The sequence below is a fragment of the Pimephales promelas genome, chromosome 23 (assembly GCF_988280905.1).
Source record: "Pimephales promelas chromosome 23, fPimPro1.hap1.1, whole genome shotgun sequence".
NCBI classification, from domain to species: Eukaryota; Metazoa; Chordata; class Actinopteri; order Cypriniformes; family Leuciscidae; genus Pimephales; species Pimephales promelas.
The window spans coordinates 23,623,813-23,867,605 of NC_142791.1; the positions used below are offsets into that span (position 1 = coordinate 23,623,813).

General features: G+C 36.4%; 11 protein-coding genes across 51 annotated transcripts; 6 read left to right on the forward strand and 5 right to left on the reverse strand.

Moving 5' to 3' along the window:
* Positions 1-2,656: 2,656 nt before the first annotated feature.
* On the forward strand, positions 2,657-6,189 carry il1b (interleukin 1, beta). Its single transcript, XM_039678070.2, has 7 exons — positions 2,657-2,807; positions 2,902-2,946; positions 3,070-3,148; positions 3,234-3,411; positions 4,807-4,965; positions 5,458-5,597; positions 5,699-6,189. Exons 2-7 carry the CDS (start codon positions 2,903-2,905, stop codon positions 5,924-5,926), a joined length of 828 nt encoding a protein of 275 aa, XP_039534004.2. The 5' UTR covers positions 2,657-2,807; position 2,902; the 3' UTR covers positions 5,927-6,189.
* Positions 6,190-17,057: 10,868 nt separating this feature from the next.
* Positions 17,058-21,874, reverse strand: purbb (purine-rich element binding protein Bb). Its single transcript, XM_039677221.2, has one exon. It carries the CDS (start codon positions 21,796-21,798, stop codon positions 20,905-20,907), a length of 894 nt encoding a protein of 297 aa, XP_039533155.1. The 5' UTR covers positions 21,799-21,874; the 3' UTR covers positions 17,058-20,904.
* Positions 21,875-26,222: 4,348 nt separating this feature from the next.
* Positions 26,223-28,084, forward strand: h2az2b (H2A.Z variant histone 2b). Its single transcript, XM_039675565.2, has 5 exons — positions 26,223-26,350; positions 27,025-27,102; positions 27,192-27,305; positions 27,454-27,583; positions 27,710-28,084. The coding sequence occupies exons 1-5, from the start codon at positions 26,348-26,350 to the stop codon at positions 27,769-27,771; spliced, it is 387 nt and encodes a 128-aa protein (XP_039531499.1). The 5' UTR covers positions 26,223-26,347; the 3' UTR covers positions 27,772-28,084.
* Positions 28,085-29,502: 1,418 nt separating this feature from the next.
* On the reverse strand, positions 29,503-32,320 carry ved (ventrally expressed dharma/bozozok antagonist). Its single transcript, XM_039676067.2, has 3 exons — positions 32,053-32,320; positions 31,112-31,368; positions 29,503-30,070 (listed from the first exon to the last, which is right to left on the reverse strand). The coding sequence occupies exons 1-3, from the start codon at positions 32,318-32,320 to the stop codon at positions 29,720-29,722; spliced, it is 876 nt and encodes a 291-aa protein (XP_039532001.2). The 3' UTR covers positions 29,503-29,719.
* Positions 32,321-45,782: 13,462 nt separating this feature from the next.
* On the reverse strand, positions 45,783-56,610 carry polm (polymerase (DNA directed), mu). The gene is made up of 11 exons (XM_039675634.2): positions 55,908-56,610; positions 55,409-55,586; positions 55,219-55,317; positions 54,961-55,131; positions 54,685-54,756; positions 54,443-54,563; positions 53,756-53,888; positions 52,819-52,921; positions 52,462-52,698; positions 51,618-51,701; positions 45,783-49,252 (listed from the first exon to the last, which is right to left on the reverse strand). Exons 1-11 carry the CDS (start codon positions 56,078-56,080, stop codon positions 49,166-49,168), a joined length of 1,458 nt encoding a protein of 485 aa, XP_039531568.2. The 5' UTR covers positions 56,081-56,610; the 3' UTR covers positions 45,783-49,165.
* Positions 56,611-57,304: 694 nt separating this feature from the next.
* Positions 57,305-75,753, forward strand: gnsb (glucosamine (N-acetyl)-6-sulfatase (Sanfilippo disease IIID), b). The gene is made up of 13 exons (XM_039677295.2): positions 57,305-57,693; positions 58,566-58,625; positions 58,702-58,905; positions 62,026-62,091; positions 62,363-62,461; positions 66,741-66,908; positions 67,836-67,918; positions 68,001-68,119; positions 68,205-68,308; positions 68,387-68,488; positions 71,383-71,493; positions 71,575-71,682; positions 74,842-75,753. The coding sequence occupies exons 1-13, from the start codon at positions 57,529-57,531 to the stop codon at positions 74,989-74,991; spliced, it is 1,539 nt and encodes a 512-aa protein (XP_039533229.2). The 5' UTR covers positions 57,305-57,528; the 3' UTR covers positions 74,992-75,753.
* Positions 75,754-77,580: 1,827 nt separating this feature from the next.
* Positions 77,581-79,713, reverse strand: mrps24 (mitochondrial ribosomal protein S24). The gene is made up of 4 exons (XM_039677640.2): positions 79,607-79,713; positions 79,318-79,386; positions 78,157-78,268; positions 77,581-78,072 (listed from the first exon to the last, which is right to left on the reverse strand). Exons 1-4 carry the CDS (start codon positions 79,643-79,645, stop codon positions 77,789-77,791), a joined length of 504 nt encoding a protein of 167 aa, XP_039533574.2. The 5' UTR covers positions 79,646-79,713; the 3' UTR covers positions 77,581-77,788.
* A 324-nt stretch (positions 79,714-80,037) lies between these two features.
* On the forward strand, positions 80,038-89,823 carry nudcd3 (NudC domain containing 3). Its single transcript, XM_039677639.2, has 6 exons — positions 80,038-80,414; positions 81,534-81,784; positions 82,785-82,917; positions 83,070-83,213; positions 84,843-85,031; positions 89,229-89,823. Exons 1-6 carry the CDS (start codon positions 80,217-80,219, stop codon positions 89,337-89,339), a joined length of 1,026 nt encoding a protein of 341 aa, XP_039533573.2. The 5' UTR covers positions 80,038-80,216; the 3' UTR covers positions 89,340-89,823.
* A 2,002-nt stretch (positions 89,824-91,825) lies between these two features.
* Positions 91,826-194,222, forward strand: camk2b2 (calcium/calmodulin dependent protein kinase II beta 2). Of its 38 annotated transcripts, XM_089126291.1 has the most exons (23): positions 91,827-92,136; positions 101,253-101,347; positions 112,925-112,984; positions 115,269-115,323; positions 116,253-116,318; positions 127,438-127,510; positions 134,152-134,254; positions 134,402-134,485; positions 136,115-136,209; positions 136,288-136,410; positions 136,630-136,713; positions 136,820-136,862; positions 145,157-145,237; positions 153,107-153,144; positions 160,408-160,440; positions 164,303-164,371; positions 167,136-167,180; positions 170,981-171,029; positions 176,564-176,683; positions 180,958-181,033; positions 184,258-184,352; positions 184,450-184,684; positions 187,503-194,222. In XM_089126291.1, the coding sequence occupies exons 1-22, from the start codon at positions 92,075-92,077 to the stop codon at positions 184,680-184,682; spliced, it is 1,782 nt and encodes a 593-aa protein (XP_088982417.1). In that variant the 5' UTR covers positions 91,827-92,074; the 3' UTR covers positions 184,683-184,684; positions 187,503-194,222. The 38 variants fall into 38 exon arrangements, with proteins under 38 accessions (XP_088982419.1, XP_088982421.1, XP_088982424.1 ...); XM_089126293.1 differs by lacking the exons at positions 127,438-127,510; positions 160,408-160,440 and adding an exon at positions 120,056-120,128 and having other exon boundaries at positions 91,826-92,136; XM_089126295.1 differs by lacking the exons at positions 127,438-127,510; positions 160,408-160,440 and adding an exon at positions 120,056-120,128 and having other exon boundaries at positions 91,826-92,136; positions 153,110-153,144.
* A 2,102-nt stretch (positions 194,223-196,324) lies between these two features.
* Positions 196,325-227,673, forward strand: ogdhb (oxoglutarate dehydrogenase b). 3 transcript variants are annotated; one of them, XM_089126528.1, is made up of 24 exons: positions 196,325-196,467; positions 197,337-197,728; positions 200,144-200,332; positions 204,930-205,015; positions 205,240-205,346; positions 212,445-212,560; positions 212,738-212,892; positions 214,882-215,028; positions 215,118-215,208; positions 218,444-218,623; positions 218,893-219,021; positions 219,868-220,047; positions 220,132-220,284; positions 220,893-220,995; positions 221,094-221,222; positions 222,111-222,261; positions 222,341-222,468; positions 222,587-222,765; positions 222,854-222,925; positions 223,011-223,136; positions 224,182-224,254; positions 224,349-224,512; positions 224,643-224,797; positions 226,812-227,673. In XM_089126528.1, the coding sequence occupies exons 2-24, from the start codon at positions 197,495-197,497 to the stop codon at positions 226,930-226,932; spliced, it is 3,168 nt and encodes a 1,055-aa protein (XP_088982654.1). In that variant the 5' UTR covers positions 196,325-196,467; positions 197,337-197,494; the 3' UTR covers positions 226,933-227,673. The 3 variants fall into 3 exon arrangements, with proteins under 3 accessions (XP_088982654.1, XP_039532267.2, XP_039532266.2); XM_039676333.2 differs by lacking the exon at positions 205,240-205,346 and having other exon boundaries at positions 204,930-205,023; XM_039676332.2 differs by lacking the exon at positions 204,930-205,015 and having other exon boundaries at positions 205,244-205,346.
* Positions 226,993-238,785, reverse strand: pargl (poly (ADP-ribose) glycohydrolase, like). 2 transcript variants are annotated; one of them, XM_039676342.2, is made up of 16 exons: positions 238,432-238,785; positions 236,033-236,557; positions 235,857-235,937; positions 235,622-235,723; positions 235,474-235,545; positions 235,299-235,385; positions 234,040-234,200; positions 233,851-233,960; positions 232,560-232,632; positions 232,407-232,482; positions 232,184-232,331; positions 231,906-231,984; positions 231,708-231,816; positions 231,110-231,200; positions 230,869-230,997; positions 226,993-228,165 (listed from the first exon to the last, which is right to left on the reverse strand). In XM_039676342.2, exons 2-16 carry the CDS (start codon positions 236,555-236,557, stop codon positions 228,047-228,049), a joined length of 1,962 nt encoding a protein of 653 aa, XP_039532276.2. In that variant the 5' UTR covers positions 238,432-238,785; the 3' UTR covers positions 226,993-228,046. The 2 variants fall into 2 exon arrangements, with proteins under 2 accessions (XP_039532276.2, XP_088982656.1); XM_089126530.1 differs by lacking the exon at positions 238,432-238,785 and adding an exon at positions 238,126-238,227.
* Between the last annotated feature and the right edge of the window lie 5,008 nt (positions 238,786-243,793).

A 243,793-nucleotide genomic window follows, 5' to 3' on the forward strand; every position in this document is an offset into this window, starting at 1 on the left:
GATTTGAACGTTCAAAAATATGTCCAAATATATGTCCAAACCCATGGTCAAAGGTGTTGGGTGTAATGCATTTCAAGTACTTTTCCCTTGAAAAATTACAGTTAGGGATAACTTTCATGACAATAGTGGATTTTACATTAAAACGTTACGTCTAATGCAGCGCAGTCTCATCCCAAGACGTCGTTGCATATAACTGACGTCTTGGGACGTCTTAATTGTGTCCATACGTCAACATCCGCCTTTTTAGGGTACCCTTAAACGTCGTTATCGGATCCTAACCCTGCCCCAGACCTAAACCTATACCCCGTCACCTAACCGACGTTAAAGGTAAAGCGTCAGTTGTATGACGGCCCGGGATCGTCATGTAACCGACGTTTAATGGTAGCCTACCCTAAAAAGGCGGATTTTGACGTATGGTCAAAAGCAACCCGATCTGGGAATTCGTACGAATTTTACGAGGTGGCTAATTCGTAACAATTTGTACGACCTCACTCGTACGAATTAGTACGATTTAGCTAATTCGTACATATTTTACGAATTAGCAAATTCGTATGAATTCGTACGAATGACCTACCCCTGACCCCGCCCCTAAACATAACCGTCACGTGGGTTTAGACAAATCGTACAAATTTGTACGAGTGAGGTCGTATGAATTAGTACGAATTAGCCACTTTTGAATCATTCGTACGAATTCGTACGAATTGGTCGTGAGATAGGGTAGTCAAAAGACGTCCCAAGACGTCAGTTACATGACTTCTTGGGATGAGACTGTGTCATCTAATGATAGAATGTATGGTTTTAATGTAAACTTGTTCATTTAAATACTTTGGTCAATTCAAGATTATTTAATGCAATTTTTATTATTTATTTGAAAGAATTAAAAGAGCAGTTTCATGTCTATATCTTTGTATTGTTCAATTTGTCAAAGTTGATATGGGATTGAGAAAGCAATTACTAAATAGCATGCAGTACTTAGAAATCAATTACACTTTTGAACATATAGCTTATTAATTCCTTTTTTGTCACTTACCCAAAACTAAGCTAGACGGTGCAAAGTGGGATAAAATGAAAGAGCACATGAACACAGAAAATTATTAATACCCTAATAATGCTACAAATATCCACATTGATGACCTTTGAAAAATGTTTGGAATTTTTATTGACATTTTAGTCAGAAATGTGTGGTCATGTGAAAATCATGCGAACTCCTTTGAACTGAAAAGAAAAGTGAGGGTTTCAGTTCAACTTTTCTCTCATATTGTTATGCACAAGATATAATTTGCAGAAATATGTGAAACCTTTGGACCCCACAGAATGAGGACAACTCAACATGGACATTAATTTAATAACAGTCATCTTTTACATCTCATGGACACCTGTCAGACCTCTGAATGTGATATTATGGGATGTTATCACAGTCTTGCAGCAGAGATCAGGTCTGGAGAGATCAGATAATGGCCGTGCCGAAAACCTACATTTATTTGACAAGTAGCCTAGGCTAAATCTCAAAGATGAGTGTAAAAGTGTTTTGTCGTATAGCAGCCATGCTGTCAGAGGAGACCGGGGTTAGTTGTCACACAGGTTAAACTATCTTAGTAAGTGTAATGTTTTCAATTTCATAAGTTGTTTTTTTAACTCATGTTGGTTTCAAAACTGTTGCAAAGTAGGATAATTTTACTGATTTTTTTTCCCCCCATCAAACTTTAGTTACATCATATTGTTGCAAAAGCTGTTGGTGACCAAAAGAAAGAAAAAACCAACTGGCGTAATTATATTTTTTGTTGCTGATCAAAACAATGTGTTAATGTTTTTGCATTTTACCTATTAATTTTTTTTTTTTTTTGCTGTTTTGTTTTATAGTTGTACTGTAATGTGTTTGCTGAAAAGCCTCTTATAGGCTGTTTAAACAAGGCAAGATTTCATTAAAACATATGTGACAAGTGAAACGTGAACTTTTTCTTGGACAAGGGACATATTCACTTGGATTTTAGATCTTGAGAAATATTCACATAAATTCATCAGCTTATTTTTAAAAGACAATTTTGATCTTACTGCATCATGCCTATCAAATTAAATGTAATAATACAAATATACAAGTTGTCTGACAACTGTTAGTATTTTTTTAGTAGTTATTAGAAGGCTAGTTATTTTATGTCACATAAAAAATGCTATTTGCATAACTAATTGTTTGAATTAATGTTTTAATTTTGTAATTACTTTTTACTATTAAAACAAATGCTTTTCTCCGCTTACTACTTTAAATAAATAATAAAGTAAACATAATGCCAAACTATTTAATCTATCAAACTGACTTTTAATTATGAGAAAACATGATCATAAAAGAAGGGGTTTTAAGTTATTCTGTTAAAATAGCATTTTTTTAACATACATTTTGTAATGATTAGATCCAGATCGATCCAGACAGCAATGAGCAATGACCATTGCGCCATATTTAAGAGTGCACGTGAGCACATCCTAGCGTTTGCGTCATGACATTAGTAGAAAATGTAAATAATTATGTTTAATATTTTTCTATCAAAGAAAAAAGTACGTTTACGCGAGTTGGTTTACGTCTTTACGGGATTTACCACTTTAAAACGTGGCGCACCTGCTCTGATATGCCCGAAATGTCGAAAACATGTTCATTTACGTTACTTCCTCCAATCCTCATTGAGGGGAAATTCCCATTTTCAGGACCGGTATATAAAAAGGAATACTTCTACTGTCACAACTCATTAAACCACAGAATCTCACAAGAGAAAGAACCAATTCACTCATTCTAGAAAGGGAACTGAACTAAACGACAGGTATGTGACATTCAATTACATCTTTAAGATTGCGTTTTTAAAGAGATAGAATATTATTTTCTCAATGTTTAACCCGTTTTCTGCTTTATTTTAGAATGATGGCATGCGATGGATATGACATAACTCTGGCTTATGATGAGTAAGTTTCCAGATCAAACGTTTTCATATTATTATTGAATAATCAAACACCTCTCGTACATCTTGAATTTGCTTTGTTTTCATTTGTCGTCTAATTCTATACTTGATTTGTTTCCTTAAACAGTGTATCTGAGACAGACAGTGCATTTTACTCAGACAGTGCCGATTCTGACGAGATGGACTGCTCAGATCAACTATCCATGGTGGGTTGCTTTTAAATATGCTTATAAATGTGGTCTAATTAATATGAAGTCATCTAAAACCGCTCTAAACATCATTTCTCCACAGAGCTGCAAATGCAACATGGATGGAAGCATCAGATTGGAAATGTCGAGGCATCCCCCCAGCATGAAGCCGGTGGTGAACATCGTCATTGCTGTGAATAGGATGAAGCACGTCAAAACAGTGTCTTCAGAGTTTGGTGCAGAACAGGTGCTCGACATAATCATGGACCGTGTGATTCAAGGTACCACTACCAAACTTGTATGCTGCTAACACTAGCTTCTGGCGGTTTAGTTGTGCATTGACTGAACTGGTAAACCACATTAGTCAAGATGGTCAGAGCTGGTGGGCCACCACAACAAACCAGTTACTGTGATCTAGTGACCAATATGACCTAGTTTGTCCTTTGAAACCACTATAATATTATGAATTTGCAATACCATACTAAAGGATAGTAATGAGAACTGAATCACGACTATTGTCTTTTTCATGCTACTTTACAGCAACATTTTAATTTCTTTAGTATTTGCATCATGAAAATGTGATTATTTCCAATAACTAGATTAAGATATGTGATGAGCAAACCTTCACTCCCATTTATAAGCAATTTGTTCATTATTCTGGCTATTTTACCACCATTATTCACAAATGAACAGCACAAATAATGAACTGACACACAGTAGGTGTGTTTACTGGCCACTGTTTTAACACATTTGTTTGGGCGTATTGATATAACAAAATACTGCATCATATTTATGTCGCGCAATGATGTCAGTATGTACTCGGTTTCTTCAGCACCTCAAAAATATGATGCTTTTTTACTTCTGTTTACTAGTTTGCGTCAAATGGTGTGATTGAAGGCTGAACACATCGTAGAAATCACACACTCTCTTGAGTAGGCTCTTATTTTGAAAAAGTAATTACTTCGTGACCCATAAAAAGTATGTTCTATATAGTACCACTGTAAAAAAAAAATATATTTTTTAATGATTTGTAATCACATTTTTTCTTTTTTCAAATCAACTTAGATGATTTATGTAGTTCAGATAACATAATATTTTGAGTTTCTGATGATTAAATCAATCTCCCTCGTTGTATTAACTCAATTTTTCCATTTCAATGAACTTAAAATTAAGATAAAACCAACAATATTTTTTTTTACAGTTTTTGTGATTCAAATGTACTACAGTCGCCATGTTGTCATTATCAAGCGACCTACCAGCGTTACTTCATGTTGCTTCAGTCATTCATAAATCCTCTCCCGTGGCCTCATGGGATAGTAAAGTGTCCATCATATGCACACTTCAGAATCTCACCAGAAGTACTTGGTCATTCAGGAACTTTTTGCGTACTCTTTTATGAGTACCTTAATTTTGGACATACTTCTTTTATCACATACTGTTTTTCGCCTACTATATAGTAAGGAAGTGTGCGATTTCAGATACAGCTAAAGTGTTTACATGCCTGTTTTTTTCACATCAGTTTGCTCAAAGTATTGTTTCCATTATAATCACATTATGAACGTAGTCACTAATTCTGTTATTTTCCTGCTTTAAAACTATCCGTATTGTATAAAGCACTATATAAATATTTTTTTTGTTTGTTTTTGACGTTCACTAATGTCTTTTTATTTCCACAGAGCATCATATGGAGCGGGTGGTGACACCATCTTACACCAAGACCAACCAGACGGTGAAGTGCAACGTTTGTGATCAGTTCAAGAAGACTCTGGTGCAAAGCACGGGATCTCCTCGTCTGCTGGCTGTCACGCTGAGAGACGGAAACAATCGATACAAAGGTAAATCTCATCACTCTTCCAAAAAAAAGGTTCAACGTGGTTCTAAAACTAGGGTTCTTGACTCAATTTATGCCAAAAAGGTGAAGAGTCCTAATAATTGCATAACACTTTCATGCTTAAAGGGGTCATAATGCCATTTTCAAGTCAATTTGATTCTTTAGGGTCTAATTGAAAAGTTTGTAATATACTTTAATTAAAAATTCTCATTAGTATTGTAAGAAAACACTCATTTTACCCTTTCATTTATCATTATGTGATGGTTGTGTACAGGCACTGCCAACACACATTTCAGTACAATCAACTTGAAAAAGTGCATGTACCATTAATTTTTCCAATTGATAACTTCATAATGTAATTTTGAATGAAATCTGAATCCATAAAATGATGGGAAGCTCTGAAAGGTACTACATATGAAGCCCCCTTTCTGAGCTTTCACATTTAAACCCGACTTCAGAAATGATCCTCTTAACCTACACCGTTATTTATTTTCAGTTGATTTCAGTCTGTCGCTGTATGCGTCAACGAGTGCCCCCCCGAATGCATCCCAGCCTGTGTGCCTGGCAATTTCCCAGACCAATCTCTACCTCGCTTGTACCACGCTGGACGATGCTTCCCCCCACCTGGTCTTGAAGGTTTGTTCCCCACGCCATGTTTCACAACCCTATTATTGTTTTTTCTGTATCCACATTATAAACGAAAGATTTAATCCCCTGATTTTTTTTATTTATTTCAGGAGATCAGTGAAACATTAAACACCATTAAAGTCGGTGACCAGAATGACAACCTCCTGTTCTTCAGGAAAGAGACCGGTGTGGCTAATAACACTTTTGAATCCGTTAAGTATCCCGGATGGTTTATTAGCACGGCTTATGAGGATTTCGAGCAGGTGGACATGAGCCAGATGTCAAAAGGCCGATTCACAAACTTCACGCTGGAGAAGAAACAACTAATCCGGAGTTAAGAATCAAATTTGATTCCGTAAATATCTTCAGAGCGTATGTACCAAGTACAGTTTATAATTGGATGTATTTATTAGACTCGATGTGTCCTTTGCAGATCTTGGCCTTCTGGTTTTTGTTTTTTGTGATGGATTGGGATTCTTCAAATGTGAGGATTCTTCAAATATTTAAAGGATGAATGTTTGTTTACATCCATATTTTGTACTAATATTTAATATTTATTGTAAAGTATTTTAATGAAATAAACTTATGAAATGAACCGTTACATGTTGTCGAGTTGATCAGATCATTAGAGCTTCATTTGAACAGGATGTCTCCACCTAAAGTATTTTCAACATAAAAAAAAAAAAACACAAGATAAAGGTTGATAACTTACTCAGATAACATGTATAAAAGATGATGGCAGTTGTTTTTCCAAACGTACATTTTAATCACTTCAAAATATGGGTACATATTACCCTTGGTTCTACAGAATTAGGAAATAAAGCTTGAGCGCCCTCATGTGATTGAAATAATCACTGCACACAGACAGTTCAGTGCTTCAACTGTCCTCAGTGTTGTCCGTTACAATGATCCCTGATGAGACCAAAATCTCACATTTAGACATCTCTATAATATAATCTTGAACCTGTTGATATCAGAAGATTTAAAGCAAACCATGATTTGACTGATTTATGAGTTTTTCAAAATGTGAATTTTGTTTCTAAATATATTTTCATCTGGTGATCATATTTAGGTCTATAACAAAGCCAAATTCACCACTGTGCAGGCTGGTGGTGGTGGTGTAATGGTGTGTGGGGGATGTTTTCTTGGGACACTTTAGGCCCCTTAGTGCCAATTGGGCATCGTTTAAATGCCACGGCCTACCTGAGCATTGTTTCTGACCATGTCCATCCCTTTATGGCCACCATGTACTCATCCTCTGATGGCTACTTCCAGCAGGATAATGCACCATGTCACAAAGCTCCAATCATTTCAAATTGGTTTCTTGAACATGACAATGAGTTGACTGTACTAAAATGGCCCCACAGTTACCAGATCTCAACCCAATAGAGCATCTTTGGGATGTGGTGGAACGGGAGCTTCGTGCCCTGGATGCAGTGGTGTAGTCTACGTGATATGCAGGTATACGCCGTATACCCACTAGAAAATGTCAAGGATTTGCGTATGCCCACTAGGAAATGTCAAAGATCTCCGTATGCCCACTTTAAAAAGCGTGAGGATTCGTAACAACATCGTTTTGTGAAATACATTCCCTACGACATCAGCCCACTACTTCCTAAACTTCAGCCAGCTCCTTGTTTCCTGTCTGCCATTATTGGCCAAATTGATTAATTCAGGTGTACCTGACCTCAGTAGTCATGGCAACAATAATCATGGCCAATAATGGCAGACAGGAAACAAGGAGCTGGCTGAAGTTCAGGAAGTAGTGCAGCTGGGCATAAAGCCCAGCGCGCGAGCAGAGAGCACGTCAAAAACACAGGACAGTGTGTGTTCGTGTTCATCTGAGCCTCATTGGTCTGTCACTGCTCGTCAATGTCAGAATATTCGAGATGACAAATCAAATCAAATCAAAGTAGGCGGGCTCTATGTTCACCGACGCTGAGCGCGAATTTCAGCAGAGCGACTCGACGCTTCAGTTTACGGGCAAGTGCGAGATAAGATGTAAGTGGCTAAACTTCATATTTTACATTTTTTAGGTCATAAATGTTAAACGAATGACAAAAAAATATATAGTTTTGCCTACTTTCGCCATTTTGAACTGAAATAAATAGGCCTGTAACGTGACTCATGCAATTTAATAGTTCACTGTCATTGCGAGGGGACAAGAAACATTAACAAAGCCGTTTTCATCATTTTAGCCACAAGAGTAATAATGAATGTGTACATATTGAGAATATAATAAAATTGTAGCCTTTAGTACATTAAAAAAGCTCAGCCTTCGGAGGGGAAGAGAATGTACTGCCCACTGACATGGTTTTAAAGCTATTTCTTATTCTTTTTTTGGTCTTCAAACGTCTTGAAATGCACATCAGAGAAATAAAAAAAAAAATTGAAGCACCAACCTCAAATTTAGGACCTCTTTGATTATAAAGCCCTGTCTATGGCCCTGTTTTAGGCATAAGATCAATAATGAATGTGTAGCCTAGGCCTATATGTTTTGAATGCATTTAATAAACTTAATTACCTAGCTTTAGTAGCTTTCAGTGAATAAACGTGTCCGAGAAAAATTATTCATAGGGAAAATCCAAATCCATCAGTTGACCCCATGTTTACTGTCTTGACTGACAGACAAAAATGAAAAGCCTATATCAGTCAAAGCTCATCTTTAGGAGGGGAAGAGACAGGGCAAGATAAAAACAAAGAGAAAAAGAGGATGATGCTGATGAGGAGAGAGAAATAATAAGCTGCCCAGTGCCCACTGACATGTTTTAAAGCTGTTATCTATTTTTTTGGCCTTCAAAACATCCTAAAATGCACATATTTAGATCAGAGAAATAAAAATTTTCTCAGGGAAACCCTGAACCCCCATGACTGATCTACCTCACATTTGGGACAACAGTGATTATAAAACCCTGCCTTTGCATGTAATGAAACTGGTTAATAGTGAGCATTAGATCCTAAACTAAAGTGTTACCTTTTTTGTCTTTTTTTTTTAGAAAAAATCCTAAGTGATGATCAAAATCCTATGACCCCCCTGCTTCATGCAACCTGTCAAAATCAACGTTTTGTATCACTTGAAGAAAATATAAAAGAAATATATTACTATTGCACAGTAGAGTATAGGCCTACTTCAATTAGGTCTAATAATAGTTTATTAAAACACACAGAAGCTCAAATGTCTTTAATTTACAACAGTTTATAGAGATAAATAAAGTAACTCGATGGAATTATGAAAGAAATTGCATAGTAAAACGTAATTTTTAAAATAATAATCAAATCTATTAAAACAGAATTTTAAAGGAATATCACAGAGGTTTTGAAAATGTTTCGCAAATGGGGGGCTGCTGGTATATCACAGTATACTCACTACAAAAAACTAGACTACACCACTGCCTGGATGTGCATCCCACAAATCTCCATCAACTGCAAGATGCTATCCTATCAATATGGGCCAACATTTCTAAAGAATGCTTTTACAATTACCAATAATCTAAAAAGTCAGTTTGTGCAAGTAACATAGTATAATCCACACATTAAAGATATCCAACAACAGGCAAATTTATTTGGACAGGAGAGATGTTAAAGACTAATATTCTGTCCAAGAGTCTGACAAAAAAAAACAAAAAATTGTGGTGGTGGTGATTTTACACATCCATCATAGACCATCATTAAAGTATCTTGGAGTACCATGTAAAGTTGAACACGATGTTACATTAATATGATATTGCCATCACTGTGTTACTGCCCCTGCTGTTTGTAAGGAACGCACTGCCACCAGATGGCATCTTATGGGTTCTTTACAGCAGAGGTTTGTCCCAGTTGGTTGCATTTGTCCCTAAAACAAATACATGATTTGATTGTGAGATTTAAAATGACAGATTCCATTCCAAATTTCCATCAAGGAAATCCATTAACGGGATCCTCCACCCAACAATTCTGTCATCATTACTCACCCTGAAGTTGTTCCAAACCTCTATGAATCAGATCTCACCCTCCATTGACTACCATAGTTGGAAAAAAATACTGTTGTCAATGGTGCTTGGTTACAAACATTTGGTCCAATATCTCCGTTTGTGTTCAGCAGAAGAAAGAAACTCACAGGGTTGGAACAATATGAGGGTGAGTATATGAAGTGAATGATTTTGGGCTGAACTATCCCTTAAAATAACAAGCTAATCTGTAAAAACTGACAATGTTTTACTAAAACACCTAAATAAGTCCTGAGTACGAAAAAACATCCCTGGATGGTTCAATTATTATAAAGATCTATGCAAACTCTTATCAGCAGAGTGATTAGTCAGTTGGTGTTTCCTGCTCAGGTTATTGGATCAAGAAGTCCTGTGGTTCCATGAGCAAAGACTTAAATCAGCTGTTTATCCCAAATCTAAAGAATAACCTGTGAGTGTGTAAAGAAACAGCATTACTGCGTCTCTCCATTACAGGCCCCACTGCCGCAACCCGATTCCCTGTTCACAGTGGCTGCATTGAATTGCACAAGCAGAACCCATGCATATGACAGTGTTGCATCAACTAATGTTGTAAAGTCTTATGCAAATATGTGTTATTTGGTCAGACTTTTTGGTGGTGTGTAGCCTATTGTTTTCTCTAGCCTATTAAAATGTTAAAATTGTTAATGCTTTAAGTTTTTGATTCAAATGGGCAGTGGTGGAATGTAACGAAGTACAAATACTTCGTTACTTTACTTAAGTACATTTTTCACGTATCTTTACTTTACTTAAGTACAATAAATAGTGCCTACTTTTTACTTTTACTTCGTTACATTTTGCAGCAATTATTATACTTTCTACTCCACTACATTTCTACAACTTCTGTTACATTTTCGTTACATTTTCTGATCAGTTTTTCCCCTGCCAAAACGTAATCTGACCGTCGAGCCCGTTCTCATCCTAAAGCGCCATATCGGACGCTTTTGCAAAAGCGTAAATATCCAACGCACATGGCACCCTTTAACGTGAAATGAGACGCAGATATATTTGGGCAGATGGCGCCCCCTAGTGGTCTAACCCTTACACCAGTGACGTTTGGTTGCCATAGATGCAGTATATCAACCCGGCAGTATATCAACAGCACGGCCGGTCACACTAAATGCGTCTCACACGCAGTGTGTTTATCGTGCAACTCATACGCGAAAATTTGTTTTTACGTGCATAGGAAACACACCGTGTGTAATATATGTTTGGTTTGGTTAGGATTATGGCAAGCCAAGAGGTTCAGAATTACACCATAAATGAATCGCGTTTACTGCCAAACATATTAACATATAGTAAGGATAAGCATGATATTGCCTAATTGCAAGCTTGTTTCAGAAATGGTGACGTTTTTTTCCATCATTATTGAACATCATTATAGGAGTAGGCTATTAGGTTGAATGAGTTAGATGTTTTATTAATCATTAGAAAATAGACATTAAGATAATAAATTGTTATGCAAGTACTTTTACTTTTAATACTTAAAGTACATTTAAAATAGAGTACTTTTTACTTTTTACTTAAGTATGGTTGTCATTGTGTTACTTCTACTTTTACTAAAGTAAATATTTATCTGGGTATTTGTACTTTTACTTAAGTACTGAGATTCAGTACTTCCTCCACCACTGCAAATGGGAGTGCGTTTACAATTATTCTTAACACAGTTTAATCCAAAGGAATGTACAAAATATAGCCTTTAATATTATATATAAAAATGAGAACAGGAGAAAATAAATGCTATTCAATATTCAACTGATTTTCAGGGGATTGAAACTATAATCTGTCTGCTCGTTCACATGCGCGCGCAGCAGAATATATGTCTCAGATTCCGGGCACATGGCAACACCAGCTAAATATAGCCTGCCATTGCCAGCCCATGCAGAGCAGAGCACGCTGGGATCAGGGTTTGTTCCTGTGAACGCAGAATCCCCATCACGCAACGCCCCCTCCCTCCCTCCTCTTCTTCTCCTCCTCCTCCTCTTTACGCGATCTGTCCTCACGTGCGGAACTCGAGCTGTTTGCCAAAAGCAGGCAGCAGTTCATTTACGGAGTCAAGCGGTGTGTGTGTGTGTGTGTGTGTCGCTCTCTGAGGACTTTACCTCAAACTGATGTTGAAAGCATGTGCACGCGCACACAAAACAATCAGCCAGTTATTTGTTGTTTCATGGGAGACTGCAATCAAAATGTGTTCTAAGAACGTTTTGCTAACGTTCCCATTATTTCCCTTAGACGCATGTTCTCTGAACGTTTAAAACATGTTTAAAATGTTATAAATTAGGCGACACGCTTTTTTCTTGATTATCCGAACGTTAAAGGGACAGATCACCCAAAAATGAAAATTCTGTCATAATTTTTTACTCACCCTCAAGTTGTTCCAAACAACTGATAAAAACATATTTTTGAAAAATATGGGTAACCAAACAGTTGATGGACCCCTTTATAAATAGCTTGTTTCTATGGAAGCTTGTTTCCACCACAGAATTGTGAAAAACAAAGTCGCAATTGCGAGATATGAAGTCAGAATTGCGTGAAATAAAGTCGCAATTGCGTGTTAAAAGTCAGAATTGCGAGATATTAAGTCAGAATTGCGAGATATAAAGTAATTCTGAGAAAAAAAGACAGAAGTGCGACTTTTTATCTCACAATTCTGACTTTTTTTCTCACAAATGTGAGTTTACATCTCGCAATTCTGACTTTATAACACATAATTGTGAGTTTATATGTCGAATTTCTGACATCTTTTCTCAGAATTGTGAGATATGAATTCGCAATTGCGAGTTATCAGGCCAATTCTCTGATCCAATTCTATCTCACAATTCTGACTTTATAACACGCAATTCTGAATTAAAGGGGGGTGGGTGGGGGTGACTGCGATTTCACTTTTTTCATTTTAAATAGTGTGTTTCTGTTGGTGCATGAACAGTATCTGCAAAGTTGCAGTGCTGAAAGTTCAATGCAAGCAGAGATATGGTCTTTTAAAAATCAGGAAGTATAATTGCCTACAAAAACGACTCGATTGGGACTACAGCTGGGTTATGGTACGTCACTAACCCGCACATTTGCATGCAGAAAATGGCATGCGTATATTTCTGAGGCACGTCGACTCGTCGAGTGTGTTGTTCACGCAGCTGTCAGGTCTTCTGTGTTTCGGGCTTTCCATGGACGCTATACTTCCTCAACAATGGATACATTTTTTTTTTGTTGCTTTATTCAATATTAACAATATAATACAACAACATCTGTTAATGCCAGGATTACAATGGATACAATTTATGTTTGATAATTTATGTTCCTGAAAATGACGATCGTAATCTAGCTCTCTGTGCTGCGCATTTTACGGAAGACAGCTTCCAGAATCTCCACGAGTTCAACTCCAGATTCAACAAGAAACATTCAAGCAGTTCCGACTTTAAAACAAGAGGCAGCAGTGTTGGGCCACAATCTGTAAGTAGGCTAAGACTTCGTCATTTTAAATGTATTTGCATGTATAATTCCAGACGTAACGTTAGCCTTGTGTTTTATTGTTTTCAAATGCCAGCGCTGGCTTTATAGCCACTACTAGTTAGCATATGCTACTTTGTGTCCACGACAAACTCGTACAAACATTATGGATCTTAATTTTCTGTAAGTACTAATGTTTTAAACGTATTTTTCATGTATGCTTTATGACGTTATTTTCGATTTGATCAAGAACGTAAACATGCCAACGCTAGCCAGTCAGTTGCCAGTCACATGCTATTGTGTAAAACAAACGTGCAAAAAGTTAAAAAAATGTAGCAACTTGTCATTCAGAAACGTTTATTAAGAGCCGTGTGTGGTGTGGTCCTTATTGACTCTCTTCATCGCGGGTTTCTCGGTCTGATTCTGCCTTAAACTGATACTGCAGTTCGACTCATATTTACATTCTAATCTGGACCGGAGCTCACATTCCGCCCGTAAAGGTAATGGGCGTTAAACCTTCCGGACAACGTGAGCGACAGTTTAGCCAATCACAACACACCGGGCCAAACTAACCAATCTGAGCCCACTACGTGTTTCTGAGGGAGTGTTTTCATAGAATCAGGAAGTCAACCGCTCGTTCGAGGACAGAGGAGAGCGCGGCTGACAATAAAGCTGAAGTTTATGAAAAATAAGACTTATAAAAAAAGAAAAAACACGAATACATGTTTTATTGCACCCCATAAATACAATTATGCAAAGAAAAAAAGCAGTCAACCCTTTAATATATCGCAATATTGACTTTATAACACGCAATTGCGACTTTATCATGCAATTCTGACTTTATATCTCGCAATTCTATATTTTGCGATTTTATATCTTGCAATTCTGAAAAATAAAGTCAGAATTGAGAGATTGCATCTCGCAATTGTGAGAAAAAAAGTCAGAATTGTGAGATAAAAAGTCGCAAATACCTTTTTCATTTTTCATTCTGTGGCGGAAACAAGCTTCCATATGTTTTCACCACATAATAAAAAATAAAAATTATGATTTTAGATCTCACAATTAGGACTTTTTTGCACAATTGTAAGCCTATATGTAGGAATTGCGAGATAAAACGTTTTTTTATATATATTTTTTTTATTCTGGTGCAGACACAAGCTTAATACCCCATTGACTTCAAAAGTATATCAAAAAAATACTGACTGTCAGTTGGTCCATCAACTGTTGGGTTACCGAAATTCTTCAAAATATCTTCTTTTGTGTTCAGCAGAAAAAAATTTATACCGGTTTGGAACAACTTTTTTTAGGGGAACAATCCCTTTAAGGGAACCATCCATTTTACAAACATTATGGGATTGTTATTTTTGAATGTTCTCTGAACATCCAACATTCCAGGAATTATGTTTTTTTTTTTCCTAACGTTTTGAGAACATTATCAAAGACCAGATAATTTAATAAAAACCATTCTATTAACATTACTGGAAGAACATTTCTTCATAACTTTGAGAAAACTTTACCAGAACGTTTGCTAATGTACAGAGAATATTCCCTGTTGGCTGAGCTCGTTCACAAATATTACACATTTTGTAACATAATTTTAATAACGACTTTGACGTGGCATGGCAAAATATTTTTAGCAATCAGCTTCTCAAAAACATCTCATCATATACGCTTAGATAAAGGTCCTCTAAATGAATGTAAATGCCATTATTTGAATGAAAAACCTATAAATCATTATTAATCTTGAAAAAGGATGTAGTTTTAACAGAAAAAAAAAACACACCATAAAGTTCCACCAAATAATACATAGGCTATACCTTTATGCATTTGCTGACATAGCAATGAGCACCATATTTTTGTTAGTGAAATATAATTCTTCATTGTTTGTTCATGTTCATTCACAGAACTGACTTTTAATCAAGTATAAATAAATGTATGGGACATTAAGATGAATACATGCTGTGGAAGTCTTGTTCATTGTAAGTTCATGTTAACTAATGAAACCTTATAAAGTATTGCCCATATTTGTATTACATTCGTTCAGAGAGAGAAACCCCAAACTGAATTCTAAACCCAAACTGAATTCTCATGGTTTGAAGACATGCAAATGTTTTGGCTTTTTGCTGTTATGACGTCACATGACTCCACCCACCATGACCTAGATCAGAACAACGACAGACCGTGTCCGCATCTAATGCTGAGAGATAGCGACGACTCTGTGACCAATGAATGTTCGTGTGATCACAGCAGGAGCTCGTGGCATTCCCAATAATCCTGGCCTGATTCGGCAGAGACTAAGTCCTTACACTCTCAGAAATAAAGGTACAAATGATGTCACTGGGGCACAGGCAACTTTTAAAAGGGCCCCTTGTTTCTGAGAGTGCAAGTGCTGCGGGGTCGAACCCGCCTCTCCCCTATCCTGTGAGGAAGACTAGTGTCATCATAGGCCACAGGTGCATGTGTGTGTGTGCTGCAATCCCACACTGCAACACTGCCATTTTTACACTATGCAAGTCATGCATCAAAGTCAAAATTAAACTTACAATACCATTCAAATAATAATGTATTATGGATTAAACAACAGATATGAGGCATATTTCTATTTTACTGCATTTTTGGTCAAATAAATACAGTCTTGGTTGGCATTAGACATTATGCATAATAAAAGAAGATATTCGACTAAATGTACGACAGAATGGCTTTTTGGGGGTCATGTGGAAGCTGAACGTCATAGTTTACCCTTTAAAAACAAGAATGTATCCCACAAATAATGCTTTAAATAACAAGAAAAAACAACATTTGCTCTTGTGCATAGGCCTAATTGATAACACATTAAGTGGAATTCAATTCCAATAAATTACAGCATTAAGCGGCTTAAAACATTGACTAAACCGCTACTTAAAATTAATATTAATCCCAAATCTGTGACATCTAGGTGACATCAATCAAGTAAAGTAATTTTAGAGTAAGATATGTTTACAAGCACACACTTACACTCAGAAAAGATTAAGGCTCAATTTTAAATATTAAATAGTGTTTTTTACCTATTTTACACCCTAATAATGCCATGTTATTTCAGTTAAAGGAGAACTCGATCATTGAGCTCGTTTTTTTGTACATTTGTAGTGCTGTCAGTACAGACAAAAACTACAAAAATCGGTGTGGCCTACACCGTGTTATCTTCTTAAAATTCGCACCCTGCTGACTTCAATGGGGCATGTTCTAAACCTGCTTTTAGCCTCTTAACATCCTTGATTTGTCATTACAAGTGCACAACCGTGTTATTAAGAGTGACCACGTCAATAAGAATGCAGTAGATGTGAAAGATATTAATAGATGTGAAATTGATATTAATGAAAATTCAGCCAGTTTACATAACTGTATTTACTTCCTGTTTTCGGTTGAAGTCCACAGTAGTCGATTGCCGAGTTCGCCCGCGATATGCAACACCAATTTGATGTTTTTGTCTGTACTGACAGCACTCCAAATATACAAAACAATTAGCTCAATGTTAAAATTGACCGGTGTTAAACTTTTAACCACCTGTAACTAACTGACTGGATCCTTAAAAAAGTGTGACTTAAATTCCAGAATGGAGATATTTGGAGGGGAGCAGCTGAAAAATAATAGAGATTTGTGACATCTTCCAATAATAACAGTCATTTCAGAGGTGGGACTCTGAAACTAAAGTCGTTACATTTTGATTAAAGATTATTATTATTATTATTATTAGACAAATGTTTATTATTATTATTATTATTAGACAAATGTTTTTATCATTTTTATAGAAGTAAATAGGTACAGTTTTTTATGTTGAACTAAAACTACAAAACATTTTTTTAATTGAAATAAAATATAAATAGTAACACTTTAAACAAAATTTTGGTATGTTACCGTGGCAATAAACTAAAGTAAGTTGAACTAAAAATAAAATCAAAACAAATGTACTAAAACTAATACAAACTGAAAATATTAAAATAAAATTTAATTCAAAATATTTAAAGCAACCAATCTACATAAACACAACACCAGGCCAGTATTATGCTTTCCATCATTTATAATTTCCTTTATTCTGTTACAAACATACATAGCATTTTCTAAATATAGACTTGTAAATCTCAGAGAAAAAAAAAAAAAGTTCAGCCATGGGAAAAAGGGAAGGCTGCCGGTTCTTGAGAGGCAGTCTGGCGTGGGACGGGGCTTGATGGGATGGGTGAAGATACTTTGAGTATCTGAGACCTGAGCTCTTGACAGTGTCCTGCAGTAGCTGTGAACTCACTCTGGAACTTCAGCATCAAGTAACAGATAGAAAATATATATACCGAGAACGCCGAGAACCTGAGTTTAAAGGGCATTCCGACGTTAAAATCTCTGCTGAAAACACAAGATATATTGGAAAAATAGCTACCATTCAATAAAGATTGTTGTACTAGTTGCTGCTTTTGTGCGTACGGTGTCCAAGGAAAACACAACACATGGATGCTGTTAAGAGCTCGGGTGAGTCGCCTGAAATAACAGAACATTCTTTCAGAAGTTTTCCGATCTTTCGTACAGTGGAACAGAGGTATTGTTGTTCGTTTGAAAAGTATGCGGACGCCCCACAGAACTTTGCACAAATCCCAACCTCAGGAAACAGGAAGACAAATCAGCCAATTGTGAGTCGGCTAAGAGCCTGACAGGAAATGAACTCATAATCTCATCCCTATGGATGAGTATTGCTTCCCGTCCCCCTTGTTTTTTTTTTTAAGTGACATTAAGGTGGAAACAAAACAATTCTTTACAGTACGTATTCCCAGTACACATTTGCAATAAACACAGCCAAGTTCAGTCGAAAGAAAGTCCATTTCTGGTGTTCTGCAAGAGATTTGTGCCCGATTCCAGATCTTAAAGGGATAGTTCACTTTGAAATTAAATTTTTGGTATGTTTTAGCTTACCTCAAGGGCATCCAAGACGTAGGTGTCTTTGTTTTCGCAGTATTTTCAATTTAGGTCAAACCGTTCTTGTCTGTCAGTCATATAATGGAGGTCTATGGTCACCACCTCAAAGAGCATGCACAGAGAAGTCCAAATTAAACATGATTTAATGATTGGTAAATGTTAGTACACATTGATGGCCTAAGACACGAAACGAGCAGTTTGCGTGAGAAAACAAACGTTTTTACCTCTTGTAACCACAGCCACGTCTAAGTGATCTGAGGGTGCGGGGGCTTTGTGGCAATAAAAAACGATATAAATACTGCTCGTTTCGTGTCTTAGGCCATCATTGTGTACTTACGTTTTCGAGTCATTAAATCATGTTTAATTTGGACTTCTCTGTACATGCTCTTTGAGGTGGTGACCATAGACCTCCATTATATGACTGACAGACAAGAACGGTTTGACCTAAAAAATATCAAAATTGAAACTACTGCGGAAACAAAGACACCTACATCTTGGATGGCCTTGAGGTAAGCTAAAACACACCAAAAATGTATTTCAAAGTGAACTATCCCTTTAAATGGACACGTCAATGAAGTAAATAAAAGTGCTGCGATGCGTACTACAAACTCCACTTTGACATTTAGCAGCCAGCAGGGATTTATCTTAAAGTAAAGGGGGAAAAAAATGGCTTTTTGTTGGTCATTTGCATTTTTTAAACAACATTAGTCTACCATCTTGGTTCTTCGACATGACACATTCACTGCGCTAATAGTACAGATGGGTCATACAATCAAAATGAATGCACACGTGATCTACAAATGGTGCTGATTTAGACGCACGGCGGATCTCCTTCCGACAAACGAGTCCTGAGTGGTGCCTCCCGTCTGCAAATGCTCAAGCCGAACAGCAGCTGAGGGGAGGGGAACGCAAGAATGTCCTGCCAACAGCTGCTGTGTCACGCTTTCTATTGCCGTCCGGGCTCGGCTGCCAAATCGGGGCCTGTTTCAGAAGGTTAGTCCTAGAAAACACTACGCTGAATGTTACGACATCGCTCCCTCTACTATACGGCCGCGGCAGCTCCCCATCACATGCACCAAATGCAGTCTGCTGATGTAATAACGTGCAGCGGCTCAACAATCGGGCCCTTGTGCGTCGGCGCACTTCAGAGCGAATCCACGGAATGCTCCTCGCATTAAAATAGCCGTCCTGCTGCCTAGTCAGCTCGCCGTTGAGGAGAAACAGCTGCTGCAGTCGCGAGAGTACAGAAGACCATCCCGTTAGCAATCACGCAGCCGATAGACACAAGTGTGGGAGAATATTTCATAACAAACTATCCATTGCAATTCGTCTTGAAAGGATCACAGCAGTATACACATGACTTCAACAGCTGCCATTTAACACAAAACAGCATGGAAGGCTAAAGGAGGCTTTACACACCAGCACAAAACACTGTTGCACCCAGGAAGGGATTTTGTTTTTTCTCTTAATTTTTTTTCTTCGCCGTGGATATATGAGCATATCGCAGTTTATGTTTTTGCTAAAGTGCACGGATGAAATATTCTCGACATTAACTATCTTTCTCGATCATAACCCACTGGTCTACATGGTTATTCTTATAATATTTTTGGTGAAAGGCTAAACAAAAATATTGCATTAATATAGCTGCAGTTACTACGCAAGAGAAAGCAATAAATTAAATAAAAAGGCAAATGCAGGACGGGCATGCACAGAAATGGACGCACGTTGCCACCGGATAGACGTTTGATATTAATCATGTAGAAAGAAAACGTATGCGTGCTGTAAACTCAAAGGGGTTGTGGGAGGAGTTTGGGTGGGTGGGGTGATGTTTCGCAAGGATAATCTCATATATGATGCTATACTCTTCTACAAAACAAATCCAATATTTCAATCCCAGCTTGTTTGTCTTTTTTACAAAATTAGTTTCTTGAGCTTCGGTAGTTTATATATAATTTTTTTTACTATGTATTCAAAAATATGCTGGTTTGTTTACTTATTCTCATAAAGAACAATCTTACATAATTAAAAAAAAAAATATGACAACGAAAAGGGGACGGGGGTGAAAATACACTCGTCCATGTCGCTCTGTCCTTTAAGCGATCTGCCCCTTAAATATTCAGAGGGGACTTGGACCCAAGTTCGAAAACCACGAAACTCTTTGTATACTACGTTGACCCCAAAACCAAAATATTGTGTTATTTGATAACACCGGTTGAACGTGCAACAATTTTCATTACTAACGCCTCAAGGAAGTCACTGGTTTACAGCTGAGACGTGTCAACACAAAATCAGGGGTCAAAACATTCCCCTCCAAATCTGAATTTAAAACTTTTCATCATTCAAACTGGCCAAACCATAAAAGTCATGTTGATGCACAATAATTTTGGGAACATCGGTCAATAAAAGAAAGAAATTAAATAATCTGAGAACTTCTGATGTAACGTTTTGAGGACAGTTGTTAACGTCCCATGCTGCCTGGGTAGGAAACACACCATGAATACCAGTGACACTATATATATATACATATACATATATATATATATATATATATATATATATATATATATATATATATATATATAGTAAATTTCTCCCCTCTAGAAACATGTTGAACCCTTACAGCCTGGTATTGTCGTATTAAGGCCGCTTCTGAAATTCAGCAGCCTTGGCGTTGTTGATGTAACAAAGGTTTAATTGTTAGCTAAGACAATTAAACTTGCTGGTTTAACGGGACAGGGCAGCATCGGGAATAAGTCATACCCAACGAGACATCCTTCGCCCCATGGCTTCAATACAGACAACCCCCCCCCCCCCTCCCGAAACCCTCACCACATAGAAACTTCACAGATCTAGTTTTCTGTCCCATGAATATTTTAGTAGGCTATTTGAGTTCAGTTCATGCACTTCTTGTTTCACACGTGTGGTCAATCTCCTGGCGAGGTCTGCGGTCAGTCGTCGTCCACGTCCTCGCCCTCGGACTCCTCTCTCCTCTCGTACATCTTATCCCGGTGTCTCTCCTGGATCTCCTTCATCTCCTCGGCGTAGCGGCAGAAAGCTCCTCCGAACTTCCCCCAGGCCTTGAAGGGGATGGTGATGGAGTTCCTGTAACTGGGCTTGACCTCGCTGACCCGCAGGAACACGCCGTACTTGTTGGAACCCACGTCGAAAAAGAACCTCTTGGAGTCCACCATGATGGAGGTTCCCTCGGGAAGCTCGCCGTAACCCCCCGCGGCCCCGTGCCCCCCGCTCAGCTCCTCGTCCTCCCCGCCGTAGTCATCGATGAGCTTGGCCAGGGCGTCTCGGAACTCGATTAAGCCTTGCGCCGGGAGCGCGATGGTCTGGCCGGTCTGCACGCTGCCTCCGGGACCGCCTCCTCCGCCGACGCCGAAGCCTGGACCTCGGTTGACGGTCTGGCGGATGCGCAGGAACCTCCCGCGCTGGTTCTCCTTCAAGTCGAGGTAGTATTTACGGTTCTCGCGCACCAAGAACTCGCTCTTGAGCGCACGCCGCGGGCCGCCGTCCTCACCGCCGGACGATTGCGCGATCTGCTCCGGGCTGCTTGGCCCCAGCTGGGCGTAGTGCTCGATGAAATCCCCGAGGTAGTCGCGGAACTCGGCCGCCACGGACATGGAGAGAGTCAGGCGGCTCTTGGAGCCACCAGCGCCCACCTCCGCTATTTTGATGAAGCGTCCCTTCGCGTTCTGCTTGACGTCCAGGTAGAAGCGCTTGTTTTGGATGTCCAGGCGCTTGGACGCCAGCTCCTGGGTCTCCTGCTCCCGCTGGAAGTGCTGAGGGCCGCCGCTACTGCCACCGCGCTCGCTCCCACTGTCTCCATCCGCCATCTTCAGCACCTCCTCCAGCCAACTTCTCTCTCAGAGAAACGCTCCCCTCTCTCTCTCTCTCTCTCTCTCTCTCTCTCTGCGCTATTCCAGCACGCACGCACCACAGCATTGGCCTCACATCTGCCAATAACATGCGGCGCGCGCCCGCGGGGTCACTCATAGGTCCGCGCGCTTGTCATTCGCAGGACGAGGGAGGTGCGCGCGCGCTCCATTGGTCAGAGACATTTCCTCCTCGTGTGGAGGCATTTCCTGTCCTTCTGGAGCTCAGCTGAAGCTTTAAAGGATAACTGAGAAATATATCTTTTTTTTTTTAAATCGTCATATTTTATCATGTATTCGACTGCTTTGTTTTGCCAGTGCATAGTGCAGTAATCACAGAAAATGCATGTAAATATGACGTGCTTAAAAAAATATATAAAATCAATATAAAATAGAATAAAACATATAACAAGATGTTATATTGTATTATTGACTACAATATATATATATATATATATATATATATATGGATGTGACCCAGAGGCATCACTCATATTTCATCTGTATTAATATTCATATATAGGCTAGTATCTATATATCCTAATATTAATAAAACTGATTAAATTATAGGCTATCTTATCTCTCCTGGCCTATATAAAAACGTATAGGCTAGATAATCTGTCTTGATCGACGTAGCAATTTTATAAAGTGCAGCACCCAGCCTATATCCTAAATATGCACGCATTTTTCTGCGTATCCTATCCCCTTTTAAGATCTGACCCAAGATCAGCCGTTTTCACACACTTGGATTATGAGCTATTTACGAAATGACGTAAAGGCTGACTGCAGAACCGCTGCTGAAGTTCCGCCTTCATGTGCGCGATGACGTCAACCGTGACGTCGTGGTTTAATTCCCGAGGTCAATGAGTTGCGCGCATGAAGCAGGGATTTTTTCCTCTGTTTTATTTATATAGGGACAGATACAATACACATAGATAAAACTGTGACAACAGATATCCAAAGCGTTTCTCATTGTGCTTGTAAGCTAATTTGCAACACGTTTCCCTTGAAGGGTTTTTATAAATTACAGTTAGCCTACAACAGCAAACAAATCCAGACAAAAGACAAAAATGGAAAGAAAAAAGAACAAAATGGGGAATAAAAGAAAACTAAACGAGCTCAAGTTAGTTCCTGAATTAACAGAGACTTAGTGGCTTTTTAAAAAGATATTAAAACCTGCAGCAGATTTGAAATGATCAGGTAATGAATTCCATAATTTTACACCTTTCACTGAGAGTTTAGTGAAATTAGAGTTGTGCTGCACTCATGCAATCACTCAAAACATGTAGGCCTACATAAGGCCTGAGGTGCACAACTATTTAGACATTTAAACACAAACTTTGCATAGAAAGACAAAATGAGCAAAGCTTAAAATCTTATATTTACTTAAGATCTGACAATAATGGTACTTATACTTTCTATCTAAAATCCAGGATATGTGTGATATCATCGAGTTTAAAAACAAAAGAGCATGATCGTATGTTAAACAGTTTCTTATTATTTTGAAGCGGATTTGTCTTAATCGTTTTACGTATCTTTTTCACATGACTTTAATCTAAAATCATGCCAAGCTATTTTTCCTCTGATACATGTCCAAAAAAACCTCATCTTTAATTCTAATGTTTAAGGATTCTGCTAGCTATTTATTTATTGAAAAACACATAGACTTTGTCTTTTTAGTATTTAAGTTTAAACAAGAAGCATCAAGCCAAGCTGGCACTTTTTCTAGGTTTCTTGTTCATTTTTCATCAGCATACGTGTCATCAGCACTGGGTTATAAGCACAATTATTTCATATGGAATGACAAAGACATATTATTTAAAAACTCCCTTTACTTGATTCAACAAAGGAATTATTTTAGTAAGACAATTGGTCCATTCCAATGGATATTTGTTATATACTGAATTTCTACAAAAAATTAACTTTCTTGACGCGATTCCAAAGATTCCAACTGTAATTCAGTGAAAATCAACATGGAACATTTTTGGGTAACATTTTCATTGGTAATGTGGGTGTTTTAAAATGCTCTTTGATCTGTGTCTTTTCAGAAAAAAATAACGAAGTGTTTAACAAGATAGCTACTACACAATATATCCTGTGTTTTGGAAAGATTTAAGCTTAACATTTAGGCTACCTGTGAATTTTGTGCACTAAAGAAACTATTTGCATCTGTTTTTTTGACTGTAGTTACTCAATATTTAGAAAACATTATTAAAGGGATAGTTTACTGTGAAATAAATTTTTGATATGTTTTATCTTACCTCAAGTGCATCCAAGATGTAGGGGTCTTTGTCTCCACAGTACTTTCAATTTTGATATTTTTAGGTCAAACCGTTCTTGTCTGTCAGTCATATAATGGAGGTCTATGGTCACCACCTCAAAGAGCATGCACAGAGAAGTCCAAATTAAACATGATTTAATGACTCGTAAATGTAAGTACACATTGATGGCCTAAGACAAGAAACGAGCAGTTTGTGTGAGAAAACGAACAGTATTTATATCGTTATTACCTCTAACAGTCACGTCCAAGTTCATCATTGTTTACACAGAGATTTCAGAAGTGTTGCCCTTCACTGTGAAGATCTAAACATATTTAGATATACATGAAATTGCAATGGAAGAAGATTTCGATATCAACAGACAACGTTGAATTTTTTTTCGCAACCGCGCAAGAGATCACTTCCGGCACTTTCCGGCGCTTGCGCAGACCGAAACGCCCGTGGCTTCAGATCACTTGGACGTGGCTGTGGTTAAAAGAGGTAAAAACGATATAAATACTGTTCATTTTCTCATCAATGTGTACTTACATTTACGAGTCATTAAATCATGTTTAATTTGGACTTCTCTGTGCATGCTCTTTGAGGTGGTGACCATAGACCTGCATTATATGACTGACAGACAAGACCGGTTTGACCTAAAAAATATCAAAATTGAAAATACTGTGGAAACAAAGACACCTACATCTTGGATGCCCTTGAGGTAAGCTAAAACATACCAAAAATTAATTTCAAAGTGAACTATCCCTTTAATAAAAAACGTAAACATGATAGTAGGCTATAAATGTGATTTTTTTTATACTAAGACAATTTGCAATAAAGAACAACATATTATACAGTTATTTATTTTATTAGGAAAATACCTTATACATAAAAAGAAGTGGACCCAGTGCTAACCAAATTTTTCACATTTGATAAATAACTTTAAATGATATGTAGCCTACATCTTTTGGAACAAACTAAAAACATAAGCGCTAAAAACATGTAATGCTTAGAAAGCACTGGAATTTATGTCATTTTTAAATATATTTTTATTATGTGACATTTCCTGGCAGATAAAGTTAATGTGACACATAAATAAGTGTTGTGCACATGAATAATTATTACACTTGTTGTATTTCTTTTAACTGTAAGGCATTCAAGGCTAAACAATATATGGTTGAATAAGACAAATGTTTTATTTGTACATGATTGCAAATTGCTTTCATTATTGCTCTTTCCAACACATTTCTTATGTGCTTTAGTGATGCCAATAAATGCCAAACTGAGAATTAATAGTATAAATATTGAATGTTATAGTAAGACGAGCAAAACATATTTCATTTGACTCAAAAGTTATTTTTGATTACTTCTTAAATAATACACCAATTATTCCATGTATTACTCTGCCGCTCGTCATGGGTCCTACATTAAAAAAATATATGGATATAAACACTGTAAACACTTGGAAAACATGTTATATGGGCATTTAACAGCTGGTCAAATATTAACAGAGGGAGACAAATTCCCACAACTTCATGTAAAAGAGAACTGAAAGAGGAAGATGGGGATGAAGAGGAAGAGCCATTAAATAATAAGAAAATACAAAGGACTAACAAACTGTATTCCTCACTTGCTCTGTTTTCTAGTATTGCATAAAGGGATTAAAACCCTGTTTGTTTTATTTAGTTGCATTATAAGCTACACCTCCTGTTGTCTATTAGTAGCTAAAATATCACAGTGTTGTCAAAGTCAATAAAATAAAAGAAACTCACGAGAGCCCTTTTACAGTTTAGGGGTGTTGAAAAGGAGCTGATGAGAAAGAAGCCTAAAGACAACAAAAAAGTGGCTAAAAGACAACACGTAGGCTACTCTCAATATTTACTTGTTTTTCATTGTAGCTTTGACATCACCATAGGCTACACTAGATATCAGACGTGTTCATGTGATTGAAACATTTACAACACTTCAAGATAATAGTTTAATCGATTTTAATGTAATGAAAGATTACGGCGGCACGCATGCGCACAATACTGGTGCGCTGGGGGTCCGTGAACAAAAAAAAAAAAAAAAAAGAGAACTAAAAAACACCCACACAGTGAAACGCTCTGTGATTGGACGAAATCACTATTTCAAACCAAGACGGAGCACGCTGATTGGTTATAACGCTGGACCGTGGCGCGCTATCGCTGAAGTGGGCATCATTGTGTTTTCCCTCCGTTTCAAGCGAAAAGAGAAGAAGCTCGTCTGACGATATGGTAAAATAAGTTTTTAATTGTCTAAATTCTCAAATAAATCTTAGCTCGGACCGATGTGTTCTGTGTAAACCGTAAATGTGCAGTGCTTTAATTTTGTGCACATGATGGCTTTTAATAAGCTCGTAGTGTTTGTGGGTTGCAGTGTTTTGGTAATAGAGCGCCGACCACGGGAATAAAGTAAATTTGGTGTATTGATCTTAATAAGGAATCCAAAATCCGGTAAATCCGTGTGTAAATGTAATATTTGGAATGCGGGACAAAGTTTACCGGGTTTAAAATAAATTTAGCGCCTAAAAACGCATTATGACTCTGGCTGGTGGTTATCTTACATGTTTAAGTTGGTAGAGTAACGTTAACGTATGAGATAACGTAACGTAGTCAAATAAAAGTCAAACCATAGGCATTTTCTTATGTTGTTTGCTGTATCTTGGTCAGATAAACTTAAATAAGCTCAAGCTTTTTTTTAAGAACCCTTTTTTTAGTTTATTTTATCACTTCTTTCTTGAGAATGGCGTATAACAATACATATTGCCAACGTAACTCACAATGATCCCGATTCACTAGATGTTGATACCTTTTGTTTAGTTTGTTCTGAAGAAAACATGCACAATGTAATTTCTTGTAGCTTTGGTGGGACTTTTGAGTAATACGTCCTTTTTCTTGTGTTTCCACAGGCAGGAGGAAAGGCTGGAAAGGACAGCGGAAAAGCCAAGGCGAAAGCAATCTCCAGGTCACAAAGAGCTGGTCTGCAAGTATGGATTCCTCTTCCAAAGAGAAAAAAAAATGGACTGTCACATTTAACTGTATGATGTTGACCGTTTCTTTGGTTTATGTGATTCAGTTCCCTGTAGGTCGTATCCACAGGCACCTGAAGACCCGAACTACCAGCCATGGTCGTGTTGGAGCCACGGCGGCCGTGTACAGCGCAGCTATCTTGGAGTACCTGACTGCTGAGGTAATGGTTTTATTTTAGCACCGTTTGTTAAACAAGCCTGTTTGATGTCATTTTGGCAGGTTGTTGGCTGGCTGTGATTTTATGTTATGCATTTATCGTCTCTGCATCTGTAAAGTAAATGCAAACCCAGTGATCGTCATGTTGGCAGGTGTTGGAGTTGGCTGGAAATGCCTCCAAGGATCTGAAGGTGAAGCGTATCACTCCAAGGCATTTACAGCTGGCCATTCGTGGCGATGAGGAGTTGGACTCGCTTATCAAAGCTACCATTGCTGGCGGAGGTGAGTTTTATTTGCGTAATGTGATAAAAAACAAACAACAAAAAAAACTGAACCCTGATGCTGTTGTAGTTGTTAAACTGGTTCTGATATTATTTTAATTCCATCTGTTTTCGCCTTTCCCTACAGGTGTGATTCCACACATCCACAAGTCCCTGATCGGAAAGAAGGGCCAGCAGAAAACTGTATAAGATGGATTGATGTTCGACTCTGTCTTTGTATAGCAACAGCAATCAGCGTTGAGAAAGCAGTTGTTTTTGTTGTTTCCGCATTTGTTTGGTAATGTTTGGGAAGTGTAGTTTAAAGTAACAGAGGTTAGAGTTTGTCGTACTGTATCCATGATTATAATGGGGGGGGGGGGGGGGGGTTGCGTGTTCTGGGGAAAAAGGAAAACTAATCCTGCCTTTTGTTTAGTTGGGTTTAGGGATGGGGGTTTTCTGAGGTGTGGGCTTCATTTGTGGCTTTTAAAAGTCTTTTATACAATAAAATACTTTTTTTTCTAAATCTTGTGCATTTGTGTGATTCATTTCAATGCATATCCCCAAGAAACTCCTTTCATTAGCTTTATGCTGTGCTAGTTGCTGCAAGATATATAGTGATAATTGAATCCTGATACTAAGGCTCCAAATAATCCTTTTCTTTAAAATATTTGTCTAAAACAATGGTTCTTGTCTCCTTGCATTCAGTTATAATTTACGTGATTCGTGAAAAATGATGTCATAAATAGTTCAGTAGTTACACCTTCCCATCACATATTGTCGGTGGTTTCGTTTCTATAGTAAAATAGTTGTGAAATGTAAAATATTTAGCTACTTGCATCTTCCCATGCACTCTTTCACCATTAAAACTAAAGTGTTGTGTTGACTACTTCTGTAACCGGTGAGCCCTGTCTTCTTTAATTTCATTGGCCATCTCAATCATTTTGACATTGACGACTGCCGTTAGAACACTAAAAATATACGATGATAATAGTCATTCTTGGATCTGACAATGTGAATAAATGTATAGAAATATTTTTAGCTATATTCCCATTGTCTATATCTTTTGAAACAAAAAGTACAAGGAAAATACCTCAGGGTGGGCTGTCAATTTTACTTTTAAACGTATTTCAAGTGAGCTCAGGTAAAAGTATTCAAGTCCTTAACCTGATTTTACATTTGACTATAGTTGATAATCAGTTATACGTTTCTTCAACTAGTTATTTAACAAAAGGCTGTAGCCATATGTATTTGACAGTAACATGTAACTTTAAAATGTGCTGTAGGATAGAGAAAAAACTTTTATTAGAGGAACTATTTGTCATAATGACATGATAAAAAAAAATGTATTTTGATAGTATAATTATTATATCATAATAATTGTAAGGATTACTTTAGTTTCAATTCAGTATAAATTATATCTACATTTGTGTTCAAATGTTTGTGGAATGTTTAAAAAGGAGGCATTCTGCTCACCAAGGCTGCATTTAATATATATATATATATATATATATATATATATATATAATACAGTAAAATTTTGAAATCTGAAAACTTTTATACTCTGAAAACATTTCAAAATGTAATTTATTCCTGTGATCAAAGCTGAATTTTCAACATCATTCTCCAGTCTTCAGTGTCACATGATCCTTCAGAATATAATGATTTGCTGCCCAAGAACCATTTCTGATTATTATCAATGTTAAAAAAAGTTCTGCTGCTTAATATTTTTATGGAAACCATGACGCATTTTTTTCAGGACTCTTTGATGAACAAAGTTCAAAAGAACAACATTTACTAAGTTGCAATAAAAAAATATTTTGTTGCATCTTCGCTAAATAAAAGTATTCATTTCTTTAAATTCATTAAAAAAAGTGAATTAAGCACTTTACACCCTTCGAAAGAAGACATAAGCGGTCATAAAGACATAAGACATTCTATTTTCTCAAATAGAAAACGATTTATTTATACACTCCTCTTGTACACATAGACATTTTTCAAGATTTACAAACATATTTAAATAATTCTTCAAAACAAAAACAACAAAAAAAATCACATTTGTTATTGCACTTCACCCTGTATTCACAAATGCAAAGATGTAAACAAAGCCTTGACTAACAGTGACAGGCAGAAATGGCGGGTTTGCTGGCGGCCTCTCCTCTCACTGTGTGCTGTAGTAGTGAGAGTGGTACGGTGGGTACGGGGTCATCATGGAGGGGTTGCTGGGATGGACGGGAAGGCTCTGTATTTGGCTGTACTGATACAGGGCGTCCACAGGCAGGCTCGGCAGGCCTCCGGAAGCGGCAGCAGGACCGTAGTGGAACCCGGAGCCGTAAGGTGTCGCGCTCTCCTGGACCCCCGCGTAGAAGCTGGGATACGGAGCGGCTCGGAAACCGTGCAGGTCGGAGTAATGCATCATATGCGAGGCCACTTTAGCCTGGCATGCGTGAGCCAGGCTGTCCTGAACGGTCCGTTTCAGCTTCATGCGTCGGTTCTGGAACCAGTTTCTGATCTGATGGAGAGAAGCATTAACGTGAGTTCATATTTTGCACGTCATCAATTTGAAGCACTTATTGAAAACATTATCAGTTTTTATAGCACATAATAAGGCCCAATTAGTTAATGTTAGCGAACTAACAAAGATAAGTTAATTGTTAACGTTAATGTTTGTTAACATATTAGTTAATAAACACACAGACGTTCATTGTTCGTTCATGTTAGCTGGTGCGAGGAGTTAGCCAAGTTAGCTCTAAGTTAATAACAATATACAATGTTGTTTGTTCATGTTATGTTTACATGACAACGAGCCACTAAAATGAAAAAGTTTTTCCTTTTCGTTTTTTTTCAAATGACAACGTTGTCGAAACGAAGGATCCGCAGAAATGACTAAAAGGCTGTATATTCATAGGTGGCTGGCCAGAAGATGGCGATGCACATTGTAAAGAAACACGTGGCTATAGACTGTAATACGCATGCGCAAGACGCAACCATTTTCACAAATTCGCGTTTTAGTAGTTTAAACAGAGGCGGATCAAAAAAAGTGCAAAACATGCACTTTGAATCCCGTTTAAAAAGATTAAATGTTTTAGCTGAAAACGGTAACGCCATTAAGTTCACAGTTTATAACTAATGTTAACAAATACAACCTATGATTTTAATAATACAGTTGTGAATGTGTAAATTAACATTAACAAAGGGGCCGTTTACACATCAGTGTTTTGAACTAAAAACAGAACACTTTTTATGCGTTTTGGCCATTCTTTCATATGATAATGATGTTTCGCCCTGTGTAAACTACAAAAACAGGAATTTGTGGCACATATAGCGTTTTTAGTTATTTTTGTCGTTCTGTGTGAATGGGGGTTGTTTTTACAATGTTGTCGTCTGTACACAAAACTTCTCAAAAAGGCAAAAGTCAAAGTTTACTACACATACCCTGAGATTAATAAATGCTTAAGAAGTATTTTACATTTTTTAGTTCATGTTAACTAATGTTGTTCACAAATGTAACCTTATTGTTTGGTGTTACCATAAAAATGAATCAACCTCATACCTGTTTATCAGACAGATTGAGTCTTTTGCAGAGCTCAGCTTTGTCCTGGGCTCCCAGATAAGCGTTCCTCTTGAAGGCTTTCTCCAGACTGTTGATCTGCTCGGCGGTGAACGCTGTTCGGGGTCTGCGGCCAGTAGAGGGAGATGCGGATGGAGCCGGCTCTTTGAGGGCCCCAGGTGAGAGAGAACGGCCCCCCTCGCTCTCGTACCCGGACGTCTCCTCCTCCTCCGTGCTGCTGCTGAAACCTGCCTCTGAAGCTATGAGAACACAAACACAGATTCATATACAGATCAATATAGAGGTGAGGTCACAAAAAAACACTTTGCAAGAGGGAAAGAAATAAAACTATACATGTGCATTTAAATTTGAAACGCGTGCATTTAAATTTGAAGAATTTAAAGAAAATGTAGAAACAAATCACAAAATTAGATTAACATCGTAGATTCTTTGTAAACTGTTAATAAAAATAAAAAATAAGCTAACAAAATGACATGAAATGCTTTATACTTTTTATTTTATTATTATAACAGTATTTTAATAGTACTTTTAACCATTGTTACCATGTTAGAGAATATTTCTAGTTTTTAAACTAATTCAATACAAAAAAAAATAACAATAGTGTTTTAGAATTTGAATTTAAAATGTAAAATAACAGTTTTCTAATTAAAATGTCTTTTATTCCTGTGTTTGGCAAAGCTTACTTTTTTACTTTTAACTATTGTAACTATAACATGATTCAGAAAACATGGAGGATCAGGAGAATCGTTACATCAGATAATTAAATTAAAAACAAGTTAATTAAATTAAATATACAATGAGTATTTTAAATCTGTATTCAAAAGAAGAGTTTTTCTATTTAAAAAAAAAAGCTTTACAATTTAAATTACTGTTAATTATATGAAAAACAATAGTACTTTTGGATTATTGGAAAAGCATTTTACCGTGAGTGTGTTGCTGGATGATATTGTTGTCATTTGTCTCTTGCGTAGATGCACACAGCGAACTGTTTCCCGGCCGCGCTGGCTCCACACATTTCTCCTGAGCCTCCGTGTTTTCCGGTCTCCATCTGCCGTAGAACCCGGGAAGGCTCTCGGATGCCGTGCCGGAGGTGCTCGGGCCGTCCCAAGAGTTCGAGGGACGTGTGGATGGCGAGCTGCACAAGGCCTGGCTGCTCTGAGAGAGCCACTCGATGGAAAAATGCCCCTTCATCGCAGACAACGTGTCCCAATCCAGCAAAGAAAAGACAAATATCCGGTATGAAGCAAGGTAAGGCAGTTGTTCTTCTTTCGGGTGAGTTTCCAGAAGTCAAGTCCTGTGACTGAGCGAGTCAGGTCTGTGTTTGTGTTCTGATTAGCGTGGCTTTGGGTTCACTGATCAACACCTCCAGCATGAGGCTCAAGTATTTATAGGGCTAATCCCAGCTCATTTACAATTCACTTGGCCCGGATCAAAGGAAACATCCTCCCCTGTCCTGATCTCCACCCCTTCAGTTTTCACAAGTGTGGTAATGAAGACGTCTCAATCGGCCTTGAGTGAACCCATTAACTCCTGGCACCAGTAAGTCTGGAGATGTAATCCCCTCCCTAAAACCATCTCTGATCCCGTCTCCTCGCTGAGGTGTGTGTGTGTGTGTGTGTGTGTGTGGGGGGGGGGGGACATTTCATATGTCCACGTTAGAAGGAGTCTGATGGAGGAAGTTCAAGGTTAAAAACAGAGTCATTGAATTCATAACGAAAACTTAAAAGTGAAATAGTTTTAGTGCTTCATGAGAAACCAATGAAAAGCTCTTCAAACTGATTGAGAAAGCATCATCGTATAATGTCCACAAATATAAATCCACATAAAAACGTTCTTTCTTTCTAAGAATGTTTTAGAATGTTTAAAATTCTAAATCAGTTTTTTTTAGGTTATTTGTCATTTATTTATTTAATTTCTAAATCACATTTTTTCAGTTATGTGTTATGTATTTATTTATTTTATTTCTAAATCATTTTTTTTTCAGTTATGTGTTATTTATTTATTTCATTTCTCAATCTTTTTTTCAGTTATGTATTTATTTATTTCATTTCTAAATCATTTTCTTTTCAGTTATGTGTTATTTATTTATTTCATTTCTAAGTTTTATTTATTTAATTTCAGTTATTTATTTATTTATTTATTTAATTTCGAAAAAAAAAATTTCCAGTTATGTGTTATGTATTTATTTATTTAATTTCGAAATATTTGTTTTTTTAGTTATGTGTTTATTTATTTAATTTCTAAATATGTTTTTTCTGTTGTGTTATTTATTTAATTTCTCAATCTTTTTTTCAGTTATGTATTTATTTATTTAATTTCTAAATCATTTTCTTTTCAGTTATGTGTTATTTATTTATTTAATTTCTAAGTTTTATTTATTTAATTTCAGTTATTTATTTATTTAATTGCGAAATATTTTTTTTTCCAGTTATGTGTTATGTATTTATTTATTTAATTTCTAAATATTTGTTTTTTCAGTTATGTGTTATGTATTTATTTATTTAATTTCTAAATATGTTTTTTCTGTTGTGTTATTTATTTATTTAATTTCTCAATATTTTTTTTAGTAATATATTTATTTATTTAATTTCTAAATCATTTTCTTTTCAGTTTTGTGTTATGCATTTATTTATTTAATTAATTTCTAAATATTTTGTTTCTGTTATGTATTTATTTAATTTTTAAATCAGTATTTCTCAGTTATGTGTCATGTATTTATTTATTTAATTCCTAGATCAGTTGGGGTTTTTTTTCCAGTTATGTGTTATGTATTTATTTATTTGATTTCTAAATCATTTATTTATTTTAGTTAAATCAGGCATTTATTAGTTTGTTTACAGTTCCAGCACAACAAAATGAAGCTGATAGAATAAGCACAGATGGTTTTTTTTCTGTCTATAGAATAAAAACGATTGTCAAACCAACTTTTATATATTTATTTATTCGTTGTTTGTTTGTCAGTTTCCCCCAGTTTGTCAGATGTCGCTGTGAGTGTGTGCAAACGGCTCTTGTTTTGCTATCAAAGCTTGCGGCTCTTGTGAAGTGGCAGGTAGAGGTTAATGGGCTGTTTTCGAAACACTACACGAGTTTGGAGACAGTAGTCTGCAGAGAACTACTGATGGAGATAACTGCCGGCCCTTGGATCTATTCACACACCCCAACGGGATCATTACGCATAGTTGATCTGGTTTATCAGCTGCTTGCTGGAGATTAAGTTGATCAGTCCCACTATTGAAGAATACGGGATTTCAAAGCCCGCCAGACACTTTTGATTATCAGACGAGCAAATAAAACAGACTCAGATTGTCCCATTATTGTTTCTAAAGGATCTGAAGGGTTTGATCCCTTTTGGGCTCAATGAAGGGAAAAAAAACAGAAACACGGCGCCAAGGGTGGAGATTTTATGCATACAAAGGTTCACTAGGAGATTTATTACCTGCAAGCTAAATGCTGGCAACACTTTCAATCATCTTTATTTATTTTATTTGTTTATTTATAACTTATAATCAAGTAGTTATTTGACATTTACTGTGGTGGCTATCTTGGTATTTATTTTTCTAAATCAGGTATTTTTTTAAGTTATTTCTTAGGCTGGCTTGGTATTATTTATTTATTTATTTTTATTTAATTGTTTTTTTTTTCTAAATCATTTTTTTTTTTTAATTTAGTGTGGCTGTCTTGGTATTCATTTATTTTATTTTTAATTATATTTTCTAAATCATGTATTTTTAATCCTTATTTTTTTCTTCTTATTTGTCAAATAATTTTATATTAATTATTTATGTTTTCTAAATCAGGTATTGTTTTAGGTTATTTGTCATATAGGCTGTCTTGATATTTATTTTTCTAAACCATTTTTTTTTTGTTATTTAAATTATGATTACAAATTATGAATGGAAGCAGCTCCTTTACAATGATGTAACACAAACACTACAAAATGCTGGGTTGTTTTAACCCAATTTTGGGTCAAAAATGGACAAACTCCAACATTGGGTTAAAAGATGTCAATTAAAAATGTAACCCAATGGCTGGGATTCTCCATATTTGACCCAAAATTGGGTTAAAACAACCCAGCATTTTTTAGAGTGAAGTCAGAGAGAGATTATCTAATGTTCATTCATCATCTCAACTAATCAAATAATGAGAATAAAATCATTGATCTGTCAATATTGGTCCCTCTTCAGCCCATTTAAAGGTTCAAAGGGCAGATCATTTGTTTACACTCTCTCATCATATCTTCATTTCTATCTGTCTCTCTCTTTCAGCGAGAGGCCAAACAAACACCCCGATCTCATTCCTCTCTTATCTGTCACTGATCTCTCTGTAATTGTATTGTAGGTTTCTATATTCCACTAGGATCAGTGTTAGGGGACGGTCCCGTCTCGTTTCCGCTGTCCCCGGGCCCTGATACGTGATAAACCCGGGGCTGACTTTGATGTGTGTGTGTGAGCTGAGAGGAATCAGACAGGAGCCTGTTTTTATGGATGACAGACGGGAGGGGTTGGAGACGGCAGGGTCACCTCTCATCTCACCAACACTATCATTAAAGCCAAGATTACAGTGTGAGACTTCTGGTATAATGTTCCTGAGCTGATAGCAATGTTTTTAGTACAATCATCAATATAGTGTGAATTCAGGTTGATTGGGACACTTTTGGCCATTTATATGAAAGGGAAAATGTGTCCCGATCAACCCAGTTCACCTACTTGTCCTTTATAGAAACCAGAATCCAAACCACTGATCTGAAGATCCTGTCATTTAACAGCAATAGCAGCTGAAGAACCATTATCCGTTCTTTGTAAGAACATTTTCTTTTAAAAGAGTTGCATGACTGAGTTCTAAACCAGGTCATTTATTAGGTTAGGCTATGCGTCATGCATTCATTTATGTATTTAAAGTTCCATATCACACTCTAAAAAATGCTGGGTTGTTTTAAGCCAATTATGGGTAAAATATGGAAAAACCCAGCCATTGGGTTACAACTTACATTTTTAAATTACATTTTTGACCCAATGGCTGGGTTTGTCCATATTTTACCCAAAATTGGGTTAAGACAACCCAGCAATTTTTAGAGTGTTATTTATAATGTGTCATGCATTTATTTATCAATCTACTTATCTATTAAATTTCCAAAGCATTTTCCAAAGTATTTTTTAAGTTTGGTGTCATTTATTTATTTAAGTTCCAAAGCTATTTTTTAAGTTTTGTGTAATTTATTTATTTAAGTTCCAAAGCAGGTATTTTTTAAGTTTTGTGTCATTTATTTTATTTACGTTCCAAAGCAGGCATTTTTTAAGTTTTGTGTTATTTATTTATTTAAGCTCAAAAGCAGGTATTTTTTTAAGTTTCGTGTAATTAATTTATTTATTTAAGCTCCAAAGCAGGTATTTTTAAAGTTTTGTGTAATTTATTTATTTATTTAAGTTCCAAAGCAGTTTTTTTTTAAATTTTGTGTCATTTATTTATTTATTTATTTAAGTTCCAAAGCAGTTTTTTAAGTTTTGTATCATTTATTTATTTATTTATTTATTTAAGTTCCAAAGCAGGTTTTTTTTTTTAAGTTTTGTGTCATTTATTTATTTATTTAAGTTCCAAAGCAGTTTTTTTTAAGTTTTGTGTCATTTATTTATTTAAGTTCCAAAGCAGTTTTTTTTAAGTTTTGTGTCATTTATTTATTTATTTATTTAAGTTCCAAAGCAGTTTTTTTTTAAGTTTTGTGTCATTTATTTATTTAAGTTCCAAAGCAGTTTTTTTTAAGTTTTGTGTCATTTATTTATTTATTTATTTAAGTTCCAAAGCAGTTTTTTTTTAAGTTTTGTATCATTTATTTATTTAAGTTCTAAAGCAGGTTTTTTTTTTTAAGTTTTGTGTCATTTATTTATTTATTTAAGTTCCAAAGCAGGTAATTTTTTTTAAGTTTTGTGTCAATTATTTATTTAAGCTCAAAAGCAGGTATTTTTTTTAAAGTTTTGTGTCATTTATTTATTTATTTAAGTTCCAAAGCAGTTTTTTTTTTAAATGTTGTGTCATTTATTTATTTATTTATTTATTTAAGTTCCAAAGCAGGTTTTTTTTTTTAAGTTTTGTGTCATTTATTTATTTATTTAAGTTCCAAAGCAGTTTTGTGCCATTTATTTATTAATTAATTTATTTAAGTTCCAAAGCAGTTTTTTTTAAAAGTTTTGTATCATTTATTTATTTAAGTTCTAAAGCAGTTTTTTTTTTTTTAAGTTTTGTGTCATTTATTTATTTAAGTACCAAGGCAGGCAATTTTTTTAAGTTTTGTGTCAATTATTTATTAATTTATTTAAGTTCTAAAGCAGGTTTTTTTTTTTAAGTTTTGTGTCATTTATTTATTTATTTAAGTTCCAAAGCAGGTAATTTTTTTTAAGTTTTGTGTCATTTATTTTATTTACGTTCCAAAGCAGGCATTTTTTAAGTTTTGTGTTATTTATTTATTTAAGCTCAAAAGCAGGTATTTTTTTAAGTTTCGTGTAATTAATTTATTTATTTAAGCTCCAAAGCAGGTATTTTTAAAGTTTTGTGTAATTTATTTATTTATTTAAGTTCCAAAGCAGGGTTTTTTTTTTTTAAGTTTTGTGTCATTTATTTATTTATTTAAGTTCCAAAGCAGGTATTTTTTTTTTAAGTTTTGTGTCATTTATTTATTTATTTAAGTTCCAAAGCAGTTTTTTAAGTTTTGTGTCATTTATTTATTTATTTATTTATTTAAGTTCCAAAGCAGGTTTTTTTTTTAAGTTTTGTGTCATTTATTTATTTAAGTTCCAAAGCAGTTTTTTTTTTAAAGTTTTGTGTCATTTATTTATTTATTTAAGTTCCAAAGCAGTTTTTTTTAAGTTTTGTGTCATTTATTTATTTATTTATTTAAGTTCCAAAGCAGGTTTTTTTTTTAAGTTTTGTGTCATTTATTTATTTAAGTTCCAAAGCAGTTTTTTTTAAGTTTTGTGTCATTTATTTATTTATTTATTAATTTATTTAAGTTCCAAAGCAGTTTTTTTTAAGTTTTGTATCATTTATTTATTTAAGTTCTAAAGCAGGTTTTTTTTTTTTAAGTTTTGTGTCATTTATTTATTTATTTAAGTTCCAAAGCAGGTAATTTTTTTTAAGTTTTGTGTCAATTATTTATTTAAGCTCAAAAGCAGGTATTTTTTTTAAAGTTTTGTGTCATTTATTTATTTATTTAAGTTCCAAAGCAGTTTTTTTTTTAAATGTTGTGTCATTTATTTATTTATTTATTTATTTAAGTTCCAAAGCAGTTTTTTTAAAGTTTTGTATCATTTATTTATTTATTTATTTATTTAAGTTCCAAAGCAGGTTTTTTTTTTAAGTTTTGTGTCATTTATTTATTTATTTAAGTTCCAAAGCAGTTTTGTGCCATTTATTTATTAATTAATTTATTTAAGTTCCAAAGCAGTTTTTTTTAAAAGTTTTGTATCATTTATTTATTTAAGTACCAAGGCAGGCAATTTTTTTAAGTTTTGTGTCAATTATTTATTAATTTATTTAAGTTCTAAAGCAGGTTTTTTTTTTTAAGTTTTGTGTCATTTATTTATTTATTTAAGTTCCAAAGCAGGTAATTTTTTTTAAGTTTTGTGTCAATTATTTATTTATTTAAGTTCCAAAGCAGGTATGTTTTTAAGTTTTGTGTCAATTATTTATTTATTTAAGTCCCAAAGCAGGTATTTTTTAAAGTTTTGTGTCATTTATTTATTTAAGTTCCAAAGCAGGGGTTTTTTTTTTTAGCTTATGTGTCAATCTTTTACATTTATTTTCTAAATCTGGTATAGGTTATGTGTCATTTAACTTCTGAATCTGGTAATTTTAGGTCATGTCCTTTATATTTGTCCTAAATCTGGTATTCTTTAGGTTTTGTGTCAGCATATATATTTATATAGAAAGTTATCTGAATGATTTCAGCAGTCTCTTCTATTCTTTGACAAATAATTCATTTTAAAGCAGTTTTATTGACTTTTATGTTTTTACTCTCTGGTATCAGTCTGATTAGGCTCATGTTGGATACTGTCAGCATTTTCTATTGATGGATATGTTTTGATCATCAAGTTAAGATGCTCAGCCCATAACACTGTATGATGAGTCCAGTTAAAGGCATTATTTGTGCTGTGTGTGTGGTGAGTGAGTGAGCTGAAGTGCTGCTACAGACGGCAGTCTCTCAGAGTAATGGCCCCCAGCGGTGAGGGCCTTTGATTGTCCTCATTGAGCCTCTTTCATCTCTAATAGGGCTGTTTGCTGCTCTGTTATGACTGCTCAGGTATTGTCCCTCTGCAGTGCTGCAGGGCCCCGAGAGGCCAAACAACCAGCTGTGCAAAATCAACACCGGCACCAAGAGCGTCACACGACTACAAAATAATCAGAACATCAACATTTAGACATGTTTTTACCCTTATGCTGAGCACACATCGACAGATTTGTGCACAATACTTCACTTAGAAACATTATTCCATACAACATGCTGATATTGAATCAAAACAATAACATAATAAAGGTTTCAATAAAATAGATACATTTATATAAATTGTATTTAGTTTATATGTAGAAGTCCTGTATACATGCATTTCATTTCATTTAAATGTAATATACATATACATAAAATGAAATACATCAAGGCTATTTTAGTATAATTGAGATACTATTATTGTTTTTTATTTTTTGTATTTTCTGTTTTCATTTTGATTTGAGAGTTTTAGTAATTTTGTAGAATTTTTGTCATTTTTATTAGCTTTTTAATGTCTTAATATATTTTTTTTATCATTTTAGTATTAGTTATTTTTGTACATCAGTTTACACTAAATGAGAAAGAGGACAACAGTAACATAAGTTTAAGTTTTTTATTTTATTTCAGTTAACAATTTTCGAATGGTGGTAGTTTTAGCCATCAATATATATATATATATATATATGTGTGTGTGTGTGTGTGTGTGTGTGTGTGTGTGTCTATAGTAACATTTTCCTTAAAAGCAAACTATAGGCCCAAATGGATTGCCCATTATATACATAAAAAATATGTATGTATATATATATATGTATGTATGTAGAATATAATCAAGTTACTAAATATCATGCTAAAAACTGAATTTTACTCTAATCTTAATGCATAGCAAATTTGTTCTCTTCCTTATGTTGAGAATATTTGTTAGTTATACTTTTAGTTTGTCAATATCAGCTGGATTAATTTAGACATTTGACTATGATGTTGTATGTTACGTATCAATTATCACATTAAAACTTCAAATTGTGATTGTGCAATGTTTAACGGCTTTAACGCGGCCTCATGATAGTGAGTCCTGGTCCTGTTTGTTATGCAGGGAATGTCCACGAAAGTCACTAATCCGGTTAATCCCATCAACCCTGATTGCAACACGTCCAGTAATCCCTCATTGACTCCAATCAGAGGAGTCCACCTCAAAGAAGGACCCGAGGAACCGGCCCGGTCTGAGATCGTGAGGGCCAGGGCACGGGGATCTGCTCCTCGCGGAGACCAGAGGTGTCCCGGACGCTCCGGCCGCCCATTCAGAGCACTTTTGTTTCACACCTGGAACCGGGGAGGGGAAGTGTGAAGGAGGCATTAAGCCCTATTGAGCATAACTGCCGAAACCCACCCACCCCGTCTCTTACGACACACATCACTGAAGAGCCGGGGCCAGATCGCCATGTTTGTGAATGCTTTCACATCATGGACACTTGACTGAAAGGAGCGTCCTCGCCGAGAAAGACAAGGGAGGAGGGAACGCTACATTTGGGCCTTTCCTTTTCCTGTTAAGAGTGTAATGTAAAGGCTGATGTGAGGTGTGAACCTAGACATGCCCTTTGAAGTTAAAATGACATTTAGAGGTCAATTATGTTGTTAGCAGAAGGTGTCTGCCGGTTTCAAACCGCCATAAAATACAACTTAAAGGTAGATAAAATGAGACACGCCAGTTTATGTCCTGTCAAACCTGAAGACACGCCACTTTAAAGAGCCTGCAAACCAACAGCCATCAGAGAGAAAACAATATAGCGCTTCACACTGTCCATTACTGTATTATACACTTCTGTGACATGGGACGTCAAAACAAAATGTCATTAAAAAGACTAGGCAAAGAATATGAGAGGAAACTCAACATTGTTAGTTGTATTTTTTTTTTTTGTTGATTCAAAAGGCTTACAAAAACACACTGATGATATAAACGAGTAAAACAACTGATTTTCATACATCAAGGTATCTACACTGTACTCTGGTTTCATCTTGTAAAGGGATAGTTCATGCAAAAATGGAATTTCTGTCATCATTTACTCAAGTTGTGTTTTGAACACAAAAGAAGATATTTTGAAGATTGTTGGCAACCAGACGGTTGATGGAGTTACATAGTTAAAAAATTGTATGGAAGTCAATTGTATGGTTATTCTTTTTCGGCAGAAGAAAGAAACTCATACAGGATTGGAACAACTTAAGGATGAGTAAATGGCGACAGAATTTTCATTTTTGCGTGACCTATCCCTTTAAGAAAAAGTTAAATACCTTGAAATTGTATTGGGAAAGAGAAAAATACAGGTCAACGCTAAAAATGTATCTTGGAGAAAAAGGTTTTCCACACAGGTAGCATTAAAATTATTATAACAAACATATTTGGTTTGGGTATTTTGTGTTTTCAAATAAGCAGATTTTTAATTTTAATAAAGGCTACTGTCTCCACAATATTTAACTGCACTCAAGGTAAATGTATAGTAAAATCATGGATTAATTCTCTCATGGCACATTTGATTATTTTGTAAGGCTAATCAAATGCTGCTGCTATTAACACTGAAAGAAAGGAGACACACAGAGGTGAATTTATACTTGAAAGATCCCCCGCAGAGACAGAGACGTCTGTTTATATACTGGAGGAGACACGAGACAAAACACATCTCCTTTCACCTGACGGGAGCTGTTAAAACACAAACATTTCCTCCTCGAAATTAATCAGTATGTATTAAAATACAGTACATATGCAATCCTGTTGGGGCCAGAAAGATGTTGTCATGTTTTTGAAAGAAGTCTCTTATTCTCACCAAGGCTTTATTTATTTGATCAAAAAAAAAGTAAAATTGTGAAATATTTTTACAATTTAAAATAACTGTGTTATATTAGAATATATTTTAAAATGGAATTTATTCCTGCGATTAAAGCTGAAATTTCAGCATTTTTTCTCCAGTCGCATGATCCAATTCAGAAATCATAATTTTGATCAATTTAATGCTGAATAAAAGTATACATTCAAAAGTATACGGTTTAACAGCTGTTTTTACTGTTTGTCAACAGATAACTATGAAAACATTTCAAAACGTATATACTATAAGTATATAAGTGGCACTATTGAACTCAGCCTTCATGAAGGTTCAACAAGATTCACAAAGGATCTGGTGAGTTTTAAAGTTGACATCATTTCACGTAAATTGTACTTTTACTTTAAAGATGCCATATGGGATAATTGAGGTAAAAACATCCAAAAAATGAGCTACACACATCAAAAGAATGAGAAGAAATAAGTGCAATGATGTCATTAAAAAACTGACAAGTTATTGTGCTGCCGAGATATAAACCTAAATTAGCATGCTAAATTACTAGCCCCGGCCCGTCAGGTGTCGTAATACCAGTTTCGGCCATGTGAGGCGGTATGCGGGCGGGCAACATTACCACCAGCCAAACTGCAGTAACCACGAGTAAGTCCCGCCGGCTTGTGTGTACTTGAACCTGATGTCAGTCATGTGGAAATACAGCCCACTACTACATTTCAGTTCAGGGATGAGTTAAAAAAATGATTGGTCGATATTATGCATGAGGAACACATTTTGGTAAGTTGTAAAATATCTTTCAACAGTGTTCGTGTTCTTTTACCATTAGCTAGTAGAGATGATCGGTTCACGTGCGCTAGGGATCTGTCGTCTAACATTTACAAGCGCCAAAACTTCATTTATTGTTTGAATTGCGTAATAAAATGAACAGAATCTGAGAGCTGAGATCGGTCTCTGTGTCATTTTCTGTTCATGACAAAATGGATGTGGCGTGAGAGTCTGTGAAAAGTTGTGTGTCTCACGGTGAATTCGTGAGAGTTGGCAGCTCTGAAACACGCTAGCTTGGTCCACATCAGGGAATGCTGTCTGTCAAATTAATTCAAACTAATGATAAAAATGTAACATGAACAAAACGAATACCATAAACTAGAAATGCCTGGGCTTTAATTTCCCATATCGTCGAAATGCACCGGCTTGTCTATGAGACAGCCTTTATAATTTAGTATTGAGATGTTGTTCATTTAGTCTCTAATCTCTGAAAATCTCCAAATGATCCACATGAAACTGCGGTCTTCCAACCTTTTACTATCGTGTCAATTGATTTTTTTTTTTTTTTTATTGTAACAATTTCAAAGACAATCACAATATAGAACAAATGGACAGGAAAGAAAAAAAAACAACAAAAAAAGACTACAAGACAGGGTATAACTAATCAGAGAAAAAAAGAATACATAAGGAAAAGATTAAAATACTTGCATATTTCAACAGTTTTTAAAGCCTTCTTGTTACAAGAGTCAAAGATACTAAGATAGTCCCAAAGTGTTGTATTTCAATAAGTAAAACATTGAAAAGTGGTATCTGACCTGAAAATTTGCATTTATGTATATAAAATTTTGTCAACAAAGAAAGAAGATTAAGAAGGAATATTTTGGTGTCAATTGATTTGATTAATAGACCCCTTTTGCGCCGACGTCACGGTTACGTCACGGCGCTAGCTGGAGGCAAAACAAAGTGAAAACTGGAGGCGGCCAATACAAACCAGCACAGATTCGGCTACATAATAAGAAGCTTAAATAATTGTTACTATTATTAAATGCCATCTTGATGTGTTGTTTGGTGCAAGAATTGATGAAAAATGAATATGCGGTATCTGGAACTTTTATTTCTAGAAAATATTCACATCATTCACTGTAATGTACCTCTTTACATTGTCGTGGTCTCGGCGCTGGCTCGGCAGAACTGCAGATCGTACACACAAGTCTTGTATAGGACCATATAGGCATCTAAAGATTTATATGCCCTCAGTTTCTCTTTACGATTGGTTTCTCTATAAGGTAGGTGTAGAAGTCAGGCCACTCAACCGAGGTAACGTACGTTAATCCTGTCAGATCGTCCATGCATTGAATGAGCGAGTAGGCGGCTACGGGTCGGCCAATCTGGTTCTGTCCGTTAAAAATAACTTTTGGAAGTAACAATCGCGGTCCTGAGGGTTGTTCCATAAAACAAGATTAGAAAATAAGCCAGGCTTATTTTGGTTAGTCAAACTTATTGTCGGTGAATTCTGTTTCATAAAGCAAACTTAAAATAGTTTAAACTCAGTTACCCTGGAAACTTATGCTGGGAAACTAGCCTGGTGGTCCGGGGCAGGCTAACTGTCAGGCTAAATCTGAGTTCAGGCTTAACGAGCATACAATTTATACTCACCTGCTGGTTTTTCGATGTCATTTTATTTTACTTAACCACTATTAATGCAATTTTTTTTTTAAATAAATAAGGAAATGTACTTTACTAATAAATGTAAGAAATTATAAGGTATAAATGCACTAAGAAATGTTCAAAACTTGTGTATTTAATTGGTGAGTTTGTTTAATGAGTTTGGTAATTAATGAAGTATATAAATAGGGAGCTGAACTCGTTTCCAAACTTAACCATGGCGTGTCCTTTCATAGATGAGGTGTTGGATGAGGGAGCTATAGTCTTGCGGAGGGCATTTCAAAGACAGAGAACTTTCAGAGACAGGTCAGACCCATTGTTATTAAATGACAGCTACCTGTATGAACGATATAGGTTCTCAAGAGATGGGATTGCATATATTTGTAGATTACCAAGCCCACACATATGCAAATAATTATTATGTTTAATATGGTCTAAACCTTGACTGTGTAGTAGAGCCCGACCGATAAAGGATTTTGAAGGCCGATACCGATACAAATATTTTTGGGTTTTAAAATCCGATATTCCGATATATCGGCCGATATTTTTTTTTATTAAATATTGTTGGATTTCACAAGTGTGTAAAAGAAAAACTAACTTTTCTGCACAAGATACATTTGATACTTTTTCTCTATGTCTAAATGTTCACTCCTCACAAGTATAACTTACATTTTACAATGCAGGGATTGTAACTAGAGATATGCTAGTTATAAATACAGTAATCATTACTTTATTTAGCCAGAAAAAGTTCATAGCTCATTAATGTTAACGTTAGCGGTCTTCCACTGATGATATTGGCATTAGCTTGCTTTGTGGTTAGCTAGTCTATGATGAGCCATAATTTAGCAATAGATAACATCATACTGCAAATTGTAAAACATACATTTTCAATATAACAGGCCAAGGAGAGATGATTGAAGCATGTTTCATCTGTTTTTATTTTTATTTTTTAAATATTCATTTATCGGCCATTATAACTGCCGATACCGATATTTTGGAAAATGCCTAATATCGGCCGATATATCGGTCTGGCTCTACTGTGTAGCCTTTAAAATTTTCCACTGGCCCCTCAACTTTCTCCTTAGTTGAACAAACACACAGAAGTCAAAGTATTTAATGTGATTTGTCTTTATTCAGAGTGAATCTGCCTGTTAGGGGTGAAAACACACAAATAAATGTTGTGAATGATCAAAAAGATAATGTTTTTTTTTTTTTCCTTTTAAAAAAAAATGGTAGTTCAACTTGCATTTTTCTGTAGCTGTTGAATTTCCAGCTCCAACTTCCTCATCTTTAGTTTTTTTATACTGGATGTCGATATCAGTTGCTTCCATTTGTTTAAGGCAGTATCGTTTATACTCTCCTTTTATGTTTTCTGGGTTATGCAGCAACATTTAAGTTATTTCATTACTCTTGTCACATTGTTTTCATTTGTGGTCCCAGACTGAGAGGGCTCTAGAACAGTGTCAGCATCCTGAAAACACATTATGATCATTTTATCACACAAGTACACTTTTTAATATCCAATACAGTATAGCATGGATGGAACCTGTGAGTACCCCCTCCTTGAACATACAGACACAGTCTCCTCATCCTCCTCAACTGATGGGCCTTCTCCCTGTGACCACTGATTAAACTCAGTTAAACTCATTAGCTTACATAACGGATTTAAAAAGGTCTCATACTCACAGGCAACATGATGTCTGGTGGATCCATAAAGCATACAGAATCTTGATAGAATTTATTTATTTTTTACGAAAATGCACCATTACAATAACACAAGTACCACATGACATTAGTGATATGATGTACTTAGGCCTACAATGCCTAAGGAAGGAGGAAATCAGTTAGTCATGAAGGAATAATGATAATAAAACGCACACACACACACACACCCCTTTTATATACTCACTCCTTATACTACGTGATATCATTTTAGATGATGCCTTCCCCCAGTGCCAACAAACTCAGTCTTCTTTTTGGTCGCTTCAATAAAGAAAAAAAAAAAAAAAAAAAAACCTGAATAATAGTTGTAACTTCAAGCTGGCATTGATTACATATCTACATACTATTAGATTTACTTACCATTCAGAACTATATTTGTATATTTTATTTTCACCTGCTGCCAGGTTCTTTTTCCTTCACTTAAGTTGCTGCTGCGTTAAAGCAATTAACGTTACTGTTATTCACACACAAATTTTGCAATGTATTGTGACACACATTAAATGTTTAAGTATTTTAAATAGTTTACACCGCTATTGAGACGATCAGCAATTTCCTGCCAAACTTTCTCTCTTGCCGCTGTATTGACTTTTTTTGGTGATGACATCTTTAAATTCTTCATTATGTTTCCAATAGCAAACGCTGTTCCGTTGCCGTGAACATCGCTGCTCTATCTTTTCCTTTTGTTGCCATGGTAGCCCACAGTAAATCGATTGACCCATGCTCGACTTTTCAGGACTTTTAAAGAATGGCGTGCGCGCGCAATTATCTAGACTATTTAAATCTGACTCAAATTAGTAAGATCATATGATCCTCAACTTACTGTTATGGAACCAATTTAAGCGCGGATGTTTAGCTCGGCTCATTCAAGTCAGGTTTTGGACTTTAATCCCCGCTTTTCTAAGCGACTTTTATGAAACAGCCCCCTGGACACTGAGTGACCTTACACATTAAAAGATAATATCGTATTTTCTCCAGTCATTATTAAAAAACAAGCTAACAATCCTTGCTAACTAGTAGGGCTGGGTAATAAATATCGATTTCTCGATATTAATCGATGCTCTTTTTTACGAACCGATATCGATTCTTAAATCTCAAGAATCGATTAGTCATCCTGTTTCATTTGAATGAATGCGATCATTGTATCGCGGCTGTACGCATCCAAAAAATCGCAATAATCTTTGTCCTTTGTTACTATTGATATGAAACAAAGTCTCAATTTTCAAATTACGTCCATTTTCTTTAGAAATTCAAAAACATAAATAGTGTTTTGTCGCTGTGGCGTGAGATCGAGATCGCTCTGGAAAAGCAGCAGCGCTGATCTCTCTTCCGGCTTAATAATACCAGTCACAGCGCGAAATAAACATGAATGAGCTTCTGAAAGTGTGTTAAAGATAGAGTACAACTTATCGAAATCCGTATCATGTCACATTGATTCGCTCAATCTGCGTTTCAACCGTGGAAAGACGTCAGTTAAACAGCTTGTAATCAATGTCATGTATCGCCATATTTACCTCAGAAAACCCACATAAACTCGTTAGTCAGCTAAATATATACACCATATTACGCATTATAATCTTAATGTTCTTCAATATTTAATGCATATTTGAATAAATCTGGCAAGTTTTTATGACAGCCACCATTTAAATGTTTATATTTCATAGTTTACTCCCATAGTTTACAGCATTTAAGAGATTTGATTTCCTTGAGAAAATTTGCCATTTATTGTAACTGATATCCAAAATAATCAATATTGAATCGAATCGGAATCGAATCGAATTGTGAAATTTGTGTCAATACCCAGCCCTACTAACTAGCGTTAGTGAAGCGGCCAGATGGATCTTTCTGCCTCCACCTAAGCTCCGCCCACAAAAAAACGTCACCATGTTTACCAACTGTAAAAGGGTCTATATGCACGAGGGAGACAACAGCGCTCGCCCGTGTTGTTTGAAGACATGAATGCGCGCGGCCGCGGAGGTATTTTTCTGGAGGTATACTGCCCCCATTTGGTATGGAATATGGCGTATGATTTGATTTTTTTTTTATCCCAGAGGGCACCTTTAAGTAGGTTGCAATGACAGAAAAACAAAATGGCTGTTGAATATAATGTGTTTATTTTTTTAGTTACGTTATGCTGTCCCCCCCCCCCCCCCAGTAGAAAATGTTTTAAAATATATGTTTGGCGGTTGGGAAAAGCGGGTCAAAATGAACCAGGTGCACAAAAAGGAGGTTAGAATAATGTCAGGCATCATCTAACCACAAACACATCTGCATATATGATGAGTACATGCATCAAATATCCTCCGAGAGCCTCCATACATCTCTGTAAATGTCAGTAGAACATTAGTATATGCAACTTTATCAAAATTAAACTATTTATAAATTGTAGACAATCACATCAGCAGCTAAGACGAAGACGATAAAATCAAAATTACCACCGATGGTCATTTATCCAAAAGACAATGTCAAATGAATGCAGCGCTAACATTGAAATAATATATACTGACACATTTTCAGTTTTAATTAAAATATTTAATTAAAATGTATAAAATAAGAGCAACATCTTTTAAACATTCAAGTGTCTGATAAAAGAGTGGCTATTTCTCATTACCTTATTAACAAAGAACCACGTCAAAACTATAGTGCAAAGCACAGAGAAAACTGATCAAATTACTGGCAGATATCCGATGCGATCCAATATAAACGTTTCCGTGTGAAATGTGATCTGATCAAACCTGGCAGCTAAAGTCAAAAGTATATACGTCTCTGTGATGGAAGCACTGGCACGTTAGTCGTGATAATTGGAGACTGCATTCAGGCGTTGCGCTCGGACGGAGGAATAAACTCCAGACCCAGGTAGGCAAAGATCTCCTCTTCCGTCTTTGCTCTGAGGTATAGATTCTGTACAATTTTACAGAGAGAGATGTAAATGTAGCTCTTTTTAGCAAGGTGTTGAGTATTTTACAGTTAAACATTTAATGTTGACTTATAAAACCTAAATGTTTTATACCAGAAAAAGGTCTGTTCCCTGCTGGTGGACTGTCCTGCCCATTTTCACTGCTTTTCGACAACACTTGATTCATTAATACTAACACCTTATCTTCTATTCTATATCTATTATCTAAAAAAATTCAAATGAATATAAAAAACCCACACGTACTGTGTTAGATTAAACTGGGAAGGAACTTGCATGTTGTTAATTTAACTGCTTCTATTGTTCTCATTTGTAAGTCGCTTTGGATAAAAGCGTCTGCTAAATGAATAAAATATATACATCCAAATTTGTACATATATTATACAATATATAGGCCAAAAAGTATTTAAAGGAGTAGTTAAATTTAAAAGAAAACTTTTGCTGATAATTTACTCACCCCCATTTCATCCAAGATGTCCACGTCTTTCTTTCTTCAGTCGAAAAGGAATTAAGGTTTTTGATAAACATTCCAGGATTTTTCTCCATATAATGGACTTCAATGGGAACCAAACGGTTCAAGGTCCAAAAGACAGTGCCGCTTCAAAGGGCTTTAAACGACACCAGGCGATGAATAAGGGTCTTATCTAGCGAAAAGATCGGTCATTTAAAAAAAAAAATTGTATTCGTGACTCTCCTGTTCAAACTCGTTTATCAAAATGAACAAATCTTTTTTTGAGTCATGACTCGAAGGGTCCTAGATAAGACCCTTATTCATCGTCTGGTGTCGTTTAAAGCCCTTTGAAAAGTTTGCAGTTTGCACTGAAACTCTCATTTGGACCTTGAACCGTTTGGTTCCCAATGAAGTCCATTATATGGAGAAAATCCTTGAAAATCCTTAATTTCTTTTCGACTGATGAAAGAAAGACGTGGACATCTTGGATGACATGGGGGTGAGTAAGTTATCAGCAACACAGAATATGTTAAAGTGCCCCTATCTGCTCTTTTAAAGACTCCTAATTTACTTTTGGAGTCTCCTGCCGTAGGTTTACATGCATCCAAGGTAAAAAAAGAAACACTTTTCTCCTAATATACAGTGCAGTATCAGCTCTTTTCGTTCCATTCGACCGTAAGTGGACTGCGAAGTGGACTTCACAGGGTATTTCGCCATCTTAAGTGAGCACCTTATGTGTCGGAAGCAAAATGCCCATCACCATATCTGTATTTATGTGTATTCACAGCACAGAAAACAGCATCTTCTCTACATGACAACAACACAAACCAGACTCTTCCAGTCCCAGCTACAACTGCAGTGTTTGAGGGTCAAAGCAGACTTTGTTCGTCAGCAGCCAGTCGAGACCATAGTCTGGCATTATGCAAATCTTTTACAAACCTACATAGGTTCATGCAAGAAGTAAGACTGGAATTACTGACGACATATTTCAGGCAGTTCAGAATTGTTTCGGGGAGACAATAGATTGCCCAAGTGACGACATCACTTTGTAGGACAACTCGGAAGTTAGCATGATCACATGGGTTCCCTCGATCTAAAAACTATGCATTTTCCTCATAGACTTTTGGAAAATCGCAAAAAATTAGACCTGTGTTTAACAAAGAGTTGTGACCCTTACACGTTTTGTCTATCAAGATAATCTTTACAAGTTAATACAAAATGTATACATTTTAAGCCTATAAAGTTTTTAAAAAACACAAGCAGGTTATAACTGTGTGTTCTATGTCATAGATCAAAACGTGAAAATATTTAAAGGCTTTGTTCACCACAGATCTTATTTCAGGCGATTTAGCAAAAACCCATTCAAAAATCCCATAGACTTTAGAGCGAGGGAACCAGGAGTGCTAAAATGCTAACTCACTTCTGCGTTTTGGCCTACAAAGTGACGTCATAACTTCGGCACTCTATTGCACTCCATAACTCAGACATTTACTACCACCTATATTACACGCTACATAACAGTTAATATCCTAAAAAGCATAATAGGGGCACTTTAACATACTATAACTATTGATGTATTGGTAACACTTTACAATAAAAGGCTTCATTAGTTAACAATATTGAACTAACCATGAGCAATACATTTGTTACCGTATTTGTTCATCTTTGTTAATGGTAGTAAATAAAAATAAAGCTGCTGATTGTTTGTTCATGTTAGTTCACAGTGCATAAACTAATGTTAACCAGATTTTAATAAAATATTAGTAAATGTTGAAATTAACATGAACAAAGATTAATAAATGCTGTATAACTTCATTTCATTATTAGTTCATGTTAACTAATGAACCTTATTGTAAAGAGTTACCGATGTACTTTTAGTAGACACATGCCGATTTGCTCACCTGTTTGCTGTCGTACAGAGCGTGACTGCTCAGAGACATGTGCTTCTCTTGCCCAGCCCACCGCCTCAACTCCCTCTCAAACAGCTGCAGAACAAACAGCCCATCATGAGTGAACATCACTGACCTCAAACACTGCGAGAGGAGGAAGTCAGGTGTGACGACTCCGTTAAACATTCACATTAATCCACCTATGATACCTTTTGTTACCAACGTAAACTGAAATAAAAACTTAAACTTTATTTCAGCTAGCAACATTTCGTATTTTCATTTAGTTTAACTTTATGTACTAAAATAACCAAAACTGAAATGTTATAACCAATAACCAAAACTGAAAATGTATAAACTCTATACTATATAGAGATGACAAAAAATAATAAAAATGTCAAAAACATAGAATGTGTGTATATATATATATATATATGAAGAGTTCAGATGCAAAAGCCTCTAAATGCCATTTGAAATTTTCTTCTTTAATAAGGATCTTTTATCAAACTTGTATATTTAAGTTCAGTAATTTCACTTAAATTACTGAACTTAAATATACAAGTTTGATAAAAATCATCATTAAAGAAGAAAATTTCAAATGGCATTTAGAGGCTTTTGCATCTGAACTCTTCATATATACAGTATATATTGTGTGTATTTGATCAATTTTGATTTCAATCAATAATCAGTGATCTGACTATGAAAATTACTAAATGTGTTTAATGATTCAAGTATTTAGTAAGTGTTTAAAACTACTCAACCAATAAAACTAACTAAAAACAAACAAAACATAATAGAAATAAATAATAGTGGAATTTTGGAAACAATTTAATCCTTTAGAAGTGAGGAAGCTCCACACCTTAGACCCGGTCCATCCGAGCGTAGCGAAGGCAAACTGGCTGTAGGGACTGACCACAAGATCTACTCGTACAGCTCTCCAGCCTGACCCACTGGCTCCTTCAGTTTCACTTCCTGTCTGAAGCTTAAATATGGAAAAGCATCTCTCAAAGCGATCCATGTTATGAGGAGCTCTACCTGGACCGTCCATTTTTTCCAGGTAAGAGTTTCTGGTCGTCTTCTGATACAGCAGTAAACCCTGATGAAAAATACATGCTACTTTGTAAAGATATTGCATGAGTGAAATGAATTTACAACACCAAACAGACACAACGAATGGATTTGATCATCCAACTATTCAAAAGAACTTCACAAGTACCTGCTCCTCCAGCCAATTTGTGATTTTAGGCATCAGTCCTTCCTCTTTTCCTTCTTCTGGATGTGTTATGAGAAAGTCCACATCATGACCGACTTCTTTCCCCCTGAAATATATACAGCGAATCTCAACTGCTTGATTGTTTAATGTTTATATAGTCGCAAAATGTAAAATATATTAATCACACAGCTCTATTTATAAAGTTGTATATGTAGTACATCAAACCTAAAGGGATAGTTCACTTTGAAATCAGTTTTTGGTATGTTTTATCTTACCTCAAGGGCATCCTAGATGTAGGTGTCTTTGTTTCCGCAGTAGTTTCAATTTTGATATTTTTAGGTCAAACCGTTCTTGTCTGTCAGTCATATAATGTAGGTCTATGGTCACCACCTCAAAGAGCATGCACAGAGAAGTCCAAATTAAACATGATTTAATGACTCATAAATGTAATTTCACATCAATGGCCTAAGACACGAAACAATTGGTTTGTGTGAGAAAACGAACAGTATTTATATCATTTTTACCTCTTGTAACCACAGCCACAATGCGCCCCCGTGCCCTCAGATCACTTGGACGTGGCTGTGGTAACAAGAGCTAAAACGATATAAATACTGTTCGTTTTCTCACACAAACTGCTCGTTTCGTGTCTTAGGCCATCATTGTGTACTTACATTTACGAGTCATTAAATCATGTTTAATTTGGACTTCTCTGTGCATGCTCTTTGAGGTGGTGACCATAGACCTCCAGACAAGACAGACAAGAACGGTTTGACCTAAAAATGCCAAAATTGAAAATACTGTGGAAACAAAGACACCTACATCTTGGATGCCCTTGAGGTAAACTAAAACATACCAACAATTCATTTCAAAACGAACTATCCCTTTAACCTGAATACATACAGTATACTCAGAAAAATGCTTTGAAGATACAGTATCTGACCTTCTGAACCCTCCCATGAGCCTGATCTCCGCTCCGGGCAGCACAGCGTGCACAGCTTTCTCTACGATATCACTGATGACATCAGCCTCCGCCTTAGTGACGGGTTTCTGGAGGTCAGCGTAATACTGGACTCCTGAAAGTGATGAGGTTAGATGTCATTTCAAATTCTAGATCGTCCATTTCAGTTTTAACTGTTAAAGGGGTCATGAACTGGCTTTTTAAATTTTATTATATTGTTGTCTGAGGTCAGCTTATGACGTTCGCTTGGTTTTTGCATTCCAAAACATCAAAATGAATGAGTAATAGGCTATTTTTCACCCTAGTTTTGAGCCCAGCTCAGAAACGCTCGGTTTTTATGGGCGTCTCGCATTGAAGACTAGGAAGTAAACGCCCACTGCTGTGAGTGGATAACAGTTTAGCGTATTATCATGAGTTTCAACTCACTCGTCGATGCACTTGGGGGAACGAGTCATTTGCTGAAAAGCTTTTATTGGACTAACAAGGATGTTTTCAGTTCTAAAACTTACCTAATAAAGTGGCCAGAGTGTACATATGATCAATCAAATGTTGTTCGAGACACACACACACACGCACATATATATATACACACTATATAGGTTGTTTGATAAATATATTTCTATATTTATGAATATAATTACAAAAATGTAGCATATTGAAATGCAGTACCTGCTTGCTGTGCACGGTTCAACTGTTGTCCTGTGCATAACAAATCATCAGGAGATCGCAATCCCTCTCTAAACCAGCGATCTGCCGTCCGCACACCCACCCCAAAAATACCAGTTAGTGCCTGCAGAAAAGGTTGCGACTTCATAATTCACAAACTAATGGTAAAAAAAGTCAGGCATTTCATTTATAATGGCAGATGCCAATATTCAGAATGCTATTTTTGAACATATACCCATCATCACCTTCATGGCCTGAAATTGATCCGATTGTCTTGTTGACTCCACTTCTCTTGATGATCCATCTTCTAAAATCTCCTGAATGGTGAAATAAGCTTCTTAACAGATATATCTTGACTATGGATTTTTGAGAGAAGTTTACATTTATGCATTTAGCAGACACTGGTATCCAAAGCGACAAAGGCAATGGTTTTTCTTCAGCAGAACAAATTTTATACAGGTTTGGAACAACTTTTTTGTGTCTATCTATCCCTTAAGGCTACAGGAAAGCATAATTGTCACCTTAATAACCCTCTGTGAATGGTCACCCAAGCAGGGCAAAGATCTCAGATCCTCCATGTTCTTCACACGATGGGGAAGTGCCTTCAGGACTGAAGCTGCCCGTCTAAAAGCGACGCTCCGTCCTTCATTGTCATTAAATTCGGCATTTTGAGACAAGATTTCAAGAGCTTCCTACAGGACAGAGTGTCGAATAACTGCTCATCTTTAGTTCAATGGCAGTGAATAAACAGAAAGCAGTTGAGACATCAAATAACTCACTGTTAGAAATGAATTGTGGTGTTTCAAAGGTGTTCGTCTTTGACAGGCATAACTTTTCACCAGCATTGCAGCTGGGCCTAGGTTGGGTTTTGGGTTAACCTGCAACACATTTACATACTTAGTTAATTTGCTCTTTTTAACGTAATGTGTCTATAAAAGCAGTTCCAGCAAGTGAGATCTGCTCTTGTACCTGTAATGTGTGTCTGTCCTGAACAGTAACGGGATGTCCTGCCTCCATGCTCTCCGTAAACCACCTGATGTCTAATAAATGGACAGAACTGGAAGTGTCTGGTCCTGTTTGATTGTCCAGCCAGGCCTGCACTTCATCTCCACTGTTGTTTTCTGATACAATATGTGTGATGGAGGAACTGTAGAAGAAAACAAACTGGGCTACACCAAAAGTTATCTTTCATGGCAGGGATTTTCCATCTTTAAGATGCCAAGGACCCATCCTAAACTTTAAAAACATTTCTAAACACCCATTTTATACACTGAAAATGTATATTATATATCTAAACTTAGTTAAATTAAGTTACATTGTTTGTATATTTCTACTCACTATAGAAATGCACAAAAGTATGTATTATTTAAATCAATTTTATCTGTATAATAGATTAATAACTCGTGTTTTATCAAAATTAAGTGGCATTAGCATGATAAATTGACGACGGTTCGTAATGTAAACATACCTATAGGTTTCTTTAATAAGAAATCCTTTGCTCCGTCCTAGTCGTGTAAGAAATGCTCTTCTAGATGTTCCCATCTTTCTCTCCAAGATGAATATAGAAACATGGGGAAATTTACAGATGTCATTCTGTTGGCTGACAGTTAGAGATACTTTCCTGCGTTTTAATGGGATCATAGTCTAGACTAGAGTAAACACTTTAGATCCCCCTTCAGACAATTTTAACTACCTCATCTACCACTACAGATCAGATGTAATCCAACCCTCTGCACTTTCACAAGACTGAGGGAACGTGTGAGTCACAAAAAAAAAAATTATTCAAGTGCGCGCGTTAGTGGCCCGAAATTTCTCTTTAATTGGTCTCTCGATAGTCATAGATAATAAGTATTGTGTTTCAATCCTTCACTTTCTATTTTGAAATGAAACTTCTTTAAAGAAAGTACGTTTCTCATAATACATTTTGAAGTTAATAGTGTCATAACCACAGCGAAGGATGTGGTGTTCACATGTGATTTCTGTTACTTTTTACAGCGTTGGCGAGGATGGACCAATCAAAGCCATTTGTGATTACTGTAAAAGGATCGCTACACCGGTAGCGATCCACCGGATCGATACGTTGCTACAATTACGTAGCAACGTATCATGCATGTTAAACAATAGATTTAATCGACAATTAGGTTGTTCAGAAACGTCTAAAAAAAAAAAAAAAAAAGGCCAACATTCAGTTCAGGTTTTTGGGCCACAAGCGTCATTTCATATCTCATGTACACAGGGGGATCTATTTTGAGTGATGCACATATGTTGGTGCACTCATAAAAAGTTCCGACTGGGTGCAGGCATAATTGCCACATTAAATATGAGAATTAAAATAAAACATAAATAAAACAATGAATTTGACAGGCCCAGAAAGTTTTTCTTGATCCTCAAATGCATAACGTTACAATACCAAGTCATTTTCGATTCTAAACAAATAACAAACAATCACGTGAAAGGGAAGGGGGTGTGACCTTGAAATAAAACGCGCATTGTCATGCTTGTTAAAATTTTATTTAGTAGATTTGAGAGAGGAAAATGTATTTATAGTTTAGTCCTATTCCTCTTTATTGGCGACGATGATGCTATTCAATTCAACATACGTGAATATACATACATTTTTTTTGTATATAAAATGTCATATAAATGATTAATAAACTTACATTTAAATAAAACAAATATTCTAATAGAAGATTGTGGAAGATGTTGTGTTGTCAGAGCATTATTCACATAAAAAATAAAATAAAATAAAAACGATGCAAAGTTACTCAGAACATCGTTTAATAGGCACAAAGTTCATGTCAGTGGAAGAAAAACTCCAAAACAACGGTTCATTTGATTATTTTACGAAATTGAACTATGACTTAATGTATCAGCTGTTATATCAGGCTGAAGTCATATGACACACACAGCGTCTCACTTCCTCAAACTTTCTCAGCTCATCCCACCGTGGTCCGTCCGCGAGAGCTGCAGTTCGCCACGAGAAACCCTCTTGCACTCGACAGACTCCGTGTCTTCGGTATAGGCAGGTACACAAACACAGAGAGAGAGAGATCGGGGGTTTGGGCTGATTTTAACCCGATTTTGGCTTCATGGCGAGCTCGCGCTTCGGTCAGTGCACGTCCAGCGCGCGCGTCGTGTCCACCTGTGTCCTCGTCACTCTTCTCACCTGCACGCTCAGGTGTTCAGAATGCGTCAAACCGAACAACATCATTCTCATTCTCACCGACGACCAGGATGTGCAAATGGGAGGAATGGTAAGTGTACAAAAGTACAATACAAATGTGTTTTTGTTGGTCGTGCTGCACCATGACAATTCCACCTTTGAACAAAAGTACCGTTCTGGTAACTTAATAAAATAGTAATACCATGGTACTTTGATATTTAACAGGGTTCTGAAATCCATACACTATATTGACATAGTATTTCAGTGAACTCCCAAAAATACAGTGGTACTACTTGGTGTACGTCCAAAAATATATTACTATTTTTAAAAGTCTCTTCTACTCATCAAGCCTGCATGTATTTGATCAAAAAGACAATAATGTGAAATATTATTACAATTTAAAATAATGGTTTTCTATTTGAATGTACTTTAAAATATAATAGTATTTTTTAAAAATATTATTACAGTTTAAAATAACTGCTTTCTATTGTTATGCTTTTTAAAATGTAATTTATTCCTGTGATCAAAGCTGAATTTTCAGCATCATTACTCCAGTCTTCAGTGTCACATGATCCTTCAGGTATCCTTTACTGTATTTTTGTCAAATAAATGCGGACTTGGCGAGCAGGAGAGACTTCTTTCACAAAAAAGCAAACAAATACATCTTAATTATTTCAAACTTTTGACCACCAGTGTAATATACAACATAACAGATTTATTTTATGTTTTTGAGATCTATATATGGCCTACTAAGCTAAATCAGTTTCATGCTGGGTAGGCAGGGAGAGCATGTTAAAGACATTTTGAACCTGAAGTTGTTTCATTTGTCAAGTTCGTCATTTGGTGAAAATTAGTGTGTGAAATAATACATCCTGTTGATATTTTAGGTGTCACAGATGATGCGTTATATTAATAACGTAAGAGTCACTATAAGAGTCACTTTGAGTCTTTCTGTTTCCACAGACGCCCATGAAGAAGACCAAAGTACTGATCGGTGATGCTGGTGTGACTTTTTCCAATGCGGTGAGTGCTCAGCCATAAAGACCTTTTCACAGAGCTGATCAAATATCACAAGTTTCTCCTTTCCTGTTGTGTTTAGTTCGTTGCCACCCCTCTGTGCTGTCCCAGTCGTAGCAGCATCCTCAGTGGCAAATATCCACACAATCATTCAGTCCGAAATAACTCTATCTCTGGCAACTGCAGCAGTGTGATGTGGCAGAAAGAGATCGAGCCCTTCACCTTTCCGGTTTTCCTCAATAAGATGCACTACCAGACCTTCTACGGGGGGAAATACCTGAATCAGGTCAGCCTTTTACCCGTCTGGGACTCTATGAAATAGATGGCCTATTTTCTATTAGGCCATCACTGGCCTATTTGCAGTGTTAAATTGTCAACAATGTTATCAGAAGCTCTTCACAAATCCTTCAAATACTTGAAATGTTCTTAAAGGAGTAGTTCACTTTAAAAAAACTTTTGCTGATAATTTACTCACCCCCATGTCATCGAAGATGTCTATGTCATTCTTTCTTCAGTCGAAAAGAAATTAAGGTTTTTGATGAAAACATTCCAGGATTTTTCTCCATTTAATGGACTTCTATGGGAACCAAACGGTCCAAATGAGAGTTTCAGTGCAAACTGGGCTAACTGTTCAAAGGGCTTTAAACCACACCAGACAATGAATAAGGGTCTTATCTAATGAAACGAGCGGTCATTTCAAAAATAAATAAAAAAGTTTAAGTTTTAGAAGCACAAATGCTCGCCTTGCTCTGTTCGGTGATGAGGGTTCGTGACTTTCCTGTTCGAACTCGTTCACCAAAATGAACGAATCTTTTTCGAGTAATTTGGTTCATTGAATGAAAAGATTCGAGAGAGTCACGAACAGCAAGGATTTGTGCTCATAAACTTAAACTTGTTTATTTATTTTTGAAATAACTGATCGTTTTGCTTGATAAGACCCTAATTGATCGTCTGGTGTCGTTTAAAGCCCTTTGAACAGTTTGCAGTTTGCACTGAAACTCTCATTTGGACTTTGAACCGTTTGGTACTCAATGTAGTCCATTATATGGAGAAAAATCCTGGAATGTTTTCATCAAAAACCTTAATTTCTTTTCGACTGAAGAAAGAAAGACGTGGACATCTTGGATGACATGAGGGTGAGTAAATTATCAGCAAAATTATCAGCTTTTTTTAAAAAGTGAACTACTCCTTTAACCAACAACATTCTTAAAGGGATAGTTCACCAAAAATTAAAATTGTGTCATCATTTACTCACCCTCATGTTGTTTCAAACTCTGTATATTTCTTTCTTCTGCTGAACACAAAACAAGATATTTTGAAGAATGTTAGTAACCTACAGTGTTTGAAAGTTCACTTTTTACATGAACTAGTTCAAAGTCCAGTTCACAAATTTAAAAATTAACTAGTTCAATAATGAACAAGTTCGAATAATGAAATAGTTGATAGTTCTTTTTTCCATATATTGCTGTGAGCTATGTTTTTTTTTTTAATTAGTGCCACAGTCCATATACAACCACTACAGCAATTATTATATCGGCGGGGAAAGTTTGCACAGAAATGTAAGATTTTTCCCATTCTCACAGACCTTGTCATAAAACTCGTTTAAATTACCATACAACTCCTCCTCGATGCTTTGTCGACTATATAATTCTTATTGTTTTGATGGCGCATGTGGCGGTGCGACACTGGTGGCTGGTGTTGCCAGATTGGGTGGGGTTTTTTTTCGCTACATATTAAAGGAGTAGTTCACTTTTAAAAAACTTTTGCTGATAGTTTACTCACCCCCATGTCATCCATGATGTCCATGTCTTTTTTTCTTCAGTCAAAAAGAAATTAAGGTTTTTGATGAAAACATTCCAGGATTTTTCTCCATATAATGGACTTTACTGGTAACCAAACGGTTCAAGGTTCAAAAGACAGTTTCAGTGCAAACTGCAAACCGTTCAAAGGGCTTAAAACAATTTCAGATGATGAATAAGGGTTTTATCAAGCGAAACGATCGCTCATTTAAAAAAAAAAAAGTTTAAGTTTTGTAAGCTCAAATGGTCGCCTTGCTCGGTTCTGTGATGCGCGTTCGTGACTCTCCTGTTCGAACTCGTTCATCAAAATTGAACGAATTCTTTTCCGAGTCAATTCGTTCATTTCGTTCGTTGGATGAACGAAATAACACGAAAAAAGATTTGTTCATTTTGATGAACGAGTTCGAACAGGAGAGTCATGAACGCTCATTACAGAACAGAGCAAGGCGAGCATTTGAGCTTATAAAACTTAAACTTTGTTATATATTTATTAAATGAGCGATCATTCCGCTTGATAAGACCCATATTCATCGTCTGGAATCGTTTAAAGCCCTTTGAACAGTTTGCACTGAAACTGTCTTTTGGACCTTGAACCATTTGGTTCCCATTGAAGTCCATTATATGGAGAAAAATCCTGGAATGTTTTCATCTAAAACCTTAATTTCTTTTCGACTGAAGAAAGAAAGACATGGACATCTTGGATGACATGGGGGTGAGTAAATTATCAGCAAAAGTTTTTTTAAAAGTGAACTACTCCTTTAAGCCCTGTTTGCTTGTGTTTTAGCCGGGTTTTCACCTGATAGGCTCTATGGAAATCTGGCACCCTATTGAACAAAGTTAAACTGAGAGAGCATTTGTGTTCACAGACACCAGAATGAACGCGTTCACAGTATCGCTCATCAGGCGGTTCGATTCACATTCAGCCCAAAATATGAACGAGTTCAGGAATTATCGTAAGGCACAACACTGGTAACCAAACTGTTGGCTGTTGCCAGTGACTTTCATAGTAGGAATAAAACAACTGAAAGACAATGGGGTCCGTCTACTGTTTGGTTACCAACATCCTTCAAAATATCTTGCTCTTTTTTCAGCAGAAGAAAGAAACTCATACAAGTTTGGAGCAACTTGAGGCTGAGTAAATGATGACAAAATCTTCATTTTTGGGTGAACTGTCCCTTTAAGAGTTTACTTTCCAGTCCTGCGCATATTTCACCTGAAATTAAAAAAAAAAGTCTTAAAAAAATGATCTGCTTCATTATTATGATAATAAAGGCACATTTTACTCCCAAATTCTGATTACTATAATCAAAACGCTATGATACAAGAATAGATACTAATTTCAATCAGTACTAATACAACAAATGCTAGCATGTAAAATACTATTTAATATACTTTTTTTGCATTATTGTAATGAGAGTTGGGAGAGATAAAATATGCTTAATTGTCATGGAAATAATGGGGAAGAAATCTTTAAATGACTTATTTCATCATCAAAATATAGTTTATTTTTTTCTGAAGGTGCAGTGTGACTCTGGCATGTTTTGACCAGTACTGTGAGATTCTTCTACAGTTTACACTCATCTTGTATTCCCTCTCCGTGTCTTCAGTATGGAAGTAAGGACGCAGGCGGTGTGGCTCATGTGCCTCCCGGCTGGGACCAATGGCACGCGCTGGTAAGTCACGAACTGAAGCATCAGTTCCACATTACTCTATCTGCATTCAGAATCGGAGGGAGAAGCTATATACAGTGTTAGTCACCTATAGACACGCACAACGCATGGTTAAGTACAGTCATGTGAGCTGGTTTCATCACATCCTGCACCACAACAGCAGATCCAGTTTTTAACCGTTTAATCTCACTTTTACTGACTTTTTATGGCAGGTTTTTCATTGTGCATATGTTAAATTCATTGTGACCTTATTGTTTTATTTGTGTATCCACAGGTGGGAAACTCTAAGTATTACAATTACACACTTTCTGTGAATGGAAAAGAGGAAAAACATGGGGACAACTATGAGAAGGACTATCTCACAGACCTGGTTGTGAGTCTTTTAATGCTTTAAAGTGTAGAGTCAGTAACAAGGCTTCAATTTTACTTCAATGCTGTGATGCACTTGGGTATTAAACGAGGAATAAAATACTCGACTTACTATTTTATATTTTAGAAAGGGTTTTAAAATCTGTCAAAGACAAGTTATGACTTATTTTGAATAAGTTGCACTGATAAATAGTTTACAGTAAGACTAGGTTTGTGTGTTTGGAAAGTAACACAGCATTGAATTTGACATTAAGTTGAAACTTGTGATGTCGACAGTCATTATAATTTCACTATATATACTGAAGTGAGACTATTTGTGTCCTTGTAAATGTGAAAGCCAATGAATTTGCCTCACCACCTACTAAACATGTTTCACGTGTGAAATGAATCAGTTAACGCAGTCTGGTTACCAAAAATGTTGCCATTGGCTGTTTTAGAACAAGATACGAGCTGTTTGCCTCATTGTGACTAATAAGGCACAGAGTTGCATTGCATGTTAGATCAAGCCTCCTCACGTCAGCAGTGTGTCATGACTTCTGCAAGATTCATGACTGGACCCTTTTGATGCTTGATATAAAAAAATGTTGGTTTATAGCCCTTAATCTGACACTAAAACCTGCTCTGTAATTGTTAAACTAAGGTCAGGTGTCTTGGTGCAATGCATTGCTAAATAATTATTTACTGTTTATTTATTTATTTTATTTACCCCTTGAAAAATTTGTTTTTACGTTGCTTTTGATCATAGAACGATTGTATGTAAAACAATAGTGGATTTAACATACAAATTTAACTTCTAATGATCTTATTTATTTATTTATTGACTTCTTATCTCACAATTGTGACTTTTTCTCACAATTACGAGATATAAAGTCATAATTGCGAGAAATATAGTCAGAATTGCGAGATGTAAAGTCGCAATTGCGCATTATATAGTCAGAATTGCGAGATATAAAGTGTGAATAAGTGAGATATAAGTGAAATTTATAAAGCAATTGTGACTTTATTTCTCAGAATTGCGGCTTTATATCTCGCGATTGCGACTTTATTTCTCAGAATTGCAGCTTTATATCTCGTGATTGCGACTTTATTTCTCAGAATTGCGACTTTATATCTCGTGATTGCGACTTTATTTCTCAGAATTGCGACTTTATATCTCGCGATTGCGACTTTATTTCTCAGAATTGCGGCTTTATCTCGCAATTGTGACTTTATTTCTCAGAATTGCGACTTTATATCTCGCGATTGCGACTTTATTTCTCAGAATTGCGACTTTATATCTCGCAATTGCGACTTTATTTCTCAGAATTGCGACTTTATATCTCGCGATTGCGACTTTATTTCTCAGAATTGCGACTTTATATCTCGCGATTGTGACTTTATTTCTCAGAATTGCGACTTTATATCTCGCAATTGCGACTTTATTTCTCAGAATTGCGACTTTATATCTCGCGATTGCGACTTTATTTCTCAGAATTGTGACTTTATATCTTGCGATTGCGACTTTATTTCTCAGAATTTTAACTTCATATCTTGCGATTGCGACTTTATTTCTCAGAATTTTAACTTCATATCTTGCGATTGCGACTTTATTTCTCAGAATTGCGGCTTTATATCTCGCGATTGTGACTTTATTGTTCAGAATTGTGGCTTTATATCTCACAATTGTGACTTTATTTCTCAGAATTGCGACTTTATATCTCGCAATTGCGACTTTATTTCTCAGAATTGCGACTTTATATCTCGCGATTGCGACTTTATTTCTCAGAATTGCGACTTTATATCTCGCGATTGCGACTTTATTTCTCAGAATTGCGACTTTATATCTCGCGATTGTGACTTTATTTCTCAGAATTGCGACTTTATATCTCGCAATTGCGACTTTATTTCTCAGAATTGCGACTTTATCTCTCGCAATTGCGACTTTATTTCTCAGAATTGCGACTTTATATCTCACAATTGCGACTTTATTTCTCAGAATTGCGACTTCATATCTCGCGATTACGACTTTATTTCTCAGAATTGTGACTTTATATCTTGCGATTGCGACTTTATTTCTCAGAATTTTAACTTCATATCTTGCGATTGCGACTTTATTTCTCAGAATTTTAACTTCATATCTTGCGATTGCGACTTTATTTCTCAGAATTGCGGCTTTATATCTCGCGATTGTGACTTTATTTCTCAGAATTGCGACTTTATATCTCGCAATTGCGACTTTATTTCTCAGAATTGCGACTTTATATCTCGCGATTGCGACTTTATTTCTCAGAATTGCGACTTTATATCTCGCGATTGCGACTTTATTTCTCAGAATTGCGACTTTATATCTCGCGATTGTGACTTTATTTCTCAGAATTGCGACTTTATATCTCGCAATTGCGACTTTATTTCTCAGAATTGCGACTTTATATCTCGCAATTGCGACTTTATTTCTCAGAATTGCGACTTTATATCTCACAATTGCGACTTTATTTCTCAGAATTGCGACTTCATATCTCGCGATTACGACTTTATTTCTCAGAATTGTGACTTTATATCTTGCGATTGCGACTTTATTTCTCAGAATTTTAACTTCATATCTTGCGATTGCGACTTTATTTCTCAGAATTTTAACTTCATATCTTGCGATTGCGACTTTATTTCTCAGAATTGCGGCTTTATATCTTGCGATTGCGACTTTATTTCTCAGAATTGCGGCTTTATATCTCGCGATTGTGACTTTATTGTTCAGAATTGTGGCTTTATATCTCACAATTGTGACTTTATTTCTCAGAATTGCGACTTTATATCTCGCAATTGCGACTTTATTTCTCAGAATTGCGACTTTATATCTCGCGATTGCGACTTTATTTCTCAGAATTGCGACTTTATATCTCGCGATTGTGACTTTATTTCTCAGAATTGCGACTTTATATCTCGCAATTGCGACTTTATTTCTCAGAATTGCGACTTTATATCTCGCAATTGCGACTTTATTTCTCAGAATTGCGACTTTATATCTCACAATTGCGACTTTATTTCTCAGAATTGCGACTTCATATCTCGCGATTACGACTTTATTTCTCAGAATTGTGACTTTATATCTTGCGATTGCGACTTTATTTCTCAGAATTTTAACTTCATATCTTGCGATTGCGACTTTATTTCTCAGAATTGCGGCTTTATATCTCGCGATTGTGACTTTATTTTTCAGAATTGTGGCTTTATATCTCACAATTGTGACTTTATTTCTCAGAATTGCGACTTTATATCTCGCAATTGCGACTTTATTTCTCAGAATTGCGACTTTATATCTCGCGATTGCGACTTTATTTCTCAGAATTGCGACTTTATATCTCGCGATTGCGACTTTATTTCTCAGAATTGCGACTTTATATCTCGCGATTGTGACTTTATTTCTCAGAATTGCGACTTTATATCTCGCAATTGCGACTTTATTTCTCAGAATTGCGACTTTATATCTCGCAATTGCGACTTTATTTCTCAGAATTGCGACTTTATATCTCACAATTGCGACTTTATTTCTCAGAATTGCGACTTCATATCTCGCGATTACGACTTTATTTCTCAGAATTGTGACTTTATATCTTGCGATTGCGACTTTATTTCTCAGAATTTTAACTTCATATCTTGCGATTGCGACTTTATTTCTCAGAATTTTAACTTCATATCTTGCGATTGCGACTTTATTTCTCAGAATTGCGGCTTTATATCTCGCGATTGTGACTTTATTTTTCAGAATTGTGGCTTTATATCTCACAATTGTGACTTTATTTCTCAGAATTGCGACTTTATATCTCGCAATTGCGACTTTAGTTTTCAGAATTGCGACTTTATATCTCGCAATTGTGACTTTATTTTTCAGAATTGCGACTTTATATCTCGCAATTGCGACTTTATTTCTCAGAATTTCGACTTCATATCCCGCAATTGTGAGATAAAATGTCGCTATTATTATTATTTTTTATTATTCAGTGGCGGAAACAACCTTCCATACTATAGGGAATTTTAGGAACAGCTTAAAAACAGTGCATCTACAGTTTAATTTAAATACGTTTTTGTTTAAAAATATGAATGTTATTGCATTAGATAAAATATAAACCAAGTGGCATCTGCTAAAAAAAAAAAAAGGAAACCCTTTTTTGAGGCATGTTTTTAATTCGTACAATCAGGTCTTAAAATGTGATCCACTATTTAACCACATGAAGTGCCAGAAAATAGTTTGCTTAAAGTTATATATTACATTTATTAGATGGTTCTGATATAAAGTCTGTTGATTCTAGTTGAACCGGTCGCTGCATTTTCTGGAGGAGCGGAGCCCCAATTATCCGTTCTTCATGATGTTGTGTCCTCCGTCTCCTCATTCGCCGTGGACGGCCGCCCCGCAGCATCAGAAGACCTTCGGCGATGTGAGAGCGCCACGCGACGGCAGCTTCAACAAGCCTGGAAAGGTTCAGCTTACAGTTTCATCCTTCATGACATCTGATAGGCTACTAATGAGCAAGCACTGCAGGCATAAATGATGAGACGAGGAAAAAAGATTTTAAGCTTAGAGAAAACTAATCTAAAATAAGTAATTTAAGTATTAGTAAAATATTATTTCATAAAAGATTTGTAATTTATATGCAAGTGTGTGAAAATAATATTTTATATTTCTCTGGAAATATTCACATTTTTCAGCAGCCATTTTTCTCACAACATTTATATACATAGCAGATTTAATCTTAATTAAACTTGTATTTTATACTTAAATAATATTGGTGGTGATAGTTGTATTTTATTTTTTTAAATGGTGCAAGATTTTTCTTAAATATTTTTTTACATAGATTTAAAGAATACCAGCCACCGAGTTTAATAAATTAGTGCTCTCAAATCGATTTATTGCGTCTAATATATAAGTTTGCAAATGTATAATATTATATATGTATGTATATAATATATATACACACACACAATTTTATTAATGATTTATATTACTTGGTAAATAAGCATGTTTTTGTAAATTTCATACTGTGCATCAATTGTATATTTTATATATATATATATATATATATATATATTTATATATATTTGTATGTTGCCTTTTTGTCTGTATTTTCAAAGTGGTTTACTTTCAAACTTATTTTTGATGCAATCATCAGTTTTAGCATAATTGTCATACTATTATTGCTTTATTTTGAATTAGGCTTTCATTTTTGTATTTTTTTCATTTTACTTTAAGAATTTTTATTAGTTTTTGCCTTTTTTTTTAAATATGCTTAGTTTTTATGCATTTATATTTGAGTTTTAGTTGTCATTCTAGTCTGCTAAATGAAAACGGTCAGATGTGTGTGGCCTCAGCATGAGCGTAAGATGAAATGCTCTTTCTCTGATCTCAGGACAAACATTGGTTATTACGACAGCCTGCGAATCCCATGCCAAACAGCACCATTGAGTACCTCGATGACGCTTTCCGCAGGAGGTACAAAAATACAGATTTCATAAGTTTTATCACATCACGTAATGTGATGTGATATGATATGTGTATTTAATATCTCTGATAGGTGGCAGACGCTTCTGTCTGTGGACGACATGGTGGAACAGCTGATTAAGAAACTGGATTCAGTGAAGGAACTGGACAACACGTACATCATCTACACGTCTGATCACGGCTATCACACTGGTGTGTGTGTGTGCTCGACCGCCACGCTTCTCTCCAAGTGTTGTTGTCTGTCTATATAACACCATATTTTAAAAATCATTTTCAGGCCAGTTCTCGTTGCCCATTGACAAAAGACAACTATACGAATTCGATATTCGCGTCCCCCTCTTGGTCCGCGGTCCAGGAATCAAAGCGAACCAAACACTTCAGGTTAGAGGAATGAATTACTGATTTATTAAGCGATATGTCTAAATCTAGTGTTTTAACATCTATTAAACTGTCCATTAGTCTCCAGTGATGAATATAGATCTTCCCATGACTATCCTGGACATCGCTGGAGTAAATCTCTCCACCGTCAACATGGACGGACAGTCTTTCCTGCCGCAGATGGTGAGTGTGTCATGTTTTTCACTTCCTGTTTCAGTACATGTGTATTTATATTCTTATTGTGTGTGTGTGTATACACTCCTGGGCTAAAATAAAATGGGCCAAGACAAAAATGGCAATATATTTAGGGGCCTTTTAATGGTCTTAAACATTTTAATCACATATCACTGTTCAAGGATTGTACAAACACTGTAGATAAAGTAACTTCCTGATTGGCGAGTCAGTGTTGTTCAACTCGATGTTATTGGCTTTAAACAGTTCATGAATAGTCGCAAATGTCTCCCAGTTTGTTTGTTTAATGTGAGACCAAATATTTGCTATAGGCTTCAAATCTGGGCCAAAGCATGAGCCTGATGGACTTGTTCTGGAGCCACTTCTTGGTTGTCTTGGTTGCAGTTTGGGCAGAATTGTTGTCTTTGTCTTGTCTTGTTGAACAATAAAATCAGCTCATTCCTCTTTAGAGTAACTAAACACTTAACCAACTTTTTTTATTTAATGATCTGTAAGAATGGATCTGTATTAATACTAGTCATTGATTCGAGTAACTTTTTTGACATTTGTTTATAAAGTGTTCTATTTCTACAATATGCGGTGTAAAAGCGTCTTAGTGCTGCCCTCTTCAGGTTGAACGGTGGCTACTGCAGTTTAATTTTCCTATTGGATGTTCCGCACTTCGTGACGTACGCAGGTTTCAGCTCACCACGCGAGCTACGCCCTTGGCAGTATAAAAACCATCTTGTGTCGTCAAAACCACTGTGGGGAGTCAGGAGTTGGAATTGCGAGTATTGAAAACGATCAGGATTGTGTGTTTTAGCATCTATTTCGTCCCCTCTATCTCCGCTGGGGTCAGGCCACTTTTTCAGCATTTTCAATGAGTGGAGTCAGGCTCTGACCAGGGGTTTAGTTTCCCTTTAAATAGCTCGTGGGAAGCGAGCAATCAATGTACAACGAAGCATTAAATTACTTTAAACAGTGAAGCAACTCATTGATAGCAGCAGCTAAACACCTGTGATGAAGACACTTCCTCCATGCTTCACTTCGCATTATATTTCTCGGCATGTTTTCGAAGACGTGACTCAGGAGCATCACCAAGCTACTCTTTTTTTACAACTTCCCATATTCTGCCAAAAACTAAGTTCTGTTTTTAATGTTTTTCTGACACAGCAGTGGCTTTTTGAGTACATTTGCTTAAAGGAGTAGTTCACTTTTAAAAAACCTTTTGCTGATAATTTACTCACCCCCATGTCAACACTCTTTCTTTCTTCAGTCGAAAAGAAATGAAGGTTTTTGATGAAAACATTCCAGGATTTTCTCCATATAATGGACTTCAATGGGAACCAAACAGTTCAAAGTCCAAAAGACACTTTCAGTGCAGCTTCAAAGGGCTTTAAACGACACCAGACGATAGATAAGGGTCTTATCTAGGACCCTTCGAGCCATGACTCGAAAAAAGATTTGTTCATTTTGATGAACGAGTTTGAACAGGAGAGTCTTATTACAGAACAGAGCAAGGCGAGCATTTGAGCTTATAAAACTTAAATGTTTTTTTTAAATGAGCGATCGTTTCGCTTGATAAGACCCTTATTCATAGTCTGGTGTCGTTTAAAGCCCTTTGAAGCTGCACTAAAACTCTCATTTGGACCTTGAACCGTTTGGTTCCCATTGAAGTCCATTATATGGAGAAAACCATGGAATGTTTTCATCAAAAACCTTAATTTCTTTTCGACTGAAGAAAGAAAGACATGGACATCTTGGATGACATGGGGGTGAGTAAATTATCAGCAAAAGTTTTTGTTGCGTTTAGCCATTCTGTGCTTGGCCCATTTTTGTGTGTGTTTCTTTCAATTGCGAACTGTTCTATAGATTACATTTTTACTGTGCTATACTATATTATAGATTATTCATTAGAGCACTGTAAATTAAATATTTTGATGCTGTTTCAACTGCTTTTGTGCTACTCATTTGCATGTTTTAATGCCTTTTTCACTACAATATCTACCTCAATGCTGCATTATTTCATTATATCACACTTCTGTTCATAATAAGATTTGTTTTGTATTTTGTATTCAGCAAGGATGCATCAAATTGATGAAAAGTGTCAGTTAAGACCTTTGTAATGTTACAAAAGATTTATATATCAAACAAATGCTGTCCTTCTGAATTTTCTATTCATCAAAGAATGCTTCATTTGTTTTAAAACTATGAGAAGAGTTTAAATATTTAAGCAACAATTAAGCACATTTTCTTAAATGTCATTACAAGAAAGCAACAAACCATTAGTCTTTTATGCTTATTTTGAAGTGTGTATCCCAGGAAGATACTCTTTTTGTGCGTTACAATTAGGGTTGGGTATCGAGAATCGAGTATCGATTGGAACCGGGACTAACTTTTCGTTTTTCCCGGAATCGTTCAAAAGTTAAAATTTCAATTCCTAGTTTCGATATTCACAGTCCGCCGAGTGGAAGAAGAAACCGCTGAACAACACCAACGAAGAAGCGTCTACCGGAAGTGTTGGCATAACCACGCGAGTCGAACATGAGTAGCTTACGTCGGCGGTCCAAAGTGTGGCTTCACTTTTCTAAAAATTAACGAAATCTCGACAAAATGCAAAATTTGTGACAAGTATTTGTGAAAGAAGTTGTATTTCCTTCAGAAAGACCGTTGGTTAACAAGATTAGCTAAACTTTTTTGACCCTGCCTCTTAAAAGAATCGAAATCGAGAATCGTTAGGAATCGGAATCGAAACAAGGAATCGGAATCAGAATCGTTCAAATTCAAACGATACCCAACCCTAGTTACAATACAGAGAATTCAATGTGAATTCTCAGAGTTAATGTGGTGTACAGTAAGAAAAAATGCTAAATTGAGTCTTTTCTCTTCTAATGTTGTCCTTGAAGGCACCATCATTGCGTAATGGCACCGAACGGCCCTTCTTTCTAGTGGAGTACACTGGTGAGGGATATGCTACTGAAGATCCCAGCTGCCCTAAACTCGGCCCGGGACTAGCTGTAAGTGTTCCTATGAAGCATTTTCACATCAACCTATCCTGTTTATTAGAAAACAAACCAAAGATTTCCTCTTTCTTCCAGAATTGTTTCCCAGACTGTGTGTGCGAGGACGCCTTCAACAACACGTACGCCTGCGTCAGAACTCTGAAGGATGGAGACCTGCAGTACTGCGAGTTTGCAGACAATGAGGTGAGCTTTACACTAAGGCCACGTCCACACGAAGCCAGAGCTTTCCCTATCCGATGTTTTTTTTTCCTCATTCTTAAAAAAAATCCGTAAACACGGCAGTGTCTCGAAAAATGTCTGCATACACACGAAACCACTGAAACCGACTCGAAACGATATAGTAGACATCCCGATTTAAAGCATGCACATAAAAACCTTGCGCGCTGTAGGCTATACACAGTAAAATAAATACTAGGCTATGAAATAATATTACGCACAGTTGCTTATTTTCTTTTTTTACCAAGAACTTTATTGAACAACCATAAATAGGGAGTCACGATATTCGATTAGTTAGCAGACTCAGAAGGTTTGCCATAAAGAACCGGCAAACGAACGTGTCAAATATAGACTTTTTTTATTTGATTAGTGGTGCACGATATATCGGCCGCCGATATAATATCGGCCGATTTGGTCAATTTTTTACACATCGGTATCGTTCCGATGTCAAAATAGGGCCGATGTGAACAGGCCGATGATCATTCCCTGTGTATTTGACGTGCGTGGGGGCGGGGATGTTTGTTTTTGCACGCGTATTAAAAGCGCAAGTGCGTTTAAACATCAAGCGCACGAAGACTGGAACTGGTGAGCTGTTTTCTGCCAGCCTTCCTAATGCGTATTTTTGTCCCGCCAAAGCCATATTTGACCGGTAAGTGATGTAGATGAGTGACTGGTGCGCTTGTTTAACTGAGGGAACGAGAGTCAATTAAAGCACCGGTCACGCGCGCCGTCTTCAAAATGTCTTTCGCTTGTTTAACGGAGGGAACAAGAGTGAAAGCACCGGTCACGCGCGCCGTCTTCAAATTGTCTTGCTCTCTCTCCCCCTCACGCATGTTTATGAATTGAGTTGAATGAATATCTTTGAGAATACACGATGGTAAAAGGTCGGAAGACCGAAGTTTTTTTTCTTCTGAACTACTGGTTGTGAATTGTGAAACCACACTTTAAATAAACCAAAAAAAAATCTATCGTGTTGATGAAATGTTTTCTGTGTCGACTGTCGAGACCATAGACTGTAAAAATAGGTCGAGACAAATCTCGTGCGATGTTCTAAACTGCCTGGATAATCACACAACGTGTGCCGTGGTTCCGTTAATGACACGTCCGATTCGCGAACTAATGACTCATTTGAACCGATTCACTTTAATGAATGGTTAAAACAACTGATCTGTCCAACACTGAGCTCAAGATACATAAATCGGAAACACTTTACAATAAGGTTCCATTTATTAAAGTGTACATTAAATGAACACTTTAATAAATGGAACCTTCTTGTAAAGTGTAAGGTTAATAGATTAATAGAATGTTAACAAATTTTGTTAACTATTAATATTAGTTTCTGTGGATATACTCCATGACAAAACTACCCCAGTCATTCTAGAATGATTCATTCTTTCCAAATAGAGCAATTCAAGTAATCTGGTGAAATTGTTTTTATATCACAATATATATCGCAGAAAAATAAAATATCACAATGTCATTTTTTACCAATATCGTGCAGCCCTAATCCTCGCTATGTGTTTTCTATACAGGGATATCGACATCGGTAAATATCGGTATCGGCCATAACAGCAATGTTAATATCGGTTATCGGTATCGGCCACAAATTTTCACATCGGTGCATCACTTTATTTGATTATTAATAAACTAATGTTTTCTGTGTCATTCTTGACTGAAAAGAGGAAATTGATGATGCTGACTCGCCACTTCGCCTATGGAGTGGCTAATGCACTTCATACCGAGGCTATAAGAGTTATCTGTTTCTTTTCGTTTTGAATTGTTTGTCGATGTTGTTTAAACGTAGACATTTCAAGCTTTCTATATATTTCTGAGTTGCGGTTCATTTATGAGACGAGCTCCAGTTCACGAGCAATGCAAGTTATATCGCGTTATTATCTGCTATAGATAGAAATATAAAACTACGAATTAAAAAATGTTGATTATATATATATTCTTAGATTAGTGCAAAATATGCATATATTTCAGTATTTTAAGGGCTTAGAGAGATCGACTCTTACATCATTTGCGGTGCTTCATGGGAGTGGGCGGAGCTAACAAGATCTTTTCTGGCGTTTTGCTTGTCTCGACTCACTCATTGGTGTAATTTTCTGTACAGCATTATGGGTAATGTAGTTTTTCCACCATGAATTCTGCTGATAAACAAACATTTTAAAATAACTGAGTTGAGTTGAAATAACGCGGGCTGACGCAAATACCAGCGATTAACAACCTCACAGCTCACAGTAAGGTTATCTTTAATGGTTTATATGTTATCGTTCAAAATCAATTTCCCTATGGAGAACGCTAATGGAGATTTTACTTGCAGAACCTGACTGTTACACTCTGTAATTTGGGCCCTATTAAATATTTTTTTTATGCTCTGCTGTGTTTGACTTTTTCCGTATTTATGATTCAATACCAAATTATTATCAAAAACAGTGATTATTAAATGAAAACAGAACATTAACAATGAATTTGCACCCAAAAAATGCTGGACAGCAAAGGTTTACCGTTTAAACGGAAGACAAATTGTGAGATTATTAGGGCTGTCAAACGATTAATTGCGATTAATCGCATCCAAAATAAAAGTTTGTGTTTACATAATATATGTGGGTGCACTGTGTATAATTATTTTGTGTGTATATATATATATATATATATATATATATATATATAATAAATTATATATAAATCTATATACAGTATATACATGAAAGTATTTCTCAAATATATACAAGCATGTGTGTGTTTATATATAAATATATATATATATATATATATAATATATTTATATTATTAATCGTATATATATAATATTTATATATATATATATATATATATATATATATATATATTACCCCACATATATTATGTAAACACAAACTTTTATTTTGGATGCGATTAATCGTTGACCGCCCTAGAGATTATTCCTTAGTTTTATTATTGTTGTTTTTACATTCATTGTGGAAATCATAGGCCCTGCAATGGCATTTTAGACCATCCATGGAATGGCAATTGAGTGCAACATGACCTCACAGACCATTTTGACAGGAAAAGGCCATTTTCGAATGCATCTGGATGAATGTAGACGTAGCCTCACTGAATTTCCCATGTGTTCTCCTGCAGTCGTTTGTAGAGTTGTACAACCTGACGGCAGATCCCCATCAGCTGGAGAACATTGTGAAGAAGGTCGATCCTTCCCTTCTGCAGATCATGAACCAAAGGCTGATCAAGCTGGAGTCCTGCATAGGAAACGGCTGTCGGATCCTCAAATAAGTCCAGCTCGAGCGGAGAACGCCATGTGAAGATGTGTCGGGTTTTCACTTGCACAAACCTCTCCTGAAATTGTTCAAGGGATAGTTCACCTAACAAATGTGGATTTGCATTTGGTGCAAAAACGAAAGTCAAACAGGTTTGAAACGGGGTAATTAGGGTGAGTAAATATTGACATTTATTTGGAGTGAACTGTCCCTTTATTTCTGATGCGGTGAAGTCACGCACACGCCCCTCCTATAAATGTGAATGTATCTAGAGTGTGATTTTACTTCAAATGCTGAAATACAGCGAAAAGAAAAGCACTTCTAAAGCCTTGAACCAATTCAACTGGAAGTTTACTCGTCCTCAGGCTTTCCTTACTTCCTACTGTCGTCATGCAATGTTTTTGGAGCATTTTTATGGTAAATGAAGTTTGAACTAAATTTTGACGACTAAAATATACTATCATCAAAACATTTACCTGTTGCATTTTATGAGTTTGTACCGTTATCTTTGGTTATGCATGGTTGTTTTGTTTTCTTCATACTGTGAATTGAACCATATATGTATCTATGTGCCTCATGTGCCACAGTGGAAATCCTGCTCTGATATCTTTTTAAAATGAATTTTGCTTCATAAAGGGAAAATCTGATATTTAAGGGAATTTTGCCAACTTCGATTTTAATCCATATGATTGTGCCTTTTTGCACTAAATCAGTGTTTGTGCCTTTGTATGATACAAATGTCTAATTTTGAAAAATCAATAAATTTACATAAAATAAATTAACTTTGCAGTGTCTATTTGATGCTACAGCACATTACTGCCACCTGCTGCACTGGAATAACCTGTGACATGTATGAAGACCCCACCGGGTACCACTCATCTCCACTACAAATAGGAAAAAGAAGCTACAATTTGCAAAAGCTCACCAAAATTGGACAGTTGAAGACTGGAAAAATGTTGCCTGGTCTGATGAGTCTCGATTTCTGTTGAGACATTCAGATTGTAGAGTCAGAATTTGGCGTAAACAGAATGAGAACATGGATCCATCATGCCTTGTTACCACTGTGCAGGCTGGTGGTGGTGGTGTAATGGTGTGGGGATGTTTTCTTGGCACACTTTAGGCCCCTTAGTGCCAATTGGGCATCGTTTAAATGCCACAACCTACCTGAGTATTGCTTCTGACCATGTCCCCATCCTCTGATGGCTACTTCCAGCAGGATAATGCACCATGTCACAAAGCTCGAATCATTTTATATTGGTTTCTTGAACATGACAACAGGGTTCTCAAGTTTGAGCAAAAGCTTGGAGTGAGATCACACGCGGTTAGGGGAGGAGCCATAATGAAGCCCCGCCCCACCCATCCCCGCCCCCAATTTTACCCATTGTTCATAATTAACCAGAACAAATTAAAATTATAACAATTAGTAAATCTGATAAATGACAGAGCAATTCATCACATCAAATACTCTTTAATGCAGTATTACAAATATAGCTAACCAAAAATATAACAAATTGCTCCAAACAGTTTCAAACAAATCTTTAAAAATTGCATTTTGATTTTTGAATGCGTCTTCTAGGCGAATGATTTATTGTGTGGAGGGACATTGAGAACAAATGGACAGATTAGAGTGCACCACCTCTTCCACTGTCTCCTCCTCTAATCTGGCAACCTTTGTAGGGGGCTTACCCTTTGGTGCCCAAAATGACAAAATATCTTTCTGCTTTTTTCCTGACATCTTTGAAAAATACAAATGCAACATTATGACAATGATTAAATATTACCCAGAGCAATCTGCTGTAATACATCCTTAATGTAACTAGAAAGACTATTAATATTACAGTATAATATAATTTAAAATAAAATCAGTAAATCTTCATTCCTTTCCATACCCACTAACATTTCTCTTAGTTTCAGATAACGTAAGATAGCCAAACTGAGCCTGGTTGCAAAGTAGTTGTAGAGTTTTTGACTGCATCAATAATAATGTACAATGGGCTACATATTAAATGTTCTAGCCCAAAAATGTTAGACGAGCTTCTTCCAACTTACCTTCTTCTCCATCACGACACATGTGTTCGCGCGATGTTGTTGGTTACCTAGTAACGAACGTACGGTGGCCGAGGATGTTCCGTCCATTTCCGTGTGTTCGCGCTACTGAATGACATGTCATGTATAGATCAGTGGTGCACGCAGCGCGCATATGTTGCCTAGTAACGAACGCAATCTGGCGGAGATACGCGCTGGCGGCAGGAAACTTCACTTTGTTTGCCTGCGCCTCGTATAGAAAGCTTTCAGCCAGGACAACTTGGTTGGCATTGCCTTTTCAGCGTGAGAAATACATAGTGTGGCGTGTGAGCGTGTGAACCGGTCGAAATGCGTGTGTCTCACGGCCAATGCGTGAGACTTGAGAACCCTGTGACAATGAGTTGACTGTACTAAAATGGCCCCCACAGTCACCAGATCTCAACCCAATAGAGCATCTTTGGGATGTGGTGGAACGGTAAACTTTATGCATAATATATGTATGAATTGCTCAATTAAAGGCTCAAAGTTGTTTTAATCTCCTTAGGTCCATTTATACAATGCAAAATACATAATTCACTGCTTTTTGTGTGGAAAACAACCTTTATTGACACAAGCTCAATGTATGAAGCAATGCAGATATAATTTGATCTTTATAAAGGCTTTTTTACATTGCGATGTGAATATTTTGACTAATGATTTAATTAAAATGCAAGGCCTTCCTTTACACTTATTGAACACCTAGAAATAGACATTTCACCCCTTCAATAACCAAGCCGCAACATATTGCCTTAAAGATATTTGTAGACTACTTTTTCTTCTACTGTTTGCAACTCGATTTTAACTGGACATTTGTAGAAGTGTGAGAGCAGTTTCTCTGTGTAGCCAATGAGGAAGTAGAATTTACTCGGTAAGAGTTTCTGTATCATCACAGCACAGATGACCAGGATGTTGCCTCTGCGTTTGATCACCACCTCATCCGCTAAACAGTTGTGAAACGTGCCGTATATGAAGCGCCTGATGAAGACGTCCTCCACCACGCGCTCCGCCGCTCCAGCTTCACCCTGAAGATTACCTACGGTATGAGGTATAACAAAGATTGTTATTCAGGCACTTGTAATGTTTGAGTGGGATGTGTAATGTAAAGATTGTTACTCACTAGTGTGTTGTGAGAGCCAGCCCTTCCTGTGGCCGATGTGATGAGGGTGATGCACCTGCTCATACGTCAACGGCCGGTCTCCTTTACCCACTCGAATACGAGCTGCACGGTTCTGATGGACAGAAGAGAGATCGTCTAGGTTAGAGACGCTTCTTAAAGGGATAGTTCACCCAAAAATTAAAATTCTGTCAATGTTGTTTTAAACCTGTATGAGTTTCTTTCTTCAGGTATAACACAAAAGAAGATATTTTGAAGAATGTCTGTAGCCATTGACTTCCATAGTGGGGTCCATCAACCATATTCTTCACAATATCTTCTTTTGTGTTCAGCAGAAGAAGAAATTCATACAGGTTTGGAACAACTTAAGGGTGAGTAAGCTTAAACTACTCATTTACAAACACCTTTTGGACTCTGCCAATACTGCAGTTGGTTAAACCTGTTTCTCTACTTCCTTCAAATAGTATTTGATGTGTTCTAGCTTTTGTTTCAAATGGATATTGTCACCAGACCTGCTATTTTGAAATGGTTGTGTTGATGGACTGATGTGGAATCAATTACCTCATAAATATTTACCACTGGTATTGTTGCCATTGATTTGTTCAAGATACATATCAGTAATGTTTTTTTTTTTTAAGGCAAGTTTATAAAAGCTACTTAAATACCCTAATTGAACTAAGGTCTAATCCTGACTTAATCTAAACATTGTCTGTGAAACCAGGCTTTAATGTCAGACAAAATTAATCTTAAACTCACCTATACTCACTAATATTGATATATTTTATACATTTTGTTGCGAGTTGTTGCTTGTTTTTGGTCAGGTTTCTTTCATTTATTTAGTATCACATCCTATCCAACTTTCAAATGTGTTTTCAAAATGTTTTATTAATATTTTCCAATTTAGTATACATATAAATATGGGGCAATATAAGTAGCAAAATCTGTTAATAATCGTAAACATGTATTCAAAAAAATTATTAAAACGTTTTTTTCTTTTCGTTTTTTTATCCAAATGTTCTAATGTCTGCATTTGTAAATCTTCAAAACCAACAAAAAATTAGAAGATAAATTAAAAGAAATGTTTTTGGATGAGTAAGGATAACACAAAACGCATTATAAATCTGACAAACCCATCTGAAATCACTAGATTTGATGATCACATACCTTTAAACAAGCTGCAGTGCAGTGAATGTTCCTGAAACATGCCGCCGAGTTTAACTGGCTGGTCACCATCTACAAACACATAGATTATTGAATAAATGACATGCATTTATTAATTCTATAATCCCAAAATCAAGCTTCACATTACGTTTAGTGCCATTATCTCTTATTTATATATGTTTATCAGAACGCCTTTCATTTTCTACGTCAGTTACACGGTATGGAAGACTCTCGCCTGTAAATACGGGCCATTAGTTACAAAAGCAAAAAAACATTCAGAATGAAATCTTACCGACAACAATTTTGTCTGTCTGACCAAGGACGTCGCCATGTTTTTGCCCACAAATTACAAGTCGTTACGAGCGCATTACTGCCACCTGCCGCACTGGAACAACATTTTATCCTGTGTAATGTATAATATAATTTAAATAAATGTAGTTCAACGTCATTATACATATTAACACACTTTAATATCAATATATTCATATAATATAATATTGAAAACTAATTATAATAATTTTAATTATAATAATATATATTTTGGGGTTCCATTTGTATGGGGTTAAATGTAATATTGTAAATATATATGTAAAGTTTTTTCAAATGTTTTGTTTTGACCTGTGGAGGGCAGTAATACCACGCTCAGCAGCGTCAATGCCAGAAGAGTGTTTTGTTTTTGTTTTTTTCTTTTACTGTCTATGTTTTTGAACTAACAGACTTTTATTTTGTACTGAGTGAACCGGAAGCGCCTAGGCAGCTGCGTCCTCTCGAAAGATCTGTTGTTGCAGTGCTGTTTCATAAGTTTTCTGCGGGTCTTCTGTTGCTTTACGTTTGTTTTTCATCAACAAGCATCTACATTAAACAGCGTTGAGTCAAAATTAATCCCGCTGAGCTACTCAGCCATGTCTTCTCCGGTGGAAATGACGGAGTTATATGATAACGCGCTGTTAGGGATCCTGCAGCATGTTGGAAACATTCAGAATTTCCTGCAGGTTTATTTTGGGTTCCTGTACAGAAAGACGGACTTCTACCGTCTCCTTAGCGGCCCACAGGACCGCATGGGCTTCCCCCCCGGAGTAGCTGAGAACATGGTGTTCAAGGTACTGAGCGACTTTTGTTTTGAGCCATTAACTGACTGGATTCTTTATAAATAAGTATGACAGTACCATGGTACAGCGATGGCACCAGCTGGAAATGCCATGGTAGCGTTATGATGTTTACTAGTGTCCTGGTAGCTACTAGTTCAAAAACCTGGTATGGTCTTGTTTTGCTGGGAATTAATGACAATGACAGCTAGCCTTGGGTCAGTGTTGTAATTTTGTTTTGGCAATGACAGTAAAAAAAAAAAAAAAAAAAAAAAAAAATCTGAAATATTATTTATTGTAATTAAAACAGTAATTACATTTTTTAATTATTAATTCATTTTAATTAAATTATTTACAATAAAGGTCATTAAAATATTATTTTATGTATATGATGCCACTTTATAATTGCTCTAAGTGTGTTTAAAGTCCCCGTGAACCGGAAGTTGCAAACGATTTTTCTCCAGTGCTGTGACGTATTTCCAAGTGAAACGGAATATTGAACAGAGGGCAGGGTTTTACTCTAGCGCTCCTCCTCTCCATCTCTCGCTCATAGCAAACTAACGGTTTGAGGGGAGTGGTTAAGCGTTTCCCCACCCAAGCTGTGAAACCTACGTCATCAGAAAAAGAAACCGTTCCAGACCGGAAGTAACTTTTCAGATTTTGATTAAAGATTACCAAGGTAAAACATTTTTTTAATATATTTTTACTTGCACGGATTAATTGTTCACCACAAGACTAGTAATATGCGCTAACAAAGTAAATAGGTTCAATTTTGATTTCACGGGGACTTTAAAATTTTTACTTTAAATAAATTAAAAATAAAAACAATTTGATTATTCATATATTTATAGTATGCCACCTTAAATGTCTCTTAAAAAGAATGAAATAATTTGTTAAATTGGCTGTTAGTGTCTTTAAAAAATAATTAAATTAATTTAAATTAATGCATTATTAATTATTTGTATTTATATTATGCCTCTTTATAATCACTGTAACAGTCTACGACAATAATTAAATTAAATAAACAATTTATTAAATTAAAAATAATTTATTTATATTATTTATAATATGCAACTTTATAATTTCTGTAATAAACTGAAGAGTCAAGTGTATTTACTGTCATTCTTCCACCAGACGTTTAAGTTATATGAGAAGCTTGCCGAGCAGGACAGAGAGAGAGCAATGAAGCAGGCCGAGGAGCCGAAAGCTGCTCCTCCTGCGATACAGGAGCTGGAGGTTCAGTCCGAGCAAGAGGCCGAAGCTCCTGTGGAGGAGAAGAGAAGCACAGAGGAGTCCACACCTGTCACAGCGTCATCAGCGCCGAGCGAAGAGACGCCAGCAGGAGCCACAGCGGCATCACACGCCGATTCTGACACCACTAAAGTGTACGTTTGACTTTACATTTGTTTAAAAAATACTAATACTGTCTGATACACGCTACCGTTCAAAAGTTTAGGGTCAGTGAGAATGAATACTTTCATTTATCAAGGATGCATTCAATTGATCAAAAAGAGACAGTAAAGCCGTTTATATAGCGGCTTTTTAAACACACTCGACCACATGAGCGTTTACACTATGAAAGCAATTCGGGTCTAATGTGTTTTCACTACCTCTGGAAGTGGCAGAAGGTGGACAAGCTTTTAGACCCCATTTACACCTGTGTTTAGAGTCGTCCACTTGTGGACCAATACAAAACATCTTAATACCAGCTGTGAACAAGGCCTGAAGGTATAGTTCACTTTGAAATTAATTTTTGGTATGTTTTAGCTTACCTCAAGGACTTTTAATATTTTTAGGTCAAACCGCTCAATCGTGTCTATCAGTCATATAATGGAGGTCTATGGTCACCACCTCAAAGAGCATGCACAGAGAAGTCCAAATTAAACATGATTTAATGACTCGTAAATGTAAGTACACATTGATGGCTTAAGACACAATAAGAGCGGTTTGTGTGAGAAAACGAACAGTATTTATATCGTTTTTACCTCTTGTAACCACAGCCACAAAGGACCCGCGCCCTCAGATCATTTGGACGTGGCTGTGGTTACAAGAGGTAAAAACGATATAAATACTGTTCGTTTTCTCACACAAACCGCTCTTATCGTGTCTTACGCCATCAATGTGTACTTACATTTACGAGTCATTAAATCATGTTTAGTTTGGACTTCTCTGTGCATGCTCTTTGAGGTGGTGACCATAGACCTCCATTATATGACTGACAGACAAGAACGGTTTGACCTAAAAATATCAAAATTGAAACTACTGCGGAAACAAAGACACCTACGTCTTGGATGCCCTTGAGGTAAGCTAAAACATAGCAAAAATGCGCTCCTCTGAGAGACGTCTTTTAAAAAAATCTTACCTATTTGTGTTCTGCATTTCCAGTGGACAGGAAAGCTATCAGTCCAATGCAGACAGTTACAACGGTGCTGTCAGAGACAATTACACCTGGTCGCAGGATTACACGGATGTGGAAATCCGAGTGCACGTGCCGCCTACCGTCGTTAAAGGCCGACAGGTGTGTGTAACCTTCTGCCATCTGATTTTATCACGCTTACTGCCTTACAGATTGGCACCATCCCCATTCAGATTGACTTTTATCTTGCTGTCTAGTATTACGACAAACTAAATTCGTTAACAGTCTGCTTTCCATTCCGTCTTTCCGTGCAGGTGTCAGTGGACCTGCAGTCGGGACGGGTACGTGTGGCCGTGAACGAGGGAGCATCTCAGAGAGTCCTGATAGAGGGAGAATTCAAACATAAAATTAACACGGAGAATTCCCTGTGGAGCCTGGAGCCCGGCCGCTGCGTTCTGGTACACATTATTTTTGGACGCTATATTTAAAAGTTTGATAGACTGAAGTATCAGCCAATCATTAGCTATTTTGAGATGGCTCCGCTTTTCTGAAGCTTTATCCTCACCATTGTAAGGTCTAAAATTTACTGACAGTCTTGTGGCTTGTCTGTGGATAATAAACACTTGTTTTTTGTTTAGTTAGATCAAATAGAGCATTTTCGTGCACATTTGCAGTCAATACTGTTTTAACCCTTTACCTGTCACCCCTCCTTTTGATAATTGACATTAAAATGCAATATACAAACTTAAATGGTTGTAATTCAAGAATGCTTTGGATATATAGACGTAAGTTTGGTCTTGTTTTTAAAGAAAACAATCAGCAGATTATTACTGAAGTGAAAGCACTTCAAAAAATTAAAGTATGAAAAAGTTATGGAAGTTATAATTTACAGTAAATAAAATATACTTTTTTCATATAAAATAAATATTTTACAAAATATTTTTTACTATAAAATTAAAGCTATATATCTAACCAAGTTGTGTTCTCAAAAATTGAAGTTCCCATGAGATTTTGTTTAGGCGTTATCCCAAAAATAGGCACCGGGTGCCATTGAATTCCATTGAATTTAATTGTATGCATTCTGCCATAACAAATTAATAAATTTCTAGCCAAATATTACTTAATATTACTTCTGTCACTAAATATGGAACCTTGAGACTTAGACCTTTCTGACAATATATGTTTTGTCAAGATTAGAAAAGGTTTTGATAATAAATTATGAAAGATGATGCCCAAAAGGGGCGGGGCCTAATTAATAAATACCGTTTCTATGGTAACACAGTGTCCACAGAATGAATTCTGATTTCATAAGCTTTCAAATGATACCTAATTTATGATAACTACTAAAATATGTGATATAATAAAATATATATATATGATATAATAATATATATATATATAATATCTTATACTTTTACCTTACTTTTTAAAATATAATTTTATCTTTTTTATTGACAGATACTAGATTATGTTTTATTTTGAACTTTTAGTCCTAAAAACCAAAGTTTCTTAAAAGTGTGAATGAAAAAAACAGCGCTAAAATATCTATTTGGAGTCTTAAACCTTTCCAACGTTATATAGTTTGTCATGACTAGATTAGGATTTAATAGTAATATACTTAAGTAAATTTAGATTTTTGTCCCGTATACGGACAAGTGACGGGGGTTAAAAGACGTCTCTTAGGTTCACCAAGGCTTCTACTAGTTTCAACATCAATAATGATCAGAAATGTTTCTTGAGAAGCAAATCAGCATGTTAGAATGATTTCTGAACGATCATGTGACTCTGAAGACTGGAGTAATGAGTAGCTTTGCACAACAGGAATAAATTACATTTAAAAATATATTCACATTTTTGTGTTGTAATAGTAATTCACAATTTTACTGTTTTTGCTGTATTTGTAATCAAATAAATGCAGCCTTGGTGAACATAAAATACTTCAAAAGCAGTTATTTACATAGAATTATATCTCTAGATATTGTATGGAATTATTTGAATTTTTGTGTCAACGTGAAACGGATACAGATCTGATGTATTTTGTTAGTCGTTGTAGACAGTCGTGATGATTATTTGGACTTTTCCTCCAGCTGTCCCTCAGTAAAACCGGGGAAGTTTGGTGGAGCGCCGTGTTGAAGGGCGAGACTGAGATCGATGTGAACCAGATCAACCGGGAACGCACCATGGCAACCGTAGATGAAGAGGAGCATGCCGTACTGGACCGCCTCACGTTTGATTACCACCAAAAGCTCCAGGGGAAGCCACAGAGCCACGAGATGGTGAGCACTAGAGCTGCATGATTCTGGTTACTTTCAATTTGTTGTTTAAAATGGAGATCACAGTTCTTAATAGACAACAAAACTAAATAACGTAATTTACTGGAGGTGCGGACCAAATTTTTATTGCTGCTGACTATTTAAAAAGTATTTATGTGTTCATGTTCAGGTCATTATACTAAAATCATTCTGATGACAGACTTTGGCTTAGGCATTTCAGAATGATCAACCCAACATTTGTACAATGAAATTGGTCCGCTAGTTATCCAATCACATCCTTTGTTGAGGCAAAGTCACGTCGTCCTCAATTGAGTGGAGTTTTTTTTTTTTTTTCCACAACATTTTCAGATTGAATGCGCATCTTGGTGTTTTTATGACATATAATAGGCAGTGTTGGGCATGTTACTTAAAAAAAGTAACTAGTTATAGTTACTAGTTACTAAAGTAAAGTAACTGAGTTAAATCATTATGAAAGTAACTAATTGCCGGGGAAAGTAACAATTGCATTACTTAAAAAAAAAAAAAGGTAAAATGGGTTTATGTCAAATAACTTGGATGCACCCAATATGAAAGGTTCTCTGAGCGATCCTGGGTGTTGACGTTCGGAATATTTTCAAACAAATCGGAGGCTAGCTAGACCCTCCCTCCTCCGCATCTCATCTCCTCCCCCTCCCTTCCGTGCTTCCTGAAATAATTGTGAACGTGCATTTCTAGCTAATTATATCCTTGTGTGGGTTTGGCGAACATAAAGCGTCAATTTAGAAGATAAAAAACAATTTAACGTTACCCACCTGTCCAGCAAAAACAGAGCAACCTGAATGTCGGACTGGAAGCCCTTCTGCCGCCGGAGTTCTCGCCATCGTTAAAAAGCTTTGCTACCGATGTAAATTCGGAACTTCGCACGTTCTTTATCCGACTCCTTCTTCTTTTTAATTTGTTCTTCAGAACGACGTCTCTTTGGTCGTGTTTCGGCCATTTTTCAAACTTCCCTCTGATGCTTCTATCTCCTTCACACACACACACCCTTCATGTGCACGCGCACTAACCCCCCAGACCCACCCTCAAATACTTCTTGCCAGTGATTGGCTGGAACACTGTTTGTTAGGTTTCGTGGTCCGGGTGAGACATGATTGTTTTTGTTGCCGTTTGTGGAGCCTGTGGTGTCTACAGAGACCGCGTTTTTTTACAGTGTGTTTAGGGGACAGGCAGCTAGCCGATAGTGAGGAGACGTTTGATGTATGTGACAAAAAATGTTTTGGCCCCACATCGCTTAGAGAACCTTTAAATATGTTAAATTAATGAAATGGACAGAATAAATTATTATTATAAAACATTGTATACTAATCGACACTATTGCTGTGTCGCTGTGGGACAATGTGAGATACATCTATAAAATTCAATATATTATTTTAAATATTATCATTACTATAGACAATAAAACATAAGTTTAGGTTTAGAACTTTTAATATTTCATATTGCACAGACCACAACTGGCCAACTAATAGTCTAAAAATAAATTATTAAATGTACCAAAAATTAATAAATAATAGGGCTGTCAAACGATTAATCGCGATTAATTGCATCCAAAATAAAAGTTTGTGTTTACATAATATATGTGGGTGCACTGTGTATAATTATTTTATATATATATATAAATACACACACATGCTTGTACATATTTAAGAAATATGTTCATGCATATACTGTATATAGATTTATATATCTATATATAATTTATATATATATATATAGATATATATATAATTTATATTATATATAAATATTTTATATTTAAATAATATTTTTTTCTTAAATATGCATGTGTGTGTATTTATATATATATATATATACAAAATAATTATACACAGTGCACCCACATATATTATGTAAACACAAACTTTTATTTTGGATGCATCGCAAATAAAATCGCGATTGATCGTTTGACAGCCCTAATAAATAGTAATAAAAACATATTCATACACTCTTTGTAGTGAAAATTAAACTGAATCCGAAGGTTATTTTTAAGATTTTATGTCTATGTAAATTAATTAAAACATTGTAGATGATACCAATAGGCTTCAGAGATTATTCTAATGCTGAAATTTGTAATTTATTTATAAACAAACTAAATAATGCTCGGACACACTCGGTCTCTCTCTCGCGCAGTCGGGCGACACACTCTCTTGCGCATTGTCGAGGGCGCTCTCGCGGCGTTCGCTTCACTTTAGTCCAGTCCGGCACCTCATAAACACACACACACACAAAACTTTGCAGGTCCTATGACGGAGAGAGAGCCTACTCGGATGGAAACCACTTTAGTGAGCTCAATTGCTATAGTAACGGCGCATTTTATTGTCATTATCGGCAGAGCCGATCCGCCCTATACGCTCACTACGCAAGCTGCGTAGGGCCCCGCAAATTACTCAAGGCCCCGCCTCCCCCTCCTCGTGTCATAGCGCGTCAATTAATGTTGACAAAATGAAGCGAAACTATCCCTCTGGTCACGATAAGAGAAATGAGAAAAAACATGAGAGTGAATTGCGGGAACAACATTTAGGTAAACTTGTTCCCTCCTCTCCAAATTTGATGTCAGTAAGCAAAGTAAAGTTAAGTTTATGTGCATTTCTATTGTGTTTTTTCGGTCTTGCTGACCTAGCTGGGCAGACAGGCAGTGCATCTCTTGCATCACTTCTCTTTGTGTCTGACTGACAAAAGTGAGAGTAAAATACAATTATTTATTACGTTTTTTTTTTTTTTGATAAACAACAAAGTGCAAGTTGCGCAACGGTGTTTGTTTACTGCAGCTCGGAAAAGATAACCGCGTCGTGTGTAGGCTATCATGCGTGTTCATATGCGCGTGCACGAAATGAAACGCGCATTTTTTTCAAGCAGAAATATATGTGGACATACTGTACAATATATGGGCGGGAAATGATGGCACTCCTCTCATCAAAGTACACATTATACATACATACTTTTAAAACAAGAAACTGATTATCTAGTCTCAGTCAATGTTAAACATTCTAAACAACTGCAGCAGCACTAATTATGCAAGATGGAAAGCAATATTGACAATTTGACATTGATTGACTATTGATATATAGGCTATATTGAATTTAAAATGTTGATTAGCTGGACATACTGGTCAATATGGATGCACATCCCTCAGTAAATAATAACCATAAATCAAGACTTGCTTCAACATGCATAATAAATAAAAAAAACTTTAACATGCCATGGCAAGCCATTTTAGCTTTTATTCATTCACAGATATCAAGAATATAATTTTTTTTAAAACTATTTTCAATCTTAATTCTTGATTATTTTTTACTAGTAAAGCCCCTTAGTTACATTTTTATCTACCAATGTCTATTTTTGATATCAGGAATTACATGTTCACTTGTACAAAAGTTAATTCTTGATATCAATGAGCTCACGTCACGGCGTCACGGGTCAGGTAGAGGGCCCCTTAGCAGAATTTTGCTTAGGGCCCCAGGGAGGTCAGGATCGGCACTGATTATTGGTAACGTCGCTGTAACGGGGGAACAGTCATTCGTTTGATTACTCGTTACTGGTTACTCGTAATGCCGTTTAATTATTACGCCGTTATTCCCATCACTGATAATAGGTGGATGGAAAAATAGCTAATGCCAGATACTTTTTGTAACACTCACTTGTCGCCACCTGCTGGTGTAACAATGCAATTGATATTCTTTATTTGAAGTTACTTTCAAATAAATTTTGATCATCAGTCTGAACTATAAACTTTTATAGTACTTCTGTGATAGTTTGATTTATTGTAACAGAAGTAATAAAACTGTGTTTGAAACGAGTTTGTGACGCTATTTTAGACTTCTACATTACAACTTCACTCTTTATATCAGCTGGAGATACGCCAACGCAGATCTGAATGTTCACTGCGATCGTACTTATCAAAGCTTTAATAGACACGAATCTTTGTCATTTAGGAATAAGTTTGCGTGTGTGTTTGAATCGAGATCACTGTCAATTCACAATAATAAAGCAGCTTAAACAAGTTATTTTCTATGTTGCTTTCTTACTTCTGTGGAACATAAAAGAACTTTAGTCCAAGCTTCAGCCCAAGGACACTTTAACATGCTTTTATTTATTTTTAAGGGACTTGTTGCATGAAAAACTATGTGGATATTGCAGTTAAAGATGTTTTATTTTGCATTTCAGAAAGTCCACGAGATGCTGAAGAAGGGCTGGGATGCTGAAGGATCTCCGTTTAAAGGACAGGACTTTGACCCCTCCATGTTCAACATCCCACCAAATGCTGTCCAGTTTTGAGGTTACACGACAACGTCAGATTTGAAGTCGGCACTTATGTAACACACTGAAGGACAGTGATGTGGCGCTTTCTTGCGGTGCTACAAAATGAACATCGTCGGTGTCTACGCTGCACAAATCATGCCAATATAACTCATTTGCTGACACTGATCATTGTCTCGTATTTTGCTAGTGTTTGGCATGCAGATTGGGACATTGATCATTTATAATTTTTAGTGTTTTATGGAATCAGTTGACTGAGGTTTTCGTTGGCTGCGTGTGTCTGTGATCGTTATGTTTGCCCCATTACTGACTATTCAGGGCTTATTATGTGTTAGTTTTCTTGCTATTTCAGTGACCTACAATAGGAACAGGGAAAGAAAGATTCATCAGATATATAAAACGTCTGTAAGCAGATTGATCAAACTCTCACATGGAATGAAATCAGATACATCAGATTTTTTTTTCTTTCATTTGTACCTAATTAAAACCTTTTGCAAACATTTAGTTTGTGTTTTTCTTTGATTATTGATATGCTGATCACACTGACAATGTGTGAGAATCATAACTATATATATATATATATATATATATATATATATATATACATACATATAATAATAATACATGGAAAAAAGTGATCCTCATTTATTTTAAGTGAGTATGTAGACAGTGACCAAATATAAAATATTAAGATGATTAATTTATGTTAAAGTAACAATATTTTTTTATATTTTCAGACAAATGTCTATATTGGGATAAAATAAAATATATTAAATTATAACACATTAAAATGTTTCATGTAATGACCCTCAGAAGTTTTAAGTGTGTTATGTAGATGTCCCACAAATCGTCAAATTTACGATATATTTGGTTAGTTAAATTTAACTAAATTGATTTCTAAATGTTTTAACTGTTTCATAATGATGTCACCTCACAACACACCTACTAAAAAAGGTGTTGCAGGTGTTTAATTCTTAACACATCTCAGATTTCTCTACCTGCTCATAGACTTTTTTGAAATAGGAAGATTAGTGATATTGAAATGGAAAGATTTCTGGCTTATTTTACTTTCTTTTTTTGTCAAATAAAGTTGTTGAAGCCTCTATTAAAAACAGTATGTAATTGCTACCCTGTAAATTATAAACTTGTCAAATTTTCTTTTCAAACTTGTCAAATGACTTTATTTCTCAGAATTGCGAGATATAAAGTCAGAATTGCGTGATATAAATCTGCAATTGCGTGTTATAAAGTCAGAATTGTGTGATATAAAGTCAGAATTGTGTGATATTAAGTTGCAATTGCGAGATATAAAGTCCGAATTGATTGATATAAAGTTGAAATTGTGTGTTGTAAAGTCAGAATTTTGAGATATAAATTATTCTGAGGGGGAAACTCGTGTTATAAAGTCAGAATTGCGAGATGAAACTCACAATTGTGAGACAAAAAGTCAGAATTGTGAGATAAAAAGTCTCAATTCTGTCTTTTTTCTCACAATTGCGACTTTATTTCTCAGAATTGTGACTTTATATCTCGCAATTGTGACTTCATTTCTCAAAATTCTGACTTCATATCTCACAATTGTGAGATAAAAAGTCACATTTATTATTATTTTTTTTTTTATTCAGTGGCGGAAACAAGCTTCCATAGAAATTAGACCTTTGTCCTTTTAATAAAAAATTTGTAAAAAATAATTTATATTTCTTTTCAAATTTTACATGCTGTCGAAGAAATCGTATCCTTTTTATTCTGAACAACGACTTTGATTCTTCAAAAAGTTCATAAAGAGATCAAAAAACTAATTCATATGAATCGCGCGATTTAGTTCAAATTTTCTTAAGAGACTCAATCTTTTTATATGATGAACAGAATGAATTTAGTTTTTCACATAAACATTGTCAAACCTGCTTGACGCAAGAACAAACCTCTTGCTGAAGCTCAAACGTGCTGCGTAACACAAGAATGAATCTCATTGGTTCTTGCTGAAGCTCAAACAACCTCATTGGTTCTCGCACATCAAGCGAAAAGTTAACCGCCACAACTGATATGTGGTAGCCTATGGTGTGACTATTGTTTATGTGTCTCTTCAGAAAATATTAGGAAGAAATAAATTAAGTTTTATTATTTCATTATAAACTTTTTGAAGCATTAACGTTTCAGTTGCATAGCTGTCAATGGAGGAACAGAAATGTCTCAGATTTAATGAAAGATATATTCATTTGTGTTCACGAAGACGAACGAAAGTCTTACGGGTTTGTAATCAATGACAGAATTTTCATTTTTGGGTGAACTATCCCTTTATGTTGTGCTAATGCATATAATACGGCATAATATGCTTTGTGATAATGTAATGTAACCCTCATTGTTCTTTGTTTTGTCTCAGTATTTGTTTATTATGTTTATCTTTCAGAAAAAGGTGCAGGTGTAACGCCACAAGAAGAGGCTCCGCTGCGCCCTCCAGCGGTAACAGCGTCTCTCTTTCCTACTCTCTCTCTCTCTCTTTCTCTCTTTGACACACACACACACACACACACACATCGGAAAACAAGTGCACTCACTGCAGTTAAACGGCGCATTCGGTGAGAGGTCGGTAAAGCAGTCGAGCCTGCTCGTCGGCGAACCTCTCCCTCCCTCACTCGAATATCCTCATCCACGTTTAAGTTTTGTCCTGAAAATCCCGCAACTCGAAGGCTCAGACGCGTACAGTAGTGCTGGAAGTCAGCTCGGATATTGCCGCGAACGCTGAGGGCTGAGAAATGGCAACGACAACTTGCACGCGCTTCACCGACGAGTACCAGCTGTACGAAGAACTTGGAAAGTAAGAGTCGCTTTCTCTGCTAGTGTTTAAGTGCATAACCCGAGTGTCTTATGTTGATGCCGCGCATTTATTAAATGTAAGTCCATATGCAAAAGCCCAGAGGAGTTGTCAGGAAACATTAGAAAGAGTTACTACTCTTTAACTATTTACAATTGATAATAAACAAGAGAAATCTGGTGGTCATTATGAGGATGTTGGATGCTTTTCGGCAATGCAATGAGGATCGATCTGTCTGGAAAGATAGAGCACTGTTACTGTGCATGTTTTCATATTTACTATATATGCACATCGACCAGGGCTTCGTTTTTCATGTTGTTTTTGGCACATTTAAACTCGATGCATCTTGTGCAGAATGCACAAAAAAGCTGTCAGGGAACATTATAGAGGGAGTTGCATTCATATACTCCCACTAGTGTGTTTATTTAAAATCTGCTCGTAAATATAAGCCGTCATGATTTTGACAATATTGCATGTGTTGTGGCTCCTCTGGTGCATTTCATGCAGAATGCTCAGAGGAGCTGTCAGGAAACATTAGAGGGGAGTTGCATTTAAATACACCCACCTCTGTGCATGTTACAATGAATACTCCTATCACACAGTCTCTGATCATGGATGATTTTGCTGCATTTTATATGTAGAACTCAAAAGAGTGCATTTATTGAATCATAAATACAGTATAAACAATCAGAGCTAAATTTAGAGGATATTGCATGTTTGCAGCCCCTTTGAATGCAGTTGCATAAATATGCATGGGAATATGGAACTATATAGATAAAGAATCGCATGTTTTGTGGCTCCTCTAGTGCATTTCATGCAGAAATTCTCAGGGCAGCTGTCAGGAAATATTAATGTGATTCTTATCTTGTATGTCTGAGGTATTGAGGGGTTATTTGGAGGTTGTGTTGTTCAGGGTGATTTATATTTGAGAGTTTAACAGGTCAATAGGTCGCAACTTTTGTATCTCCAAATGCATTAAGAGTTGTTTGTTGCTGGAGTGAAGGGTCTCTACATTGTAACGTGTGACATTTGGAGCTGTGAGAGCTGGGACGGCTGTTTGCTGTCTATAATATGTGTGTGTGTATGTGAGCGAGAGAGACATGCCTGCGGCCTGACGTTAGGAAATTATTTTACTCTCTCAGCGCCCCCCTCCTCCAGTCAGTCAGTAAGTATTGCGTTTCTTTCACACAGTTTTCTCCTGAATTATTAACCAGGCCGCGTGTATCACCCACAGTCATAATAACACACAAATAGTAGTAGACAGATTTCTCTTAGAAACTTCTTAAACTTCTAATTTTTTTTTTTTATATAAATGCTCTGTAGCTTTCATTTTCAGTTCATTTGAGCCCAGTTTATATTCTCTCTCGCAGACGTTTACAACTTTTGAGATGTTTTATAAGTGTGATATTTCAACAGATCTTCACCATGCTCAACTGAATATTTGACCACATCCTCAGTTTGTGGTGGAGACATGCATTTTAGCCGTTACTTCACTTTCTTTAGTAGATATTTGTTCATATCATGTTTGTTATGTATAAAGTAGTGGCCAAAAGTTATGTCTGGTCAAGGAAAATTGACATCCTCTCCCTTTATTTAAATATAAATAAATGTGTTCAAGATTTTGTAAGCATATTGCGCAGTTGCACTTGGAGTCAATTGTTTTATTTGTGATAATGCAGTGAAATTGTGCCGACATGAATTTTGCTCAGGCTGTCATACAAATAAATGAGCACACATGCAAATAACCAAGAGAGAACTAACAAAATATTAAAGGGATACTTTACCGTTTTACCGTTTTTTAATCAATTCAGTCGATTTTCTGATATATAGAAGAACATCCGTAACCAGACAGTTTCTGGTCCCATTGACTTCCATAGTATATATATTTTTCCTACTATGGAAGTCAATGGGACCAGAAACTGTCTGGTTACTGATATTCTTATAAATATCAGAAAATCGGCTGACTACATTCGAAAACGGTAAAACCTGTTTAACTCTGAGGGAGTTTTAAAATGATCCAAAAAAAAGTGGACTATCCCTTTAAGGCGAGACACGGCATGCAAAAACATAGTTTTTTTTTTCACTGGTCAATTTTGAGATTTTGGGCTATTTGTATTCAATAATATGTCGTCTTTCCGACTTGTGCTGATAAAAAGTCCAAAATACACATTAGAGCCAGACCGATATATCGGCAGGCCGATATTATCGGCCAATATTAGACATTTTCGAAAATATCGATATCGGCAGTTATAATGGCCGATAAATGAATATTTTAAAAAATAAAAATAAAAACGGAGGAATCATGGTTCAACCATGCCATGAGTGTTGGAGTTATATAGTTTGTCCACCAGAGGGCACTCTACACGTCCCTGTTGGCAACACTCGTGTATAACGCGCCACATCCTGCAACCTGCTGATCCAGCCATAGTCGGGCAGAGAGAACCAGTTATGCATTATCATAATATTTTAGTTAAAACTCATAATTAACTACAAATAACTAATATTAGGGAAATCTGTTAATATTTTGTTGTGCGTTTCTGAAATAAAAAACAATACTAATAATAATATCGGCCGATATATCGGAATATCGGATTTTAAAACCAACAAATATTTGTATCGGTATCGGCCTTCAAAATCCTTTATCGGTCGGGCTCTAATACACATTTAGGTCTTTATTTTACTACACTTTGTCTGTTTGCGTGTGTAGATTTCGTATGAATTCCTCAAAAGTTGCCATTCTAAATCATCCCGCTGCTCCGCGATCGCGATCCGCACCCTGTCATCGCACACACCGTTAGAAAGCTCTCTCTCTCTCTACTCCTCAATGCTGTTGCATTCAAATATGGTAATTTCCTGTTTATCAGCAACCAATCATGAAAGTAAAATGGGTCATTTAACTCGAAATGCGCAATCCTATAAAAATCTTTAAAGGCCGTTTTCTCAAAATGAGAGGCTTTTCAAGGCTATTGGCAGTATTTTCTGATTTACAGGGTAAGAAAAGGAGATATTCATAATCCCCTCTGAAAATGTATTTTCATTGAATATATCAACAAAATGCAAACATAAATTTGAACCTTGTTTTTTTTCAATGGTCAGATTCGTCACTTCAAAATATATGCAAATGTGCGCATATTTAATTAGATATAGCCTGATAAGTATTTAAACATAAAATTACAGAAAACTTGCAATACATTTTTTTCTCCTATTTATGCGAGTAATCAACTGGTAAAGTTTCATGGTGACATCTGTAAGTTACATTTTTTTTATCCTATTCACCTGCAGTGTCTCGCCCTCAGTGAACGCTTTTTCCTGCGAGCTTTGATTTTCTACTTGCATAGTAAACTAAAACCTGTAGCTGAAATTAACTTTTTTGCCAAATAATTTTGTCTGATAAATGACCTTAACCAAGTTTAGTTATTGTTCTTCACTCATATTTAAAAACATATAACATACAGTATTTTGACGATTTAATCAAACTTTTAGGGTCATTAAAAACAAATGTCTTCTCCAGACATCACTTTTGGCCACTATAAAAAATTAATTTTGCTGCTTTTTCAAATTGCTTAATTAAAATGAGCTTAAGCAACACAATTGCTACATTTTGTCCAAACTTAATTTGATTGTGTTCTTAAATATATTACATTTAAGTTTACTTAATCCATTTGTGTTGGATTACATGAATGATTTGTGTTGCATTAACTGAATATAAAGTGCTATAGCCAATAGATGGCTATAGTCTAGTAATTAATTAGTGTGACATTAAAATAAATTATATTCCATTGGAAGAATGAATATATGAATTTGAACACCGGAATCATATCAGGGGACAGGGAGCCTTTTTAAATTCACTGACACTATTAAATAAGGCTGTGCCCAAACGTAGTAAATAAGTTGGATCAACCTTAATGAATTAAGTTGACCCAACGCAAGTACAATAAGTTGGAATAACATAATTGCTAATAAGTTAATCATGAGGAAATCCTGTCCATGATTTTTTTTATGTTCATTCAAAGAGTTATTTTTTGAGTGTACTATATCGACCTCAAACTTTTAAGAAATATTTCTTGTCTTGAGCAGCAAATCACCATATTAGAGTGATTCTGAAGGGTCATGTGACACTGAAAAGTTGAGTAATGATGATGATAAATTCAGCTTTCAACATATTTTAAAATATGTTATTTTAAATTGTAATAATACTTTGCTATATTAGTATATTTTTGATCAATCTAATGAAAAACAATTGCTATTGTCTATTATTATATTATGAGTGGAATAACTTTCAGCTCATCTTGACTTGACCTGTCAGTCCAAAGTTGCGGTGTGTTTTTTGTAGTTGTTGTTTGTGAGTGTGTTTTCTGCTGTTGAACATGAGCAGCTCAGTGGCTTGGTCTTCCTGACAGGCCGACAGCTGTAAATCAGCTCAATGTCTCCGCTGAGACGCTCGGGCTTCTTCCAGCACTGATGAAACACACGTTTGCTAACAGAAACAGACGGGTCAGAGGTGAACGGACGGCTCTTTGACCTTCTGCTTTATTAGTTGAGAAGTTTCCATTCTTCTTATTGGAGTGAAGGACATCATGTGTTGTTTCCTTATGAAATTAATTATGATACATGATATTAGTTGGTGACGAGTATATCGGATTCTAATGATCGCATTGGCTGATGAGTTTTTCATTTTAGTCGACAAGTGTCATAAGCAAGAGTCAACCTTTATTTTAACAGAGCTGATATCCTTTAAAAGTAAATACTAATACTAACATAATTGAGTAAATGTTATGCAAAATTTTTTATAATTTTAGCAATTTAGCAACCACTACATTACATTATATATGTTAATTATGTTCATGTTAATATGCTGACCTTATCAGATGGCAATACCATTGTATTTAGATATAGTTTGCAAAATATATATATCAGCTAATTTTTGTAGATCTTTAAATGTATATGTGTTGTTTGAGTTTGAATATTGGCCTTTTTTTATTTAATAGCACTAACATAAAGTTACTATTTTAAAACACAAATTTATATTTTACCAATATTAAAATAAATCTCTTTTTTCATACTTTAAATTACCATGTTTTTATGCCTACATTAACTTTTAGCATTTAAAATAATTGATTTTAACTTTTTAGTGTTTTATTGTTTATTAATTCACACAAAATGTTCTACAATTGTATCAACAACAAAAAAACCAGTCAAAACATTAACATAAGCTTATTGTTTTCACTCAGAATTTTAATATTCATTACTAATTTACATGGTTTTACCATGTAAACAAATTATTACCTCGCGAACATATCCAAACGTCACAGTAAAATCTTTTTGAAAATAAATGATCGACATTTAGATGTTTTGAATGATGATTTAAGTCAAATGATGCCCAAAATTATCCAGTTTTGGTTTCTTTTAGTCCGCTAGCCAAGCGAAGCGTGCGCAGGTGATGTGCCCGAGGTCACAGAGGGGCATATGGTCTGTTTTTATCACATGTTAATATCACATGGATGTTTCCAAGGGCATTTGAGCCTGTCGGTGAGGGGCGGGAAGTCACGGATCCGACTTCATCTGTTCAGAGCGTCTGCTTGAGACATTCTAAGTGTGTTGTGTAACTGTAACAAGGTGGGCTAAAATTAGCTGGTAAGAAATGACATCAGACCATTATCACAACTGTCTCAAGTGATTTTTTTTTTAATGCAGGTTTTTCTGAAAATAGACCCAAGGCTGTTGATAGACACCGTGTGCTCTACATTTTGTCCCCATGTGAATATCATTTATGTTGTGTTTTCTGACTCTGTTGATGCTTTTGGTAAAGAAGATGTGTGCATAATGCCCCATAAAGCCCTTGTTTTCATGCTTGAATGTTCAAAAACACCTTATTTTTCCCATGTTTGACATTGTTGCAGCACCTCTCTTTCTACACTCTAAAAAATGCTGGGTTGTTTTAACCCAATTTTGGGTCAAATATGGACAAACCCAAAATGTTGGGTTAAAAATGTAATGTAAAAATTTAACCCAACGGCTGGGTTAGTCCATATTTGACCCAAAGTTGGGTTAAAACAACCCAGCATTTTTTAGAGTGTAGTCTGTCAGTAATGCTTAGGGGCTTTGCGTTTCCCATACAACTATGTAGTTCACTGCTTCACTACCATAGTATGATGCATCGTTGGAGAAATCAACCAGCTAGTCACGACTGTTTCTCGAAACCCATTGTCGCAATGTATCGTTCAACCACGTTGGTTTCGCACGTAGTGGAGTAAAAATGTAATTAAATTTTTAATTAAAAGATAAAAGAGTACTTTTAAAGCTACACTGTGTGATTTTTACCCCCATCTAGCGGTGAAAAGGTATATGACCATCCAGTGAATATTAGTTTCTATTCCTCTCAATTCCGATTTCGTCTTAACTCCTACGGTGGCCAATGTAGTCCAAGATTAACATGGCTGCCAGTTCGACCTCGTCCAACTCAAACGTAAACGCGAAAGGCGAAGCTTGAATTAACAGGTATGTCCCTCTTTGGCTAATATACTTTCAAGATGGGGGGAGGCAACATGGCGACCGACAATAGAAACCCTTACCCGTATGTATTTTTAATGACATATTATACACTCACGAGAATACTTTATTACTTGAACAAAGTAAATATATATTAATAAGCATATATATTTTTGAAAGAACTAATAATTTTTAGCTAAGAATAAACTAAAAGAGTTACACAGTGCAGCTTTAATTAAACTGTTTGAGATCCTATTAACGCTAGATTTTTTAAATATAAATTATAGACATGTCATCTGAGGACTATTTCTAATTGTTCTTAGCTATTTAGCTTTATTACCATACTCAATATTTGGCTCGTTCTTGCATAGTAGAGCACGTTCGCACATGTGCACTCTTCAAAATCGGTACTTTAAATCTTTTGAAAAACTAAAAGACGTAAATTACTTTTGTATGTATTCTAAATAAAAGGCACCGGTTGTACTGAATGTCAGCTTGCTTATTTTGCTCAAGATAAGGATTTATTGCATCCAAATGTGATGCAACATAGAAAGCCTCTAACCACAGGTCGAGAGCTGTCGTTCAAAGTCAAACCACGCAACTTTGTGATGCTGTTTGCGAATGTTCGTTGGAACGATTGTTTCGGGCAACACCGACTTGTTGAACTATGCTAATAACGACGGAACTTGCGACCATTGTTGGCTAACGATGCTTTCGGGAAACGGACCCCTGTTTATTTCCTGTCTCTATTGGTGCTTTTCCATTACCAGTACCAGCTCGACTCGGCTCGACACGGCTCGCTTTTCGGTCCGTTTTCCATTGCAGACAGTACCGATAGATACACAAATAGTACCCGGTCGTCATAGTGACGCCTTTCGTTCCTCGTTGCCCCATCAACCTCTCGCTGGATCCTCTCTTGGGCAACCAAACTAAGGAAAATCTGCACCTTCTCGTTTAACCATGGCGTATTCTTCCGAGTTGCCATAATAATAGTAGTAAGTTTAGTAACCATAGATATCTATAAAGGCTAGATGTGTCACGGCGGAGTATTTATCGTCATCACAGGCGGCCATCTTGTCACAGACAGGCTTTCTGGCAGGCTCTGTGGTATCTGATGTAAGAAATACTCTTTATCTAGTTGAAATCTTGACGGATTTACAAACGGTTTGGTTTCTTACAAACGTTATTAACGTGGCTATAATTCTGGATGATTATTTATTTATACACTTATTATTCATAAGTATGCAGTATCATAACTACATCTCTGCCATTTATAACAAACTAGACCGTTTGAAAATCGGTAGAAAATTGAGCAAGTTACGGTGATTTAAAAAGTACATGCACCATCAAAACAATGTTACCAGTGAGCGAGCTGCCTGTGACAAGATGGCCGCCAGGTGCTGACGTCGATCTCCATTGGCCAGCAGCGCGGACCACACATCTAGCCTTTATATACATATCTATGTTAGTAACTGTCTCTGGACAAATTATTTAAACATGGCGGGGTTATTCTGGATACTCCATCTGGCGCGTGTAATGATGACGATTCTCTCTGACCAATCAGCAGTCGGCATTGTTTTCACGTGACATTTTAGTATCGCCTTAGCTCGCCTAAAGCCCCGTTCACATCTCCAGCGACACGCAGCGTCAAAGCGACATGATCCCATTCATTTCAATGGAGCGCTAGCGACACGAGCGACAGTGATCGTTGGCGACAGAATGTGGACGTGTCGAGGCAAGCGACAAAAGTTGAGAAATTTCAACTTTATGCAAATGAGAAGCGATTTTCGCGAGCGACAACCAATAGGAAAGAAGACTTTCAGTGGAGTTCATGCGTCACTGTCTCGAGTGCAGGCAAGACAGAAAAGAGTTCGAGGACGATTTCACTGTTTAATATGATTTGACTTTAACAATCCGCTGAACACTGCTCTGTTAATATAAACACTCTCCCAACAGCATACGGTTTCTTTTTAGCCTTAAAAGTTATTTATTTCAAGTCAAATTAAAATTATATTGTTGTATACTGTATATCACTCGTGATGGTATTTTGTATAGATATGGCAAGACGTGCAGTCAACCAATAACATTAGAGCGACAGCACTACGAACGCCCACAAACAACATCACAGTACAGAGCCTAGCGACACACAGCGACAATGTCGCTGGCGGTGTGAACGGGGCTCGCTCAGAGCCTCGCCGGAGGTGGTACAAAAAAAGGACCCGAAAGCAGGCACAGGTACAACTTTTACACAGTGGAAAACCAAACAAAGGCGAGTCGAGTCGGTACTGTGTAGTGGAAAAGCGCCACATGAAACCCGTCCTCCCAAAAAGTACAACGAATTCTGATTAGTTGGCTGGGTAAGTGTGTTGTGATTGGTCAACCATTTCGAGCGTGTTTAGGGAAATGTCACGCCCCTTCCCATAACCGCAAGTTTCAACACACTACTAAACTCAAAGCCCCGCCCATTTTTATTTTTGAGCGGGAATTATTTAAATAAGGAATATTGTACTGTGTTTGTTCCTGGAAAAAAAAGGGTTTTGAGCAGATTTTGGGGTTTGGGGGGTTCTTCTAGTTCAGCGGTGTATCTGCAGATCTTCTGAGCTGTGTGTTTCTCTCGTCTGTTTCTTCAGGGGGGCCTTCTCAGTCGTGCGACGCTGTGTCAAGCTGTGCACGGGCCAAGAGCATGCTGCCAAAATCATCAACACCAAAAAGCTCTCGGCAAGAGGTAATTCATGACTGCTGGAAAATGTTTTTATGCAGGGAAAAGGGTGGGTGATATGGCTAAGAAACCTATGGATATTTTTCAGTTGATATGTATGTACTGTAATATTTATGTATTGTGCACTGACATGGCTAAAAATTCTGTTTTTGTTTCAAGCAAACATCTTGAAATTATTTTAAATATTTAATGTACGAAATGAAATACTACTGTATTTAAAATATCACAATATTTGATATTCATTTATGCTGTCAGAATTAACGCAATAATGCATTTGATGGATTTTTTTTCAGTTTAGCGCGTAATTTAAAAAAAAAAAATTGACGCAGTTAACACAGGATCCGTTTTTTTTTCATCATCTTTTGTCTGCTCTACAGTATATGATCACAATATCATTCATTCAACTGCTTTTAACCTATTTAAGCGCAATAAGGCGCCAAAAAAAATAACTTAAATCTGTACCGGTACGCTGTCTGTGGCGCGGCTCTCTGTGAACAAACTTTGAAACGCGCACAGAAATCCACTTCAGACAGCGCACCAGTGCCACATTCAGTTCTCTTTCATGCTTGAATGGACAAAAACGTTGAGTATCCTCATAAGCACAGTCTTATGTGAGTTAAATAAAGTGTTAAATGACCGAAGTGTCAGATCTTAAAGTGACAGCAGCCTAATAATCCTGCTGCTGTCTGTCATTAATGTTAATCAAAGAACAAAAGACAAAGAGATAATCAAACACTGCTCTTGACTGAATAACTTTTGTAGCTTTAATAAGGATTAACCTACATTTAATTAATTATTTATGCAGTAAATACTGTGAAATGTTTGATAACTTTATTCAATTTCTGTAGATTTCCGACCTGTTAGATCAAATATTTACTGCCCTTATATGGCTTTTTATGTTGTTTCTACATTAATTTGGAGATTTACTGTGAAATGTTTACAATATAAAAACATATTAAATGTTAGGTGTGATTAATCGTGATTATTACAATAAGTAGGTGCGATTAATAAGTAAAGAATGTTTAGTCGATTGACAGCTCTAATCATATGTTCAGAGTACACTACTGTTCTGAAGATTGGGGTCGGTGAGATTTTTTAAATTGTTTTTAAAAAAAAGTTTTGTAAAATGTAATTTATTCCTTTGATCAAAGCTGAATTTTTTGCATAGTAATAATACATTTTATTTATAATGCACTTTACATTTTAACGAAAACTCAAAGTGGTACAGTAGCAGGGGGTTAAAAACAGTGCCAAAAATATCACAAAATCAATAAATAGCAATAAAACACCACAAAGATAAAATTAAAATCATGAGTGTTAAAAGGCCTTTTGAAATTTACATAATATATGTGGGTGCACTGTGTATAATTCTTTTATATATATATATATATATATATATAAATACACACACATGCATGTATAATTAGGAAAACAGTTTTTAGATATAAATTATATATAAATATATAAAATCATAAATTATATCTAAATTATATATAAATCTATATAAAGTAAATGCATGAAAATATATCTTAAATATATACAAGCATGTCTGTGTATTTATATATAATAATTATATACAGTGCACCCACATATATTATGTGAACACAAACTTTTATTTTGGATGCGATGAATCGTTTGACAGCCCTATTTTTTGAAAGATTTTTTTCAAGAAGATTTATTTGAAATAGAAATCTTTTATAACATTATAAATGTCTCACATTTGATAATGCATCTTGCTGAATAAAAGTATTAATTTCTTAATATACTCTCCCCAAACATTTGAATGATGTCTATTCTGAATAAGTCGAAATAGAAAAAAATACCATATTAAATCTAGTTTATGTCAAAATCCCATGCTTACTATGGTTCAAATATAGTACATTTTTGGCATTTTTCGGTGACTGTACTGAATGAATTATGGCAGCATGGATGAGTCTACAGTAAATGACTAGGCGAATATAAAAATGCCAGAGCTTGTAGTTGACGTGTTTGTTGTGGTGCTGTGTGATATTTTTGGAGAACAGGCCCGTGTGTGTGTGTGTGTGTTTTGGGAAATGTTGGCTCACAAGGGCAATCATACGGTCTGCAGGTCATCACAGGCAGCCTGACCGTTTGGCACACCACAGACAGAGCGTGTCTGTGCGGCCAACATGCCAAGAGCACAGCGTTCATCTCCCCACGGAGCGCAGACATACGTGTACATGCTCGAACACACACCCACGCTAGTGCGGAGGGGCTTCACTTCTCAAGTACTCAAACACAAGGGGCTTTTGTTTGACTGTTTGAAAGCTGCGCTTCTGCTGCCATCCTCAAACAAAGCAATGCCACACTTCAAGTGGAAAGATTTCAGATTGCCGCCTTGTCATCGCTGCTGTTGTTTTGACTCAGCATTTGACCACATCTGACACCTCACTGACGCCCATGCAATGATTCGTTTTCCGTGTATTCGTATTATTGTGGTTTGCAATGGAAACAGGGTTTAGATGTCATGTGAAGGCAATGTCAGTGCTGAAAGAGTTAATGCAAAATGTGGCAAGTTGAAACTGGAGCAAATGTGAGGGGGCGGGGCCAGGGTTGGGTGATTGACACATAGAGCAGCCAATGACTACGCAGTTCCCTTCCTCAAGAAGGGTTCTCTTATTACGCAATGGACCCTTTTCACAGACTGTTAAGACATGTTTCCACTGCTATTAACTTTGAAAATTGAGCAAATTTGTAGGACCGTGAAACGATTAATCGCGATTAATCGCATCCAAAATAAAAGTTTGTGTTGCATAATATATGTGTCTGTATAATTATTTTGTACATATAAATACACACACATGCATGTATATATTTAAGAAATATTTGCATGTATATATATTTACTCAAAATAATATTATATATAAATATTTGATACATTAATAACGCATTTTTCTAAAATATATACATGCAAATGTGTGTATTTATATATGCAAAATAATTATACACACTACACACATGTATTATGTAAACACAAACTTTTATTTTGGATGCGATTAATCATGATTAATCGTTTCACAGCCCTACAAATTTGCTTTATATTTTCACTTTGTCGGCGTGATACAGAAATTGTAATACTCTTTTCTTCCCTATTGTGACGCATATCTGTGTGAAGCGGCTTTTCGAACAAGGAAAAAATGTTGAGTGGGACTTGATTGTGTGCATTGCGAATTGATTGGATGGATGTGGTTTTCTATTGGTGGATCTCATGTGAGTGACAGGTTGCCCCGCCCTCACGCCAATAAACATCATCAGAGAAATGCAGCAAGAGGGACAGGAAGCTATTTTGATTAAAGATTACGAGGCACATGAATTTAAAAAAATGATAAATCATTTATAATAAATACTGCAATATTCCATACAAAACAAGAATGGTCCGTTTTGATTTCATGGTGACATTTCTAATACTATACATTGTGTTTTATTATCGTTTTGCACTGATACTGTTGGATGAAACCAAACTTGAACTGACTTGAGCTTTGTAGTGACATATGTAGAGCTGCTAGCTGAATCGACTCTTTTATAATTGGTGAACGTTACAGTTATTGAATCAACACTGAACTGAATTGAGACGAATAATATTTTGTAAAAGCATATTGAATTTTGTCTCATATTTGATGGTTTGCATCACTGATTCTGTAAAGCTGCATTGAAACAAACTGTATTGTATAAATAAAGGTGATTTGACTTGGCGTGAGGGTTTCTAATACATTGGTTGATGGATTTGACATCTTTCCACTGACCACTCTTGATCATTCTTTTTTTCTCTCTCTCTCTTTTGGAAAAATCATAGAAATGCTACCATGTTTTTTTTTCTTTTGCTTTTCGATCAAATGGGAATGCATGATTGATTTTTGTTAGAGTTTCTGTTTACGACCGTATAGTTTACTCAACTTTGATGAATTCCACTTTTAAGGGCCTTTAAAGGGGTGATGAACTGAGAAATCAAATTTTCCTTGAACATTTGGCATCTAAGAGGTCATCATATAAGAATATCCTGTAAGTTTTAGAACTGAAAATGTTCTTATTAGTCCAATAAAAGCTTTTATTGACACCAGGCATCAATAAAATGTATGACGTCAAAGAGGATAAAACACCACCCCCGCAGAAAAAGATCAACCCCTACTTCAACACGGCCGGTTTAGCCCCGCCCACCGATTAACACAGCTAAAAAACAAAGGCCTACCTCATGATGACAAACCGGATCGAGATTGAAACTCATTATAATATGCAAAACTGTTTTCCACTCACAGCAGTGGGCGTTTACTTCCAAGTGTTCAATGCGAAACGCCCATAAAAACCGAGTGTTTTTGAGCCGGAAATTGCCTATTACTTATTCATTTTGATGTTTTTGAATGTAAAAACCAAGCGAACGTCATAACAATATAAAAAAATGTAAAAAGTCAGTTCATGACCCCTTTAAATGTGAAAAGGATCCATAAGAGCTGCTTTGGGAAGTTGTGATTTGCTGTGAATATGATCGCAGAACCTGCAATGCAGCATGGAGTTGACCTGGATTTACCCGAGTGTCACACACACACACACACACACACACACTCTGGAACGTTTAGCAGGATTGAACCTGCTAGGTTGATCAGGGCCATCGACTCAGTGATTGTTTCCAATTATAACAACCTACCACTAGGAAAAATAACGATTGTTTGAGCTGTAACTGTTTCTGACAGGCCTATTATCCTGACATGCTTCTGGATGCTACCGTGAGCTGCATGTGATTGCATGTTGGTGTGTGTGTACAATCTTTCATTTACCTCTTGGTGATTTTTCTGTGCTTCAGAAATTGCTTGTATTTAGTTGGACCATGCATTTTGTTGTAATATGTTCTTTATGTATGTGAATGATTATGATGTTTCTCATTTGGATAAAAGCATCTGCTAAATGTACAATGAATCAATTCCCGATGGATTCCCAAGTTTTGGCCTATATATCTTTTCTTGTGGAATTTCCCATTCTACTCCACTCGAAGTTTGCGTTGCTTATAACTTGCATTTGGGAAGTTTGGGCATCTGTCGTCTTAAACGTATAAGGAGAAGCACTTTTAAACTGGCTGTTGCCAACAGAAGAAAGTCTTTGGCTGGTCCTTTTTATTTTTATGATTTGAGCATTTAGAAACAATTTATGAGGCAGTTGTCAGATTGCATTGGTGACTTTAAATTTAATCATGAGCTTGGTAAACAACTTTGAGAATTTGATTGATGTTTCCCCATTCAAAGATGGCCGCCGAGTGAAATGACTTGGTAAAACCTGGATTTTTATTTCATTTTTCAAAGCTTTAAAGTCTCCCTGTGGTTTTCTGCCAAAATAAAAGCTTGATAGTTTAACGTTTAAAAATGAAGAAATCAAGACATTTATAAATGTTGTAGTTTTACTCTAAAATTATTTTTTTCTTACTTGTTTTTATTTTTATTTTACAGTAAAATATTGTTATATAATCACAAAAATGTGGGCCAAATTGTGCAACTCTACAAACAGGCTTTCCATTCACATTTTATATCGCAACTGCAATTTTTATCAGAACAAAACCCATTTAGATGTTTTCTCCCCCTAATTGTGCAGCCCTATCCCGTTACACTCAGAATTATGGGAAAATGACTTGGGAATGCCATTTCATGAGTTAATAATTGACATATTGATGGGATTTAGGGGGTACATTTAAATTGAAAGAAGTCTTAGAGTTACAGCAACAAAAACAACCTATTCAAATCTAATTAATAGATAAGACTTTTGTGAGTGTGTATTTTTTTACTAACATAAGTGAACTTGAGAGAATGCATCTTTAACCCCTATAACTAATGTGAGTGATGTGAACAGGTTAGTGTACTGTGGCTGTGGCGTGTGGTTCATTACTGTAGTCTGAGTTGCACTGATCGGATCGGCAGGGTCTGGTGCTTTTTGCTGCAGAGGCGTTTTGTGGTGTTTGGGTGTCAGCATTCTCACAGCTTCACACCAGTCACTCCGTTCAATGTGACAACTTCTCGAGCTGTTGTGTGTGTGTGTGTGGATTTTTTTTTTTTTTTTGGTGTGTTTGTGAGGGTTGCAAAGAGGCCTCAGTGATGTTCTGTAAACGGACTATAGCTTCAATAGCAATTTAAATGGATCATCTAATGCATTTTTTTATGTAATTGCATTTCGTCCCTGAGGTGGTCTACTTAATCTACACTACTGTTCAAAAGTAAAATCTGTTCTTTAAAACTTTAAGCAAAAAGAGAATTGTTTTTATCATGGTTTCCTCAAAAATATTAAGCAGCACAATTTTTTTTAACATTGATAATAATACTAAATGTTTCTTGAGCATCAAATTAGCATATTCAAATGATTTCTGAAGGGTCATGTGACACTGAAGAGTAATAATGCTGAAAATTCAGCTTTGATCGCAGGAATACATTTTATAATACATTAAAATATAAAAGTTATATTATAAAATATAACTTTTAAACTGTTTTTTGGTCAAATAAATGCATAAGAGACTTCTTTCAAAAACATTAAAAAATCTTCCTGATATCAAACTTTTAAATGTTACTGTATTGAATCGTTCACATTTGGTATGTTTGGTTGGATTTTGTCGCTTACTGTTATTCGCCTACTATACATTTACCTAAAGGATTTTTAGGAACACCATACTAATACTGTGTTTGACCCCCTTTCGCCTTCAGAACTGCCTTAATTCTACGTGGCATTGATTCAACAAGGTGCTGAAAGCATTCTTTAGAAATGTTGGCCCATATTGATAGGATCGCATCTTGCAGTTGATGGAGATTTGTGGGATGCACATCAAGGCCACGAAGCTCCCGTTCCACCACATCCCAAAGATGCTCCATTGGGTTGAGATCTGGTGACTGTGGGGGCCATTTTAGTACAGTCAACTCATTGACATGTTCAAGAAACCAATTTGAAATGATTCCATCTTTGTGGCATGGTGCATTATCCTGCTGGAAGTAGCCATCAGAGGATGGGGACATGGTGGCCATAAAGGGATGGACATGCTCAGAAACAATGCTCAGGTAGGCCGTGGCATTTAAACGATGCCCAATTGGCACTAAGGGGCCTAAAGTGTGCCAAGAAAACATCCCCCACACCATTACACCACCACCACCAGCCTGCACAGTGGTAACAAGGCATGATGGATCCATGTTCTCATTCTGTTCATGCCAAATTCTGACTCTACCATCTGAATGTCTCAACAGAAATCGAGACTCATCAGACCAGGCAACATTTTTCCTATCTTTTGTCCAATTTTGGTGAGCTCTTGCAAATTGTAGCCTCTTTTTCCTATTTGTAGTGGAGACAATGGCGCCACCAGGGGGTGGCCAGGCCGACTCCTGGCCACCCCATTGGCCACCCCAATGGCCAGTATTAATTTTTGTAGCATCAGTTATGCATTTTATAAATAAGTCAAAAATATTCTTAAGTAAAAAGAAGACGGGGAATTATGTGTCGTGACGTGCTTTTTAAGTGCCAAATGGTATACAGCAGCTTTTAGGTGTGTTTTTGCCACGTTTGGACAGGCAGGGATGCAAACAGCGCGCTTTTCGGCGCCTCCCGCTTTTTTCACGTCAGTTTGGGTGACAAAGTCATCTGAAGTCATTCCATAGCTTAATGTGAGGGACAGAAGTATATTTACATCATTAAAGTATAAACTCGTTTTCCCTCCTCTGCGACTGTCATCATCCTCCATCATTCAAACAGCATGACGCGCGCCTCTTGGATGCACGGTAAAACTCTCTCCAATATGATATATTGACATTATAAATGCATGATCTGTAGATAAAAGTCTGTATATTCGCATAAAATTACTTTATTTTCTTGGAGTTTGTTGCTGTTTTTAAGCGACTACCGTGTTCTGTTAGATCACACATACATATCACAAGGATTTTGAATCGGCATCAAACGCACAATAACTGTGAAACAAAGGAACAAATCGCACTTGGATTTGTGTGCTCAACATTTTTTCGATTTGTGACATGAGCTTTTAAATGCACATTTATGAAGCGCAGTGCTGCTGCACACTGTGACTCCATGTTGCTTTGAGCACATCATTCTGCACCCGCGATGTTTTTCATGTAATCATGCAAGAACGGGCTCAATCATGGGTTTGCGCACTGAAATATTATTAAAAGCCAATATATTTTGTTATACCTAGCCTGCTCAATACATTTTAAATAAGCATAATTTAATTGTATATAATTTATTTGTAGTTTAGGCTATGCACTTCTGAATTCTTGACAGTAATATATAAATATAAAATTGTGACATGATTGCCTGATTGAATTTTAAAAGAGAACTAATAGTAATTTGTTTTTATTAACATATTTAGATTTTATAAAATTACTGTGCAGATTTTTTCAAGAATTACTTTTTGCTGCTGATGTATACACTCATTAAGTGTATTAAAAATTCATAATACATTTATGTAATATTTAAAGGTGTTAACTGTAATGTTACACTGCAAACTAATAACTTAAAAATGATTAAATTCATCACAATTATGTAAGTATCTGGAAATTTGCTGTGGGGCAAGGACCCTTATATATCATATAATATATATCATTATATACAATGTAATATATATTAGTTGGGCCCTACTAATATCATTAGTAACATTAAATATTACACAATAAACCAAAGTATATCAGTAGGAGTTTCCTTAAGTCTTTCTGATAGTTTTCTACAGGCTGGTTTATTACAACAGTAGAAAACAATTCTGAAATTATGGTTTATACTGTAGTTTTGGTGTGCCACCCCAAGATTTTAACTGGCCCCATCTGGCCACCCCTACGAAAAATTTCTGGAGGCGCCACTGAGTGGAGATGAGTGGTACCCGGTGGGGTCTTCTGCTGTTGCAGCCCATCTGCCTCAAGGTTGTGTGTGTTGTGGCTTCACAAATGCTTTGCTGCATACCTCGGTTGTAACGAGTGGTTATTTCAGTCAAAGTTGCTCTTCTATCAGCTTGAATCAGTCGGCCCATTCTCCTCTGACCTCTCGCATCAACAAGGCATTTTCGCCCACAGGACTGCCGCATACTGGATGTTTTTCCCTTTTCACACCATTCTTTGTAAACCCTAGAAATGGTTGTGCGTGAAAATCCCAGTAACTGAGCAGATTGTGAAATACTCAGACATCAACAACCATGCCACGCTCAAAATTGCTTAAATTACCTTTCTTTCCCATTCTGACATTCAGTTTGGAGTTCAGGAGATTGTCTTGACAAGGACCACACCCCTACATGCATTGAAGCAACTGCCATGTGATTGGTTGATTAGATAATTGCATTAATGAGAAATTGAACAGGTGTTCCTAATAATCCTTTAGGTGAGTGTTTAGTACATGCATGTGATTTCGGATGCAGCTCTAATGATGCTGGGATGATAGACAGCGGGCTGTGTCTGTTTATCAGGACTGAATCGTGAAGCGCTGGAGATAATCTGTGCCCTGTTTCCCAGCTGTCCTCCTTCCCGTATGACTCATGCATGGCAGACAGCAGGAGTGTGCCGGAACGTTCCACGTCTCTCGTCTGTTAGTTTGCGTCTCTCTCTCCGTATCGTGCAGATTCCTTCGAGTCGAGTGTGTCCTCCACAGTCAGACTAGAAGAGGTTGCACTGGTTGGCCGTTGGCGTGTGGTTTACAGTAGATCCTGTGGTCTGCATGATGCTGAGCGTGACCTTTGCTGCCATGTTTGAAGTGATGTACAGACTGCTTTAAATGTGCACTTTAAAAAGGTTTAACCAATGCGAATGGAGCAAGAACTGTTTGACTGATGGAAAACAACCGTCACTGCCCTTCAGAACTTTTAAAAAAGCTTTGTTCAAAAGATTTGAAGTGAATTATGAATGTGATTTTTCTATTTTCACATCAAACATCATGCATTTATCCTCCCATGACAACTTAAATCGGTTATTTTCAAGATATCGGTTCCATTGTGTGTTTGATTGATCTACGAAATGCACAAAAAGTTTGGAGTCAGTAAGAATCTTTTTTTCTATTGAAGAATTGAAGACTTTTTATTCAACAAGGACACATTAAATTGATCAAAAGTGACATTTATAGACATTTATAATATTCCATTTCAAATCAACACTGTTCTTTTGAACATTCTATTTGTCAAAGAATCTTGAAAAAATTTATTATTGTAATTTTAAGCAGCTCAACTACTACAAGAAATTGTTACATTTTTAAAATAAATGCCTTCTTTCACAACATTAAAAATCTTACTCACCCCAAACCTTTGGATGATACTCTATATCTTGCATTATAGGAGCAAATAAGTGCGTATGCTTTCTGATACAACACTTTTCATGACACTTTTCACAATTTAAATGCAAAATTGACCCAGTTTACAATAAGTAACAATATGACAATAACAATACAATGAAATGATCAACTAACTACAACCAATTATCTAGCCTTGGACGTTAAATACAGATGAAAACGGAGTCTAAAACGCCTTGAGCTTGACAGCTTTCCACCACTTCCAGAGGTAGTCGAAAACGCGTTAAATGGGATAAATGATTATTTTTTTAAGCGATTAATCTAGCGATTATTTTTCAGATCTATCGATTAATCTACTCATTGAGGGCGCTGTGCCGCTGGCCCTTGATAAGTATAAGTGGTCTTATTGTTTATAAATATTCATGGTTTTATTGTGCAGGTTTCATTCATTTTCAGAATCTTTCAGCATAATGCAATGACTTTCTCCGCCTCTAAAACGACTTTTTCACTGAGCATGTGTGGGCGGGAAAAAATAATTAAGAAAACCACTTGTCACGATCAGTAGATAAAATAGTGGTAACGTACTGTTTCAGCATGATAATCAGACATTTCAGTATGGTATATTTGCATCAGCGTGATTTTCTCACAGTCTGCAGAACCTTCAGTGTTATTTTTTAATGTTTTTTAGATTAGTTATTGTTAAAATAGTTTCAAGTTATTATTTTTTTATGGTTCAAGTTTTATTTTTTGTTAATCACCCTGATCTGCTGTAATGGGAAGATTGTCACATTTTTTTAGTTTTGTTTTTTGGGTTCAGTTGAGAATGGAATTGGTCAATCATACTTGATAATCTGGCATATGTTAGTTAGTTAGTTAGTTAGTTAGTTAGTTAGTTAGTTAGTTAGTTAGAGCTTGATGTTGAGGTTAAAGGGATAGTTCACCCAAAAAGGGAAAATTCTTTCATCATTTACTCACCCTCAAGTTGTTTCAAACCTGTATGAGTTTCTTTTTTTTGCTGAAGAAGATATTTTGAAGAATGTCTGTAGTTAAACAGCTGATGAACCCCATTGATTTTTATAGTATTTTTTTCCTCTATACTAATGAAGTCAATGTACCAACTGTCTGGTTACCCATATTCTTCAAAGTATCGTTTTGGGTTTAACTAAAATTCATGTGAAATTAGCATAGTTCATAGTGGCTAAACTTCAATTACACAAAAGATTTGTGGAATCTCTTCATTGGTTAAATTAAGTTTTGTTTACATTAAAAAATATTGCACTGCACATTTAATCAATCTGCAACTTCTCCATTACATTATCGATCCAATTGTTTTCCCAGATCACCAGAAGCTGGAACGGGAAGCTCGCATCTGCCGTCTGCTCAAGCATCCCAATATCGGTGAGTCTGACACATCGGCTCTGGAAAGATGAGTGTGTAAAATGGGTCATTCATTTAGAATAAATGTAAAATTATTTTTGAATTTGGAGCTTTCGAGAAAAGACTGAGAAAAGCCGGAAAATAAATTTTTGACTTATGTGGATGAAAGACAACAACTCCCAGAATTCGCTTCGCTCCCCTAGGAAGCCACGCCTACCGGTAACAGAGTGCAGTAGTTAAACAACAAGTTTAGGCTACTAGTGAGTCTCCGTGACGAGTCTGCCCGAAAATGTGTTTCGAGATCGCCCATAATGTCTGGGATTCGGCTTTTGCGTTCTACAGTCGCCAATCATTATGTTTACTGTGGCGAGCGGGACGACTGAGGGCCGCGGGAGAACGGCGCTAGGCCGGTGGCGTGATTACCGATGAGAGACAATCAGAATGAATTCAGTTTGATTGAAACAAAAAGTGTGCATGTAAACAATGAATGGCGACTGCTGAAAGCAAAAGCTGAATCCCGGACATCGACGGCCGGACATGTCCGGGAAAAAGAGGATGGTAACCCCGACTACTCAGCTTTCTCCACAGAACAAGAGTCTGCTAGCTTAGCTTCCAAAAAAAAGATGGCTGACACAATGTCATCATTCTGTGAGTGAGATCCCAGTGAGAAAACATGCGGGACAGCGCCTACTACTGACTGTAGTCTTTAGCCTCTGGACAAAACAATCCTCAGATGATGCAAAATTATGATTTTCGCAGGATTTTTTCCAGACAAAAAATACATAAATCTCTCGTCTCAAGGGAATATGAGGGTGGAAAGCATGGTTATTCAAAAATACTACAGGTTTCCTACTAATTCAAAGCTTAATGCTAAATCCTGAAGTATCCCTTTAAAGTTAGCTTCACAGATGAACCTGAACTTCTCCACTCATGACAAAATGAGCTAGAGGGACAGTGATATAGAAAGCTTTCCTGTTAACACTTTCCCCGCCAGCGTTTTTGATCATTTTCACCAAAGTTTCATGGCCCCCAGAATATTTTGTTGTATGAAAATCTGAATATGCAATATTTCAAAAGAAAGAACAGAGACTCTGCTTTAAAAAAAAAAAAACATACATTGCTTCATACCTTCCTTTTTATCAACGTGGGTTTTATCAATGTGGGTAAGTTTCGTAAAAAAAAGCAACATTTTGAGCAAAAAGCTGAGGAAATCGAGTTTTTGTCAAAGACAATCCAGGCTACGTCCACGTTAATCCGGATACATTTGAAAACGCCGTTTTCGTTTAAAAACGCTCTCCGTCCACACTAGCGTTTTCAAGCATTTTCCGACGTTTCAGTGTGGATGGGAAAGTAAATTTACTTTACTGCGCATGTGTGAAACTTCAAATAAATAATAACAAAATAAATAATAAAGTTATCGCACAATTCTGTTAGAGAAAACTAAACTGTAAGAAACAGGATCATTTTATTTAGCAAAATATCTCACCATCACCGATGCATCCAGGTCGCATTCAGTCACCATATGTTTGGTCTAAAACGCAACTGCTCTCCTGTTTTCCCGCAGGACAGCAAATGTGAGTACATTATCTGTCATCTTTGCACTACTGTGCTATGAAGAATGTGCAAAGTAACATATTTTAGCAACAGTGTAAAATTGAATAGCACATAACAGGCACAATAACTACCGATAAACATGAATATCTATTGTTACAACATGGATCGCATGACTAAACTTACGTCATCGTTTTCAGATACCTCCGGCTTCACTGTCCACACTACAACGCGAAAACGGCGTTTTCAAATTTATCCACTTTGGAGAGCGTTTTCAAAAAGATACGTTTTCGTTGACTTAAAAATGGAGAGAATAATAGTGTGGACATGGCGCCAGATTGGATTCAGAACGATGATCAAAACACAGATGGAGTCGATCGAGTCCTTCAAAGCTGCACAGTCCTGTAACTCATCCTGGGTCGACATTCAGTAACATTAGACAGTTTTGATTTATATGCTGTTTAATGTTGATCATCTCATGATTTTACATATGCATATACTTGCATATGATATCGCTTGTTTCTGCTTCTTCTTTGCCTGTATTTTAATCAGGAGATTCAGTAATCTTTCAAAAGATGTGTAATAGCGCCCCCTACCGTATAACAGTGCAAACACGGAAATCCGTAAAATTCTGTCAGTGGCGGGGAAAGAATTAATTTCATTTCATGATCTGCTCTTTGAGTTGTGCTCTGAGTGAGTGAATGGCAAATGAAAGTATTTGATGATATTATGACTTTCTTCATCTTTAATGCAGTGCGGCTCCATGACAGTATATCAGAGGAAGGCTTCCATTACCTCTTATTTGACCTGTAAGTGTTTCCATATAATGTGCATAATATCTCTTTCTCTCTGCTTTGTTTCTGCTCAGTGCGCTTCAACAGACGCCCACCCACTCTACCTTCCCCATAGCATCCCTCCCTCTCTCTCTCTCTCTCTCTCTCTCTCTCTCTCTCTCACACACTCGAGAGCCAGTTTCCATAGCAACAGAGCCGGGCTGCCCAGTCGAAGAGAAATCCTGCATCAGGGGTTTCCCCCCCGAAGCCCCAGTGATCTCTCTTCTAGAGGATTCCCCCATCCATACTCTCTCGCTCGCTTGCTTTCTTTTCCTGTCATACGCAACCATGCACACACATGCATGTCTGTAAATTAATATTACAGCTGTCTTGAGTTTGTCCTATTTAACTGTGCTTGTTTAATAAATGTTGATGTCTTCATTTATATATATTTTAACGTAATTTACTGTTGCAAAAGTGAAGTATGACTTCAAAATCAACCTAACCCAACCTAACCTAGCATAGCCTAGTATTTCTTATGCTAGTAGAAAAAAATAATTAAAAACAAAAATAAATTTATTAGTTTTTGCGCATTTGCTGCCACATGATTTCATTTTTATTTTAGTTTCAAAAATATTTAAAACATTTGTTTTATTATTATTATTATTAGTTTATTCAATTTTAAAATATTTTAACATTTTTACATTTTAGTGTAGTATTTTATTAATGTTTTATTCAATAATATATATTCACTTGTTTCGTTTTGTTTGCATTCCTATTTTCCTATTTTTTATTTATTTATTGAACCCATTACACCCATCAAAAGTGCAAATGCTTTTGCAATATGAATGCACTGTTTTGCGATGCCAGTGTAAAGCACACCACACTGAAGTTGAAAAATTACAGAATAAATTTGCATGTGATTATGGTGACCGTGGTGCCGATATCTTCTCTCTGTCCCGCAGTGTGACGGGTGGAGAGCTGTTTGAAGACATCGTAGCCAGAGAATATTACAGTGAAGCTGACGCCAGGTAAAACAGCATCTCCATTTTCTGTTATCCGGCCCAGACTCTCCCACGACCATTTCCTCTCCATCCACATTTCTGTTTTCCTCTTTCACTCTCGTTTTATCTGGACAAACGTATGTGCTTTGTACACATTCGAGTATAATATGGGAGTAATACTTTCGTGTGAGTGATAAACGAGTTTTTTAAACGTTTGAGGCAGTGTCTCGCTCTCTCCGTGCGTCTACTTCTGCAGATCCCTTTCCTCCAGTTTTCCCATCGGCTTCATTTTTTTCCCCCGTTCCATCTATTCCTGTTTTCAGATCTTCTCACAGTCACACACAATGGCACACACACACACTGCAGTCGCCCTCAGGAAAAAAAGCTTTAATCAATTTGACTGTGTGGGAAAGCATGTGGGAGTGAGAGATGCGGCGAGAAACGGAAAGAGAACGAGAGATGCTTACCGAGGGAGGAAACGCAAGAGCTGGCGAGTGATGAGACTACAGGGCTCAGTGAGCTCAGCCGCCATATTCGTGGGTAGAAACGTGTCACAGTGCCGCCCATCAACCGTCAAGACGATGAAATGTATCCCGTAGTCCCTCCACCTGCCTCCACTAGAGCAGTGTCTGAAAGTAGGCCTCTAATTCACACACATAATCACAGTGTCAGCTCATATACAGCGCTCTCCAGCACAGCACCACATGAACACGCACATTGGCTTGATCTGTTTCAAGAGTACTAGAAATCCCTGACTGAGACTTAACAGTTAATGTTCAAAACAGTTGTGCTGCTTAAAGGGGTCATGACATGAGAAACCAAATCTTTTGGTATATAAGAGATCTATGTACTATTAAAACTTCCTGCAAGTTTCAAAGCTTAAGATGTCCTCCCCATTATAAACGAACCATTTATTTAATCGAGCTCTAAATACAGCTCGTTCTGAATCCATGGTATGAAGTGACGTCGTTGTACGAAGTGACGTACCAGTCAAAATCAGAATCAAAATCAATTGAGAATTGACACGATGGTAAAAGATTGGAAGACCGAAGTTTCACGTGGTGGAGCATTGTGTTGTCTACATGTGATACAAAATGATTAACGTTAATAATTTATGCATAAGCAGCACTGACGTTAGCCAATCATAACAGTATAGGCGTTAACACTGAAGTCTTAAAGGGGAAACACCCCAAAACAAACTGTTTGAATCAGAGGTGAGAAACAGGGTGGGAAAATGTCATAAATCACTACATTTAAAAAAAACAATTTGTACAAAAAACTATAGTAATACTATAATTGCACCTAAGGGAACATAGTAAAACAAAACAAAAAAACATGTCATGACCCCTTTAAAGAACAACTCCGGCCCAAAATGAACCTTTGGTCTAATAAAACATCGGTACCTAGTCGACCGTTCTCTGAGATTTGTTTTCATCATAATCGAATGTAAAGAGTTTTATCTCTAAAAACTGTTTAGCGTATAACGCTGGTAAATAGGGCATAGAGTAATGAAAAATAAAAGTTAATACCACTAACAAGGCTCAAAATAACCCCACACTAACACAGTAACATAATGAGGTTCGACTTGTCGAGACTAGTTCGATTTGTCGAGACTGTTTTCCAAAGATGGCTCCTGCCTGTATACGCAAAGTGGACTGTCTTTGTAAAATATCTTCTTATTAAACTCTCTGTACACTTACACCTGACCAGTCATCGCGTGCCGTCTTTAACGCCGCGCGTGATTTCATTGAGAAGGCGAAACTAGTAGCGAGTGACTTCCGGAAACGAACGATAACAAACAATGGATGAAGCGTATTGGCTGTCCTGTGTTCAGACAAAGGTAAAAATCCCGACAAAGGACACGTTCCTGGATTGCTCGAAGAGGACAGTATGGGCTGTCAATACTCCAATATTAATATTTTTACTTAGTTTTAACGTTAGCACCATCGTCTCTCTTTCGTTTCGCCATTTTTGAATGTTGTGTACGGAAAAGCTTGTGCGCTCCTATTGTTCAACCTCATACATGTGACGGAACCGTTAAAAAATTAAACATGCTAGTGTTGCTAGTCGTGATGTCGTGAAGCATCGCAGACGCAACGTAGGTTGTTGCCCACTATGACACTATATGAGATGATACGATCGAATCTTGCGTCCCGACCCCCGTTGTCGTTTACAAATCCCCACGACACCCTACGTCAAACAGATTGTGCCAAAATCGGGTTAAAATCGTGTAATCTGAACAAGGCATAACAAAGTTCTCAATGCTTCGGTTTTGCATGTATGGACCCTCATTATGTTACCGTGTTAGTGTGGGGTTATTTTGAGACTTGTTAGTGGTATTAACTAGCGATTTTTAGCATTCAGCATTATACGCTAAACTGTTTTTAGAGATAAAACTCTTTACATTCGAGTAAGATGAGAACGGTCAACTAGGTACCAATGTGTTATTAGACCAAAGGTTCATTTTGCGCCGGAGTTGTCCTTTAATATTTCCGTGAAAACATGATTTGTTTTTTTTTTTCAGGATTTTTTTCATAAATAGAAAGTTCAAAAGAACAAAATGTATTTAAAATCTAGTATTTTGTAACTTTATAAATGTCTTTACTGTCACTTTTGATCAATTTAATACATCCTTGCTGAATAAAAGTATTCATTTCTTTTTTCTTCTTCTTTTTTTTACTTTTGAAACATGTTGTATGTTTTTATATTGGCTTTTTCTTTCTTTAAAATATATTTATTTATTTATATACATAAAAACATGTTCAGTCTCGACAAAAAGAAAGACTTACAACATTGCTGATTTTCTAAACGTTTAAACTCGTTTCTTTTTTGCCGTGTTGACAACTTCAGAATCTTTTATTCGGCTACATTATTTGAGTGATAAAACATCAATACGTCACAGAAAACTAAACCGTTAAAGGGTTAGTTCACCCAAAAATGAAGAAATTCTCTCAGTATTTACTCGCCCTCATGTCGTTCCAAACCTGTTAGACTTTTGTTGATCTTTGGAACACAAATTAAGATATTTTTGAAGAAATCGAAGAGGTTTCTGAACCACCCAGCAATGTCATTGCAAATTTCAGGTAGTAAAGACATCGTTAAAATAGTCCATGTGACTACAGTGGTTCAGCCTTAATGTTATGAAGAGACGAGAATACTTTTTGTGTGCAAAAAAAACCAACTAAAATAACGACTTTATTCAACAATCTCTATTGTTTCAGTCTGTTTTTTTGCACACAAAAAGAGTGTAAGATTTCGAGCGGCACTGGCCTAAAAGGACGAGTGACTTTTCTCTCAACGGTCCCAAAACGCTCTCACACTGCAGACCATCCTTATTAATGAGGCCTGTGTTAGATGTGTGCGAAGAAAACACCGTAAGCTTTTCAGAAAACAGTTGATACACTCTTAAACATCCAGACACACAGATCATTTCCATATTTCCAGCAGCTCTACTCTGTTTGATTCATCCACCCTTCCCTCCTTTTCTCCATCCCACATGTGAGGTCATACAGGAAATGATGCGTCCCCGCCCGACTGCTTCTATTGTTCTGCGTCTTGTAACATCAGGTCTTTCACTCGTCTCATTTCATCACCCTCTCCATATACAATCGTATCAAACGGTCTCTCTTATCTGTGTTGTTCCTCCTGTCCCACGCTTGTCTCCCCGTGACTAATTCACCACCTCCTTCACGGCTCTCTTCCCTCATCGATTCTTTTTCTTCTTGTTTCCTGTCTGTCCTCTCCTCTCTCGCTTGTCTTTACAGTCATTGTATCCATCAGATTCTAGAGAGTGTCAGTCACATTCACCATCATGACATAGTGCACAGGGACCTGAAGGTCAGTATGGGCAGTGCACTGGCCCCCTGCATGTGTCATGTGATTCTTGCCTGTTTCGTGCCGCCCATTTGTGTGTCTGACTGTCTTGAACCGTACGTCTGGGACTTCAGGTGTGTTTCTGCACTCGATGGCTGTTTTCACACTTAAGTTCTCGCTATGATCTCATTTCACATTGTGTTATTTGGCTACGATTCGCAGTGGATTATGCGAATACTATTCTGAGCCCGAACAGCAGTTTTTTTTTTTACATTTTAGCTAGAAAACAGGGTCTAAGATTGAAAACATTGCTTAAAATGCACAGGGAATTGCAAGAAAGTAATTAATACACTGATTTGTGGAGCATGTTTCACAAGAAAATACTATTTCAGACTTTTTTCTAAATTTCATGTTTAATTCAACGTGTTACTTTCCATTTTTTTTGTAATTATTTGTGCAATTTCTGAGTGAAAATTATTTAAAATGAAATCCTAGACTAAATGTTTTGTGTGTGTGATTAGTTTGGTCTGAATTCCTCTAAAGGTCACTTTTTACTTTGTATTATTTGGCTATGACTCACAGTCCAATTCACAGTCAGTCTGTTGCAAATGCAAGTTGTCAATTTTGAACAATAATCAAAAAGCAAGTTTTATTATAATGCCTCAAATTATGCTTTATTGTTTTCACTTTAAGAAAAATAATAATAAATTCACAAAAATGAGGGTTCTGTCTTCATTGCTTCATGCCGTTCCAAACTTATTTGACTGACTATCTTGTGTGAAACACAATGGGACATTGTGACATTGAAAAAATGTGATATTGAAAAATGTACAATTGCATGCAACAGCGCCACCCACTTTTTTAGCGGCGTTGGTTTCTGGAAGTATTCTTTTCTATTAATTTCTCCCATTGGAATTAAAGTCTTGATTAAAGCTTTATAAGCCATGAACCAAGTCAACCAGCTACAAAGTGAATCTGAACATTACAAACTTTATTTGAAAATCAGACAAAAATACAAAAGTAAAAGACCATGTACTTAACAGCTTTATGTGGTTGAAAGAACTAAAATCCCATGAAGCAATGTTGAAAAATGCTGGAAAAAATATGAAACTGCTATTATACTGCTATTATAAATAACTCTTTGAATGAACATAAAAAATCATGGAAGGGATTTCCACATAATTAATTTGCTTTATTTCAGCATTATGCAATTATGTTATTTTGTGTTTGTATTTTGTTTGCGTTTAGACAATACGTTAGGATTTTGTACTGTTAAGCTGAGACTAATAGAAAAAAACATTTCAAGTCAAAAAACAAAATTATTATAAGTAAGCTAAATATATTATGATATATTCATAGTGCACAACTTTCCTAGTTCATTTTTTGAGTGTGTATATATATATATATATATATATAAGTTTATTGCAAAATATGCATATATATATACATAATATATATGCATTATATATATATATATATATATATATATATATATATATAAAATGTATAATGATTTACATTTGTGGTGCTTCATTGGAGTGGGCAGAGCTAACGAGATCTTTTGCTGCTTTTTGCTTGTTTCGACTCTGATTGGTGGAATTTTCCTTCCAGCATTATGGGTACACTCTCAGAAAAAAGGTACAAAAGTTGTCACTGGGGTTGTACCATTTCAGGTGCTAATATGTACATTTTAGGTGTGAATATGAACATTTTAGGTGCTAATACAGTATGTACATTTTAGCTGCCAATATTTACATTTCAGGTGCTAATATGTACATTTTAGGTACTAAAATGTACATTGTAGGTGTTAATATGTACATTTTAGGTGCTAATATGTATATTTTAGGTGCCAATATGTACATTTTAGGCACTAATATGTAAATTTTAGGTGCTAATATGTACCATTAAGGTACCAATATGCAGCCTTTAGGTACAAAAGTGTACCTTTTGAAAGGGCACAGCCCCAGTGACCGCTTTTGTACCTTTTTTTCTGAGAGTGTAATGTAGTTTTTCAACCATGATTTCTGCTGTTAAGCACTATTATTTTAAAACTACGTTGAAATAATGCAGGCTGACATCTTTAACAGAATCAAGTACCATTGAATAACAGCCTCACAGCTCACAGTAAGGTTCTTTAAAGGTTTATAAGTTATCATTCAAAATAAATTTCCCTATGGAGACTGTTGCACTCTAATAGTCTTAATGTTAACAATGACGATACTGACCCATACGTTCCTCAAAATATCTTGTTTTGGGTTTCCAGAGAAAAAATGTCACACAGGTTTGGAAAGACATGAGGATGAATAATGGCAGAACTCTCCCTTTTGCATGAACTATTCATTTTAGGTACTAATATGCATCCTTTAGGGGGTGATTAGATATATTTGAGCGTTCTGCCCCATTGATCAAACCAACCAAATTGTGTCGGGTCGGCAGCAGACGCTCGAGTGTGAAAACAGCCGAACTGCTCTTGATGCACTGAGAGTTTCTCCTCACCCGTTCTGTCTTCTGCTCTCTGTTTCTTGTATCGCTGTCTGTCTTCCTCTCTGTTGTTTCAAAACAGTGTCATTTATCTTTGCAATTGGGTAATTCTCGGGCGCGTGTAATGTATTGTTTCAGTCAAGCCTGGCATTCAGCATGACAGAGTGCCGCTGTTTTGTTTAATAGTCACTTGAGTGAAGGGCTCTTACAGAGTCTCGCAGTTTGTTGTGGTCTTGATTCAGAAGCTCAAATAAAGCTCAGTTTCTGCTCGGTTTAGCCAGACCTTTGAGAGGAGAAACGGGAGGTCGCCTGCGCCACATGACCTGCTGTTGATGCATTTGATAGGTCTGACCTCTTGACTTGCTGACCGAGGATCAATAGTCAGGAAGTGCACTTTTATTTCTCAGGAGACTTAATTGAGTTTACCCATCAACTTTGTTTCAGGTTGTTCTCCTTAAATTCCTGTAAGAGTTTAGAGACATATAATTTGGTCATGGGTGAATTTGACATTTGTGACTCAAATCAAAGCTTTGGGTTCATATGCTCTAAAATCGATGATAATGTAATGATTTGCTCTGAAAACATACTCATAGGCTCTAAAAACAATCATAACTTAATGTTTTATGTTTTACATAGAGTTTTTTTGACAGAGAAGTTAGTTGAAAGGATGCATCTCATTTCATCATCGGGTCAAGTTATAATGAAATGAAATTATCTGCTGAAATTTCTGAATTTCTCTTGAGCTCTATACGGAGCTCAGAGAGGTCTGTACGGTTTTCTCTCTTTTTAGTTATTTATATTTTTAGTGATGGATGGATGGAAGGATAGATAGATAGATAGATAGATAGATAGATAGATAGATAGATAGATAGATAGATAGATAGATAGATAGATACAACATATAGTTAGAGAGATGAGGTGGTTTAGCTAGAAAACAGTAGTAAAATGCCCACGAATTAAAATATTGTTTTACTAAAGTTTTACACTTTTGCTCTAGTTTTACACCAAAGCTTTAAATGCACAGGTAACTACAAGAAATGTAATTAAAACAAAGATTATTACCGCATTTTTAACTAGAAAATACCATTTCAGACTTTCTTCAAAATTTGATTCTGCAGCTGGGCTTCAGTAATGTTGCTTTCAGACTAGAGAAGTTTTGAGCTCTCGAAGTGAACTCTTTTACCTCAAAGGTTTCAGAAGAATTGGATTTCTTCTGTTATAACTCCTTTAAAGAGATCCCATTTGTGATTTTTCTTTCTTGTGGAATCTTTTTATGTTAAATTAGTGAGCCCAACAGTGTTAGCCTCCGGGCTGTTCAGCTGCCGGCCTGTGAGCCTGATCCAGCCATCAGTCGTCTTTATTGCCTTTCATTTATTGACGATTTCAGCACTCAGTGTAAGCATTTGGAGCAGAGTTAGAGGTTAAGTCCATTGTTCAGTCATTTTCACCATTTTTGTTTGGGTCTAAATGTGTCTTATTCAGTAAAGAGACACAGATGGTGAAAAACAAACCTTCAGGAAAAGTGACAGAGAAGTTAGTTGAACGGATGTGGCTCATTTCATCATCAGATCCAGTTATAATGAAATGAAATGAAATGAAATTATCTGCTGAAATATCTGAGAATTGTAGTTGATCTAGTATTTGCAGGACAAATATAGAGGAAGTCTATGCTATTTTCTCTTTTTTGGTTGAAATTATTTATAATTATAGGGATGGATGGATGGATGGAAAGATAGATAGATGGAAGGATATATGGAGAGATAGATGGATGGATGGATAGACAGACATACAGATGGATGGATAGACAGACATACGGATGGATGGATGGATAGACAGACGAACGGACGGATGGACGGATAGATAGATAGATAGATAGATAGATAGATAGATAGATAGATAGATAGATAGATAGATGGATGGATGGATGGATGGATGGATGGATGGATGGAACAATAGACAGATAAAACTATAGATAGATAGATAGATAGATAGATAGATAGATAGATAGATAGATAGATAGATAGATAGATAGATAGATAGATAGATAGATAGATAGATAGATAGACAGACAGCTGCATGGATGGATGGAATGATAGATGAATGCAATGATAGATGGATGGATATAGATAGATAGATAGATAGATAGATAGATAGATAGATAGATAGATAGATAGATAGATAGATAGATGGATGGATGGATGGAACGATAGACAGATGAAAGGATCGATAGATAGATAGATAGATAGATAGATAGATAGATAGATAGATAGATAGATAGATAGATAGATAGATAGATAGATAGATAGATAGATCGATCGATAGATAGATAGATTGATAGATAGATACATAGATAGATAGATAGATAGATACATACATAGATAGATAGACAGCTGCATGGATGGATGGAATGATAGATGAATGCAATGATAGACGGATGGATATAGATAGATAGATAGATAGATAGATAGATAGATAGATAGATAGATAGATAGATGCATAGATAGATACATAGATAGACAGCTGCATGGATGGATGGAAGGATAGATGAATGCAATGATAGACGGATGGATGGGGATAGATAGATAGATAGATAGATAGATAGATAGATAGATAGATAGATAGATAGATAGATAGATAGATAGATAGATAGATAGATAGATAGAGAGACGGACGGACGGACGGATAGATAGATAGATATAGAATGATGGACGCATGGATGGAACGATAGACGAATGGAACAATAGGTGGATGGATGGATTGATTGTTGGATGATGGAATGATAGACGGATGGATGGAAATATGGATGTATGGATCAAATAAAAATAGGCGTGTTGTTTTTCATGTCAGGACATTATGTCCAGTAAGTGCTCAGATCTAATGATTACCGCTGTCCGTCGGACTCCTCTTCATGGGTGTGTTGTCCCCCAAAAGAAAGCAGTGGAAGAGTCCTAGTGTAGAAGAACTAGAAAACAGCTTTATATGTTACCACATGTACACACACACTGACTCTCAGTACATCAGCAGCACACGCCTACACAGGCTGACTCACACGTCCACCTTCCTCTCCTCACACACCGGTACATTTCAACACACAACTGCCAAAAAACACTCCAGGGCCGCCTGCCAGTCTTACCTCTCTTTTAGCCATTCTTTCTGGCCTCCCTCTCTCTTTCTCTCCTGATGCTCGCGGTTGTCGTGGGTGGTGAATGTAGTGTTAGCTAGAGCTTCCTGTTTCTGTATGCAGGAAAAGCATCACGTCTGCCGTTGCACAAGACGTAGATGCACGTTTAGACTTCTCAACACAGTTTATAATATAGAGAAAGAGGCTTCATTTCATCCAGAAGTGCCAGAAAGGGGTTGTCTTCCTCAAGTCCCAAGTTGCTTTTAGTTATGTGCCATTTTTTTTAATGTGTTTGAAAGCTAACCCTTCAGTTTCTTTACAGATAAGATAAATCCAAGGGTGAATCTCTGTGTGTCTGGGTCATGTTTTACTCTGAAATCAAAATAAAGAATTAATTAGACGAACTTTGAGCCCCTGATTAAGACAGCAACAATGTGGGATTACTGTAAATGTGTTTAACTGGTGGCCTGGGAAACCCCGGGCAACTTCCGGCAAATTTAGATTTGAAAGTTAGTCTAGCAAAGAGCTCATTCAAGCCCATTTCCAATCCGTCGAAATCGCGGCACCAATCAGAAACGTTGGGGCGGGCTTTACACGATGATGACCGCGCTGGGATTTTAAAGCAGATTTTGTAGTCTACATTACAAAGATGGATGCCACCGTCGAACATCACTCGTTCGAATCAGCTATCGCGTCTGTTTTAAGCGATTTGAACGTTTCCTTTTCGTTAAAAACCGACAAAGAACAACACTCGGAGATGTTTCTTCGCCGCTTTGCATACGTCATCTCCTTCATCGCTCTGATTGGTTTTAGGTCTATCCGCGACGTTCGTGGTGACGCCCCTCTAGAAATGATTGGTTTATGATGCTTTTCCAGACCATAACTCAGTTACAACTGAGAATGGTCTGGTTTTAAACAGGCTACTTAACTGGCATAATAAAATAATTATAATAAATATAATACAATTAAACAACTTAAATACAAATACTAATTGAATAAACATTTGTTCACCCAAAAATGAAAATTCTGTCAGTAATTTCTCACCCTCATGTTGTTACACCGTCAGACTTTCGTTCATCTTCGGAACACAAATTGAGATATTTTTGATGAAATCTGAGAGCTGGCTAACTCAGTTTCCTCTAAGTTATTCACTTTCAAAAATGAATTTTAAAATTAAAAAATCAATTTTGGTGTTTATTACAGCTCAGACAACATGTACTTAAAAATGTTTAGCACTTTTATCACTATTTTTTGAAATAGTTTTCTGTAAAATGCCACCAAAATTTTGACAAATCTAACTTTTCAATTTAGGTAGGCCAAATCCAGGCGGAAATTCCCCAAAATGGTCCAGGATATTAACAGGTTAAAATTTGACGAAAAATTAAATAAATGATAACAACAATAAAAATCATTTAAATAATAACAAAGTGTATTTCTGAATAAATAACATTTTCTTTTGATTTGTGGAGGAAATGTGACCTGGACCAGTTGAATGGAGATTCATCCTGTTGATAAAAGTCTTTGCTTGCACTTGTGAAAATGTGCAAGATTTACAAGATAGTTTTTTGGAAGAGGGAGTCACTTAACATATTTTATTATGTTTGGCGATGAAGATGTATTGTTACATTTATTAGTAGCTCCTTGTAATGGCCCTGCATTACTTGCCTGTGCCTGTGCACGAGAGAATGGCATTGCTCAAACTAACATGCGCCCCCTGGTGTTTGCATGCAGTCACTGCATCCAGCAGATCCTGGAGGCGGTGCTTCATTGCCATCAAATGGGCGTGGTGCACCGAGATCTCAAGGTGAGTGTTTTTCTGTGCTTGTGTTGTGCATGCGTTGATGTCCAAATGTGCCTCGTATGCTGTACGATTATAATGAGTCGAATGGTGAGATGATTAATATAACCTGTAGGAGGTGTGGCTTAATACTCAAGATCCCATTTGGCATGGGTGACTGTGCTGTTGTGTGCATGGATATCTCTTTCTTGCTTAACTTCAGATTGGGCTAGTATGTCAGATTCATTTTTCATTGTTTATTATGTCCATTTAAATGCAATTTGTTTGAGGAGTTCACAAACTAGTTGACGCTGAACTAGAATGATATATCGAATGTTTATTAATGAAGTAAATGGGGTCAGTTTTGATTTCATGTTGCGTCTCTTCCTAATCCTGCTTTAGTTTAGAAGTTTTTGTTTTTATACACTCACCTAAAGTATTATTAGGAACACCTGTTCAATTTCTCATTAATGCAATTATCTAATCAACCAATCACATGACAGTTGCTTCAATGCATTTAGGGGTGTGGTCCTGGTCAAGACAATCTCCTGAACTCCAAACTGAATGTCAGAATGGGAAAGAAAGGTGATTTAAGCAATTTTGAGCGTGGCATGGTTGTTGGTGTCAATCTGCTCAGTTACTGGGATTTTCACACACAACCATTTCTAGAGTTTACAAAGAATGGCGTGAAAAGGGAAAAACATCCAGTATGCGGCAGTCCTGTGGGCCAAAATGCCTTGTTGATGCGAGAGGTCAGAGGAGAATGGGCCGACTGATTCAAGCTGATAGAAGAGCAACTTTGACTGAAATAACCACTCGTTACAACTGAGGTATGCAGCAAAGCATTTGTGAAGCCACAACACGCACAACCTTGAGGCGGATGGGCTACAACAGCAGAAGACCCCACCGGGTACCACTCATCTCCACTACAAATAGGAAAAAGAGGCGACAATTTGCAAGAGCTCACCAAAATTGGACAGTTGAAGACGTTCAATGTTGCCTGGTCTGATGAGTCTCGATTTCTGTTGAGACATTCAGATGGTAGAGTCAGAATTTGGCGTAAACAGAATGAGAACATGGATCCATCATGCCTTGTTACCACTGTGCAGGCTGCTGGTGGTGGTGTAATGGTGTGGGGGATGTTTTCTTGGCACACTTTAGGCCCCTTAGTGCCAATTGGCTCAGTTTCTGACCATGTCCATCCCTTTATGGCCACCATGTCCCCATCCTCTGATGGCTACTTCCAGCAGGATAACGCACCATGCCACAAAGCTCGAATCATTTCAAATTGGTTTCTTGAACATGACAATGAGTTCACTGTACTAAAATGGCCCCACAGTCACCAGATCTCAACCCAATGGAGCATCTTTGGGATGTGGTGGAACGGGAGCTTAATGGCCTTGATGTGCATCCCTCAAATCTCCATCAACTGCAAGATGCTATCCTATCAATATGGGCCAACATTTCTAAAGAATGCTTTCAGCACCTTGTTGAATCAATGCCACGTAGAATTAAGGCAGTCCTGAAGGTGAAAGGGGGTCAAACACAGTATTAGTATGTTCCTTATAATCCTTTAGGTGAGTGTATTTAGAAGACTCAGCTTATGCAAATCTCAGTCTGGATGCGCTTCCAGTGCCGTTTCTCCGGATGCGGCTGAAGGTTATTGAGTATTTCACACCATCCTACGGATCCTCAATCAGAACGCATTTTAAATCATGCGCCCGAAACTTCAAGATGTCGTCGAGCTCCATGAATAGCTCCAGCAGATGGCAACGGTGGTTGAGCGTCAGAACACTGAGACCGTCCGTCTCTGTTTCAATACGGCATCTGTAGCGTGAGCATAAGAAAGTGATCAAAGATTGAGCCTGAATAAGTTTCCCTGGACCCAATTTCCCACCTGGCTCGACTTCCACCAGAGCAGAGGGAACGTAACCTACTTAATAACAGCACACACACTCTCGGTCTTCTGCTGAACATTGTGTGGAGGTGTGAATGTGTGTGTCAAGTGGGATATGATGTATTATTAACCGATACGTCTAAATGAGTGACAGTTGGTTACAGTATGTGACAATCTGCATGCGAGATGTGTTTATGTTTTTGAAAGAATTCTTTTGCTCACCAAGGCTCAAATAACCTAAAGATCTTTAAGTAAAGATATCTTATTGATTAATAAACATAATAAACAAGATAAAGATCTTTAGTTTCGGTCAGTTTAATGCATCCTTGCTGAATAAAAAAGTATTAATTTCTTTAAAAATTAAACTCAACTTTTTTAATGGTAGTATGTGCATATTTATACTATGTACAGTTTTTAAGATCAACATGAAATCAAATCGACTCATGTAGGTTAAAGGTTCTGTGGAAATATCTATGCAGGTAGATTTTTTTTTGTGCAAGCTAATTTTTCTGAAATCTATCTAACACCAGTGGGATCACTGAGAGCCCGTCCCATCAATCAAATGAACTGTGTTAAGCTAAAGATGATCCAGTCAGGTCTCAGAGGAAAGAGCATATATGTGGAGATATTCTGGTACCTCTGCTGGAGTGACAAAGCTGCTTATTTCCACCAAAAAAATGAATTAATTAAATGCATTTACACAAATTAAGAGTGTAAATGTATTAAAATAGTTAAATAAAATGTGTGTATATATATATATATATATAGTGCTGTCAAACGATTAAAATATTTAATCGCGATTAATCGCATTAATGTCATAGTTAACTCGCGATTAATCGCACATTTTTATCTATTCTAAATGTCTTTTGATTTCTTTTTGTTACATTATTTTTTTCTCATTTTAATGCTCTTATCAACATAGAAAAGTGGATTGGCTTGTTTAGTGCAAATGTTTTTTTTTTATTATTATTATTGAAAATAACATTGAAATAGTGTTCAATTTCACACTAACATATATAAACAATCTCTCACACAATGTAACACTGTCTATCAATAAAAGGGTGAAAGAAATACTGACGAGGTCCTGATATTGACGAGGGGGCGGAGAATTCACATCATCTGTGTGTGTGTTTGTTTGCTTGGCCATCATCAAGTGGTGTATCAGACTGGACGTGCTGCGATGATGATCGCTCAGTTCACAACGACAAAACACAGATCACTTGGTCTTGTCGATGGGACAATTTGGCAATCCATTTCGGCGTCGCGCACTCGTCATGCACCCAAAACGTAACGTTACTATTTGGCCGGCTCGCAAGCCGAAACGAGTGTGTGCGGCACAAAACGTCCTTGAAACGCATTTCAATGGCTTGCGCCGCGTGAGGACGTTTTGTTGCTTCTTCGACCAAAGCGCAAGCGGATCTAGACCGTAAACAAAACAACAGGCACGCCGCAAACACACATTTCGGCTTGTGAGCCGGCTTTAAGTGGATGACGAGAGCGAGACGCCAAAATGGATCAGGACGCATGCCGCGTCCTGTTGCAAAAGCGTGTGAAAAAACGACAAAGTTTGCTAGGACAAAAAGACCGTTAATCGCGCAATAAAAAAATAACGCCGTTAAAATGGGTTTGCTTTAACGTCGTTAATAATGTGTTAAACTGACAGCCCTAATATATATATATATATATATATATATATATATATACAGTATATATATATATATACTGTATATATATATATATATATATATATATACTGTATATGTATATATATATAACAGTTGCTGTAGATCCATGATGCGAATCTCCCGTTCCAGCACATCCCAAAGCTGCTCTATTGGATTGAGATCTGGTGACTGGACTATGAACTCATTGTCATGTTCATGATTTAAGCTTTACGACATTGAGTGTTATCCAGCTGGAAGATGATACACTGTGGTCATAAAGGAATGGACACGGTCAGCAACGATACTCAGGTCGACTGTGGCGTTTAATGATGCTCAATTGTTACTAAGAGGCCAAAAGTGTGCCAAGAAAACATCCATTACACCACCAGCCTGAACCACTGATACAAGGCAGGATACATGCTTTCATGTTGTTTAAATTGTGACCTGACCATCTGAACGTCCCACCAGAAATCCAGACTCCTCACTCCAGGCAACGTTTTTCCAATCTTCTATTGTCCAGTTTTGGTGAGTGTGTGTGAATTGTAGCCTCAGTTTTCAGTTCTCAGCTGACCGGAGGGTCAATGGTGTGTGTTCAGAGATGCTCTTCTGCACCTCGGTTGTAACGAGAGTTTATTTGGGTTACTGGTGTCTTTCTATCAACTCAACTGGTCGCTCTCCTCTGACCTCTGAGATCAACAAGGCATTTTCTCCCACAGAACTGCCGCTCACTGGATATTTTCTGTTTTCTTGGTAAACTCTAGAGATGGTTGTTTGTGAAAATCCCAGTTGATCAGCAGTTTCTGCAATCCTCAGAGCAGCTCGTCTGACACCAACAACCATGCCACGTTCAATCACCTTTCTTCTCCTTTCTGATGCTCAGCTTGAACGCCAGCAGATCGTCTTGATCATGTCTACATGCCTAAATGCATTGAGTTGCTGCAATATGATTGGTTGATTATTTGACATTTGTGTTAACAAACTGTTGAACAGGTGTACCTAATAAATTGGCAAGTACTTAGGCTATGTTTAGACGGAAACGATTCTGAAGAGAAAACGCAAAATGGCGTTGCGTCATCACTTTTTATTCTGCGTTTAGACGAGCGTTTTGTGTGGGAAATCCGCGTGCAAATGGAGACGCAAAAGTGTGTGAAATTCAATGTAGTATGCACTTCAGGCAGGTAGGAATACATACTACAACAACACCAAGTCCACACGCCTGCGTACAACCTTCACTGTCAAGCACAAGCAGACTTTTGCGTTTTTACCGTTTACACGGGAACGCGGTGGTGGAGCGTTTTTTAGATTTCCACTCTGGAGGGTGGTTTCACTTTTTTCACGTCGCCGTGTAAACGAAAGGCACATCCGATAAAAATATTTTTACGTTTTACGTCCGCAAGCGTTCTCGTGTAAACAGGGCCTTATATGCACAAGTTATTCAAATTTTTAAAAAAATCTAAATTTTAGAAGTTTCAAGAACTTAATGTTTTTCATACTCTTTATGGGCAATGAATTTACTTGAGTTTTCCAGTCATTTGTGATCAAGAGAAAAAAGTTTTCTTTAGTCAAATAGCAGCTTCTGTGTGCTTAAATATTTCAGAGCTTGACATAACTAGAAATATTTATATTTACTATAGAAATTTCAATGATTTGTTAAGATTTTTAATTGTGCTGTCAGTTTAACGTGTTATTAAAGGTGTTAACGCAAACCCATTTTAACGGCGTAATTTTTTTTATCGCGTGATTAACGGTCTTTTTGGCCTAGCAAACTTTGTTGTTTTTTTCACATGCTCTTGCAACAGAACGTGGTGCTGCGCTATGAAACCCATTCATTTCAATGGCTTGTGCCGCGTGAGGACGTTAAGTTGCTTCGGCGGCCAAAGCGCAAGCGGATCTAGCTAGACTGTAAACAAAACAACTGCCATGGCGCACACACTCGTTTGGGCTTGCAAACCGGCCAAATAGTTGGTTAACGTTACGTTTTGAGTGGCTGACGAGCACGAGACGCTGAAATGGATGCCAGTAAGATTCTGAATTAAAAGTTCACTTTTAAAAGTTACCAAATGGTTCAATAGGCTTTATGCCGTGCGTCACGTGACCAAACCGGAAAACGGGTCTCATCGCATCCGCTTGTCAGAGAAAGTGTTAACGGCCGTAAGAACTGACTACGATATCTATGGATATTTAAGGTAATCAGCTAACCTAACTAGTTTACTTTGTTATTGGCGTTTTATTCCATTTAAATATCTAAAGTTACTGTGAAGAATAAAAAATATAAAACGTTTAAATATTAATCTGCACATGTGAGGGATATTGTTTATGCTAATCTTTGCTCGCTCCTTTTAAGTTATCTTGAGTAAAACCGCAAAAAATGTCATGAAAAACATACAAAAGACCTGGAACGGAAGCGATTCGACCTGTTTTACAGAGAATGCGGAAGTAAGTTGTGCATAAAGCCTATTGACAAGACCAAAGTGATCTTTTGTTTTTTTCGTTGTGAACTGAGCCATCATCATCGCAGCATGTCCAGTCAAATACCGCTTGCCAAACACACACGCACACACACACAGATGATGCGAATTCTCCGCCCCCTCGTCAATATCAGGACCTCGTCAGTATTTCTTTCACCCTTTTATTGATGGACCGTGTTACATCATGTGAGAGATTATTTGCTCCAAGTGAGAATGTTAGTGTGAAATTGAACACAATAGCCTATATACCAATGTTGTTTTCAATAAAAAAACAATTGCGATTAATCACGAGTTAACTATGACATTAATGCGATTAATCGCAATTAAATAGGCTATTTTAATCGTTTGACTACACTAATTTTTAATAAGGTCAAAGGTCATATATATCAAGTAGGACGATCTCACATATGGATGTAAAGCAGAGATAATTAAAGCACATGCTAATCAAAAATGATTTTTTTTAATAGTTGAAATCAATATAAAAGTGCTTGTAGCGAAGTCTACAGGTGACAGTACTCTGCCCAGCACAGCTTATATTTTATATATCTCGCGCACAGCTGTGGTTGTATGTTATGCGGTGACGTGTATCAGATTTGGGTTCAGCAGTAATATGAGTGTGCCCCTGATCTCCCCCCCCAGCCGGAAAACCTGCTCTTGGCCAGTAAATGCAAGAACGCCGCCGTCAAGTTGGCCGACTTTGGCCTGGCCATTGAAGTACAAGGGGACCAGCAAGCCTGGTTTGGTACGTGGTCACTTTAAACTCTCACCTGAGTGCTCATCATTTTGTTTAATACTTTGTTATTTCCACGTACATTGTGATGGTTTTCTCAAACATCCAGGCAGCGTTGAGATGGAACGAGTCTGTATGTACCATTTTTTTCGCACGCAGGGTTTGCTGGAACGCCTGGTTACCTTTCCCCAGAAGTGCTAAGAAAGGAGGCTTATGGGAAACCTGTGGACATTTGGGCATGTGGTGAGTCACACACTCCCTCCCGATAGAGTTCTTTGCATCTATTTCTATCTTCTTTCTCTCTCTCGACACCCCACACATATTCAGACGCATCATCCTCAGATGTGGAGAGCTCTCTCCGGCAGGTGTTGTCAAGAGGCTGTTGCCAAGCGCCGCTTTCACCACCGTCCTGTTTCACATCCACTTTCTGTAGAGTATCTCTAGTTGAGCGCTTTAATTACTTTGCAGATCAGTAGGTGGGATGGTGTTGTTTTGTCTATCGTCGGGAGTGATTCATTTCCACTAAGTGGTTCATTAGGACAGCTCGTATATCAATGAAACAATTCACAGATTCACAGTCATTCTCTAAATGTAACACGCATTATTAGTGTTCCCCTTTGTTGCATCTCATGTTTGTTTGCTATCAGAAAATAAATGTGGTTAATCAAAACTTTATCAATCTTGACTTAAAAAGAATTTAAGTTTAAATTTTATGTAATATGTCTCTATATTAGTAAACAATATAATTTACACTTTAAAAAAATATTAACTCAATATTTTTTTATATTTTAGTTCATGTAATATATTTTTGCTTTATTTTATTATTTAGATTTTTTTCATTATGTATAATTATCTTTTATAATTTTGTAATATAATTATACATAATTATAATCGCAATTAATCGTTTGACAGCCCTTATATTAAAAAATGAAATTAGACATTAAAAGCATAGCTGTTTTGACAACATTTGTCATTTTAGTTTATATTTATATTTTATTTTTTATAATTTATATAATATTATTTACATTTGATAATATTTGTTATACATTCTTGTAAAATATATACTGTATATATGTGCATATATATATATATATGGGCTGTCAAACGATTAATCGCGATTAATCACATTCCAAAATAAAAGTGTGTGTTTACATAATATATGTGGGTGCACTGTGTATAATTATTTTGTATATATAAATAAACACACATGCTTGTATATATTTAAGCAATATTTTCATGTATATGCTGTATATAGATTTATATATAATTTATAGTATATATAAATATAAATATTTTATATATATATATACTGTATATATAAATAATACTTTTTTCTTAAATATACATGCATGTGTGTGTTTATATATATACATACACACTTTTATTTTGGATGCTATTAATCGCGATTAATCATTTGACAGCCCTAGTATATATATATATATATATATATATATAAATTATATATAAACTAAAATGATCTCATATTAAATAAAAAATATATTATTTTTAATTTAATATGAAAAAAAAATGTTTTTTACAAAATGAACAACGCCATTGTTTACCACTTTAATTTTGATTTATATTGCATTTTTATATAATGTATATATTAAATATTTGTTAAAATAAATTTGGAATTAAATATATATATATGTTTTTTGCCCTTTGGGTTAAAACATTTGCCATTTTAGTTTATTTTTATTATATTTTAATATACTTTATATAATAATATTTGCATTTGTTAAAATATATTTGAAAAACGTGTGTATTATTATTTTTAAATTTCTCTCTCTCTCTCTATTAAATACATAATTTTGTAATATAATTTAGAGAATTGCATAGAATCTGGTATCAGTGAAATGTCTGTAATTGCAGGAGTCATCCTGTATATTCTGCTGGTGGGATATCCTCCATTTTGGGATGAAGACCAGCACAAGCTCTACCAACAGATCAAAGCCGGGGCTTATGACGTGAGTCTCATTTTGGTTTCTATCCTACAGTACAAGTTATGGAGTCAAAATATTACTGTGTTCCTTTGTTTCCTGTAGTTCCCCTCCCCAGAATGGGACACGGTTACCCCTGAAGCCAAAAACCTCATCAATCAGATGTTGACCATCAATCCAGGCAAGAGAATCACGGCGCAAGAGGCCCTTAAACACCCGTGGGTCTGTGTGAGTATTACCGGCCACCGACCAGAACAGAATACCAACACACACCAGAATACATATGCTCAAAAAAACATGACACCCATATTACTTCTGAGAAGTGGTATATTTCAAGCAATGCAAATAGGATCAGTTTTAGTTTTCATATTAACTTTAAGACCCAAAAGTATATGCAAAACAATTCTTTAATTTGAATCAATAGAATGATTCTTCTGTTTCTCACAGCAACGCTCCACAGTGGCGTCCATGATGCACAGACAGGAAACGGTCGAGTGCCTGAAGAAGTTCAACGCAAGAAGGAAACTCAAGGTCTGCTGATGTCTCTTCTTCAAAGTCATAATTCCTGAAACTAGATGTGAGTCTGAAAACCCCCGCTTGATTCTTCTGTTCGCCTTACTCTCTTTCTCGCGTCTAGGGTGCGATTCTGACCACCATGCTGGTGTCGCGCAATTTCTCAGGTAAGTTCACATCAAGATATTATGTGCTAAATCACTAGACCAACTGTTCACATAGTGCCCAAAAAAGACAAATCCAAAGGTCCGCACAATCACTCGACCAACCAGAACTGCGCTAACTAAACTATTTGACTTCTTAAAGTAGAGGAATAAAAAATTACAAATCAATAAATGAATCTGACTTCTATTTTGAAATCCTCAACACAAACTCTTATTAACAGTGTTGTTTTAGAATTATTTATACAATATTGTAGGATATGTTAATATTTTTAATCAACATTTCCTTTTATATTTTCACATTGAAATTTTTGTAATTTATGTGCTTTTGTTTTTTTTTGTGTGTGCTAGTAATTTTAGTACTTAAAGGGATAGTTCACTGTGAAATCAATTATTGGTATGTTTTAGCTTACCTCAAGATCCAAGATGAAGGTGTCTTTGTTTCTGCAGTATTTTGACATTTTTAGGTCAAACCGTTCTTGTCTGTCAGTCATATAATGGAGGTCTATGGTCACCACCTCAAAGAGCATGCACAGAGTCCAAATTAAACATGATTTAATGACTCGTAAATGTAAGTACACATTGATGGCCTTAGACATGAAATGAGCGTTTTGTGTGAGAAAACGAACAGTATTTTTATCGTTTTTACCTCTTGCCCTCTTACCTCAGCCACAAAGCGCCCACGTCCTCAGATCACTTGGACGTGGCTGTGGTTGCAAGAGGTTAAAACGATATAAATACTGTTCGTTTTCTCACACAAACTGCTCGTTTCGTGTCTTAGGCCATCAATGTGTACTTACATTTATGAGTCATTAAATCATGTTTAATTTGGACTTCTCTGTGCATGCTCTTTGAGGTGGTGACCATAGACCTCCATTATATGACTGACAGACAAGAACGGTTTGACCTAAAAATATCAAAATTGAAACTACTGCGGAAATGAAGACGCCTACATCTTGGATGCCCTTCAGGTAAGCTAAAACATACCAAAAATTAATTTCAAAGTGAACAATTCCTTTAAAGTTTAAGTAATTTAGTTATTATTAGTAGTTGCCAAGGCGGCATTTCTAGATTTTTGTGTTAGGATTTTAAGTCAAAATTTCACTTCTAATATTTATATTTTATTTTATTTCAGCTTTATTCCTGTGCCAATTTTTAAAAAAGTTTTAGTTAACAAAAACAAAACTGAAAAGGAATTGTTCACCCCAAAATGAACAAACTTACATGACTTTTTTATGCATATAATTATGCAATTTTCATATGATGCAAGTGAATGGTGACTAGCAGCTCTAATCAGCTCCAACTGATAGCTTTGTCTAAGAGTAAAAGCTTTTTTCCATACGTGTTCAGAAGTAATATATTATTATATACACTATACATATAATGCATTTATGGTGCTTTTTTTGATGTTCATCACCATTCACTTTTATTGAGTAAAAAGAGCAGCATCAACATTCTGTCTGACATTTTTTGTCTGCGACGGGGAAAGGAAATTATTCCTCATTTTGGAAAGACGCAAATGATGACGGAGTTGTCATTTTTGGGTGTACTGTCCCTTTAAATGGTCTACTTAAGTATTTATGCTATTAATAAATCCTGCCTTGTGGCTTGAGGCATCAGACACTTCAGTACAAAAGGAAATCTCGCAGCTAAGGGAACGATACGCAGTTTCTGATCTGACTGTTGGATTCGGAGAGCAGCTGGAGTCGGGCCGTGTCCTGACAGATTGATTCAGAGACGTGTGGTTCTGTAGGAAGTGCGTGGCGTTTGTGAGCAGCGGGCCTCGTGTTTTAGATGTTTGTAGCTTTGCCAAATGCCGCTTGTGATAACTGGCGTTTATAATAACATGTGATTTATATCTGCTGTAATGTAGCATCTGCTCTCTCACTTCCCGACACACACACACACACACACACACTCTCCCTCACTTGCACTTCAACAGCAGGCTGGTGGGCGGAAGCAACAGTGTTCCTGTTTGAGGAGCGTTTTAGATGGCCACTCTCTCTCTCTCTCTCTCTCTCTCTCTCTCTCTTGCTCTCTCCATCAGAGGCTCGTCCCCCGTCCTCTCTCTGCTCTCATTACTGTAATTACCTCATCCCGCGGGGTGACTCAGTGGTAGAGGAGGCGTGGGAGTGTCCGAGCGTCACTCCACACACTTGCCCTCATATGTCATTCCCTTATCCTTTATACGGCCTTTGATGGGGACATTTTATTTTTATATATAGTATTTAAATGCCCCTTATTCTGTCTTTTTTGGGGGGAGAAATTGAAAATATGTAATCATCACAAAAGTCCTAAATAAATCTGCCTTGGCTATTCCATAGTAGAGAAATTGTCCATGTTTAAAGAAAAAATGTGGATTTCATGTTTATGTATTTTATATATATATTAGGGCTGTCAAATGATTAATCGCGATTAATCGCATCCAAAATAAAAGTTTGTGTTTACATAATATATGTGGGTGCACTTTGTATAATTATTTTATATATATATATATATATATATATATATGTAAATAGACACACACATGGATGTATATTTAAGAAAAAAATATTTATATATAAAATATTTATATATAATATAAATTATATATAAATCTATTTACAGTATATACATAAAAATATTTCTTAAATATGTACAAGCATGTGTGTGTATTTATATATATAAAATAATTATACACAGTACACCCACATATATTATATAAACAAACTTTTATTTTGGATGCGATTAATCGCGATTATTTGTTTGACATCTCTAAAATATGTATATGTATTTACATTCTTTTATATATATGCTGTCATTTTTTTTTCTCAATTTTAGCCATTAATTATAGGCATTCAGCTATCAAACACTTCACAGTATTCACATCATGAATAATACATTATATATAGTAAAAAAATATAGTATATATAATAAATATAGTTCTTTGATAAACATTAATGGCAGACAGCAGCAGGATTATTAGGCTCATTTAACTGAGGATACTCGACAAACGGGCACTTTGTCACAGATGTGCACCAACACCAATACTCTTTTGTGTCTTCTTATTGCACTTGAATGCTTTAAAAGCACTTGTATGAATAAGAGCGTGATCATGCTTGCCAAAGGATGACAAGAAAAAATGGATGCTGTGTTCATTTTGACAGCCCTAATTATATATCATATTATATTTAGGGCTGTGAAACGATTAATCGCGATTAATCGCATCCAAAATAAAAGTTTGTGTTTACATAATATATGTGTGTGCAGTATGTATAATTATTTTGTATATATAAATGCACACACATGCATGTATATATTTAATTATATATATACTTTATATATATTTTAGGGCTGTGCAAAAGTTAATTGCGATTAATCGCATCCAAAATAAAAGTCTGTTTTACATAATATATTTGAGTGTGCTGTATATAATTATTTTGTATATATAAATACCTATGCATGCATGTATATATTTAAGAATTATTTGCGCTTAAATTCTGTATATATATATAAATACATAATCTATATTATACAAATATAAATATTTTATATAGGAATAACACATTTTCTTAAACATATACATGCATGTGTGTGTATTTATATATACAAAATAATTATATACAGCACACACAAATATACTATGTAAACAGAGACTTTTATTTTGGATGCGATTAATCGCAATTAACTTTTGCACAGCCCTAATATATTTATATTTATACAAAATTTAATTTTACATAAATATACATATTTGATGTATTAATACATTTTTCTTAAATATATACATGCATATGTGTGCATTTATATATACAAAATAATTATACACACTACACACACATATATTATGTAAACGCAAACTTTTATTTTGGATGCGATTAATCACGATCAATCATTTCACAGCCCTAATTAGATTAGATTAGATTAGATGAGATTAGATTATTATTATTTACTTCATAATAATATAATAAAATGCATTCATAATAATATCATTATATGTATATTATTATATCTACTGTTTCGATTTTTTTTTTTTTTTTTTTTTTTTTTTTGTCTTCTACTATGAAATTGCCAAGTCCAGTTAAGCCAATTATTGTCAACAAATGTTACTTGGTACCTATTTTTTGGTACTTTCTTTTTATGTTTTTATTAGAAATTTTTATTTTGTATTTATTTTTGACGTGTATCTTTAAAGGAGTAGTTCACTTTTAAAAAAAACTTTTGCTGATAATTTACTCACCCCCATGTCATCCAAGATGTCCATGTCTTTCTTTCTTCAGTCGAAAAGAAATTAAGGTTTTTGATGAAAACATTCCAGGATTTTCATTCCAGAAAAGACAGTTTCAGTGCAAACTGCAAACTTTTCAAAGGGCTGTAAACGATTCCAGTCTTATCAAGCAAAATGATCACTCATTTTAAAAAAAATAACAAAGTTTAAATTTTATAAGCTCAAATGGTCATCTTGCTCTGTTCGTTACTCTCCTGTTCGACCTCGTTTATCAAAGTGAATGAATCGTTTTTCGTGTCATTTGGTTCATTCAACGGACAAAATGAACGAGTTGACTCAGGAAAAGATTCGTTCATTTTGATAAACGAGTTCAAACAGGAGAGTCACGAACGTGCATCACAGAACAGAGCAAGGCGACCAGTTGAGCTTATAAAACGTAAACTTTATTTATTTTTTTTATTAAATGAGCGATCGTTTCGCTTGATAAGATCCTTATTCATCGCCTGGAATCGTTTAAAGCCCTTTGAACAGTTTGCACTGAAACTGTCTTTTGAACCTTGAACCGTTTGGTTCCCGTTGAAGTCCATTATATGGAGAAAATCCTGGAATGTTTTCATCAAAAACCTTAATTTCTTTTCAACTGAAGAAAGAGAGACATGGACATCTTGGATGACATGGGGGTGAGTTTTCTTAAAAGTGAACTACTCCTTTACCTACACGTCAAACATCCATTTAGTAATCAAGTCAGTTTTAATTCAGCAGCGTACAACTCATTAGATTTGATTCAAACCAATAACTCAGCGAGTCGTCTTGACTGAATCAGTAAAAGAAGAGTCATTTGTTCATGAATCGGACTGTACTGTTAAGAGTAAATGTGGGTGAACATTAGATTGCATATGTATTCATTTCTTGTTTTCTTCATCTCTTGCTTACCTCACTCTGTATTTCTACTTCCTTCTCACAACACCCCAAATAGATGCTTTGCCATGGCGTTTATTCCCCACTGATTGGAGAGAGTGGCTCCCCGAAGAGAGCTTGACAAGAAAATGAGCCTTTTCTTTATTCCAGAATGACAGGGGAAAACTCATTATATGATTACTACTGTAATGGACTCTCTGGTTGCAGACGGCAGCTTGTGTTTCCAGCTATCTCTCTCCATGCTAACAGACTGTTCTATCCTTTAGTTTCTCTCAATGTCTACAGCAGTGGTTCTCAACTGGTGTGCCGTGACCTAAAAATGTGTCGAACTGCGAACGTCAAAGGCCTTATGTCTGTGGTGTTAATTTGTCTGTCACTTGGCAGAAGATCATTTTCAGCGCATTTGGTTGTAATGTTTTACGTCAACTCAGGGTTTGATCTTATGATTAACTCTTCAGTGCGATGAGCAATCTCACAAAACATGGAGAGATTTGATTCTCTTCGCGCAATTCACTTTCTGCTGAAGATTAAGAGATCATTATGAAAAATATCATGAATTTAAGTTCATTTAAAAGCCAGGAAAAACACTGGAGCTGTCATGAAAGCTTGAGAAGGAACATATCTGGCTGGTTAATGCAAGTTAATCAATTTATTCAATACATAGGTTTACAAAGTTGAAAAGAAAGTGGTTTAAAAAAGAACTTTATATATTTTAAATCTTCTATTTATATATAAATATGCATTTATTTTAATTTTAAATAAAAGTTTAATATTAATTGTCTTAATATATTTGCTGTATTGCATCAGATATATTTTACTTTGCCTACAGCTGATTGGCCCATAGGGGTGTGATTATTTTCAATCGTAGGTCGATTCAGGATTTTTTATATTTTTTTGGTGTTCGATATGACCAATAACGTAATTTTATTTCACAATAACAATATATATTATTTTTGCTGTAAATAGAGTTGTTATGGTTAGGTTGGTACTTTAGATGGCAATTCTTACCAATTTCAATACCGCAACGAAAGTTAAAGGAGTAGTTCACTTTTAAAAAAACTTTTGCTGATAATTTACTCACCCCCATGTCATCCAAGATGTCCATGTCTTTCTTTCTTCAGTCGAAAAGAAATTAAGGTTTTTGATGAACACATTCCAGGATTTTCTCCATATAATGGACTTTACTGGGAACCAAACGGTTCAAGGTCCAAATGAGAGTTTCTGTGCAAACTGCAAACTGTTCAAAGGGCTTTAAACGATTTCAGATGATGAATAAGGGTCTTATCAAGAGAAACGATCGCTCATTTAATAAATAAATAACAAAGTTTAAGTTGTATAAGCTCAAATGGTCGCCTTGCTGTTCTATGATGCGCGTTCGTAACTCTCCTGTTCGAACTCGCTTATCAAAATGAACGAATCTTTTTTCAAGTCATTTGGTTCATTCAACGAACGAAATTAACAAATTTACTCGGAAAAAGATTCGTTTATTTTTCACTGAGACTGTCTTTTGGACCTTGAACCGTTTGGTTCCCAATGAAGTCCATTATATGGAGAAAATCCTGGAATGTTTTCATCAAAAACCTTAATTTCTTTTCGAGTAAATTATCAGCAAAAGTTAAAAAAAAAAAAAGTGAACTACTCCTTTTAAGCTTATAATTTCATTTTTAAAAATATAATTATGCATTTAAAAGTTCGAGAATGGATTCATTTGGAGACTTCAAAATCGGCCGAGATAGGCAGGCGATGCAAAACAAAATCTTACATGATATTGCTTAGCTTCAACAACACTAGTCTGTTTTTTTCCCCTCCGGTCTCGGTCTGTCTTGGTCTGTCTTGGTCTCGATAGCCTCTGGTCTTGGTAGTGTCTTGGTCTCGGTTTATGCGTTGTTGACTACAAGTCTACTATACATATAACCTTCTGGAAAAGGTTTTATTCTGACTGAGTAAAACGATTCACTTGTTTTCTCGATGCATCCTTTACAAATCCTGCTGATTCATATGCATAGATCTTGAAACATGGATTTTTGAATAACAAATTGACTGAATAAATGTTTTTTTAATAAGATCTATGCAGTTTTATTTTACATTTATTCATTTATTACATTTCTGTAGCTTTTCTCACTTGAATACTCCTATTAGATCTACATAAAAACCTAAACAACGGTTTATTAATTTTTTTGCTTGTTATTTGTCTAATTGTTCTTATATTGATACTGACTGATTAATGGTTTACTTCAATACTTGCTTTTAATTCAAGCTTTTTACATAATATTAGGCACATATTAAGTGCAGGATCCGAACGTTGGTCGTTTTGTCGCTATGGTTACACACACACCGTTGGCGGTGCGCTCAAAGTCATCTGTCAGTAACCCAGAATCTCCTGAATGAAGTTAAAACCAATCATGTCACATATATATATGTGTTTTACTAAATATTAATACTAAGGCTGTCAAACGATTAATCACGATTAATCGCAACCAAAATAAAAGTGTGTTTACGTAATATATGTGGGTGCACTGTGTATAATTATTTTGTATAACACATGCATGTATATTTAAGAAAAAAATGTTTTGTATATAAAATATTTATATGTATATATAATATAAATTATATATAAATCTATATACAGAAATAAATATTTCTTAAATATATACATGCATGTGTGTGTATTTATATATATATAAAATAATTATACACAGTGCCCCCACATATATTACGTAAACACAAACTTTTATTTTGGATGCCATTAATCGCGATTAATCGTTTGACAGCCCTAATTAATACATAAAAAACTGTACATTATATGTGTTTTTTAAATCAAGTGATCAAAGTGCTCGTTGCCTCGGCGATCAGTGGCGCGGATACGTTTTTTTCTCATGTGGCTCGCGCACACCGCACCGCGCTTCAATCCGTTGCGGATATCGTAGTGTTGTATTGCTAAATCCCCCGACCACTATATCGGTCTGAGACAGCGAGACCTAGACAAGACCAAAGACCGTGATACGTGGTCTCGAGAAAAGTGCGAATGGAAAACGTACCAGGGTAGCCACTACATCTGGCCTTCTGAAATAGGCTTTTTTGGGGTTACTCAATATTGATTCAGTGTTGGCAAAACCAGTTGAGAAGCAGTGGTCTATGGCACGATGGGCATATGTGTGTGTCTGTGTGTGTGTGACAGTGGGCAGGCAGACCACGGCTCCCTCCTCAGTCTCTGCGGCCGCCGCTGCGGCAGGGGCCACCGCCGGTCTGGTGGAACAAGGTAGCCCTCGTCACGTCCATCCATCTTCTCATGATTCATATTCAGCATGGAGCTTGGAGCATGTCACGGTTGCAGCGGTCTCGTGTTCAGCACTGGGGATTAGATCTCTCTTTCTTTATTCCTCCATTTCTCTCTCTTTGTCCATCTCTCATAAAGCCCCGTTCACACTGACTGCGGGTCACTCGGTGGAGCTGTAGTGGGCGTTTGTTCTGCGCAACCAGCCATTGTTTGGAAAAATCTCATCGCAAATGGAGCAGCTGAAAAATCAGAGTTCAGGAGAGGAACGTTTTTTTTTTTTTTAATCGCAGAAGTGAATAATGCATCACAAGATGCATGATTATAAATGCATGAAACAGAATCGTTCAGAATGCACAGTTTCTGACACGATTTGTATTAGATCAACTGGTAGAGAAAGAATAAGAAATGTTTCTTGAGAAGCAAATCAGTATATTAGAATGGCAATGGAGACTGGAGGAATGATGCTGAAAATTTAGCTTTGCATCAGGAATAGATTATATTTTAAAATATATTCATGTAGCAAGTGGTTATTTTAAATTTGATATTTTTTTTATCAAATATATGCAGTCTTAATGAGGATAAGAGACCTTTAAAGATCTTATCCACCTCAAACTTTTGAACATTAGTGTACATGAAGTTATTTTGGATAAAATGCAAAGCTAAATGCATTCTAAATGCACTCTATTAGTGGTAGCTGCTCTGTTTGCGTGAAGGAAAAATAACGGGAGCACTTTACTTAAAGCCTTTATGTATAATGCATTATAAAAGTATTTTTAATGCATTAAATATGACTTGTTGCATCGCTGAACAAGCCGGCAGTACTTTCTGCTCCTATTGATACAAATTAAAAATTCCTCATTTTGTTGCTACAAATCACTATCAGTGTGAACGGCTCATAAAATCATCGATCTTTCCTCTCCTCTGCTGGAAAAGCCAGGTCATATTAGTTTTAAGCAGTCAAATTGTTGTGGTTTTATTTGACAGTGGGTTTTTGCTGATGTAAAATGGTTTAACGGTTTGGCCAAGATGTTTTACCAGTTCAAAACCACGACCCACTAACCATCTTGACCAGCATATGTTAAACTTCGAACACATTTCCCCACAGCCAGACTTTATTATATGCATTATCGTCTAGTTTAAAGGAGTAGTTCACTTTTAAAACAACTTTTGCTGATAATTTACTCACCCTCATGTCATCCAAGATGTCCATGTCTTTCTTTCGTCAGTCGAAAAGAAATTAAGGTTTTTGATGAAAACATTCCAGGATTTTTCTCCATATAATGGGACTTCAATGGGAACCAAACGGTTCAAGGTCCAAAAGATCCAAAAGTTTCAGTGCAAACTGCAAACTGTTCAAAGGGCTTTTAAATGATTCCAGATGATGAATAAGGGTCTTATCAAGCGAAACGATCGCTCATTTAATAAAAAAAATAACAAAGTTTAAGTTTTATAAGTTCAAATGGTCGCCTTGCTCTGTTCTGTGATGCACGTTCGAGACTCTCCTGTTCATCAAAATTAACAAATCTTTTCCCGAGTCAACTCGTTCATTTCGTCCGTTGAATGAACCAAATGACATGAAAAAAGATTAGTTCATTTTGATGAACGAGTTCGAACAGGACGCGCATCACAGAACAGAGCAAGGCGACCATTTGAGCTTATAAAACTTAAACTTGGTTATTTTTTTTTTTAAATGAGTGATCGTTTCACTTGATACGACCCTTATTCACCGTCTGGAATCGTTTAAAACCCTTTGAACAGTTTGAACTGTCTTTTGGACCGTGAAGCGTTTGGTTCCCATTGAAGTCCATTATATGGAGAAAAATCCTGGAATGTTTTCATCAAAAACCTTAATTTCTTTTCGACTGAAGAAAGAATGACATGGACATCTTGGATGACATGGGGGTGAGTAAATTATCAGCAAAAGTTTTTTTAAAAGTGAACTACTCTCTCACATGTCCACATCCCTTACGAAAATGAAACCAAATAAAACCCAAAATCATGTTTACTCTAGTAAAACCATGGTAACCACAAATTAAACATGGTTTTGCAACACTAACCATGGAATTTGTCATAAAACTGTCATACAAATGGTAATCAATCTGCCAAAAAACATGGTGACTACAATTTTACCACAATAGAAGCATGGTTAATTTTCATATGTGTATGAATAGAAGTGAGTGGAGTGCAGATGCGGATAGAAAAAGACCACCTGACTGACATGTGAAGTGACAAGTGTGATTTAAAGTGGCATTTCAGCGGCTTGTTTTAGCTGGATTTTCCAACAGGGTCCATCTATCTCTTCTTATTTCTTGTTTTTGCACTCTCTCGCTCTCTCTCTCCACTTGCTCCATCCATCCATTTGCAAATCTGTCATCCTTCAGTCGTGTCCCTCCTCATTTCTTCTTCCCTTGGGTTTCTTTTGTGTGTCAGATCTCTTGATTATAGGTTTCTCTCTCTTTCTCTTGCCTGATGACTGAACGTTGCACGAGAGCACACGCATGTCTTGTGATGCAGGAGAAGCCTGATGTGATCCGATTCGAGTGCATGTGTCTTAAACCTGTGTGTTCGGGAAAGGGGGTTCAATGTCCTTTCAGCATTAAATAATAGGACACTTTTACTCTTTACTGATTCCAGCATCTATGCAGCAAGTTTTCAGTGATGGTTAAAGGAATATTATTAGCTTATTTTGAGTTTAAAGGGATAGTTCACTTTGAAATTAATTTTTGATATGTTTTAGCTTACCTCAAGGGCATCCAAGATGTCAGTGTTTTTGTTTCCGCAGTAGTTTCAATATCAGTCATATAATGGAGGTCTATGGTCACCACCTCAAAGAGCATGCACAGAGAAGTCCAAATTAAACATGATTTAATGACTCGTAAATGTATTACAAATCCGTACAAATCTGACTATGGAGTTGACTTTGGTGGAAAGCTGGAGGTGATTGCTGATAGGCTGTCCCAATCAGTGGCGCCTGCACAATCCAATCACATTTGAGAGGGTAACAACTAATTGAGGGTTTCCGAGATTTTTCTTTTTTCTTTTTTTTTAGTAGTAAGTAGTAACGGGTACTCACGGTTATGGATAGAAATGTAGTCTAGTAAAGAAGAGTACAATATTTCCCTCTCAAATGTACTTGAGTAAAGTCATGAGTACTCCCCAAAAATTATACTCAAGGAAAGTACAGATCCCTTAAAATTGCTCTAATGAAGTAAATGTACTCTGATCTCAAAGGGAACGCAAAGTTTCTCAGGGGAATGCAAAAGTTTTGCACAGGAACATAAAAGCATTGAGATATATATTTTTTTCTATCACCATAAGGGCAGTTTATCGACTTCATACATTTTTATTAAATATTTAAATTTAAAAAAAAAAATGTTAACCTGAAAGTATATTTCTGTAATCATGTTTTGCTTTAATTTATTCCCACTGAGGTTTTTTTTTTTTTTTTTTTTTTTTTTTTTTTACATTTTTACATTATATTGAAATTAAACTGGTATACATATAGCATTTTCAAACATAATAATACCTTGTGGTCCATTTATACTTGAGATTTTTGGATTTAGTTTGGTTGAACAGCATCTGTAACACAACGGTTTACCTACAGTATAGTGCATTACTTCACAATTATAAAATAATTCCTAGCAGTCGGAATTATTCATTTTGATCATTTTTATCTGTTTTGTAGAATCTTTTTCCCCCACAGATGCCCATCTCTCCGTCTCTACTCCACGTCTTCACTGTTTGTGTGTGTGTGTGTGTCAGAGGTTTAGGTGAATCGGGTTTATTGCCACCTCTAGGTGTCACTGCAATTTTGTCATGGAGGAAAAGACTTGATAATGGCACAACATGGCAAAGATAAAGATTTGAAACTCAAACCAAAGATGGAAAGTTAACCTTTGTTATATGGCGGATAAGAAACACACATTTGAACCCCCTGCCCTCGTCCAGACAAACACACTCCAGATCATGAACCAGTACTGGTCTCTCTCTCTCTCTCTCTCTCTCTCTCTCTCTCTCTCTTAATCTATTCTTAATCTCTCCTTCTCTCCATTCCTCTCTGCCTCTAACGTTTGTGTCAAGGTAAGATTCTCACTCTTTTTCTCTCTCTCTCTTTCTCTCAACCCTCCCCTCCACACAACACCTTCTTCTCATCTGCACGGATTAATAAAGTCAGGGACTTTAGCTCCATAGAAACGCTAAGAATATTTCCTTCATCTTGTTGAGGCAGCAAAGATTAAAAGTTCACATAGGATTTGCTGGCTCTATTTCATTTGATTTCATTTTAGTGATGTGAAGTTGTCAATGACAGTTTTTATTGACTTTGACAAACTTTAACATCCTCACTTGTGGCAGGAATATTTTATGGTAGCAGGTGTTCGCCACCTCATCAAGTAAATATTTGAATGTATCATGCTTACACTGCACTGTGTGTGTGTGTGTGTGTGTGTGTGTGTGTGTGGGTTGTGGGTTTATTTAGCTGTACTTTGTAAATAAAAGTGTTCGAAGTGAACTAAATTTGACTAAACCTACCTTTGGGAGGTTATTAAAAGGAAGTGAATAATATACATTACCATTCAAATGTTTTGGGAATGTAAATTTGTTGTACTTTTATTCAGCAAGGATGCATTAAATTGATAGAAAGTCACAGTAAAATTGCTTAATATTTCTATTTCAAAGAAATATTGTTCTTTTGAACTATCTGCTCACCCAATAATCTTGACAATCGACACAGTTTCCACAAAAATATAAAGAAGCGCGACTGTTTTCAACATTGATTTTGAAGTTGAGCATATTAAAGTGATTTTTGAAGGATCATGTGACTCTGAAGACTGGAGTGATGATGCTGAAAATTCAGCTTTGATCACAGTAATAAATTAAATTTTATACATTTGCTTTAAAAAAAAGTTATTTTAAATTATAATAATATTTTAAAATGTACTAAACTTTTGGTCAAATAAATGCAGCCTTGGTGAGCAGAAGATACTTATAATATTAAAATGTTTATTTTTTTAAATAAAATATTTTTTTTAAATCTTACCGACTCCAAACGTTTTTTGAATGTTAATGTAAATGTTTCTTTCTAAAAATGGAAAAACTTCTATTTTAGGGGTTGAATTAGAGTTAACTCTAAAAATAAAAATCATTATTTTTGTCTTGATTTAATGTAAAAAAAAAAATAATCTTAAAATAACGTATTACCTGAATACCTATTTGTTTATTTTTATTTATACTTGTATCTTGTTTTAAAGCTAAACCTCAAGTAATTTACTTAAAACAACAACAAAAAATCTGAAAAAAAGTAATTTGGCTTTTCAAGTAAGTTTGTGTAATGGATGTTTAGTACCTATTAAAGGAGTAGTTCACTTTTAAAAAAAACTTTTACTGATAATTTACTCACCCCCATGTCATCCAAGATGTCCATGTCTTTCTTTCTTCAGTCGAAAAGAAATTAAGGTTTTTGATGAAAATGTTCCAGGATTTTTCTCCATATAATGGACTTCAATGGGAACCAAACGGTTCAAGGTCCAAAAGACAGTTTCTGTGCAAACTGCAAACTGTTCAAAGGGCTTTAAACGATTCCAGACGATGAATAAGGGTCTTATCAAGCGAAACAATCGCTCATTTAAATAAATAAATAAATAAATAACAAAGTTTAAGTTTTATAAGCTCAAATGGTTGCCTTGCTCTGTTCTGTGATGCGCGTCCTGTTCGAACTCGTGCATCAAAATTAACGAATCTTTTTTCGTGTCATTTGGTTCATTCAGCGAACAAAATGAACGAGTTGACTTGGTAAAAGATTTGTTCATTTTGATGAACGAGTTCGAACAGGAGAGTCATAAACACGCATCACAGAACAGAGCAAGGCGAGCGTTTGAGCTTATAAAACTTAAACTTTGTTATTTATTTATTAAATGAGCGATCGTTTCGCTTGATAAGACCCTTATTCATCGTCTGGTGTTGTTTAAAGCCCTTTGAACAGTTTGCACCGAAACTGTCTTTTAAACCTTGAACCGTTTGGTTCCCAGTGAAGTCCATTATATGGAGAAAAATGCTGGAATGTTTTCATCAAAAACCTTCATTTCTTTTCGACTGAAGAAAGAAAGACATGGACATCTTGGATGACATGGGGGTGAGTAAATCATCAGCAAAAGTTTTTTTTAAAAGTGAACTACTCCTTTAATTTGCATTATACACTCACCGGCCACTTTATTAGGTACACCTGTCCAACTGCTCGTTAACACTTAATTTCTAAGCAGCCAATCACATGGCGGCAACTCAGTGCATTTAGGCATGTAGACATGGTCAAGACAATCTCCTGCAGTTCAAACCGAGCATCAGTATGGGGAAGAAAGGTGATTTGAGTGACTTTGAACGTGGCATGATTGTTGGTGCCAGAAGGGCTGGTCTGAGTATTTCAGAAACTGCTAATCTACTGGGATTTTCACACACAACCATCTCTAGGGTTTACAGAGAATGGTCCGAAAAAGAAAAAACATCCAGTGAGCGGCAGTTCTGTGGGCGGAAATGCCTTGTTGATGCCAGAGGTCAGAGGAGAATGGCCAGACTGGTTCGAGCTGATAGAAGGGCAACAGTGACTCAAATAACCACCCGTTACAACCAAGGTGGGCAGAAGAGCATCTCTGAACGCACAGTACGTCGAACTTTGAGGCAGATGGGCTACAGCAGCAGAAGACCACACCGGGTGCCACTCCTTTCAGCTAAGAACAGGAAACTGAGGCTACAATTTGCACAAGCTCATCGAAATTGGACAATAGAAGATTGGAAAAACGTTGCCTGGTCTGATGAGTCTCGATTTCTGCTGCGACATTCGGATGGTAGGGTCAGAATTTGGCGTCTACAACATGAAAGCATGGATCCATCCTGCCTTGTATCAACGGTTCAGGATGGTGGTGGTGTCATGGTGTGGGGAATATTTTCTTGGCACTCTTTGGGCCCCTTGGTACCAATTGAGCATCGTTGCAACGCCACAGCCTACCTGAGTATTGTTGCTGACCATGTCCATCCCTTTATGACCACAATGTACCCAACTTCTGATGGCTACTTTCAGCAGGATAATGCGCCATGTCATAAAGCTGGAATCATCTCAGACTGGTTTCTTGAACATGACAATGAGTTCGCTGTACTCAAATGGCCTCCACAGTCACCAGATCCCAATCCAATAGAGCATCTTTGGGATGTGGTGGAACGGGAGATTCGCATCATGGATGTGCAGCCGACAAATCTGCGGCAACTGTGTGATGCCATCATGTCAATATGGACCAAACTCCCTGAGGAATGCTTCCAGCACCTTGTTGAATCTATGCCACGAAGAATTGAGGCAGTTCTGAAGGCAAAAGGGGGTCCAACCCGTTACTAGCATGGGGTACCTAATAAAGTGGCCGGTGAGTGTATAAAGTAGTATATAAACAGAAGACTATACTATGCTTTTAGCTGGGTAACTGTGTTGTGTGTGTGTGTGTGTGTGTGTGTGTGTTTGCTTGCACTCTTCTGCACGTGCACCAGCGCATCCCCTTGCGTATGCATGGCAGTCCCCGACCCCTCACTCCTCGACGGGATGTTGATTTATTTGACCAGTTTTCGCTCTGGGCCGCACAGTGCATTCGCTAACACACAGCACACTTCTGCTCGTGATGTGTGTGTGTGTGTGTGTACTCATGTAGTGTTTCAGACGCCAGTTTAATCCTCTGGATGTGGGACGGGGGGATTTCCCCAGCTGGCTCGGACAGTTATGTGACATGTTAGGCCGAGCACCATTATCGCTCCTGTAATGTTGACTGCTGCTCTCTCTCAGCGCGCTGATGTTTGCCTTTCCTCTCTCCACATCTGCAGCAGCCAAAAGCCTGCTCAACAAGAAGGCCGATGTCAAGGTAAGACCACGTTTATTTCCCTTCTCCTCTTCCTTTTTCATTCCTTTTTCTCTTTCTCTTCGCATTTGCCCAGTTTCCCCGTAGAGGAGGGATGTCTGTTAATTGGTGGACGTTTTGATTTGGCCAGTCTGAAGCTGATCTGTGTGTCTGTGTCCGCAGTGTCTGTCTCCTCGTTCTGTGTGTTTGTGACTCTTCTGCAAGATTAGATTCAAGTGATCTTCAAATCTGATGAGGTAGTGGTGGGTGGTATAATAATCTTGTTTCATAATGTGAATAATATTAGTGTCAGTATACACAATATAGCAATTTCTTTTCCAGAATTTCAGTCCTATAAAGTACATAAACGCTAATGGTTTACAAATAATCTGAATAAAATTTTATTTTTTATTTCTTTGCAAGATTTTGCATAACAAATGAATGATAAATCTGAGAAAACAGTTTTACTTTATGTGACGTTCATTCATTATTTATAATTATATATAATTATTTATTAATTCAAAACCATATTAATAAGATTGGATGAGCCGCACTTTGAGTAAAATAGCCTTTATACAAACAAATGAACTAGTGTTATTTTAGTAATTATATGCTATTTTAGTATTTATTAATATTTTGAATTGGCTTCTTTTTATATTTGCAATTTTTTCCTGTTGTCATTCTTATTTGTTTTTGTTTTTTAAATATTTCTATTTTATTAATAATATGTTTTAGTTTTAATTGTAGCACAGCTTAAATTACTTTGTTTCAGTAAATTGCTAAGGCAACATTATTTATATATATATATATATATATATATATAATGCTATAATTTATACACACATCAATATAATATAAACAAAAAAAAACATTTATTTTAGATGCGATTTAATCGATTTGACATTTATAGTATGTAAATATATATATAAAAATATATATATATATATAAATAAATTGTATTTTTATATATATATATATATATATATATATACATTTAAATTTTAAATTATATATATATATATATATATATATATAATTAAAAAATTATATATATATATATATAATTAAAAAATTATATGTGTATATATATATATAATTTAAAATTATTATTATTTCATTCAGATCTTAATTTTAGCTAACAAAAACAATTTTTAAATGGTTTTAGGTATAGACATGGTCACATGGTCACAGCCCAAATATAAACTTGTTTTTTTTTTCAATAACTTCTAAATCTTATTTCGTTATACCTGTATAATTCACCCATTGAGCCTCAGTCATTGTTCGTGATCAGTTCTTCGGTCCGGTGTGCGTCACGCGGATTCAGGTGAACGCGCGCAGATGTTGACCTCTGACCTGTAATGAGCTGTTAGAGAGAGTGCACTTGCAGGTTCATTTGTTCTGATAACATATAATCCTCTTAGACAGAGGAAAAAGGTCAGCTTTCACCTCTTAGAATTAGAAATGAAACTGTGACTGCTCTCTATTAGAGATTGGATGTGGATCTAGAGAATAATCCCCTCCACTCGCAGCATTAATCATGCGTTACGTAATCTTTTAGGCTGCAAGTTTTTATGAGGCCTAATGCCTAAAAAACTCCCCAAGGAAAATCCTGCGACTCTCTCCTGTGCTGATGCTGCGTTTCTGTAACATGTAGTCCTGAATAAATGAGGATATGTGGGCTGAACCGTCTCAGACATTATGCTTTAAATTTGTTCAGTGTGTTACAGGTTAGTGATCTTGCTTGAACTTTAGCTTCCTCCTTTTCTCATCCTCTTTTCTGGGTGAACTCTAGTAGTAGTTTTACACTGACAGAAAGATATCAAAGAAGTTTGGGGTCAGTTACATTTTTTAAATGTTTTTGATTAAGTCTTATGTTCTCAAAGGCTGCCTGTATTTGATCAAAAATACAATAAAAACAGTAATATTGAGAAATGTTACTATTGTTAAAAATAGCTGTTTTCTATTGGAATCAGGGCTTGACATTAACACCCGCCAAACTGCCAGTGCGTGTGTGTTTCAGCAGTGGTGTATAACACAGTCACTCCTTATAGCCATTTTGGCAGGTTCAATTTTATAGATCATATATATATATACTTTTTCAATTGTAATCTTTTAACCCTAAAACCATATTCTGGACAAATGTGGGCAAAATAGTTTTGATTCATTTTAAAAAAATACTTCCCTTGATCTGAGCGGCACAAGACTTGGGTACTTTTCCTAAGTTCTCCTGAACACTAAGCCTCCTGAACACACACTTCCATAGAAATGAATGGGAAAAACTGTAATTTAGAGCATTCTAAAATAAGCCAAAATAAGACACCAGGTGACAGCAAAGTCACTTAATCTTTAGGTTTTAGCTCTAAGAACTTATTGGAATGATATTTCAATGTAGTTAAACATAAAAATAAGCATAATTTCATAGAAAATATGGTACTTTTTGAAGTAAATAACAGTGTTGTAGTCGAGACCACCTCACTCGAGTCCGAGTCGAGACCGAGACCAGAGAGAGTCGAGTCCATAGAGAGTCGAGTCCAAGTCGAGTCTGAGACCAGAGATGGTCGAGTCCGAGTCGAGTCCGAGACCAGAGATGGTCGAGTCCGAGTCGAGACCGAGACCAGTGAGGGTTGATTACCTAATATACTTTTATTTACTTAGAGAAATCCTTTTTTTATTTTACTGAATTTACTTAGAGTTTAAAAAATATGATCAGTTTAGGGTAAAAAGGCCACATAGTAGGTGGTGTTAAAAGTAATTTTATTACAATTTGTCATGCGCAGTTGCGCACTAGAAAATCAACAATCACTGGGCATGTCAATCAATTTAAAGAAATATTTTATTAACATACATTAATAATCATGAAAAATATTTTGAATTGAACTCAAATGGACTCGGGAATAAGTCCGAGTCCTAAAAAAAAAATGTTCGAGTACGAGTCAATTCCGAGTCCAAATGCACACGAGTCCATGACAAGACCAAGACCATTAAAATATGGTCTCGAGACCGAGTCCGAGTCTCGAGTACTACAACACTGGTAAATAAATTCAGAAATACCCCCAAAATAAAAAAAACACACCATAAATGGATAGACAAAACTTTATCGAAGACAGTGATATAACATTTATAATAAATAAAAATTAGGATCCTAAAAATTAGAGTCCTTTGTGCCCACATTTGTCCTCAATTACAGGATTAAGGGCTATAAAGTGAATACGGTTTGAGGGCTACAAAGGCATTTGAAATAATAAACTACCGGTAAGAGCAAAGTAGTGTTGTAAAAAATATAGATTTTTTTTTTGCTATTTATAAATATCTGAAATGCTTCCGATACTCATTTTCCGCTGAAAACTGTAGCTACACGATACCATCTGTGCTTTCTCTCTCTCTCCGACAGACGCACAAACCCGCCTCTCCTCGCTCACTTTTTGCCCTCAGATGAATATTGTTGGTGTTACAGGGCTTGAATTTCGACATGGGATTGTGCATATTGTGCATAATTTTAAGTGAATGTAAACAGTTGAGAAAGAAAACGCATGTGTAACAGTATAATGGATCTGTGCTTCAGGTCTTAAAGTGACAGAAGCCTAATATTCCTGCTGCCAAATTATGAGATAATATTAAAAATATCTATGGTCTTTTTTTCCCCATGGTATCGATGTCAAAATTGTGGCCAGTGAAAATGATGAGTGGCTAGTAACTTGGAAAACCTCTAGCCACGATGGCTGGTGAGCAAAAAAAAAGTTAATATCAAGCCCTGATTTGTATATATATTTAAAATTTCTAATATTCCTGTGATCAAAGATTAATTTTCAGCATCATTACTCCAGGCTTCAGTGTCACATGATCCTTCAGAAATCATTCTAATATGATGATTTGCTGATCAAGAAACATTTCTTATTATTATCGATGTCAAACATTTTTGTGGAAACCGTAATACATTCGTTGATGAATAGACCGTTCAAAAGAGCTTTTTTATTTGAAATTGAAATCTCTTGTAACCTAAATGTTTATACTTTAAATTATGATTCATGTAATGTGTCCTTGCTGAATAAAAGTATACATTTTTGCTGACCCCAAACTTTTGAATGGTATTGTAGTGACCAATACATTTCCCTTCGACTCTCTCTCCTTTGTCTGCGGTCGAGTCTGAATCCGCTCGGCTCGCCTCCCACCATCAGCATTTCCGTCAGACTATGTTCTCATCCTCAGCTGAGCTCACTTCCTGTCATCCGCCGAGTGGATCTCATCCACAAGTTCACTCAGAACTGCACCTGCGGCGGGAATCTTTTTTCCGAGCGCTCTCATTATCCGCTCGGGCAGGTGTGATCTTTCATCGCCTCGACTGTGCTAATAAGCCACTCTCTCTGCCAATCAATCCATGATTTCTCCTCCCACGCCTCACTTTAGATCCACCATATCATCCCAATCCAGAGTATGAGTGTGAGAAAGCCGCAGGGTGGACCTCCTCGATGGGAACGAAGCTCTCGCTCCAGGAATAGCTGGCGGTTTGAACCCAGGGAACCGGGAGACAGAAATAGACCCTTCCGCTGCACCTCACTCATTGCTTAGCAACTGGCTTAACACACTCCTCCATTCTGACATTTCCCTCCTTTTTTCCGCGCTCTCGTTTTCTTGCTGTCTTGCCGTTCGTTCTGCGGTACGGTGAAGAGCGTCGCCACGGGATGAATTGTGAGGGGAAGCATGGAGGATCATGGTTTAACTCTTAGAGACCCCCACAAACACATGTTCAGTTCGAAAGAAATACAGATTAATGAAATGGACAGGAAGTCAAAGACGACAATTAATATAGATGGATATAAATTTAGACCCTTTCAAGTCATAACTATCAATTTGAACGTATCTATCTATCTATCTATCTATCTATCTATCTATATATATATCTATCTATGTATCTATCTATCTATTGTTTTGTTTCTTTGTTCATTCATTTCTTCATTGAATCTATCAATCATTTGTTTGTTCATTCTATCCATCTATCTATTTATCCATGATTTTGTTTGTTTGTTTGTTCATTCATTTGTTTGTTCATTCTATCTATCTATTGTTTTGTTTGTTTGTTCATTCTATCCATCTATTGTTTTGTTTGTTTGTTCATTCATTTCTTCATTAAATCTATCAGTCGTTTGTTTGTTTGTTTGTTTGTTCATTCTATCCATCTATTGTTTTGTTTGTTTGTTCATTCATTTCTTCATTAAATCTATCAGTCGTTTGTTTGTTTGTTTGTTTGTTCATTCTATCCATCTATTGTTTTGTTTGTTTGTTCATTCATTTGTTCATTAAATCTATCAATCGTTTGTTCATTCATTTGTTTGTTCATTCTGTCCATCTATCGTTTTGTTTGTTTGTTCATTCATTTGTTCATTAAATCTATCAATCGTTTGTTTGTTTGTTCATTCATTTGTTTGTTCATTCTGTCCATCTATCGTTTTGTTTGTGTGTTCATTCATTTGTTCATTAAATCTATCAATCGTTTGTTTGTTTGTTCATTCATTTGTTTGTTCATTCTGTCCATCTATCGTTTTGTTTGTTTGTTCATTCATTTGTTCATTAAATCTATCAATTGTTTGTTTGTTTGTTTGTTCATTCATTTGTTCGTTCTTTCTACCCATCTATCGTTTTGTTTGTTTGTTTGTTTGTTTGTTCATTCATTTGTTTGTTCATTCTATCCATCTATTGTTTTGTTTGTTTGTTCATTCATTTGTTCATTAAATCTATCAATCATTTGTTTGTTTGTTCATTCATTTGTTTGTTCATTCTATCCATCTATCGTTTTGTTTGTTTGTTCATTCATTTGTTCATTAAATCTATCAATCGTTTGTTTGTTTGTTCATTCATTTGTTTGTTGATTCTGTCCATCTATCGTTTTGTTTGTTTGTTCATTCATTTGTTCATTAAATCTATCAATCATTTGTTTGTTTGTTCATTCATTTGTTTTTTCATTCTGTCCATCTATCATTTTGTTTGTTTGTTCATTCATTTGTTCATTAAATCTATCAATCATTTGTTTGTTTGTTCATTCATTTGTTTGTTGATTCTGTCCATCTATTGTTTTGTTTGTTTGTTCATTCATTTGTTCATTAAATCTATCAATCGTTTGTTTGTTCATTCATTTGTTTGTTCATTTTGTCCATCTATCGTTTTGTTTGTTTGTTCATTCATTTGTTCATTAAATCTATCAATCGTTTGTTAGTTTGTTCATTCATTTGTTTGTTCATTCTATCTATCGTTTTGTTTGTTTTTTCATTCATTTGTTCATTACATTAATCAATTGTTTGTTTGTTCATTCGTTCATTTGATAGATCTATCTATCCATCCATCCATCCATCCTTCTTTTTTATTTGTTTGTTCATTCATTTGTTTGTTCATTCTATCCATCTACAGTTTTGTTTGTTCATTCATTTGTTCATTAAATCTATCAATCTATCTATCGTTTTGTTTGTTTTTTCATTAATTTGTTTATTACATCTATCAATTGTTTGTTTGTTCATTCGTTCATTTGTTTGTTCATTACATTTTTCAATCGTTTGTTTGTTGGTTCATTCATTTGTTAATTCTATCTATCTATCTCTATCATATTTTTTTTTTGGGGGGGGGGTGTTCGGTCATTTATTTGTTTGTTCTGCCTATCGTTCGTTCTTTCTATAAATCAAGTGTTCGTTCATTCTATCTATCTTTCTATTAGTTAATTCATGTGTGTGTTCTGTCTACCGTTTGTTCATTCTATCCATTGTTCTATTGTTTGTTCGTTTATTCTATCGTTCTATTGTTTGGTCATTCTGTCATTCTATCATTCGTTCTATCTATCGTTTGATCCATTCATACTGTATATTGTTGGTTCGTTCTATCTTCTATCTGTCTATTGCATTATTGTTTTTTCCATCTACCGTTCTTTCTATCTATCGCTGTATTGTTCTTTCTATCTACCGTTCTTTCTCTGTCTGTCTATCAAACCTCTGAAAATAACCTCATGAGTGTAGTATGGGGAGAAACGGTTCTGTCAACACTTGGACTGACTCCATCAGCAGGTTATTAAGATAGGGAAGAGAATGCCTTAAGGACTCTTCTGAACATTAAGCCACATCAAAACCTCTTTCATCCACCAGACCAGTTTACTTTCTTGCCAAAAACATTGCTTCACCTTATCTCAACCTCCCTTCCTCTCATATGTCTGTCCATTTCCGTGTGATTAATGTTCATCTCAGCGTTCATCATAACATGTATTTAACTCTCTCATTCATTCCATCCCTCCATCACCTCCTTTCCACCCAGAAACGGAAATCCAGCTCCACCGTTCAGTACATGGTGAGAATGATATTTAATCCTAATCTCTTTATCCCTCCATCCCTTTCTCATCTCACTCTTGTTTATCCATTCATTCATTTGCTCATCCTTTTGTGTCATTTAATGCACAATGTCGAATAAATCTACTCTTCCTCTGTAATGATCTATGTTGATTCTTCTCTTGCTCAAATGTCAAGCGATTGATTTAAAGGGTCAAATGGCATTAAATGACTCCTCAAACACAGGTGAGGGTCGTAGTGTTTGTGTGTTTGCGTTCTTTATGATGTGGAGGGTTGTAGCGAGTCAATGTTGACCTTTGTTGATTGTGTTTGGCTTTTCGTTATCGCTTCCTTGTGTCTGTCTGATGTTGTCTGTGATTCATAAGGACTCTACTCCTGTTGTCCTTTCTCTAAGAAAACAATGGACCAAGCTCAGATTTTCAGAACTTTTTGCTTACTTTATTTTTATTTTGAATGCTTTCATGAATGAAACAGGTCATGGCATCTTAAGCTGGAGAAGCTGTTTTTTGCTGGTCAACAGTGGTCTGGCTCTAACCAGCTTTATTAAAGGGATACTCCACGTTTTTTTTCATATTAAACTATGTTATTCCCTTAACTAAGACGAGTTGATGCATATCGTGATCAATCGCTCTTTGATAGCACTTAACTAGCCCAGTTCATTCAATAGGGGCCAAGCAGAGAAGCGACCAAACACCTCCACGTTTTCCCTATTTAACCCTCAGACGGTCTTCGGTCATTTATGACCGGAAAATTTTCTGTTTTGAATTTCTAAAAATCAAGCTTTTTTGGAATGTTATGAAACTTGTGACTTTTATGGCAAAAAATAAATAAAAATGAGGTCATGATCCGAGCATGCTAAGTGGTCGTAAAAAAATAGTCACACTCGTGGTCTTCGGTCAAAAATGACCGACCCATAGGAAATGAATGGGAAATTGACCAAAAAAAAATCTCTGAATTTTTGTATGTAAAATCCACAAATCAGCCACAATTCTAAAAAAAAGTACACCGCAGGAAAGGGGTGACACTCTACTACTCTAGAGTGCAAAACAGACACACCCACCAACACACACACACATACAAACACACTTTTATACACATACACACCAATACATTTTGATTACAAAAAGTATGTTTTGAATTTTTTAAAAATCACAGCTTCATCGGAGTGTTACGAAACTTGGTGACTTTTATGGCATTATGTATGTGAACACACAAAAAAAATTGAGGTCATGATCTGAGCAGGCTAAGTGGTCTTTGGTCAAAAATGACCCCCATGGGAAATGAATGGGAAATTAACAAAAATTCACAATTGTTTATTTATTTATTTATTTATTTTTTAACAAGAAATCGTTTTTGAGATTGTTTCAACTATATATTTTCAAATCCACAAAAAATGTGTTCATAAACAGCTGGGGAATCACATGCCTCTCCATAGAGAGCAGTACATGCCATCTAGTGGTTACACCATAATTCTATGCTTTTTCTCTATACTGTAACCAGATGGTGCTAATTTTATTCAAATTTATTTTTTTTTCTGAAGGCCTAGACTCTATATTAAACTAAAATACTGCATTAATAATTAAAAAAAAAAATATATATATATAGAAAAATATATATATAAAAAAAATATATATGTAAAAAAATAAAACGTTGTGCTTTTCTAAGCGCGTAAAATAGATAACTACAGTGTTTCCCCTACCATGGTCCGCCCCCCCTAAAATGCTGACGAAATCCAGTCATAAAAACGGACTTAACTGTATAACGCGGAATTTCACAGAATTTGTAAATTTTTGAGAAATAAATAAAAGGCAGTTCAGTACACTTGAAATCTAATTGCAATGTAGACTAGTGTGAATAATAAACCACAAAGACTATTTAAATACGAGTCCTGCATGTTCTGTGTGAATGATGGTGCAGCCGACGCGCAGTTTAATTTACCACACACTGAAGCATGTGTGACACTTTCGCTGTTTTTTTTTATTTTTTACCTATATTAAGACACAAATGCATGAACTGCCTCTCCAGGCTCTAGATCCACTCTGAAAGTCACTTCGTGATCATTTAACCGCTTTATTTGAGAAAAACTATGATCATGATTTAACTTGACAGAAATATATTACAGTTGTACAGTAGAATGTAGATTTGTCCCAATGTAATAACACTAATCCAAATAAATTATCAACAATGCTTATTTTTTTAAGGAATAATACATTTTTCTTCCATGTTTTAATTTTAACAGTAAAGCTCATTGTGCAGTATTTTATTTGACAAAGTTTATTTAATTTTATATGATTAAAATTGATGATAAATGATAAAAATTTGTGTTTTGTCTTAACACAACACAGAAATAGTGTGAAATTTTTTTTCATAGGTTTTGTTCAAAAAAGTTTTTTTATAATTTAAAAAAAAAAATTATAATAAAAAAATGTAGTTTATAATACATGATTTCAATTAATTAGACATGCTTTTTGATAATTAAAAAATTTACACCACGCATCCGTAACACGCCCGCTCTGCAACACTAGCAGTCTCCCCGAAAAAAAATCCTAGGGGAAACACTGAACTATATTGTATGGTGGAATACCACAGCAAATGCTTGGGAGCACTTCGACGCGGTGCAGTAATATCATCAATCATGAAAAGTCCTCTCCCCCTCTCACTCTCCGGAGTCACGTGATGATATTACTGTGCCGAGTCCATAGATAAATATGCGCCGAGTCGAAGTGCTCCCAAGCACTTGCTGTGGTATTTCGCCTTACAATATAGTTATCCACTTTACTCGCTTAGAAAAGCGCAACGTTTTATTTTGTGTCACCGTCCTAGGTCAAGTTACACTACTCATGTAACTGTATTTAAATAGGAAAAACGTGGAGGTGTCGCTTCTCTGCTTGGCCCATATTGAATGAACTGGGCTAGTTAATTGCGATCAAAGTGTCCACAGCGATTGAGTGCACTCATTGAGACGACATAAGGGAAAATGGAAAAAAATGGTGAAATATCCCTTTAAGATGGTCTACTTTATCCTCACTGGTTGGTAGTCCAGTTGCTTAACCATCTGGACCAGCAAATGATCAGTTTGGACCACATGAAAACTATGTAAAACCAGCTGAAAACTGGTTTTAACTGGATTTTCCATCAGTACAATGTTATCGATTGTAATTATTTTTAAATTTTGTGGTAAAATGTGATGTGGAAATGGAAAAGTATGAGTTTCATCTAAATTTACAAATGATGAACAAAGGGCACCCGGCTCAGTTTATGAATTATGATTTAAAACACACTACTCTCTACTCTCTCACCACTAGGGTTGGGTATCGTTTGAATTTGAACGATTCCGATTCCTTGTTTCGATTCCGGTTCCTAACGATTCTCGATTCCGATTTTTTTAAGAGACAGGGTCAAAAAAGTTTAGCTAACCAACGGTCTTTCTGAAGGAAATACTCCTGTCACAAATACTCCTTCTGTCACAAATTTTGCATTTTGCTGAGATTTCGTTATTTTTAGAAAAGTGAAGCTACACTTTGGACCGCCGACGTAAGGTACTCATGTTCGACTCGCGTGGTTATGCCAACACTTCCGGTAGACGCTTCTTCGTTGTTGTTGTTCAGCGGTTTCTTCTTCCGCTCGGCGGACTGTGAATATTGAAACTAGGAATCGAAATTTTAACTTTTGAACGATTCCGGGAAAAACGAAAAATTAGTCCCGGTTCCAATCGATACTCGATTCTCGATACCCAACCCTACTCACCACTGAACACATTATCACCCCTCCTCTCTCTCTCTCTCTCTGTATTTCTCTCTTTCTGTCATCTCGCCCTTTAACACCCACTGACGCCCTTTAACACTCTTTTGTGTTCTGCACAGCCACAGTCAAACAGTGCGAAAAACAGCATAGTCACCAGTCCCAAAGGAAACGCCCCTTCTCCTGCTCTGGTATTTACCTCCTTATTCCTCTCTCGCTCCGGCTCGTCTGTCACTTTGGCTTCCTTCTCCTGTCTCGCACATGTCTGTCAGTGTCAGCGTCTGGCCCGTCTCAGGCCACCTGTCATAGACGCCGTGTGTGTCTCTGCATCTTCATCTTTGTCATCGAAACAATGATCAACGATTTTATAGTTAAAATTTGATGCATTTTGATGCTTAGAGCGTCAGTTAGCTTCATGTTTTTATAAAGATGAGTGTTTAGTGTGCATGGACGTTGTTTGGACAACATTTGTGTGTTTGGATCAACTTTGACGTTGGCTCTTTGTGTTTGACACTCATTATAAGTGTTTGTGTGAAATTTTTGCTTCTTTTTTATGTGAACTAATGCTGATTTCTATTATTGTACTGGATCAAGTGTGATATAACCCAGTACAATGTTGTCTAATAAATTTGTAAAACTATATCTTTTTAGAGCCTCACAATTGCGTTGATATTTGAGAGATGCAGTGACCCCAAACATGTGGCTTCTCGAGTCACATTTCAAAAATATCCAAATGTTATTGCATTAGATGACAAAATATAAAAATGCAATGGCATTTGAAAAATGATAACATAATTTCATACCTAACAATCCTTTTTTGTAAAATGCATTGCTTGAAAAGTGTGCTTGTGCTCACTTTTTTAATAAACAATTTTTTTTATTATTATTTCACTTTTTTAATTAATCTTCAGCTGATCTAAGATGTTTACTTGAAGTTCCCCTGATATTTAAAGTTAATATTTCGATAATTTAACAAAAGAAGTTCACAGCTCTCTGATGACTGATGTCCATGCAGTTAAACTAATCAAATATTTCCTCTTTTTTTTTTCCTAAGTGTTTTATTTTATAAATGTATTTATTTAAATATGGCATTTTTATAATTTGTCACAAACCCTAGATTGGGAAACCCTGATGTAATGCAATAATATTCACACATTGTCTGAAGTGTGACTTTTGCAGTATTCGGTTGAAATTATAGAACACTTTAGATTACTTAAGTTGCAGGTTTTCATTGTATTAAAGGAGTAGTTCACTTTTTAAAAAAAACTTTTGCTGATAATTTACTCACCCCCATGTCTTCCAAGATATCCATGTCATTCTTTCTTCAGTCGAAATGAAATTAAGGTTTTTGATGAAAACATTCCAGGATTTTTCTCCATATAATGGACTTCAATGGGAACCAAACGGTTCAAGGTCCAAATGACAGTTTCAGTGCAGCTTCAAAGGGCTTTAAATGATTTCAGACGATGAATACGGGTCTTGTCAAGCGAAACGATCGCTCATTTAATAGATAAATTTAATAAATAAATAACAAAGTTTAAGTTTTATAAGCTCAAATGGTCGCCTTGCTCTATTCTGTGATGCACGTTCGTGACTCTCCTGTTCGAACTCGTTCATCAAAATGAGCGAATCTTTTTTTGTCATTTGGTTCATTCAAAAAAAAAAGGTTCAGAAAAGATTCGTTCATTTTGATGAACGAGTTCAAACTGGAGAGTCACGAACGCTCATCACAGAACAGAGTAAGGCGAGCATTTGTGGTTATAAAACTTAAACTTTTGTATTTATTTTTAAATTTGACTAATCGTTTTGCTTGATAAGACCCTTATTCATCGTCAGGTGTCGTTTAAAGCCCTGTGAACAGTTTGCAGTTTGCACTGAAACTGTCTTTTGGACCTTGAACCGTTTGGTTCCCATTGAAGTCCATTATATGGGGAAAAATCCTGAAATGTTTTCATCAAAAACCTTAATTTCTTATCAACTGAAGAAAGAAAGACATGGATATCTTGGATGAAATGGGGGTGAGTAAATTATCAGCAAAAGTTTTTTTTAAAAGTGAACTACTCCTTTAAGTTTAAAAAGCAAAACTCTGTTAAAAGGCTGTTAGCGCACTAGTCTAGCCTGTTTAACTGAATCTATATCTTTGTGATTTGGTTTTAAAATGAAAGTGCCCTAATTATGCCATATTTAAGGTTCCTAATTTGGTTTTAGAGTCTCCCGCAGTAAGTTTACATGCATCCAAGCTCAAAAAACACTTAATTTTCTCAAAATACATTAGCATCAGCTCAGTCTCTGAAACAGTTTGATAAAGGATTCAGTCTCTCTAAACCCTTCCTTTCCGAGAGCCTGCTCTGCTCTGATTGGTCAGATAAGATAACCCAGTCTATTATGATTGGTTAACCGGTTGCAGGAAATAAAACACCTATTAGCATAACTTGAACTTTAGCTGCACTTAATACACAGTTATGCGAACAGTAACCGTATCAAATCCAGCACGAGTCCTCCGAAGTGGTTTTCATGACGACAACACAAACCAATAACTCCATTCATCATGCAGACCTCTTACATTCACACACAGCTACACATCACACACTACATGACCGGTAATGTCCTGCAAAGCATAATGGGGCACTTTAAAATGTTGTTCAAGAAGTTGTCGATTTGCTGAGCTCCTCATAAACTCTGGGATTAAATGCGTTCACATCTGTGGACTGGCTTCAGATGTTGGGCTTTGACCTTCGCCATCTGGGCTTTGACCTTCACCAATAACCTCCATCATCTTCTTCCACCTCCTCCTCTCTCTCGCTTTAACTGAGACTGCTCTCGTGTGACTCTCTCTCTTTTTGCTAACACTTGGTTAATTCTTGCCATCTCTCACCTCCATCTCATTTTGCTCGTCTTTTTCGCTCTCGTTCTCTCTCTCGCTGTCTCCTCCTCCTCTTCTCTCTCTCTCTTTAGGAGCCTCAGACCACTGTTATCCATAACCCAGCGGATGGGATCAAGGTACATGCTTCCTCAGCTCCCTCCCCATCCTCTTCTCTTTCATCCTCCACTCTTCTCTTCCTCTCTCTGCTTCTGTCGTCTGTCGCCAGTCTCTTTATTCTGTGGTGCGAGCAAGGTTGTTGTTTTGGGTTTGTGAGTGAGCATGTACTCGCATCAAGTTGGGAAGGTGTTTGAGAAAGAGTGTGGTGTTTGGTACAGTGTTCAATGTTAATTGTGTCAGTTAAAACAGTGAAACCAATGGTTCAGTCTTGACCCATCCCAGTCAATATGCACATGGTTTTAAGCAGAAATTAATCAAAAACTGCATTCAGAATGCATTTTTCCTCCGCAAGAGAAAAATTACACCACTGCTGAAAATTTAGGAAAGAAGAATCTTATGCTCAGCAAGGCTGTATTTATTGTATCAAAAATAAAGTAAAAGCACCTGAAGGGGTGTGCATAAGACTAACATGACACCTTCATAATCATGAGATGACATGATATGAATGACAAATGTCATTAAGTGTCTTTCGCTCAGTTATGACATTTTGAATGCAAATATGACATTGTTTGAGATGTCTTTGTAATGACACCTTGACATATTTATTTAAATATGCCATTTTTATGATTTGTCACAAACCCTAGATTGGGTTACCCTGATGTAATGCAATAATATTCAAGTATTCGGTTGCAATTATAGACCACTTTAGATTACTTAAGTTGCAGGTGGTTTTCAACATTGCATTAAAGGAGTAGTTCACTTTTAAAAATAACTTTTGCTGCTAATTTACTCACCCCCATGCATGTCTTCCAAGATGTCCATGTCTTTCTTTCTTCAGTTGAAAAGAAATTAAGGTTTTTGATGAAAACATTCCAGGATTTTTCTCCATATAATGGACTTCAATGGGAACCAAACGGTTCAAGGTCCAAATGACAGTTTCAGTGCAGCTTCAAAGGGCTTTATATGATTTCAGACGATGAGTACGGGTCTTGTCAAGCGAAATATGACATTGTTTGAGATGTCTTTGTTATGACACCTTGACATAAACCAATACTTCATAACCTGTCAGTGTCTGTCATGACAACTTTATTAAGATTATTAAGACAACACAACCTGTCATAAACATGACATTAATGATCAAACTTAAGAAACCACTTAGCTTTATTGGTTAACATTACGTTAAACTGTCAGGTGGTGGTTTTTGACATTGGCTGTCATGAAGCCATTATAACTTTTTAATGACAAATTCGATTAGTACCACTGTAGTTCATGACACAGTTATAATGGCCTCATGACAGCCAATGTCAAAGCCAACCAATTGACAGTTTAACTTGACTTTAATGTCAAGTTGTCATGACAAAGACACTGACAGGTTATGATGTATTGGTTTATGTCAAGATATCATATCAAGACGTCTTAAACAATGTCATATTTGCATTCAAAATGTAATTATTGAGCGAAAGACACTTAATGACAGTTGTCATAAACACCCTACTTCATATTCAAGACATGTCATGTCATGGTTATGAAGGTGTCATGTAGAGCCCGACCGATAAAGGATTTTGAAGGCCGATACCGATACAAATATTTGTTGGTTTTAAAATCCGATGTTCTGATATATTGGCGTTTTTTTTTTTTTTTTTTTTTTTTTCAGAAACGCGCAACAAAACATGAACAGATTTTCCTAACATTAGTTATTTGTAGTTATTTATGAGTTTTAACTAAAATAATATGATAACGCATTTTAAAAAGAAACTTGTTTTTATTATTGTCACAACAGAACAGACTGCCGATTATAACTGCCAATACCGATAGTTTGGAAAAATGCCTGCCGATAAATCGGTATAAAATGTAATTTATTCCTGTGATCAAAGCTGGATTTTCAGCATCATTACTTCAGTCTTCAGTGTCACATGATCCTTCAGAAATCATTCTAATATGATGATTTGATTTGATTATTATCAATGTTTAAAACGTATTTTCTATTTTTGTGGAAACCATGATAAAAAACTCAGGATACTTTGATGAATAGAAAGTGGAATAGTTAGCATTATTTGAAATTGAAATATTTTGTCACATTATAAGAGTCTGTCCATTTTGATTAAGTTAATGCGTCCTTGCTGAATAAAAGTATTATTTTCTTTCAAAAACAAAATCTTAGTGTTCCCAAACTTTTGAATGATAGTGTCCACCCCCTTGATTACTGTTTCCAACTCATATTGTTAGCAAATATAATATTTTTATGTACTATAAAGCATTTCTTTTCTATTTAATTTCCTTTAAAAGGTTGAATTGAATTTCATGTTGACTTTAAGGGTGTGATTTATTGTTTATTCACAATAATTAATAAGCTATTTTTTATGCTTATAAGTTATTTTATATGTAGAATAGAATCAGGGCATGATGCAAGCCAGATCTGAACCTGAATCTCCCATATGAGAACCACAGCTAAATGTGTTTTTAATTGTGCTGTCAAACGATTAATCGCGATTAATCGCATCCAAAATAAAAGTTTGTTTACATAATATATGTGGGTGCTCTGCGTATAATTATTTTATATATATAAATACACACACATGCATGTATATTTAAGAAAAAAATATTATATATAAAATATTTATATTTATATATAATTAGGGCTGTGCAAAGGTTAATTGCAATTAATCGCATCCAAAATAAAAGTCTGTGTTTACATAATATATTTGTGTGTGCTGTATATAATTATTTTGTACATATAAATACACACACATGCATGTATATATTTAAGAAAATGTGTTATTCATATATAAAATATTTATATTTATATAATATAGATTATGTATTTATATATATATATATATACAGAATTTAAGCGCAAATAATTCTTAAATATATACATGCATGCATATGTATTTATATATACAAAATAATTATACACAGCACACATAAATATATTATGTAAACACAAACTTTTATTTTGGATGCGATTAATCACAATTAATCTTTGCACAGCCCTAATTATATATAAATATAAATATTTTATGTATAAATAATATTTTTTTCTTAAATATACATGTATGTGTGTATATTTATATATACAAAATAATTATACACAGTGCACCCACATATATTATGTAAACACAAACTTTTATTTTGGATGCGATTAATCGCTTGACAGTCTTAGTTTTTAACAAATATTGTATACTGTTATCAGTTTCTTTCCGATTCTTGCCAAAAAAGTTTCCTATGTTGCCCCCATAATGACGGACGCCCGTCCTCATATGCATGGCCAGTGCTGGGTGAAGTGTGACCGTCCGTTTGTGTGCGTCTCAAACCCTCACGGTGCCTGCGGTGGGCTAACACACACACACAGGAACCCGTAGAGAGAAATAGGAGCAGACAGGGGCTCAATCATTTGCATTTGTTATACATCAGATGCTAAATGCAAGCTATTAAATGTTTGTGTGGGTGGTGACATGCATATGCAAAGGGGAGGAGGGTGCAGCTGCGGTCTCAATGCTGCCATCTGGGAATGAGATGTGGAGATGCACATATGAGTTTCATTGAATGGCTGTGTTACAGCTTCACCAGGTGGCTGAGCCTGAGATTAAACCCACTTCAGATATAGAGCTCAGATCAGTCTGCGGCTGCCAATGTCATTCATCTGAAGTGGAATATGTGCAACTTCATTTGTGGTGATGATGCATTTGTCTCAGTGCTAGTATTGGTCGTGCTTTATTGGAGTTAGTTGCTGTTTGTTGAGTGAATATTTCGTTGTTGGTATATGTGTGTAAATGAAGGTGTGAGGTCAGACACTGATTTGCTTTTGTCTGTCGTACAGGAATCTTCAGACAGCAGCAACACCACCATTGAGGATGAAGACGTCAAAGGTGAGCGCTGTTTGTTTCTGTTGCATTTTCTTAAAGCAATACGTCGTAAGAGTCCATGCATTCACAGTGATTTTACTTTCTTTCTGATGACGACATCTAGCCCCTTTCATAATCTAGTAAATTCCTGATGGAGAAAAACAAGCCACGTGCATTTTTTTTTTCAAATACAGCTAGGATGCATTAACTGATCTAAAGTTTACATAAAAAGTAAAAAGGTGTTTTTATTTTTAACTAGATTTTTCAAAGAATGCTAAAAAAAAATGTATCACTGATTCCACAAAAACTGTTTTCAAAATTGATAACAATCATAATTTTCTGATTTCTGAAGGATCATGTGACACTGAAGACTGGAGTAATGTTGCTGAAAATTCAGTTTTGATCACAGGAATAAATTACATTTTGAAACATATTATAATAGAAACCAGCCATTTTAAATTCTAATAATATTTCACAATATAACTGTATTTTTGATAAAATAAATGTAGCCTCTTTGAGCAGAAGAGACTTTGTTCAAAAACATAAAAAAAATCTTCCCAACCATTAGTGTATGTTACACATTATCATGTTATGAAAGTATAATGAGTTGTGAACACTTCTTCATGACTATAAACTAGGGCTGTCAAACGATTAATCGCGATTAATCGCATCCAAAATAAAAGTTTGTGTTTACATAATATATGTGGGTGTACTGTGTATAATTATTTTGTATATATAAATACACACACATGTATATTTAAGAAAAAAAATTATTTATAGATAAAATATTTATATATAATATAAATTATATATAAATCTATATACAGTACATGAAAATATTTCTTAAATATACACAAGCATGTGTGTGTATTTATATATATATATGTATATATATATATATATACATATAAAATAATTATACACAGTGCACCCACATATATTATGTAAACACAAACTTTTATTTTGGATGCGATTAATCATGATTAATTATTTGACAGCCCTACTATAAACGTAATATAAAAAAAAATATTTTAATTATTTTTAATTAAATAGGCTAAATTATATATTTAAAATAGGATATTATATATATATATATATATATATATATATATATATATATATATACTGCCCTGCAAAGCAAAAAGGCACTAACTGCGTTTTTGGTCACACATTAGTTATTATTGACATTTAAGGCATCCTTTTATTGTTATGCGACAAAACATCAGAGAAAAATGGTAGTCGTTTGTACGGTAACTGCAAAAAGCCCTAGTTAAAGACATTTTTCTCAGTTCTGCACTCTGCATAGTTACTGCCTTTTTGCTTTGTAGGGCAATATATATATATATATATATATATATATATATATATATATACTTTTTTTAAAGTAGGCTATAGTGTGTTTGCTGCAGTCACAGGTATGCCTCATCTTTGAACTTTGATCCATCTGGTTTCCTATCAGGTCAAGCCTGAACAGTCCATATACAAAAAAAAAATCCAAAGCATTTATTTATACCGAAATGTAATTCGTGTCTTCTATTGTTGTAATAACCCTGAGGTTCAGCTGACAGGCCTTATGGCTTCTTCTGACTTTGTAAATTACATAAGAAGTGCTGGCGTAATACTGCTCTCTGCCATCCTGCTCTTCTGGGCGACACGTTCCAGGGCACCTTGAAGGTATTTTTATCTCAAGGAACACTAGAAATGTGAGAGATGTGGGCTTAAGGTGTGTGTGTTTTTTTCACACCTTGCACACTTTTGTGTGGAAATTGTGGAAATGTCATGTTCAAAAGTGGCAGAAGTGAGCGGGTCTATTTGTCATCCTTTACTGTAAAAGTCTCAGCCTCAAAAATAGGTTGCAGTCATGTTGTTAAATTATGCTCCGTCTTTGCATGCCCTCCTTTCTCAGTCGGATCTATCCAACCTCTTCCCACCTCTTCCTTCCCGCTCAATAGGGAAAAGCATAGATAGCGGTTCAATTAAAGCCCCCTCTGAAGTCAGCCAATCACCTCCAGGCTCCGCCCCCGCAATCTTCTGTAAGTCTCAGAATGACTGGTCTGCACTCGTTTGGTTTGGCCTGGCTGGTTTGCACTGCATCAATCAGCGCTCTGCTCACTAACTTCAGCAAATCCCTGAAAAATAAACCACTTCCAGTTGAGTTTTGCTCCTCTTGAGGTGATTTATAAATGTGAAAGTATGGGTTGATGATCCATTTGGATAATAACAGGCAGTTTAAGGTCTTGTGTAATTTGCACAATGCTGTCTGTGGTCTTTCTACTTTATAAATTAATAGGGATGTGTGGCGTAGAAGACTGTTCAAGAGTTGCTGCAGTATAGTTCATCCAAAAATGAAAGTTCTGTCATCGTTTACGCACTCTCATGTCATTTCAAACCCATAAAAATTTAATTCATCTTTATAAAACAAATGAAGATATTTTTAATGAAACCTGAGAGCTTTCTGTCCCTCTATTGAAAGTCCAGGTAACCAAATTTAAAACATCTAAAATGGTCATGAAGGCGTCATTATCAAGCGGTTTAAAGGGATAGTTCACTTTGAAATACATTTTTGATAGGTTTAAGCTTATCCTCAAAGGCAACCAAGATGTAGGTGTATTTGTTTCGGCAGTAGTTTCAATTTTGATATTTTTAGGTCAAACCGTTCTTGTCTGTCAGTCATATAATGGAGGTCTATGGTCACCACCTCAAAGAGGATGCACAGAGAAGTCCAAATTAAACATGATTTAATGAATCGTAAATGTAAGTACACATTGATTGCCTAAGACACGAAACGAGCAGTTTGTATCGAACAGTATTTATATAGTTTTTACCTCTTGTAACCACAGCCACAATGCGCCCCAGCGCCCTCAGATCACTTGGACGTGGCTGTGGTTACAAGAGGTAAAAACAATATAAATACTGTTCGTTTTCTCACACAAACCGCTCGTTTCGTGTCTTAGGCCATCAATGTGTACTTACATTTACGAGTCATTAAATCATGTTTAATTTGGACTTCTCTGTGCATGCTCTTTGAGGTGGTGACCATAGACCTCCATTATATGACTGACAGACGAGAACGGTTTGACCTAAAAATATCAAAATTGAAACTACTGAAGAAACAAAGACACGATAAAACATAGCAAAAATTAATTTCAAAGTGAGCTATCCCTTTAATCCAAATTCTGTGAAGAGATACACTCACTTTATATGAGGAACAGATTATCTAAGGCTTTAATTTACATATAAACACATACATTTGATAAACACTGAAGCTTAGAAAAACCCCTTTGCTCAATCATGCCGATCATTGTATATTTGTCCAAAAAAAGCCTAATTAAATCTGTTCATCGTATAAAGCGTTCGTATCGCTTCAAAAGAAATGGATTAAACCAGTCGATTCATATGGATTCATTTTACATGCCTTTATGACATACTTGATCTTTTAATTTTTAGTTACCTGGACTTAAATCTCTCAGGTTTCATTAAAAGTTTGTGTTTCGAAGATTAACTGATGTTTTTATGATTTAGGAATGACATGAATTGGAGTAAAGATAAAAGGATTTCAATTTTTGGGTGAACTATAGCTTTAACCCCTAATAAGTGTACATAAAAGCCTTTGAACTTCTCGTTCATGAAGCCCTACAGGAAGGGGTTTGATCACCGGGGAATCCAAATAGCAAAGACTGTTAAATATGCAAATAAATCCCTTTAATGAAAGCAACCCACTTTGGCCCTGTCCCAAATGCCACCATAAACACTCACGGCCTTCCTATAAGGCGCATTGAGGGTGCATATTGCCCGCAAAGCATCCTTCAGAAACCTAAAATGACAAATGTGACACCCTACGATCTCATGGACTTATCGGTCCCACAAGACCAAAAATGCGTATAAATTGTGCCATTTGGGACAGGACCTATCTCTTGCTGATCTGTTTCCCGTCCGCTGCCCCCAGCAAATGTAATGACATGCACTCATCCAGTTTACCTGTACACACACCCCTTAAAGGCACAGTACGTAAGTTTCACAAGTGTGGAATCATGGGAGGTGTCGTCCTTACCTCCACAGCCGATGGAAAGTCCGACGGGACTTCGTGTATCAAAGTTTTATTAACGTTACGGTGTGTGAAGCAGGGCGTGCCAAGAGCCCGGGACATCTTACCTGGCTGTTTTTATCTTGCTTATATGCCGCAGTCAAAGTTGCGTTTGACGTTCGCCTCATCCTTCCCTGAACTTAAGCTTTGTTACAGTTACGTTTGATCACTAAATTGACATTATTTTATTTTATTCTGCTGAAACAGCCACAAGTTATGATTTACAGGTCACTTTATCTGACGAATTAAAATTGTGGGGTACAGCAGAACTGTTTACTTGGTCAAAACAATCATATTAAAAAAAATTGTGTTTTGAAATTGTGTTTATGTTATAGCATTACTCTGTGCTAGAGCCAGACCGATATATCGGCAGGCCGATATTAGGCATTTTCCAAACTATCGGTATCGGCAGTTATAATGACGGATAAATGAATATTTCAAAAATAAAATAAAAATGGACGAAACACGCTTGAACCGTGTCATGAGTGTTGGAGTTGTATAGTTTGTCCACCAGAGGGCACTCTACACCGTCCCTGTTGGCAACACTCGTTGAGTTGGTCACGACGAGACATATGTAACATCCCCATCAGTTCTCTTAACTCAAATAAACATGACAAAATTTGCGACTATCATGTCCAGTTTTGCCGCTGTTAAATAAGCCGAGAGTGAAGCGGAATTAGCTAGTTACATACTGTCCTTTTAACTTTTGACAATGTGACTGAAGTACTTCTTTAATAGCGCGAGACAGTTATAGCAATGAGACGTATCATCTCTCCTTGGCCTGTTATATTGAAAATGTATGTTTTACAATTTGCAGTATGACATAATCCATTGCTAAATTATGGTTCATCATAGACTAGCTAACCATAAAGCTAGCTAATGCCACTATCATCAGTCTGTTCTGTTGTGACAATAAAAGAAACAAGTTTCTTTTTAAAATGCCGTATCATATTATTTTAGTTAAAACTCATCTGGAAATCTGTTAATGTTTTGTTGCGCATTTCTGAAGTAAAAATGTAAATAATAAAATATTGATTTTGCTATGTCAGCCACTTGACAAAATAGTGTTTATATTTGGGTTAAACGTGTTGAGCTATATAACAATGATTCGTTTTCTATCAATAAAGGCATCCAAACATGTCTAATAAAACACGTACACTAATATATAAAAGCGTCTGTGGTGTTTCCACGTACTGTATTTCACGGAGGTAAAACCGGTAACGCGGATATGATATCATGAACAAGCGACGCAATGACACGAGCCATTACACTGGTTAAACATTGTTGAAAAAGGTTGGGATACTGTAAAGTACATAAGTCAAAATATATTCTTGTGGTTTTGGGATATTTGAATCCTAAAATCTTACATATTGTGCCTTTAAGATGCATGAGTTTGGATGAATCTGTATCATTAGTATCATCTTGTTCCCACCTGCCATCGGTCATCATTATCACCCCACCGGTGTGTGAACAGCCACCAAGCTGACCGACATCCTGGGCTGCGCCCGCAGGGGCTCAGGACCCTCGACCGGGCCTGATACTGAGGCAGCTGCTCTCTCCACCCAGTCCCCTCCACAGACCCCCGTCCTGCAGAGTGAGTACAGCGCCCCCTGCAGACCCCAGCTGTCATGCTCATGCACAGGGTCCACAAGCAACTTTTTGGCTGTTGCATTATTTAGTTGAATTATATTTTATTATTTTATTATTATATTTTAATAATCAATATTAACATGATTCATTTTAATAACAATAATGATGAATGCACATTTAAGAATTAAAGTATTTTAAATTAGTAATTTGTCAATTCGCTTTTTAAAGTAATTTGTTTTTAATAATTGTTTGTTTTAATAATTTTAAATTAATATAAATGTTGATCTGCTTTTATATAATAATCATTTTCATTTTAATATTAAAATATTGAATAAACTAACTAAATCGAAAATGGTTTTAATTAAAGCATTAAATTAAAAGCTTAATTTATTAATCATTTAATAATGTGTTAAAAGTGTTTTTTATTTTGTAATAATGAATTTTTCAAATGAATTATTTAATAATAATTTTGATAATCTATGATGTATTTAATTTTTCATAATTTAATTTAATTTAATAATAAAGAGATTTTTTTAGCTGTCCGCTATGGTTCTTATTATGCGATTTGGACAGTGTTTTATGCTTTATAGCTTTTGAGTTTCTAGTAACAGCGGAGTTGTAGGATAAAGTGAGTAGTATTCAGATATTCATACTGCATGTTCTTAATATGTCAGGCCCCGTGAGCCGACCTGCTCCATGCCTATTAAAGCTTTTTCTAGGCTAACGTGTTTTAATGTGAATGTGCATGATGTTTAATTTATTCCCTTAGGTAATTAACAAGAAAAATGTGAACTTTTAATGTTGGACCCTGTTCATGCTGTCATTCAGCCCAAGCGTTGACCGCTTACCCTTGTTATTGACGCATACCCCCTTCAGTCAGACGTAACTGCCCCATGCACCTTGTTATTTGTCTGATGCCGCTGTCATTCATTTCCTTTTCATCTTTTGACATGTTCTCCATCTCTCTGTCTTTCACGGTAATGCTTTCTTCCCTTTCCCGACCCACTCAGCCCGGTTCACAGATCTGGTGAGCAGTGTGGGCCGCGCACCTGTCCCGCAAGCTCAGGCCGAGTCGACCTCCTCCCAAACCTCTGCCCCCCCTCCCCAGCCCAACACCCCCCCGACCCCGCCCCCCTCTGTGTCTGTCTACAGTGAGTATATAGTGGAGTGAGTGTGTTTTTAGCATAAAGTCTAGTCCACATGGCGCTTGATATACTTGAAGTGAAATCGAAGTACAAACTGGTGTGATGTCATTTCAAAGCTAAATTTCAGGCCAAAACAAAGTTTGTTTCAGGAGCTTTGCCAAAACCAACTTCATGGGAAAGTTGGCAGCGGCTGATGAACACCTTTGAACTACCATTGGCCTGTGGTGATTACATCATAGGGCTCTGCCTTCTTTGCTGTCTCCTCTGGTTCATTTCTTCTGTTCAGTTCGTCGAGGCCTAATGTGATTTAAAACATGAACTCATCGGAGAGACGCTTAATAGTAGAAATTGAAGCTGTAATTCTAATTGAAAGAGAAAGTAATGTTTTTTTCATGTTTAATACTGTGAAGTCACCATTTATAAAAATGTATGGAATATTGCAGTGTTACAAATGATTTATCCATGTTTTTTTTGTTTTGTTTTTTTATTATCTTTAATCAAAATAACTTCCCGTCCCACTTGCAATGACTTCTCTTCTCAGATGATGTGTTTTTTGGCATGAGGGCGGGACAACCTGTCACTCACATGAGATCATAGAAAGAAAAAAAAATTGTATATATGCCAAAATACGGAAGAAAAGACGATCGCAACTTATATTTCATGCTGACTTTAAGCATTATATCATATAAAGTGCATGCTATATACATCAATGTGGCACGACTTGACCTGAGTGTTAAATTTGTAGTTTTCATGCGTCATCACACCTTTAAAACGTTCATGTGGAGGGCAAAACAAGACTTTCCTCCACTACCCGCCTGTCCTTTTTACCAAGTTTGTACCATGTACTAATGTAGTAAGACCGTGATATTAAAAAGACCAAATTCAGTATACACCTTATTGATGATGCATTGGATGTACAGGCAAGCCGATGAACCCTGAATATAAACTCTACGTGCAATTAAGCATTACGTGTTTTTCCATAGAAACCTATTATGAAGAAAAAGCTTAAAGGGGTAGTTCACTTGATTTAGGTGTCTTTGTTTCCGCAGTAGTTTCAATTTTGATATTTTTAGGTCAAACCGTTCTTGTCTGTCAGTTATATAATGGAGGTCTATGGTCACCACCTCTAAGAGCATGCACAGAGAGGTCCAAATTAAACATGATTTAATGACTCATAAATGTAAGTACACATTGATGGCCTAAGACACGAAACGAGCAGTTTGTATGAGGAAAACGAACAGTATTTATATCGTTATATCGGTGGTGACCATAGACCTGCATTATATGACTGACAGACAAGAACGGTTTGACCTAAAAATATCAAAATTGAAACTACTGCGGAAACAAAGACGCCTACATCTTGGATGCCCTTGAGGTAAGCTAAAACACACCAAAAATTCATTTCAAAGTGAACTATCCCTTTAACCACTTAGCGGTGTTCATATTCTGGTCTCATCTGATCACCTGTATATAGAATGCATCAGTAAGGTGTATACTGAATTTGCTCTTTTAATATCACTGTTTTAGTAAATTAAGGCACACGTTAGTCGTTTTTGAACGTCCTGCGCCGTATATCACAACATCACAGACTGAAAACTATGAATTGTAGTGCTGGTGCAAAAATACCCACGTTTGCGATGATCAGATGCTTTCTTAACTGTGCTTTTCTCATTGCTGTCACCTTTGTTGTGTTCTCATTTTGATATTGAGAGGAAGGGACAAAGCACGGTATTGCAAACTTCTTTTTATGTAACTAGAATTTTATGAGTCAGAATTCCCATCAACCCCGTGACCAACATATGACATTCGGAAGTAGCGGAGCTGGAGGCAGTTTTCCCTGATAAAAGAGCAGGATTTAAACATTTTCCTGAGTCTAGTTTGTGAACGTGTGACAGAACTGCTTCAGCTCTGATGTACTTCCATATATACAGTTTTCTCTTTAAGGAAGTGGGACTTTTATCAAAGCTGAAACCCCAGTCAGAGACTTTAGATCAGGCCTGCAGTGTCAGATTGACAAGGAGAAACTGAAGGACGTGTCGAGGCCACTAAGCTCCCTGAAGGGAGGGAGAGGAAACATGGAGTAAGCCTTATCTAAGGGTCCAGAAATAGCTCAACTAACTCCATGCCGATAAATTAGATGAAGTGTCAGTGGTCAAGTTACGATACAAACTCTATCAGAAGGAAGATTTTAGTCATAGAATTGAGGAAGAATGGATGAAGGTCTAGACTGAAGACCATGACTGAGAAACTGGGTAAGTCCACTGCAGAGCTGGAGTACTAAACCTTTCTCATCTTCTCAGAAGGATCTGACCTGTGTGTGTGTGAGTGTGTTTTAGAGCGCTCACTCTTGCTAAAGCGTGACATTTCTCTGTTTCATGTCATGTACAACAAATAGGAACAGTTAGCTTTGGCTCTGTTAGTCTATAGTTTAAAAGAATCCATGAATGCACTTTTTTTTTCCTGTGCCTAAAAAATTCCTAAAGGTATTTCCCATTGAAACAGGAAGTTGGGCAGGGCCGTTCAAAAGTTTGGGGTCAGTAAGAAATTCATATTTGAACTTGACATGGACACATGAAATTTATCAAAAGTGACAGTGTTTGTAATGTTACAAAAGATATCCATTTTAAATAGTATCATGGTTTCCACCAAAAAATTAAGCAGCACATATGTTTTTAACATTGATAATAATCAGAAATGTTTCTTGAGCTGCAAATCAGCATATTAGAATGATTTCCGAAGGATCATTGGACACTGAAGACTGAAGTAATGATGTTGAAAATGTAACTTGGCCATTATAGGAATAAATTACACATTAAAATGTATTTTGACTGTTCTTACTATATGCTTGATCATATTAATGCAGCCTTGGTGAGCATAAGAGACTTCTTTAAAAAACCTACTGACTCCAAAACCAAGATTAATAAAGACTATTATATTTTCCAGAAAGAGCTACTCAGTTTTAAGCATATTTCTGTTTAAAGTATATTTAATCAGGGGTACATTAAAATATAGATCTCAAAGCTAATAGACATAGACTAATTTACAATTTACATATGTCTTTTAATGTAAAGAGTAAAACAATTCTATTGATAAGCTAAAAAATGAGCTTGATTGTGTCTGTTTTCTCTTACAGCACGCAAGCAGGAAATCATCAAGATCACGGAGCAGCTGATAGAAGCCATCAATAATGGGGACTTTGAGGCCTATGCGTACGTTACCTCATGCTTTTTCGCAAACACAGCCCACATGGCCCAAAACATGCTCTGTACAAATACAAGAATGCAAATGCTTCTATAGCTAGATGTCTTGCATTTTTATAAATGTTGTGTTGCATTCTCAGTGTTGCCACAAGGGACACTATTGGTGCTTTTCCACTGCTGGTAAGGCTCAGTACGGTTCGGCGCGGTTCGGCTGGGTGGTACAACTCGAATGTGCACGGCTCGGTTCGCTTTAGCCCAGTTTGCTTTTTCACTGCAGTTAGTACCGCTTCATAATGGGTGGGATTATAGACTGACCGTTATAGTTTGGAACGTCTGCACTTCGTCCACTGACCACGATTCAGCCATTTCTTTTTTGGAAGTTATCTTTCTTTCTTTTTTCTTCAAGCAAGTAGTTTTAAAACTGGTGCTACAGCGGTGGCTGTTACTGGCTATTTAAATCTAGCGGGTTTGTTGTCTCGCAAAAACAATGATGCTGGTAGTGACGATTCTGTCTGACCAATCAGTGATCTGCAGTGTGTTCACATCACATTTTAGTATCGGTACGGTACGCTTGGAAACTCGACAGAGGTGGTACCATTTAAAGCGAGCCGTACCGCACCGCACCATGCAGTGGAAAATCGCCACAAGTGAGCCATACCGAACCGTGCTGTACCGCATCATATAGTGGAAAAGCGGCAAAAGTAAGTCGTACCAAACCGTGCCGTACCGTACCATGCAGTGGAAAAGCGCCATATAGCAGGCATCGTTAGCAGGTCTTCTTCTACAGGCGGTTGTACTCTCATACTGGAGCAAATGTTTAAAGGGATACTCCACTTTTTTTGGAATTAGGCTCATTTTACAACTCCACCAGAGTTAAACAGTTGGGTTTTACCGTTTTCGAATCCATTCAGCCGATGTTCTGATATTTAGAGGAATATCAGTAACCAGACAGTTTCTGGTCTCATTGACTGCCATAGTATATTTTTTTCCTACTATGGAAGTCAATAGCCATGTTTCCATCGACACGTTTTTATCCGAATTAAGCGATATCGAATGAAAAATGCCTTATGGAAATAGTAAAATTCGATGAAATTTCATGAAAATCGACTCAAATGAAATACGTTCGGTCTCATCGGATTTTGTCTTGATCGATACACGGCTAATGCGATAAAAGCTGATGGAAACGTTATTTGCCGAATAAATAATGAATTGCGATTAAGTTTTATGCCCTTTCATGGTTGCAACACGTCAGAAGACGAGTTCATTTCCGGCCAGTCTGTTTGCGCACACATGGCGGATGTCAACAAAGACAGATGTAAGTGGACAAAGCAAAAAGATGCTTCAACCAAAGGGTTTCCGTGAACCACGATCTCCCAGAACTGATGGAGCGCTGTCATTCCCAAACCACAGTCATCTCCGCTGTCGTCGGGCATACGTGCATCAGCATCATCATAGCAATGTTTATAGCGTCGCTGTTTTCTTAGGTTAGTTTTGCTTGTTTTTACGTGGCTTGGTTGAATTGTAATGTAGAATGTGGTCTGTTATTTCTAGTTAACAGACTGCGGCGCTGCTAGTATAACACACCGTTGCCATGGACGCAGTTCAGAGACGCAACAGATATTTTCTTTAGCAGAAGCAATACTCGTTTTTAAATCAATAAACTCGTTTTTAAGTCAATATTTTGTGTCAAATTATTTATTATTTGGTTGATTTATATGTAGGCTAATAAGCAGGATAATATATAGCGAGGCGGTTGTTATCCACAAGTTTCCTACGCCCCATGAGGCCTTGCGTCAAAAGTGGGCGCGACTTCCGGTTGGAAGTAAACAAAGCGCGATTTGACATGCTTGACACTCGTTCATTCAACGGTTGACAGTCTAGCTAACGATGTGGGAACACAACCTCAACGAAATTCAAAAGGGTGAAATAGCAGTACCTTTACCCTCCGCAGTAGTTGATTGGGAGTATTATAATAACATTAATTATCAATACTCATCAAGACAAGGCATGGTGACAGACAGTTGTGCAAGCTGACAAACAATTAAAATAAAAAAATACACTTAGTCATTGTGCTTTGGAGTTTATTCAAAATTATAAATGAATGTGCTACTTGAATACATTAACTGGCACATTTGGTATTCTGTCAACACAGGCTTCAATCTGAGTTTAGGTGTAACATCAGTAGCGAACAGCCGAACACATGCTGATAGAGTTTATAGAATATTAAGAATTTAAACACATGTACACAGGAAGATTCGTCGTCTTTTGGGAGGTGATGGAAACTACAGTCGTTGGCAGGATCACTCTGATTTCGTTTTCAAATGTTCAAAACAATCACGTTTAAGCCACTGAACTAGTTTAGTCCGGTTATACATACAACCGCGAACAGCACATTGTCCCTGAGCTCCGTAACGACATCTCTCATAAAGATTTGCATCTTTAAATAGTAAAATAATTCTCCGAAAAACAGCTAGCCTCTTCGCTAACTAACACACAAAATACCATTGGAATGCTACTTCCGCCGCGTCACCGGAAGTTTCACCCACTTTATTTTTTACAGGAGCGCCCCTCGGAAACTTGTGGATAGCAATAGCGAATACAACCAACAACCGCCTCGCATACATTATCCCATTCATATGTCGCTATCAGCTGGCACATAAGCATTATTAGACTTCAACTTGTGAAATATTGATCATTTTTGGTAGCTGGCGCGATCCGTTTTGTCTAACAAAACTTTGTTCGCAAAAGTTTGCTTGAATGTTGTTTGATTCAGTGCGAAAATAAATGGAAACACCTTAAAATGTCTCAAATCAATTCGATATACCAATTTGATCGCAAAACAGCACGTGACGTCATTACGTACAGGTTTTTATTCGCTTTAAAGCTGTTGGATGGAAACACACTTTCACCAGCTTTATCCGCATGAGTTTTTTAACCGAATTTCAGATAATTCGATTGACAAGTGGATGGAAACATGGCTATTGAGACCAGAAACTGTCTGGTTACTGATATTCTTCTAAATATCAGAAAATCAGCTGAATGGATTCGAAAACGGTAAAACTCAACTGTTTAACTCTGGTGGAGTTGTAAAATGAGCCTAATTCCAAAAAAAGTGGAGTATCCCTTTAATTAGAGAGCCTCACTTACTGTAGTTAAACTGTTCGCATGTTAATAGCAGCTACATGAATAATAATAATAATAATAATACGCAATGGGATCATTCATTGCCACAGGAAAATTTGTGACCCTGGACTGACCTCCTTTGAACCCGAGGCTTTGGGGAACCTAGTTGAGGGGATGGACTTCCATAGATTCTACTTTGAGAACTGTAAGTGTGAGAAGCACTAAAATAAATGAAATCAGTTCGGTGTAATTCACAGCACCATGCACGTGATCTTTCTCCATGCATGTGTGTTTCTCTACAGTGCTTTCCAAGAACAGTAAGCCCATCCACACCACCATCCTAAACCCTCATGTGCACCTGATCGGAGAAGACGCCGCCTGCATCGCCTACATCCGCCTCACCCAGTTTGTGGATGGCCAGGGCCGACCGCGCAGCAGCCAATCGGAGGAGACTCGCGTCTGGCACCGTCGGGACTCCAAATGGCAGAATGTTCATTTCCACTGCTCCGGTGCGCCCGCTGCTCCTCTCCAGTGAAGGTGACGCTTTGCATTTCTGCATTTTCTGAATCTAGTTCACAATAGAGGTTGAGTTGAGCTTTGGTTTCCGGACTTATTTCAGAAAGTGTAAAAAAAATCATTAAATCTATATTAAAGTTGCAAATGAAGATAATACATTTTAAAAATCATATAAAATGTACACTATATTCATTAAGATTAATTATGAAAATTAAGATTTTTATGCAACAAGGATGCATTTAAGGGGACCTATTATGCCGCTTTTTACAAGATGTTATCTCGGGTGTCCCCAGAATGTGACTGAAGTTTCAGCTCAAAAATACCCCACAGATCAGTTATTATACCATGTTGTAAATGCCCCTTTTTTTGAATGGAAGGAAAAACATGCTGTTTTCCTGCATGTATGTTTAAATGCAAATGAGCTGCTGTTCTCCACCCCCTATCCAGAAAAGGGGTGTGTCTTTACAGCTCTTGCTTCGGAAACTCAAATGTGTTTTAAAGCCATGTCAGTTTTAACTTCTGAGACACTGTTATTGTTACCGAAGATTGTCTTTCAAATAAATGCTGTTCTTTTGAACTTTCTATTCAAACACAATACATTCAAATAGAAAACAGTTTTAAATTGTAATGATATTTAAATAAATAGTAGTGTAAATAAATGTAAGTTAATTTAATTATAATATAATTTGTTTATTAATGTAATCAATTAATGAATATATGAGAAGGATTTGACCTTATGAATATATGATAATAATTGAGTAAAGATGATAATAATTATAAAAATTGATAACAATTCATAAAGATGAATTGAAGTTTTTTAATTTAATCTTGGACTACATCGGCCACTGTAGGAGTTAAAACGAAATCGGAATTGAGAGGAACAGAAACTAATATTCACTGGATGATCATATACCTTTTCACCACTAGATGGGGGTAAAAATCACACAGTGTAGCTTTAAGGTTTTAATTTCTGTGCATTTTGTATACATACTGCATTAAGTGCATTTTGTATGTAAGCAATAAGGTACAAGAGGCTGTGCTAACAGCTGAAGGGCGTTGTTAGGCACGACGCGAAGCGGAGTAAAGACCAATTTATACTTCTGCGTCGATGGTACGCCGTAGTGTACGGCGTAGAGCATTTATACTTCTGGTTCAGGTCATGGTTGTTCTGCAGTACTGCTCCGAAACGCTAGTTGGCGGCGGAGGGTTTTAATGTTCCACTGTGTTGAGATTCCTCGCGGCTAGGTTACTACAAGCAATGGCGACTGAAAGAGAGCGGATCATGTTGGAGTTGGAGCTTATTGAGGTGGAAAAACAGTTAATTTTAGTAAAATTACTAAAACTAAAAAGCAGAAATGAGAGAAGACGTCGGAGGAGATGGTACGTGCGGAAATGCGTAGAAGGAAATACGATGCTACCAAGCCGACCAATCACAGATCTTGTGGTCCGCGTCGTCGCGACGTGTAGTTACATTTTTGAGGAGGTGCGCGTCAGGCTACGGCGAAGGGTACACGGTATGGTACGCGTCTGTGCGTATGCTACGTCGTACCTACTGCGCGCACCCTACGCAGAAGTATAAATTGGCCACCTTCAGCCATTTCTTATTTATGATACAGGACTTGCCTCGAGTACCTTATTGTTTTTATACAACGGTTACCATACAATAAAAATATTAAAGTAAAAAAAAAATTATTCGTGCATCTTTCATGAAGTAAAATCACTAAAAGCCTTCCTTCCGCTAGAAAAAAAATAGTCCTTGACCGTGAACAGCAACAACGTTCCAATGTGTAATATGCATGAAAGCTCAAATAAAAACATGTGTGCGCATTGATAAATAGAACCGTTGGGTGAAGCGGTCATAGCCCTGTTTTATCATGAATAAAGCACAGCTATTGACCAATCAGCATCAAGGATTGGAACTAACCGTTTTATAAACATCTTTAAAGGTGCATTGCGCAAGTCTCTGCGTTTTTGCAGAACTACGCCCCCTCTGGCGACAAGCGAAACTGCAACCAGAGGTGTGCACGCTCATGGACCACACACACGCACGCTTGCACGAGCTGTTCACAACCAAAGGAGCATCAGCCTCACAAATCTTACAGTCATAATGTCATCAGAGGTAATAAAGTTATAAATCTGCAATTCATTTTAAATATATGAAAGGCATTTGAGTAAATTTCACACGTATGTGTGTGTGTGAGGGAAAAACGGGGGTATTAGAAAAAGGTTTTTGTTTCCATCTATCTCCATGTTGAACTGTTTTATGTGTTTACTGTATCCACTTATGATTGTATTATTATGGAAACACGTTTGTATAGGATCCCATTTGAGCCCTAGAGCAGACCGGAGATCTCTCCATTTGTTGAAAGCTTCCCGATCTTGACTCTCGTCTTATTCCGACGCCTGGCACTAGACAAAAGTGGTCTTCTTTTTGTCTTGCGTGGAGTTTGCGTTGGGCTTTGGAATGAGCTACAAGCCAGTCTCTTTGAATCCATCTTCTACTTTTGTCGAAAGTTGACTAAAGTTTTGTCGCTCGAGTTGTCTTCGCTGATGCGGAGAATGGCGGCGAATACACAAACCTGCCAGACATAGCCAGACGAGCATGACGTCACGCCCAGTCTCAAACTCCTTATTTATTTTGCTGTACAGGATTATAGAGGCGATCGCAGCGATCAGAGAAGGACTCATTCGGCCCATCAGGCAATTGTTTAAGCATGTACGGGTTAGAAAAACGGCTATTTTTAACATGAAATGTTGCACAACGCACCTTTAAAGAACACTGTATTCCAAGTTGAATTGAAGTCTTTTAATGGTAGCGCTCTGTCTCTCTGTGTTTCAGACCGGCCCTGCAGCTAATACATTAGAAGCGGAGGTGAAGGACAGGGAGGACTGATAGGACGACAGCAGGGGTCCAGCGTCGAAACGCTCCGAAACCTCCAGCTTTCCAACGCTGGACACAGCCGTCCTCCCCCTGCATGCAAACCAACAGTTATCTCTCTGCCTGCCGGGCTGCTCTCGAAACCACCCCTCACCTCCCACAACACCCAGCACGTCTTTATGCCAAGACTCACCGCCGACGCAAGAGCAGCACTGCATACATTAATCATCCAGAGCCATCCTAGACTCCAGGTCCCCGTCTAGAGTTATAATAACCCGCACGATTGCCTTCTTGTCCACAGTCCTTTGCGCTCCACTTTCGTCTTCACTGGCCTTACGCCCCCTGTGCCCAGGTACTCCCAAATACAGTAGATCATGTTTTAATAAAATATTATTATTATCATTGTATTCTTGCTATTGTTACTTACTACTATTATAATAATTATTACAGTACTTCCGTCAGGATTCTAACTATTGCTGTTGTTCTTGAGATTGTATATTTGATGGTCAAATTACTGTTTTGTTTGAAAACATTTTTGAGTTCAATCTCTTTTTTAAGCATGGATTTTAAGTATTAGCTTGGTTTATTTGGTGTTCGAGTAATCTGAAGTGTACTTCGGCAGCGCTGTACATGTTCAAGTTCAAATTCAAATAAAACGGCGGCAGCACACGCAAGATTTTACGATTCAAAACTCATAGTCAATGGCGGCCAGATTTCCCGTGACCGCGATCAGTGTCCGTATTATCAGGGTGCTTCGTGGTTTTTACAATCAAATCTCTTGGAGGCAGCTGAGCTGACATTATCACATCGTTGAGATTTGCCTCGTATATCTGCAGGTTGAGCTGAGCTGTTTGTCTCTAATCTCTTTTATTGGCCAGCAGCTGATGCGTCTTCCTTATTGACAGTCAGTGCTGATCTGGTCTTAGTTGAGTGTCTGTGAGGTTGTAAGAATGTGAATCATTTTTTTTGTTTTCCAGTACAAATACCTAAGCATTCTTAAATCAAGATACATCTACTTGAGATGCAAAATGTCCTAAGATATTAAAGGGGATATGATATGGATTTTTTATTTTAATAATATTCTCCCTGAGGTTTGCTTATAATGTTAAAGGGGTAGTTCACGCAAAATGAAAACTCGATCATCAAGTTGTTTAAAACCTGTATGAATTTACGTTCTACACAAAAGAACATATTTTGAAGAATATGGGTAACCAAGAAGCAGTTCATACAGGTTTGGAATGACTTTAAGGTGAGCCTGACCCGTTTTTAAAGGGCGGCTCCTTTAAGGCTTGTCAGGAAACAGCTCCTGTTATGATTGGCTAATTGAACAGTGTAGACAGCGTCACTGATTATGATGGCTTCTATTTGCTTTTGACGTGACGCTCATATCCGATGTATCTGATAACTTTAAGGTGAGTCTAAATCTGAAATGACCCGTTTTTAAAGGGTGGCTCCTTTAAGGCTTGTCAGGAAACAGCCCCTGTTATGATTGGCTAATGTCATTGCATAGGAAACCGTATCATCGCTATTGCACTTAAGTGTTTTAAAAAGATTATCCACATAAAACTATCAGAGCACTATGAAATCGTTCACTTTCAGTTTGCTATGCAGCTTCTGTCAGATTCAGTATATTTGGCTGCTTCCTCTGTCAACAAAAGTTTTTTTTTTTCCTCCGACGCACGCAATCTGGGACGGCATTAAAGTAAACCACTTGCTGTCCTTTTGTCCTGTTGTCGACAGACTCAAGCACGTGGAGTACGTCAGAAACTGAACAGTGTAGACACTGATTATAATGGCTTCTGTTTGCTTTTGACGTGACGCTCATTTCTGATGTTGGCAAATATCAGCCATAAAGCGACTGATGGCAGTGGGCGGGGCCTATGGTGTGATGGTGTATAACTATTGGTCGATGCCTTGCTTTTTATTTAAATGCGTCACCGTTCTTATAATATCAGAACGAGCAGTTTTTGCAGCTTGATTAAACAAATGCTTTGTTTACAATGAGGAGGATGATTTAAGCAATAAAACTTGTAGGATGTTTTAATGGTACAAAGACCTCCTATATGACAAAAGAATTTGATTTCTAATGTCATGACACCTTTAACTCTCTGGGGTTGTTCGGCCCAAATGGACCCGAAGAATTTACATTTTAATTTTTTAAAAATCACAGCTTCCTCGGAATGGTCTGAAATTTGGTGACTTTGTTGGTATTTGAACACCCAAAAAAATTGGGGACAGGATGTGAATAGTCTAAGTGGTTGTAAAAAAAATAGTCACACTTGGGGTGTTCGGGTCCAAATGGACCCGCATGGAAAATGAATGGGAAATTGCCAAAAATGTGAAAATACTGAGCTTTTTTGTGTGTACAATCTACAAATCAGCCACGATCTTGAAAAAAAGCACACAACAGTGAAGGGGTGAATCTATAAAACATCAAGAGTGCAAAACAGACACATCCAGACACATACACACACACACAAACACACTTTTATACACAAACACACCAAAAATTCAGATTATACATGTGTTTTGCATTTTGTCCACCAGATGGCATCCGTCTCATTTCAAAAATTGCTTTTATGAGGCCTAGGCTTGACTCTAAAATGAAATACATCTTTAAAAAAAAAAAAAAAAAAAAATTCAATATTTTTTCTATTATGTTCAATGGGGGGAAATTTTGTCATAATTATTGCATTAATACTAATTATAATTTATTTTTATTTTTTTACATTTTCTCAAAACACCAAAAAAGAAAAGAAAAAATATTATAAAAAATGAGTAAAAAAAAAATCATGATTTTTTTTTTTTTTTTTTAAATATGAATCCCGCCCTTTGGGTCCATTTGGACCCGAACACCCCGAGTGTGACTCTGAAACGAACAACCCCAGAGGGTTAAGTCTTGCTTTTGCTGAAAACAAAAACGTGTATCTGCCAATGGGGTCAGAAATATATTTTTTGTATACTGTACATTCTTTTCTTGTTTTAAAACAAGACTTAAGATATTAATTTTGCTTCATCGCCTGAAGAATGTTTAGATATTTGAACTGGAAAATAAGACAAAACTACTGAGTAAGAAAGTCATTTTTTTTGCAGTGTTTACACAATCAATTCACTGTAAAGACAAAGCAAGTGTCTGTACGGGTTTGAACGCTCTGAACGCTACATTGGAATAAGTTTGTCTTTTTCTCTGGGGATCTTGACGAGACTCGTTTTGAGAGCGTACAGCATGTTGTTTTATGGGCCTTTATTGTAAAGCAGCAGGAAACGTACTACGTGTGTTCGAGATTTAAATAGCCATTGTGGTTACCATGGTGATCTGCAACCTATGAGACGAATTTTAACACGTTTCAACCTTCGTCGCTTTCCGGAGCTTTGCGTTTCACCTCGACTCAGGCACCTACAGCTATAGGTCTTCGCTTTTCTTTTTGTTCTGTACACACAGGAACTTTTTATATCTAATTTATGTGGAGTTATTAAGGCAGTATTGTTTTTTTGTATCCATTTTAAGAGTGTGAGTGTGTGGTTTTACAATACAATGGCACTGATATCTTGAATGTGAAAGCATATAGTCACTATATTAAAGTGTTGAAAGCCATAACGTCGGCTCTTTACGGCAGATTTGAAGGGATGTTTCTGTTAGTGTCGTGTCGTCTCTCTATCTAACTTAGCAGAAGGCTTCCTGACAACTGGTACTGTTTTTGACATCCTGTCATAAGGTTTATATCCTACTGAATGTGGGCCGCTAACTGAAGTCACATGACCTTTGTTGAGGCTATAGTTTGTGTTTTCTGTTGCTTTTAATTTTATTCTGAAATTTGACTTTAACTTTTGTAGTTGGCTCTAATGAAACCAGAGTTGTAAATGGTGAAAAATGCGACATCCACCGCGAACGGCGATTTGCATGTCGACAAACTGGTGTTATTTCTTTCTTATATGTGTTTATTGAAGATCATTGAAAAAAACAACAGCTCAATAAATAGACATCTTGTAAAACTACCGCTGCATAGTGTTAACTTATATTGTAGATGGAAACTATTTGCATGAACTTCAAATCTTCACAATTATACTTTTTTTTTTCATTGTTTATTTTATACTGAATGCTGGTGATTTTATCTATTTTCTGAGCTTTGTAAGTGCATATAACTATTTTGTCTAAAAATGATGACTTACTGATAATAACTATCATGGTAAAACATAATTATTCTGATTGTACGGCATGCTTTTGTAAAAGAGTTTGTTGTTGTTTGAGCAGTGTTGGCTGAGCCCAAATGTTGAAATAATGTATTTATTAGCGTGGGTCAATCGCAGCGTTTGCCGCTGTCACGCTTGGTTGCATTATGCATGTGTTTTTATTACGGAATGGATCATGCTTTGGCTGCCAGTCTACAAAAGGGACCTTGAATTATGTCTGTCAATGTAAGCATCTGATTTGCATTTAATCAGCAACCCTCTTTGTGCTTTGCTCTAATGCTGCCCTTTAGTGGGCGCTCTTTACCACACTGTTCTTGTTAGAAAAAATGCATAATGTTACAAGATATCCAAGAATTCACTCACTTTTATTCTTAAACAGAAACACAGTTTTCTTGCACTAATAAACTTAACACCTAAATCATTGCAAAAAGAAAGTCGTCTTCAGTATGTGTGTCTCGTTTTGCCGTACAAATATCTAAACGTACTTAAAGATCCAGTTGAGAAGCGAAATTCATTAATATTTAAGTTTTTTTTAAATGAAAAGTTTAAAAAAGTTAAAGGGATAGTTCACTTTGAAATGTATGTTTTAGTTTACCTCAAGGGCATCCAAGATGTACGCGTCTTTATTTCTGCAGTAGTTTCAATTTTGATATTTTTAGGTCAAACCGTTCTCTTAGTCATATAATGGAGGTCTATGGTCACCACCTCAAAGAGCATGCACAAAGTCCAAATTAAACACGATTTAATGACTGTAAGGACACATTGATGGCCTAAGACATGAAACGAGCGGTTCGTGTGAAAAAGCGAACAGTATTTATATCGTTTTTCCTCTTGTAACCACAGCCACGTCCAAGTGATCTGAGGGCGTGGGCGCTTTGTGGTTTTCTCACTCAAAACGCTCGTGTCTTTTTCCATCAATGTGTAGGCTACTTACATTTATGAGTCATTAAATCATGTTTAATTTGGACTTCTCTGTGCATGCTCTTTGAGGTGGTGACCATAGACCTCCATTATATGACTGACAGACAAGAACGGTTTGACCTAAAAATATCAAAATTGAAATTAAGACACCTACATCTTGGATGCCCTTGAGGTAAGCTAAAACCAGTGTTGGGTAAGTTACTCTAAAAAAGTATTTACTAGTTACTAATTACCTCTTCAACAATGTAATTAGATTACTGTATGAATTACTCTCTCTAAAAAGTATTTAATTACTTTTAATTACTAATTACTTTCAAAATCCCATTTCAATCTCAACCAGCTGAATAATACAAGAATAGACATGAATCTGTTTTAATTCTTTCAAATAAATGCTATAAAATTGCATGAATTATCCTTAAACAGACCAAGGTGGAGAAGGTTACATTATAAAAACATACTTTTTAGCATCAGACAATACATTTTGATGTTAAACCCACTATTGTTTTATGTCTGATCTCATGACTTTTTACACTTTTTTTCATACATATTTTACAATAATTACGTACGAATTCACATACGAATTTGTACGAGTGCGGTCGTACGATTTAGACTGTGAGATCAGATTGATCTATACACAGGATTTACCTCAATTACATCAGAAGTAACTGTAATTAAATTACAGATAAATGAAGAGTAATCCCTTACTTTACATTTTCAAGGGAAAAGTAATTAAATTATAGTAACTAATTACTTAGTAATTAGTTACACCCAACACTGGCTAAAACATACCAAAAATTAATTTCAAAGTGAACTATCCCTTTAAGTAACCATTACATTTAAAACAAGAAGAAATATCTGCCAATAAGGTCTGAAAAAAAAAAAAACTTAATTCAAATGGGAGATGAGACCTCATTGGCAGATATCCGTTCTTGTTTTAAGCAAAGAAATCTTTCAGAAAACAAGGCCTAACATCTCTTCATTTTGCTTCTCAGGTAAATGCATCTTGAGTTTAATGTTTAGATATTTGTCATACTGAGGAAGACATTTTTCGCAATGAATAACCACTAAAAGAGTTTAATCTCTGTTATCAACTGGATACTTCTCCAACCAGTGGCCTGAAACGGTTTAGTGATGTAATCTAATCAGGCCGCTAATGAGAAGCTTGTGTGTGTGTCTGAGTGTGTTTGAGTGTTACTCACATGTGAAAGAGTGAACCAGTGTTGTGTTTCTGTAGTGGTGACGCATTGCTGCTCTTACAACATCAAGCCAATAGCGATCAATTTGTAGTATTCACATTTTCTCCCAATTTCTGTCTTTTGTAATCTTTAATCTGATGGCTTCACATTTCTCTAAAGACGACCCTTCCACAACTTTGCAGATTTCTTTTGTATGATTGATTTGAATCAGTTATAAAAAAGTTAGATTATTAAATCATGGTTTCTCCTGATTCTTCTCATTAATATTCATACCTGCTCTTCCAATGTGCTCTCCCTCTTTTTCTCTTTGTGTGCTATAAGAAATGTATTGAGATGTTATCAGTATTATCAATAAAAAGACTGTCAAAACCCATGTAGTGGTTTATATATCTACAATATACAAAGCCACGTGAAATCAGTATGAAAGAACTGTACTTTTCTGCTGACGTCGTGGTCTTGCTAACAAACGTTTGGGCCTTTATCTGAATGAGCAGGGAGGGCTAGCTGACGGCTGATAAGATATGAGAAAACAGCATGTGAATTTATTACACAACGGTGCCAGTCATGTATACTTTAGAGTGCCGAGTCACTAAAATTATCAGTTTGAATTCAATTAAGCAACTGTGGTGTAAACGCACAGAACAAACTGTTGTCTAGTTACTGTAGAAAATGCTATGATCAAAAAGTTATGACAAGATATGCTTTAACTCATCAAAAAAAGTAATTTTCAACTTTTGTATAAGTTCAAGATTCCGCTACTAGTCAGGTTAATGTAATTTAAGTTTAAAATCCAAGTTGGTTTACTTAAAAAAATGAAGGCTGCAACTTTTTACTCTGCCCAAATGAATCAACAATTGCTGTTTGCATGCTGATCATTTCAGATTATTAAGGATAAGTTCTGGTTATCAATGTTACAGCGTGCTGTCTTGCGCACAAATGTAGTATAATTCAACTTCTCATCCAGTCTTAATGTTTTTTCTCTATTGTAGTACTTTATATGCTTTGTAAATATGCTTTTTGTAAATCAGTTAAAATAATGTTTCAAAACAAAGGAAAAAATGGATCTTTTAAAGAGTTTAAAGGTCAAAAACCTGTCCAGATCCATGAAGCTTAGTGTAACATATGCACTTTCTTTAGAGATTTGATGTAACTTCTATCTAAAATAAACAACTTTCGCAGAAGTCTGCATTTTGATTTCTTCATATCTGCCTGCCTATTTGAATCACTTTTCCTGAAGTCTTCCAGAAAATGACATTGATCTGTAATTTGGCCTTATTTGTGTCTGTGTGCTTCTGATACAGGAACAGATTTGCTGAAGAACATCCACGAAACCCTTACTGCATAGTTGGCCTGATTATCTAAAATGGTAATACGTCGTTATGAATGATGGCTGTATGGTTATGTAATTCAAAAATCGTGGTATTTGAAGAATATTCATGGTCGAATATTCCAGTGTACTTCTAAGAATATTATTAACCTTCAAACCGTATTCACTTTATAGCCCTTAATCTTGTAATTGTGGACAAATGTGGGCACAGAGGACTCAGGTGTGATCCTAAATTTTATTTATTATAAATGTTATATCACTGTCTTGGATAAAGTTTTGTCTATCCTGGTGTTTTATTTTATTTTGGGGGTATTTTTGAATTTATTTACTTCAAAAAGTACCATATTTTCAATGTTTTTATTTTTTTTTTTATTATTTAACTACATAAAATATCATTCCAATAAGTTCTTGGAGCTAAAACCTAAAGATGAAGTGACTTTGCTGTCACCTGGTGTCTTATTTTGGCTTATTTTAGAATGCTATTACAGTTTTTCCCATTCATTTCTATGGGTACCCATTTTTGACCCAAATACAAGATTAAGGAGTTTTTTTCACCCACTTAACATTGTAGAATTGAGTCAAAAAAATTGTGTGTTCAGGAGGCAAACTTAGGAAAAGTAGTAGCCAAGTCTTGTATTTTTTAAAAATAAATTAAAACTATTTTGCCCACATTTGTCCAGGATACGGTTTTAGGGTTAAAAATACAAATAAAAATGCTACATTTTAGTGCTTTTAAAACCTTAAGTTGCAACTTTTTTCTTTTCTTTTTTTTCTTCTTGTTTTTTTTTTTATATATATATATATATACCAAAATGTATGTGTATAGTATTTAACGTTTTTCTATGTATAGGTTTTTGTTATTTGTTAAGCTGAAACCCCGTTTCTTGTTGTGGTAGTAGGCTACATCATAAAATAAATAATTGCATCATGCCTTAACTGTTAGTTACTTACATTCCAGGATGTCTACGGAAAAAAATAACCTTTTTTATATATTTTTTTATGGCAAAAACAAAATAAAAATCAGTAAGAGTAACAAAATGCAAGATTATAACATGATGGAAACAGAAGCGGGCCATTGGGAAAGTAACCGCCACTCGTCGTGCGGCTGACGTCATGCGCGCTCGTGACGCAGAGAGCAGTGCTGCTCGCGCTGCCTAGAAACGAGCGACTCATTTATCTGAAGAGGACCCGCCGCCACGAGACACATCCTGCTCCTGTTATCGCACTCGTTCTTTCAATTTTAGCATTTTATGAAATTAAACTACACTTTAAAACATATCCTGCTCTGAGAGTAAGTATTTGAATCGCTTTTATCTATGTTTTCCCATCGCTTTTTCACGTTTTAATGTTCCTGTCAGTAAGGCGTTAGCGAGTCACTTCTGCATCAGTCAGCAACCTCACCGGTACTGAAGAGAAAACTGTTTTATGAGACACATTTAGTGCTATATTTTGTTATTATAGCTGTATAACGTGCTGTTTTATTATCTTCCACTGATGCTCGGGGCAGTTTAAAAGGACGTTTGAAGGTTTTATGGAGAGTTTTGTTATTAGCTCGAGTTAGCTGAAGCTAGCCGGTGTGCTTCGTTACTTGAGACATTATCTGCTGCCAACAGATTAAACTCTTATTTTATATCTTAATATTGACTCTTGCGCTCTATTTATCTTCATTTCATGCCCTGTTCGACTTATAGAGTAAGAAGAGTCCTTCTCTATGCCACAGTCATCAAAAGTTAACATCTGCAGTTCATTATTATAAGAAACATTTTTGTAATGATTTCCTCTAGCTAATTTCACTTCCCACTGTTACTTGGCAAGTAATGTTTTGGCACCAGTGGTTTTTAACGTTACAGTTTCTATTTCCATTAGGTGATTTACTGTAACGTTACACTTAAAGCCTCTCTCATGCAACCTGGGTTCAAGTGTCTTGTTTATGCAGGGTTTAAACTTCCTTATTGCAGTCATTGGGACTGTTTCAGGGTTTAAAAATGCATATCCCTGCATATAATCAGTATTTTTCATAAAGTAAAGGACAGCTTGCTTATGTTATGAATGATGAGAAAAAGGCCACAAAAGCATGCTATTCATTTCTTAACATTTACTGTTGCCAAAATGTCATCTTTTTCATTTTTCCTGACACGCTTCTTTTGGTGTTTTCTTCAGCTTCCTGGGAAGGATTTCAAACAGGCCTTGAGTGGACAAGGAGGACAACCACCTTTATCAAAGGAACACATCCAGGATTTGTTGGATTCAGTGCTGTGGGGTGCTTTCGTTCTCCTGGTTGGATTGGAGAGGCGGTGGAGCTTGTTTTATAGACTGCGATGCATCGCTTAAGGACTTGCGCTGCACGGCTGCGGCCGCTCACAGCCTCTCAAAGTGCTCAAGGTTTCTCACAGCACAGGACAGCAGTGGCACCCGGGGCCCTTAGGACGTTTCAGCCTTTTAGGCGCTACACGGCCCCTGTTGCCGCTGAGCCTTTTCTTAACGGGACAAGCTCCAACTATGTGGAGGAGATGTACTATGCGTGGCTGGAGAACCCCAAGAGCGTGCACAAGGTAAGACATCGCTTTCAGCGTAGAGGAAATTCTCTTGGTGCTTTTGGTCCAGTCATTTGTGGATGGATCAAATAATACCACAGTTGTGATTAAAGTCGAAATGAAACCGACGTTTCTTTCAGTTCACTTCTTTCTTCCCTTATTGTGATGTATATCCAAGTGAAACAGCTTCTCAAACAGAAAAAAAAATGTAACATAGGACTTTTGGGAGTTCATTGGATCATTGTTGTTTCCTATTGGTGTATCTTTTGTGAGTGACAGGTTCCCCCGCCCTTACGTGGGACACGTCATCAAAGAATGGAAGTTATTTTGATTTAAGATTACGAGGGTACATTAATTTAAAAGCAAAATGTGCATGGATAAATCATTCATTATACATACTGCAACATTCCATAAAAAAAAATAATTGTCAATTTTTATTTCTTGGTGACTTTAAAATCCACATGAAATCAAAATTCATCATTTACTTTCATAATACGCATTCGAGTTTATATTAATTAGTGCTGCTTGTACTATAAAATTACTAAACTAAAAATATAAACATTACTGTAGTGGGTAGTTGCTTCAGTTATTATTGTAATACAAACCTATTCCTTTCATTTGAGGTACAAAAATTGAGGACTAAATGCAAAAAGCATCATAAAAGTACAAGTAGTAGCCCCATATGACTTTTACACAAGTTTAAATTTTCATTAAAATCTTGACATCAGCTTAATTCTCGTTGCCAGGTTCATGAGAGTTAATGTAGCAATGGTTTAATGAAATGTTAATATTCGAGTCAGATTTTTAGAAATGATTCAGTCGATTCAGTTTACAAGCCAGCCTGAATGATTCGGTTATGAATTAGACTGAATTATTTCTATAGTTTGAAGGTAAAACAAAGAGGTGATCTCCAAGGTTATACTTGAGGACATCCACGTTTCATAATGTGACTTTGTTTTCCTACTCAGACAGTAAGCTTAGCTTTGCAGGGCTGTTACGTAAGACCTTTTTTCATGTCACATGCCTTTATCTGGTTTCCAGAAGGTTTTCAAAGTGAAACTGTATGTTACATGAATGTATCATACTGAAACATGCTAAGTCAATGCTGTACTGCATTACCCTTTCATTTAGTTCTTTTTTAGTCTTTAAACGACACACTTCAGCATATCTTTAGATGCATAGACAGTGGTTGTTGTTCATGATATTTATATGAATTATCTTTTGACATTTTTTGAGTACTGACTGAGTGACAGTAAAAGTACACAAGTGATTTAAATAGGCAGGCGGATATGAAAAAAAGCAAAATGCAGACTTCTACGAAAGTTGTTTATTGTAGATCAAAGTTACAGAAAATCTATTAAGAAAGTGCATAGTATTGTTACACTACAGTACCGACTTTCCTCATGTGCCCTACTGCGGGACGATACACCACCGCTTCTCTCAATTTAACACACTGAGCTCTTTAGCTCCTCAAAGCAGGAAAGCCTATGAGACAATTATCAGGTTAGTGTGTGGTCCTTTGTGATGTCATTGAATCACGGTGACCTGACCTCCGTAAGTAAGCCCTCATGTGCAGAACCAGGTCAGATGTGGTCTAGGGTTCAAACTGCTCTTCTTTTCTGTCCCTACATGAACCTAAAGCTTTTCAAATGATTGCATCTAAAGTCTTTGGTTATGCAATTAAACATCCAGCTTATCCAATGAAGTTTTGCTCCTCAGAAAAGCAGTTTACTGAAATTTGACCCCTTCCCACAGTTTACTCAGACGTGACTGCAGTTCCCATCTGTACTGGAGACTTTGTAGGATGAACCAGATTGATGAGTCAGATTACGTTCCTGTGTGATTATGCAAGACGCCAATACTGTTAGTCAGCAGCTTTTACTTGTTTAAAATGTTATTTTATCAGTGGATTTACAGCAGTGACTAAAAGTGATTTCCGGAGGGGATATTTATTGTTTTTAATGTTCAATTAAACCATCAAAATATGAGAAAAATATTTAATGTGGGAAGAACAAAGCTCTAAACTTGGTTACGGTAGTTATCTGACACACTTATTTGGCAAATAAAGGCGAAGTTCAGCTACAGGTTTTAATTTACTATATGAAAAAAAAAATGCATAGAAAAGCAAAAAGCTCACAGGACAAAGCGTACATTGACTACAACATGATCAGTTATCACTTGTTTTTACATATTCATAATGTCTTTGGCTAGTACAAATTGTCATAAAACAATTTGTTCCAAGCACAACTACAATATGCTTACAACATGTATAATAATAATTTATAGTAATTAAATAAAGGATGAAGGTGTCCATTTTCCTATTTCAGGATTGGGGACACAGTAAAACAAATTTCATTTGTGCCCAGCACATCTTGTTATTGTTCTCTTTCTTAATCTCTTCTTCCTGTGCACACATTGCTTGTTTCTCAACAGTCATGGGACATCTTCTTCCGTAATGCCAACGCAGGCGCTCCCCCAGGCACTGCCTACCAAAGTCCACCTCCAGTGGGGGTGAGCCTCTCAGGACTCTCTCAGGCCCAGGCGCTGGTCGGAGCTCAGCCCAAAGTGGAAAAACTGGTGGAAGACCACCTAGCAGTGCAGTCCCTCATCCGTGCCTACCAGGTATAACTTTTGGAGGAAAGGACTCTTTAACTGCTACAGATTGTGCCCTCAACATAGTATATGTAATTCTTATAATTTATGTATTATAATCACACACTGCTCTTCAAAGGTTTGGCTTCAGTAAGTTCAGTTTTAAAAGGAGTAGTTCGCTTTTAAAAAAACTTTTGCTGATAATTTACTCACCCCCATGTCATCCAAGATAGCCATGTCTTTCTTTCTTCAGTCGAAAAGAAATGAAGGTTTTTGATGAAAACATTCCAGGATTTTCTCCGTATAACAGTTCAAGGTCCAAATTAGAGTTTCAGTGCAGCTTCAAAGGGCTTTAAACGACACCAGGCGATGAATAAGGGTCTTGTCTACGACTACTGAATCTTCGAGTCATGACTTGGAAAAAGTTTTGTTCATTTTGATGAACGAGTTTGTACAGGAGAGTCATGAACGCTCATCACAGAACAGAGCAAGGCGAGCATTTGTGCTGCTAAAACTTAAACTTTGTTATTTTTTATATGAGATAGATGGATAAGACCCTTTTTCATCGTCTGGAATCGTTTAAAGCCCTTTGAACAGTTTGTGGTTTGCACTGAAACTCTCATTTGGACCTTGAACCGTTTGGTTCCCATTGAAGTCCATTATATGAAGAAAAATCCTGGAATGTTTTCATCAGAAATTTATTTTCTATTCTGGCTTGTATGTTGTATAATGGGACCCTGAACCTTTTATTGACTTGAAAGGACAATTATAATTTTCCCCCTGATATTACTATAAAGGAAGGAAAGGGGAGGGGGTATGGGGAAGAAAAGGGAACCCCTGATTTGATATTAACATAATGTTAATGAAAGTTTGTGTATAACATAATTGTATGTTACACCCCTAGTGACCGGTTTGTTCTGTTCTGCTTTTTTTTTTTTTTTTTTTTTTTTTTGTGTGTGTGTTTCACAAAAATCGATATAAACCAATAAAAAATAAAAGTTAAAAAAAAATAAATTTATTTTCGACTGAAGAAAGAAAGACGTGAATATCTTGGATGACATTGGGGTGAGTAAATTATCAGCAAAAGTTTATTTTTTTTATTTTTTTAAGTGAACTACTCCTTTAAGCAAGGATGCATTAAATTGATCAAAAATGACAGTAAAGACATTTTATAATGTTACAATAGATTTCTATCAAATAAAGGCAAATAAACGTTCTTTTAAACTGTATGGGGATTTGCAGTCAAAAACCCAGAAACAGAAATTATTCAGAGTCAGAATTATAATAAATAAAAGAGTTTTACTGAAGATAGGCTGAAGTCAACTTCAAGACTCGCATGGAGTTCGCAGGCCACCCTGTTACAGTTACAAAAATCACAGCAGTTACCACCAATAGCCTCCACCAAGGCCTTAGCTACGTCCTTGCTTCAGGGTGCAGTTTCTGATTGGCTAAGAAATAGAAAAACATCATAAACATCAATGAAAAGTCATTTTCCACACATATACAGATAGACTGATGCCCCATTTGCACAAAGGGAAGACAGATATTTCTCCACGGTTTGGCCTCTTAATTTAAACGAAAACCATTTTTATTACAGTAAACAATTATTTCTAAAAAATCCAGCCAAAGTGGAGATTTCCTTTAACACCGTTTATGTGTTGCAGTGTCAGCTGGGAGAAACAGGGTTTTAGGTTCTCAAATGCGGCCAGTTTGGCATAGTTTTGATGGCGCTCGATGGCGTATTTATGCGGGTTGATGTAAATGTTTCGGAAACAAATGTTTCAAAACTTGTTTTGAAAACAATGTTGTGTGCCACAATGTTATTATTGAAAACGGGGGCTATATTAATTTCTATAAATACCCGGCTGTGTATAAATGCGGCCTTATCTATATCTCCGTCGATTATGAATCTGACACTCTGACCGTTATGCACGTCGTGACTCGTGACCTTCCAGTTTGCAGATTTGCGTTGCTGTGCGCCAGTCTGTCTCGAACAACAACTCCGTCAATCTCCAATAAAGCCAGTGGTTCCTTAACCTGTAATCAAAAAGACTAACACACACACACACACAGCTTCCTCAAGGTTGGATTTGCCCAGGCTTTAACTATAAACAGGAGAGTATTCTCAAAACATCAAGATAATACGTTCTTTCTCTCAAGGAGATGACGCTTATATAAAATATAAAATTATATTATAATTATAATTTATATAAAACAGTTCTCAAGAAAGACACTTTAGCAGGGACGTAGCTAGACTCTCAGTACAGTGGGGGCGGAGCTTCATCATGGGGCCCTCTGCTACCAAGTCATTTTAAAATTAAAACCGTTAAAAACCACAGACAGCGATATCTCTGGCGAACAGACCAAGTGTGCTCAATCAGTGCCACACATTATTGGCATGGCACTATCATATATATTGAACTAGAGCCAGACCGATTTATCGGCAGGCCGATACCTACATCTACACCTACATCTTGGATGCCCTTGAGGTAAGCTAAAACATACCAAAAATTAATTTCAAAGTGAACTATCCCTATAAGAATATTTGAATGTTGTGCTTATTCATTTTAGTAAAATTAAAACTTTAATTGTGATAATTAAAATAGGCCTAATTGAATATTAAATATTAAATTGTGCTCATTTAGTAATAGTATTTATATACAATAGATAGGCTATATAATTGCGCAGCTCCCCCTGTCAATGATCTCCTCAGTACCTGCGTTAAAAATTTTCTGCTGCCGCCCCCGACACAACCTACATCTTTCTTGTCTATTGTGACATTTATTTGAACATTTTTTTGGTCAGATAGGACAAATATTTAACTTTATGCCTATAAGCCATAGTGAAGCCAACATGACTTTAATGATGAGTTGGCTTAATTGATTTCAGCGCTCCTTGAACAGGCAGTGACTTAAGCGCGTACTTGTTGCATAATGTTTTTTCCTTTTTTTGGAAACGCACAGTGAGAAACATTTTTTGTAACCCCTCACACACCTGTTTATTTTTCGTTAGTCACTCCCTGTCACTCCCTGTATAGCCTTCTTTTCTCACAAATGTATGACTTTTGAAAGTGCAATTTGATTACCATATGCTTAATAAAGTTGAATTAGCTAACCTTCTATGTCATTTTTACTCTTCAAGGTGTTGATTATAATAATTTACTGTTGGGCCCATAAATAATAATAAGGATAGATAATAAACAATATTTTAAAAGTATATAATTATCTTATGACTTAAAAATTAACCACAAAAACATAACTTGCTAAATGGGGGATATCTCTATCTAGCATATTAAAAAATGTAGGCTAATTGTCAGAAAGTCGTCTCTCAGTTGCTGAATGTCGCGCAACAGCGTTACTACAGCCCTGTTGAGTCTTTCAATTCTACGTTGTCACAATGTTGTGAGCACGTAGACAGCGACGTTGCCATAGCAGAAATGCAACGTGCCACAGACATTGCCGCAACGTAAATGTGTTTGCTGGGTGTACTTTGCCTGGGCCCCTTTCTGGTCAGTGACGCAAGATCGGCGGCGTTTGAGGGACCCCTAATTGGGCCCCTGGGGCGGCCACACCCAAGCACCCATGCTATCTCTGCTACAGCACTTAAGTATAACGTAGTAAAGTAAAGCTAAGAAATGGTCACTTATACTATTGGTTCCAATGACCCTTGTAACCTAAAATCTTGGTGAGCTAGAAGAACCTTTCTCAAACAAAACATCTTTCCATATTTCATTTCTGGAAGCCGGGCTAAATGAGCAAGCACTGTTACTGCATTCAGATATCAAATACAGACATTAGAGAATACATTAAAACAACATTTCTGTAATCAAACTGGTATCTTCTATAACAGAGTAAAATCTCACAAGCCTAGAGAAGTCATTCTACTCATTTGATATTTAGAAGGAAAAATGTTGATTAATACCTTGATTATAATCACTCATTAGATATACATTGAAGCAGAATTCACCCCTTCAAAACTTTCTATTCTTCAAAGATGGATCACAGTTTCCACAAAAACATTAAGCAGCACTATTGTTTCCAACATATGATGATAAATGTTTCTTGACCACCATATTAGGATGATTTATGAAGGACCGTGTGACATTAAATACTTCGCCATCATTGGAATACATTATATTTTAAAAAAACATAATTGAATAATATTTCAGGATTTTACTGTATTTTTGATCAAATAAAGGCAGTCTTTGTGAGCATAAAAGGCTTCTTTCCTTCTTTTTATATAAAAAAATCTTACCAAGCCCAAACTCTTGAACAATAGTCTACACTTGTGTTATTTCATTGTTTGATGACTCAACTGTTGTTCTAAACTTTGTAAAGGGTTGAAGTCCACAAAATGTCCACATTTCAATAATATATTTCTGGTCTAAAACTTTGGATAAAGTAGATGAGGCCCACATGATCCTCAAACACAATTTTTATAGCTCCACAGAAGTGAATGGAATATATCCTCGTCCCTCACATATTTTTAAGTGATTTATATTGGCTAATTTTATCCATTAAAAATCTAGGTCCCTTTTTAATATTAAAATATAAGTGCCTTAAGAAGGATAATTAATCTGTGATTGCACTCCTCTGTTAGCTTGTAAGTGCTGTTGCCTTGTTCACAGGTCAGAGGTCATCAAATAGCCAAACTTGACCCTTTGGGCATCAGTTGTGTAAATTTTGACAATGCCCCGGTATCTATCGGGTTCCATCAATCTGGTGAGAACTGCATATGCTGTTCAGTGTGGTTGCTCATTCAGTGTGTTAACATTGCTCTGTGTCCTTCTGTCCTGCTCTTCTGTCATCTCTCTGGTGGATTTCACTCTCTATCTTTCCCAATCTCACCTCCTCAACTGTGCATACTAATCTTTTGGCTACTGTCCTCCCTTCTCCCCTTTTCCTTCTTCTATCTATGTCTTTTTCCTGGAAATCCCTGCAGATTCGGGGGCACCACGTTGCACAGCTGGATCCTCTTGGAATTATGGATGCAGATCTCGATTCGTGTGTCCCTGCAGATATAATCACGTCCTCTGATAAACTTGGTGAGGTTTTGATTGGGTGTTGGATTGAATGTTTTATGTGGCATGGCTTGTTTATGTGTCCACCCTTACCTGAAGCATGCATGTGGTCAGACCTGTTTGAATATTTGCAATGGGTAAAATTTAAACACTTAGCAGTGAGTGTTGTTTGTGTGCAGGTTCAGCATAATAATATTACCTGGGAATTGTGTGATATTGGACATGATGGCCTTGTTCCAAAACCTACAGTCATGGTCAAAATTGATGGCACCCCTGGTAAATATGAGATAAATTGGCTGTAAAAAATAAATCTGCATTGTTTGTCCTTTTGATCTTTCGTTCAAAAAAAATCACAAAAAAATCTAACCTTTCATTGAAGTAAAAGAATTGTAAGTCGGGGTAAATAACATTATGAAATAAATGTTTTTCTCCAAAACACGCTGGCCATAATTATTGGCACCCTGTTATTAAATACTTTTTGCAACCTCCTTTTGCCAAGATAACAGATCTGAGTCTTTTCCTATAATGCCTGATGAGTTTGGAGAACACCTGACAAGAGATCAGAGACCATTTCTCCATACAGAATCTCTTCAGATCCTTCATTTTCCCAGATCCATGTTGGTGCTTCTTCTTCTTCAGTTCAGACCACTCATTACGTCAGGGACTGGGACGGTCATGGCAGAAGCTTCATTTTGTGCTCAATTACACATTTTTGTGTTGATTTTGATCTTCGTTTTGGACCGTTGTCCTGATGGAAGATCCAACCACGGCCCATTATAAGATTTCTGGCAGAAGGCATCAGGTTTTGATTTTTTTATCTGTTTGTATTTGATAGAATCCACAATGCCATGTATCTGAATAAGAAGTCCAGGACCTCCAGCAGAAAAATAGGCCCACAACATATAAGATCTAGCAGTATATTTAACTGTAGGCAGTATACTCTTCATCCCTCTTTGTACCAAACACATCTGCTGGGTTTGCTGCCAAAAAGCCCTTTTTTTTTTGGTTTATCTGACCATAGAATCCGGTCCCTTTTGAAAATCCAGTTGTGTCTGACCACTGAATATGCTGGAGTTTGTTTTTGGAGGAGCGAGGAAGATTTTTCTTGAAATCCTCGGGGATGCAGGGCTTGTATGGTCATTTTCTTTTTAGGTTTTCTGACCTCAAGACTCAACTAATCTCTGCAATTCTCCATCTGTGATCCTTGAAGAGTCTTTGGCCACTCAAACTTTCATCCTCACCGTCCATTAAGGCAATGTAGACACACATCCTCTTCCTGGCAGAATCATAACATCTTTAGTTGATTATAACTTCCTAATTATTGCCCCGATGGCCAAAATGGGAATTTTTTAATTCTTTAGATATTTTCTTACAGCCACTTGTATTTTGTATTTTGTGAAGCTCAACAATCTTTCGATGCACATCAGAACTATATTCTCTGGTTTTACTCATTGTGATGAATGATTCAGGGAATTTGGCCTTTGTGTTTCCTCATATTTAAACTCCTGTGAAACACGAAGTCATAGCTGGACACTTTCATGTTCCTTCATGTTAATGGGAATGTACTTCAGAGATATTTTTCTCATAAAAAAATTCTAGGGGTGCCAACAATTATGGCCAGCGTGTTTTGGAGAAAAACATTTATTTCATAATGTGACGAATTTTGCTAATTTTTTGAATGAAAGATCAAAAGGATAAACAATGCAGATTTATTTTTTACAGCCAGTTTTGATCATATTTACCAGGGATGCCATCAATTTTGACCATGATTTAGCTGGCAATGGTCAGTTGATTACAATAGAGCAAAACTCTAATAAGTCCAAATATGCATATTAGCACACACACAATGCATGAAATTATGCATTAAATAGACCTTATATATCTACACACACACACTACTGTTCTAAAGTTACTGTTTTACTGTTCTAAAATCTAAAGATTTTCTTATGTAAGAAGTCTTTTATGTTTACCAATGCTGCATTTATTTGATCAAAATGCAGTAAAACAGTAAAAGTGATAAATTATTACAATCCAAAGTAGCTGTTTTCTATAATGAATTTTAAAATGCAATTTATTCCTGAATTTTCAGCATCATTACTCTTCAGTGTCACATAACGCGTCATAAATCATTGTAATTTACTGATTTGCTGCATTTGAAGCATTTCTTATTATCAATGATGATCATAAATGATGATCTTTTGATGCATCTTTGCTGAAAATAATTAATAATAATAATATATACTTACTGACCCAAAACCTTTGAATAGTAGTGTATATATATATATATATATATATATATATATATATATATATGACATTTGATTTGACTAGACTATTGTGCTGCATACTATTTGAAGTATATGATGCCTAAAAATGCTGCCAAATTATGTTTTGAATCAGAGCCTATCAGTTTGTACCTTATCACTGCATGTCCAGCCCTCTGGCTTTGCCTTTTGTAAATGTTTTCTCATGTCTCACTCTTGACCTCAGAGGTGTGTTTTTCTGTGTAGCACTTGTCTCATCTAGTGTCAAGTTGTAGTTCCTCTTTCTCACTTTTTTCTTCATATCCCCTCACAGAGGCTCTTTTATTGCACTGGTAATGCCTGGGCTGTTGATTGCTTTTATGGATGCCGTGAATAGCAGTTGCTCTTTCTCATTGCATTGTAAACTTTTTGTAGACGTTTGTTTGCACACACACATTTAAAGGGTACATATCATGCTTTTAAATCATTCATTTTTACATATAAATCATACCGTTGTGGTCTATATAAAACATAACTGCAATGCTTGGGTCTGAATTCCTCATTATTATAGCTCCACAAGCCCCTTTTCTGATGTGCGTCTTTGAGCGACCCGTTTCAAACGCGACCCCTTTAAATAAAAAGGAGATGCGTCACACCCCGCCCGCTCTCCAGGTCGATGAGTTCACGGTCAGTTCAACTCCCCACGTTCGGCCATTATTGTAGTTTGATTAAAGATATACGATTATATACGATACCTTCAAAGAACATTTTTATTCACACGTTAATAAAATGTCAACAACAGGAGACTTGTCCATCAAGCCTTACATATTCGAGCCAGAGCGAGCGCGTTGATAAAGACGACGACGAACCTGTAGACTTCTTCATATGGATGTATTGGTATGTGAGTTAACTGTTTTGTGTTATTAGTGAAAGTCGACTATTTCTCTTGTTAAAACAAGCACACTGACAAGATAAATGCCTACGGTCTAATCTTACCACAAACAATCTGTATTGATAATATGATGCGTTTAGAAAAGCATCAGAAAACACAGCAGCTAAATGACCATTGATGAAACTCAAGAACAATAATACTGCAGACGTGTAACGTTACTTCAAAACAAAAACAAAGAAAGACAAAGGTACCGCTAAACCATGAACAACATGTGTTTTAAGAAGGTGAAGTACTTTATTTTTATTAACGATATTTACAGCTTATCGAAATGCTCTGTTCGTCGTCTCCAAAGATAGAAGGAATTTACCTGTCATTCAGATGAAGTCAATCGGCAAACCCTTCTTTACAATGGCGGAGGCTGTTAAAAATGGGAATCCTTGAAGTGCTTCAGGTCACTACATCCAAAACCCGAACATTTTGACTTGCCCTCTCGTAACTTCTGCATCATTGAGCTCGGACTACAAAATCGGAGCGAGAAATAATAATGGCGGATTGCTCGAAGTGTTGGACCGGTAGTCAATGTCCTTATTTGGCAGTTCTCCTGCAAATACGGTGACACACTTGCTCAAAAAACGTCATAGAAAACAGAAAAATCTGACCAGGTTGAAAAATATGACCAAAACAGAATATAAAGCTATAAACGAAGCACCTGAAGAGAATAATTTCATCTTTTCTGTACTTATTTGGAGTAAACACTCCAAATATACAACAAAATGCATTTAAGGGCTAAAAAAGTGGATTTTGCATGATATGTCCTCTTTAACAGGGATCATTGGAAACCTTTAGCAAGAGACAAGCCACAGCCACAGAGTTGGCGTGCTGAGCAAGATTGTGGTGTTCCTAAAAAGTCAACAACAATTTGAGAAATGTGAACCATCAGAATGCCTAGAACAACTTGCTTCTAATAGCTTGTTAAATGTCGTTATTCCTGGTCTTCATGTTCCTTGTGTCATGAAAATTTATATAAATAACATTCTCGTTACTTGCTTATCCATTACACAGTCTTAAAATCAACATTTTAATTTGTATTTTTGTCTTGTTTTTTTTTTATAGTATAAATATCTTACCCTTAATATGTGATGCATTTATTTGAGAAGAAATATTACATAGATGGTAATGGTATATGAGGACTTGTTTTCAGAAATTGAAAACAACCCTACTGGAAAATGTTCTTATAAGCTTAAGAGAAATTTTCTGAGGTTTATGCTTAAAACGAGAAAAATCAGTCTCCCAGTGAGATGAGAAACACCAACTTAATGTGAAATGCTGTTTAGATTTTTTTTACTTCAAAACAAGACAAAAATACTGATGTGTAATGAGAATGTGTTTTTGCAGTGTTCTGCTTCAGCAAACTTAGAATTAAAAGCATTCAGAGAATCGTTCAGATTCAAATTTTACTGTACCAAACCACTTTGCTGTGTCCGATCGGTAACTTCCAGTGGTCAAGCATGATATTTTAGAGCATTCATCATCAATGACTGGCTGATTATTCAATGAGCATCCAATACTAGTGAGCCGTCCGTCTGTACTTTATTGACAGTGGGGTTGCACTATGTGAGGTGAGTGAGTTTTCTCTCTCTCTGACAGTGTCAGGGCCCTCAGTTTTCCAGCGCTGCATTGTTCTGTTTCATTCAGTAGAAATGCTGCGTTTAGGCCTTTTTCTCAGAACACCTCACAGGTTCGGTTCATTTAAGGTCATTGAGTTGAACAACAGTATAAAAAAAAAACACTTTGTAACATTGGGAAGTCCACACCTAGAGCATTAATTTTCTCACCGTACTGCTTGAGGTATGAGGACTAGGTAAAGCACTTGAGTTAATTGCATTTTTTAGAAGCTCCCACCAGTTCCCTGGTCAAAAGTGATTAAATACATTTAGAGTTGCATTGCCTTGCTTTCTTTTTTAGCATTTAATGGAACCCCATGCACTTGATTTTTGCATATCCGAATATGGTCCTTAGGCCTAGTCCAATAAAGCTGTGCTTTTTTGGTTTCCATGGACAGTTTTCAACTCATAGCAAAAAAACATTTATGTAACTTCCTGTGGCACTGCACCGTTCTGGTCCTTGCGAGAGCCCCAGCTGGCATATGGGGTGATTTCCCTCATTAACCTTGCCTAGGGTCTGTTTCTTACATAATGTCCTCATCCTCTTGAAATCTCAGTTTTAGCCTCGGTGCTTGAGTGAGTTTGAGGCTGTGACATGTTATTAGACTCTCCCAAATGAATCTTTGGTTGATTCCAGTTAATGCACTGTAAAATCTAATATTGTTCTTACCAAGAATTTTTTTGTTAACTTTACTTAATGTTCAATAATTTGTTTAACTTAAAATTTCTTAGTAATCTGTACTGTTTGCATGCTATGCCTTTGTTACTTTGTTTGTTAGAAAAACCTTGTAAACAGTACTTGACTGGTTTAAGTACCATTTTGGCCCCTCCCCACACATTGCCATTGGCGGGGCAAATGTTTTATGAGACAGGGCAATTCTTAATTGACTTTTCACTAATTTCTTCCACTTCTGCAGTCATCATTCTTCATATTCATCTTGAAATAGTCAATCTAGCCAATATTATTGTCAAAACACCTACAAATTTGGGGAGAGCATCAAAATTCTTTAGTTGACTTATTGATTTCCCTTTTCTCACCATTATTGTGTTTAATGTTCCCTTCGGTTGGGCACTTGGAACTTAATTTATATTTTTGTAATTCTCTTTCAATTGATTGCAGTCATGCAACATGAAATCACAATTATTTGATTTCAAAGGAAGGGAAGCAATAAATATTACATATTTATGTTTTTTTTTTTTCATTTTTTTAATGATTTAATTAATTGACCATTACAATTTTTTTTCTGCGGCCTCTTGTAAGTATAACCCCAATGTAACGATAGCAAATAATATTGTAGGAGAGCACAAAGAGACGGGGCAAATAGAATTGAGTTCAAAATGTATTTATAGAATCTGTATATTTGTGTATGAAATTGGGTATCATAGTCCCGATTCCCAGTCCCGCCCACTCCCGCTGACATTTTGTCCTTTCCCGTCCCAATCCCGTGATACATAGTGATTTTGTTTCCCATCCCGCGGGATTCCAGGGAAAATGTCAGCCTCTAGTTTGAATGTGATCTAACTTAGGCCTATAGTTTTTGCCTGTCAGAAAATAAAACAGGCAAAAAAAATCCGGAGCCATATCTAGAGACCAGAATATCACTTTTGACTTGACGAACAATTTTTATAGACGTACATTCTCGGTTTTATCTTTGTTCACTTGTCCTCCCGCTTGGTTTTCTGTAATCTTGTTTTACTGGTGTTGCAAGAAAGAACATGTTTTCATATTTACACGCCTGCAGCCTCACGGTACATTTTGTTATTTATTTTGTGTGGATAAATAAATAGGAACAGCTAATGGTACACGTTGTGAATGAACAGTGTTTTGGCACCTTGAGATTAAAGGTCACAGCAATCTACTATGCAAGACTCATTGTAATGACTCTAGTTTACATAGCTTCATGGATTGCTGATAAAAACACGCTTGCGTTGCTTCTTAATCAATGAGAAACGAAGTTGTACACTGAAACACATTTCTAGGTTAAATGTGTTTGTTCAAAATGCATGTTGCCGTTTGTAGCATATCCTGCATGCGTTCTGTTTTTCACCATCTTTCCTTTTTCCCTCTACTAACACTGTTGGCCTATCCTTTTTTTCACATGTTCTGTGTCGTATGTGGAAGAATGTGCTGTTATTTATACTGTTTGTTTTTAATAAAACTTTCAAATCATAAAAATTGTTCCACATCCCTGCTTCCTCTAATGCAGTACCATTTTTTTTTGTCTTCTGTGTTTACGTGTGTCGGTTGGATCCGCTGTGGTGTTTTGTTTCGCTTGCCTATCCACCCCCTGTCCCATCCATTTGTTTGCATGTCTGCTGTCAGGCTTCTACGGACTGGAAGAAGCGGATCTGGATAAAGTTTTCCGGCTTCCCACCACTACCTTTATCGGGGGCAGTGAAAGTGCCCTTCCACTCAGGGAAATCATCCGGCGTTTAGAGGTGCGCAAGTATTTCACCACTTGAGACATATAATGCAATGATATTTGAATATGGATGATGTATGACTATCATTGCATTACATACAAAAGTATTCAAAAATGAAATATACAAAGTATAATATGCAAAAACATGACTTCTCAATACAGCATGCCTATAAACTGTATACACTATACACAGATGGCCTACTGTCAACACATCGGGGTGGAGTTCATGTTTATCAACGACCTGGAGCAGTGCCAGTGGATCAGACAGAAATTTGAGAAGCCAGGAGTAATGCAGTTTACTCTGGAAGAGAAGAGGACGCTACTGGCCCGTATGGTCCGCTCAACCAGGTGTGCCCCTTGCCATAGTTTTCTGGAGACCTGAATGAATGGTTTGCCATTCAAATAATTTAAGCATAGGTATACTTTAAAGCTGCAGTCCATAACTTTTTGGAGCTAAAAATTATCCAAAATACTTTTTTGAGCAAGTACATAACCAGCCAGTGTTCAAAACTACCTGCTTGCCGTAGCTCGATTCAGAACGGGAAGCTTGTAATAATGTTTTTAATTCCAGTGAGACTGGTGGATTTCACCGGGAGATTTGAGCATGTCTTTGCGTCCTTACGTCACATCTCACATCCAGTGTTGGGAAAGTTCACTTTCTACATGAACTAGTTCAAAGTTCAGGTCACAAAATTTAAAATGAACTAATTCAGTTCATAGTTCATACTTCACAATTTTGAACTAAGTTCACGGTTCCAAAAAATGAACTAGTTAGTTATTTTTTTCCAGATGTTGCTTCAAGCTGCTTTTTTTTTTTTAATTATTGCCACCACCCACAACCACTACAGCAAAGTTTGCACAGAAATGTAAGGTTTTTCCCATCCTCAACGACCTTGTCATAAAACTCGTTTAAAGGATCATGATGCCTCCTCGATGCTTCTTGTCTTGATGATGCATGTTGTGGCCGCAGTGTGACACTGGTAGCTGGTGTTGCCAGATTGGGTTTTTTCACTACATATTTTTAGCCGGTTTTACTCTATAGAAACCTGGCACCCTATTGAACGAAGTTAAACTGAGAGAGCGTGCTTTCACAGACACCAGAATTTACTCGTCGACAGTAACGTTCATTCAGCAGTAATACAAGTATGTTCAGTTCACATTTTTCCCAAAATATGAACGAGTTCATGAACTATCGTTCAATGATCGCGTTCAGGCAAAACACTGCACGCATCTGTACACATAAAGAAGAATCTCTGCTAGTAGGCTATATTGCATGTGAGGATGCTGGAGATTGAGATTTCTCACAGCATTTGATATAATTAAACTTATCAATTTGATGGCAGATCCAGAAAGATTAAAAAACGACAATCACCAGTGACAACAGATTCACCCGCTGTAAAATGCAAAAGACTTCGTTCGGACTTCGGAGTGGCGACAGAAAAAAAGAGATGCAACCGGACCCATGCGAAAACAAGGATAATATCTGAAGGACATTACGTGTAGTCACGCAGTGCGGATGTTGTAAACATAAACAATTTGAGAACAAAGTATAATTTGCACGGTTTGACGTGATCTGTTAAGCGATCGTTTTCCCTTATTTGGCTTGAACAAAAGTGGATGTTACTTGTTCTGATGACATTTTCTGCTGAAAATTCGTACGTTGAATTTTCACAGAATAATCTGTCATTCTGAATGGCGGTGGCTGACAGCTGCACACTCTCCTCAAACATTGTGTTCATCCACACTGTGCCGTGCCGAGGCACAACCCACGTAAAGTTGATACTGCATTTGCAGATTTGCAATTGCAAATTGCAGAAACTACAGACTGCAGCTTTCATTAAAGGACAAATGACTTCATATATCCAATACAAGTGACACCAGTTGGTTAAAAGTCTTTGAAAAAATGTAAAAAAAAAATGGAAATTCAGTCTGAGAAAACTCTTGCATCATTTGTTTGCAGATGACACTTGCTTTGATATTGTGTTATATGCAATGTTTAGTATGTCAGAGAATGTTTGTGAACAGAAAATGCAATTCAAGTGCTGCACAGGGTGTAAAATCTTGGGTGTTTTTGGGTGCTTGTGATAATTGTGCTTGAAATCAAAGTAATACTCCAAGGCACTCGAATTGTGTATACAAAAGTTAAAAAGCCTTTAGATCATGGCTTTTGTCTATAAAATTGGTGACAGATACACCTAATGTATCTGCCACCAATTTATAGACAAAAGCCATGATCTAATAAAGGCTTTTTTTTTAACTTTTGTATACACAATTCGAGTGCCTTGGAGTATTACTTTGATTCTGTGAATGTTTTTGTAATGCTGTGGTTTTCGACAGATTTGAGGAGTTCCTGCAGAGGAAGTGGTCGTCAGAGAAACGCTTTGGCCTGGAGGGATCCGAGTCTCTCATTCCTGCTCTCAAAACTATCATTGACAAATCCAGCGAGAATGGGGTGGAGAATGTTATTATGGGCATGCCACACAGGTATTTTAAATGTATTTTAAATAGGGAAGTACATCTGGGTACTTATCTAGGGCCATTGAAACATGTCTGAATTGTCTGTTCTCCATCAGAGGTCGTCTGAATGTGCTCGCTAATGTGATCCGTAAGGAGCTGGAGCAGATCTTCTGCCAGTTTGATTCAAAGCTGGAAGCTGCGGATGAGGTGATCTTCTCTCAAGCCACCATCTTTCCTTCAGCAGACGTTTCACTTTCAAAGTTCAACTCCGTAAACAGCTTAGAAAAGAAGTAGATCAGTCTGCAAACTCTGAAATATTTGTTTTGTTAGGCCTTAGGTCCCGTCTCAGCAATTTTACCACAAAAATGAAGGTTACTTACCTTAGTTTTGAAGGCATGGTTCAAAATACTGGCATAAGGTTATAACAATAAGATAATGAAAGTTAACCAGGTCTCAAATATATTAAACAGCACACACATCTGACAGGAGGGCAAGCCACTTTAAACAGTATGCTTATAAGTTCGTTTTAAGCTCTCAATATCAATATTTTGGACAACTTTGGTTATGCACTTTTCGCCGCAGCAGCTCAGTTTGTGTGCTTTATTTTTCCAGATGCGTTCGCAATATCAAAGTATATCGATATCAGCACACAGCAGATTCACATGTGAAGTGGTTAAAACAATGCTCAGGGATGTGATTTTTCCGGATTAATCCGGAATTCCGGATTTTCCGACCTGAAAATGTGACCTACATGAATCATGCAGTTCTGTAAAAAAAAAAAAAAAAGAGGGGGACGGGTGTCGGCAACCGGAGTGAAAAGGAGAGAATATGAGGACATAACCCATAACTGGCTGACGTGCGTACAGAAAGTTCCTTCCAAAGTATCAACAAGGACGTATTTGCGTTCAGCCAGAAAATGTCTAATTGGTTCAGCTTGTTCACCTGCTCAATTTCGTATCTCAGTCGCTCTCGCGCTGGTATTGTTGTTAGTTGACAAGAACATCACAGTTAGGTCACCAGGGCTAGGCGATATATCGATATATTTCAAATTTGCGCTATGATCCATTGCTCCAAGCAAGCTGCTGACTGCTTTTGTAGAAATATGTAGCAGCTATATCGAGCATTCTGTCAGTTGCAGTCCTGACACCTCCGTCTCAACAGCATTAGTGTACAACGCGACAAATACTCGCAATATTAACGCAGAGGAACGGCTATCTGTTCAGCGAGTTCACATTAAACATGTTAAACATGTCATTCACTGCTGATGCGCAGTTCTGAGCGCGAACACCCGACGTGCGCATGTACTAAAGCTTGTCTTACAGCGCCTGGTTGCTGGACTAAGTTATCTTTCGAGTATTATTTCGCTAATACTCTCAAATACACACAAGGTTTACATAAGAACATTTGGTTATGTCTAAATTCAAAGCAAACCGAGAAAATTGAGAGAAATCTGCTTGTCGCGTACAGGTCTTAAAGTGACAGTAGCCCTAATAATAAAAATGCAGCCGCTTGTTCTAAAATGGATAGTTGACCCCAAAATAAAAATTCTGTCATTATTTATTCACTGTAATGTTGTTCCAAACCTGTATTAATTTATTTCTTGTGCTGAACAAAAAAGAAGATATTTTGAAGAATGTGGGTAACCAGACAGTTGCTGGTCCCCATTGACTTCCATAGGGAAAAATTTACTATGGAAATCACTGGGGTACATCAACTGTTTGGTTACCGACATTCTTCCAAATAACTTAAGTAACTTAAACAGAAGAAAGAAACTTTTTCAGGTTTAAAACAACTTGAGAGAGTAAATGATGAAAATAATTTTTTTGGGAGAACTATCTATTTAATGTTAATTAAACAACAAAAAACAGAGGAAATCACTCACTGCTCTTGACTGAGAACTGTAATAGTAGCTTTAATAAGAATAAATGTATAATTTATACAGTGAAGACTATATTTGACTTTGATTGAACATTTGCTCTCACTTTGCGGAAAAGATATTGGGATATATATTAATCGGGGGGGGGGGGGGGGGGGGGATTCGGTACATTTTCCTGCTTTTTTGTCCTTAGCCAATCACATGCCTGAATGCTACATTTGTTCAGTACTCATGCGTGCCGAATTGAAAGACCCGAATCGAACATATTTGCTATGATTATCTGTGGCGTTACACCGCTACTTTTTACCATGTCTAGTCCAGTGGAGGTGAATCAATGTCTTTCTGTTTATTATTATGCTATAAAAACTTATACCTAAATGTTTCACTTAGTTTTCAAAGGCGTAATAAAAAATAATAAGGAACAGATTTTTTTTCTTCCTGAAATAGATTATCAATAAAGAAAAACATGTAGGGAAATCATCTTTTGTTGATTGAGGCAGATCAGCTAAATCCGAGCTTGCAGTCAATTGAAAAAAAGGCAGATTAAATGATTAAAGAACACCAAATGATTGATTTATGAATTGGTGGTTTGCGGTCACGTGATTGTGTTGACACGTGGAATGCAGATGGAGGGCAAGGAGTGAAGAACGCAATGGAAAATCCGTACTGTACTACTTTAGACGCTATTACAAGAGAAATATATAAACAGAAAATCGAAACATATGTTGGGCGTGATCCTTACGTTATGAAGAGGACCGATTTTCAACTGAATTGAGAGATTTGCCTGCCATCGAGGCTGTAGATATCTGCAACTAACTCGTCTTACAGACATACTTTGACTTTACAAAGTTCGGAAACTGGTACGTTACACAAACGGCCACATAAGTGTATTTAAACACCTGAATAATGTAATTATAAGCCACATAAATAATGTATTAACTCACATTTGACAAAGTGATCACTGCACACACACACACAGGCATCTTCCCATTCGGCTCCTCCCGACCGCAGACGTAGGTTTGCAAGGCATTTTTCCCGGTGTTTTTCTGTCAATTTCTTGTATTTTCCCCCCTTATGAACAACAACTTTGGGCACACGATAAAAACTCCTTGTGGTTTAATCGATTTGAGCAACCATAAACAACGAAAAACATAGGCATTTTGAGTGTGTTATAGAGCTTCCTAAATATAGAAAATCACTTCCTGCCCTCCATCTGCATTTCGCGCCATGGCCACGTGAAAACAAGCTATTATAAGAACATAAAAAAGAATTACATTCACACAATTAATTGTTCACAGTAATAGAATAGAACATTTCATGACAACTTTAAATAGGTAATGTTTGACAAATGAGCAAATCTGGAACATTATCTGCAGTAATATTTTAAACAATCATTACCATAATTGTTGTTATCTCTGCACACAGTCTTTCTGTGAAAACATCCTCCCTCTCATTTCTGAGAAAATGAAAGAACTCTGTAATGTATGCAATGTTCCTCTCACACAAAGAATCTTGACTTTTGACATTTCAGTCCTGTTTCTGTTTCGGTCTGTGACATTCCTTCAGGGCTCAGGTGATGTGAAGTATCATTTGGGCATGTACCACAGACGGATCAACCGGGTCACTGAACGCCACATCACACTATCCCTGATGGCCAACCCTTCACACCTGGAGGCAGTGGACCCTGTAGTGCAGGGCAAGACCAAGGCAGAGCAGTTCTACTGTGGGGACTCTGACGGCAATAGGGTGTGTGAACTTCCCTTGTGGTTCTAAGAATCTGTACTTATGTTGTTAGACACAAGTGTGAAAACAAGACTATTATTAACTGCAAATATAAAGAAGCTCAAAGTTACAGACATGGATTAAATGAAAGGACTGTATCGGTTCCCTCAAAGACAAACACATTGCGGTGTGATGGTTGTATTATGTCAGCAGTTTTTAGAACGGTCTTAAATCATCTTTTGTGATTAGAAAACAAGACATGATTGACATTTTATGTGTCCTTGTCCCTGAAGGTGATGTCCATCTTGTTGCATGGAGACGCAGCCTTTGCAGGTCAGGGCATCGTCTACGAGACATTTCACCTTAGTGACCTGCCGTCCTACACCACCCATGGTACTATTCATGTGGTCGTAAACAACCAGGTCTGTTTCTCTCACACTCACACCAGCAGAGAATTACCTTTTCAAGCATAAATTGGTTATATACAACTGTGTAAAAGAAGTTGAGGGGCAGTAAAAAAAAAATGTGTTTGAGATAGAAGTCTTTTATGCTCACCAAGACTGCATTTATTTGATTAAAAAATACAGAAAAATGGCAATATTTTGATATTGTAATACAATTTAATATCACCATTTTCTATTGTTATTCTGTTTTCATATGCAATTTATTCCTATGATGCAAAGCGGAATTGTCAGATTCGTTTCTCCAGTCTTGAATTTCACAAGATATTTTAAAAATCATTCTAATTTGCTGATCAAATAAACATTTCTTATAATTAATGTTAAGAACAGTTGTGCTGCTTAATATTGTTCTGTAAACTACAATTCTCAGGATTCTTTAAAAAAAAAAGCATTTATTTGAAATAGATATCTTTTGTGACATTATAAATGTCTTTACTGTCACTTTTGTGCATTCCACTCAAGTTTCAGTGTCCTTGCTGAATAAAAGTATTAATTTCTTTTAGAAGAATAAATATTACTGCCATTAAACTATTGAACGGTTACGGTAGTGTATACATTCTATAATTTATACAAAATATGGCTTTATACAAGTGATTTTTTAAATTTTTTTTATTTTTTATTTTTATTTTTTTTTTAGGAATGACATGTATCAATTTCCCCCTGTCCTTATAGGTTGCATGCTCAGGATGATTGACATGTTTTGGGTTTTTATGAGAAGTGTGGTTAAAGTTTGCAAAATGGTGTAATTTAAAAAAAAAAATTAAATGTTTGCATTTATTTAAATAGCTTTTGTTCCCCTCTCTTTAGATTGGCTTCACCACTGACCCTCGTATGGCACGCTCCTCACCGTACCCCACCGACGTGGCCAGAGTGGTCAACGCTCCCATCTTCCATGTGAACGCAGACGACCCTGAGGCTGTGATGTATGTGTGTAACGTGGCTGCTGAATGGAGAGCCACCTTTCATAAAGATGTGGTTGTTGATCTGGTAGGAAATCTTACTTCAACTGGGAATGTTGCCAACTGTGTCAAAGGTGCTTTAGGTGTTGATGCTACATACTTTGCTCTATAGGTGAGCTACAGACGAAACGGCCACAACGAGATGGATGAGCCGATGTTTACTCAACCATTAATGTACAAACAGATAAAGAAACAGAAACCTGTTCTGCAGAAATATGCTGAAAAGCTCATTGCTGAAGGAGCCGTGAGCAGACAGGAATATGAGGTCAGATCAAACAAATATTACAGCTAATATGTATATATACACTACTATTCAAAAGAAATCAATACTTTAAGTTAAATTGATCAAAAATGACTGTAAAGATGTTACAAAAGATTTCCTCAAAATATCTTTTAAACTTTATTGATCAAAGAATCCTCAAACAAATTGTATGTTCATTTATATATATATATATATATATAATTTATGCAAAAATATACATTAATAATAATCAGAGTAGTCAGAATAATCTGTTTCTTGAGCAGAAAATCAACATGATGAATGATTTCTGAATGCTCATGTGACACTGTAGACTGCAATATACACTAACTTATAATTTTCAATACTCAGAGAATAAGACGCATACTATCTTATACTTATTCATATGATTATAAAACTATTGACATTGAGTTACAGTCATGTTATAATTGTTATATTATTTCACAATATTACAGTCTTTACTGTTTTTTATCATATAAATTCAGGCTTTGTTATCATATTTTTTTTTTTTTTACATTAATGGGAAATATTGACTATATTTGTCAGATGCTCTCTTACTAAAATGACAAAGTGAATATTTAAATTAATTTAATGTTGACTTTTTGTCCTTGTAGGAGGAAATTGCTAAGTATGACAAAATCTGTGAAGAGGCATATAATCGCTCTAAAGATGAGAAGATCATGCACATCAAGCACTGGCTTGACTCACCTTGGCCTGGTGTGTGTTTGTGTTAACGTACAATATCCATAAACAATATCGTGACAGTTGTGTATACTTAAATCAGCTTGGCTTGACATTTCTATTTAACTCTACAGGTTTCTTCACTCTGGACGGTCAACCTAAGAGCATGAGCTGTCCGTCCACTGGCCTCACTGAGGAAATGCTCAGTCACATCGGTCAAGTGGCTTCTTCTGTCCCTGTGGATGATTTCACCATCCACGGAGGTAACTTTCCACTCATGCACATGCACACAGTTAGAAAATGCCGGATCATCTGTACCCAAACAAAGTCCTTTTTTAATGTGTTGGGAACTGGTTGTTTCTGGTAATGCAACTACAGCTCCTATATACAGGGGTTGGACAATGAAACTGAAACACCTGGTTTTACAACACAATAATTTGTTAGTATGGTGAGGGCCTCATTTTGCATCCAAATACAGCACCAATTCATCTTGGGAATGACAGATAGAAGTCCTTCACACAGTGACCAGAGGGATTATGAGCCGTTCCTCTTCCAGAACAGTGTCCAGGTCACTATATGATGCTGGTGGACTCGCTCCTCCAAAACACCTCAATAATATTTAGATTTGGTGACTGTGCAGACCATTGGAGATGTTCAACGTCACTTTCATCTTCATCAAACCCTTCTGTCACAAGTCTTGCTGTGTGTGTTGGTGCATGATCATGCTGATACACGGTTTGAGCATCAGGTGCTCATGATCCTCCAGAAGGGTTTGGTAGTCCTCGGCAGTGTCGTGTCCATCAAATACAATCAGGATTGTCTTGATATTGGAGCTCAAACCATCACTGATCCACCCGTGCTTTACTCTGAAGATTGACCGCCAGGCATATAGATGTGAAACCTCCAACATTGGCCAGTGTTTCAGTTTCATTGTCCAACCCCTGTACTTTAATGGGAAAAGACTAAAATCACCACGTTTTCAAAAACGTGTGAAATCACCACTAAAATCGGACAAAAATTGTATTATAAAAAAAACATTGTTGCTGCTTTAACTCAATAATATATTTAAAATTATATTTTTTTAAATTTAGCTAGCATCTGCACTTCAGCATCATTACCCTGAGGTCATTTTGTCTCTGTGTTTCTGTAAGGTCTGTCCCGCATCCTGAAGGGTAGATCTACAATGGTGCAGAACCGCTCCGTGGACTGGGCTCTGGGAGAATACATGGCCTTGGGCTCTCTGCTAAAGGAAGGCATTCATGTGCGTCTCAGTGGTCAGGATGTGGAGAGAGGGACCTTCAGGTGAGAATAGCTGCATCTCCTGCTTCTGATTGAACTTGACTTGAAAGCAACTTCACAGTCTCCCTTTTTATCGACACAGTCATCGGCACCATGTGCTACATGATCAGAACGTCGACAAACGGACCTGCATTCCCATGAACTACATGGACCAGAACCAGGCTCCTTATACTGTGTGCAACAGCTCCCTGTCAGAATACGGGGTTCTTGGTGCGTATAAATCAAATGAACTGTGGTTGGTGGCTGTCAGTCAAACAAACCCAGAATAAGCTGTGGTGTGTACCATTTTATGGCCTCTGAACAAGCATGTCTGTCTCTTTGTGTGCAGGCTTCGAGCTTGGCTTTGCCATGGCGAGCCCGAACGCTCTAGTGCTCTGGGAGGCTCAGTTTGGAGACTTTCATAACACAGCCCAGTGCATCATCGACCAGTTCATCTCCCCAGGCCAGGCCAAGTGGGTCCGCCAGAACGGCATTGTGCTGCTACTGCCTCATGGCATGGAGGGCATGGTGAGGTTTTTTATCCTAAATCCACCTCAGGGCTTTCATCTTTCCATCATTTCCCCTTTTCATTGCTTTCTTTCTGTCTTTCTTCCAGGGACCAGAGCACTCCTCCGCCCGCCCAGAGAGATTCCTGCAGATGTGCAATGATGACCCCGACGTTTTCCCGGTAGAATACATAGAAATTTCCTCCAAGCCCTGTTATTTTTTTAATCATTCTAGCAAAATGCTTAATACTTATTTTTTTGCCACAGAAAATCACAGAGGATTTTGCCGTCCGACAGCTCTATGACTGTAACTGGATCGTGGTGAACTGCTCAACTCCGGCTAACTACTTCCATGTTCTTCGGAGGCAGATCCTTCTACCCTTCAGAAAGCCGGTAGAGACATTTCACTCTGTTTATCAACTCTACAAGTTTTCCACATAGTGAAAAACCTGGAAATATCTGGGAATTTTTTTAATTGCTTACCAGGTCTGGAATTAGTCATGGATTATTCATGGTACATCATATTTGTAATGGAAATATTTTTGCTCTAAAATATTTAATTGGACAGCTATTGTAAGTCATGCCCACTTTCTGAGCAAATCATTCTTTTAAATTGCTTTTTTTTTAGTGATTCAGTCAAAAGGGCTTACATCTTTTTAAAATCTGAATTAAAAAAAAAAATATATATATATATATATATAATATATATACAGTGTGTATATATATATACATATTATATATATATAATATAATATATATTTAATATATATATATATATTTAATATATATATTATATTATATATATATATATATATATATATATAAATATATATATATATATTTTTTTTTTTATTTAATTCAGATTTTAAAAAGATGTAAGCCCTTTTGACTGAATCACTAAAAAAAAAGCAATTTAAAAGAATGATTTGCTCAGAAAGTGGGCATGACTTACAATAGCTGTCCAATTAAATATTTTAGAGCAAAAATATTTCTATTACAAATATGATGTACCATGATCCTGGATCCATGAAATAACTGGCTTTTAAAAATAAAAATCTGCCTGACTCTATGGGAATTTAACATAGGGGTGCCGTGACTTATGCACCCTGTATTTTAAGGGAAAACATTTATTTATTTATGATACATTATTCATTCACAAAGAAAATTGGTGTCCTTAAAGGTTGGAGTTTTCCTCATTTTTCTAATTAAGGCATTAAGATCAATATCCAAAAGGTGATTTTTTTATTCCTCTTTTTAGGCAACTTTAGCATGGGTGCCAACACTTATTCACACCACTGTATATATATATATATATATATATACTGAATAAATCCATCTAAATCCAGGCCATGGAAAAGTGTGGGACAGACAGAAAGTGTGGGACCCTGGCTGTAGCTAACTTGTTTTTAACTTATTTTTTGGCTTCTGTTTGCTCTAGCTCATTATCTTCACACCTAAATCGCTGCTACGGCACCCAGAGGCCAAGTCAAGCTTTGACGACATGTTACCAGGTGTGTGCTTGAAATCTTGGGAATGCTTTAAATATCCTAAAAATGCTTTAGCTGGACGTTGTTGTAATGGTCTGTTGTGTTTGGTTTTGATCAGGCACACACTTCAGACATCTGATTCCAGAAGAGGGAAGTGCATCACAGAATTCAGCGCAAGTGAAGCATCTCATCTTCTGCACAGGGAAAGTGTATTATGACCTCACCAAAGAGCGAAAGGCCAGAGGCCTGGAAGACTTGGTAGCCATCAGCCGCATTGAGCAGGTACCTTCAGTTCAAAACACTGTCATTTTTATTAATTGAGCTAAATTCTGTAATTATTTCCCCATGCTAGTCAGGCTTTCTTTCCTAAACATTTATACACCACATTATAATTGAATCTGAATGTGTCCAGCTCTCTCCATTCCCGTTTGACCTGGTGAAAGCAGAGGCAGAGAAGTACTCGCAGGCTCAGCTGCTGTGGTGCCAGGAAGAGCATAAGAATCAAGGCTACTATGACTATGTCAAGCCACGCATCAGCAGAACCTTGAACAACATCCGTCCTGTTTGGTAACTACTGTTTTTGATTCATTTGAAGGGGCAAATCTCTCAAGAGCCTGTTCATATTTTACTCCAGAATCAAAAGGGTTGAACCCTCTAGGCGCCACGGTCGAGTTTACTCTACAAGATGCGGCACTGAATAAAACGGCCGATTTAATCAAATTGGGTGTCAAATTTCGTTCATTTTAGCACATTTATTAAAAAAGAAAAACTGAAATATCACATGATCCTAAGTATTCAGACCCTTTGCTCAGTATTTAGTAGAAGCACCCTTTTGATCTAATACAGCCATGAGTCTTTTGGGGAAAGATGTAGAGATGCACCGATTACAGTTTTCTAGGCCGATCCAGATTTCCGATTTTTCCTTTGTTTGACCTGCCGATACCGATTTCATTTTTTCAAACCACTTTACAGCACACACAAAAATGTATTTTCTATCTTCTCTTTAATAGAACAGTTTGCATAGAACATTTTGAATAGATAATTGCTATAAAACAGAACTATATAAATTACTCCTGTTGTGGGAAGTGGAATGGGTTATGAAAGAACCATTTCCTTTTCACATCCAATAACCAAAAAAATGTATTTAGCATTTAAATTCAACAGCATTGTATTTAAAATAAACATAGCCTTATTTCTCACACACACACAGGCCTAATGCATTCACTTGTACTACATCAATGACAAGTTATATTTCTCAAACAGTTCACCTCTTATCTGACACTTGTCCAGCCAGGCTAAACAGGACAAGTGGAGCATGTGCAGGGAAACGATTGGGAAATAATAAAAACAAGTTTAATACATTTAGTACATTTTCTTTTCTGACATAGCCTAGCCTACTTCAGTTCTTGTTAAAACACACCAAGACATGCAAATTTTTAAATGAAACCACATTTATTTTGTCTATCAAAAGTGTGCTTTCACTTTGAGGGCAGCAATAACTAGACAGGGCGCCGAAAACCACGCTTCACTGCTGCTCACACGCTGCACCGTGAATGCACTCAATGATTAACATGCTCACGCAACGCTCCTGCTCGACGCTCACGTGCAAGGATGATCAGAAGAAATAGACAGCACCTGAGTTATTTAAGTGTCACAGCAAAGGGTCCGAATACTTAGGACCATGTGATATTTCAGTTTTTCTTTTTTAATAAATGTGCAAAAATTTCAACAATTCTGTTTTTCTGTCAATATGGGGTGCTGTGTGTACTGTAATGAGGGGAAAAAAATGAACTTAAATGATTTTAGCAAATGGCTGCAAAATAACAAAGAGTGAAAAATTTAGGGGGGTCTGAATACTTTCCGTACCCACTGTATACCTGAGCATTCAGTATTGTGCAATATAGCACACAGAAAGGAAGGTGATGGACATTTTGAGGGGACAGAAGTGCTGCATTTTATTATTTAAACCTGACTTTTCATGAAAATTTTATAATCCAAGATTGCTGCCACCATATGATGTCATAATATGCAAATTAAATGGGAAAATGTAATCCCTACATAAACTTTGGGTCATCCTTAATATTTCTCTAATTTACAGAAAGTCTCTGTCTTTTATCACTTTTAAGAAATAGCCTTTTGAAATTAAGATGTCAAAATCAAACATTTTAGGAAAAAAAACTGGTGCCTAAATGGTTAAATTTGGTATAAAGGAAATAAAGCCATGCGTTAAGTAATATTGACGCTCATAAATATTTTATATTGTAATGGGAAATCTTATTTACATTTGTAAACTATTAATGCAATTTTTTTGAAATTGTTTCTCTTCTTTAAATTCAAATTTTTTTTAATATACAAGTTATTTTTTATAAGTTTTACTATATGTATTGTATTGCAATACAAATCATTTTATTGGGCATACAAATAGGCTTCAGTTTCTTAAGGCATAAAGTATTTTTAATATTTAAATCTCAAATTTAATTTAAATTGTGTTTAGTTTGGGGTGTCCTAAATAAGTCTTCGTGCTATCCACTCATGCAACATTTATCTGTAGTTGTACCCACTCGCGTTGCTTTCTTCTCAGGTATGTCGGCCGAGAGCCCGCAGCTGCCCCTGCCACAGGGAACAAGAAGGCGCATCTCATGGAGCTGGAGCGGTTCTTGGACACCGCCTTCAACCTGGATGCCTTCCAGGCCCGGTCTTAACCACCTCACCCCATCCATTCACTTCCTTTCCATTCCTCCGTCCCTTGTTTTTCAGGAAGCTCACATCCTGCCGATAACGTAAAGAGGGCAAACTGGCAGCTAGGTTTCTCCTGACCAAAGCACAGGTTTGCTTTACTCCGTAGTTGATGCAAATCCATCAATGCAGATTTTTTTTGGAAGAATGTAAGCTTTTAGCAACTACATGGTAACAGTTTGCATGCATGTTGATAATGGTTTTAATAGAGCCTTAAAATGACACCGCTTGAGGTTTCCCCTCAATATGAACATTAACTTTTAAATTATGCACAAAAATCACAGAGAAGTGTGAGAAATGCTTGCACTGAGTTGGCATGGACATCTCTCAGAAATGAGAGATGTTAGCATGAGGACATTAAAGGACATGCATGGAACCCTATGCATTTTTAAATTCTTGCGAAAAGAAAAACCTGCAATTAGGAGTTTTAAAATAAAGACGACATATTCTTCATCCTCATCTTCATACCTCCCATTCTCCCTTCAAGCACTCGGTGCCAAATTATCATGACCTTCAATAGGTGATTTCAAGGACTGAAAGCTGAAACAGTCATTTGGTTCTTGTATTTAAAAAACAATAAGCTGAGATTATGCAAGCAAGAAGAAATGCTCTACAAGACATGAAATAAAACGATTTATTTATTTTCTTAGGTTTACTCTAGATTATTATTATTATAAGGCTTCGTTCAATAAAAGCATCTCAGTTTCTATTTGTCTGCTTGTTTGTACTAAGAACTGTTGAAAGAAAACTATATATTTGATGTGAAAAGTGTTTATTTTACATTAATGAAGATGTCATATGTGCACTTAATCAGATGAAACTATTAATAGAAATAATTGTATATTATATATTTAAGAATAATAATATAAATCCTGAATAACTATAAAGCATTTTAATTAAGCTAAACAATTTGACTGACATTACAAAAATACATTACAGTTTTTTTATAGTATTGTTACTTTATTTTTCTGATCCTTCAGAAATCTGATACTGTTCAAAGCAGCTTTACGTTTAATACTGCTGAACCGAAAACTTTCATCTGAAATTAACTTGTATGAATCTCATATTAGTCAGACATATTTACAATAAGCTTTCCTTACGGCCAATCTTCTCTCTGATGAATCTGTACAGGTCTTTTGGCGAGTGATGTTCACGATCGTAGTGTCCAGAGTAGTCCGTCAGCAACTTGTACAGTTTATCTGTTGAAAGAAGAAATGATCAAGGTACTCTAAACTCAAAAAATACACTAGTTAATTTAGTCATTTTATTGTTACTTTGCATTTGTACAACAGCGCTGAGTGCCCTTTGTTTGTTGAATTTGGCTATTAACTCTTTCCCCACCAGTGTTTTTTTTTTTTTTTTTTTTAGTTTCCACCCACTGAAATATTTTTAATATTTTGTTGTATGAATATCTGAACACGAATTATATCAAAAGAAAGAACAGATACTCTGCTTTTAAACAAAAGAAAAACTGTTTTATTCTAGCTTCATGCATTATTCAGAATGATAATGAGTAGATACACTGTAAAAAAAAATATTGTTGGTTTAACTTAAAAAAAATAAGTAACCTGGTTGCCTTAAAATTTTAAGTTCATTGAAATGGAAAACTTGAGTTAGTACAATGAAGGAGATTGATTTAATCATCAGAAACTCAACAATATTATGTTATCTGAACTACATAAATGATCTAAGTTGATTTGACAAACGAAAAAATGTTGTGATTAACAAATCATGAAAATATTTTTTCATGAAGCCTAAAGCTTCACCTGTAACTCGTCCTGGGGCGACATTTCATTCTATAACAATAGGCTGTTTTAATTGATATGCTGTTAAATGTTTATGATCGCGATACTTTACATACGCATGTGATTACATAAATCGTTCATTTCTGTATGAACCAGGAAATTCAGTAATCGATTAGAAGAGGCCTAATAGCGCCCCCTACATTATAAAAGTGAAAACACGGAACATCCAGAATATTCCGTCAATGCCTGGGTAGCGTTTTCTCACGAATGGAGTTTTCCGTCAATGGTGGGGAAAGAGTTAAATGAAACTATTTAAAATATTTAAAAGCTCAAATAACACATAGTAACTACATTAGCATACAGTACTGTTCAAAATGGTGGTAAGATTTTTTTTTTTTTTTAATGCTAGCCAAGGCTATATATTTGATCACAATTAATTTATTGTTTAAAATTATTCTTGTGGACACCATAATACATTTTTTTCAAGATTCTCTGGTGAATAGAAAGAATAAAAAGAATATTAGAAATGTCTTCAGTCACTATTAACCAATCGCTGTCAAGACCTTGCTGATTAAAAGTATCAAATACTTCTCAATGATTGTGTAAATCATCAACCTCAGAGCTCATGGAGTCAGATCTGAAGGTTGCGGGTTCGATTCTCAAAACCGGCAGGAAAATGTTGGTGGGAGGGTGAATGAACAGCGCTTTACTCCAACCTCAATACCCACGACTGCAAAAACCCAATCGCTCCCCGGGAACCGCAGCAAATGGCCTCTCACTGCTCCAGGTGTGTGTGTGTGTGTGTCAGTTCGCTGTGTGTTTATGTTGACTAAGCTTGTGTGAGTAGTCAAGCTCCTAATGTGTGTGCCAAGGGCGTAGATTACGCGGGGGACGTGTCCCCCCCACATTTTATAAAATTTTCATAGGGGAAGTGTTCACGACATGTTGAGGTTTTCGCAAGCCAATGAGTATTTATAGATACAGATTTAAAATTCAAAGAGAAAAGATCGCCTATCTACTGTATCTACACGTGACTTTCACGTTGCCATGGTAATCAGTCACTCGCGCTCGTGCATCACCACACGCCCGTGCTCGCACTCGCACTGAATCCATCGTCGAAGGTCGAAATGAATTCAAAACGGCAAAAAACACTTTTTTCGCAAAAAAGTCAAGAACTGTAAGTTGTAATGTGGTATCCGAATTTGGTTGCTCATTGTCATTGATGAATAACTTTGCCTAATTGGTAACACTTTACAATTAGATTAAAAAAGTTTGTAGACAAACATTAAGTTTTCTTTAAAAAGCCTAACCAGAAAGTTTGAAGAAGTTTTAAAAGCATGAAGTTTGAATGTTTTCAAAATGAATGACAGTTTTGGTTCAGTAAAACAGACAGACAGACAGATAACTAATGAAACCTTATTGTGAAGTGTTACCATTCAATATAAATGCAGTATGGAATTGTATGCATTAATGTTCTGATTTAGGTCTTTATTTACAGGGCTCAATAATATTATTGCACTAATTTAATGTTTTTTTCTTCTTCTGTGTTGTCAAGATTGATCAAGAAACAGGGAGCCTAGGGTTGTCAGGTCAGAAAGAGGATGACATTCAAAAAAAAGAAACTTCACAGGTGAAAAGTAATAGACTGGCTTTTAAAAAAAGCTTGAATCATGCAGTGTTGTACTTGTAACATGTGTACATGATGTTTACCATATAATAAGGTAACACTTTGTTAAGTTTTCTTTAAAAAGCCTAACCAGAAAGTTTGAAGAAGTTTTAAAAGCATGAAGTTTGAATGTTTTCAATATGAAAGACAGTTTTGGTTAAGTAAAACAGATAGACAGACAGACAGACAGACAGACAGACAGACAGACAGACAGACAGACAGACAGACAGATAGATAGATAGATAGATAGATAGATAGATAGATAGATAGATAGATAGATAGATAGATAGATAGATAGATAGATAGATAGATAGATAGATAGATAGATAGATAGATAGATAGATTAACTTGGATGGGTTAAATGCAGAGGACAAAATCCAAGTATGGGTTATCATTTTTGGCCTTCATAAGATATATTTCTTTAGGAGAAATTAACTGGAATTTTTATTAACCCGCTACCTGCTTCTGTGTGTTTCAAATGCAGTACGTACCCACAGTCACTCTGTTTTGGGTCAGTATTTCATGCATTCTTTGTACTTCGTATTCTAGATGTTCATTGCCAAACGTGAAGTAAGCCATGTCTCGATCAGCCACTGCAGCAGCCATCAACTGGATGAGAGCTTTTGAAGACAAACACATTCTGTTCAGTGTATAATTATCATAGCCATCAATAATGTTTGCAATTTCACCAGATCAAACATGTGTGTGTGTGTGTGTGTTGTCTTCATTTACCTTTGAGCTTAGGATCCCCTCTGAAGGCTCCACAGCCCCAGTTGCCCGTCGCGATGGCTGTTTTCGGACTCCCTTGGAATCCCACAAATGCCTTTGGGAGTCACACAGTCTGAATAACCTTATAACAAATTCTTATGATAACAAACAGCGATTATTTTAATGTCTAAAAACTAGTGCTGTCAAACGATTCAAATATTTAATCACAATTAATCGCATACTTAAACTTTCCATTCAGAATCTTACTGGCATCCATTTCGGCGTCTCGCGCTCGTCAGCCACTCAAAACGTAACGATAACCAACTATTTGGCCGGTTCGCAAGCCCAAACGAGAGTGTGCGGCGTGCCTGTTGTTTTGTTTCCGGTCTAGCTAGATCTGCTTGCGCTTTGGTCGGCGAATCAACAAAATGTCCTCACGCGGCACAAGCCATTGAAATTAATGGGTTTCATAGCCAAAACCAAAAGCATGTGAAAAAACTACAAAGTTTGCTAGGCAAAAAAGACTGTTAATCGCACAATAAAAAATTGACGCTGTTAAAATGGGTTTGCGTTAACGCCGTTAATAACTCGTTTAACTGACAGCCCTAGTAAAAACTAGTACCTTGTTGAGTTCTCGTTTTATATTCTCTTTAGTGTACTGCTCCCTCGGGTTCTTGAAGTCCAGAGCATCAATGGCAACAATCTGCCGATAACGTCTCTTCCACGCGTCCCTATGAATAAATGTGTTACACAATTTACACTCATATCTGTAAAACCAACGTTTTTAAAAAAAATTCAACACTTTTGAAGTGGTACCTACCGCCTTACTTGATCGATGTATGGACCAACCCAAGAAAATCCTTTGCTATAGCCATCAGTACTGTTGTACATCTGAGGCCCTGGTGAGACATTAGAAATTAGACTACGATGAAGAAAATATCACAAAACCATCAGTCAACAACAAATCTGATGCTTTTATCCAAAGCGACTTGCACTGCACTCAAGGTATACACTTCTGGATGAACTATCCCTATACCTGACAGAAAGTTTTTATGTCTTTTAAGATAACGTTGTCTTTGCTTATTCCTCCAGCAGTACCTGTGATCTTAAGACACTCGTTGTCTGCCAGTTTCTCAGTGAAGAGTCTGGCCACGATGAGCTCTGGACTCATGAGGAAGAGGATCTCCTCCTGAACCAGTCCTGACTTCAGCACTCCACCACCAATATATTTGCTCGCAAAGTCCACCTGTTCAGAACAACACGATGGAGGTGAATCTTATCTGGAGAACGGGTACAAAACTGATGTTGAGATGAAGCTGACCTGTAGCATGCCTAAACCATCTTCCTCAATGGATCCTTCTGAAGCGATGTGAAGGTTCTTCAGGGGTTCCTTCCGACTAAATCAAACACAATCTGTAATAGATGCGCATCAACTCACTTTAGTCTATTAATTGTGTGAACCAGTTCAACTTACTTATTCCAGTTGGGGAGCTGGGATGGTGGAATGGAAATCCTTTCAAAAGTAACCAGTCCATCTGGTTTTGATGCTGAAAGAAATTGGTTACACTCAATCCAAAATAAAATCCTTGCTCATCATACTGAAAAACTAAAAATCATATGTTTTAGTTTTTTAAATATTTATTGAGCAAGGACACATTAAATTGGTCAAAAGTGACAGTAAAGGCATTTATTATGTTACAAAAGATTATATTTCAAATAAATACTGTTCTTTTTGACTTTCTATTCTACCGAAGCGTATTGCATTCACTTGAAGAAAAAATATTTACTCTGTTTTTCTGAATTAACGAGTTAATTTTCTCAGAAGTACAAGATAATTTAACAATTTTTTTTGCTCCGTTTTTCTGAATTAACGAGGTAATTATCTCAGAATTACAAGATAATTTTTCACATTTTTTTTGTTCTGTTTTTCTGAATTAACGAGTTAATTATCTCAGAATTACAAGATAATTTAACAATTTTTTTGCTCTGTTTTTCTGAATTAACAAGGTAATTATCTCAGAATTACAAGATAATATTTCACAATTTTTTTCCTCAGTTTTTTCTGAATTAACGAGTTAATTATCTCAGAATTACAAGATAATTTAAATAATTTTTTTTGCTCAGTTTTTCTGAATTAATGAGGTAATTATCTCAGAATTACAAGATCATTTTTCACAAAAATGTTTTTTTTTGCTCTGTTTTTCTGAATTAATGAGTTAATTATCTCAGAATTACGAGATCATTTTTCATGGAAAAACGTTTTTTGCTGAATTTTTGAGATAATCAATTCATTAATTCAGAAAAACAGAGCAAAAAAAAAAATTCCAAGAAAAATGATCTTGTAATTCTTAGATTAGATTTTTTTCTTCAAGTGAATGCAATATGCTTTCGTACTATTCATCAAAGAATCCTAAAAATTACATATATATATATATATATATATATATATATATATATTAAGCTGTGCTACCATTTTCAACATTGATAATCAGAAAATGAACAGCAAATCAGCATATTTGAATGATTTCTAACAGGTCATGTGACCTTGCGTCACAGGAATAAATTACATTTTTAAATACATATTATATTACAATAGAAAAGTTATTTTTAAATTGTAATATTTCACAATATTACTGTTTTTGATTGAATAAGAGCATTCTTAGTGGGCAGAAGAAACTTCTTTCAAAAACATTTCTAAATCTGCCTGACCCCAATCTTTTGAACGGAAGTGTACAGTGGTCGTGTGTGAAGCGTATTCGCAGTACCTGAATCTTGAGGACTTTCATTAGTCACGGTGTTGAAGTAATGGAAAATGGCTCTCAGTTTCTCTGCCTGTAGGGTTGCTTTTAATGCGTCACGTCGGCTATCAAATAGGCTACAGCAAACAAATAAAATGAATAAATAATTGATACAGCACCATTATAATAGATTGTCTAATGCGATCAGTGTAACACCTGCTGAAGTTAATGGTCGGGTAGTTGGCGTATTCTGAACCAGGGCTCGTGTCGTTCCTGTGAGGGAAGGTGCAGAAGAAGGCGTTTGCCAACAGACAGGAGATCTGCTGCTGAGTCATTGTTAAGGCATGGGGCTGTTGCTGTCGCAGTAGAGGAATGGGCTAGAGACAGAGAGTACAGATTTCAAAATACTTTCAACAAACTTGCATTCAAAATATCTTGTATAAGCAATGCAATTAATCTGAATAGCATTATTGTCTCTTGTCTGGTCGTTGCTTGTCAGATTGTTCAGTACGAGTCCGCTGAGACCTTTCAGACTTTAAAGGAGTAGTTCACTTTAAAAAAAACTCTTGCTGATAATTTACTCACCACATTGTCATCCAAGATGTCCATGTCATTCTTTCTTCAGTCAAAATGAAATTAAGGTTTTTGATGAAAACATTCCAGGATTTTTTCCATATAATGGACTTCAATGGGAACCAAACGGTTAAAGGTTCAAAAGACAGTTTCAGTGCAAACTGTTCAAAGGGATTTAAATGATTCCAGACGATGAATAAGGGTCTTATCAAGCGAAACGATCGCTCATTAAAAAAAAAAATAAAAGTTTAAGTTTTATGAGCTCAAATGCTCGCCTTGCTCTGTTCTGTGATGCGCGTTCGTGACTCTCCTGTTCGTACTCGTTTATCAAAATGAATGAATATTTTTCGTGTGATTTGGTTCATTCAATGAACGAAATGAATGAATTGACTCAGTTAAAGATTTGTTCATTTTGCACTGAAACTGTCTTTTGGACCTTGAACCGTTTGGTTCCCATTGAAGTGCATTATATGGAGAAAATCCTGGAATGTTTTCATCAAAAACCTTCATTTCTTTTCGACTGAAGAAAGAAAGACATGGACATCATGGATGACATGGGGGTGAGTAAATTATCAGCAAAAGGTTTTTTTTAAAGTGAACTACTCCTTTAAGTCAGATTCTATGATTTTAGTAATCTCAGAGAAATCAACACAGTTGATTAAACGTTAATGAAATGTAAATGTAATATTGTCATGATTTACAGGGTTAAATTGACCTTTACATTCATTCTTGCATCTTTATTCACGCTACACATTTGAAAGGAACCCAAAAAATAATAAGTTAGTCCTTGCTGCGAGAAAAAAAAAAGGAATTTGGGCTCATAATTCAGATTTAACTTTAAAGTTATACTTGTACTAAGGGATAATGCAAGTGTCTGGGGAAAGAAGGAACCTGTAACATACCCGTTTAATGAGCTCAGGTAATTCAAGTGCCAGTTTCGCCATCTTTGGGATCACCATTTGGAGATTATTGTCCATTGCGTGTAAACGCTATAGAGCAATTGCACAAATCTGTCATCAATTTGTATTTTTACACTGTGGTTTAGCTTTCCTCTGATATGCAGACTGTTTCACGTACCTGACCGTAATAATAGAATGCATCAAATGTCCATTTGTCTTTGTAGCTGGAATTGTAAGACATTATTGCGGCCTACAAATAGACAAAAGATAGAAAACGGGTCACATTATAGTGTAAAAGTTATTGTCATTGTTTAGTGTTGCAGTACCTGAATATCCCCAATAGAGGAACTGCCTTTGGTGAGTCTGTGCAACGCTTGACAAATGGCGTCCCATCGAGAGGGTGATGCGCGGGACTTCTGGTTCAGTTGCTATGGGGAATAACGATTACTCGGTATGAATATGAATAACCGACACCATTTCTATTTTGATAAGCTACTTGTTCAGAAATGCTCTTGAAATAGAAATGATGATCTTTGGAGAACATGCTATGGTCATACTTACATGTGGTAACTTCACATGGTGGGAATCCCAAACGTGTTTCCCTTCATGGGGGACAATTAGACCCTTTTGGAAAAGCGTTGTCTGCTCAAACAAGCCAGTAACATGAATTATGAAAAAAGATTAACATACAAGTGAAATGAAGATGAAATTGCATCGAAATTGAAATTGATTCTTACATCTATCAGTACTGTATGTCCTTTCATGGGAATTTGCGAGTTGAGCTCTGAGCTGAAGTTTTCCATTGTCTCGAGGTTCTTGATGGGAAATGTGGGTCCCAGCACTATCATAGGCTTTGGTCTTGTTCCTGAGCTCGAGGAATCTGACGTGTCCATAGGCTCACTTCGAGAGGGCTGGTTTGAGCCCCTGCTGTTTTCAGATGCAGTATTTGAGGATGTGTTTTGGCCCTTTTTGTCTCTATGCTCATCGTATATGGTTTTTTTGGCCCCTTTCTCTGCATTCTCGGCAGATGTGCCCGTTTTTTCTCCTCCCCCTTCACCTTTTTTCTCACTAGATGTTGGCATTGTTTTATCAGTTTTGCCTCTAGCCTCACAAGATGCCGTTTGGCTTGTGGCCTCTTTTGCTGCAGGATCCCGTGAGCCCTGGGTCCTGGATGCTCCTCTTGATGAATGATCAACAGTGTTTCCACTGTTACTTGTTTGACCGAAGCATTCCTTAACTTGATCGCTGTTGTTGTGCGACATCTAAGCCCAAAACAAAACAAAAACATTAGAATTTAAAAAATAGAAGTACATTATCGTTCTTGCATATGGTTCTAGCAAAGTTTTCAAACGTTAAAATAACTTTGAAAATTCGAATCACCTGCGAACATTCGGAAAGTGAGGTAACCATAACAAACGTTTGAATGTTTTACTTTGACATTAGTATCGGCCATAACCACATTACAGAAATTACACAGTACCAAAAATTACACATTACAAAAAACGTGTAATATTATATATATATATATATATATATATATATATATATATATATATATATATATAATCAACCAATCACATGGATGGCAGTTGCTTCAATGCATTTAGTGGTGTGGTCCTGGTCAAGACAATCTCCTGAACTCCAAACTGAATGGCAGAATGGGAAAGAAAGGTGATTTAAGCAATTTTGAGCGTGGCATGGTTGTTGGTGTCTGAGTATTTCACAATCTGCTCAGTTACTGGGATTTTCACACACAACCATTTCTAGGGTTTACAAAGAATGGTGTGAAAAGGGAAAAACATCCAGTATGCGGCAGTCCTGTGGGCGGAAATGCCTCGTTGATGCTAGAGGTCAGAGGAGAATGGGCCGACTGATTCAAGCTGATAGAAGAGCAACTTTGACTGAAATAACCACTCGTTACAACCGAGGTATGCAGCAAACCACAACACACACAACCTTGAGGCGGATGGGCTACAACAGCAGAAGACTCCACCGGGTACCACTCATCTCCACTACAAATAGGAAAAAGAGGCGACAATTTGCAAGAGCTCACCAAAATTGGACAAAAATGTAGGAAAAATGTTGCCTGGTCTGATAAGTCTCGATTTCTGTTGAGACATTCAGATGGTAGAGTCAGAATTTGGCGTAAACAGAATGAGAACATGGATCCATCATGCCTTGTTACCACTGTGCAGGCTGGTGGTGGTGTAATAGTGTGCGGGATGTTTTCTTGGCACACTTTAGGCCCCTTAGTGCCAATTGGGCATCGTTTAAATGCCACGGCCTACCTGAGTATTGTTTCTGACCATGTCCACCATGTCCCCATCCTCTGAGGAATACTTCCAGCAGGATAACGCACCATGTCACGAAGCTCGAATCATTTGAAATTGGTTTCTTGAACATGACAATGAGTTCACTGTACTAAAATGGCCCCCACAGTCACCAGATCTCAACCCATTAGAGCATCTTTGGGATGTGGTGGAACGGGAGCTTCGTGCCCTGGATGTGGATCCCACAAATCTCCGTCAACTGCAAGAGGCTATCCTATAATATGGGCCAACTAACATTTGTAAAGAATGCTTTCAGCACCTTGTTGAATCAATGCAACTTAGAATTAAGGCAGTCCTGTACAGTATATGTATATAAAGAGAGAGAGACTTTCCACTTATGAGCAATATTATATTTTATTAGTCTATTAAAATAATTTGCTCTACCTTGATTAGGATTTTCCAAAAATTGTCGTCTTTAATATTTTGGTTATTGCCAATATTAACAAAAAAAAAAATATTCCGAGAACATAAAATACAGGAATCACATAAAGGCAGCCTACCTTACTACGTAGTAATAGCAGTAACGTTAGCCTACGTAGTGTAAATCGATCTCACTAAACTCCGAGTCCGATAGGATGAAACGGCCTGGCAGACGTTTCGTCTACTTCCTTTAAATTCTTTAGTTATTATTATATCCACTATGTAGTGCTTCAATATTTTATAGTGTTTTGAGCTCTTTCACTTTCGATTTTGTCAAATGCGTGTCCAGTAAAATGCACTGTTGTTATAGAGACCACAACGTAATTAACTTTAGCGAAGTTTTACGAGACAGGACGTGCAGAAGATGGTAAGTTACATCTACTCACTGTTCGGCGGTGACAGCCCGTGTTGCTGAAGTGTAGTGTGTGTGTTTTCTGTGATCACCCGTGACAACAGAATGAAAGTAAGCCTGCAGGAATGAAACCTTTAGCTGGTGGCACTTCCTGAGAACTGCAGGGCGCGAGTGGTGTCGAGATGTAAAAACACCACCACAAACATTTATTCATGATATTAATATGTATACAATTCTGTCATAGTGTTTCCTGGTCTAAACCGCTTCATAAAGGAACCCTTTTGAGTAATCTCTCAGCTTTCTTCTTCATTAACCATCAGATGACGCCACACTATGTGGTTTAGTTGTGGGCGGCGGCTTGCTTCCTCATGCTCATGCTCACTCACATTAGTGATTTGAACAATTCCCAATCAACTTTTGTGATGATACGCACATGAATGATGCGTTTTGAATGCTTACATTTCTGTAAACATGCCAACCTGATATATTTTCTAAAACACTTACAAAATATAAGAATATTTAATCTTCATTTATTGTTTACTCAAGTAAAGTTCACGTTATATTTTAAAGTATAGCCTACTTTATATCGTATACTAATGTACTATTAGTAACTTGTAAGTGTACTATTTCAATAGGCCTACTACTTGGAGCTAAATTGACCCTTTTTTTAGTGTATAAAGTACACTTTCACGTTTGCTTTAAGTGTACCAGTGGCAAAGTACAGCAAAAGAGCAGCACTTGCCTCGAGTACCTTATTGCTTTTATAAAACGGTTACCACTCAATAAAATATTAAAGTAAAAAAAAATATATATATATATATATATATATATATATATATATATAGTATTAGTGCAACTTTCATGAAGTAAAATCACTAAAAGCCTTCCTTCCGCTAAAAAATAGTCCCTGACCGTGAACTGCAACAACGGTCCAGTGTGTAATATGCATGAAAGCTCAAATTAAAACACCATAGGAACTGCAGTGCTGCACAGTGATGAACAGAACCATTGGTTGAAGCCGTGTTTTTCATGAAGAAAGCACAGCTGTTGACCAATCAGAATCAAGGACTGGAACGAACCGTTTTATAATATACTACAAGTGAACTTATACCGACCAGGCACATTTTTTAGTTTATGAAAGTACACTTTGAAGTACACTGCAAGTATTAACAATCATATTTAATTTACTATTTATATGTTATTTTTGCATTTTAAGTAGGCTATACTATATGTTCCTATTTTAGGTATTACTTTTTATAGCTGTACTTTAAGCCTTTTCCGGCGATTTTTTTATTTATTTATTTATTTATTATTATCATTGCCAGCCAGTGGAGATAGTGGCAGAATTTTTTTTATAATTTTCCCAAAACTTTAAAGGGCCCTCAGAATACGTTCTCCAACACACATCGAAATAAAGAACAGAGCCTTGGCCTTTACACACACACACACACACACACACACACACACACATATCTTCATGCATTCTTTTCATCAACACTTGAACATGAGTAAATTATCTTTTTGTTGTTGTTGGGTTGTTGTTTTTTTCTTGTTGTTGTTGTTTTTTCGCACAAATAGCACACGTCACAATTATGTCTTTCCTTTCTGGGCCCGAAAGTGATAGATGCGTAGCTGTCTATGGACTGGAGTGACTGAAAGCTCCCAGAGTTCATTAAAAAAAAGCTTTATTTGTGTTCTGAAAATGAACGAAAGTCTTACCGGTTTGGAATGTTCATTTTTGAGTGCGCTATCTCTTTAAGTACTTTTCTGAAAATTGGCTCAGGCTCAAACCATAGCTAAAACATGCACTAAACAAGATGACAAGACTGTCAATATACTCAAAATATAAAGAGCAATTTACTTATTTCTGACACGAAACTAAAGTCATATCATCAATCATAGGCCTACATTATGAAAAGATTACTGTCATCTATTTCTTGTGATCACTTTGTCACACCTGCCGGTGACTTGAGAAAATACAGTTGGCGTTCCTCACGTTAACCACAAGATGGCGCCACACTCTAATTATTGTAACTTCATTCATTTACTTATAAAAAACGTAGCCGTTAAATTTGGTCATTCACATTGACATTCAGCTCACTCGACATGAATCTAAATTTGATTTTTAAAATATATTAAAACCCTGCTGTTTCTTGGTTGCTTTAGGGCTGTTTTTAAAGTGATTGAGGGATTTTCATAAAACTGCAGCTTCTAACCACTGCCCATTGTGTCTCAGTCAGGTCTGCATAATGACTGTTGGACAAACCTGTGCTCACTGGTGCCTGAACCCCTCAGCGGGACGCCATGGACAGAGATTCACCTCAGGCAAGAGGAACAACAGCTCGCTTTACATGTGAAAAGCTCTCCCTGTTTGAGTCAGATGGTCGGTCCTTTCCTGAGGGTTTTCTTCTCCTGCACCCTCTGCTGTCTGACCCATCACATGATTGGCCTGCTGTCCTGAGCCGCAATCTCATTATCCCTGGCCCCACAACCTCCAGATAAACACTCACTCACTAAGCCGAGTCTGACCATATCTAATAGATTTATAGTCGTCATGTATCCTAAACAATAATCCATTTGCAAGAACAAATCACAGATATCTCTTTTTGAGAGCTCGTGTATCTTGCATGACACACTTTCTTCAAGCTTTGCCTAATTAGGAGGGTTGTGGCATGATTGAGACAGACAGAATGTCCTCTTCAATCGCCGGCTCCGCTGCTGATGTGGCTGTTAATGTCTGTCCGAGTTATGGAACTGCATATGATCCAGCAGCTTTACACAACACACGGCGCCTTAGGTGACTTCTCATTTTTAATATGACAACTGTAGTTTGATCGCTGACCTCGTAACAACAAAGAGTGTGTGAGGAGGTTCAACAACAGGTGTAGACTGAGTCTGACTGATTTATTCTGTGTTTTTAGTTAGAAAAGAAACTAAATACTTTAAACATATTTAGATAAAACTATGATTAAACATTTATACACAATGGGTCAGTCAGATCTTTTATTCAGCAAAGATGCATTATATATATATAAATGCGGAAAGTTTTCTGTAATGGGTTTAGTGGTTGGGTTAGTGTGTAAGGAGACAGTTTGTACACTATAAAATCATTGTCTATGGAAAATAATCATAAAACATGTTTGTGTGTATTTTTATTATTTATTTTATATAATAGTCACACAGACATACGTATATATTAATGTGGCCACCATGATTTTGCCATGTTCCTGGATCAACTTATTTTGTTAATTTAGTCCTAACTCTATCACTACCCCTAAACGTATCCCTACATAATCTCTAAAATCAGAAGGAAATGATAGGCGGATAACATGGATGTAGAAGCACCTAACCTAAGCCTTGTTGTGAGCCTAAGTTAAAGGGATTGTTCACTTTGAAATGAATTTTTGGTATGTTTTAGCTTACCTCAAGGGCATCCAAGATGGATTTTAGGTCAAACCGTTCTTGTCTGTCAGTCATATAATGGAGGTCTATGGTCACCACCTCAAAGAGCATGCACAGAGAAGTCCAAATTAAACATGATTTAATGACTCGTAAATGTAAGTACACATTGATGGCCTAAGACACGAAACGAGCGGTTTGTGTGAGAAAACGAACAGTATTTATATCGTTTTTACCTCTTGTAACCACAAAGCGCCCGCACCCTCAGATCACTTGGACGTGACTGTGGTTACAAGAGGTAAAAACAATATAAATACTGTCCGTTTTCTCACACAAACCGCTCGTTTCGTGTCTTAGGCCATCAATGTGTACTTACATTTACGAGTCATTAAATCATGTTTAATTTGGACTTCTCTGTGCATGCCCTTTGAGGTGGTGACCATAGACCTCCATTTATGACTGATATGACTGATATTGAAACTACTGCAGAAACAAAGATACCTACATCTTGGATGCCCATGAGGTAAGCTAAAACATACCAAAAATTCATTTCAAAGTGCACTATCCCTTTAGTTAATCTGACAAATGCTTTGATCCAGGAACATGTTGTACTTGGTGAAATCACGTTAAATAAATGTATACGGTCTAATGTTGTTTTTCTACTAGCCATATTTTCAAGTGACACAATTAGTTTGGGCACTCAACCTCTGACATCAACAACAATATCTATTTTGAGATATTTTGAGGAGTGTTGGTTGCTTGGCACCACTGACTTCCAAATGGAAAAATAATACAATGAAAGTCAATGGGGTCCATGAACTGTTTGGATTACCAACATTCTTCAAAATATCTTCATTTGTGTTCAGCAGAACAAAGATATATGTATACAGGTTTGGAACAACCTGAGGGTGAGTAAATTATGACAGAATTGAACTTTTTGGGTGAACTATCCCTTTAACTAAAAATCTATTTCAACTAAGAGTAACTAAGAGTGTTTCAACTAATTATTTGCATTTCGCATTTTGGATTTTTGGTTGTTGTTTTGTTTTGCTTTTTTGTGAGCAATAGAGACGCGCGGTTCCAGATGAAGCAGATGAGGTAAAGCTTCTAGTTTTTTGTTGGTTTTTTTGGGAGGGGGGGTTCAGAGAACAAGGCTGGAAAGAACAGCTTTTTCAAACCCGCTCCTGCCCCCTTTTTGCTGCCGACTGTTATTGTCGGTCAGCCACTTCCCAGGAATGTTCCTCTTCAGGCCAGGGAGAAGTCACTGCAATGGAATGCAGCGCGCGCCCCGCTAAACAACAATGTTGACTTAAAAAGGCCAGAAAATGGAATCGATCTGGATGCGCGCGCGCGGGCGCGTCACGCGTAAATCTGGTGCTTTCTATTCTTTGGAGCGAAAATAGAACTTAGGCAAATGAGTGTTTAATTGTCTCGCTTTAAAACACAGCTGCATCCCATTCCCAAGCGCGTATTAGAACATTACGTAAGATGGTACCAGTTCGTGGATTTGCCAACGACGCTGCGTGCGTGCGTGCGAGCGAGCGAGAGGGAGGGGGCGTCTTTTTCAGCAGTCAGATTAACGTTACTCTTTGTCTGTCCTTGTTGCTCATCCAATAGGAGCACAAAGACGAGACTGGCAGAGTGGCATTCTAGCGCGCAAGCCGTTTGTGCGGCCGTGCCGTGAGATTAGCCGGGGTCAGATTGATGCCGCGCGATTTGACAGCGCTCATAAGGATCAATAACCGAGTGCTGTTTGACCCTCATACAGTGTGCGGAACGAGGGGGGTGGGTTGTTCTAGCCTGTGACATTGTTAAATGACTGCAGTAGATGTGGCGGGCGGGAGGGAGAGGGGGATGCAGCAGGTCGTGGGGGAGGGGAGCCTGTGGGAGGTGGCATTGACATCGATAGCGAGGAGAAAGATGAAAAAAAGGCAAAAGAATCTCAGCACCTGTTTCCAGGGCAACAGGGAGCTGCTGAGCATAAGTCTGACTTATCC

Bases quoted from the DNA above. Each gene is read 5' to 3' on its own strand.
- ved (XM_039676067.2), bottom strand. From the start codon at position 32,320: ATGAAGGGGCATTTTTCCATCGAGTGGCTCTCTCAGAGCAGCCAGGCC. The intron at 31,369-32,052 runs GTAAAATGCTTT...GTGTTCTCATAG, and splicing joins CATCCAGCAACACACTCACG to CTTCAGAGGCAGGTTTCAGC. The intron at 30,071-31,111 runs GTATGAGGTTGA...TCTCTCCATCAG, and splicing joins TCAATCTGTCTGATAAACAG to ATCAGAAACTGGTTCCAGAA.
- nudcd3 (XM_039677639.2), top strand. From the start codon at position 80,217: ATGTCTTCTCCGGTGGAAATGACGGAGTTATATGATAACGCGCTGTTA. The intron at 81,785-82,784 runs GTACGTTTGACT...CTGCATTTCCAG, and splicing joins GATTCTGACACCACTAAAGT to TGGACAGGAAAGCTATCAGT. The intron at 85,032-89,228 runs GTGAGCACTAGA...TTTGCATTTCAG, and splicing joins AGCCACAGAGCCACGAGATG to AAAGTCCACGAGATGCTGAA.
- purbb (XM_039677221.2), bottom strand. From the start codon at position 21,798: ATGGCGGATGGAGACAGTGGGAGCGAGCGCGGTGGCAGTAGCGGCGGC.
- camk2b2 (XM_089126291.1), top strand. From the start codon at position 92,075: ATGGCAACGACAACTTGCACGCGCTTCACCGACGAGTACCAGCTGTAC. The intron at 92,137-101,252 runs GTAAGAGTCGCT...CTGTTTCTTCAG, and splicing joins CTGTACGAAGAACTTGGAAA to GGGGGCCTTCTCAGTCGTGC. The intron at 160,441-164,302 runs GTGAGAATGATA...TGTTCTGCACAG, and splicing joins GCTCCACCGTTCAGTACATG to CCACAGTCAAACAGTGCGAA.
- mrps24 (XM_039677640.2), bottom strand. From the start codon at position 79,645: ATGGCGACGTCCTTGGTCAGACAGACAAAATTGTTGTCG. The intron at 78,269-79,317 runs GTATGTGATCAT...TCTGTCCATCAG, and splicing joins GCACTGCAGCTTGTTTAAAG to AACCGTGCAGCTCGTATTCG. The intron at 78,073-78,156 runs GTGAGTAACAAT...CTCATACCGTAG, and splicing joins CTGGCTCTCACAACACACTA to GTAATCTTCAGGGTGAAGCT.
- il1b (XM_039678070.2), top strand. From the start codon at position 2,903: ATGATGGCATGCGATGGATATGACATAACTCTGGCTTATGATGA. The intron at 2,947-3,069 runs GTAAGTTTCCAG...TTCCTTAAACAG, and splicing joins ATAACTCTGGCTTATGATGA to TGTATCTGAGACAGACAGTG. The intron at 3,412-4,806 runs GTACCACTACCA...TTATTTCCACAG, and splicing joins CATGGACCGTGTGATTCAAG to AGCATCATATGGAGCGGGTG.
- h2az2b (XM_039675565.2), top strand. The intron at 27,103-27,191 runs GTATGGATTCCT...TATGTGATTCAG, and splicing joins CACAAAGAGCTGGTCTGCAA to TTCCCTGTAGGTCGTATCCA. The intron at 27,306-27,453 runs GTAATGGTTTTA...TCATGTTGGCAG, and splicing joins TGGAGTACCTGACTGCTGAG to GTGTTGGAGTTGGCTGGAAA.
- polm (XM_039675634.2), bottom strand. From the start codon at position 56,080: ATGATCCCATTAAAACGCAGGAAAGTATCTCTAACTGTCAGCCAACAG. The intron at 55,318-55,408 runs GTACAAGAGCAG...AATGTGTTGCAG, and splicing joins AGGACAGACACACATTACAG to GTTAACCCAAAACCCAACCT. The intron at 54,564-54,684 runs GTGATGATGGGT...CCTTTTCTGCAG, and splicing joins ATCAATTTCAGGCCATGAAG to GCACTAACTGGTATTTTTGG.
- ogdhb (XM_089126528.1), top strand. From the start codon at position 197,495: ATGCATCGCTTAAGGACTTGCGCTGCACGGCTGCGGCCGCTCACAGCC. The intron at 212,893-214,881 runs GTGTGCCCCTTG...GGTTTTCGACAG, and splicing joins CGTATGGTCCGCTCAACCAG to ATTTGAGGAGTTCCTGCAGA. The intron at 224,513-224,642 runs GTACCTTCAGTT...GAATGTGTCCAG, and splicing joins CCATCAGCCGCATTGAGCAG to CTCTCTCCATTCCCGTTTGA.
- pargl (XM_039676342.2), bottom strand. From the start codon at position 236,557: ATGTCGCACAACAACAGCGATCAAGTTAAGGAATGCTTCGGTCAAACA. The intron at 233,961-234,039 runs GTGTTACACTGA...TGTTTGCTGTAG, and splicing joins CCGACCATTAACTTCAGCAG to CCTATTTGATAGCCGACGTG. The intron at 231,985-232,183 runs GTACTGCTGGAG...ATGTCTCACCAG, and splicing joins CGAGTGTCTTAAGATCACAG to GGCCTCAGATGTACAACAGT.
- gnsb (XM_039677295.2), top strand. From the start codon at position 57,529: ATGGCGAGCTCGCGCTTCGGTCAGTGCACGTCCAGCGCGCGCGTCGTG. The intron at 57,694-58,565 runs GTAAGTGTACAA...CTGTTTCCACAG, and splicing joins ATGTGCAAATGGGAGGAATG to ACGCCCATGAAGAAGACCAA. The intron at 66,909-67,835 runs GTTCAGCTTACA...CTCTGATCTCAG, and splicing joins GCTTCAACAAGCCTGGAAAG to GACAAACATTGGTTATTACG.